The 218,207-nt window shown below is 35.8% G+C and overlaps 19 protein-coding genes and 2 long non-coding RNA genes across 30 annotated transcripts; 9 read left to right on the top strand and 12 right to left on the bottom strand.

The window, feature by feature from the left end:
• Nucleotides 1-2,520: 2,520 nt before the first annotated feature.
• Nucleotides 2,521-10,284, bottom strand: LOC135685700 (dynein light chain Tctex-type 1). Its single transcript, XM_089112761.1, has 5 exons — nt 10,133-10,284; nt 5,215-5,256; nt 4,442-4,565; nt 3,777-3,854; nt 2,521-2,875 (listed from the first exon to the last, which is right to left on the bottom strand). The coding sequence occupies exons 1-5, from the start codon at nt 10,157-10,159 to the stop codon at nt 2,805-2,807; spliced, it is 342 nt and encodes a 113-aa protein (XP_088968887.1). The 5' UTR covers nt 10,160-10,284; the 3' UTR covers nt 2,521-2,804.
• On the top strand, nt 2,870-9,577 carry LOC135685701 (uncharacterized). Its single transcript, XR_010516024.2, has 2 exons — nt 2,870-3,008; nt 6,811-9,577. It is a non-coding gene; the product is annotated as an uncharacterized LOC135685701 (long non-coding RNA).
• Nucleotides 10,285-12,174: 1,890 nt separating the features above from the next.
• LOC135685682 (uncharacterized) lies at nt 12,175-45,079 on the bottom strand. Its single transcript, XM_065201684.2, has 8 exons — nt 43,984-45,079; nt 43,084-43,338; nt 34,351-34,765; nt 28,922-29,520; nt 23,316-23,427; nt 20,528-20,580; nt 18,461-18,558; nt 12,175-17,012 (listed from the first exon to the last, which is right to left on the bottom strand). Exons 1-8 carry the CDS (start codon nt 44,002-44,004, stop codon nt 13,952-13,954), a joined length of 4,614 nt encoding a protein of 1,537 aa, XP_065057756.2. The 5' UTR covers nt 44,005-45,079; the 3' UTR covers nt 12,175-13,951.
• A 20,321-nt stretch (nt 45,080-65,400) lies between these two features.
• LOC148958452 (uncharacterized) lies at nt 65,401-69,976 on the bottom strand. The gene is made up of 3 exons (XR_016144633.1): nt 69,214-69,976; nt 68,442-68,495; nt 65,401-68,312 (listed from the first exon to the last, which is right to left on the bottom strand). It is a non-coding gene; the product is annotated as an uncharacterized LOC148958452 (long non-coding RNA).
• A 1,806-nt stretch (nt 69,977-71,782) lies between these two features.
• Nucleotides 71,783-94,151, bottom strand: LOC135685692 (protein FAM76A). Its single transcript, XM_065201704.2, has 10 exons — nt 94,015-94,151; nt 90,477-90,541; nt 89,913-89,973; nt 87,551-87,706; nt 86,862-86,992; nt 85,656-85,781; nt 84,427-84,502; nt 80,111-80,173; nt 77,511-77,612; nt 71,783-74,026 (listed from the first exon to the last, which is right to left on the bottom strand). Exons 1-10 carry the CDS (start codon nt 94,105-94,107, stop codon nt 73,940-73,942), a joined length of 960 nt encoding a protein of 319 aa, XP_065057776.2. The 5' UTR covers nt 94,108-94,151; the 3' UTR covers nt 71,783-73,939.
• Nucleotides 94,152-94,978: 827 nt separating this feature from the next.
• LOC135685695 (uncharacterized) lies at nt 94,979-96,539 on the bottom strand. The gene is made up of 2 exons (XM_065201708.2): nt 96,279-96,539; nt 94,979-95,822 (listed from the first exon to the last, which is right to left on the bottom strand). The coding sequence occupies exons 1-2, from the start codon at nt 96,413-96,415 to the stop codon at nt 95,096-95,098; spliced, it is 864 nt and encodes a 287-aa protein (XP_065057780.2). The 5' UTR covers nt 96,416-96,539; the 3' UTR covers nt 94,979-95,095.
• A 2,939-nt stretch (nt 96,540-99,478) lies between these two features.
• LOC135685694 (uncharacterized) lies at nt 99,479-101,692 on the top strand. Its single transcript, XM_065201707.2, has one exon. The coding sequence runs from the start codon at nt 99,479-99,481 to the stop codon at nt 100,286-100,288; it is 810 nt and encodes a 269-aa protein (XP_065057779.2). The 3' UTR covers nt 100,289-101,692.
• Nucleotides 100,376-116,853, bottom strand: LOC135685691 (pre-mRNA-splicing regulator WTAP). Of its 2 annotated transcripts, none has more exons than XM_065201702.2 (8): nt 116,696-116,853; nt 111,939-111,994; nt 111,360-111,415; nt 111,078-111,124; nt 110,815-110,933; nt 109,850-110,028; nt 104,002-104,156; nt 100,376-103,774 (listed from the first exon to the last, which is right to left on the bottom strand). In XM_065201702.2, exons 3-8 carry the CDS (start codon nt 111,407-111,409, stop codon nt 103,245-103,247), a joined length of 1,080 nt encoding a protein of 359 aa, XP_065057774.2. In that variant the 5' UTR covers nt 111,410-111,415; nt 111,939-111,994; nt 116,696-116,853; the 3' UTR covers nt 100,376-103,244. The 2 variants fall into 2 exon arrangements, with proteins under 2 accessions (XP_065057774.2, XP_065057773.2); XM_065201701.2 differs by lacking the exon at nt 116,696-116,853 and adding an exon at nt 113,653-113,820.
• LOC148958451 (uncharacterized) lies at nt 115,248-116,698 on the top strand. The gene is made up of 2 exons (XM_089112853.1): nt 115,248-115,447; nt 116,316-116,698. The coding sequence occupies exons 1-2, from the start codon at nt 115,268-115,270 to the stop codon at nt 116,589-116,591; spliced, it is 456 nt and encodes a 151-aa protein (XP_088968979.1). The 5' UTR covers nt 115,248-115,267; the 3' UTR covers nt 116,592-116,698.
• A 4,605-nt stretch (nt 116,854-121,458) lies between the features above and the next one.
• Nucleotides 121,459-131,455, bottom strand: LOC135685686 (biotin--protein ligase). 4 transcript variants are annotated; one of them, XR_016144657.1, is made up of 12 exons: nt 131,329-131,455; nt 129,098-129,245; nt 128,313-128,714; nt 127,538-127,815; nt 127,019-127,305; nt 126,537-126,604; nt 126,128-126,288; nt 125,434-125,548; nt 124,631-124,844; nt 124,134-124,306; nt 122,245-122,351; nt 121,459-121,786 (listed from the first exon to the last, which is right to left on the bottom strand). XR_016144657.1 is itself a non-coding variant. In XM_065201691.2 (12 exons), the coding sequence occupies exons 3-11, from the start codon at nt 129,201-129,203 to the stop codon at nt 124,135-124,137; spliced, it is 1,803 nt and encodes a 600-aa protein (XP_065057763.2). In that variant the 5' UTR covers nt 129,204-129,245; nt 129,783-129,872; nt 131,329-131,431; the 3' UTR covers nt 121,459-122,351; nt 124,134. The 4 variants fall into 4 exon arrangements, 3 of the variants coding, with proteins under 3 accessions (XP_065057763.2, XP_065057764.2, XP_065057762.2); XM_065201691.2 differs by adding an exon at nt 129,783-129,872 and having other exon boundaries at nt 121,459-122,351; nt 131,329-131,431; XM_065201692.2 differs by adding an exon at nt 129,783-129,905 and having other exon boundaries at nt 121,459-122,351; nt 131,329-131,414.
• Nucleotides 121,903-124,134, top strand: LOC148958450 (conodipine-P3-like). Its single transcript, XM_089112854.1, has 2 exons — nt 121,903-122,082; nt 122,289-124,134. The coding sequence occupies exons 1-2, from the start codon at nt 121,903-121,905 to the stop codon at nt 122,520-122,522; spliced, it is 414 nt and encodes a 137-aa protein (XP_088968980.1). The 3' UTR covers nt 122,523-124,134.
• Nucleotides 131,456-134,471: 3,016 nt separating the features above from the next.
• Nucleotides 134,472-135,969, bottom strand: LOC135685688 (sorting and assembly machinery component 50 homolog). Its single transcript, XM_065201694.2, has one exon. The coding sequence runs from the start codon at nt 135,967-135,969 to the stop codon at nt 134,593-134,595; it is 1,377 nt and encodes a 458-aa protein (XP_065057766.2). The 3' UTR covers nt 134,472-134,592.
• Nucleotides 135,970-136,043: 74 nt separating this feature from the next.
• Nucleotides 136,044-141,438, top strand: LOC135685698 (RWD domain-containing protein 1). Its single transcript, XM_065201710.2, has 6 exons — nt 136,044-136,274; nt 137,900-137,977; nt 138,964-139,091; nt 140,082-140,349; nt 140,873-140,935; nt 141,301-141,438. Exons 1-6 carry the CDS (start codon nt 136,196-136,198, stop codon nt 141,372-141,374), a joined length of 690 nt encoding a protein of 229 aa, XP_065057782.2. The 5' UTR covers nt 136,044-136,195; the 3' UTR covers nt 141,375-141,438.
• Nucleotides 141,439-144,385: 2,947 nt separating this feature from the next.
• On the top strand, nt 144,386-159,967 carry LOC135683533 (uncharacterized). 3 transcript variants are annotated; one of them, XM_065198815.2, is made up of 17 exons: nt 144,386-144,666; nt 146,880-147,128; nt 147,487-147,576; nt 148,121-148,345; nt 148,709-148,816; nt 149,031-149,272; nt 149,982-150,160; nt 150,618-150,723; nt 151,625-151,951; nt 152,394-152,511; nt 152,794-152,885; nt 153,369-153,489; nt 153,618-153,974; nt 154,424-154,621; nt 155,073-155,231; nt 155,604-155,647; nt 156,163-159,963. In XM_065198815.2, exons 1-17 carry the CDS (start codon nt 144,591-144,593, stop codon nt 156,445-156,447), a joined length of 2,976 nt encoding a protein of 991 aa, XP_065054887.2. In that variant the 5' UTR covers nt 144,386-144,590; the 3' UTR covers nt 156,448-159,963. The 3 variants fall into 3 exon arrangements, with proteins under 3 accessions (XP_065054887.2, XP_065054886.2, XP_065054888.2); XM_065198814.2 differs by having other exon boundaries at nt 148,121-148,504; nt 156,163-159,960; XM_065198816.2 differs by lacking the exons at nt 151,625-151,951; nt 152,394-152,511; nt 152,794-152,885 and having other exon boundaries at nt 148,121-148,504; nt 156,163-159,967.
• Nucleotides 159,968-162,176: 2,209 nt separating this feature from the next.
• Nucleotides 162,177-166,130, top strand: LOC135683589 (putative serine/threonine-protein kinase DDB_G0282895). The gene is made up of 3 exons (XM_089112741.1): nt 162,177-162,573; nt 163,955-164,278; nt 165,114-166,130. Exons 2-3 carry the CDS (start codon nt 164,003-164,005, stop codon nt 166,128-166,130), a joined length of 1,293 nt encoding a protein of 430 aa, XP_088968867.1. The 5' UTR covers nt 162,177-162,573; nt 163,955-164,002.
• Nucleotides 166,131-167,235: 1,105 nt separating this feature from the next.
• LOC135683590 (uncharacterized) lies at nt 167,236-174,684 on the bottom strand. 2 transcript variants are annotated; one of them, XM_065198891.1, is made up of 6 exons: nt 174,444-174,684; nt 173,084-173,112; nt 170,908-171,054; nt 168,927-169,146; nt 168,164-168,475; nt 167,236-167,504 (listed from the first exon to the last, which is right to left on the bottom strand). In XM_065198891.1, the coding sequence occupies exons 1-6, from the start codon at nt 174,514-174,516 to the stop codon at nt 167,236-167,238; spliced, it is 1,050 nt and encodes a 349-aa protein (XP_065054963.1). In that variant the 5' UTR covers nt 174,517-174,684. The 2 variants fall into 2 exon arrangements, with proteins under 2 accessions (XP_065054963.1, XP_065054964.1); XM_065198892.1 differs by lacking the exon at nt 170,908-171,054.
• Nucleotides 174,685-180,554: 5,870 nt separating this feature from the next.
• LOC135685689 (proteasomal ATPase-associated factor 1) lies at nt 180,555-191,997 on the bottom strand. 3 transcript variants are annotated; one of them, XM_089112739.1, is made up of 11 exons: nt 191,890-191,997; nt 191,560-191,597; nt 191,177-191,287; nt 188,543-188,628; nt 187,826-187,924; nt 186,959-187,109; nt 186,538-186,582; nt 185,819-185,965; nt 184,822-184,913; nt 183,540-183,738; nt 180,558-182,073 (listed from the first exon to the last, which is right to left on the bottom strand). In XM_089112739.1, exons 1-11 carry the CDS (start codon nt 191,970-191,972, stop codon nt 181,886-181,888), a joined length of 1,239 nt encoding a protein of 412 aa, XP_088968865.1. In that variant the 5' UTR covers nt 191,973-191,997; the 3' UTR covers nt 180,558-181,885. The 3 variants fall into 3 exon arrangements, with proteins under 3 accessions (XP_088968866.1, XP_088968865.1, XP_065057770.2); XM_065201698.2 differs by having other exon boundaries at nt 180,560-182,073; nt 188,543-188,632; nt 191,181-191,287; XM_089112740.1 differs by lacking the exon at nt 191,177-191,287 and having other exon boundaries at nt 180,555-182,073; nt 188,543-188,632; nt 191,890-191,977.
• Nucleotides 191,998-194,179: 2,182 nt separating this feature from the next.
• On the bottom strand, nt 194,180-198,637 carry LOC135685235 (radial spoke head protein 3 homolog B). The gene is made up of 7 exons (XM_065201103.2): nt 198,404-198,637; nt 197,701-197,794; nt 197,006-197,293; nt 196,410-196,697; nt 195,908-195,986; nt 195,473-195,559; nt 194,180-194,767 (listed from the first exon to the last, which is right to left on the bottom strand). Exons 1-7 carry the CDS (start codon nt 198,511-198,513, stop codon nt 194,409-194,411), a joined length of 1,305 nt encoding a protein of 434 aa, XP_065057175.2. The 5' UTR covers nt 198,514-198,637; the 3' UTR covers nt 194,180-194,408.
• Nucleotides 198,638-198,698: 61 nt separating this feature from the next.
• Nucleotides 198,699-205,553, top strand: LOC135685237 (uncharacterized). Its single transcript, XM_065201105.2, has 2 exons — nt 198,699-199,063; nt 203,563-205,553. Exons 1-2 carry the CDS (start codon nt 198,789-198,791, stop codon nt 203,861-203,863), a joined length of 576 nt encoding a protein of 191 aa, XP_065057177.2. The 5' UTR covers nt 198,699-198,788; the 3' UTR covers nt 203,864-205,553.
• Nucleotides 203,796-205,528, bottom strand: LOC135685234 (BTB/POZ domain-containing protein 6-B). The gene has a single exon (XM_065201102.2). The coding sequence runs from the start codon at nt 205,526-205,528 to the stop codon at nt 204,035-204,037; it is 1,494 nt and encodes a 497-aa protein (XP_065057174.2). The 3' UTR covers nt 203,796-204,034.
• Nucleotides 205,554-208,191: 2,638 nt separating the features above from the next.
• Nucleotides 208,192-213,341, top strand: LOC135685236 (large ribosomal subunit protein uL13). Its single transcript, XM_065201104.2, has 5 exons — nt 208,192-208,316; nt 208,704-208,944; nt 210,797-210,942; nt 212,167-212,289; nt 213,226-213,341. The coding sequence occupies exons 1-5, from the start codon at nt 208,302-208,304 to the stop codon at nt 213,304-213,306; spliced, it is 606 nt and encodes a 201-aa protein (XP_065057176.2). The 5' UTR covers nt 208,192-208,301; the 3' UTR covers nt 213,307-213,341.
• Nucleotides 213,342-218,207: the final 4,866 nt, after the last annotated feature.

The following is a 218,207-nucleotide window of genomic DNA, read 5'->3' as shown; positions in this document are numbered from 1 at the left end:
TTTTTTATAAGAACATGAGCCTCAAAACTGGTCAAAAGTTAAGAACAAATTAAGAACAAGCTGAGGCTGAGCTTCTGCAAAATACAATTTTGAACAACGTTTTTTCTCAAAATCGAGGATTTTTAGCGATGCGTGGGTGCTTTTTCGGTGAATATTCAAATTTGTCAGCAAATTAAGGCTGCCTCACTCACTTTGTTAGCAAATGTGGCCTGAACACCTCCTTAGAGCGAAAAAGCTAGCAATAGCACTGCTTACACCCTCTTAATTTAAGAAAAAAATAAAAACAATCCAGCCTCAGATTTTCGAAAAAATTAAGAACAGTCAGCCTGAACCTAAATTTATTGGTTCTTATAAAAAAGAGTGTAGTAGAGTTAGTCGTGATAAGATAAAAGCCCAATAATAATGAATTTCAACAACGAAAACTAAGAAAGCCAATTATTTCTATATTCAGCGCACCCTGGTTATTCCAGCATCACCGACCATCCCTTTTGAAATGTCTTAGCCCCCTGATTATATTAACCCCCGTCAATTTGATACTCTAAATAATAATTAATACTATTATTATTAAATTCATTAACGTTAGTGTTTAATGTTAGGAAACTCGGAGTAACAGAGAACATGTCTCATTTCTAGCCTATCTTCTACTTTATCTATTGCTCTGTGTTTTTGCACATCGAGCACTGTTAAGTCATAATACACAACGCAATCTGGAATAATGTTAGTTTTTATATATTTATATGAATAAAACTAATCCAGACCAACTATTTACATTAAATACTCAAATATAAATGAAACTCTAAAGAATTGTAAAAAAAACAAAAAGAAGATTATACAAGGAACAGAATGTTTTTATTTTTTACAAATTTGACAGTTGCAGTCCTCTCGACTCCAACTTTTTTTACGTTTCTCAAAAGCAAAAGATTCATAGAGAATGCGCACGAGGCCATTTAAAAAGTGTATAAACTCACTTCTATGGAAGAATGGTTTTCAAGGCTATGAAACATTTAGCATCTCAATATTTTCGATAAAAACTTTGAATGTTGCATTGAATTGTCTTGACAAAGATACAGTGTTATTATCTATACCCTCTTTTCTTCTAAGAACCAGTAAATTGAAGTTCAGGCTGGCTGTTCTTAATTTCTTCAAGAAATTTTTGGCTGGAGTGTTCTTAATTTATTCTTCATTTTTTCAAAGGGTGTTAGCAGTGCAGTAACCCTGGGTACCAGTGCCTCTGAGAAAGAGGCCAAACAGTGGTTGGATTCTTTTACCGATTCACTCTCTCAATGAAGCTCTAGCACCCAGGGTAGAATACAATGTACTCTAGGGAGGAGTTTAGACCTCATTTGCCAATTTTAAGGGGGTTTGTCAACATTGTTTAAAATTACATTTTGCAGTAGCTCAGCCTCAGCTTGGTACTAATTTGTTCCTAATTTTTGACTAATTTTGAGGCCCGTATTATTAAAAAATTGTTCTTGTAAAGGGAGTGTATCCCTCCCCCTTATTTTAAACAATTTTGTACCTCATAGCCCATGTACCTTATATTTTTACTTCATAGCGGGAACGTAGCAAATTTGTACAAGAAACTTCGTGTTCGTGTAGTCAGGACAGGCTGAGTTATCTAAGGAAAATATGACCAAATAAAACTGTAAACTTGAAACAAAGAGATAGGCAGGAATGTACAAATAAAACTAAAGCATTTTACACAGACCACGTGCTTAAAGATATAGCATCAAGTGACAAGAAGAATCACGCTTAGCCAAGGACGAAGGTTGAAGTTACAGATCATTGCTTTGAGTCAAGGGTCTAAACCCTGAAGTGATTTCATTTATCAAATCGCGAGTTTGTTTGGTTATTCTACGTAACAGACTCGCATATGAAATTTTTGAGTGATTAAAATTACACTTGGATCTCTCCCTCCACACTTCAAATTAACCGGTACAAAGCGTACTAGCGATCCGCGCGGATGCACAAAGTTCTGATAAATATGATGAAATAAGAATCAACAATTTTGAAACGATGGCTTTGAGAGAAAACTTTAAGACTAAAAGGGCATAGGTAAAGACTAATGAAGGTAACCACGAAAGATTGGGTATGGAAAAAAAATGGGAGCTGGTAAAATATTATCATTGGGGGAGATAACTTTAGGCATTGCAATGAAGGCGACGGAAGGGTTTTATAATGAAAGGTACAAGATAACGGAGTAAAATGGTGTTGATGGCCAGAGAAGTTAACCAAAATAGGTCGATAGTCTAGGTGTGGGTAACAATGTACAAAGTCTTAGGTTAAAGATAAACAAGCAATGACATTGCAAGGTGAAGGAAGCAAATTCCCTTATGGGCTTAGATCAATGCTCTCGAACTCTTTAATGGGAGTTTTAAGTGAGTGACGAGTAGCCCCACAAAAGCACCCCCTCCCCTTTGTTCTAAAAAACACAAACAAGTGCACAAAACCAAAGGAAAAGTAGCACTAAGAATAAGAAAGACTCGAAAAGGAGGCTAGAATGGAAGAAAGGCTACAGAATACTGTGAGAGACAAAATATACCTATATATACCAAAATTGAGAGACACAAACAACTTTAAGGTAAGAGTTAGTATGTAATACAGGGCATTCTGTTGCTCATAACATACAACACTGCAAACAAATATCTGAAACAATATATATGTTATCTACAATGGTTTGATTTACAATATTAATGAGCGACGGGTTTAATCAGTTGCTGAGTCAATGCTTGTAAACATTGGCAAAGAAGAAAAATAAATACTGTCCTTTTGCCGAGTTAAAGTGTTCTTTGCAGGTTACTTTCTTAAATTGCAAGTCCAAACACACTGACAATACAATACATTGTTTTGTTTTCCCATCGCACAGTGCAGCTTCCTGCAAGAAGCAAATTAAGGGAGGTATTACATATCAAGAATGATGCAATACAAGGCACAGGCACGTGGGTCGGATAAATCTTTGGTTATGGCCTTATGGTCATTTGCTTCTTGTTGCTGACTAAAAAGAAAAGGTGGGTACCAGACTGTCAAGAATTTTTTCTGCGCGAGAAACGTCTGAAAAATAATTTGAAATTTGCAGATAACTAATGTTTTCTGCGAAATCGCGCGGGAAAATCGTAGCAAAGGCTTTCGAAAAGACATTGTACCTTTTGTTTTTTCTTGTTATCAGAAGTCGGAAGTTTAAGTGATGAAATTTTCGCGGGGGACACGACCAGATAAACAAATTTTGTGCACAGAATCTGTGGCAGATTCTTAATAATGCGTGGGCGGAATAAAGGATTAAAATTTTTGTGTTCCTCGCGAAGACTAGAATATACAGTAAGGGGTGGGTATAGGACACGCAATGAAAGAAATGCTCTAATCTTGCATTTCAGAAAGGCTAAGACTCATTATCCCCTCGTATCCAATTAATCCTCACAGGGAGAAATTGGATGTCACTGAAACTCTTCCAAGTTGGATGTGAGTTTAGGAGAATTGCAATTGTTTTTCTTCCAAAGTAAACGTCAATGTATTATGTTCGTTTCATTTGAAGACAATAAAAGGTTTTTAATGAATCTCTGGCTCTGTTCCAGTGCAGTTCTCAGACGACCACACAAATTTAATAACATTTGATTACAGCAGCCAACGATCTATCAAAAACACCATTATCATTATATATATTTTGTTTCCAGGGAAATTCAATTTCATAGGCAAGAAAACCTTTTTGCAGCTTTTGCACCCAAACAATCGAGAGAATGAATTTAGTACTGATATTATGAAATATTGAAGTTGTACATTACCATCTGTCGTATTATCCCAGAAGCAAGAACTAGCTGTGTGTAAGCCTGCACCGTTTTTCTGCATTATGACGCAAGTAACTGTAAAAAATAATTTGTCAAAATTAGCATATGAACGAAACTGTAAAGCACAAGAGATTTACAAACTAAAAAAATGCTTAAATCACTGTATACTTAGACATGTACCATTTTCAATGTGCTTAGGTTTAGAAAGGCAAAAGAACAATGAAATATGCAACCAATTTAGTTGAAAGAAAACATCGCATTAGTCCAATAAGATATTGCTAAAGATATTTACTGCATGCTTTATTCTTATGCTTTATGCTGAAATATTTATTATACACCCTAGCCAGAGGCAGTAACAATGGCGTTTCTGAGAAAACAACCATTTTTTTTATTTCTTACTGATATTCTTGCCTATATTAACATCTCATAATTAATCATTTTCTTTGCAAGAAATGATAATGTTGTTGTTTGACTAAGCATTCAAGTAATTTTCCAAATTATTTCTTCAACACATCAACATTCTCTGAAAATTTGTGAAACAACACGAAATTATTCAAGTCACCTCAATACTGCTTACTGAATCACTAAATACTTAAAAATGCTGTGAAAGATACTACTAAAGTGCAGTAACATGGCTGTGACATACAAAGAAAATTTCTTACCAATATACTTAAATGGTTTCCCGAGTTTTGTTAACTGATTAAGACATTGCTCAACAACACTTGAAGTCCATTGGTTTACTTTGTTGTGTTGATATGCGTTTCCACCAATAGCTCCTTCTATTGACTAAAAACAAGGGTAAAAACTTACTCCTAACTTAGCAATCAGCATATCCGTATCTTACATAATTAGCACAATATCTGTATCGGTGGCCTTTTTAATTTATATATTATTTTTGTTTGAAGAAAACTAATTTTTAATGCAAAATACTTTTGACATTACTTCTGACAAACATTGAATTAGAGAGGTCACAAAAAGTCAATTTCTGATAGCGAATACTAGCTTTTAGTTAAATAGTTGAATGATGTAGAATGCAGATCAAAAAAGGTAAGCGCATCTAACGAAAAACTGGAAATGATTAGGCAAGTTCCCTTAATGTATATTAACCTCTCTATTTCCTTCTTATCTGTAAATTTTGATAACTAACTTATCGTTGATTGAGTAATGATGAATTTGTAGAATTACGGAGTCACTGTCAATATCTTTGTGTCTGGGTTTCTTTTCTTTTTCTAAGTAAGTCGTTGCTGATCTATTAACTTTGAAAATGTAAAAAGGCAAAAAGTACACCTGATAATATGAATTATAGTAGGAACATCTTGGTATTGACATTGACTGTAACATTTAACTCTCAAAAGACTTGCTGATCTTTGAGAACATCAAAAACTTCCGCTAAATAATGAAAGTAAATTAAATGGTATTGAAGCATAAAACTTACTTCTTTTATGACATTTGAAACTTCATCAACAACAAAGGCAGTCTGAAAAATATCAAAATTCAATATCAAAATTACTTAGGTGGTTTAAAACAAAAAAGCAAAAGCACCCAGGAAAAACAGCAGATTTCTCTTAAAGCAATCTAGCAAAGACTTTTTAATTGAAACAAAACATTGGGTGAAATGTTGACCACATGTTGTAACTTTTTGGACTGGATCACTACTGACTTTTGTTTACCGAACCAATTTGATCATTTGCAACTCTTGTTTCTAAGCTGCACTTGAATATATAGGCCGTAGCAGATTGGTTCCACCAAGAAATTTGGGTCCAAAAATGAATGTTATTCACAAAACCATCCAGAGATACTTTGTTTGAAATGACAGATATAAAAAAAATAAAAACTTGAATGTGTATTTAAAACAACAAATAGAAATTAGAATTTCAACCAACAACAATATCATCAAGCATTGGATTATCAATAACACCCATAGTATTCCTTCCACATCTTATATATTATGACCCTCTTCAAGGTAGGAGGACAGTTTGGCAGGAACTGAACAAAATAATGTAAGCTGCCTCATTTAAAGGCCACGTTTGATTATAAACAGCAGCAAATTGTGCCAAAAATAATTACAATCCGTGGCTTGTAATCCAATAATTATGGTAACAAAATCCATAAAAAGTTATAAACATCAACCTATAACGCTTTTACCTAACCCCAACATCTTGCTGTATTGATCAAAGTAGTTCATTCCCCTATCATTATACGTTTGTTTTCAAGATGATTTTACATGGATGTGCTTGTATTTTATTCTAGAGTACTCAGTGAACTGTGAAACATTATATACATGCATATAATTAATAAAAATACTGATAACCAAAAATCTCATTCTAGAATTACGCTCCTCAATTAAGATAATACCTAAAGAGTTATATCCAGCAAAAATCAATGATTAAATTCAATTTATTCCTCATGGTCTATTTGTGATGCTTTACTAGATCTTCAACTCGAAAAGGCTTGCTTTTATTGTCATAGAAGGGGAAGGAAATTTTTGAATTTTTGATGCTTCCAGTTCACTGGAAAATGCACTCATTGAGGCATTTACCTCTTTATTTTGAACAATTTTACCCACTTGCTGTCACTCAATCTCATTTCAGTTATGTTTAATATGACATGTTTTACTCTGCTTGAGGATTTACTACAGCAAAAAATTGATAATCAGAAATTAGCATGGCACAGCAGATACAGAGTCTCATTCTTCAGATACTACTAGAAATGGTTTGAACATTGTTTGGAATACTGATAATATGAACATAGCTCAGGTCTAAAGCAAGAGAAAAATTATTTTGAGGGCAGGCGAAAAACTCAAATCAAGAATAAGGGTCTTGGGGCAAATTCCTCAAGAAATTCCCCCCCCATACAAATTTCCATCAATTTTATGATTGTATGTAGTGGAATTTTAAAATTAAATGAAAACTGAAAACTAGGGGATGTCACTTCACCCCTCAGTAATACAAAAGAGTTTACTTTCTAGCAAACAGAAATCATGTATTCTATTATGACTATACTGAGTGCTTTTCGATTAATTCCATTTCAGAAAGCTTCTCCTTGGAGATCTCACCATACAAATTATTGGGCTTACAGCGTGGAAACTGTTTATGTTGAACATAAGAGTTTTTTAACAAATACTTGTCATCCAAGGATTGCATACTAGCTTAAAAGTTTAGACGAAGTCTGCTTTAATTTTTTTGGCATGATGACATTGACGATGCTAAAACGAGGAACTAGCGGCACAACGAACGAGGAACAACCACAGAACTAGCGAAACGACTATGGAATGAGAGAAAACCAGGGAATGACTGTGGAATGAGAAGAGGACTAGCAGAAAGACCAAAGAACAATACACCAATTCAACTCACAGCCTTCAGCTTTTGAAAAATTCTTCAAATTCTTCAAATTGTTTTGTACAAAATATTCAGATTTGAATCAACAGCAAGGAATTTAGCCTGCTTAGGAGTTTTCATTATGGTATTATTTGACCGTGATTGGTGACTAGGGGGTAAAGTTTCCCCCGGAATGTTTTTTTGCGGTCAAAACCCTTACAAGTTTTCAAACTTCGTTTCTCTGTAAAATCTAAAATACAAGCACAAATAATATGAAAAATTGTATTCAGCTTAAGATTATGGTGATAAAACTAAATCTGAGCTTAAAAAAGTCATATTCACCGTTTTGGGTTGATATAATTGATTTTGCATCTTGCAATCTAAAGACGTTTCTCAAAAATGGACTTCAGATTTGAAATCTTCATCTTGAATTTAGTTTATATTGAGAACTTTGTGTTGTTTGGACTGTTCGATTGAAAGTTACTTTTTTTTAATATTAAAATATTTCTTTAGATTTGACTGAGTTTTGCTGCTGTAGTGAAAAATTTCACTACAGCGATTAATTCCATTGAAATGTATAGGAAAAGCTAAATTTTGAAAATGGGGAAATATGGGGTAATTCGCAGCCTGACAGCCAAAACAACATGATGAAATTTTCAGCCCAGACTAAAGCAAAACAATCAGTTCCGTGGCGACTTGGGGGCTTGAGCCCCACTGGGAATTCGGTTTAACCTTGCTGACAGCATTTTCACACAGAACAGGATTTAAAGAAAATCAAAACAAAAAAGCTTAATGTTTCCCACATATATATGAAGGCAAATCAAGTTGGGTCCACAATCCCGGACAAAAATGTTGAGACAAAATGCAATTTATGTAATTTTCTACTTTACCTTGCTCCAGTAAATTCCAATCCCCCCTTTCCCCCCAAAGCAATGTTGGTAGTTCTATCATTTTTGCTTTAAAATCATGCATTCAACATTGAATTGGGGAAGGGGGAAGCTATTTTTCAAAGGAAAGAGAAAACAAAGTTTTCTTGAAAAGTCTCAACTATTTTTTTCCAGGATTGTAGCTCTCAATTAGACTGTACTCTTAATCAATACGACATGAAAGTTTATAAAAACAGCGTAATTAGAGGTATAAGTAAAATATAAGTATGAGAATCGGAGAGTTCCAGACAACCTCTAATATTAGAAGGTGATCTCGAAATTTTGCTGTCTTTAGCTTTCAAACTTTATGTTAAAAATCTCAAATAGAAATACCTTGAAAGAATTAAAAAAGTACAGTTGAACTATAAAAAGACAGAGGTGAAATCTTTCGAAATCGGCAACAAAAACATATAGAACCATCTTTATCGAACTATGAGAATGAAGGCATTTCAAGAACCGACAATGATATGGATGATGATGATAAGGACGATGTGAATAAGATTGATATCATCAAAAAGCTCTATTCTCATTCTAAGCATAAGGTTGCCTTGCTTTGTAGGGTTGTAAAATTCATCCAATGAGTGCATTTTTTAGTGAACTGGAGGCATCAAAAATTCAAAAAATTTCCTTCCCCTTCCATGGCAACCATGGTGCCGCCTCAGGTTAGAACTATATCATGTACTTGTTTATTGCTCTTCATGAAAAAATCTGCAACTTTACAAAGACTTATCCTATCTAAGTGAAAATAATTTATATTCTGTATGACTAAAGGAAGAAAGTTTTGTGATGCTTTAGTCTAAAGGATGCTGTGTCAGGGGAAGTTTCTTAAATACCAAAAGAAATTTGGCACTCTTTTCTGACCACCTTCCTTTAAGCCTAACAGTAAAGACTTTCTTAACCATTGCTTAACTTCTGGAACTTTACTGCATACCAACTTGCACAACCCTACAGTCTTACTACTTTATTACATGATCATTATGCTTTTATATTAAAGTATTTAAGTTAATGTCTATTCTTCTATTATGATTTGGCTTTAGACTGCTGCTATTACCACAAAATCACAAGATAATACAGTAGTGTTCAGCATATAAGAAACATAAATATAAGAAACACAGACCTTGGTTTTGAAAATAATACCCCCATTTTATTATAAACTGGACATACTAAAGCCTTTGAAAAACATAGCCAAACACTTTGATAGGATAGTGTATTCTGTATACAGTGCTGTTTGTCAGGCTTAAATGATATGTTTTGTATCACAATCATAGAGGTCCTGTCTGAGTAGTTAATCTTTAGTACATGATTTTTCTAATAAGAAACTTTACCCTGATTTGAAGATTGTCTCATTTTATTCTATTGATAGAAGAAACAAGTCTGACCTGAAATTGAAAGTGTTGTTTCTTATATGCTGGTCACTACTGTATATGAATGAATTAAACAGAGGAGGTTTCAAAAATTTAGACTGACATTGGTTAATTTATTCAAGAACCACATAGACAACAGCATTGAAACATAAACAATGTCCATTGAGACGAAGTCAGTTTTAAATCCCTACTCTTTACAAAAATTTAAAAAATCCCTACACTTGATACTAGACACCCATTGTTGGCTTTAAAAAAACATTGCTGCTATTATAGTCACCAACTTAAAAAAATTGTATAATTATTATTATTACAGACTATAGACTATGAAATTGTATTATTATTGTTGTTACAGACTGCTTACAGACAATAAAATTGCAACAAGGGAAAATTGTTGAAAAAGGGAGTTTGAAATTTAAAAAATACACTGGCTTTGTTGTGTCTCTTTCTTTAGTTATACAGTGATATGATAGGCCTACTTCGCAAAAAGGGACATCAAAATTTATATACAGCAATTAAGTGATAACTTATTTTTGGTACACGTTATTCAATCCAATTTCGAAACACGCTTTTCTGGGAAAGAGTTAAATTCTGTGGCTGAGGTAGGCCAAAAAACCACTCCTTTAGGGAAGAAAGAAAAGAAAGGAAAATCAGAAAGGAAAACGACAACCTTAACAACGCATACTCAATCGTGAACTGCCACATAAATGAGCCCTAAACTTTAAATTGTAACAAAAATGGAAGCATACCTCTTCGGCACTTTGAAAATCATCCATTTTTCGTTTTGAGTTAAGTTAAATATAATTAATTTCTCGTTACTGTTTCCTCTTGTACCTCAGACACCGCCTAGGCCAACTGAGAATTCCCAGCATTCATAGAAGCAGACTGTTGAGTTTGTTTCTCACAACAACAACCTTCACATGACGTTCCCATAACAACTTGCTTGAATGGTGCATGGAGAGGAAATAATCTGAAACCAAAGCTTCGATTTTCGATTTGACTTTACTTAAATTTAGAGCCAATTTCAGGAAAATAATCTATGGCATTAAGGTATTCACCAGCACACAATCGTGGAATTTGGACAGTAAACAACATTGCAATGGGAGAGAGGGAGGAGAGGGTTAATTTGTAAATCTCTTGAACTGACATTCAAACATTAATGGCAGCTATGTGCAAAGCAGGTGTTCATTTCAACGCACACACAGTGAAAGCAGATTTGTGCAGTAATAAACAATATTTTTTTGCAGTGCTGGAACTACAATAATGAGATTAGGTGTTAAAAAATGAATTTTGCAAAAATTTTCGACTCCAATAATGGACTTGATTTGCATTTGTAAACTTGCTTGTAACGATAATAAAATATCATCTTGTTTGGTATTCTTTGCTTTTAAAAAAGTGGCAAAACAGTTTTGTTTGTATGGTTTGAATGAGAAGAAGCTCGGCATTTTTCGATTGGTTCTATGATTTGTTGAACACTAGCTAAAGCTCTATTATTCTAAATTGTTTGCGTCTAAAAGTTTACGAAATTAAATAAAATGTACATAGAAAGTTCTAATACCTGCAAAAAAACATACAGTCTATACAGTGCTTGGAAGTTTCGATCAGAAATTGCAGACTTTTCTAATTACTCCAGATCATATAAATATTCGCACATTTTTCTACAGGCCAGTTGTTTCTCATAAGCCTACTCAAAATCAAGATCTTAATCTGAGGGAAAACACATAAGTTGACATAAAATAGCCCAGTAAATGTCTAAAAATCCTGAAATTTTTTAGGAACAAGTTTAGAATAGAATCCCAGAGTCAGTGATTCTCTCTTGATTCTATACACAGCTCCTCGACGTTGTTCCTACAATTTTGAACAATTTATCATCAGTGCTTACAACGATTCCTTATCACAACAAAATACTTCGGAGTCTGTAAAATTGCCATTTATTAAACCTCCCACCAGTAAAAATAACAAGATACTGTACTTGCTGCTCATATTCAAATGCAAAGCATCTTAGCAACCAAGGCGTGATGGGGGTTTCGTTGGAAAAGAAAGGGTACTCCTAAAATTTGTCGTAATACGCTCTACCGAATTTTTGAAGTAATGAGAATAGTTCATTGGGTGGAGGTAAGCCATATTTCTAAATATCTAGCAAAGAAAATAGCAAGCATTGAAATCACGAGAGACGGGAGCATTTCTGCAATAGAATAAGGATTTGTATAAAATTGCACAAAGCTTGATCCCCCCTCCAACCAAAGCAGCGGCGTCTGTTAATACAAATGTATCTTGGTGCAGTCTAAAAATATTGATATTTTTCATCCAGTTTAATCGAGTCTAATCACACCATACTGGGCAGCTCACATAGTCAACTGCCATTATTATTTAATTGTTTCATCTGAATATTGTGCAAATTTTTGTGTGAACTTAATGAAATATAAATTCAATATAATGAAATATAATATAATGAAATATAATATAACCTCTCTGTGAAAGCAATGGAAAGTGGCTTGGCATCGCATCTCTGTAATTTATTATACTACCCTTTATATTTTACTAATTAATATCTATCTTTCTCTACCTTTTTACTTTATTTCATTTTATTTCATTGTTACAGAACTTTTGTAATAACAGTTTATATACATATACCTTGTTATATATGACATGTCTGTGGAAGATCTTGTATAAGGATTCGTTAATAATCTCAAGGTGCTCCAAAAGAATTCTCCAAAAGATACCTTCGGATTTTGATTCTTCCTTCAAGATATCACGAGCTGTGGCAGCCAGTTCGACATGAAGAGACAGATTTAATCTTTATGATATAACATTGATTCATTTTATCACAGGACTACAGATGTCTATGCAGTTCCAAAAAATTATATATCAACCCAAAATACTAACTTTATACAAACTCGCACTGGCAAAAACAAGTTATATACATGAAATATATATTATGTACAAGTTGCCAACGAGAACGACACGCAACGCTCTCGAATACAAACCTATGTAAAAACTTCTGTTTTGATTTTCAAATCCATTACACAAACAACAATTAGACACGTTCAATACAGGTAACAATGTCAAAAAGTACATCTCTTATATCAATAGTTTTACGCTCCGTGTTCTCAAGACAGCAACACTTTTACTGGCAAAGGCAATAAGGGTGTGTGATACCTGTTGAGAATAAAATGTATCAGTTTCTCAATTACTTGCAGCAGTATCATTCGACAGGGTAAGATTTTTGTCAACACGGACATTTTTTGCAAATATGTGTTTTTCTCATCTAATCACTATTTGGTATGCTCTAAATTTGTCAAAAGTTCAATATTCATTATTCCTTTCTTAATCATATTTCCTATGATTGGGTACATGTTTCCTTGGAGGAAAATTCACCCCTGGGTAAAGCAGTGAATCCGAAAGGGTACAACTCTACTTTCAATGTTAGAGCATCGAAGGAAAATTTCATTGAAATGCTGAAAAATGATTGTCAAGGCCAGGCATGAAAGAGGGAAAGATTTATTGGCCGAAAGAGATTTTGTCATTTTTTGACAATTCATTTCGATCTATGAACTATTTTTGAATAAAACCGGAGGGAGTGGTTTTCTTTTGCTTTTCATTTCAAGCTTATTATCGATTGCGAAGCGGAAAATGATTAAGATCCTAGGACGCCACAATTTTCTGCGAAATGACGAGAAGGCTAAATTACTTTCTGGACGCGAAGTCAAATGTTTTCATGGAACTGATTATGAACTCCGGAAGCAAAAAATGGAATGCGGAATTTCTTACAAAATCTAATACGGGGCTAAGGGAGAGTGGAGATAAAATTTAAGGCAAGAGTGTTTGACAACTTAAATCGATAAATGGATAGTGAACTAGCATGGATACAATAATATTAAAATCATATTTGTAATCACGAACGGCTAATTACATTATTTAATTCAAAGGGCATTGAATCAATTTAAACAGAACATTCATGATAATAAAGTCCTTCTTCATTTTTGCCTCGGCCAACAGAAATTTGACCTAAACTATTTCTAGGAATCCACACTGAACTAACATAGCTTATTGGAAAATAACACTTTTCAATAAGTGAAAAGGTTTCATAGTAATACCCTTCCATAAATTTATCTTCATAATAAATACACAAACTAGAAATTTGAGACCCGTTTAAAGTGATTCAATGCACCTAAAGTATGTAAACAAGTCTCTAAACACAAGTCGGTAAAAAATCATTTCAGTACAAAAGAGTCACTCGGCATTTAGGCTTTAACAACAACAAAGTGAGAAATACAATATATTTACATAATTATCACAAATCTACACACCTCTTGTAGACAAATAAAGACCACTTTGTGCTATTTTCGATTTTGAATTCCATTTTGCCAAAATGTAGGAATAAATCCAGGCAGATATTCAGAATCATGTTTCAAAAAGAGATCTTTCTTCTTCAATATTCTATAAATTTTTCCTGAATATTGAGATACTCATTTTCTTTCAGTGGCAGCACGATAATGCTATTTTAAAACTAACGCATTCTATAGTTTCTGATCAGTTGCAAAATATAAACAACGAAAAACCCGTCTCTAATGGTGCACTTGCTGGTGCCAGTACATGGCCTTTGAGCCCTCTTTACCAACAACCGCCATGTGATGACTGTACCAAGAATGGTGAATCGTGGACGGGGGTGGAGAGCGATCCAGCCCAACCATATGCTTACGCTCGAATGAAGGGCTGTTGCCTCTTCCTGGAAAAAGCGCGTGATGGGGATAGTCCAAATGGGCAGCATCTTGAAATGTCGTGATATGCCTTCCTGATCGATGGTCGCTGTGATGCATTGAGTAACGCAGCGCAGCCATGTCTTCACTTGGCGACACAGACGCAGGGTAAGGATGTCCGTTGTGATGTCGGTCACTGAGACTGTGATCGCTGCGAGGGTGATCGCTTCGATGACGGTTGCTGCACTGATGATGATCGCTAAGATGGTCACTGTGATGGTGATCAGTGCGGTGGTCGCTTTTGTGACCATTGCGACGGTGATCATTTTGATTGTGATCGATTCGATGATTCTGATGGTGATCATGATGATGGCGATCATGATAAAACGGATGCGATCCGTGTTCATGCAAATGAGCTATATAGTGGTGAGAATCAATGTGGTGATGGGCCTCTGTCTGAGAACGTGGGTCTTTTCTTTGATCTCTGTTTCCATGTGAATGTTTTGATACTCGCGACTGTTCACCGCAATCCGACGAAGCATGTTCAATAGCCGAAATTCCTTTATCTTGCAAATAGATGGCCTCAAGATACTTTGAATGTATCAAGTCATCGCTAAACTTGCTTTTTCCAATTCCTCTCTGCTCGTATGACTCGATAATTGCTCTCTCATATGCCAGCGCTGAGCGACTTCGACAGTTGCGTTCAGAATCAGTACCGAAGTTGGGTTGTTCACGTGTATGAGCAGATGAATGGTGCACATTAGCAGGTTCATGCGGCATTTGGCTTGCAAAACTATCACGTGATGCGATACGCAGTAACCTGTCAGACGCATCGTGTTCATGACTATACTCCTGCTTATGTTCCGTATCACGTGCAACAATTTGATGATTCGCATTAATGTACAACTCTTCATGACGAGCATCCATTCTGTCAGTAAGTACCTTCAGTTCACCGTGATTTGAGACTGCCAGATACTTCCCTTTGTACATAGGGTCACTCATCCTTCCGTGTCTCTCTGTTTGCCTCTCGCTATCTGCAGCATAAACCTCCATCTTATCACGTTGTCCACTTGAATGGTTTGTTTCCCTGTCAGTTTCATTCTCAGTCACTCTTCGCAAATCTTGTAACGACTGGTCAATAGTTTTATCAAATGACTCTTTTAGAGCTTTCATATCAGACATTAGCGAAATTTGTTGAGAAGAGCCTTTGCTGGGCGGGCTCGGTCTGTTTTCGGGTCCTTTTGTGATCACTGCTATATCGCCGTGTTCCAATAACTTCCTTTTATTTCGTTTGCCTTCCTTAGAAATGGGTATCAGAGGAGGTGGCCCTACAATGACAGATCGCGCCTCTGCACCATTCGAAAGTCCGTCATCTTGCTGATCAGGATGTTCTTCTTTGATCCCGTGTACTTCTGTTTCTAGTTCATTTTTAGTTGGTTTCTCAATTCTGTCAACATCAACTTCTCCAGCCTTGGGAGATGAACGCCCACCTCGATGACCCTCATACATTAATGTGCTTGGAACACAGCCTTTACTGCTAAATGACATTACTGACTCAATCCTTGGCTGATTTGTGTCTCTATTAACCCCCGATAACTGGCACAACTCTCCATAATCAACTGTACGCATATACAAAGAAGGGTTCAAGTATTCTGGTGGCATGCCAGCAATGTCTTTGATTTTCATTTCATTTTGGTCGGTAAAGTTAGGGAACCTGATCACTCCTTGTTTGTGCTTGACAAGCTTGTTGTTCATAGAATCAGACATCATCACATATTCGTACATTTTCACGGGGGCCTTCTTCGCTGATCGTCTCTCCGTTTCCGTAGCACACATCCGCGTACCCCGGACAGCTGTTGTTGTTGTTGCTATCCTTGTGTTATTAAACGTGCTTTTATCATGAACATGCATCGAACGAGGTACGTCTCCCCCAACGTGAGGTGAATAATTGTGGATAACAGTGCCATTTTTGTTAGGAGACTTTTCGAAATAGCCTAATTCAGATTTCTGAACTGACGATGCTAAAAGCTGCATTTGAGCCTTGGCATGTTTCGGTGGCCTACCCCTCCGCTTTTTGAATACAGGTTGACTTTGATTTTGAAGATTAATATTTTGAAGTGCTGAACTCACTGACAGCGGGCCGAAATTTTCAACTGGTCTCGCTTTCGTGATTACAGTAACCTCGTTGCCATGTAAAGGATGATAATTCATTGTCGTCGATGAAACAGAGGGAACGAACGATGAAACAGTGACATTTGCATTCGCTCCCGGTACAGCACTAACAACTGGAATGACAAAAGAAGATTGCTTTGGTAAGATGGTTTTTGCATTGATCGAGGTAGTGTGTGCATTTTTTCGAAGAGAAAAAGCATGCTCAGACACTTTATACAACGGTATAGCACACACAGTTGTAGAAGTGGTATTGGTTGCGTGGTGACTCTGCGAGCTACCATCCGACTTGGCTATATCTGGGTTGGACATGCATTTAGCGGTTTCTCCGGATCCGGGCTCTATCTTGAAAGTGGCGGGGTACTGACCCTGCTGCAACTTAGTGCGTTCGAATTTACGGTCATCCATGTTACGCGCGTGTTCTTCTTTCGGCGAAACCGCCAGGGGTAAAGTTGTACTAGCTTTAATGTTCGCATTGTTGTTAGCGTGAAATATTTCAGATTTGGAAATCAGTTCCTGGCTAGTTTCCACATGTCTGCAATTTATGCTGGTTGGGGATCGAATAATATCAGCCTCATGTGCAGACAAATACAGTGAGTCATCTGGGCTTTCTGACGGTGAAACGGGGCTTTCTTTTTTGACTTTCTTTATTGTCAACACCAAGGGCTGACTGGCCTGGGCCGTTATTGAGTAGGTTTTATTTGCAAGGGCGTCTTGCTTGTGCTTTACTCTTAGATGTTTTTCGAACGGAAGCAGCAGCCTGTAAAACGAAAGTGTGAAGATGCTAGAGAAATGCTTTCTTAATTTTCATTTCTAAGAGATAACAATAAAGGAATCTGTGGTTATCATATCAGTGACTTGACAACTTAAGCAACAACTAGCCATCGTTCCGCCTGTGCGGAGACCCCACCCTCCTATACAATCCTTTGAATTTTTTCACTTGCGTTTATAAAGGAAAAGAGGCAGCCCGCTTAGGTGATCCCACTGCGTGAGGGGCAGGATCTTGCTTGGGTGGGATGAATTTCTGCCATGTAAACGCTGGAAGGTTAGATGAAGGTGGAGGGTGGGATGAAATTTTCATATAGACGCGATCAAATCTCGCCCCACTTGTCAGCATACAGGCTGGATGGGATAATTTTCTCTATATACAGATTGAAATGAGTTGAGAGGTGGGATAAATTTGCTCATATAAACAGGCCCTTACTAAGCATTAGGTGTGTATGGTCAATCCTGCTATTTTTTCTATTCTTCGTGTAAAGGTTTATTTCCAAAATGGTTAGCAAGGTCAATGAAATGAAAAGAAACATCCACCATTTGTGTTTACAAAAATTATCAATGAATCAGTTGAGAATTGAATGCGATGTGATTGAGTGCAAAATACTTTCGTTGACAATAGACGGTTTTGAAGTTGATAATAAGATCTTTCGTATCAACGGCAAACTTTCCAGCAAGGCTCATGCCTGTGAGAGAAACTTTATATTCGATGGCTCATTTTAAATGATGTCGTGTAGGGAACAAGAGCTGTTCTCTAGATGATTGGATGTACGCAAAAACTTTTTGGAAAGTTGATTGGTAATCTCAATATGTGATAAGTAAAAGCTGCAAACGTATGCAGATGTTTTGAAAATATTTGAGTTTTCATGCGTTGGGTGTTACAGAAAAACCAATTTTTGAAACCATTACCTCAAAAGTCCTTTACATTTAGGTCGTAAACAAAAACATTATTTTACTTTCCCGTCTATTTTTCGCTACGATTACAACTCTATATCACCAAATCAGTATTCAAATCATTCAAAGACACACTTAAATTTAGACAGATTTCATTAAAGCTAGGGGCGCATTCAGATATTTTACTTTGCGTGCTTACAACGTTTTATTGGTATTTTGTGTCACTTTAAAGTGCATTTTTCGTGCCTTTTTGTTAAAGGAAATGCAGTATTCTTCCAACCGTCTTTAAACAATCAAATTTTTATCTCCTTGTCGTTTCCCTTGTGAAACCACTTCCTATCCTCTTTATCCTAAGGAAATATCGATGTTTTATCAAACTCGCTTATTTCTTTTCATAAAAATACGTGTTCTTCAAAGCATTCCTCCAATGGAACACGAAATAAATTTTCCAACGGGAGATCTTTATGGGTTGTTGTGCATCATGGTGGAAATTGTAAACAATGATTGCTCACAAGAAAGAAAACAATGGCATTGACTTACTTCTCATAATGCCTTCTCATGCAAGTGGCTGCACTTGTAATTGTCGTCGCTAAAGCCATTTCATCATAAACTTTCTTCCACTTATGGTTTAACGTCACCTGAAACCAAACAAAGCAGTATTAAAGCACAATAATGTGTTTTTAAGTTACCCAGGCAGTACTTCAGTAACAACAATGACATAATACTTCAACTGATTAATTTTTATACAATCTAATAGCTACCATGTCTACAGAATCTCTTCAAAATACTCTATTTAATTTATGATCATTTTAAGACCGATTTCGTTTCAGCTCAATTTTAATCTCAATGATATTAAAAAAAATCAGGTAAAAAACCAGACATTTGACTGGACGATCCATGCATAAGAAAACAATCATGTAATATACGACCTTCTTTTTTATCTGCTATTCTAAGCACAAATCTATCAACCACACCAACAACCTAGTTGTAATCATCTCTCAAGGATACTAATTTCAATCACAACTATATTAGTTTAGCTGCAAATTGCATTTTCAATTGCTTCACGCTGTATTATATGTTCTATATGTTATGATTAGGCTACAGGCCTCCCTAGATGCCATTGTCAAAACATTAGGGCGGTCCAAGTAGTCAGAACCGACAGTTTACTTTGTCAAGGGCTGCAAACCCTTACACAAACTTTTTGTCGCTTTTACTTCAGAACTTCAGAACTGACCCTTAGCCCCAAATCTAAGGCTAAGCAACGGTCCGGAAAAACCCCGTATCAATTTTTAGTGCTTTTAGCTGAAAATCGCGAACGATCAAATATAAAAATACAGCTGCTCAGATTAAAATATTACATTCGCGCCACGATAACAAAATGAAACATCTTAGACAAACAATCATTTCATGTGATTGGCTACCAAACAACCAGCTGTAGCCGACTGACCAAATATGGTACTGTTGGTAAATCGTTAAGTAGACAACAGGAGTCATAGGCACGCGCTCTTTTGGATTTCAAATTAGGTTTAATGAAACAGCCGTGCAAGCATAGGTGAATGCTATTCAGACAGGCCTAAGTCTACGCTGATAAGCAACCGGTTATTGAAAAGAGCACAGAGGGAGGGTGCACGTTGCATTCTGTTTGCGAAATGCATTCTGCCTATTGCTACAGCTGATTGTGTTTTGTATTTGAAAATATAATTATAAGGCCAATAACACTTGAAAACACTGTAAAATGCTGCGACTTATAAATATTTTATTGACAAAATTTAAAACAAGAGTTATGTGAAAAGAAACGTGTGCACTGGAGAATAAAATATGGAGATAACAAAAATAAATTAGATTTAGTATAAATTGAATCATTTCATAGATTTTTCAGGTTCATTTCGGGCGAATCACGCTTCTGATTGAAAATCAAATGCAAATATAGGCCTTGGGACGTAAGAAAACTTAGATAAAATTTGATTAAAAGACGTACTCCTTTTTTGACTGTGTCAGTAATTTGCGCGTCTTGATAGCCAGCAGAATGCAAAAATAACTTGATGCAACAGTAACAAATAAGGTATTTATTGCTAAGATGAACGTGGGGCGGGGGGGGGGGGCTGCTTAATTCAAAGACAGAAGGAAAATGAATAAAAATTGGCATGGAATCGCAATCGATCCTGGATCGCTGCTCTGAATCCCCGCCTATAGTTACCTCAAAGAAGATTTTTGCCGCAACCAAATTTAAAGAGGGAAAAATCTCTGCTTTTCCTGACTAGGCTAGAAGCAAGAAGGAGTGTGATGCTAGCAAGGCCCGGGGGAACAGAGCCCCATTATCAATGTCAAAAATAACCAATGTCTACCTTTTCAATTGTTTTTTGCCCCCAGAGCCTCTAGAGCCCCCAGAGTTCCCATTCACCCCTCGATACAAGAATACAACGTAGTGCGTATTTATTGCTAAATTGAATGCAGTGAAAACTGTGACATGTTTCTAGGTGAGACTTTCGCATGTCTAATGCAGTTGTTTCTGGATGATCAATAAGAACAAAATACACGATCCAACGACAAAGCATAAGAACCCATAAAAAACAAGAGCAGAAGAACCAATGTAAAACTGTTACTTGCCTGGGTGTAGCCACCATTTGAAACCACCAAACTGAACAGTTTTGGGAGGTCGACTGCAAAAAGAAAATTATTTGCAAATCAGAAAAAATTAAAAATCTGATGGCCTACTGTACGAGTAATTGAGACTCTTGAGAAGCTCAATTCCTTATATTATGTTGAACAAGTTCACAAGATTATGTGTCTAGGCCCTTTCTTCATTACTGAGAAAACATCATTAAACTTTCAGGACGGAAAAATATTTTTGAGAAGGATGTTTAACAAAAGAAGTTGGTTCGAAACTTAGAAACGAGGATATGGCGTGCATTAAAGTTTGGTCAAAGGTAGGTGAGCTGTTTCAATATTGACTTGGTTGACAAGCAGATTTTAGACATAAGAGCAAACAAAATTAAGTATTGGGATACTGCCACAATACTGCTTGGCTTAGCTTTCCATTCGAGAAAATGAGTGGTAGCAACTTGTAGATGTTTAACGTAAAAGGCCAACGATGAACAAAACATAACATAGATAACGATGAATCGAAGATAGAAAACAAGGCGATATTTAAAGAAAAATAAGACTCAAATCACATAAAAGGAAGTCGTCAAGGTCATTTATTCTAAAATTGGCATGGTCATAATATATAGGGATATATAAATCTTACTTGCAAAGACGAAAAAAGACGGGGAAACTAGATGTTTGTTACCCCAAAAAGGATGAAAAGATCGCAAACCGGCTGCCAGAGAAAATTTTAGCTTCATCGAAACAAAAAATAAAAAGAGGACAAAATTCGTAGAATTGATAGGGAGCCGAATTTAAGGAAGCGTTTTAAATTTTTCTTCTTCGAGGAGATTGGGAGCATTCTTGTTGCGAATTTTAAGACAGAGTTTCTTAAAACTATAATTTTAGTCTTAACAATTTTCTAGGATTTGGAAATGTTTGGACGGATGGAGAGCAGTGTTCATGAGCGGCAAGCAAGAGGAGAGAAAGGGGGCTCACGATTTAGTATTCACAGTTTTGCCGTCGTCGCCATAATACTTAGGCTTCTTAGTTGTTCTTCTACTAAGGAGAATTTCAAACCTCTATTTCATTTGGTTTTAATAAACCTCTTTTTCGGGCAACTTTTTTCGTGCCTATTGTACATTTATTTTATTTTGTTCTTTGATAATTTGTACATTTTGGGCTTTGTTTTTACCAGGGCTTCTCTAAGGCGAACAGAATACCATCTATATGGACATTTTACATTTTGCACTCTAATTGCTGCTAAAATTTTCGCTGACAAAGTTTGTTTCAAAAGGAAAAATAACAGGGATTTTAGAAAATCTCTTTCTATTAGGCCAGTCAAAAAAGCTATTGACTTGTAACAAAATTAAGAGCAAGCGCGACAAAAGATATTCGTTTTGGGGAATAAATGTATAATTCATTCACAATTTGAAAAAAACGCACGGCCAACTGAGAGATTCGTAAATCTTGTTTTAGAAAAAAATAATCATGAAGATAAAATCCTTTAGCTGCGGTTGATTTGAATTACAAATTATCAGATGCCTTCATCAGATGCGTCTGGACGTCCATGCTTATAGCAAACAGATGAAGCTGACAAAATTTTGATAAAATCACCCAAAGCTATAAATAATGCAACATTTCACAATAAAATTCCTTTAATATTCGAGCTGCGGTAAATTTCACAGCTTAGATAGAAGATTATCGATAACATTGCTATCAAAAGGAAATGTGATGTGCTTGAATACAACATGGCATCTGGTCACGTGGTTTATAAAATGCTTTGTAAATAGGGACACCTTTGGACGAAACTGCCCAGACAAATCAACAAAATTGACGTTTAACAAAATTGGCATTATATTATATTGAAACAGCATTATATTGAAGAATTAATCTTAATAATGTTCAGCTTTTGGGCTACGCAAGTCTAATAAAAATGTCTCGTAAATTTTATGGAAAATTCATTTAGTGCTGGCGATCTATTTTAAAAATATTAGGCAATGTGGAAAAAAACAAGAAAAATACGAACTTCTGCACTTAATCTAGCAAAAACCCTGAAAGCAACGACGACTTCTCAAATAGAATGGAATGCTCAGCATGCGCGGGATTTACTTGATTCGACATGTTTTATCAACGCATTTTATTATGTAATCGGCCAGCGCCCTTTGGAACTCGAAAATGAGAAACTGATACAGGTTTGTCGATCGGAAATGGTAACTTAAAGCTATGCATGATGTCACCGAAATTTTTTGTTAAATCAATCAGTGAGATGTCCTGTAATGGCAGGACTTATTAATCACATTTTATTAAAAACTGAAAGCTTCTTGATGGCGGCTTAGAAAACGAGTTCTAAAGAGTTACTGTTTAGAAACACAAGAACGAAACATAAAGCAGAACCAGTTAGTTCGACCATAGATGGTTCGACCAGTTAGTCGAAACGAGCACTTGTTCCCATGATCCATAAAATTTGAACTAGAAAAGGTGGGGGAGGAGGGGGGAGGGGGTGGGGGAGGTGGGTGGGCGGTTGGTCATGGGAACGGCATGAAACACTTTGAAAGATTTCTCGCGTGCAGCCGTTGTAGAATATCTTTGGTTGTGCTCACCAAGGCAGTTTTTCCTTCCAATAGTAAGGTATCGCTGAAACGATCGACAGCCTCAAGGAAACAAATCGCATAATTCTAAAAATTCCTCAAGGAAACAAATCGCATAATTCTAAAAATTCCTCAAGGAAACAAATCGCATAATTCTAAAAAATTCCCGGTAGCCACAAGAATGTTGTTTTATAAGGCTTTAATGGCAGCTGATTACTCACCTCTCGTGTATCCAACTTTTGGCACGTATACTATGGGAGTTCCTCTTTGCTTCATAAATACGAACAGTTCACGTTTGAAATTCTCTTGATCTTTACAGGCATCCACTAATATCTAGAAACATAAAATGCAAAACATGACTAAGTTTGTCCTGGGAAATTAAAAAAAAAGCTTAAAAATAGAGTCAGTACAAAATAATACGGTACAGATATGAGAAATGAATCTGTCATTTGGAAGGGTTTTTATGTACGAAGAATGAGTACATGAAGGGGGGATTTTGCTCAGCTCGATGGGCATCCATATATATATATATATATGTAGAATTGTTGCCAATTGTGTAACAATGGATCGGCATTTTGATGAGTTCAACAATGGAAACATAGAAGCCGAATTCAAAGGCGAGAGACAATCGAAACAATGCAGGCATAGAATGCCAAAATCAAAGGATTTTCCCAATTTTCCCAAACGAACAATCGAGAATCGTGACTTTCCCGATTGAGTGGGCAATTGAGGTTCGCTAATCGACACTTAGGTCTATAATCGTGCTATTAAATTGGGTTCGGCTGCTAGCCTGAGATCCCCTTTGTGGTCATCCTCTTCGATTCGACCAATCGCCTTTAGTTTTGCTCGTGACGTTGGGCAGTTAAAATTGGTTCTGCACGTGCATGTTGAACGGTAGCCAGAATAGATCAGAAACTTCTCGTAATCGAGAATGGTGCTTTCATCCTGTCAAGCGTCAACATAATTAGACGTATTTCCAATTTGCTATGTAGGATACAAAAGAAAGTGCGGGAATATGCGATTTCACGAGTTTCTGCAAGAATTAACTTTCATGCATGAGTCGTGGAAAATATACTGTAAGTGTTTCAAATCTGTTTAGTTTTTCGCAAGTTTTGCAAAGTCGGTGAAAGTTATTCGAAGATTTCCCGGCTTTGCGAAATTGTCACAAAATGCTTGCAGGGACTTTTCAATTTTCTCTGGGGTTGATCCAAAATTCATTCGAAATTTTTCAGACCCCATCTTTTTTTATAAAGGAAGGGTCAATATTTTGGATAAGATAGTTTGGTGCAGGAATAACGTAAAAAAAATAGAAATTTGGATCGTGTGAGGTCAGACCAACAGTTACGAGATTAATCAATTAATAATCTTGGGGTCTGTGACTACATTTCTTCATCAAATAGTTGAATTGCCGAGTTGAGGAAATCTTTGCACTAGCAACTAGGAAGTTTACGAAATTAAAAGTTTGGCTGCTCACAATTACGTACGAAAGATTCCCCTTCGTAATCAAGTAATTGCACTGCCGCGAGATCATTATGCTGGAACCGTTTTGTCAGCGCGGGTCGTTAGGGATCGTTAGGCACGCATCGATTTCTCCTTCTGCAAAGGTTGATAGTGGAATTCAAAGATCTGGGTTTGGTAAACTTACTGCGTCATAGCATTCCCCGCTGTTTATCAAGAAAGTGTAAATCTGCGAAAAACATTTTGATAAAGCAACCGAATAAGAATAATTATTCGTGTTATGTTATCAAGCAAAAAATGTCCTTCGTCAAATAAAAAAACAGATTCCCAGTTAGGTTCCACTCACAGAGCCCCAATAAATGAGTTCTGTAATCTTGGCGAGTCATAGCTCGTGCCACCGTTTTTTAGGTATTTTAAGTCTGTGAATCGCAATCTCATAAAGCATAAAGGTTCTTAGTTGTCTGGGAAACAGACTGGAAGCGCATCTAGAAAAGTTCAGACTTTTAATACATTTGGAATCTTCGTTGTCGTCATCATTGTCATCGTCGTCATCATCATCATCATCATCAATCATCATCATAATCATAATCATCAATCATCATCAATCATCTTCATCATCATCAATCATTATCATCATCAGTTTTGTCCACATCGCCAGTTCATAATATCGAAGTACCATTCCTCCACATTCTTCGTACATTGCAAAAGCCGTGCTATTTTTACTCTGGGCGCTAGATACATTTCCATTGTAGTTAGCAGCTGTCGTAATTGAATCTTGACGACGTCATGTCTTTTTCAGCTAAATCAGCCATACAATCCTTAAATTTAGTTTTCTTTGGTAGAAAATTTATTTATCTTCAATTGTTAAAAAAGTAATGTTTCTTTCCAACTTGGTTTGTGTATGACGGTTTAGATGCTATTCTTATCGAAGGTAAAAATCAGCCGTAATATGAAACGCTTTCATCTTTTCATATCCTAAATTGGAAAACACCAACTTTGTTCGAAAGGGCAAAAGGAATAAAGGAGGGAGGGGGCAGCCTCTGGTCCATTCATATTAAAAAGTACGAGGCTGTTCTAAGATTGAATCACAAGGCTTCAACTGAAACAGGAAATTAAAAAAACAAAAGTTCAGTCTTAGATGAGAAATTACAGTTATTAAACATATTCAACGCTTGTCTGGGTCAAAAGGTACTTTTATTGACGCAAGAAAAGAGGATTATAGATATCTTAACTTTAACAATGATTCCACATAACTCCACATTGTGAAACTTTCGCATTACGGAACGACTCCCACTTCCTAATAAAATTGTGAAAATTGATTGATTTTTTTTAAGAATTCGTTTAGCTTTCATATTATTTTGCCTTGATACAGGGAGAGTATGCACACAGGGAGATTGTCACCAGAAGTCCTTTCATAGAATTTTCTGTCTACGTTTTAATTCGCACTCAAGCGCTCGCGGTTCGGTTTTGTCAGCTAGATACATATCCCGGAATGTGATACGTGGAACTGGACAAGAAATCTGGACGACTTATGATCAGAGGATAAAGACTACGTACAGCTAAACAATCAAAAAGTTTATACAGTTTGACGCCCATGGAAAATACCTATTCCCAATGCAAACATATAGACTGGGTATTCAGCTGGTGACACTAGAGTATTTGTCAAAGAAGCTGACCCCAATCCTGAAGAGGCAGATCTGTTGTGCCATAGGTGCATTACAATGTTTTCTTTTGCGGTTTTAAATGCCTGTGGGTGACGGGTGTGGCTCTGAAATGAAGCCCCTTTCCACAAAGAAGCTGACCCCAATCCTGAAGAGGCAGATCTGTGGTGCCATAGGTGCATTTCAATGTTTTCTTTTGCGGTTTTAAATGCCTGTGGGTGACGGGTGTGGCTCTGAAATGAAGCCCCTTTCCACAAAGAAGCTGACCCCACTCCTAAAGAGGCAGATCTGTGGTGCCATAGGTGCATTTCAATGTTTTCTTTTGCGGTTTTAAATGCCTGTGGGTGACGGGTGTGGCTCTGAAATGAAGCCCCTTTCCACAAAGAAGCTGACCCCAATCCTGAAGAGGCAGATCTGTGGTGCCATAGATGCATTTCAATGTTTTCTTTTGCGGTTTTAAATGCCTGTGGGTGACGGGTGTGGCTCTGAAATGAAGCCCCTTTCCACAAAGAAGCTGACCCCAATCCTGAAGAGGCAGATCTGTGGTGCCATAGATGCATTTCAATGTTTTCTTTTGCGGTTTTAAATGCCTGTGGGTGACGGGTGTGGCTCTGAAATGAAGCCCCTTTCCATTAGAGACCAAAAACGCGGACATTCGGTTAACACAGCACACGAGTTGCGTATTAAGGCCGTCTGGTATAATACAAAACATACAAAACATCTGTAATTATTTTGAGGCTGATGTTCATGAAAAGTTGTTCTTATAAAAATGAGTGTATCTGCATTAGAAATTTCGAGGCTCGTCTCTGGGATTTAGCAAATGCTTATGTAATTTTTCAGCCGGACGCCGGAGGCTTGGTATGCCTCTAATAATTAGGTCATGTGTGATTGATCTGAATCCACTTCTCTAACAGCCCGTGAAACCAAAAAAATTATTTGTTATCAACAACAGCGTCCTGCCATACAAAATTACAGAAGGCGAAATTTATGCATGCCAAACACTCCCCACAAACTTAAAAATAACTTAAGACTCGACTTGTAGGAATCAATACGAGATTATCTTTCACCGTGGGAAATAAAATCCATTTCCAAGATTTAAACTGCTAAATCACTCGGAGATATTCGAATTAATAGTAAGTCTTTTCGAGTCAATCAATATGCTTTGGTATACGCTGTTTCATGGGATGCACTAAAATAGCGACTCATAATTCCAAAGAAATTATGAAAAGCAAACAAGGCAACGATTAACATCAAGTAAATTAATTTGTGAATGACAATATTAGAGGTAGTTTTGTTCTTGAAATGGATGACTACAATGGAGTATCTATCAATCACTTGGCCAGCGATTTAATGGACATCATCCCATGTTTATGATCGTTATTATAAATTTGTGAATTATCAAATAAAATGCTGATAATCATCGCTTCGTTAAAATATCCATCGCGGGTTTGCAAAAGTATACACAGGGGCGCAGCATCTAGGGGTGGGGTGGAAACAAGGGCCGTTGCACACAAATAATTTCTAAAATACGATCTGTGCGATCTTGCAGGGAAAGGTGAAGAACGCTTTTTGCCTCTTATCAAAATGTGTATGTTGCGCCCAATTTTCTAAAATCCAGCAAAATTTTTTTGAGAGCATTTGAACTGGGAATCCAGACACATAGGTCTGGGGGCTAGTCTCTCACCAAGAAAGAAAAATAAACACCTTTTGAGGTACACGTTTCCTTTCAACGAAAGAAAAAAAGGATGGTTTATTTTGTTTGCCTATGAGGTTTACATTATGCCGAGATGAAAGCCAAACATTCTTTTGTAAGGATTCACAAAAATGTAGGAAAATCTAAAATCTTGTTGTGAAACCACAGAGACAAAGGAACATCTTTAACAACATTCCTTCGACGTACATCAAGCCTCACTGGGATAAGACATCCCTTCTATAATGATCCAATTAGGATTATCCTCGATTTTACCTTAGATTTAAACTCTCCACACTATCAAGCGACGCGGCTGCTTTTTTGGAACAGGAGGTAAACGTGACATGATGACAAAAGGTGGAGAAGGGGTGAAGGGGGTGGAGGGGATGGAGGGGGTGGAGGGGATGGAGGGGGTGGAGGGGATGGAGGGGGTGGAGGGGAAGAGATTTAGATTAATAGTTTTAGATAAACGTAGCGAAAAAATGACATCTTGTAATTTCAATATAGGAAAATATTGAGGCTCAGGAAATAAAAGAAAGCATATCTGAATTGCAAGACAACAAAATTATAAAAATTTCATCTTTTAGTTTTCTTGAAGGAAGGATATCACAGCCACAGAATTTATATTTTCAAGAACATATAATTGAACTACAGTTTTAATATCTTTATGTATTTAACATGAACTGATACGTTTAAAATGCATATTTTGGTGACCTGTGCGTGACATCAAAGAATTCACCCCTCTACCAGATAAAAGCCAATTATCAGGTGTACTCCCAGGTTAATGCGAAAAAGCACAAATATTTCCATTAGAATGATGCTGTGGGGGCGCTTGCAACCTGCCCCTTCCACATTCCTAGCAGCAGCTATTAAAGGGAGAACAAAGAAATCCAGAAGATAGCGAATAGCGGGGCGGATATAAAGAGAAGAGAAATGGCGAGAAGCATGGAAGAAAAAGAAGGCAAGGTCATTGACACACTTGATTAAGAATCATCATGGCAACAAGTTATATCATTACCTTTATCATCTTTTCTTTATCAACTCCTTCGCCAGCTATTATGCCGTTTTTCATTTCTCTGAAAAAAGCTTCGTCTAATATTGTGCCTGTTTTGCCATTTTTCACGAGTTCCGAAGGAGGGGCTTCATCACTGTCTTCCCTCTTCACAGACCTGGTCCTTCTCATCTCCATCTCCTCTTCATTTGCTGCCATTTCGTCTGAAAAGAATTTTGAATCTCCAAACATTGCAAGTTTGTAATCGTCATCTTCATCAGGCGATGCACTTTCAGCTTCCATGGAACTCCGTTCGAAATCGTTGTCCAGCTCATCTACTTTGCTATACTCAATCTCCTCTTTGATGCCCTTTGAATTCCCAGGATCATTTTTGTTTTCTATTTTCACATGGATGACGTTTCTGTCCGGATTACTATCAACCGGTGGAGCAATTATTCTATACGTAGGATTGCGCCCGGGTTTCAATTCTTCTTTAGGTGACATTTGAAGAATATTTCTCGATTCAGGTATCGAGTTCTCTTTCTCTACCCTTGTCTTTTTGGCATCATTTGTCGCTTTGGTTTTGCTTTGCTTCCTTTTCCTGGGTCGTCCTTTGAACTGTGGGACTGGAACAAGAAAAGGTTTTCGATTAAACCGATCACTCAAAGAAAGACATTATAACATTCTGACAACTGCATTTAGATAAGACGATAGAGGAAACAATCAATATGTACTTAATCGTGGTTTTAATGAAGGGACACATTGTAATCGTGTTCTCCATAATCAGCGATAAACATGTGATAAACATTGTTGTAGTGCTATGATACGAGCAAGAGGGCCCTCTAAAAAATTGCCAAAAACAATTGCAAAAGGTAGAAACGGGCTTCGTTTCGACATTTACAAGCACCCCTAGCTTAAAAACCCTGAACCTAAGCAAAACAATTTCGACAGGGCTACATCACACTGTACGATGTCTCGCTGAAACAATTCGTAGTCCCTGACGTTGGTATTTTAATAGACTTGACTGTACCAGTGCGGTTGTCAGTATTAACGGATTCCTATACAGAACCCAATTTCTATGCTTTCATTCACAAAACAGAATCTCCAAAATGTCAAGTTGAAGTTCCTGCATAAATTTTAATTAAAATTTTGGATTCATTTACCATGTTAGTTATCAATTAAAGAAGATCAAAATATTTAGTTCTTGCAACCATAATTTGCAGGATGAAATTATCAAAGAAGAAGGCGAAACAATACAGTGAGCTAAATCAAGAATTAAATTCTTATTTCAATTCAAATATTTTCACGCAAAACGATTGTCAATGTGAGTCTGCATTCTTAATATCCCATTCAGCATCCATCTGGCTAATCTTGGACACGTGTCCTTTTGTCATTAGTTACCAGTTCCCCATCAGGCCACAGACCACAAGAGAAGAAATTTACTCGCCGTTCCGGGGGATGTGTATGGGCTTGTTTGTAGGCTGATTTACAAGGTCAATTTCCCCCTATCTCATATAAAAATATCTCAAACATTTTGTTCATACTTTCAACACAAGACAAAGAGATTTTTATCGCTTATGAAATCATCTCTGAAAAAATGGACCAAACAAATTGAAAACCGTGAACAATTTTTTTGCGGTACAGAATTTGAAATGGCTTTGAAAAAAGCAAACATTTTACAACATACTAAAAGCTTTTTCGTCTGACACTCCTCAGAGCATAAAACGTCAGAATAAGGGTCCGCAAGAACACGATGAAAAATATATACCCAGTTGTGGATCGAAATATAATACCCAATTATTTCGATCCACAATTATATATATTTTTCATCGTGTTCTTTCCTCGTGTTGAAAAATGGAGTGGGGTTGAGGCGGGGGAGGGGCTGTGGCACCTACCCATCAGCTTTGTCCCTGCTCTCTTGTCTATTCGAGACTAAATCTTCTTTTCAACTTCGTCCAAGGAAAGAGAAAGATGAAAGGGCCTGAATCATCCTAAATGACAAAGAACTCAGGCCATGGAGGCCGAGGCACTGTGACCCCTTTGTTGCTTCCTTTGTGAAGATAGTTAACATTTACCAGTTTGGTGCCGTTTTATTAAAACGGCTTATCAGGATTGGTAATCAGAAATATCTGATAACTCAGCAAATATGCAGGAACAGCAAAAATCATATATATATCATAAAAAAACAAGATTCCTTATCAGATTTGTAACAACGTTTTCAATCGAACAATAACAGCCACTTGCAAAATCTGATCCTCTAATCTCTGGAGAATATCATTTATAAGACAGATAAAGTCTGTTTTTCTTTAATGCTTGCAAAAACAAAGCTTTTCGAGCAATAATATACAACTTCTTTTAGAAAATGATTTCGAGCACCTGTAGATCTCCCATGTTACTTTCGTGTACAGTGTTAGCTTAATACTAAAAATCTTCAGCTTAAATGCTTTATCTCACTTCTTATTCGTTATGAATTCAAAAGTACCTTCAGAAACCGTTTATTAGAAACCGAACCTTGTGAAGATAAAAAAATCAGGAAACCATAATACCTGCAACTGCTCGAAAATGAATATTTGAAAATAGGATGGAAATTATTTTTAAGGTACCTGTAAAGAGCCTATTTCTGGTTCAATTGACATAGACAATGCCATGTTATTCTACGTTGTTGTTTGCTATTTTTGCTTTGAAAAATTTGCTTTTTTGCATTTGGCATAAAAGTGACATTTTACGAAAATTTTCATACTACAATCAGCAAAAAATTTAAAAAAACTCCGCACTTGTCCCGAGTATAGTTTTTTAACAAAAATGCTTATATACTTGATAAATTGAAGTCTATCTCAAGAATCCTCCGATAGAAATCATCAATTAAACAAGATTGTGATGAATACATTTTTTGCTTTCTAGACGTGAGAATACTATTAACGTCATATGACATGTTTAGAGGGCAAAGTAGCTATCTATCAAAACAAACTGTGGGGCAAGTTAGGCCCTCCACTGAAAGCAAGGTTTAACATAACCGTACAAAACAATGCCAAACTAACAAAAACTAGAAGCCTGTTACAGATTACTATTTACTCATTTCAGTTGTTTTCCACCTGCCGGCAAAGCAAAAGGGAGTGGCCATCCCTTTCCCCAATTGCCAAAATATTGGGAATCCGCGAATAGCTAAAATCATTAATAAATAAATGCAATGCCAATGGTTTATCATATTTCAAGCTACCGTGCAATAAGGGGCGCTTTTGAGCTTTACTTAAGACGAATTGAATGCACTTTTATACTGCATATTGCATCAAAAACCCTTAACATCTCATTTTTCCAACGCCTGAACGAATGTGCCAAACAACTCTGCACCTTAAATCTCTCTCTTTTGAAAACTCAAGACCAACAAAGAAATTAGTTATTCACAAATTTGACAAATTTGCCGGGAGCGTTATTGAAAAATCGTTCATACTTGCTTACGTGAGCGAGATTCATTTATAGCTAATCCAGCAAAAGCAAAAAGCAAGAAAATTTTCTTTAATTTCTTTAGGATTTCCTTTGCGACAAAAACCATAATATGCGAACATAGCATGCAGTAGCCTAGCCCAAGACGCCAATACTGGGGGAGTAATAATGACGTTCTCCAAACGTGCATATTGTGATTTCAAATCCTTCTTGAGAATGTTTAAATCAAAGGGTAAATTGTTCTTCTTCCCAACTTCCACGACTGGGGGGGGGGGGGGAGGACTGATTGTAGACAAAATTTTGCCCCGGTAGAATTTTTAAGGACCGCGCCTATTGGAACGACTGTATTCCTTATGACAATATAATCAATAATGCGGAGTTCTGCTAGAATCCAACTAAACCTACACTAAACCTCCTGATATTTTCGTCATCGCATTTACAGGGAACATTTTAGCGAACAATTGCAGGCAATCAACTCCCTCAGAACCCTCCGTTGGCTACGTCACTGCTTTTGGCTATTCAGAAAGCTTTAAAATAAACCTAATGTACCCGGGTCAGTGTACCCAAAACTATTGCCTGCTGAGCAGAAAATTTTAAATTACACTCATTAATTTAGAAAATTTGCTATAAACGTGCACTGGACATTTTAAAAAAAGGACTTTAATACTCGAAGCAATACTGTGAACAGAAAAGTGAGTAATGAAACAAACATCTGAAATTTTGTGATTGGCATAAAACGTCAGACGAAAGCAATATATATTCTTCTTAAAGTCTCATGAATTCTTCTCAATCAACTTCAAAGCTCTCTCACCTTCCGTAAAAAATTATAATATACAGCAAATCCTTTTTTCCCAGCACCAAAGTAATGGAAAAGTGATATTGAACTTTAAAGACATTAAGATTAATAAAAATCTTAGGAAATAATGAGTGGTGCTCAATGTCGACTGTTATTCTTTACAAAAAAAGAGCAAGGCTCAACAAATTATCGAGGACGGATAAGACCAACGTCTCCTTTCAGCTCTAAGCCTCGAAGCCACTAGAATTGTTTTTCATCCCAAGAGCACACCAAGTGTGAGATAAACCTTTGAATACCAACTCTTGAATATCAATCAAGTGACAACATCTACCTGACATACATCAATCAAGTGGCAACATCTAATATTTTTTGGCAAAATAGATTCCTTCTACAAACTTTTCTTAATTCCGCTTTTCGTTTGAATTAGTGGGTTCCTGCCTTTATTTTGAAAAAAATTCATAAAATACAGCCGGTACTACAATATCCTTTAGTTATGCGTGGATCAAATTTACAAATTGTAGAATTATATACAAATTATGTCTGAGAAGTATTTTTGGTCATGTTCAATTTGCAACCTGGTAATTTGATATCTGAAAGAACGAAGGTAAAAATAGCAGCCCGCGTGTTCGATCCACAAAAACTGCAGCACCTGGACAGGAGTTGATGAACAAACATCATTCAAGTAGGAAAGTATCAGACACGCAAACCGGATCTCTCGCAAGTGTGTGACGGCAGATAAACTGTCGGGCAAGCCGAGTGGTGAACTGGGGTCTGATTACGAGGCACCTATGAAAAGTCTTTAAAGGTTACCCTGGTGGAATTTGATTTTCTTTTCAAATTTTGTTTGACTTCGAGTAAAGATAAAGGCCTCCTTCTTTTCAATGCCTTCTCGAAAAAAAGCCCCCTCTATTGAAAGGGAAATTATAATCAGAAAATAATTTAAAAAAAACAGATTTTGAGGGTGTCATTATTTAGCTATTAACTGTAGGGAACAGTTCTTTCAAAAGGCTTTCCCAGAATAGTACCTTTTTTATTTTTAACGACCATAAGTTGTTCAGAGTAATACAGTACCAGTATCAGTGAACTTTCAAAGTTGTTGGAGCTAATTATTTATAACCAGCTTTCAAGGTGAACAATCGTACGTCTCGGCAATGCCACCCCTGAAATCGAACAGGATTTAAGTTTTAAGTATTGAGAGGTATAACTGAAGAACACTCACTTCGAATATCTTCAGCTAAAGAAAATCTTTCAATGTTGGGGTGTTGGAACTTGAAGCGATTAAAGAGTATCCTCGTTTTTGGGCAATCGACCTCGATTGCACCTCTAGCAAGCATCACGTTCCTCGGCAGTTTGCAGCCAGTAGCCAAAAGCTTCATTGACGCCCTGTATCTGCAATATGCTGGAAAACTCAACACTTTCACTGGAGTTCGAACCCCTTGCGTTTTACAATTATCCGTCACTTTGCAACAGCAATTAACCGATGAACACAACTCATTGTGCTGGTTTATGTACTGATTAGCCAGTTTAACGCCGTCATAAGCGCAAGAACCAAATGGAACCCGGCTGTTGTACTCCCACGATGGAACTTGCTCACAATAAACAGACACAAAGCGATCGGCTTCCATTAGTTCATCCTGCAAATTTAATGAAATCTCAATATTATATTGCTCTATATATTTTTGATGTCTTATCTACAAGATAATTTTGCAAATTTAGAACCGTATCTTCTTTATACCACGTCACAGCTTCAACTAGAATAAATGTTGTGCAATATGTTCACAAGAAGAACATATTTATGATAGCAAGATTTTGGACAGCGAATTAGCTATAAAATTTGCGAAAAAAGTAGGAGGTGTTGGAAAAAAGATGTTATTGAGCAAGAAGTAGACAAAGCCTAATTCCGTAGGATACATGCATTTTTAACAAGGCTCAAGAAAAGCACTCAGTTCTAAAACATTCTGTTTCTTAAAGCTTTCTTTAATGTCAAGGCCTGAAAGCTACTTCTTCAGAAACATAGCAACTTAATGTAAAATAACATACTACAGAACACCTAATCAGCCGTATTGAGTTCTTCACTATCGTCTTACCTTACCGTCTAGAATCACACCCATCCCATCTATAACAGAATCATTTTAAACCAGTTACTCAAGGTTGAAAGTGATCAGTACTGTAATTTGTTAACTTTTTATCATCTAAGGGATTTTTTACTTATACGCGACTTTTGACGCTTGCAGAGTCACGGTGTCTTGCGCATGCGCAATGACGTCACCGAAAAAAGCCCTAGTGACATTGAATGTTGTTAAACTACGTTGTTGTATTGTTGCTTAGACCTCCATTAAAAAGAGTTCATCCACTAATTTTCAATCTGCCAGCGAATTTTAAGAAAAAGCACTGATTGCAACATTTTTACGGATAATTGTGAATTGAAGGCGAAATTTCAGGCAAAGAAAAGCTTGATGAGTGCACTCACTACTATTACAACTGAATTGGTTGCTAGAATACTTTTAAAAAATGAATATAGGCAAAAATGTTAGAAGTTTTCCCGGCAATGTGCATGATTGTTTTCCAGCTCTTGTAACCCACAACAAGGATAAGTGGTTTGGCTGACAACTGAGACGACACTGCAAAGCCACTGCTTTCTCGCCGCGAATGGTTTTCTCGGGCTAAATCTGAAAATATTTGACCTATTCGAAACAGCATTGAAATCAAATCGGCCTTGGCAAAACTGATATATGTCATCATGTGAGATATTCGCTTTAGGTGTATTAATGGTTTCAAGAACAGCTGAACATTGTGTCAGAAGGATTATGCTTAAGCTTGGAAACAAAACAGATTTCGCATTCAATACATGGAGAACTCTTTCAGATTTATTGACATGCAGTCAGTGAAGCCTGAAATGCTTATAAATCTGAGTAAACCAGCTTGGAAAGATAGAAAAATTCCTTAAAATGAAGATGGGGAAGCAAAACATGCACATGATCACAACATCTTTCGAATTCTTCTGCTACCCAATATGGCCATAAGATCAGAATACAGTATTTACCCAATCTCAATTTAATCTACACATATATCATTAAAAATATGACTACTCAGCGAAAAACGCGTCCTTTGATACTTTGGGTCACATTTCGTCAGGAATGAGCCCCTACTTCCTAAAGAAGGGTGTTGTGACTGAAAATGCCTTAGATAAATGGGGGGCTGCAGCACCTGCTTTTTGCAACCCCTGAACAACTGCCTAAATTAAAAGGCGAATTTCTGTCATAAATTGAATATTTTTTTATTAAACATGCGGATTCAAAAGCATAAACCGGGTCTTAATTACAAAATGATTTCTTAAATTGAATTGGTTTATAATTGTTGCCATGGTATTTGCTATTGTTTATAGTAGCCTTAAAAAGGATGACCCAACCAAGAAAGCTTCATTTGCGATGTATATCCCGGTTAATTCTAAAAAGCTAGAAAGTAAAATCGTTCGTTAGGTCATGGCGAGTCTCATTTCGAGAACAAAGAAGAATAAAATGTTTTGAATAGTAATTGCAACATCTTATGTTCTATGAACATCTGTTTCAAAAATAATGCAATAATTTTAAAATGTTATATCTTTACATGGTCTTTTATTGTAACACAAATTAATAATTAAATCTAATGTAATTCAACTTCTAATTGTTATTTCATAATTTTATGAAGTTATTGAAATTTTGAGCATCATTAATATTTTAGTTTTACAAATAATAGGACATAAAATGACAAAGACTTTGTTAGAGCTGTATTTAACATATAAAAATGAATATTTCGTGGTGATTGGACAAAACAAGATTGTACACAACCAGCTTTCTTGTCGGTTAGTCTTAACCCACCATGATACCTGACACCAAGGGTGGTAATAAAATCCAATCAAATACGAAATAAGCGCTTTGCTGAACTCACATTAAAAAAACTTGAGTATGCAGCCAGAAAATACTTGCCCACGAAACCGAACATAAACTGAGTATATAGCCTGCCCAAGGAAAACGTTTGTCTTACTGCATAATCTATACCGATGGTGTATTGTCATTTTAAAATTCTAGACAAATTTTGTTGCAACTGTTTGTTTTTATATTTCTTTAGGCCCATGAACAATAGAAACTGGTCCAGTTAAAATTTAGGCAACGAGGTTCACAACACTCGAATCGTCAACTTCTGTACTCGTTCTCTCTTTTCGTGTTTCTTTTCAGACAAATTTTTTTTTGAAATTGTAGTCATGTACGTAGCAAAGCTTATCAAGGATTGGCTTGCCCGATATAAGAGATAACAACACAATCAAAAAGTCTCGCAAGAATGAAATAAAACTGTACTGATTTAACCTTGAGCGCCTTCGGAATAAAAACAAGGCCCTAAAGATTTGAATACAGAACATGAAATTTCGTTATAAAAATCTACAAGAACACTTTGAAAATTGGATTTCTTTCAAAGTCGGATATATGATTGTGAAAGGTGAAAATCATTGGTAGGGTCTGCCGGGGTAAAACGGATAGTTTCGAGACAATGCTAATCTTCGAAAGCACAAAATGAGGATGACGTCAAGCTTAAAACTTTGCAAAAATAACATCCGAAACATATCAAAATCGATGCTTGGCATAAACTTTCCATTACTTATTACTCAGAAAACTCGCATTAAAATATATTTTGCTAGCAAAATGTGGCTAAATTACGGTTTTAGAGGTAATTCATGTACCAAAAATATTTGCACGTCCGGCAATTATAAACCAACCAGCCACAACGTATAAAAGGGCTAAAAACAACCATTGCAAGTAAGAGAAAATTTATCTATTGATGTTTTAAAGTTGTAATGAAACGATGTTTGAACTCTGCTACTAATGAGAAACCATTATCAAATGGCCGTGCCAATGACGTCATTGCGACTTCGGGGTTACTTACTTTTCAACGCAGTGGCAATATGTTATCTTGTATATCTAAATAACAGAAAAAGTTAAAACAATATTCTAAATATTAATCAATACTCTTTTGATGTGCTATCTGCTCGAAACTGAGATAGATTCATTGAACGGTGGAGCACCTTAGCAACAAATCTGGATTGCAAAACTGCAGTTCAACAATTCTTGGCTGTTCAAACACGAAATATCCTCAATATTCCTATTCTCGCATGTGCGCGGAAACATTAAATTATTGGTGTGCAGAATTAGCTAAATTTGAAGATGTAAATCTCAGCACACATAAATTTAGCAAAAGGAAGATCATTTCACCTTTTCATAAACACATTAATCAACCCAACCAGTTATTAAGCTTTGAATAATTCATAAGAAATTATGAAAATAATTCTTTTGATAAGCGCGTAGACAATTAGCTCCTTATACAGAGAAAGTTGGATGAGAAAAGTGACTTTATTCGTTTAATTTGAGTGTCAAATCAACATTGTGTGAAGTTTGCACGAATATTGGCCGTAAGTTAGCAGATGGTGGTGAAATTTTGGTTGAAGAAATGCAATATTTATCATTGGTACAAGGAAAAGCTGTTCATTCGAATAGCAGGAAGCGTCAGAATTTCAGAAAACCTACCAGAAACCACTGAATCTACACATTTGCATGGTGGAAACATTACAGTGAATTGGCCCTTGGATATTAAATACTATCTGACAATTTTTCTTTATTTTGTTCATAATTGAAAGATCTTCTCTTGGCTCAGAATAGGAAAACAAGAACTCTTGCTTGCCAAAATTGAAATAAAGGCCACAGACGTTGAAGATTAAAATTTAATCTGATAAAAAATATCATTGTAGCTTTCATTCCTGTTTGTTAAATTACAGTAATTTCGGCAGAATACCAGTAATTTGGCGATTCTTAACAAATATACACTCATTTTTACAAGAATATTATTCATAAGAATATTCGGGCTCAGAATCGTTCGATTTCAATAAATATTATAAGAATATTGCTCAGCCTCAGATCACATTATTGTCTCATTTTTCAGCAATTGAGTGTTTTGGAATGTTCACAACAGCGACTCACATGACTGACATATCTCATTTTTCAAAAATAGTGGTTTCTATTCTAGGCTGGGCGATGTTCCCCTGAAACCTTATCAGATTTGAAAAAATAGGAATACTTATATTTATTTATACATAGGAATAATATATGCGGACTCGAAATGAAAATTCATCAAGAATATCGAGGCTGGGAAAAATTTATGGCATTTTTATAAAAAAGAGTTCATATTTATTGTGTCGTGGCTACTGTCATTTTGTATTACTGAACTGTGCTAAGTGCAACGATCTGGGACCATCATAATCAACACGTCACCTGCTACCATGATTTTTTAATAAAAATATCCTTAGAATAAAATTATAGGAAAATGACTTTGACAATATTTCACAACCAAGCAACCAAATCATAGAGTCAGGGTGAAGTCATAAAAAACCATAAAATCACAATTATTTGCGATAAAAGTTTTAGCGTCAAATCAAAATCACTCGAAAATTTCAGCAGAGATAAATCGATGAAAGTTCGCCATTGAACAATTATGTTTGTAACTCCTGGAAACATTGCAAACGAAACTTATTGTGGACTGTGAGCGGCTTTTAGAACAGGAACACAAGAAATACACGTGCATTTAATCCCAAGTGCATAGCTAGCACCTCTAAGTTCTCACATAGCATGTTAAATAAAGGGCATTGTAGTTGACAACTCACGAAACACGATTTAATCACATACAGGATTGTTTCGGCTTGTCTCGATGGAGGGTTTCACACGAGAAGCACGCACTAAGCAATCCGCTACACGACCCCCTGAAAGCAAATCCAATAAAAACATGCAACTTAATTGAACGATTAGCAACTCGGAACCAGGGGGTTGCCCATGCATCGTATACGGTTGCCAAAGTCGCATTTTGAAATTTGGTCGCAACAGAAATTCGCTGCGAAGAAATACAGCGATATTTCCAGCGAGTAAATTTTATCGCGTAATCTCCTGAAGCATTTCCCTGGCGAATTTTTTTAATCCAAGCATGATTTAATTAACCTATAATAATGGCTTTCGTAAAACGCTATCCCAATCCGAGTACCGACAACCCGAGGGTTTAACTGATATTTCCCGGCAAACAGCAACGCGAAAACGCTTTAACATTTTCACCCTTTAACCACTCCAATAAACAGCAAACAAAGGCTAGAAAGAGGAAATTTATAGAATGAAATATCTCAACAAATCAGCTGATCATCAGATGATAATATCCAGATCAACAGTCTCAGAACACCTTCAACTTTTTCTGAGGGGTGCCGTGCTATGAAAAGAATAATAAAGCAAAAATACTGTTTTTCAGCATTGATAAATGACACCCCTCCAAGCTTTACATCCCCTGGTTTTCCTGGCCAAATTTTGATTTGATTTAGCTTTATGTATAGGATGATATGTTCACTATATCTTTTAGTTTTTTAAATATTTTCAACAAAAGAATAACATAAAGTTAATAGTCAACGAAGAACAACCTGCTTTTTGTGCTGTCTCGGATATCCGAAGAGCGATGTTAACAGGTCCATACAATAACTTTATTCAGGATTAGCGAGCGAGAGGATTCAGCGAGAGGATTCAGGAAAATAATTTTTCTTGCCAAAATTTTCAAAGGCTGGAAAAATCTCTAGATTTTCATTGTACACTGATGTGCTACATAGAAAATTACAAAAAAGGTTTGCATTGATGTTTCAAAGATGCAAGAGCATGTACAGGATTTCCAGATGTCTGAAACCTGAAACAACAAAACACGACTGAAGTACATAGGGAACGTTTTTGCAGATACTTTTTAGCTACCAGCATTGTTTTTCAGTATTACCAAGATAAAAAAAGAACTTATTTTATCTTGGTATAATTATACGTCTATTTCACCCTCTTCATCCAAAGAAATTTGAGTTTTCAATCGGCCGAACCAATGCTTCTACGTGCTAATTTTAATTCCCTCAATTATTTCATTTTAATGTTCCAGTGGTTTGAACTTGGACGTCTCAAGTTTCGATGGTATTGCGAGCTGTAGGCCTAAACGCCCAATTAATTTTACTCAATGGGTTATTAAAATGACATAAAAAACTTCCTTTCATTAGGGTTAATGATATTGCCCACTCTTCAGTTCAGTTTATTGAAGTGACATTGAATTTTTTTATGTTTGTAACTTTTATGATTGCATTCCTGGAGATTTTACATTGAAGAAAGAAAAAAATAACATAAAATTTGCATTTCTTCATTGACCAGAAATTCTCCTCACCACCGAAATATTTCAACTTCACACTGAAATTTACACCGAAAATTAAAATAGGCCTGAAATTTTTTCACCGAAAATAAATCCATCAAGAATTTCGTCAACAGAATTTTTTGTTCTCAATGCAAGATCTTTGTTTAAAAGAAAGAAAGCCTTTATTCCTATTTCATTTCGGCGCAAATCAGAAGGCTGTGGGGGAGGGGGCAATGCAAAAACGTATAGGCCAGGCTTTTTTACTGTAAGAAAACGCCCTTTTAACAAATCACAAAGAATACTTTTAACAAATCACAAAATTTTTCATCGAATTTAGACGACATACAGAATCGATCCTCCCGAGAAACATTATTTGAAACATTCTTTGTCATTATAAAATAACTCTGCTTGGGTTGTCTGTACGATCAGTTTTTCTAACAGGATATTTTAATGGAGTAGGAGAGGGCAGTTTCATCTAGTTTGTCCAAGGGGCAATGTGTCCAAACAATAAATAAGCAATTTATTGTCGTTTTTGACGCCATGTGTTAACGGGTGAAGTCAGCATGTTATCATATTCAAATGCAAATAAATCCTGTACACAAAGGAATAAAATTCACCCAACCACATGAAGTTATCAAAAATAATTTCACTGACAAATTATACTCTGATGCAACCTGTTGTGTATAAACAAGTAAAAAATTAAGACTTCTGAAGCAAATCGTATACTAAAAAGTCGGTTATGCTGTTCAGCCAATATGGAGTATTAAAATCTCAGCGAAACGGCGAACTGGGCGTAGATAATCTAAATAGGACAAATAAATTACAAAGATTCCTCGCCCGCTGGAGAAAACCTGAAGCCAACATCCGCCACGAATCAAATAATTTCGATCTTCGGAAGCGCTAAAATTCGGATAAAATCTGATAACAAAGCCCATTTCAAATTTTATTCACATAATCTTACGAGCGATAAAAATTACTAATCTCTGGTTATCAGGTTTGAACCACTAAATTAAGTCATATGCTTTCTATAAGATTTACGGAGCGCGATCTGAAGGTGTCAAATTCTCGCAGAAGTGAAAGGTATATTGAATCACGGCCTTAGTTCGGCCGACAAATAGCTATAAAACCAGAGCGAATACTGCTTTCTAACTGCGTATCGATAATTTTTTTACTTGCTCCTTTTTATATCTTATTTAAGTCACAGAAAACTAAAAGGAAAACAAATTTAGCTGAATGAATGAACGCAGGGGAACCTGTCAGTCCGAAGATGTTTCCCGCAGTTATACATCAACAAAAATGAAACAAACCATAGGACGCGATTAAACCAAATTAAGTTAAACAAGAACTCTAATCTTCTTTATGTTTACGGTATTATATCGAAAAATGTAAACCGAATTTTAATCGTGGAGTTGGCATACAAGTCTAAATATAAAAAATCATATAGAGATAAAATAAATACCAAAACAAATGTTAAAAAATATTTTAAAAGGATACAAGCATTCTACTCAAACACGAATCATTCTTTTCGGGGATTTTATCCATATTTTGGCTAGAAATTCGTAAAATTGGTTAAGTTACGCATTCGTGAAATTTGTGGTTTTCCAAACTATCCTTTGTCTTCCAAAACTAAGGCACTACCCCCCGGTTATCTTGTTGCATTGGTCTGGTATTTCAATTGAGCCCTTTTCTGAGGCTACAATAGGAAATTTGTTTTTAAAAGCGAAAAGCAATTTAACCATACCTCGCCATGCTCACAAAGTCTTCCCGAATTTGTGTCTTCTGGTCTAAAATATAATTTCGCAGCTGCTAATTTTCTGCCATCTTTCAAATTCACCCAAATTAGTTGAAATTCAGCAATGCATATTGGCTGTTGCGGGTCTTTCCTCATGAAATAAAATTCTCCAAGCTTATAGCTTCTCCTCACACCATCAACAATCACAGAAAATTCTTTAAAATAAATGTTTGACCCATGCTGTCCAAGTTCTTTCCCTACAAACTGAAATATAAAATATAAATATTTTTATCAGTGGTGTTTGTGATTGTATTTTTAATAGCAGAGTCAACTTTGAAAACGAAAACAGGAATTTACTTGAATTTATTTATATACGTTTGAGCTAGGATGAAAAAGTTTTGCAATGCTGGCTGTGTTTCACACAATAATACACATGCATGTTTAATTAGGCTCGGAGTTGACAATACTTTGACAAATAGAGCACGCACTATTAAAACAACTAGGTTTGGGAATAAAATACAAGAACAGAATTTGTAGAATCAACACGAAACTGAAAAATATTTTTGTCGATTTTAAACAGATATTTTCGCTTTCGAAGGTGATAACACAATACGATATATTGTTGTGCGTATGTGCGAGTGAATTGATTTCCTTCATGAACAATGGTCATTATAAATCAGCAATATTTTTCAAAATCACGAAAACTGTACGTGTTAGTGATGGGAAAATAACGCAGGTTCTCAAAGAAAAAAGAATAGGAATTAGTTTCAGTGCAATACTTCTGCTACTAGAATATATAAATAACACAACGCTTAAATTGTATAGTGCTTTATATCATGCATATTTTAAATGAAATTACTTCTATGAGTAAAAATTCTTTAAAAATATAGACAAGCTTTGAAAATTTACCTCGACGACTGAACAATCCATATTTGAAGGCTTTTAATGCGCAGATCAACAATTTTTAAGACGCATTCCAACGTTTGAGAATCTGTATCACTGATCAACAGTTTTCAAACCGATTTCAACACCGAAGCCATCCGCCAGATTACATCAATCACGTGACTACATTTATGGGTCAAATATTCCATTAAACACAGTATTTATCGGCAAATTGTAAATAAAGCCAAGCAGAACAAACTCAGCTAGTTCATAGAACATTCATTTAAAAATGAAAGAATAATGGCATCCGTCTATGTCTTGCGAGAAACAACCAAATGATATCTGAAACCGTATAAAGTTTACTTACCCCCGTACAACTAGCAATTATAGAATGTTTAATCACGTGACATATTGAATAACGGCAATTTTCGTAAGGAACGGAACTGATGATTTCGCTTGGAAAGTTTAACTAGATCTAATTCAAAAAATGCTGCATTTGTCTCTGTAATCCACCTAAGATCATTAACGGCCTATGAATCGAGCAATTATTTCATGAACAATTTCGTCGAAATTTGTATTCATTTTTTGGTTGAAAAATAGATTCCTTACCTGTCATGTATGTATACATGCGATTTACCCCCGTGAAAAGAAGATAACGGCAAGCACTCAACCGGTGCTGTGGCGTCGATCAACAAACCTAAAAGAAGCATGTCAATGAGTAACAAAACAAAAGGGAAATATCAATACAAAATATGTTAATCTTGTAATAGGACGCCTCCATCCGCCATCAAATGCGTGCGTTTCCCATTCAAACATCTCCTGGGGCGCATTAAGTACAATTTATTATCAAAGTTAAATTTCGTGTCAAGTAATTTTAGCTCAAAATCTCCCAGGTTCTTATTTGTTGCCTCATTTTATCGGCCTGTTTCATTTATGTCGAAATTTCTTTCACTTTCATAAAGTTTTTGGCAACTTCAAACGGAGTTTCTTAGAATAATAATTCATGTAAACACTCTGAACTGACATTGTGTACAGCTGAGGGCATTTCAATAGTTAAGACTTCAGTAACTCGCTTCGCAATCTATAGATTTCCTACAAAAACAAATAAATCATGAAAGACGAGGCAAAATTTTGATCACAAAGATAAAATTCGCGACTCTGGGTTTGGTTTTGCATTATTGTCAGTTGACAAAGGCTTGGCATGACTTTGAGGAAAAAACCAAAATGCTCTCATTGACGGGGGTCACACCTGCTGAAGCTTATTAATAAAAACAAAATGTGTGTTTTTGGAAAGCGAGTTCTAAAATTCCACGTAGCTGCAGGGGGGACGACCGGCTATGCCCCCCAAATGAAAATTTTGACAACAACTTGCCCCCCTGGCTACACCTTTTCAAAAGCTGGCATAATTATAATTCCGTGAGCTTGATTTAGTCTAAATATATATGTTTGTTATATCTGCTCTTTTGTTTTAAGCCTGCCTCCCTCATTTACGGTTCTGGCTCGAATTTGCCCACCCTGGCCGACATCTACAGCTACGTGGTTGTTATTACAACTCCCTTCCGCGATAAAGAATTCAAATAAATTTTTTTCATGACTGGCTCAATTGACATTCTGAACGGCGACGCTGATTTTTACTTTGCCATCAACTTCGGCCTAAAGCAAAATGACCCACTGAAAGTGAAAACTACTGAAAATGTTGAGTAGAATTTTTTTATTCAAGGTACTTGCATGCCGGATTAGGTACCTTTACAAAACAAATTTTTTCCGACATCGTCTTAAAATGCCGCTTATCGTCTGCAAAAGGCAGAATTTGGTCAAGTTCGTTACTCTGTTCCCTAACTAAATATTTCATGGGATTATTGCCAAGCTTAGCTCACCTAATATTACGAGCCTCCATGATTAAAGATATTATGGCCATCGGCGATTTAAATAATCATTTCCCCTTAACCCTATCAAGACTGGGGGGGCCCATTCAGCGCCGATGATGAGAGCAATGGAGGACGCATCGCCCCCCTACAAGGCTGTTTGACGGAAAATCTGAATGCTTGCCAGAAAATTTTAGGACTGTCAACACGTCACATCGCAACGACTGGCTGATGATCTTCTATGCTTTTCATATTTTATTATTAGAAATTTTGCTTTTAATCGATTATTTTATTTTGCATTCTGAATTACATTGTCTTAACGTTTCACTTCAGCAAGAAGGCAAAAACACCTTGAGGAAATATATCTGCATCAAAAATATAACAAAATGGGTTGTACAGTAGGCCACTAGACCTATACCTTGCAAATGGGAAGTATTATGATCTTCGCTCCCTTATATATTACTGCTGGTGTAGGCCCTGGGTCCATTCAGCCCCCCCCCCCCACTAAATTAACTGAGCATTGCTCCATATTGGAAAACTCAACTTGCACAAAGCTTTTTGACTTTTAGTTTGTATCTATATGAAGTGTGAAATTGTGTAAAGAATTAAAAATAAGTTAAATTGGGGGGAATTTGGCTGTTTATTTTTCACAGTGGTCAAGGTCAAAGTTTAAGGAACCTTTTGATGCACTTAATTCGGGTTCATCCCATAGCCATTTATGGAATTCTTGTTACTTCTTATATTTGTATGGTCTTTTTTTCTTTGTACAAAATTTCAGACATGTGTCATATGACTTTGGTTATGACGTCATTTTCAAGAAATAACTAAAATAACTGAAATAATTAGTTAGTAGCGTTTCTGCATAGGATTTTGAACAACAAAATGGATAAAATTTTATCATTACGCTGTGGACATCTGGCCCGGGAATTTAAGACCCATAAGGTATAAAATCTGATGTCGTTGAACAGATTGCCTTCTTAGTATATTGAGAAATGCTCTACTTGAGCTGCTTGTGTCACTGTTCAGAAAAACAAGATATTTAGTCCGTCAGCCCGCCATATAGTGTAGTGGAATTAGATATAAAAACGGTTTAACCCGGATAAAAATAATATAAAGCTGTAGTTTGATACAGATGTTCTATACTAAGTTGGAAATGACCAGAAAAAAAGCCTCATCAATTGGACATTGGGAATTCCTTATTTGGGCAAATACCATAATGGCGCACTGATCAGTAGTGGTTCAAAATTTTAATGTTGCTAAAAGCACATAGTATGTACATATTTTGAAAGATAATTTCATGCTGAATAACTTTTATTTAACAAACGTACCCTTAGAATATGCAAATTTAGTGGTGATTGGGTAGAAACAAATTGGGACGAGTGAATATTGAAAAGCGCGCGGAAAAATGGCTGATCCTCTTGCTGAATATTTTCATTTTATATCGCAAATTCTATCGATGCAAAATCATTAAGTGCGCCATATGGGATTTGCCCAAATAAGGAATTCCCAATGTCCAATTGATGGGACTTTTTTCTGGTTATTCCCAGTATCGTATGGAACCTATGTGCCAAATTACAGCTTTTTATTATTTTTGTTCGGGTAAAATCGTAATTCCTTCACACTAATATTGAACTGGCCAAAATTAAATTTACCAACTTAAAAGGAAAGTTTGACCTCCTAGCAGTTCCTCAATCAACATAATTTGGTTACATGATCAATCCTAGAGAATTATTTAAATGTCAAAAAAAGATGTTTTTTGAATTTTTTGTGGACTTTTGTCATTATGTCTTGAATAATTATGACGTCATAACTATTATATTTTTTAAAAAAGACTCATCATAACCTCTGCTATAACTATGGTGATTTTGTCAACATATACCAAGGAACAACGATTTAGAGTAGGGGGGGCTGAGTGAGCCCCCCTTACTTGGGCTCAGCTCCCTGGAGCTCCCAAGCCTGCTCTACACCCACCTGCTCAAACTCTATTGGTTCTTGTCTTTCCCTAGAAGTCATTTTTAGAGTTGATGAGTTACAATAATACTAGAGTTTTGTTTATCATCATTTTATAAGAAACTAAAGTCGACGTTGAGAATTCCAGTTTTTAATGCTAAGGGAAAATTCAGTGTTTTTTATATCGACGTCAGTATACAATAGGTACGTGGTCTTCAAAATCTAAAGAGAAGTAAAAATGATGACCTCAATCTAAGAGCATGTTAAAACAACTTTTTAAGAAAGTAAAGCGCAATCTTCAGTGAGATAAAAACCAGCGAAATGCGAAAAAGTTCGCGCGAAATACGTTATGGGCATGCGCAGTGTTGGGATTTTTCGCGAAGAGTTTCTTTGCGAAAAAAGTTCAAATGAGTTTGACTTTCTTTGCTTTTAGCTTGCGAAATCCTTCAGCAGCCAATCATGTTCCACATCTCCTTGTCACGCTTCGAAACTTTGCATTCCAATGTCGTGAGGTCAACAAAAGCATTCAAAGGAATTTTTTCGCGTGAAGTATTTCGCAGCATAATTTCGCAGTAAATTCAAGTATATTATGCTTTTAAATGCTTCTTTTAAATATTTTGCAAAATATGTATTGCCTGTGTCTTCCATTGCATTTATCAATTGTAAGATTCATTTTTGTCCTTTAGATTGTCATAATAATGATGAAAACATTTCCATTTTGTATTATTTTACTTACAGCAGTAACCTCTCTTTACAGCAGGAATGTAGTCGTAAAAGATTAAAAGGGGGCTCTATGAAAGATTTAAGTTGCCCAGTGGCGTGCTGGCAGGGGGGCAAGGGGGCAATTCCCCCTACCGAACAAATATCAGGGGCGTCAAAAAGAATGTTCACGGGCGCCCTAGCCAAATAGCTACCAAACGAGGAACCTAACAATACTACAGGCGGACACTGTATAACAATCCATGCTAAATCGTTTCGAAGAGAACAAGAATCAACTTGCAACATACCAGTTCTTTTCATTAACTTTGATGCACCGAACAACGATCGTCAGACACCATCTCAAGATCCCACCCAAACCAAAATGCTTTTTGCTCTAAAGATTTATGCAAACCAACCAGCCACAACGATGGTTTTCACAAAAATATAAACTTCTGGGCTTTTTTAAAACAAAACATTTGTTTGCTTCGAGTTGGCCTACTGAAGTTTCTTAATTTTTATTGCCATCATGTCCAGTAACGTAAAAACGTAGTTCAGGGCACAAAATTTGTTTTTTTACACATGTTTTTAAGATTTGCTCAAATTAGCCTCATTTCCAAGAACTTTTAAAGTTCTTCAACTGATGATATCTCTTAAACTGAGCTTGCTCTATTTAACAAGAAAAAGTACCCTTTTTCATCTTGTTTCTGTGCTGCTCAAGCTATACAGCGTTGAATTGGACTTTACTGCATTCCGTAAATAGGGGCCCCGTCTCAGTTTTTTGTTAGGGCCCCAGATGCCCCCGTTACGCCACTGCATGTACACTGCATGTAGACCCCAGGTGTCTCGTTTCTTAAAGCGAGTTTTATTGGGATAACTGGATTACTGGAAACTGGAAAATTGTAAATTGCTGCTAGCGAGGCATGTCGTGAGCCCCCGTTGAAGATAAAAGGGAAGTTGAAAATTGGTTGATCAATCTATATTTTCAATGCTTTTTTGGTTCAACTTCGAATGCAATGAGCTATTCAATTTCGCCTTGCCTTTGTTTGAAAAATAGAATGCGGCAATCTAATTTCTTATAATTCGTGAAAATTTACGATGCCTTCAAATAAACCCCTATCATGGCATAAATGGAGTCCCTTCATGCGTTTAGCGACAGGAAATCCAGAAGAGTGTCGCGAAAGAAAACAAATATTATTGCAAAATGGCTAGAACAAAAACTTCAGAATATAATTGTCTTGAGTTTTAGACCTCATGCTAGAATTCACAACTTAAAAGAAGCCTGTTCTTTTTTCAATAACGCTAATATCAATGGCCCCCCTTCGAATAATATGGTAGGACTAACCTCCCGTGATTGTATACATGTGTCCTATTACAATAAGCCCCTATAAAGTTTCATGCTGCAAATAAGCCCCCGGCGGCTATTGGAGGATTTACAGTACCAATAATTTGTTGAATAATCTTCACAGTACAAATTGTTTTTGATTTGTAAAAGTTAAGAAAAGTTGAATCTGCTCGCAAGACTATATGAAGAAAATAATTTTCTAGTGACAAGCTACAATCACTGCCAAAAGTCTTGGAACACTAACGTCAGTTTTCAAAGGTAATTTCAGCCACCCCCCTCTCCCCCTAAGAACAATGTTGATTTACTATAGAAAAAAGAAAGGGGTTATGGAGTAAGCTTTTTCGTGTGCCTTGCATGATATTTCGAATTCGGAAAAACAAATGAAAAATAGAAAAGCACAGCGCAAAGTGTTGGGTGTTCCAAGTAATTTTGGCAGTGATTGTAGAAAACTGGGAGATAGAGTTGAATACTGGGAATTGAGCATAAGTATTAGAGTTAAACCCTCCCTTTTCAAAGTACCATGCAGAACTCCTGACAGAGAATGTTTTTGCAAACCAACCCCTAATTATGTTCCTTTGGCGCCATTTTGAGTAGACTTAGTTTTGTTCTATGTCAGATGGCTTCTATCGAAAAAGCAGAAATCAAGTTTTCAGATGGGGCGTGGTGTGGTAAAGGGCGTGGTGTAAATACAAAGCTTACAGCATAGCCAACACCCCTAATCTTGAGACGGCAACTGTTGTAAACCCCGAAGTAAGGGAAATAGCAAATCTAAAACAACTAGCGCTGTGTTTATTTCCAGGAAATGATCAAAACAATGATATTTTGAATATCTTGAACAAATTATAGATCATCTAGACGTTTTAACATTATATAATCTATGGTGCAAAGTATTTTTCCTAGCTACCAGGGCCGTAAATCTGTCATGTGAATTGGGGGGGGGGGGGGGGTCAGCAGAGCGAATGAATATAAAGTATGCAGTGGGTCATGGCACCACAAGGGATTTATGGTATGTGTTATGGAAACAGTTGAGGGGCAAATTACTTTAAAAACAAAAGTCAATATTTTTGGATTTCTCAAGACTTCTGCTCTATAGAAGGTATTTACAGATATTCCTTAGTACATTGACTTGTTGACTTGTGTGTATGATTGGATGGATAACATTTTTCAAAGACGGATACAAGAAAATGAACCTTGGGAGCTAAGAATCAAGTTTTCTGTCATAGGAGGACCCACCATGGTTGGGTCCGACGCGGAAGAAAATTTTTGAAATTTTACCTTCTAGAAAGGCCAAAAAAGCATCCCCCAGACTAAATTTAATAAAATACTAGAATCGCTCAGTATAGAAAGTTCAACATTTCTCAGGCCATTTTAGGCCATTGTCACACATTGTGTAGGCCATTTTTACACATCAAAAATGAATACATTTTAATGATACAAAAAGTGATCTACTAAATAAAATTAAATAATAGACAAATAATAGAAATGTACGTAAATAAGTTAGTAAATAGGTCAAATAAAATGACTGATTGCTCTCTTTTTATTTCATACTCTGTTTTCAAAAATAAAACGGTAGAAAACAGTAAAAAACGGTAGAAAACGGTAAGTTTTTATCTTGTAAAAATTATAAAAACCACTCTGCTTACAAAAATAACCTTAGTGGCTGAGATTTGTTGCAATAACACAGAAAACGTAGTTTGGTTCTAACCCGGCTACCAGGGATTTCCTTCTTTCAAGGAAAATGATGGTAATTTCTCCAAAAAATCGTTTTGCTCCAGATTTTTGGGGGGGTCCAGTCCCCCCCCGTCCCCCCCGGGACTTACGGCCCTGCTAGCTACAGTAATTTTGTAGTTAGTCAGAAGTAAGCTATTCAAGTGGCGCACTAAGTTTGTCATTGCCGAATCATTTTTTCCTTTCTTTATTTATAGCTGGTACAGCTATACTCGAGTTAATTAAAACCAGTAAATTACCAACGCTAAATATAATGTAAATCAAATATAACTGATAATGCATATGTATTCCTTCCAAAGGTCACAAGAACAATTGAACGATAAAAGTCTGAGATTTTTTTAATATTTGTTAAGTTTGGGAGTATTATATTTGATTTGTAACTGAGTTCCATTGTTGGCTACATCTGTATGACAAGGTATTGAATCCATTTATTTTGTAATGTGGCTCCGCAGTTTTGAATTGGGAGTTTCTTAAGTAATATGAGCATTCATTTATGGAAAGCATTTCATCCATGAAAGGTGGATTCAAACCATTAACTGTTTTATAAATTTCTATCGCAATATATTGTAAATTTTTCTCATGAGAAGTTATTGCTTCATGTTTATTAAAGTTGTTGAAAAGCTGATTCATAATCATCATGAGCTATTCTCGTTTCCCTTTTAATTAATCCTGTTCCCAGCTATTACTTTTCTACTGCAAAACATTCTAATAAGAGGACAATAATTAAAATAATGATGAAACGAACGTTTCCGTTAAAAGAATTCGCTTAGATTCATCCTAAGGCGAAGCAATCCTGGCTAGAGAGTTAACCTTTTCCCCAGCTTCTTTACAAAAAGTTTTAATATGTTCTTCTAATCTTAGTTGATGGTCCAGTGTTTCTCTTAACAGTTTAACATTTGTATTTTCTTATAAAGTAGAACCATTCACTTAAATTTCAGATTCCTCTAAATTGGATCGGTTGGCCCTAAAAGTAATAAACTTGCTTTTATCATCATTGGGCGCCAAAAAATGTTCACAAAACCAAATCTTCACAAAAACCAAAACCAAACCAAAATGTTTGGGTTCCAGGTCGTCAGCTTGTTCATTCACATCAGATTTCAATTTTGCTGGTAGAAGTATATGGGGGTTAGCCATCAAATGCTGTTGAAGGACCTTCAAGCACTTTACCAGCCACATCTTGTTTATCCAGGCACATTTTCAGGTCTTCAATAAGACTTAAGGGGTTCAGGAAAGACTATAGCACACATATGGCTCATTGTATCATATAAAAAGTTTAAAAGCTATTCTATATGTACTAGAACGTGTTATTTACTTAACGTATTCATATATTTTCATGCTATGTAATTTATATTCACATTACATACTTTATATAGTACTCTGAGATATTCTGTACAGTTCCCATTATTTATGTGAGGGTTTTACAGAGAGCTCCTCTAAGTCTTAAACAATTCAACAATTTCCACGAACATCCACATATCAAAGTTAGCAAAACTTCATATCTGCAAACGCTCAATTGTTGCAACATTCGCAACAGCTATCCAGTTACATTTTGATGTTGATCCAATGTGGTTGTTTGCAGAGCTCTGGTTCTCTTCAATAAATGACAGCAGCCAGCACAGACTATGTGAGCTGGTAAACTATGTTAGCTGGGTAATATAGAAATTGAAATAGAAATTAAATAACAGAAGACTACAGGTTTTTTTAATTATAGACACGAGACGAATTTTGTCGCCATTTCAAAGATTTCAAATCAGATTTTAATTATAAGCAACCATGTGACCATCGCACGACCGACGATGAATTCAACTACTGGCCTATTGTGTTTCCTAAACTTTGCGATAATATTGTCGCTCAAGTGGCCAAAAATTTGGTAGATTTCAATTAAAAAAGGCTTGGACCACGTCTATCCGGCCAGTGCTTCCCCTTGGAAGGTGATTTCCTTACAAAAGGAAATTTGTGCTTTTGAAAGGAAAAAAGAAGGAAATGGAAATAGGAAGGAAAAAAGAAGGAGATTGTACAAAAATTAAGAAATTTGTCTTAGAAGATGGTCATAATGTTCAAATTTCCTTTGACTTTTTAATCTGGCCTGAAAACATTCTTTCATAAATTCATCAGCATAGACAGAATCACTAAAGTCGATGCTATATTTTGACAGTGAAATTTACTAAGTAACTATAACAAAAAAAGCGTTGTGTGAAAATGTGTCAAGCGTCATAAATTGAAAAGAGAGTTTATGTTATAGAGAAAGTATAGAAAGCACTTGATGACTATAAAAATGGTTGTACTTTTCTCTGTGTTTTTTTCAAAATTACAATATCTTTAATCAATACATTATCCCCAAAATGTACACTAGGAGCCAGGGGCGTAGGTGACACATGCCCTCGATTTTTCAAACTAGTTTTTGCCTTTATGTGCTACTGCCCTCAATTGCTTCCTACGCTACGCCTATTATCTAATGCACTCAAATTCTGTTCCTTTGTGTTGCTATGCAATTGAGGTTTAAGTGCCATTTCGCTATTAGAGTTTGATCAAGCAGGCTAGTTCAGGGCTTTGTCACTGTAGCATACTGTAGCTAGGCAAGCATTTTGCAACCAATTTTACCTTGTTTTAGCACTCTTTTGCAAAAATACATGGAAGGTCGTCAGAAGGAAATAACTGATAAAGAAGATATTTGAACATAAAGATGAAAAAAATCAGGAATTCTCACTACATCCGACAGCTCCAATTCATAAATTTATTAACAGATGGCAACAAGCAACAGCAGCCAATCCGCATGCCTTCATACATTTTTAAATAATTGACAAATAATTGTAACATTTAAGGCCTTTGCAGCAGAAGCTCTAATCCGATCTGCCAATTATGTTATCGAGCCAACGAAGCAAAATTTCTTAACCTTTAAATGAACTAGAGGTTGAAGGTCTTGCGGACCTTGAATGAAGAAGACACGATCATGCAAATATACACGGCAGCAATCACAAAGAATAATTTGACATAGATTCTTGAGGGGCCTTTAGAGGCGATCACATTTCAGAAAGGGTTAAAGAGAACGATAGTCGTAAAAAGTTTTGTATAACAGTGTGAAAAACAGTAGCGAGTTGGGGTAAGCCTATGGTTTTTTAAAGTGGTCATCTGGATTTTCTAAAAAACAAACATTTTAACCTTTTATAAACTGATAATATACAATACTTTGATGTCATTACAAGTACCAGCATACTTAAAAACACCATAGCTTTTAATCTTTGCTGTTTATTTCTTCGTTTACATCCTTGTCAGATGAAACCACACCAACCTTTATACCCCGTAAATATTTTCTGTCGCCAATTCCAACAATGAAGCCAAACGAAAGATTTAACTTTTGAGACCAGTGGTTCTCGTTCTACTGTTATTTTGGGCTCGTTTTTCAGTAAATCATAACACTTTACAGAAAAAATACCAGTACTTGAGTTTGTGGTGTTGTAAATTTTTCTTAGAATAAACCCTGCCTCCTGGTTTTGATATTCCAGCACATGGAAAGCCTGGGCTTGATTTCATTAACACCAAAAAGCCCATACTATCTTGAAAATCTCTTCTATTTTTCATCTAAATCATCATTATAATTTTCTCCTAATTATTATTCCTCTTGCGTTTCTTTCTCTACTACATTGCATTCATCAACATTATCATCATCTTCGTCTTCTCCTTGTTCTCCTTCAATCTTTTCTACTTCTTCTCCTTCATCAGCATGATCTTTATCATCAACTTCGTCAACATCTTCGTCTTCTTCTGATTTTCTTGCTCTTTTCCTGCCTCTTCATCAGCATGCTTGCCAGCATTGTTTTCTTTCTTCTTCTGATTCACTTTGCACCTCTTATTCTGCTTCTCCTTCGCCATCATTATAATCATGATCTTTCTTGCCCCTCTTTTTCTACCTAAATTCTTTTATCAGCATGACCATCACCATATTCTTCTTCTTCTGATTCACTTTGCACTTATTTTTCTACTTCTCCTTCATCATCATTATCATCGTTACTTTTTTCTTCTTTCACTTCCTCTTAATCGCCTTCATCATCAAAGTCATTATCATTATCTTCGTCTTTTCCTTGTTCTCCTTCAACCTTTTGTGCTTCTTTTCCTTCATAAGCATGACCTTCATCAACTTCTTCGTCTTTTTCTTGTTCTCCTTTAACCTTTTGTGCTTCTTCTTCTTCATAAGCATGATCTTCATCAACTTCTTCGTCTTTTTCTATTCTTCTTGCTCTTTTCTACTTCGTCGTCAGCATGCTTGTCAGCTTTTTTTTTCTTCTTTTTCTTATTCACTTTGCACTTTCTTATACTCCTCCTTCATCATCATTATCATCAGAATCCTTTCTTTTCTTCTTGCACTTCTTCTACTAAATGCCTTTATCATCTTAGTCATCATCATCATCTCCTTTTTTTGGTTTCGTAATGTTTTGTAATTCTTCCCCTTCATCACCATCTTCTTCGCAATTTTCTTATTCTTCTTGCACTTCTTTTTCACCATGATGATCATCGCCTTTTTTCTTTTGTTTTCTTGTAATTTTGCTTCTGCTTATTCTTTTCTGCCTCCCTCTTCCTTTATATCTTCTTCCTTTCGACCAAATGTCAACAAATGCATCCCAGCATGTCTCATTTCACTCCATTATTACTTTCTCTGACTTATTCTTTCGTCATAATAACTTGGGAAACAAATGGGTGCCCTGAGAAACATAAAGAGTTGGTATCTATGAACTATAGTAAAGAAAACATTATACTAGGAAAAATTGGACGAATGATAACAGAATTGTTAGGTATGAGCTAGTCAGCACGCAAAATAGGTTGTTGTGCATATGGTGCATAATCTTTAATTTGCAACAGATATTTTTCTATGAAAATGTGCATTTTATCATCCGCTAAGTACAAAAAATTATTTTGCATAAATTTTCTATTTTCGATGATAATTTTCAATCAATGTCTTAATTTTTGAAACGCATAAATCCAATTCCCTGACAAGTTTGTGTAAAGAAAGGCATCCTTATTTGTACAAAAGTGAGCTGTGATGATTTAAAACTGGACTGTCCTTTTGTTGAAAGTTTTGAATAGAATTCATTTCCTCTTTGTCTACTCTATCGTCATTATCGACCCTTTCCGACTAACCTGAACTTTTGCTAACAATCCATGAAAAAATGCTGGTTAGGCCAGTTAAGCACACTTAAGCAAAGAAAATAACAAACAGCTAGTCAAATTATTTTAATTATGCATGAGTTTACTTGTATTAGATTTTCTGGTCGATACTGATGCCTAGAGGCATTGCTGTACACTCACTGAAGAAATTAGTTAAACTGCTGGATGGTCGCATGAAGTGTGATGCTAAGAAATGCAACATATAACCGCCCTGTTCTTTACATCAAAGTATGCAAAGGATCTATAATTCCAAATTTTTTGTTATCACGTTAAATGAGACGTTTCCTTACAAATGGAGTTACAGTATAATCACATAAACTGTTAGTGTTTTGAATTCTACTTTGTTTGTGAATACATTACATACATTAAATACAGTAGCTTGTTCTTTGTGTTTTTGTTTTCTAAGGTTGCACGACAATCTACACTCCTGGACACCCGCCGCTTAAATTCTGTTATTGTTAAATTGATATCTCTGCTATTAAAATTATACTGTTAAATTTTGCAGTAACACTATATTTGTCGCTGTGCTAACCTCTCTTGTTTGCTAATTAAATTCAGTCAGTTCGTAGAATCAGTGCTAGTTGCAAGCTACTTATGCCCTTCCCTTCGTTTACACGACGACTCGATGTAATAGATAGAATTTTGACTGGTGGACTTTACAATTTGATTCCAAAGTTGGCAGCCGCTATTGCGCAGATTGCGACTTTAAAAAGGAATGTTGGGAAAGACATGCTTTCCATGGCGCGGCTACGAGTTCAGATAAATGCCCTTTTACATTTTGTAAGACAAAATTAATAAATTTTGATGTAATTTTATATTTTCATTATTGCAGATTGTGGCTTTTTGGCTCATTTTGCGTGCTTTGCGGCTTTAGACCTTCTAATATGGCTCCTTGATCTTTTCTACTCGTGTTCTTGTTAATTACAGCTTAAATTACATAATTGCTATAGACTTAAGCTTATAATCGGTAAGAAAGTCCTTGTTTTATCATAAACATAGCATAGACTTTGACGTTTTGTAAATTTTTTAACCTAAAAGTATACTTAATATTACACAACTAGCCAGTGCGTTAATCGTGCGCTTTCATCAAACTTTTAGTGATTTTGCGAATCTATTGCTTTTATGAAACGTTCGTATTGTACTTTTTGAGAAAAATGAAAATTCAGAAAATAAAGGTACTCTTTGGGCTAATCACCAAGGCATTGAGCCCTTCTATTACAAACTTTCAGCCACTTGGAAATGTCGTACGTTTTGCGATAAATTGTCGAGCTCGTATGAAAGACAAATTCAGATGGGTTAGGGTTAGGGTTAGGGTTAGGTATTTTTGGAAAGCGCGTTTATAGGAGGGGGTTCATTTCATTGTCCGAAACATATTCAGAAAAGCAGGTTTTACAAAACTCGTGTGAACAGAATAAATCTCAAAGCAAAATAACATGATATATAACATTAATAGTTAAATCTATTACATTTCGTCCTTTTTCCACGTCTTCGTGTTCATACTCATCCAAATCATTGTCAATTACATGATCCTGATTATTTCAGCATCGAATTATTCTATCTGTATAATGGCTCACCATTTCCTTGTCTCTGCTTCTATTGCCTTTCAGTCAATTCTGGACTAAGCATGACAACCACTTTCAGAGCATTATAAAGGGGATTCTTTATTCAAACTTGGCAAAAATAGTTTGGACGCTAATTGGAGGGGGCACTTTAAAGAAAATGAGTGCTTATTGATCTATATATGGTAGACATTTTTGGTAAGCCTTATGCAATAACGTTTAATCACTCCAAGAAAATCTCGTACACTTTTTGTGAGAATCCTATTGTTTTATCTTAAAATTCCTGGAAATCCTTTTGTTTTAGGGAAAATCTCGTACGCTATTTGCAAGAGTGAATTGCCCCTCGTTTCTAGCTTTTCTGAAAATTAACACCTGATATGTTTTGTTTGCTTAGCTGTGCAAATTCTAATGTCTTCATTTTAGCACAATTTGTCTCCATCTGCAGAACGTAAACAAAGCCTATATTTAAAACATACGAACTCTACGTATGTAAGAGAACACTGTGTAACATTTCAGCCTCTGTGTAAAGTCTACTATTAATTATCAAAGCATTGTGTTGTGAGGACATGGAAGATCATTAAGATATTTTTCAGATGGAAAAAATTGCTTGAATTAGATTGATGGTTGAGGAGTCAAAATATGTTTTTTACTCATTGAAATAGACATGAAGCTAAAAAAACGTAGTGAAAACACAAAAAATTGTATATGAATCCAAATCACAGGATATTTTATTACGTCTAGGCTATACTAAGGGATGATTCGAAACACATTAGAACTAGGCACCCTATAAACCCCCTTCAGTTTAACCTCTCAAACGGCCATTGTCTTTTCATTTCTCAGCTTCAGTTTAGAACACACAAACCAGAGGTCAGCAGTTGTCGATGATGGTCAAGCAATCTGGTTTTGTGGAAAACAAATCTTGAATTAACGTTGCAAAATATTCCCTTTAAATTGGTTTTAAGAAGACTGTATGTCAAAGGACAAATAATTAAACTGCCTCTTTGAACCTAATAACATTAGATTCCACTTCATATAATTATAGAAATATGCTATGTATGGATTTTCTCCTCGTGAAGAAACCAATAGTTTATGGAGAAGGGCAATCGTAACCATATGATCCAGGGGGTAGCAAAAAATGAGTTCAGCATAAAAGGAGTTCATCCTGCAAAATCAGTTGGCTTCGCTCCCTAGACTAACGCAAACTTCAGAGTGATATAGTAAAATCTACCGCAAATCTATGACTTTGTCCTTTGAAGGTCTATTGATTTAAAATTTTTTGATGGAGCTATTTCAAGAGGAGCTTAAACAAGGAGGCAAATTTTTCTGAAAATTGCCATGCAAGCATATCTTTTTCGAACCTTTTCTAATGCAATGTCAAGAAATTTTAAGCAAGAAATGTCCTAACAGCTGACACATGTAGCGAATAAGACTCTATACAGGACTTCAAAAAAATTTGATGACACACGACAAGACGCTCTGGAGTATTTATCCTATGATCTAAAACTGTTAATTGCATGACAACCATAAAAATACATTTCTTCTAATTTGTAACAATTTGATGACCCTTTTTATTGATAGAATTCATGTTTTTATATACCATATATTTATATATAGTAATAATGTCTAGCTATGCACTGTCTTTTCAAATCTTTTTAACACCTGGCTGCAGGTTGCCACAATGTAATGACTCTATATTAAAAGTTATTTCTTTTGTGTCATGGTATTTACATTATTCTATATGTTAGGAGAAAACCAGGGTTGCCAGATTGGTCTATTTCAGGCCAAAGTTTCCAATTTTAGCCTCTTTCGAGACAACATTGCCTGGAAAATTTGTCTTTTGCCTTTTAATTATTTTTGGCCTTGTAGGCCTTTTCAGTTGAGATTTTGCGGATATTTCTTTGGTTGGTATAAACTTAGCAAAAGTACATAGTGAAGAATTATATAGCAAGAGCATATTGATAAATCAAGTAATGTCGATTTTAATAAAATAAAAGTTAGTTGAATGTAATGTATTTTATCCCTATTGATAAATAATAAATGATATGATAATTTATATTCAAATTTAAGTTTTACGTTAAGAAATAAAAAAACTTTGCCAACGCCCAATTTTTTCCCCCGAGTATTTGTCTGAATTTTACCCCCACACCCACCCCCCAATGTGCCCTTGTCCTGGGTACGACGGTAAACTGCACCCTGGGGCTCCCTTGAGCAAGGAGTAGTACCTTATCAGCTCCCCGTGCTAGGGTAACGGTGAAGCTATTGGCAGCAGGATAGCGGATTGCGGAGATGGGCACACTGCGGTGCAACTGCGGACCATGGCCATCCCAGCTTTGTATGTCTGGCAAAGGTTTGGTGCAACCATGCAAATGGCAGAGATCACCTGCTCAGTTAGCGAGCACTGCGGTTGAAGAAAGAGACTTGGGGCCTCTACTCCACCTAGTCCTAGCTCCTGACCACACACAAAATGGTTGTACAACGAAACAAAACCCCATACCGCATCGTCCGTCGCGCGGGTCACCAAGGGACGCGTTATCCAGCGGGTAACCAGGCTGGACACGACAAGTATGCTACTGGAAAACAATGCCACAATATGCGGAACGAGTTGCGCATTGGCACTTGGAATGTACGCAAACTTAAACAACTAGGAAAGCTTGACACTGTGTGCAGAGAAATGAGTCGAAGCAAGATCCAGATACTGGGAATTGCAGAAACAAACTGGAACAACTGCGGCAGTTTTGTCAGCGGAGACTCCTTCAAAGTCGTCTTCTCAGGAAAAGAAGTCGGATACAGCCATGGAATAGCCATTATCCTTGCAAAAGAAGCAGCAAATGCATTGATAGGTTACTCGCCAATATCAGACAGAATCCTGAAAGTATGTATCAAAGCCAAGCCATACAATCTCAGCATTGTACAGTGCTATGCTCCAACAAGCACTGCCAGTGACGATGAACTTGAAGAATTCTACAACCAACTGCAAGAGACATTAGACGCCATACCCAGCCGTGACATTAAAATCGTGATGGGAGACCTGAATGCCAAGGTAGGAACAGCAAACACAGCCACACCAACTCACGGAACTTGTGGACTTGGCATCAGAAACGAAAGAGGAGAAACTCTCATCGACTTCTGTAAAGTAAACAATCTTGTCGTAGCCAACACGCTTTTTGATCAGCATCCAAGAAGACTGTACACTTGGACATCGCCTGACAGAACGATCAGAAATCAAATCGACTACATCATGATCGAACAGAAGTGGAAAAGCTGCCTGAAAGATGCAAGAACTCTACCAGGAGCCGACTGCAACAGTGATCACCAACTTCTGTCCGCCAGGATCCGAATGCGACTGAAGAAATTAGATCAACCACCACCAACGCTACGTCTAGATTTCTCCACTCTAGGCGACAAGTACAAGATTGACATTAACAACAAATTCGAATCCCTGCTAGAGTGTGAAACTGAAGAAATTCCCCCTAACGACTTCTGGAAGTTAGGCAAGGAATGTCTAGTCGAAGTTGCAAAGCAAACTATCCAAAAGCGAAAAAAGATAAAAAATGATTGGATCTCAGAAGAAACAAGAGCAGAAATCGAGAAACGAAGATGTCTGAAAGGAACAACCGACGAATACAAAAAACAAAATGCAACAGTACAAAGAATGATGAGAAAAGACAAAAATCAGCAAATAGACAGAGTCTGTAAGAAAATTGAAGAAAACTCCATAACTAATTCAACCAGAGATCTGTATCGAGGAATCAAAGATCTGACCAAAAAGTTCAAACCAACCATTGACACAATAAAAGATGAAAACGGTAATGCTTTGTGCAATGGAGATGATGTCAAAGAAAGATGGAAGTCATATTGCGAAGATCTGTATAAAATTAATGACAACTTAGCACACGACAACTTTGCGTTCGACCAAACCGAAGAAGAACCGCCCCCTCTGCGGAGTGAAATCCAGAAAGCCATAAATGATTTGAAAAACAACAAAAGCACAGGTATCGACGAAGTGGCCGCGGAACTTGTTAAGAACGGTGGAGAGAATGTCGTCGAGTTTTTCCATGTTCTCTGCAAAAAGATCTGGAAAGATAGAAAATGGCCAGAGGATTGGATTACATCAGTTTTTGTACCCATCCCAAAGAAAGGAGACGTTTTAGAATGCAGTAACAACAGAACAATATCTTTAATCAGCCATTCCAGCAAGATCCTTTTAAAAGTTATAGCCGGTCGTATGAAAGGTAAACTAGATGAAGAAATTGCAGATGAACAATGTGGATTTCGTGCAAACAAAGGCACACGAGATCAAATTCTAAACTTGAAGCTGATAATGGAAAAACACAGAGAGCGGTGCCATAACCTGTATATGTGCTTCATAGACTACAGGAAGGCATTTGACACAGTCGACCACGAGACACTGTGGAAAGCACTGTTTGAGATGGGCTTTCCAACGCACATCATCCATCTCATAAAAGATCTTTATGACAACCAGAAAGCAGTTGTAAGAACCACTTATGGCATGACAGATTTCTTCAACATCGGTCAAGGAGTCCGCCAAGGTTGTATACTGTCGCCGCATCTTTTTAATGTCTACTCTGAGAAAATTATGCGAGAAGCTCTAGACGGATTCAAGGGATCCATAAAAGTGGGAGGAAGAACCGTCAGTAACCTTAGGTACGCTGATGACATTGTCCTTATTGCTGGATCCATGCAAGAGCTGGAAGACCTCGTCACAAGAGTCAAAGTAGCAAGCGAGCAGGCAGGACTGATGCTAAACACGCAGAAGACGAAAGTCATGAAGATGGCTGGTGATCCAGACAACATGGAAATGCGAGATCTTGCTGTTAACGGCGAAGTCATTGAAACAGTGGATAATTTTATTTATCTCGGTGCAAACTTTACTAACGATTGCAATGACAGCAAAGAAATCAGAAGAAGGTTGGCCATAGCAAGAAGTGCAGTAGTAAGCCTCAGCAACATTTGGAAAGACCGCTCGATCACACTCCAATCAAAAATCCGAATCCTCCATACGCTAGTATTTCCTGTAGCAACTTATGGATGTGAATGTTGGGTCCTCAAGAAATGTGACAGGAACAGACTGACGTCCTTCGAGATATGGTGTTACAGAAGAATTATGCGTATAAGTTGGAGAGAAAGGAAAACGAACGAATGGGTCCTGGAAAGGATCGGCCAAGCAACCCTCATAAACAGCATCAACAAAAGGAAGTTATCTTTTATTGGCCATGTTGCGAGAAGTAAAGGCTTGGGAAATGACATTCTTTCGGGAATGGTAGACGGAAAGAGGAAACGAGGAAGACCACGAAGGAAACTGGAGAACGACGTGGAAGATTTACTGGGAATGACCATGGCCGAGCTGCTTCGGAAGGCGCAAGACAAGGACACTTGGCGGACAACCATTGCGTGTGCCACGGCGGGTCAGCCTTGACCCTTCCGTTACTGATGATGATGATGACCCACCCCCCAGTAGCTACCTCATTGTTTAAGGGTCATCACAAAATTTAACGAAAAAATTTTTTGAAGAAGAAAGTTGATGAGGCTCGATTTGAGTATGGAAGATAATTTGAGAGACGCATGCTTGGAAATATTTACTATTCTCGGTGAGATACTTAGCTTGGCTAGTTTCGTCAATTAATTTTTTTACAATCAAATTGCATTGATTTTGTTGTCAAGCAAGAAATTTGTAGGTTTTCAGAATAAGGGCCCCTGTATTAGTATTTGTTTCGAGAAATGCTCTAGGGCTTTTTATTTTTGCCACATCGCTCCTGAAACTCCCGGCGTGTATTTATGGAAAATATTTTGATTTTGCCTTTTTATGCGAATTTTAGCCTGAGTTTGTCATCTGTCTGGTCTTTATCTGGAACCCCGGAGAAACATGTCATGAATAATTTGTCTAGATTCTAAAAAAAATTAGGGATTGCAAATGTTTTCAATTGTTGATGATTTTCTTGAAGCTGTTAATAAGATATTTTATTTTTAGAGCCAAGTTCAGCAGTAAACAAATAAGCATGACTGGATCATTGCCTAAATGACCCCTTTATTACTTACGTCATCAAATTCTTCCACTGTCCGTGTCATTTTCACGTCATCGTGCTTATCGTTGTTTACCCCCCCCCCCCCCTCTATCATTCCTCGACGACGTCTTTGTCATCATCGATGTCATGCCAATGTGTTTTTTGTTCCTTTGTCAATACTTTTAAGTATCCACTTTCAAATATTTGTCAAAATTATATTCTAAGCTGTTAATTCAGATTTGCTCTGTCTGTCAGGGCCAAAAAATTACAAGGCTTTACAAGATGAGAAACCTAGTAGTTAGGGGGGGGGGTTAATCAATAGAGTTATTGGAAAAAATAAAATGGGCTTAAGTGTAGGCTACATTTGGAGATTATCCCAGGTTTCAAAGGAAATAAAATTCCTGCAATCATACATGCTGTCACTTATGTTTTGTTGGTAAATCTGTTAGGGTGATCCCTGAAAGAATGGCATTGCTTTTTTTACAACTAGTAATTTTCCAGAGAAGTACACTGACTTTGGATTGGTGCCGCTAATTAGCAGATTACATGGCAACTAACGAAAACTCTTTCTTTAGAAAAATAAAACTACTTTGAATACATTGGAAAAATGAAAATAGAATTGTTTGAATGGTAAAGCTACAATAGCAAGATTACAATTCAGTTAAAAGGCTTGTCAGGAATGATCAGGACAGAACGTTGAAAGGATGTTTGAAAATTGAAATCTGCTTTTTAGTTAAGGAAGGATTTGTGCGTCAGGTTGAAAAAAATACCAAACTTTCCAACAATTGTACAATAACTTATAAACCAGCAGTATCATACTGTTGACTCTCGTAATAGTGGAGAGCCTCAACGCTTCAGAACAAGGATAAAAAAGAATATAACGAGCTATCATGGAAACATTTTATCGTGGAAAAATTTATATTTTCTTCTCCGTACAGAAACAATCTACATCATTCCTCTGTTTATTCGCAGACAAAAGAAACATAGAGAACGGGAGGACTGTAGCCTCTCTTGACAAACAACATTTATCGCAGTTCTGACTCCATTCGGGAAGTTCTCTCTAAGAAAACAATAATATTCGGGAAAGATCGTTACTAAACTTCCTGAGCAATTCTTTTAGGCCTACGTATTTATCAAAAGAATTGCAAACCTTGAAATACTCAAATCTCAGTGAGTAAGACGATTATTGTATTAAATACTACCATAATCATATTTTAATTAATATTTTATGCAAATTCATAACATTAAACCCTAATTAAAATTGCAGCAAGGTTTACTTGAGGCCTGATTATATATATACATGCTATAGAAGATGCAATTAAAAGGTAACGAGAAAGTGACCTCAGACAATGAACTAAGAGCATGGAGATTAATTACGTACTAAAAATTAACAAGACTGCGATACGTCTTTTTTATTCTTGTTCAAAGCCATTTATCATAGTCGACTTATTAATGTTTGGTATTTAAATTACTTGCTTATCTTAGAATACACTCATTTTTTTATAGAAACAAAGGTCGATGTTGAGTACTCCAGTTTCTTAGTGTTCTGGAAATTTCAATACTCACTGTTTCTTACGAGTTTCTTAATTATGATGTCATGAATGATGTTATGAAATGTTCGTGACCATTTTTTATCACGTCAAGAGATCCGCTTCCATTCTGACGCTGTATTTAGACGTGGGAAGTATATTTTTATCCCTTGTGTCTTAATTTCAAGGCCATCAGGGCAACCATGTTTTTGGATTTTACAAAATTTCGTTGTTCTCAAATTTACCACGATTCAATAGTTTCTTGATAATTTTGCTTCGAGTACCGAAGTTTCTTATTTTTTTCTGACTGTCCATTACTCGTTTCTTATAGCCAGTTTCTTATAAAAAATGAGTGTAATCAACCAGTACGGCGAGAAAAAGACATGGTACAATTGGTACGTGGATCCTTTGGTATAATTGGTACATTCATGTCAAGAGAAGTCGAAAAATACTATTACAATGTCTTTTTATATCGCCGCACTGTTTATTTATTTGATTATCAAGGTGCGCTTCCCAAAGTCAGAATCTTTCATTTTAGTATATTGTCATTATTTTGTTAAAGCATCGCACTGTACTAGCATACTCGTGTGGAGCTTCACAGAAAATCTCTTTATAAAAGTTTCATGGGTTTGTGCTTCATTGGTAGTTTATTTCATATGGATGATCGTGTATAAATTTACTTATGTACGTATAAACTAGTGATAAAGATTCAGGACAAAATATGCTTATATTTCTCGCTAAAGTGCTGCATATAGGAACTTGTAGAGTTTTTTATATTTTTCACTTTTAATTTCCTTCCTCACATACTTATCGGTTTGCTGGTAAAAAGTAGGTTGGTCACACTTGAGGCTTGTTATTGGCATTAGATACAGTGTTCGTTGGTGCATTATTAGTTGTATAAAGAAAGAAATACAAAGTTAACTAATGGGTTAACATGTGTATGGAGGAAATTAGAGAGGCATGGTAAATACGTATTTACGTCTCGTTATTTGAAGTCTTTTTAACATGAAGATGAAGTTTAGTAGCTAGTGTTTATCGGTGAAATTACTGCCACGAAGTAAGTAGCTACATTGCTATCATCATATTTAATGTTAGTGGTGATTTAAAGGATCATTTATCACTGCTCAGAGACTTGTCTTCCGTGAAAAATTCCCCTTAAAGTAGCCATTTCAAACAAGTCTAAAAGCGAAATCTGCCTTCCAAGAAATTTGCACAAGAAAATGGATGGAGGATGAATGCATGATGTTCAGCTTACGAGTTCTTGTTCTAATCTCATGTTAAAGTTTGAAAATACGTCAAGCTTTTAATGATAATGATAAAATAATTGTCCCTTTATGTCACTCAGTTTCTATATTCAGTACGAATTGAAAATACCTGCACTAAAGCTATTTTGTTGATTCCTCCAGTTCTAATTTTCGTAAGAAACACAATGTTGAACGCCTTTCTGAGAAATTTTATACATTTTAATGTATTACAGAGAGGAATATGATGCGGTTCCAAATCATGTTGAATTTATTCTGAATTTTTTTAAAATGTAAATATGCAATGAGATCCTATTTAAGTGAATCTACTGCCACGCACAAACACGAAAGATTTTCCGCAAATGTTGAGTACCGAACTCTTATTAGCATAACGAAGAATTTCTGTTATAGAAAGATGCACAAGCACATGCACAAGCACCTCGAGCAAAAACACAAGTCCTGTTATAGAAAGATATAAGAGAAGTTGCCTTACTGATACTGAGTTCAGTTTTTGTGGTTCCATTACATGCCTCTGCGTAGCTTCAGTATAAACAACAACAACAGCCACGTAAGCAACATGAGGACAAACGCTAGCCCTTTCCCCATTAGCAAAAATTGTGTAGTTTTACCGCACAGGGGTAGCAGAAGTCTTAAGGTGCTTGAATGATGAAGTAATAAGTGGCAAATCTTTGTCTTCTAAATCATTTTTCTTTGATATTTCTTTGTTATGTTCCTTTCCAAAATCTGTGTTTTAGCTAGTTTTTTAGGCTTTCAGAATATAATGGCGAAATAAATTTAGATGATTATTATAGCAAAATCAAATTAAATGACAAACTGCGAAAAGTAAATCAAAATTTGATTAAAATCATCTTCTGAAACATAGCAGGTGTCACCTCGACATCCTGAAAGTAAGGTACGATGAAGTGTATGCGTTTATGCATGATTGATTTAATATTTTAAAACGCTTGCAGAAAGAAAGAACTTCTTCCACATCTTTCTTGAAGAAAGCTTGATTGGGTCAAGATTTATTAAAAATAAATGTTTCCAAAGAAGGACACCTCTGAGACGGCTTTCGTGATGAGGTTTGAGGTCCAGTTTGGGTGTAGAGTTCTCTTAAATAAGTTACTTTTCCAAGGGAAAAACAGGCGCTTCCTCTGCTTTCTCTCCAGCTACTTCACTGTTCCTATACCTCAAAAGCAAGCTGACTGTCCTATGCTCACCCAAATTGGATTTTTTCTTGTTCCGGACTACCCATTGATACTAATACAGATGACAAAAGGTTACCTTCCAGACGCTTAAAAGCTTCTCTCCCTGTCGAAAGCATAAGCAATTATAATCTGCAGCTTTCCTTGAATTATTGTTTATTAAATAAAAAATAACATTACATACCTCCTGTGTCGCATTTTCAGTTGTGACAAAGTCGGCTTCGAAGGGCGTTGGTAACTGAGTAAAAACAAGCTAAGATTTTAAAAACTTAGATTTATCATCATTCCACACAGTTTTTAACGAATAATCATCTCTTATAATTTGCTATTTGCATGGTTTGTTATTCTACATATATTGACTGTTTTTAGATAACCTGGAGTTAAAGGACCAAGAAAAACATTCCATTTTATCATCTGACACTCTTATCATCTCATTTTAGCAAAATTATGCTTTTACAAAAGTGTTATGAAGTAGCTTTGCAATGCCCGAGTATCACGATTATTGCGATCACCAGTGAACATTGGCTTTTGATTGGCTGCTTCAGACAATAGAAATCACTCCACTCACATTATAAAGGTTGTCAATTTTTTCTATGATTAGGCGTTCAGTGTAATTCAAAAACAAATTAAATGTAGTACTTGTATTCCAGTTTCTACATTTTTATAAGTGATGCTGACATTTGCCGCTTATTTTTAACACTCTAACATTGAAACAAAAGGCACACTAACTTTCGATTAACTGAATCTTCTAGTTTGAACTCTTGACGATCGGCCCAACAAGCGCTAGCGACATTTCCTTGTTTCCGTCAAAAGGCTTTTGTTTCTGCTTCAAAAGAGTGAAGGCTTTTCCTTTTTAGCTGCAGTCCGATAATAAAGGCAATACTGAACAGAGCTTCATTTCCTCTAACAGTTTGGTGATACAAAAGTGGGTAAAGAGAAAAGGTATACACAATTACCTGGTATAAGTGCTCACAAAGTTAAGATGATGGCCAGTCCTTTATTTTCCTATCATTTTCCAGTTCTTGGTTAGTGAATGCTAAACGTCCGATGGCCTGTTGATTCCAGATGAATAGAAATAGGCATACTTTCAAAAGCGTATGATATGCTTTTGTCAGTACGTAAGGGATTTTGATCTGCTTTGGTAATCGTGAAAAAATCGAAAGACTTAATACCTTTGATAATTGCATACATGTTTTGCTGTAGTAAAGCCAAATAGTTTTCATTGAGACGAACACAATATCCTTTGAAGCAGTACATCCTGCAAGGTGAGACAGATGTCGAAGGACATCAAGACAATGAAGGGGCTGACTGTGGAGTTTTTGGCAGCATGTTGCTTCTTGCTTTTGGTTCAGCGATCAATATCTGAGTTCAGCATCCATCGCCATTTCTAATGAAGACTTGTGAGAGCAATTGAAATTTTGGACTGTTGTGCACACAAGAGTTTGAAAAACCGGGCATGGTAGGATAAAGTTTGGCAACTATGGTATAACAACGAGGTCTTACTGAAATACTTTGACGCAACATAAAGCATGATTATAAGTATCAAGAATGCGCAGCAGACACTTTGCTTGTGCGTGAGCAAATACCTCATTTTAGCTTAAAGAGCATTGGCATTTTCCCCCGAATTCTGTGCGTCTTCAATTAGAAACACATTCTTACGTCCAGGGGGTAACTGAGGCATTAATAAATATACAGTATAAATACATAAATGAATAAATAAATAAATAAATAAATAAATGAATAAATGAATAAATGAATAAATGAATAAATGAATAAATGAATAAATGAATAAATAAATACAAAAGATAAAGAAATAAAATAGATGAGAAACCCGAGTTAAGTATAATGATCCATCACATGCGGAATAATTAAAACAATTATGGCCTGAAGGATCAGTACTGGCATTAAAGAAAATATCCTTACAATATTATTTCAAAGACTTTGAATTTCTCCAAAGAGGCTGAAATCTTGCATTTTCCAATGCGCCTATTTGAAATATATAAATTTGTGACAACATAAATATATATTATTTCTGATTTCAAAATCATTAACGCGAACAATGGCACTCAATAGGTCATTTAAATTGCCTGAATGGTTGAATCAAGAAAGCACAATAATGAAACATTTTTGCGGTTGAATTTGGATGACGACTGGTGAAAATCACTAATTATTTAAAATATTCTATTTACACCAATTATAATTTGAATATTCAATTGTTAAATTATGCATTTGATGGCCATTGCAAGTCTACAAAATTTCGCTGTCAGCCGAAAACATCATAAATTTTGCATACATAAGTCTGTCCATCTAAAGAAATAGACAATACTGGGTAGTCAAGGCGTTAGGCGGAAAACCTCAGCGAAAACCTACCTGGAAATCACAAAGTCGTTTCCATACTTAAACCAACGCCTTTCGACGTTTTGAAGAAGCCCCATTGAGAAGGCTGCTTTTAATTCTGATGAGTAAGTGCTCCAACAGCTTAAAACCAAAGATCATCTTATGTTGAGTAGGGCACCTAAACTACCCAGTTTTTCTTGCTGGGCGACTCATTATCTCGTTGAAATTCACATTTCTCCTTAATTAAGATTTGCATAGACAATTTCGTGGTCATCTTCTCTTTCTGCAAAAACAACTCTTTTGATTCCAGGATCGCGAAGAATGAGGTTAGAATTATGAAATATTAACTGAGCTCATCCAAATTTTTATTTACAATTTAAATTGGCTCTCTTGATCTCTCACAGGAAACTGAATTTTTTCGGGACAGCAAATGTTTGAAATAGTGGATTGGCCAGTCCAAAACCGAAAGCACAAAATGAAATGCAAAATAGCAACTGTCTTATCCTGTCAAAAATCTAAATTATATAAACAAATATGGTTCCATGGTCATCTGCTTTCCATTCTAGATCAGGCTTTTAAGATATCGTCAAATTTAGAATAATGCTGACGCAGCATATTTCCGCTATGTAAAAACAGGCAGCACTGGCAAGTCACCTCCTCCGCAACCTTTTAAAATCAGTTGATGGTCTTGTTATAGCTTGAAGCTCCGAAATATCGTCCTAGCATTTCTCTAAAACTTGTTGCCCAGCAATTATTTCGTCTTCTGCTAGTAAAGTTGCTGTTCTTAACAATTAATTATCAACATTTGGCAAATCATCGGCATTTGTGTTGTGTGTGGCACATTTCTTAGCCATTCTTGCTACTTCTCCATGTATTGAATATTTGAAGAAGTCGTGTAATCAAGACTCCTTTTGTTTGTTTCCATCCAGAAAAAAATTTGTTGGGTCAAAATTATAAACTTAACCTGAGCATTCATATCCTAGATATAAAAAAATATCTCTCTGGTGTAACAATGTATAGAAAGAAAACAGAAAAATGCTCACTAGCGAAGCATTTTCAAGAAAGTCATGGAGGGTCTTCTCTGAAGAGGATTTGAAGAAGAGCAAAAAACAATCGTGATGTGTTCAGAAGGGATGCCATGGATTCCCCATGTTCTTGAGGAATAAACCGGCGATTTAACAGACCATCTTTCAGCCAGTTAAATTGTTATATTCAATTCTATATTCAAATTATACTCAATATTTTCTATATTCAAATCCTGGCTTTCTAAAAAGTAACGTAAGTGGCTGTTCTAAGTGATATTCACCTAAATCCATACCTTTGTTTAATTTAGAGAAGGTTTGAGAAAGGGGAAGGAGTAGATTGTGAAAAAGGGAGAAGGAAAATGAGAAGTATCTGGCATTTTTCTGGCATTGCAGATATTTTATGATAACAGTTTAAACAAAAATTTAGATCTTGCTATGAGTTGGATTGAGTTCCACTGTTGTTTCATTAAAGTGGTCAAGGTGCCAGGGCGGGATTAAGGAGTCTATTCATTTACAGGTATTTTAGAGTACAGCTGTGATTACATATGGCTTTGTAGAAAAGAGAAAGTTACATGAATTTTGGGGAAAATATGTTGGTGTAAAACTGTAGGGAATAGAAATGAGTGAGAATTTCTATAGACCATGGTATAAATGGTTTATATATATGACACATTTAAAAACTTTTGAACTAGCCACATCGACATGTAGTCAAAAGCATTCCTTTCACGAAAGGGGGAACATGCACAATGATTTAACGGGGAAAACAGTTATTTGACGAAAACAGGTTTACCCCATGTGCCTCGTGGCAGTTTATAAAGTACGCATAGAGAACAGAGGATGGGAAGGGAGGAAAGAAAACCACCAGAATGGGTCAAACCTCCAGAGAAAAGAGTACATTATATGAATCGAATACATTTCTTTTCCTCTAGGCATACACTATGGATCAAACTTTTAACTATTCTTTCTCTTTCTTTAAACCTTTTTATGGAAAACTGGGCATTTAACGTTTGATCCTTTATTGGTACAATTTACGGACTAAAATGAGCTAATAGACCAGCATGTTGCTCGCACCAAACAATTGACAGTACAAAGACGCAAAGTTCGAGGACACACTATATTCACACTTCAAGTTCAGAATATATGGATCAAAGAGTGATCCTTTGTTTAGGCAAAATTTAGACGCACTTATCAACAAATTCCAATACACCATAAACTCCTGATTATAAAAAAACTTACAGTTAATACGTTTTTAGATACGGATCTTAACACAAATATTACATGTCATTGAATTCTTAACAAGAACCTCTACTAAGCACTGTTAAAAATGTACAATCTTAGACAAACTGATTCAAGTGTAGGCTGCAGGCTAAAATAAAAGTGCAATGAATAGAGCATGCACATAGTATCCGAGATGGCACCGAGATGGCAAGTCTGGCACCTGAGAGAAGTAAGGTAGAAATAAAAAGATTTAATAAACGGAAGAGGGGTTGCATTCCAAAACCAATGGATACCCTTCACCTCGAGAAAAAGGTTAACTTGGCAGGTTAGTATACATGGAATGCGTCTAGGTATCCTCCTTCTTTACCTCTGACTTCAAACAAAGTGATGAAAGTCGTTTGTAGCACAATCATGCAACGAAACTCCCTTCACAATCATGCAACGAGCTTGCAGAATAGATTCATCTAAGATGACAACTCAACAAAGGGAGTATCTATCTACTGCACACTCTGCTACAGGATATCCGCACAATTATGAATCTAAAATTTGAACAGGCAGAGTTATGAATATTCTGAGGTGGGACCAAAAGCTTTTTCCGTGCAAAACGATGTCTTTGCTTGGGAGTACCTTGATGGGGGCTTAAGTAGCTCTAGTTGGATGCTGTCTATACGACACAGACTCGAGGGTAATAAATGATTAACATTAGTTGTATAATTTGTTTCCCATTTTTTCTTAAAAAGGAAACCCTGCCTTCTTCCCACATAAAGCTAACGCTAAAGCCTCCTTTAAGAAAAAGGCCACTACCTCCTTTTTAACCTTGGAATCTACTGCTAACTGATGGTATATTGAAATACTTGATTCTCAACCAACGGTATTCGGTTAGGTATAAAATTGAACATTTTGCTATAAGATTTGGTTTTTAAATTAAAAAAGTTACAAAAAGTTTTGTTTTTAATATCGAAATCAACGATACATGTTGAAAAGCATCCTTCAAAGATGGATACAAAGACCAATTTATTCATAAATTTACATAACTGTTCTGGTTAAAAAGCAACCTACCATGGAGGCATTTATAGAACACACAAGCAAGAATCTCACATTTTCACGATAGCATATCCGCTCTTGTGTCGGTTCGCTTGGCAGCTTTTGTTGCTTGCGAAAGCTGTTTCTTCAAGTTTCGGTTCTCCTCCTGAATAGAAAAAAGATCATCAAACTTGCTACATAACGACGGGACGCTAATTGGATTTTGCAGACAGATGGAAAAAATCCATGCCTAACTATGCAGAAAACAAATGGAAAAAGCATATCATTACATACATACGAAGGATGTCAGGTGTAAGGGATTATACGAAAAAGAGAAAATTTAAACTAAAGATCCACATACTCTAAAGCAAAAATTAAAAAAGCTTTCGAAATAAATCATACTTCCAGGGACGCTCATTTCAAAAAGGGTTTTCTAAGAGTGCTAGAAAGCGCGCTCAATTCACAACGGACAACTCACAATAACGGACAGCTGCCAATAACAGACAATTTCTAATAGGGAACAAATCACTGCGCATGGTTTGGCTGTCAGTACCATTACTGTTAAGTTCTTCTCAAAATGAACAGAAGCCAAATCAAGCTAATTCCTTTGAAACATTGAAAAACTTTTGATAATTTTGGGTCTGTTAATTTTTTTGGATACCTTTAGGTGAATTTTGATAACTCCGGATGGATCTCGTATATGAAAAGTTTGAATGACTACCCTCGGCTATACAGTCGGTCTTTGCCATCCTAAAGACGTTTCATGGACATTTAGTTTCAGAACATTTTTTATTTGTATTCATGCTTCTGCTAATTTTTTATTTATATTTTGCTTCTGCTCACAATAGTTTGAGCTTTTTCTTGAGTTTTTAAGAATTTTTTAAATAAAATAAAGCAACCTAGGTTTTTACATAAGAAATACCTAAACCAATAATATTTTGAATGTTTACTTGTTATAACTAGTAAATAAAACCTTAAGAAGCCAGATCTTAAGAAGTTGAAAACTTAAGAAGATAAAATCTGTAGAGGTTAAAATCTTAAAAACTAATTGTACATTAACAACAACAAATTTCGTCAGGTAAATTTCGAGGATAAACTTCCTCGAAAAAATTCCCAATGGTTTTAACAAAGCAGAGATAGCAAAATGCTACCAATACTATAAGAGGCAAAGCCAATAGCTCTGTGGAGCCTTTGGGGCTTGAGAAATTTGATGTTACCCCCTTGCAGCTTTTTCACACCCAACAGCATTTCAGGAAAATCAAAATGAAAAAGGTATATATTCATTGTTAATAGGGAGGCAACTTAGAAGAGATGCCTCTAGCAGTCAACGAGTCTCTATTCTCTATCAATCTGGTATGAAAGTTCATAAACAGAGCATTATTTAAAGTGTAAGAATAAATATAAGAATCGGAAAGTATAGAGCCATTTCTATTTTCAAAGGTGGTCTGGAAATTTTGCTGTCTTATAGTTCAAATTTTGTGTTGAAAAGCTGGAATAAATTGAAAGAATGAAAGAAATAGTACAATTGAACTATAAAAGACAGACAAAAGACAGTTAGAGCTACTCTTATTGAGCGATGGTGAGAATTAATGCAGTTCAAGAGCCAATATTGATGATGATGATGGTGATGATGATGATGATGATGATGATGATGATGATGATGATTATGAGGACAATGTAAATGAAGATGACGCCGTTATTTGCATTGACTAGAATAAAAAGATAAAAAAATTTGATTATTGATCTGCACTCTTTTTTTATAAGAACAATTTTATAAGAACACGAGCCTCAAAACTGGTCAAAAGTTAAGAACAAATTAAGAACAAGCTGAGGCTGAGCTTCTGCAAAATGCAATTTTGAACAACGTTTTTTCTCAAAATCGAGGATTTTTAGCGATGTGTGGGTGCTTTTTCGGTGAATATTCAAATTTGTCAGCAAATTAAGGCTGTCTCACTCACTTTGTTGGCAAATGAGGCCTGAACACCTCCTTAGAGCGAAAAAGCTAGCAATAGCACTGTTTGCACCCTCTTAATTTAAGAACAAATTAAGAACAATCCAGCCTCAGATTTTCGAAAAAATTGAGAACAGTCAGCCTGCTGGTTCTTATAAAAAAAGAGTGTAATGCGAAAGCATTTCTTTGGGAATTCTCAAAATTCTTAAAGGCAAATAATTTCGCCGTGACCAATAAAATCTAGTGGAAGAAATTTTCGTCAAAATATTTGTCCAAAATTTTGTCACGGCGATTTTTGCGGTTTATGTATCTTGTTTTGTATTGAAATTATTTCCTTTATCAACTAATACACTATTAATCGAATTGCAAAAATACCAGGAGAGTCATGTTTGTGATCTTAACAAAATAAGGATTGACAAGGAACAAGGGCCTCAAAATATAACCGTATCAGTGACAAGCTGTCATCATCAGGAGCTATGCGATATTGCTTCCATTATTTATTTCATAGAATATTTTAAATTTGATTTTCGGAATTGAAAAATTGAATCCATCCCGCGTTTTCCAGTAGAATTTGTTAACTAATGCGTTTGCAAATGTCAACATCAAAAGATGTGGCAGACACTGCAGGACTTCACAAAGCTTAAACTGTTGACACAACAGCGCCATGTAAAAATAAGCTGAAAAAATAATGAAATCGTATTCAATAAACGTCGCGCGTATTTGCAAAACTGAAACCTAATAATTCGGCTAATTTAAGGGCAGCTCCTCAAGGAAATTTGCTTTTTGTTTCAACTTGTTCTGTTAGAGTTTGAAGTCGTCAGAAATTGAAAATGATTAAAATTGATTTCAAAGGCGGCAAACTTAAGAACACAATTAGGTTCTATTTCTATCAGCTATGATTTTGAATTTTATTTTCTCTAACAAAACAAACGAAAATTTTGTGCGAGTGAACCGTATCAGGGAGCCTGCCAAGCAAAGAGCATATTGCTGCAAAACACGCAGCAGTAGGGTAACATAGCACCTATAGTAAAAAAACAAGGAGGAAAAAGGTTATAAAGAAGAAAGGAAAGAAAAAGGTAAAAAAAGAACGAACATCATTAAAATGTTAATTTGTAATTATGTTAACTTGTAAGTATAGTAATTGTGTTGGCGATGGGCCATTTCAGCCTACAATCCTTATTGTAAAAAAAAATAAATAAACCAATTGCCGATAACTCAAGAGATTCGAATCCCGAAGAAAATCGCCAGTTTATTCAACTTTCTTATGATTCGTGAAACCGCATTTGATTTCGCGCAGTGCTCTTTTCTAAATACCTCTAGGCAAGCAAGGTTTCGGAAAATATCTGGAACAATAGTTGTTATTTGCAGTAAGAAGGTGTCCGCTTCTTACTTTTTATTTGCAGGTGTCCGTCCTTGGGAAGTGTCCGTTACAAGAAAATTTCATTAGTGGAGGTTTTACTATAGTTTTAAAGTTTTACCACCCCATTGTCTCTTGACATCGTTGTAAAGTACTTAATATTGAAACTTTTATCGCTTTTTATGCAAAAATAAATGGCAAGGTAACAGCCCCCCCCCCCTCTCCGTAACGCAACAACTTTAAATGGGGTGGTATGCAACAGCTAAGATAGGAGCAAACATTGTATCTAGTTACATGTTCAGCATTTCACGTGGCAGAGAATGTATAAAAAAAGAACCTTACATTGAGGTTGTTTATAATGTCCATCAACTCTTTCTCGAGTTTCTGCGTTTTCTCGCGTAATTCTTTGCCATGTTGCCAGGTAGCCGCCTCTAAGCTGTGTATCTGCAACATCAAATATTGTGCATTTAAGCTGAGAATTATTAAACAGATATAGTAAATCAGCAATATTTGAAATGGGAGCGAGGGATGGCTGAATTCACCCTTGAAAACTGGCGTTAGGGTACCAAGCACCTTTTGCTATGATTGTGTGTTACATTTTTTAGACAGACATTTTCACAGGAATCAAAAGCATAGTGAATACCAACACTTTTTGGCAATCGAAATTTTATACTTATATCAATTATGTGTTTAATAATCTTACACCATGTCGGGCCCGCAGAATATATTTATTCTCATAAGCCCCATGTGAGTTGACTAGCATCGTTTCAACAGCAATCACAATGAAAAAGATTTACATTTGACAAATATTTGCGACCGACCAAAGAAACTCTCTCCCCGAGCTTAAAATGTATTGTTGTAATCTTGTTACCTGATTGGGAAGGGGATCAATGAGATTACCCGGACATCTTTCCGGCCAATCATTGCTCACGAAACAGAAGTTTTTTGTTCATTGTCTGACACATAAATACACGAGAAACGATAGAAGGTAAAAGCGGTGGGTTGTAATCTGTAAGGAGCCAAAGGCTACTCCCTTCAAATTCACACAACAACCTTCTTGCAAGACCAAAGAAGCATAAAAACTCTTTTCTTATAAGAACCAGTAAATTTGAGTTCAGGCTGATTGTTCTTAATTTTTTCAAAAATCTGAGGCTGGATTGTTCTTAATATGTTCTTAAATTTATAGGGTATAAGCAGTGCGATTGCTAGCCTTTCGCTTAGGGGAAGTTTTAAGGCCTGCGTGACAACCCTTATTTGACGCTAGGCATTTGCCAACAAATTGCGTGAGACAACACTCATTTGCCACCATGTTTAAATACTCACCAAAAAAGCCCCCACACATGACAAAACATCCTGGTTTTGAAATAAAACGTTGTTCAAAATTGCATTTTACACTAGCTCAGCTTGTTTTTAATTTGTCCGTAACATTGACCAATTTTGAGGCCGGTGTTCTTATAAAAATACTTCTATAGGATCGGAAGTTCTACGTTTTATCCACTACACAACAGAAGCCGTAGCAATCGCAGGTGGGCACATTTAATATACATGGTATCAGGTGCCAAATGGGCAGCAGCCAAGATCACAGGTGAAGAGGGTGAAAAGTATTAAACTGTAAACCAAACAAAAGGGGAAACTCTTAAATATTCAAGCTACTTGATTTTATTTCATCGTAAATGTCATCCCTTCATATTCATAAAATTAGAGCCATTTTCAAGAGTTTATTTTTTCAGAGACCTCAATAACCTACTGGGTTACCCCTACCTAGGAGCCAATAAAGTGTTTCATTCCCTTTCTCGAATAATTTATTTTAAATCAGAACCTACAAAAAGTCTCCGTTCTCATCTTAACTTTGAAGTGTCAAAAGTACCATTTTAAGGATTCATCGTATAGGATTCAATTTTTCGAGCCATTTTGAAATTTCGCAGTACCCAGGGCTAATTTCGTCAAAAAGTTTGCCAACTTCCCAAGATTTTGTTTTCTTTCCAAGATCTACGTCCATTTAACAAAACAATGATCAACGATTTATAGCATTTGACGCTAGACGACAGGCAACTGTAAGAGTAACAAAAATGCAAAACTAATTATGACTCGATGAGACAAGGCTGGCTGGGCTAATCTAAACGTTAAAAGTGCTTGATGTCTTATGTTGAATATTAGCCACTAAACATTAATTTTAAAACAATTCTAACTAGACTGGTGGATAGCAATCGGATTAAACTATTCATTATCAACTGGCGTGGGCACATCTAAACATTCACTTCGGCAAAAAACGTAGGTTTTGCTGATTACTGATTACTTATTCATAGACTACTAATAATTCGTGTGAACCAGGCCAAAGAGCATCAATATTTGATGTGAGCTAACAGAAGCGATTGGCATTCTGCGTGTTTATTCATTGTTTTGAATCTAAAATGGTGATCTAAAAGCAGCAAGACACTGTATTTATATGACTCTGTTGCCAATTGTGAGTCGATTTTTCATAGGATTTGGATTCAATTTCCACGGTTTTTGCTTTTAAACCAACAAAAAACACAAAATATCATGATATCAATAGATAAAAACGAAAATACTTCAGTTTCTTTTTAATTATCAGCACTTAATCACAAAAATCATTTTGAGATTAGTACATTTTTAGCCTGCTTATTCTCATTGTAACTCAAGCTTTATTTTCTGGCGTTACGGATTATTCTTCACCTAAATTCCTTATAAAAACATACTCTTACGTAGCTTATAAAGTTCTCGCAAAACCAGCTTTTGGGGACTTAAAGGATGGATTTTACAAAGGGTCCTTAGTCAGGGGCTGAAAACCTCAGATGAGTGGACCTGCCTTCCCCCCCCCCCCCCCCCCCCGGTCCAATCTTGCCGCCATCCCTGACCGTGAGATTGAAAGATTGCAAAACACACGAAGCAAAACAAAAAGCTAGGATAAGCGTCCTACAAACCTTTTTATCTTTCTCTAAAATTGCCCTTTCTTTTGATTGTAGTTGTTTCTTCAAAACAGCAACCTGCAAAAGGCAGAAAATAATGTACTCACCACAAATGATTGAAATAAAACATCATTGCTTTCAATTTTAAGAAGTTCTAGAAGGCATGTTAATCATTGCATGACAAAGAAGGCAACCGACTGGGGTTTTAAACGTGTTATTCTTGCCACGAGGTGTTCAGTCCGGTAATCTTGTTATAGTAGACCATTTAAGAAGGCTTGATTAAAATGACACAACTAAAATTGACATTTCAAAAGAGACAAAAGGGACAAAGGAAGAAGCAGGCGACTCTTTTCTAAATTTATAAGACCAAATGGAAAACAGGGAAATTAAAATATTAAAATACTTCAACCAAAGGGGAAAGGGTATGAGCAATGAAACCTAATAGACTTCCAAAGTGTGACGTCACCAAAAACCGATTTCTAGAATTTTTGAATTTTAACCACATTACATAAAAGATCATCACGAAATACTTTCAAATATGCAAAATTAAACAAATATGTCGAAAATTGATTGAGATATGGCCAATGGAAGATTTGAAGTTTGCTGATGATTCACTGTTATTTTGGCTGCATAATTGTTCAGAAAGTTATGAACAGAGACCAAAATACAAGGTGTGATGGGAAAGAGCCAATACACATGTGGCCATATCTTTGCCAATTCGTAACACAATTGACTGATTTTGCATATTTAGAGGTATTCAATGATGCCCTCTCAGGTTATGGGATCAAAATTCAACAATTCTAGAAATATATTTTTGTGACGTTGTCACTTTGAGCTTATAAGAGCCGAGTATATGTTGATTTGTAGGCCAGTCTTGTCTGTATCAAACATTTTTCAAATATTGCATATTGTCGCAGAGACTTGGAGCAAACGTAGCGTACAAGCATTACGATATTGAGCAACAGCCTTAATTTTTGCCCCATTCCACTAACAAATAAAAGATGCCGCATTATTGAAAAATCTGGGACTGGATGAAAAGGTTTATTATTTAAGATGACTATTTAAGACGGTAAAAAACGTTTAGCTTTGAAATCAACCAAAAATGAAAAGAACTGAGTGCTAATCGCGAGCACCCGAGTATTACGTGTTCACGTGGAAATAGCGCGCTTTCAAATGGTTGCGTTAGGAGAAATACCACCCTTGAAGGTACTTTTGAATGCTAATGTTTTCAGTCAAAGATTTGTCGTTGATTTGTAGTAGAGGGAAAACGAGCAAAGCCAAAACATGTCTCTCCCCCAAAACAATGCCACAACTATCTGAAAGGAATTCATTGGGCTTCATCGAGCCTAGATATTGCATACAAAAACATTGTTTGGAGGGGGCAACGGGGGTGCAATAAAAATATCCAAAGATTTAGTGTAGTTTACCAAGACTTCTGGTAGGGACTGCAGATAAATGGAACATACAAAAAAATCTAAATTGTTAATTATCTCGAAAGATGCTGATCAGAGCCGTGCAGGACTTGTGATCTGATACACCGCTCTAATTAAATCTACATTGATTTACAGGTTTAGCCTTAAAGTTGACTTTACTGCACGTAAGCTGATTTTAAATATCCCCACAGGCTTATTAGATTCTAGAGCTCTAGCGTCCCTTTAGTAGTTTATTATGGAATAAGAAGGATCCCAGAATCTACAACAATTATTTGAAGTTGATGAACTGTCTTTTGCAAATTTACAAGAACCTTTTATTGATACTTTACCTTAAAATTATAATTTACAGCATAAAACTTAAAATGCTAAATCATATGAGCTGCCAATTACTGCTTTTAGTGAAAAAGTTGAGATAGTTGGTAAACACAGTACGGTTTGCAACCATTTACTTAATAACCAGCCGCTTGGCTTCGTTTTCATTTAGTGAGGTTTGAGCAAATCATAAAATGTGCAAATTCACAGCACAAAACTTTCAGGGTCTTGCTTTGCAGTGGTCAAATAATTTCGCCAGCACAACTTGAACAGGCAATCTTACAGACAATGAAATAAGTGTGGCACTGCCAATTAATGTCATTACAAAATTCACAAACAAGCAAAATCTGCTTAAATAAACATTCACTAGGAGTCTCACCTTGCAAATACTTATATTCTGAGTAAACGTTGCAGAGTTTGATAGCGTGAAATTTTCTTCAATTAAATTCAATGAATTGTTATAAACTTGTTTGAAAACGAGGTAACTTCTGGGTTGGCAAGGGGTTCCATACACTGATCTATAAAAAAGACTGGATCGAGCTTCTAATGTGACCAGAGTGTCGCCATCCGAGAAGAGGGCCCCAGAACAGCCCATGCTAGGAGACGGCCTTAAGTGTCAGTCCTAGCAATGTTTTCAGCTGCTCTGGCCTTGTTCTTTTTCAGCAATCATACACACAGCATTGCAGCTCTTACGAATTCATATCGTTCAAGTATTGGTTTTGAGGAATGGCTTCCCGCTATTGTTTGGGGCCCTCTTCCTTTTAAAATTGAACAGGCTTCAAACTTTGGTGTTTCAAGACAATAGGAAGCTCGATCCAGTCTTTTTTATAGATCAGTGGTTCCATACAGCAGAGGGGAAAATTGCATTTGCCATGCGCGAAGAGCTCACAGGGAAACAAAAACAAGCTTTTTGTTCTGGCCCTAGCAACGAAATTGAGCCTGTAGATATGGATGACCATCTTAGTTTGGTCTCGTTTTAAACTCACACATGACTCACACGCAACGTCTGACTAGGCAAGGCGGGAAAGTCGAAGTAGAACGCGCTTCAAACGCAGGAATGGATCAACCAATCAGAGCAATTTTCCCCTCTGCTGGTTCCATACACTAAAGAATCCTGTATCGAACTGCCACATTTCTTGGATAAGCATTACATAGTTTCGATCAGTTCTGATAAGGGTAGCTCGCATGAGGGGTTGCGCTACAATATATAAGACAAGGTTTTTTTGCAGCAGACAATTAGTAACAAATTATTGCAGAATCTTGTAACTTCTTAATTTACCGAAATCAAAGGACAAGCCCTGGTTATATCACTTCTAAGGTACAAGAACCCCATAGAAATGATATAACAAGGAATTCAAAATGTTTTTGCTATATGAAAAAAATTAAAGGGGCTGCTCTCTCCTCGATTAGCTTATCTATTGAGAGAGTTCCTCCTTAAGAAATTTCTGACTTACAAATTCCCTTCAAATTAGTTTCAAATTAGTTTCATGGCTTTGTATACAGCTTTTTTATTTATTATCATCTTATTGTTGTTAGATGAAATTTGTATGTTGTTTTGGGATTTTAAAATAAAAATTAAACTTGTTTCAATTAAATTGAAATCGAGTATGATATATGACGTAAACAATTTGTTTAAGACTTTTAGGGAAGACACGGCTTGCAATAGTTACTATATGTTTCTGCATACAGACATTGCACGAATAAATAACGTGAAGAAATTTGCTTTTCGATATTTTTGGCATCTGCCATCGGTGATTTGGGATTGGGGACTTTAGTAGGCTTGGCTGCAAAGGACTAATAAAGGCAGCTGACAACAACCAAACTACATGAGAGCTTTATCTGAACTAGCGATCAAAGGAAGAAAGAGCTACAATAAATCCAGAAGGGTTTTAAGCAGGAGTGAAGTGCTACAGGTGTGTGAAAAGCTCAGTGGTAAGGGTCTCGGGCCACAGATCCAAGGTGGTTCGAGCCACTGAGATGACCAAACTTTCACTTAAAAAGAGAAGAGTCACCAGCTCTCTCATAGTAATTACGATGTTTGGTCACACCAACAGGAAGGACCAGGATACTGCTCAATATTTCTTAGTGTCCTTAAAACTTACTCAATATGCACAGATTCTGATCTAGATGGTAAGAGATACATATTAAGCGTTATAGGACTCGAGGGGGGGGGGGGCGACTCAAGCGCTGGGTGGGGATTCGAGTGGCACAAGGTGACGAAATTTTACTTTTTGCAATTTTTTTGAGATATTTTTGTAAAAGCTTTCCCCTTCTTTTCTAAGCACTACACAACTGGTTTTAAGAAGTAGCACAATAGGCCTATAGTGGTAGTTATGGTTCATGAAGCTTTCCAAAGTTAACTGTCTGACAATGCCTGATGTTGGAAACTTATTGCTGCTTAAGCGAAAATAACAGCAGGAGAAACTTCTGGAAGATGAAACCTCTGCTGTGCGTAACTGATAAGGAAAGATAAGGCGCTATAACTGCTTGTCAATAGAAAGAGCTAACTGAGACAGCAACATTGCAGAGATCGTCAATACAAAAATGCCTACCAAAAACGCGAATAGCAAAACAAACGAGAATTACCTCGTCTTTCAAGGAGGCAATCTCCGATATCTGATTTACCAGCGCTGTGTCGGTTGGAGTATCACGGTTTGCATCGCTACAATGGAAATCAACGTATATCATAAAACTATAGTTTATCGTATCAAAATTAGCCTATTGAAATGTTACGCCCTAAAATTAATTATCATTTGCGACACCATAGATTAGTAGTTGTCTCTATCCAACTCAAATGACTCTTAGCATCCGCCCCTACTACAATGCTCTTAGTTGCTGTAATGGCTAGTGCAACTGCTACTGTTTATTCCAATATTTCCAATATGGCAAAAGCTCAGACTGGCCTTACTGCTTTTTCTTAAAGATTGAGCTTTAACAAATAGCCAAATACTAACTAACAAGATGTCTAAGTCTTGATGTCCTAAAAGGATAGTCTTCTGCATTCATGTAATATCTATCTTAAAGTCTACTTTGCTGATTCGCATAAGAATTTGTTTGCTAACATAAGCAATAGTATCTGCTATAAACGGTACAACCTCCAATTTCTCCTCAGTGTCAACCAATGTCTTATTGATGCTATCGTTATCAGAACTATTTCTATGCGTGATTGCTTGCAATACTAAATGATCTATTAACAGAGGCACTTTATTTGAAGAAACAGAATTATCAGCAATTAAAAGCAGATTTTGATGCAGGCATCGTATTCTATCTTTTGCATTTCAGCAAGCGCTCTAAAAATTTTGCATCATTTGTCTGCAAATGATGGTACAAACAGGAAAGTTTATTGGGATACCTGAACTTTAGAAACAGTACATTGTTAAACTTCCTTTACATATTTTATCATATTTTTCACTCCTTTCTATCAGAGCAGAATTTTACTGAGAAACCTGAATAAGATCTTCATTGCTATGTCTTCCAGCAAAATATGTTCTTATATACATGCATCGAAAGTCCTACTGAAACAGTTCTTTGAATTCACATTTGGTCAAAATAAAAATAACGATTTGAAATAAGGGCTGATCCAAATCCTAAATGATAATTCCAAATTTTTGCACTTCTAATATTACAAAAAATTCACCCATCAAAAAAAGCTTAACAAAGAGTGGTTGCTGTTGGGCAATTCATATGAATCGCAACAATTATCTTTATGCAAAGAGGTTATGTTTATTTTGCATCTATTTCCATGCAAACTATCGTCTGAAATCAAGATAATATGCTGCTGAAATTTAAAATGAAATTCTCTGTTAACCCCAAACCTGTCTTGGATATTCTGAAGACCAAAGATCATGGGACTGTTGCTAGCCGAGCGATTATTAGAAGCCGATTCAACAGCTGCAAGCCTCGACTTCATTTCATCTACTGCCCGATATTCAGTCGATGTCCTGTGACAAAAATAATCAATTATTTGCACTTTTCTTACATTTTGTTATCTCGTGAAATTTTGTAACCAAGTGATTTGCAAGTTAGTTTAGCTTATCGTGTTTCATGTTTATCTAGTAAATGAACTTGACTGTTAAGAGAAGGATTGGTTACTTTCACTTAACATCATTGTTCAAAATTATGGCTCTTGGATGATTGAGCATATCGAAAAAAGGCTGATGAACAAAATAAATAACTTGAAATAGCACGGACGAGTTTCGCGTGTGAGCAGATCAGCACAAAGCATATTAACTATCACATATATAACGCGAAAGCTGCATATACCCGGTGATTTGGCGACTTAGAGGGGTGAATAGTAATTAGGGAATAGTTAAGTAATTTTAATTAAGATTGATAGGCATGGGAATGTGAATTTAGCAATCACCTAGCCAGATGTCGGACCTGATTATGTTGAAAAAGTCGCCCAACATTCAAAACCACTGATTTTGACAAAGCGTGTTGTGTTTAGTGGGCTCAGCTCAGTGCCCATCCCTCTTATTCATATCCAAAAGTGGCTAGAGTTAGCACAGAGCTAAAGAAAGCATTCTTATCTAAAAGAAGTAGGCCGGACAAAAACTGAGTCTGCCTGGTCAAAACAGGATGAAAAGTCAGTCTAAAATGGCCAGTCATTAACATGGTGTGCTTTTGGAAAATAAGATTCGCCATCATTAGATTCAAGATATTTGTAACACCTATGATAAGAGCACAGGCAAATTCAACGAGACCGGTTATGATGATCATCAAAAGACCAGTTGGCAATCAACCTTACTATCAATGCAATGATCATTTATAAACTGGAATGTAAATAAATATTAAAATGCGGCAATTACCAAGCGGCAATCACTTAATTAGTGCAATAACCAAGGGGCAAATCACTCAAAGAGAATCTTATACACCTTTTCTAAAAATCCTATTGTTTTATCTGAAAATCCCCAGAAATCCTTTTGTTTAAGGGAAAATCTCGTACGCTATTTGCAAGAGTGAATTGCCCCTCGGCAATAACGATTACAAATGCTTGAACAAAGCTGACTGTCATTGCTTACTTCTTCCGTTTTTGCTGATGTTTATCGGGTCGAACATGATCGTCATTTTTTTCTTTAGCTCGTTTCCTTTGCTTCTGCAAGTGTCTCAGGAAGTGTTGAGTGCAGAGCATACACAAAATTTTACCATCAACCTAGGAAAGTGCCAAATTACTGTTGAATTATTAGTTAAGAAATTGCTAAATATTTGGCTACACAAAGAGTTATACAAGGAACAAGAAAGCTGTTAGAATTTTTTTGAATCAATTTTGTTAGAAATAGATGGCTTCCAATAAACATGTTCAGTCGATACATGGATGACGATTGGGGGTGGGCAAATATTCATTCAGATCTCCTAGTTTAGAATATTCTAAGATAAAGAGTGGTCCATTGACTTGATAGACTTCAAAAGTAATTGAGAACAATATTTTTGGAATAATTTAATGACAAAATATTTTCAAATCCAAAACATGGCAAAATTTTTTGGTTGATTCATGAAATATTTATCAAGAAGCTATTTATTTGTGGGTCTACTGCTTGTTGTTATTGATTTGACTTATTGGGTAAAATCTTTCACATTGATTTTATTGATATGTTTATTTGTATCTTACTAATTATGAAAATAAGGCTTTTCAGGTACATACATATAAAAACCAAAAAATCAATATATACAATATCCATTATTTAAAATATTTTGATGAGAAGGGGAATACCTTGGCTCGCGATTCCTCACTTTTTGCAAATGCACATTTCACCCTGCACTGCTCACAGACAACTGGAGAGCCATATTTCTTTTCTGACTTTGTGCAATTGGCACATTTTGACCCTTTGAATGCGGCTCTTATGTGACAGTATTGGCAACTCTTTGGCTTGAAAATAAGAATAAGGTGTTATTTGAAATAATTGTATCAAATTCAACAGTACAATAATTGTATTGGCTGAGATACAAGAACATATTTTTTTTCCACACACAGTCTTACATTCACAAGTTCTTTGTAGCAGCCTAACGCTCTTCTCATAACAGGAAAAGGAAGATTATTGCCATAAATCAATTGCAGTTAAATCAGAAATCAGTTAAATCATATCAAAAAAATTATCACCATGAACCTTTATAACCTTTTTTTATTTCTTCTGATATTTTGATATTTTTTACATTTCTCAGTTTGAAACTGCATAATTAAAACTTCATCACATAGAAGAATTAAGCCATGGTGAAACATGCAAAACATGTTACCACACCTTAAAATTAGAAATAAAACAAAAATATTCAATGCTAATTGAAGGATGGTCAGATGCACTGAATATTTCATCAAACATAGAAATTATCATATAAAATCAGAAGAACCCTGTTTACTACGACAAGAACTGGATTGGGGGGGGGGGGCATTTTGGTGCACAAAACCTTGTTAGCAACCATAGGTAGGTATTAAATGAATAAAATACTTGATGAAGTGCTTGGCAAGGTGATCAAACACATACAGAGCATTGAGGCAATTGAAAGTTTGGTGGTGTTTTGAACTCCAATTAAAATCAGAATTCTAAAACAATGTCTTGGAAATGCTTTTGACCTGGCTTAAAAATGTATAAAGACCAGTTGAACAAAGATCAGGGGCGTAACTTGGCCAATAGTTTTGGGGGGGTGAAAAGGGTTTCTGCCCTGCAAAACTGAGTGGTGCCCTGCAGACCTCGTAGCAACGGTTTGTCTATAGGTTACTAGTGAAAACTTTACCAGTGTACACTGGTCTTTACCAAGGACAAACTTCTAAGCAAAAAAAACAAACTTGAAACTTCATTGCCTATGAAATTTCTATTTCTCTACGCGAGCGTAAATTGTTTTTTATATTCACTTCATTTAATGTTGGTTTGCAAAATTAAGCTAATAAACAGCTAATTGGGGGGGTGGAGGGAAGTGGGTACATGATGTAGACAGCGCAACGAAATTTAACCCAGTGGGGCTAAGAGTCGAGTTTAGTGAGGTAGGAGGACCCACCATGGTTGGGTCCGACGTGAAGAAATTTTTTGAAATTATACCTTGTAAAAAGGGCTAAAAAGCATCTTTCAGACAAAAATTTAGCAAAATACTATTGTGCTAAAAGAATTGATTGTTTATTGAAAATATTATTGTTAATTGGGAAAAAACGGGAGGGGGATGTCATGCTAAAACTCTAGTGTTAGACGTTGGGGAAGGAAAGAAACGGCAACCGTTCGTTTCAGATTGCACGTAGTTGTGAATGACAGAGGAAGATGTTGTTTTGATTGGGAGAATTTTTTTTTCCTGAACAGAAATGTGCAGTTTCTTGTATCAAGAAGGCCATGTTTACACATCCAAAATTATAACATTGCAATGATGCAGAAAATGATTTACTGAATTAATGCAAATAAAAGAAAAATAATAAAAATATACGTGAAAAGTTAGCAATTAGATGAAACAAAATCGGTATCTTAACGATTTATTATGTTTTTAAGTTCATGCACTGTTAAAAGATAATAGAAAAAATGATAAAAAATCCCTATCTTGACCAAAGAGAGAAGCTCTCACTCTCATAATTTTTTAATTTTAATTTTTGCGGCTCTGGTACCCAGGGTACCATTGGCTATCACTTTCGGTAAGAAATGCTTTCGCTTTGCAAATAACGGAGCTTTTCCTTACATACCTGTTCCGTTCTCTAAAATGCAATGTCAGGAAGGGAGGTTCATAACAAATACGATATTTCCATTTCAAAATTCCTAAACGGCTCTTTACGAACTTCAGAGGTGGCATTTCTGCGTGGCAATAAAGCTTTTCTTGGCGCCCTGCGAAATCTTCGATTGCCCTGCGAAATCGACAATTTTTTGGATTGGGGGGGTGTCACACCCCCCCACACCCCCCCGGTAGTTTCGCCCCTGACAAAGATCAATAACTGGTGAAAATCAGAAACTATTTGCTTGAAAGATTTTTTGCATCAAAAATTCAAAAATTCAGAAATTAAAGTTTTGTGGCATTTTACATTAAAGGAAAAAGTAAGGGCTGCAGATAAATACTTTGAGAAAATTGTCTTCTTGGATTTAAACAACCTATCAGCATTATTTCATTACCTGGCCATAAGATTGTGTGTTATCTCTGCATCGCTTGCAAACAGGTTTGTCATTTGTTTTCCTTAAAAGTAATATTATATTACAATTTTCATAATTGACAAAATGGAATCATCAAAGCCATGAAATTCCTTAAAAAGTAAACATAATGACAAAATACTTTTTGGAGAAGATCAAGAAAAATTATGTAGTGTAATTATGGATAGAATCATTATAAAAACTTTAAGGAAAACTTGACCACTTAAGATTCCAATTTCAACATCAAACATATTTCATAGAGCTTTGCATATTTCACAACATCATTTCATGTACAAATGCATAATTTCTGACAGCAAATGATACAAAGCAGGTGAAATGTCGACACACAGAAGAAGACACCAAAGTACAGAAGCTTCTTTGATGACTGACAGTGTGTCTTCAAACCAATTTAAAACTTGCTTATTTTACATCTTTAATCATAAACAATATACATATCTGTATCTATGAGATTATTGCAATTCAAATAGAGAAAGAGAAAAATCACAAAACAAATAATATTTATCTAATATCTAATAACGTCATACAAACCTCATGAGATGAAATTCCATGCGGCAGACAGAACAGGAAACCAATGGATGCTTTTTGCGACATGACTTAAAGGGAAAAAAATCAAATTTAATATAATGGACTGTCACAGCCATTTTTCAGAGCTAAGTGTATAAGGCTGGCAGTGTTGTTTTTGCCCACAAATGGAGATGTACATGATAATCATCAATTGAGATACTGAAGTAAAGTAATGGATACGGTACAGAACTTGAAAATGGCTTTGAAAAAAGCAAACATTTTACAACATATTGGCTTAAAGCTTTTTCATCTGACACTCCTCAGAGCATAAAACGTCAGAATAAGAGTCCGAAAGAACACGATGAAAAATATATACCCAGTTGTGGATTGAAATAGGCCAATCAGAAAAACACAAGCACAAGACCGGTATAGTTGACCAATCAGTGCCTCGTGCCTAAAGAAAAATTACCACTGGAGTCCAAGACATTACCACTGGAGACAATTTTCGACTTTGCTGCTACATTTCTGAAATTGACCAGCAGACAATAAAACATACTGCAGAAAAACACAATAGGAATATTGGCTTGCTAGTAAGGAAACATTTTGGTGAAATGTTGAGCAATACCAAACAACATATTTTCAATTTATTGGATTATTCTCTCTGATACTGAAACATTTGTCTTAGGTAATGGACTTGAATTTTGTATACCACCCCAAACAATCAACAGAGAGGAACTCTTTGCTGAATTTAAAATTTTACATGCTCAACTTACCAAACATGAGATTTCAAACCCTTTGGAATTTAACAAATTACGAGCACAACTAAGTGTCTGGAATGGTAATTTTGAACAAAAGGGTCTGGAATGGTAATTTTGAACAAAAAGGACTGCATCAAAAAAATAGAGGTAATTCTCAACGACAAAGAAAATTTGCTAAATTGGCTGATGTCGAAACACAAGACAAAATGGGCAAACTAGAGCAGAAACTCCAAAAATGTTTGTTGGAACTGGTCAACTCAAAAGTGTTGAGAAATTTATGATAGGATAAGACCCACTGGCTCTCATCGTCCACAAATGTATGGCCTCCCTAAAATACACAAGCCAAACATTCCACTTAGACCTATCTTGTCTATGCACAACACGAACTGGCTAAGTGGTTTTCTGAAGTTTTGGACCCTATTCTTCAAAAATATGCAAAAGATTGCATCAAGGATTCTTTTACGTTCGCTGAGTTCATGCAAAACTTGAACATCAAAAACGAAACATCTTTCATGTGTTCTTTTGACATTAGAATTCTTTTCATAAATGTCCCTTTGAGTGAGACCATCAAAATATGTGCCGATGCTTTGTACCGGAGCAAGCTTAATAGCCCACCATTCCCAGAGGAAGTATTCATTGAACTGATGGAAACTGCAACACGTTCAGTTTAATTCAGTTTTAACAATGAAATGTACCAACAAAAGGATGGTGTTGCCATGGGTAGCCCTCTGGGACCTGCCTTTGCCAACATCTTTGTTGGCTTTTATGAAGAGCGTTTGTTCGACTACAACCAAAAGCCAGGTGTCTTTTTTCGGTATGTGGATGACACATATACCATTTTCTAAACAGAGGCTGATTGTGATATTTTTCTAAAACACCTTAATAGCCTACACCCAGCCCTCCAGTTTACATTTGAAAAGGAAGAAAATGATTGCCATTTTTAGATGTTTTGGTCGAAAAGTCCAACACTGGATTTCTTACCTGTGTATATCATAAGCCTACTTTGACCAGTCAGTACATACGCTGGAATTCATTTTGCCCAAAACAACGCAAAGTAAACCTTGTCAACACTTTAGTACATAGGGTACTTCTAATGATTTGCTCGAAATCTAAACCGCATGCTGAACTGGAAAAACTTAAATTGATCTTTTTGGACAACGGCTATTCAGAAGACGTCATTTTATCTTAAAGCAAGGTGAAGATCGCAAGTTTTGCGCTGCTCAAAAGTTTGGTCCGCAAAAGTGCCCAGTTTATTTGAAACTGCCATGGATTGGTAACACTTCCTTGCAATTCGAGAGTCAGATTAGGCAAGCCATAACAAAATGTTTCTTTGCTGTCAATCATCGTATTTATGAATTTACATGCCAGTGTGATTCTGGCTACATAGGATGCACAACCCAAAGATTGAGGGATAGGATAAAACAGCATGTTCCTTCCAACATAAGAAACAAAACTGTCCCTCAAAGAGAACAGCCTCCTCTATCTTGTAGGTCTAGAAACACTGTTAAAACAAGTGATTCTGCCATCGGTCAACATCTTTTAGACAACCCAGATTGTGCAAAACTCTATAATGACAACATGTTTCGGATAATTGGAAGAGCCTGGTCGTCCTTCCATCTAGCAGTTTTGGAATCGATCTACATACAAACAAAGAAGCCGCTATTGTGTAGACACGAGGCACTGATTGGTCAACTATACCGGTCTTGTGCTTGTGCTTTTCTGATTGGCCTAATTTGATCCACAACTGGGTATATATTTTTCATAACATTCTTTCAGACCCTTACTCTGACGTTTTATGCTCTGAGAAAAGTCAGATGAAAAAGCTTTTAGCCAATATGTTGCAAAATGTTTGCTTTTTTTCAAGATAATTTTCAAGATAATTTTTCAAATATTTTTTGAATAAGAATTTAGAAGAGGTAGTTCTAATTTCTACAGGTTGTTCCATAATTTTGCACCCATTTATCGAGTCAATTTCAAGCCATACTATGGCAAACTGCACACTATCAGTTGCAACCTGTGTGCATGAGGCATTTAAGCCGCAACAATGCTCATATATACATTAAACTAAAATATACATTATTTTATTAATTTTGTGGGTTAGGTGCAAGCGCATGAAATCAGGCCTAGCATTTGCAAGTTTTCCTTCCTTGTACTTGGGTCTTGATTGATAAGACTTTCTTGACTATATTGATAAACAAGACTCCACACACAATTTCTAACAAATTATTTGATGAACTGCAAATTAAAGATTAACTCATTGCTGTCCCTCCTCCTCATAGAGGTGCTAACTTGCATATACCTGTGAGCGACAAGCAAGTTTTCTAACTTGACCAGGCATAAATTAAGTGCAAAGATTGTTAAGAAGATATCAAGCATATAACAAGAAGGTGTCATCATGCAATAGTTTATTACTGTTGCATTGAATATGACATGGTACATCATATATTTCAAAAGAAACGAACAAAGTTCACGGTGTGCTTGCACGTGAGTTTTCTTTTCCTAGTAAGAACAGAAGTGAACTATTTTTGACTGTTTCATCAATCATGCATAAAAGTCTGGCCATTTGCATAAGAACAATTGCTTCAAAATCTAGAATAAGCTTAAAATAAATTTTAATATATTGTTCATCTATGAAATATTTACAAAAGGCCACAAATTTTTGAATCAATGATAAATACTAAGATTAGAGTTGAGGTAAGTAAACAATTTACTGTTTTAAACTCATCACAAATCGGCATTATAGAAAATGAATGAGTTGTAGACCAAAGCGAGCTTGATTTTTGTTATGAAGCTTTAACACTTACCCGACAAAGTTGCTGATCAACAGACAACTCGCTAAATGGGTGTTTGGTATGACAATTCGTGCAAGCAAAGAGAGGATCACCGCCAGACGCCATTTTGACGATATTTTGATCGGTAAAATTCTCGTTTTCACGCAACTTCAAATCGGTAAAATCTGAAAAAGAGGTTACTCAAGCTAGTACCAACATCTCTAGCAGGGCCCGCGCCACCAATTTGAAAGTGGGGGGGCCAAGGCTAGGAAAAGTAGGGGGCCAAGGCTTCATACCCATTATACTTCATCTCTTAACTACTTTCTTTGCAAAAAAGGGAGCATGGCTGCCCCGGCCCCCCTGTGGCACAGGCCCTGTCTAGCCCACGTAGCCCCCATTGGATCTGGGTTTGCTTCCAGGATCTTTGAGCATAGGTTGTAATGCTTTTGAAAGGAATTTTATACCGGGCTGCCACTTTTGCAGCTTGTAGCATTTTAGGACAGGATGAGATTTTTTGTGATGTGTATTGTCATAGCAGAAAAAACTGTTATTTTTGGTTTGAAATTCCTGATTTCTAGGAATCAGATTTCAAGATCACTAGTTAGAAAAAAAGATAAAACAATACTCTTACTTAATTGGAAAATTACTTCATGTTAGCATAGTTACCAAATTTGTTAAATGCGTTGATATGAGAACTTGACTAACATTTAGGATTGTTTGACTGTCTTGAATTGAAGCAGAAATTTCGGATAACATGATAAAGCATTTACACTGATTAAAGCAAATGAATGATTTCTCTTATTAAAGAAGGTAACACTGTTTTGTCAACTTTCAAATGCTACTCGCAAAGAATAATGTTTTTTCACTTATGTCAGAATCTATGACAAGAGTTTCATCAAAACCTACAATTACAGTCCCTCTTCTTGCTTCAAGTAGCAATATGTTCACAAAGACAAATAAGAAGTTAAAAGTAATCAGATTCAAAGATATGAAATGCTGCGAATAATAATTCACCATCAATCAAACTAAAGTTTTTTATCTAACTTACAAACTGCAACATTTAAGTTTTCTATTTAAAATAAAAAATATTACAACTATAATCAAAACAGTTTCTTTACTGTCTAAGGTTCTCCCAGCGACCAGAAGCTTCAATCAGCTGATTTCTATATTCTACAAGGTCTCTCCAGTTTTCTGAGTTACTCAACAAGTTGTTATGCTTTCTTATCTCTCTGTTAAAAGTTTTTGTTTTCAGCTCATACCACCTTGGCTTTGGTCCCCTAGTTTCCTCAAGCTCAGCATCACACTTGAGTTTTAGCAAATATGCCTCTTCCAGTTTCAATTTTTCTTGTTTCAGTCTTGCCAGCTCAAGCTCAAAGGGGGATCTGAGGCCTAAAGATCTTCGAATCTCCTCTCTGTAAGTTCTCAAATCTGTCTGTTTGAAGATATCCAAATCAAATTCTTCAAGTGGAGTTTGTGAAATATCTTCTTCATAATCCCTAGCAAGAGTACCTTCTGCAGTTGCTTTCATAACCGATGCAGTTAAGGGCTTTCTCTGCATGATTTCAGAAAAAGGGAGTGAGTTTTCATTGGGTCGATGAACTGGGTTAAGAAACCACCCACCATTGCCATCTTCTTCCCTATAGGCGCTACCAGAAATATCCTCTAAGTCAATTGCTAGATCGTACTTTTCAGGGTCAAGCTGGATTTCCTCTTTATGGGAAGAGGCATTTTTGTCAAGCAGTAACCCAACCTGAGACTTTGGTGGCTTGTTTGTTGATAACGGTGCTGAAATTGAGCGTTGGTGCCGCTTTGATTTTAAGCTGGAGCCCAATCCTTTTTGGCTTAAAAAGAAAAGTACAGATACATATACGGAAGGTACAGTAGCTATATGCAGATGGTGGAGTACCTAAACATTTCAGTCTAAGGTGGAGGGTTGTGAAAAGTAGAAATTTACTGATGGAAACGTAATTGACAAAGACAATTTTCTTTTTTCTTTTATACATAGCATCCAGGCTATTTTAAAAGAAAAATTAACAACAATTTTATTGGCCAACTGAGTATTCTTTCTACCAAACTCACAATAAACTGGGGGTATTGCACCCCCTAGAGCCTCACCAAAGACGGTATAAATTGTACATTGAAGGTATATGAAATTTTGAAAAGCATCTTTCAATTCTAAAAATCAAGATGCTTTTGCTCTAGGATAGCAACCGCTATCCCTACTTAGACGCAAACATGTGTTCGCAACTTTTAATATGTGGAGCAGCTTTCGTCTTTCAAATATTTTTAATACCAACCTCATCAGTGGGTTTTCTCCAGTAATTTGAAGCACGTTGTTTGATGACTTTTTTACTCTTTCTGGCGGCTTTGACCGTGTAATTTGGAGTTCCCGCTCCTTCTCCATATTTTTTCGTGCCATGCTACTTATGAACATGCTTTTTCAATATTCGTTTCACTTCAATTCAAGTTAGGGACATTCAACGTGAAGCAAACCAAGTTGTTGCTAACGGACTTCTAAAGGTTGTCACTGTTGTCAACAAACAGCAACAACAACATAATGAAATCTTTCAGCTCCTCCTCTTCTCTGTTCCGAGTCCTCTGGTCCTCCGTAATTGTTTATCCTGGAACATACTGGAACAACATAACTTCTCTTTAAAAATGTCGTGTCAGGAGAAATAAATTTTCTTTCAATATGTTGTTTCAGGATTACGGAGTTTTCAAAACTTTTGGAAACTAAATGGATAGCTAACGTGAGGTTAAGGGGTATCCAGAAAATCCTTAGTTAATCTGTATAATCGGTAATCGGTGAGGTGAAATAGCACCTAATTTTTCTTCATTTATTTCTTCGTCATTAAAATTTACTCTTGATGACCCGCCAACCAAGCTAGTTTTGAAGGTCCAGCTACATTATTGTCGAAACCTGAATTTCCTCACCAAGTTTGTAAATCTTAGAAAATTGTTGCCAATTATGTATTTGGTTTTCTTTAGAGTGGAGATAATTTTACGCCCCCCCCCCTATTTTTGCATGATGCATTATTGGCCATATTTTTGTGCGTGAAATCGTGAAATCTCGATTTTTTGTGCGTGATTTCGTGAATTAAAATTATTACGTGAAGCGTGAAACACGAGTTTTCCTTGCGTTATGTCGTGAAAAGGCTTTAACTATCCGTAAATTCGTGAATGAAATTTTGAATGATAATTCAAAAAAATTGCTTCGATTTGGTGCGTAATAAACCAACAATAGTTAGATCTCAGATTAGCATTTTGTTGAGTCACATCACACATGAGTCTCCATAGACTCCATAGTCATTATTGAATTTCCTGTCGTTTCTGCTAATTTGTATTTCTTGGAACAAACCCTATGATGGGTATATTGCAGAGATGTATGACGAGTGGTGTACCGGAAACGGCGTACACCAGTAAACCGAAGCAGGGAACATGAAGCCAGCACTGAGGAGCATTGTTGTTTAATGAAATTTGCAAGCGTGACAAATGATAAAGAAAGTTTTTATCATCGAGTCACTCCAAGGATGTGGAGTTAATTTGAAGACAGATTTTAGTGAAGACGGCAAGATCCAATGTTTTTCAGGAATTTAAGAGATTTTCTGAATTTAAGAAAATTTAAAAGATCAAAACTCAAGCACCTTTGTGTCAGATTTTTTAACGTTTTAGGGTGTCAGGAAGAACACAAGCAAATATGAATCTGTGAAGATGCGCTCCAATACGACCTGGATATCATGGCTTTACTGAAACTCACATCAAGGAAGAGACGACCACCACCATAACACTGAAAAAGAACAACAAAGGAAAATTTACAAGAAATACCTCAGTGGAACTACTTCGATTGATGCCCAACTGAAACCATAATTTCAACTTTTAAGTGAAAGAATTTCTACCGTCTTTGTCAAACTGAATAATGGCCATACCATCAACATTTTTGTCACCTACGGTCCCACACTAATCAAAAGTTAAGAAGATCCCAAATGCAGAGAAAGTTTTGTACGACCAGCTCAACCAAACGACAGCACGATACAGAGAGAAGATAAACACTTTCTACTAGTTACGGGAGATTTCAATGTGAAAACTGGGTCAGGTCATACTAGGTTTCCAGAAAACATTGGGAAATATGGAAAGGGACTCCTGAACAGCAGTGGAGAACAACTACTTGAGTATGCTAAGGACAACAAACTCATACTAACCAACACGCTATTTCCACTTATACTCGCTCACTGTACAAGATGGACATGCTCAGAACGCATCAAATCACACTTTGCTTTTGATGAACTAAAAGGACCAAATCAGCAAGGGAAGTGATGAAAAATGGAAATCTTTACTGGATACTGAAAATGACATTATAATCGGAGAAAAGCTCTTGCACATGACAGCACATGACGATGGAATCAATATTCAACAGCAAATATACCAGTAAATCCATAAAAATTAGAATCTTCAAAGCATATGTAAAAATTGCCTTTTTCTTTAACTCTGAGATATGAACACTTACAAAGACCCTGGAAAATACCATCGATACTTTCCAAAGAAAGTTATTGCGGAAAGTCGTCAATATCAACTGGCCAAGAAAAATATCCAATGTAAGATTGTATCAAAGCACAAATGCAAAACCTTGGTGTGGAACCATCCTGAAAGGAAGATTATCTTGGCTTGGTCATCTCAAGAGACTTCCACGTGAAACACCTGCACGAAAAGCTATATGTCATTTTGCAAAACCAGTGAAGAAACCAATTGAAAGGCCCAAAACTACTTGGCATAGTAGAGTGTTAAATGATGTGAAGGAAAACACAGGCATTATACTAACTCGAAGTCTAGAAAATAAACTTGAAACTCTTGAAATTTTGTGTTCCGACAGAAAAACTTGGAGTAGTGTTGTTATAAGCATCATGTTAGCTAGGTTAACGAAGATGTAAAAATGAAATAACGATAATACAGTTATCAAATAAATTTTGTACCAGAATGAAAATATAATAGTTGATTGATAAAACCACGGCGTTTCGAGCATGCACTCGTTATCAAGTGGCTGGAAAATAAACGAGCCGAGCAAAGGAAAGGCGAGATATTCGATATATAGAAAAGAATGCGAGATGCGAAGCAACCGAAAAAACTGAATAAGGGAATGGGAGGAAAGTAAGAAAAGAGAAGGAAATAGATATAAAAAGAAATTATTGAAGGAAATTAAAATGTTTATTAAGACCATTAGGATAAAGAGTTTTTAGGCCAAAAATTAAACGTTTCTCCAAAGTCTTCCGTTTGGTATACTTATACTGTCTATCAAGCTAAAAAATATGTCTTATGCTGTGGCGTTCACTTGTTCTCAGCCAGATAAACTGGTTATGTAATCATGACCTCGTTTATACGTGCTGCGCAGGAGCATAACCAACAGCACCAACAACACTTCAACCATTTCACTCAACAATGGCGAAAAAATTACACCTTCTGTAAAAAGCACCTGCTTTGTGCGACGTTTAAGGCAGAACTCATCATGTCTTCTATATTTTCTGGTGAAGCGTTTTCATCAGCAACGATCCAGAAGATGCTAGATGAAAACACTCAACTCATCCAAGCTTTAATTGACTACCAGAATCAGGGGGAATTGAAGAAATGTGCGCAGTATCAGCAGATGCTTCACCGAAATCTTGTTTATCTTGCCACGGTGGCGGACTCCAACATGAACCTACAATCTAACTTACAAAACTCCAGTGGACAAGCGATGCAGATGCAGCAGCAGCAGCAGCAGCAAGGTAACATGCCAGGGTCCATGAACAATGCAATGGGTTTTAGACCTCCACAAAACATGCAAGGCGGTATGGCGCAAGGGAATATGCAGATGTCAAATATGCCAGGAAATTTACCGAATGTTGGAGGTAACATGCCAAATATGCAAAGTAATATGCCAAATATGGGAACAGGCATGCCTAATATGCCTAACATGCAAGGTAATATGGCAAGCATGCAGAAGACTATGCACATGCAAGGTAACATGGCGAACATGCAGAATGGAATGCCCAACATGTCCACCAGTATGCCTAACATGCATGGTATGCAAACCATGCCAAATAGTATGCAAAGTATGGCTAATATGCAAGGAAATATGCCAAACATGCCCATGAGCATGGCTAATAATATGCCGATGGGACCGAATGATATGATGGGGTCAATGCAGCAAAGTATGCCTAATATGCCTGTGAGTAGTCAAAATGAAATGCAGAATAGCATGATGATGCAGCAGAGATCTGCAATGCCCGGGATGCAGTTTGGTGGGAGCATGCAGCCTAACCCTGGAGGATTTTAACATTCAAATGCTGTGGTAGTTGTGTGCCTTTGCTGAAAATATCTTGTTTTTTGGAGGCTTCTAGCCAATACAAAATTTTATAGAATGCAGGGCTTGATTTCCTTTCTTTTATAACATTGATTTGAGGGTGTTGGATGAAATCATCATGTCAATAAATACCTGGCAGGTGCTGAAAAAGTGTAAAATAATTCTTATAAATATACAATTTATCTTATCATTCTTTAAAGCCATCAAAAAAGTTTATTAAATATTTTGTTTAATGTGTTGCTTGTAGTTTCAAGGATTTGTATATGTTTTATCATATAACATCTCTTATCTTCTTTTTTCAATTTTGTGTTGCTTTATTGTTAAAGATTAAGTTTTTGATAAAGGTAGTTTGAGTCCTACAAATTCATCATTGCAGTTTATTAGGTCATGAAAGGTATTGTTCATTTTATTTATATGAAAATGCTCTTTGTTCATTGTTCTTTATTTAACTTCACCATCCCTTTTCATTCCCAAATGTATCATTCCATCATAAGAAGCTTGTACAAGATCCTTTATAAATATTATCCTGTTGATGAAATTATCATACATGTTCCAAGAGATTTTGGTTCAAGTTTTGATTAAGTTAGAATAAGCAGGTTTTATGATAATATACTATGATTTAAATAACCATATAAGTAGTTAAATGAAAAAAAATTATGAGATGCTTATAAAGTTCAGCAGATTTAAGTTTATTTCCAGGTAGTAGAGCATTTACATCTCCACCAAATGTATAATACCTGTAAAAACATTACATTGATATCATAATATGTTATCATATATCTTTAATCATGGCTTTGAAAAAAGCAAGCATTTGTGTATGCTTAAGCTTTTCATGTGACACTTCAGAGTATAAAACGTCAGAACATAGATCAAAACACTACTATAGGTAATAGCTATACCCGGTTGTGGATTGAAATAGGCCAATCAGAAACGCAATCACATTGACTGTTTAGGTTGCCCAATAAGTGCCCTTTACCTAAGGTGAAAACGAATTTCTTCTGTCTACCCAATAGCGTTTTTTCATGCTTTTGTAGATAGATCTCAAACGGCTAGATGGAATGATATGGCTTTACCAATAGTCAGAATCTGGCTTTACTGATCTGGCATTACCATTAATCCAATAACAGCCTTTTTCAATCCACAACTGGGTATATATATTTCCTATCGTTGTGTTTTGATCTATGCTCTGACATTTTATACTCTGAAGAGTGTCAGACTCTGAAACTCTTCAGAATACACTAAAAAATGTTTGCTTTTTTCAACGCGATTTTAAAATTTGTTACCACAAAAAGTTTGTTTGCATATCTTTAATTGTTAGGGTCTGTGGATCACTAGATTGAAGTATTTATTCACATTGAATTAAACTGTCTTTTGTCATCTACTGCTTTTTTCTTTATAAATTGACCACAACTTTAGTAACATCTGGACTGGACTGGACAAATCTAGTAACGTGTTATTGTCTGGACTGGACTGCTGAAGTTGAAGCCTCTGATTTAGATGCAATATAAATCTGGGTCACATGTTTGTAAATTATTTTTCATTAAAATAATAGTTTTACATTTTTAGTATAAATTTCTCAGAAAACACACTTATCTAATACTGATAAGCTGTTATCTAATACTCTGGAGTAAACCTGTTTATGTTTGAATATTATATAAAGACTGTCTTAAGTTGGCTGATAAACAATAGCATCACAAAGACCTGCAGACAATACTTGATATGTAGCACGAAGCATCTATTGATTTTAAAAATTCAGCAGGTGACAAAATTAGAAATTTTTTTAGCTGAATACACTGCTGTTCCCAAGTGGCTCAAATGTCAATTCATCTGTTTCTTAGAGCTTGTAAAAAGGTGTCTGCAAACAATTACTAATATGCTGAATTTGAAATACTTTGTAGATGAAGAAATTGGAGCTTTGCATCAATCTCTATGTATTAATATTTAAAACTTTTTTTTTAGTTTACAGCATTGAAATTGATTTTGAAATACAACATATAAGTAAAGTTGCATCTTAAATATACAAATAAACAATGAAATAAACAATGAACAATAACCAAATAGAGAAACAATAAACAATTACTTATCTACTGGTTTCTAAGCTGAAAAGAACATAAACAACTGTCCCAAAAACCATTTGCCTGAATAAACAATTGAATAATCCTACATGTCATTATAATTTTGAAAAGCATGTGTATCACTGAGAAACTATATGCAATAATGCTTTATATCACTTTCTAAGAGCTACCTTAAATTTTCTCCAGAGGCAATTCTTTAATTTACATCAAACATAGAGTTTTACATCCAAATTTGCAGAGCATACCAAAAGAAAATAAAACATTTTCAAGGGCTGTCCATTGTTTTGATGAAGATAATGTTGAAAAGTTCAAAGAAGTCTACTTTTGCTTAATTTAAAAAAATGCTACCAAAATGCCAAGTATCATAAAACAAATATCCTCACATTAAGTTGTAAACGAGGCATCAATTGACAAACATAAAATTAAAGCATGAATAAATGATTGGCTAAAGTGAACAATTTTGTGCTGCTGCTTGTCTTTTTTGAGACAGGAACAGATCAAAGCATTTATAGACTGTTTCAGAAAACTTCGATTGAATTGCACAATAGAAAGAAATAGACAAGTAAAAGTGCCAATACATTTATGAAATAAGGTATGAAAGGTTTTTTAACTCTGACAAACTTAGCATTTCAAAAATTTTCTTGCTTAACTCAGTCTTTCCTAACAGAAACCAATCACAACAGTCACAGCTTAAGAATGCATTTGAAAATTTTTGGCACAATAGATGTGTTTTGAAAGAAATTATTTTTAAGAATGTACATACAAGAAAAAAGCTACACTTCGCTGTTTAGTAATAATACATTACTTGTAGCTTTTCTGATCTACTGTTTGTAAAAACTATCTACAATCACATATTAACTATCCGATTCATATGTTTCCCCATTAGTGCCCTCTTTCTTTAAACCCCCTGGCGTCCTTTTCATTCCCGCTGTTCCAATATCATCAGTTACCTGCCAATGGCCCTTGTCACCAGATATATTGACCTCAGGGGAAAGAAGGTTAGAGATAGAGAATGGGTTCTTAATGCTAGTTTTGATGGGACTCTTTCCCACAAGTTTTGGATCTTCCCCAGCAGAAAGCTTTGTCCGTTCATTTAAATCATCTGACTCTTCTCCAAAGGCTGGGTTATCAATAACATCAAAAACATTTCTGGCACGCTTTGCGTCCATATCCTCAACAGTACCACTGCTCTGATCAAAGGTTCTTTTTAAGTCTACCCCAGTTTTTGTACCATTTCCCTGAGATGTTGTCCTCTGTTTATTATTTTCAGCTGTTGTCAGCTGATATTTTTCTTTTGTCTCTTTTAGCTGCTGTTGTAGGGCACAAATGGTTGATTCCATACCCTCAACTTCTTCGTCAAGTTGCAAGACAAAGTCATTCAGTTCTAAAAGATAATTTTTGAAAAACTGTTAGACATTACAAGCTATATCTACAAACTAAATTACTATCTAACAAATGTTTTATTTCAGACGAAAATATAAACCTGAATTGTGATATGCTAGCAATGTTATTCCACTTTCTCAAGTAATACTTCCATGAGCACTATACCTTCCTAGCTAGGAAAATTGGATGAGAAAAAACCAAGTTTAATATGAAAAACTACCACCGTACCATCTTGACTGCACTTCAGTTCCTCATTATACTTCTTTTGCAGTGCAAGTTCTGCTTCTAGCTGTGCTATTCTGCCTTGCGATAACTGCTTCCCAAGATCTTGGTTTTCAGCAATCAACATTCTGCATTTTGCCATTAGCTTCTTTCCTGTCACACTAGAAAGGGAAATCAGAATGCCCAATGACAACCTTCGCCTCTTACAAATCTTTTGGTGGTTATAAAGCAAGATCCAATGCCAAAAGACCCCAGACTGCCATGACTTTAGTTTTTTGAAAGGGGTTTTTGTGAGGGGAAAGGTAATTTAGTGTCTTAACTATAATTCTAACGTTTGAAGCCGGCTTGTGCAAAGTTTTAGAATGAGAAATCATTCACAAAAGGTATATAAGATATCAATACAACTACAAAACAACAAAACATCAAAACTTTGAATCCTGAGGTACACTATCAAGCTAAAAAATATTGTCTTTTGCTGTTGTGTTCTGTTGTCTTCAGCCCATATTAAAATTCTCATCTAAAAAATTAATTGTCGCAAAGCCTTGAGAACAGTAAATTAAAAAATTAAGATTTGCAGGCACAAAGCTGGCTAAGGTTGTACCTGGTTGCGAGTGCTACTAATTGTTTTTATATGACAAGAAAGGGAAAATATTCCTATCACACGGGAATGGCTTTATAGAAAAGAATATACAAATTTTGTGGCATTTGCATCTTTAGTGAACTTTGAAGCCAATTAGAAATTACTTCTTGTAGAGAGCTCAATTTATTCTCTAGAAATCGCATCTACCCAAGGGAAATTAATATAAATCTGATTTGGATATAGAACCAGTTGGCAATTTTTTTGTTTTTTCACCAGAGAAACAAGCCCTCATACCATTTGCGTGTGATGCAGACATTACATCAATAAAAGTCTTTCAAAATTAAAAAAATCTTGATTGAATAAAAAAGCAGAACCATTATCCTGGATGCAAGGTTTCAGCTTTGGAAAGACTTTAAAATATTATAATGAAGGAAGCATGAGAATATTTAGAAGGAATACAGACACATGGTCTTAGTTGGTTTGATAGGGTTGTATCAAAAAAATCAAAACACTTTTTAATCAATGTTCAAGAGGGGTTTTAAATTACCATACATACTGCAGTTTCTTTTACAAATAGAACAAGCTGTTGTAAAAGCTTACTGCCACAAATCATCAACTTGCATTTTCTAAAATTTCATTTAAAATAAACTGTTTTCATTTAAAAAGTAAACATTTAAAATAAACTAAAATTAACTAACAGCTATTAATACATTTCATTCCAGCATTATACTACAATTTGAAAATGTTCTAAACAACTATTTCTTGATATCAAACAGGAACTAAAGAAGGACAAGGAATTTTCTAAAAAAACTGACAAAGTAGCATAGTTTTTAGAGATCTTCCAACAAATCTGGTCAACCCTGACTTCAATACATCAAAATTTTAATTGAAACATACTACTAGATACATTTACTCACAAACTAACAGGTTTAAATGTATCCAGATTTAGTCAACTATACTGTCTTTTCTGTGATAAGTTTAAAGATCTCACTCTAATGAAGAATTATTCATTTTATACTTCTATATTATCCAGTCTTAAAGATATGTTTCTTTTTCTAATAAAGAATAGTTCCCCAAACTCCACATATTCAAAATAACATTAACACCTTCCACTAATCAACATTTCCATACCAGCCAATCCTGATTTTGGATCTCAGCAACATTGTTAAGACAGCATACATTTAAGGGTGCAATTGGATTGTTGGATTGGATTGGAATGTTTGCAATATGTTTTAACACTTTTGCATGGGCATTAATAATACTTAATGAAAAACCACGAGGCCTATGTATCTAACTATTACACATAGTAAAATACATTCACACTAGCAAAGAAAAGACATTTTGACTACTAATGCAAGATACAGGCAAGAAGTGGTGCTTTTATACTGGTCCCTCTTTGTGAATTTCATTTCTTGCTGGTATCATCGTGGTAGTGAAACTCTGCAATTTCAACTCTATTACAAGTCTTGAATCTTCAATCTTCAATCTTTACTCCTAAAGGCTTTACAACCAATCTGGAGCATTTACTCATTACTAAAGGGTTTCCTTTTGAGCTTCTTTGGCAAGGAACTTCACTGCTAAACTTTGGTCATGCAAATGGTATAGTCTAAACAGAAGCACTGGTCATGTAGTTTTCCAGTAAGTTGAAATTGTTCAGTCAAAATTGAAAGAAATCTTGTTACTATGTGATCTTGTCATATCATGGCAGTCTCTTCTCATTCAGTTCATTTTTGAATGGGGCTTGTTTCACCAATTCCAGAAGCATTTGTAGACTTTTCATAAGAATTACTTTGCAAGCATGTATACTATTAGTACAGGAACTATACAAACAGACTTTAACTAACATCTGTGTCATGGTTACACAGACAAACGCTTCAGAAATTTCCCTTGCATAACAACAGGAAAGTTGTAAGGGGCACATTGGTTAGACAGAAAGCTGCAAGCACCTTTAAAATATAGCTGAAGGGTACAGGCACAATTAATGGCAAAGCTAGAAACCACAAGAATATGGAACTTCAATGACCCAGTTCTAGACATCATATGCAAAACACCAGATGTAATGTGCTGTATAACATAATCTTGATGGTGCTGTGAAATAAGACTAACCAATAGCAACAACAAATTCATAATTCCAGGTCTAAGATATTGTTGGAGATGCATGAGTGTTTTACCTAGAGCCAGATTGCAGAATCTATGGATACACTGACATGCCATCCCATGGGCCATACACTGGTAGCCACTTTTAAAAAACGAGATAAATTCTACAACTTCCATCATTTCATTTGGAAAGCAACATCTTACTGAGAAATTCCCTTTTGTGTCTTTAGATCACTGTTTTAGGTCATGGAGCCTCTCTTTTTTTTCTTACCAACTCCTTATTTTCAAGCCTTGTTACTTTACTTTGCCATCCACTTTACCATGTGATCCTTGAGACGCTGATGTATCTACTAACACAACTGCTTTTTGGGTAAGTTTCAAAGCAACTGAATGTTTGAAACTAAACTAAAACAAGCCTGCTAAACATTGATTTCGCCCATCAACTGGACAGAAAGACGTGAAAACCCAAAACATCACTTTGTCAAAAGGACAAGCCTACGGTAAGCAAGGTTCTATCCTTTGAAAACGGTTGTCAATGATGAATGAATAGCTTTCAAATTTCAGAGGCAAACAGATTCCTAAAAAATCATTGAATTTGCAGCAATTTGTACGTCTGATGTTGTAAAAAGTGGTGTGAAATCAATAGAAATAAAAAGCTTGAAGGAAATCTAAACACACTTTTTCTAGAAATACTAATGTAGAGGGGTTTCTTTTCAGGAAAAATATTTTGATTAAAGTTTGCTTAATACAGACAACCAAAAACAATAAAGTTTATATAAAGTGGAGATTTAATCTTTTCTGGTTTGTTGGCAAGAATTCAAATGTCATTAATCTGAACTTATATTTAAATACATGTGCCTTAGCAAGCAAATTGTGAAGCATTGTAAGGTTTGTTTGTGGTTTGAGCAATTTAGCACACCAATTTAGTGTACCTTCTTCAAGGCACACCAACAACAGAAAATTTTAAAAAGAAATGCTTTGGCCTATAGTCACATTCACAATATAAAGTAGATATGTTTGTTCTCAAAGTAGATATGGGAGAGTACTACAAGGTTACTCTGCTGATCACTAGACTATATAGCATTATTTGGTGATTATAATGTTTTTCAAATTTTAAGACCACTTGTGTGAAATTGGAGAATTTTCCATGACACACCAGACAAAATCTTGAAGCACATTGGTGTCTTAGAACAACAATTAAATTAGTCACTTCAGTAGTGGCAGAGATTGATATTAAAGGGACTTTTTGACAGCAAATATTAAACCAATGATTCTCTTGTTGGTCGAGCTTGAATCATTAATTTTTATATTTTGATCAAAAAAGCTAATTTGAAACATAACATAAAACTTAATTGGTAAACGCCAGGCCTCTTGTTTCACAGGGGTGATAGCGCTCACCAATGTTCTAGTCAATTCATCAACCTCACAAAAACATGTCTTGCATCCTTGAGTGATATTCAGTGGGGTTATCTGTGTGAGTTTAAGTGATTTTAACCTATACATGCTTTTGAAATCAAAGAAAAGACTAGCAAATTTATGATTTGTAGGTAAATAATGGGGAACAGTTAAGAAAGAGTGCAGCGTTTGCCAAGGTGTGCACAGTTGGAAGGACAAATTAGGAAAAAGATCCATACCAGGCTAGAGGCAATCAAAGGGTTTTGTGTTTCTGGTTTCTTGTTAAGAGAGCTGATACATAGCGGTAAGACCATGCCCATTTTTGCAAGTTACATCACAGCAGTTTGGTTATCCAAAAAGGAACTTCAGCTCTGACATCAGAAAATGGGTTCTTTATACCAAATTCAAAAGTATTCAATCATCAAAACTTTTTGGCACATTTGAAATTTGAAATTACTTTTATGCCTGACATGAACTGTTTCATGTGTTCAAATGTTCTTAATTTTCCAATTTCTAACTTGTGCCATGTTTCCACATGATTTTAAGTATAAACACATGCAGATAAACACAATTAAAATCACTAATGTATTTGGGTGGAAACCTGGCTGAATCACTCATTTAAAAACCAAAGGTTAGGCAGCTGTGGAGAGTTGATAGCCTGATACCCCTTCAGCCTTTAAGAAAATCTTATCCCAAAAAGGGCATGGTAAAAGGTCAAGTTGGCGAAATTCTGGAAACCGAAAATACCAGAACACTTTTTGCACAAAAATACATTTGAAACACAAAACTGTTTATGTAAAATAGCATCATTTGAGCATTGTTTTTAAACTGTTTCAAAGTTTTGCTTATCAGTGTGTTCAAACTTCCATGTTATCAAACTTGCATTTCAGAATGAGTGCCAAGGATGCTGATAAAAGGACAAAGCCCTTACGAATAGATTGATCTTTGAGATAACTTAAGGCCTATTCTGCATAAAGAATACAATGAATGGTAATATTTTTTTCAAATATCTAGCAACCTATCGAATTAATCTTTTTGATAAGGTAATCCTGGAGGCCAGAATGTTATCCTTGAATTGAATCTTTATGCAAGTTGTATTGTCTACATTCTAGCGCGTGCATGGCATAACTTATAAAACTTTAACTCTCTCTAATTCCTTGCCCCAATCACTTTTACACCTGGTCTACAAAGTCAGGTAAACATGAAAAATATATACAAAAAGAAATATCACCTTGTAAACGACACAAAGTGGTCATTTATAACTACATAGTAGAGGCAATATTCTACTCAAAATATTACCACATCTCATTATAACGAAGTCTAACATTCAAAATATAAACAACACACCATACTGTATACTTTAATAGAAAACCAACTTGTGATTTAAAAAAGGGTTGGCAAAATCTTCTCCTAGTATAATCTACAAAAGTATACAATATGATGCATTGGCACATAAAAATTCTGTAGGCCTGTAACAAATCACTCATAAGAGTGAAATGTGACTCTATTTTAAACTTTTTAAACTAAACAAATAGCATAATTCTCGACAGTTTTCAATTTAACTATTTATGGCAAACTATTGCCATATTTGATAGTGTCACTTTTAAGTGCCAGCTCAAGAGATTCACCTGAAATAAATATTGATTATATATAAGTTTATATTTTTAAGACTGAACAGCAACAGTCTTTCCTTGTGCAGTGCATGTGTTCATTTGACAGTTTACTGTAAGGTTTTTCAGCCTCCTTCTTAATGTTTGATTTAAATAAGTCATTTTTACAAACCTATCGGGTGTGAATTTCCACGCGCTTAAGTCATTCTGTGCTTGTTCTAATTTGTCTTTTGTTTCTCCAAGTTCAGTTTTCATTTTTTCAAATAACAAGTTCACTGATGGATCTAAAAGTGTTGACTTCAGCTGGCTTGTTGCAGGTGTCTGTGACTGCTTCAATTCATGAATTTGTGTCTGAAAAAAGCAAGAGGGTTCAGTCTATTGATAAGAGTTTGATGATAAACATTACTGAAAAGCAACTTTTGTTTCTACTTTGCACTTAACAGGATGTACTTCTTCCATTATGAATTATTAAGAATAATATAAACTAATGATTTAAATTGTTTGGCAGTTACTGAAATTTCCTTTCTTTTCCATGCTCTTTAAAGGATAATAGTACAATTTCAATCAGTATATACATTATATTTGGAAGGTATCACAGGCCTCTCCGGGAAAAAACAATGTGGGCTATAAAAAGCCCTTGCCAGTTTGGCTGCATGCAGAACTGTTGTTAACTTTTTTTATATTTGACTATTTACAAAGGCAAAAATACATTACCTTGCCAATACTTTAGAAATTATTCACCTTAAAAAGGCATTTTTTTTCATTACTAACTTTAAATTTTGTACTACTACTCCTTAAAATGTAGCTTTGTCAGGAAGGCCTAGATTATATATATATCATGACTTGAAAAGAAACTGTTTCGTATTTGACAGCATGGTGTAACGTTTCTCATTTTCATCTGCAAATACTTGCAATGGAAAAGGAGATGTGTTTGCACGAAAAGAATAAAATATATATAGCATGATTAATTTGCATGGGGTTTGCCCAAGCACGGGCTATAGCCCACGTCTCCAGGAAAGGCCTGGTATCATTACCACAAACTGCTTGTGAATGCTATCACAAAGAACTCATCTACAATGCACCTTCAATGTTAAAAAGTAACAGGAAATAAAGAACAAAATTATTTCTTGATCTCACCAGCAGTTCTTGCATTTCTTGCTCCTTTGTTGCTAATCGCATCACTAGAACATTTTCTCTCCTAGTTGACTCCTGCTGTTGTAGCTTTAGTTTCTCCTCAAGTTCTGGATTTACTTGGCCTAAAAATAATGACAATATGTGGTAAATATTTACTTAAACAAAGTGCTTGAAGAAAGAACATGGCTGTTGTTCTACCAACACAATAGATAACACAAACATAATGTAATAGGTAGTATAAGCCTTTTCAATAAAATCCAACTGACCTGATTTTTCATCAAGACTTGATATGTATTTTTCAAGCTCTGTGTACCTAGTGTAAGATTAACAAAAAAATTGAAATGCATGAAAATAAAGAACAGGTTGGAAAAATTTCATTTCCAATAAAGCTAAAATCATTTGATGTTCTCATCCACCCATTAAATATTTCAAGAACTGAATACAAAGTTCATTATTTATTTTACAAAACTTCAATAATGTGTTTCCAATCCAAATATTTTGTGCAGACAATGTTCAAAATCCTGAAGAAATGAAACATATATCAATACCTAGAGGTGATTTCATCTTTGCTTAGCTCTTTCAATTCTGATGCTTTCATGAATGCCTAAAAGGAAATGGAAAATCAAAGAAAACCGAAGAGAGCAAGTTGACAACAAACATTAAAAGCCAATATCTTCCTGCATTAACCAAGAATACACCTTATATAAGGTATCAGTTTTATCCACAAATCTTGAGTCTCCTTTGTCTTCTTGATGTAATACTATACATTGTTTCTTTTAGGTTTCCTGTGTAGCGTTTATCTTTGTATTAATTAGTTAAGCATACTATATTCATTTATATTTAAATTTTGTCTTTTTTGGATTGTATGTAGTGGAATTTTAAAATTATATGAAACTGAAACTGAAACTTAAGTTCCACAAATCTAGCCCAGTTTTTGAAAGTTACAGCGCACAAAGTTATATTTTTATAGAATTATATAAATTATATGATATTTAGTCATTATAAAAAAAAGAAACAGACCTGGAAATTATATTAATAATGTGCGCCAAACCTGGCAAAAATCTTTAAATCTACATGTATTAATATATTCTTGGTGAGCTAAGAATAAAGTCATGGTGATAGTTTACCTTTTTTGGTGGTGCAGACTTACTGTCAGACTTGTCACCAGCTGTACTCAACTCTCCTGGAAAAAAGATGAAAGAAGTGAGCAGAAATACCAATCCAATAGGTCAACAAATCTGACTCCTATCAAAGGAGCTGGCAACTCTAAACCCCCTACTAATCTACTTTATCAAGATCTCAAGTATGTAAGAAAGTTCTAAAATTGTCTTCAAGAATTAACTGTTTTGTTTTCATATTTAACAAGAAAGATTCTGATATATAACAAAACGTTTTACTGAAATTTTTTCATCAAGGTATAATTAGACTTCACACTTCAATTACAAAGAAATACCGAAAGATTGATTTAAATATATATGATTTAAATAAGCATAAGCTTTCTGCAAGTTTTGTCATATCTCTCTTGTTCTCTCTTGTTCTCTCTTGTTCTCTCTTGTTCTCTCTTGTTCTCTCTTGTTCTCTCTTGTTCTCTCTTGTTCTCTCTTGTTCTCTCTTGTTCTCTCTTGTTCTCTCTTGTTCTCTCTTGTTCTCTCTTGTTCTCTCTTGTTCTCTCTTGTTCTCTCTTGTTCTCTCTTGTTCTCTCTTGTTCTCTCTCTCTCTCTCTCTCTCTCTCTCTCTCTCTCTCTCTCTCTCTCTCTCTCTCTCTCTCTCTCTCTCTCTCTCTCTGAAAGATTGGAATTTCATCTGAAAATGTATCATATTCAAAACAAATAAAGTAAGAAAAGGAAGAGAACCTAGGTTCACAATCATTCCCATCATGGAAAAATCTTTAATAATTCCTGAGAGGCAGGTGTGTAGATTATACCAAATTTGACAAGATCCTTAGTGTGCACCATTGTACACATTAAAAGCAGGGCACCCTGTGCACAGGTGTGTAGAAATTGACTAAAAGTGCCAGGTGCATCAGAAATAACGGTTTACCATATCTAGATTTAATGTATCTAGTTTTCAGACTGGAAAATTATTCCTATGCAGAACAGTTTACTTTGAAAACTTGAGACTGTGCCTTTGAAATCATACACTCCTAGTTATTCTTAATAATTCTATTGCCAATTAATAACAACATAAGAGTTAATAATGTTAAATGTTATTGTTATTGGGATTTTGCGTGGCCAAAATGCAAAAATGTGCAGATGTGGTCATGGGCAATATATTGTGGGTGTGGAACAAAGTTTCCAGTCTGGTCCAATTTGATGTGCACTTCAGTCCAGGGTTACTATGTGTGCATTTTCATAGGTCATTACAACAAGTTGCACACTGACCAAGAAGGAAAACCTTCAATCAGAAACCTGGAAAACACTTTCTCCACCACCAATATCAAATGAAATAGTCCTTAATGGCTCAATAAGTAAGTCTTCAAAACAGCCTTGACCAAGTTTGGACAATTTGACGAGATTGATGGGAAGCTTTCGAGTACATGTTTCAAGTAATATGTCATGTTATGATAATATGTTATGTGTTACGATTACGCATGGCATATGATAGCTGACAAGGCTACTTTTCTGCATTTCAGAACAAACATTACCCACACCCACTTCTGTTGACTTGATCTACAACGTCCATCAAATCATGCAAACAAACTTGGCCTGATTCATTATTTGTCTAGCACCATGAAACGAAGGCAGATACAGCCGTAAAAGCTTTAAGACTACACCTAGAGTGAGGTCAGTCCACTCGCTCCCATGTCTAGGCCAATAATCGCCTAATATTCCAGATACAAACCTTCATTTTTTGAAGCCATCTCAGCACTCCTTTCAATTTTAAGGGTTTGAGACAAGCAAAAACTTGATCCACTTTCTAAAAGTTCTGAAAACCGATCAACTTCATCAGAGATAGAAACCTTTGTTCAAGCCATCTTGATTCGACCCGCGCTGCTTATGAGAATTGCATTGTGGATACTCTGCTACTTCATGATAAAATCACAAATTATTTTCCACGAAATCTAGAAACGAGGCAATTATAAGAGGGCGTCATCAAACTGTTCGCGGGCCTATTCAAATCTTTTGAAATGGAAAACACTGAGAGCATAGATGGTCCCAAACCATCTTGGGCTTTCCAACGAAAGGCTGTATTCTTGAACCCTAATGATGTTCTTTTCGACGAAGGAAATGAAGCATGTAGCTCCGACAATAAACATTATGTGACAGATCAAGAGGTTGACCAACTCTCCGAACTTTTTTCCACAATTGACGCTGACCTTGACAACGAAGAATATTTTGAGTGTGAAGTCAAAGGGTGTAAAGAAACTTTCAGAACATCAAGCGCATATGAAATACATGTTTCGTGTTCACATAGGTTTACCTGCCAGGAATGTAAACGAAATTTTCCTACAAATTTCTTACTGGACATCCACATAGCAGAGAACCATGACAGTTTTTTTCAAGCCAAGGTAGAGCGGGGCCAAGCAGCACATGCTTGTCTTGTGGAGGCATGTACTGAGAAGTTTGAAAATGAAAAGGACAGGCACAAGCATTTGATCGAAGTGCACAAATATCCATCTAACTTTAGATTTAACAGGCAAAAAAAGCAAAGAAAAAGTAAGGCAGATTGTAAAGATAACTCAATGGAGGTAGATGACTTTAAAGCAGGGTCCGATGCTGTGGGCAAAAATCCTGCTACAAGAAGCAACTTTAGCAAGATGAAAGAAGTTAAAGGAATACCAAAAACTATCAATTTTGGTAGAGGTGGCTCGAAATCCTTTCAAAGAGGACGGGGAAGAGCAAAACCCACAATGAAGGACAAGTCGTGTAAATAGTAGTCCTACGCATTCAATCTTTGCACATGATACTAAAAATTGCAGAAAAAAATGAAGCCTTAATAAATTCATATGCGATGGTGCGACTCCGCTTTTTTTCATTTGACGTAAAATTTAGTTAGAAATACTTGGGTTGAATCAAAAAATATTTGTTGTTTGTAAATAAATTGGTTAGTTTTTTATGAAAAACTGTTGCGTTGCTGTAACTTTATGTCTGCTTACTGTTTTTGACCCGTTTGGCAGCCAGCTTGAAATCTCACGACTCAAATTGGACATTTAAGAGCATGTTTGTTCAAGATGCTTTGTTTACAAAAGATTTTAAAATTGAGATTGAAAACACATTAGCTTGCAAAGATCATGTAGGTTTTAGTTTGTAACCAAATCTTTTCTGAATGCAGATCTAATTACAAGTAAACATATGTTCTGCATTTGAAATCCGATTTCTGCATGGGTCTAAGTGCCAATTGCTAGTGAATTAAAACATTAAAACACTGTTTAAACAGATGCCCCACCTGTCTTCCAGTATTACTTAGAAATTGATTCCTATAAAAACGTGAATATCACTATTCCAGTCTAGTAACCATGAACTCTTTTACAATCGCACTTTTAGCTTCAGTGCTTGCTGTTATCCTTGGGCAATATGTGGCAGATGCGGAATGCATGACAAACGTAAATGGTTGCAGTGTCCCATTCAGGGGGAAATTTCCCTATTCAAGATACTTCAAGCCAGCCTGCAATAGACATGATGTCTGCTATCGATGCGTAAGTCTCCTTATGAGAACTGGAAGGAGAGTTTAGTTTTAAAGCTTATTTTCTCAAGCGAATTTGGCATTTCTTGATGTTGTCTCTCTTTACATTGGTTATTATTCATTTGCATCTAGCTCACACGGCATTTATTGAATATTTGATCACAATTCGGTAGTGGTGTGTTATATACAAGAAGTTCAATCAGATGGCTAAAAATTTTTGGTTGGAAGAAAAAATGACAGAAGACAAAGACCAGCAATAAGTAATAACTCTTAGCAATAGATACGGGTAGAAGGACTAGAAGAGATGAGAGAGGGTGGGATGGACAAAGGCAAGCTCAATAGTGATGAAGCAAAACAGATAGAACATGAAATCAATTCTGACTTACTTTCAATGCAGAACGACAACACTCACTGATCACTGAATAGATCCTAAAATCGTTTCCACAAAAATGCATGCCTCTATAAACTAACTATCAATAATTTCATTCAGTAACCATAATTTTATCTAATGTTCTACATAACTGATTTACGCTAGTTCGATTCAGTTATTCAATTCAAATATACAAAAAGATTCTCGTCGAGGGCAACACGAGAGGAGGGGCATTACGTTGCAACGGGTTCAATGATGCTGAGATTTCATACTTGATAAATTAAAGCAGTTTCTTTAGACAGAACCATTGCTTGGTATATTGTTTATGTGAGGTTCAAGAGCATTCTTTCATGAATATGAAGGAAAAACCTACTTCAACTGTCGTTAACTTCAACCATAATTGGGGATGGATGTTCTCTGACCGGGGAGCTTGTGGGTCGTCATTTTTAAAGCTTGAATACGTAGATGTAGATGATCTCTTTTCCTGATATGCTGATCTGGTTTGTTACAGGGTTCTCATTATGGCTGGTCTAGATTCGACTGTGATAAAGGATTTCTGAACGATATGTTGGACATCTGCAGCAAAGAAAGCGCAGCACAAGCACTTTCATCAGCTAGCTTGCAAGAAGCGCTAGGATTCCTTGACACTTGTCGAGTGGCTGCCCAATCATACTACAGTGGTGTGCGCCTTCTAGGCGGCTTGTTTTACAGAAGGAACTCTCCAAGCTGGTGCAGTGAAAACCCATGCGTCAAAAATGAAGGATTGCCAAATTTGACAGTAAACTAACAACCTTTGTTTATTCTGGTTATTCTAAATATGTTAACTAATGAACTAGAACTGCATCTGTACTAGAAAATTTAAGTTTGTGAGACAATAAATTGTTTGCTCACATATTTCTTGCCTAGTTCCTTTGCTCGCTGTCTTTTGCCCTCACCCCGAGTTTGCCAACGGGTACCATTTCCTGCTGGGTGGACAGGAGGTGCGGTCCAAATCGCATAAAGCCCTGGTCAAACGATCCTACATTTCACCCAACATTTTGCCCGACATCATGTTTTGCAAAATGTTGGATCATTTGACCACTATGTTGGGTCATCCAACAACGTCATTTTTGATACTGGGTGAAATTTGACCTGCGGTTAATAATGTTGGCTGCCGACATCCAACAATTCTATTGTTTTGAAGTGTTGGGTGAAATGTTGGATCCTGTGACCACCTCAACCAACAGTTAGTTTAAGGGCGCCAGAATTCAATTATCGCATCATTGTTGTTTTTTGGGCTGGTCAGTGCTTCCACTTGAAAGGATTAGTCCTTTTCTGGGGAATGTGGCCGGTTGGAAGGAAAACAGAAAAAATTTAAAATAAGAAAGAATTTGGAAAGATTTTCTAAGAAATTGAGAGGAAAATGTTGAAATGCGTTTAAAACATAGAAAATAACGTTGGAGGGTCAATAACACAGTAAGAGTAAAGGTTTATGCAAATTTTGGCCTGTAAGCTGATTTGTCAAATTCGAACAGCTTTAGGTTTTTTACTTTAGTTGGTTGTATTTAATTAACCTTTTGTAGCTATTTTGTACAAACCAATTCAAAATAAGGAAATGAAAAAATGACAATGGATTCTCCTCCGCATAATCAATAACTCTCGTATAGTTATTATGACATTACAAAGTGCTTTTTTAAAATTTGAATTTACCGAACCTTAACTTTTACCTTAACCGTCTTGTAAGGACCATTAATCTCTAAAAGCCTTTTTTGGAATTCAAGGAGCTCTTTTTCTGAAATTCAAACTTTGTACTTATGAAAAACTGCACAGTCAATCCAGTGCTAGAATTCAAGAAACCCTGGTGTGTACTTTAAAGCAAAATTACTTAGGAAGGCAAGAAAAAAAAGGTTGTCGGTGGTTGGTTAGGGATCACGTAGTAGTGCGTAGGGAAAAAGACCTCGTTTTTCTAGAAATGAAGGATTATGTTGGTTGGTTCTCTAAGAACATTGTATCTTCAATGTACCTTTGGCACCTGGGCCAAATCAAGTCAAATGTGGAAATGGAGTAGATGAGCGAGGGGTGATTCACCCTAATGCCACTCCCTCCCCTTTTCCGGCATCTTTTATGTTAATTTACACCGAAAATTATAACTGAAAAGTCACAGGAATACAATATGCAAAACCACGGTTACAATGCAACCTGCAATTACTGGCCGGTGAAACCCCGTTAAAACCGTTTGCGAAATTTTCTTTCAATATGTTTGAAAAACTTATATATCTTATCAAATTATCTTAATAAACACGACTTGCACTTGATCACACGATAAACGATATTATAAACAAAGTTTTTTGGATCAACCTTATGTGTAGCATTATTTTTTTACAAAATGATATAGATACCACTGATGCCTCTCAATGTATCACATTATTCTGTTTGAAAGCCTACCTCTAAACGAAATCTAAAGTCTTACGTGAAACAGAGATTAAGAAAAACCCTTGATATACAAATCTAGTTGGTATCGATTCCCACAAAGTTCGTCAGTTAAAGAGACGGGTGACAAGGGCTAGAGTATCGAATAACTCCTTGTGTGACTGGTACAAGCAACAGCTGTCGACTTGCATTTTCTAGAGCTGTTTCATAGTTCTTCGTTTCTTTGTCAAACAAAAAGCAAGGTATGTCAATGTTTTTTGTTTAGTGTGTACGTTTGTATATCTGACTTTTTTTCAACGAAAATTATTATTGCCTAAAAGCCAGGTAGCTGGGCTTTGTGATGGAACAGTAAAAAACGTTTGGTTGCTAACATCGTTACTGATAAAAGAAAAGTCAGAGAATAGATTACTAAATGTTTTTAGGGAGGATCATACGTTCGTCGGATACACAATAATTTTGTCTTATGCTTTAGGTTGTTTTTAGTTTATTCTGCAACTCTATTCAGCCTATTGAGCAATTCATACAGAACCTCTTAGTTTTAAGGGTTCTAAATTCCAACAAATTTCCAACTGAAAAAAGATCCACCCCCTCTCTCAACGTAAATACCTTCTGTGACAAGATGTAACGGCATTGACGATACAATTGAAAACAAACCAGGTATTGAAGATTAAGCAATAGCCGATTAAATGCTGATCAAATGAAATTTTATCAGAGTTAATTTCACGAGGGATGTTGTAGAATTTGACTTAGCTAGTGGTTCTTATTTTAGCTTATTTGTATTATTCTCATTTGGGTGTCAATTGTCATGTTTCAATTTGGTATTTAAGTCCTTATGTGCTTCTTTGATGTCATTGGGAAGTACAGGGAAAAAGGAGTTCTGTACTTTGGGCTTCCGCACGAAAGTGTGGGTTCCTTGACTCAGATGGGTGTATTCAATTGCTTGGGCCGGGATTATCTTGCTTACTTGGTATTCTGTTTCCACGCTGTTCTCTTCTCCCGTCCCTCCCTCTCCTTTTGATATCAAACGTAGTGTGTTTCTTCTAATACTTATCTATTAGGCTATGGCCTGTTTACATCACGGGATTTATTTCTCTGATGAAGCCCCGTATGCCGGGGGGAAAATATTAGCCATCACTTATTTGTGTGTTTGCTGTGGTTGATTCTCGTCGCGTTGCGATGTTCTTTATTTACTACTATTCATTTCAAAGTTTATTGTTATTTTTCGTTTAGGATAGACTAGTCTCTTAATGCAGTCATGTTTTCTCTTTCCCCTCTCATATCTTAAGTATCTAAGGTGGGACTGGTGCATCGGCTCTATGGTGGGGGAAAGGGAAATTTTCTTGTCCATTCCCTGCCAAGAACTTTAAGCTGCTTGCACTCGAGTCTATTAAGCTATATCAAAGGTTAGGATTTTGTATGCCGATGCACCAACAACGGCCGAGCGTTGCTTCCTGTGATGAGGGAATGTAGCCTCAAGACCTGATCTGATGAAGAATAAGAATATGACAACGTTTTCTGAGGGAGTTTTTTTATTTTAATTGATGGAATGCATTCAAAGTAAGAAATAAACACCAATTAACAAGCGTTTTATCGAATTATAATTTAAATGGTCAGGCTTCAATGGATGCTCTATACAATAAAAAGATCTGAACTAAGTTAACAAAACAAATAATCTTTGTGAAACTTTAAAGCAGAAAGGTTAGTTTTAATTTTCCAAATTTTCAATTGCCCTACAGAACTGTTACCAACTATCGCCAAAACCCGTGATCTTACTAAATTTTTCTCAAACCGCCATTGCGTTTTCTAGTCAACAGATTTGTAAAGTTTAATAATAGGGAAGAAACGTGGAAGCATAGTATTACACAAGAGCGTGTGTTTTACGCAACAAATCTAGGCTATAAAGTTTCAGCTACTACAAGGTGACGAATGAATGGACTTTCTAAGGGGCCTGTCATAATAATTGATATATAACATTAACATAGTAATAAGCAATGGGAGAAAAGTATTTGGAAAAATATCCCACGACCAGGGCAAGAAGTGCACCCACCACCAGGGGAAGACTTGAACCCACGACGAGAGCAAGACTTGAACCAACGACCAGGGCAAGACTTTAACCCAGGACAAAGGCAATACTTGAATTCATGACGAGCAACTCGGTGGAAGAGTCGCTGGTAGCGGGTTCAAGTCCAGCCCTGGTCCTGAGACTTGCTCACATTTTATCATAGAACATTTTCATTTTTCATATATCATAGAAATCATACCGTGGTATCAAGTTTTATATGTTAGAATTTCAATGGGTGCCTATTTTTGACTATCCATGCTTGATATTTTATCAAATAAATGGCTCAGTTTTTTGTTTTTAGTATTCAGCCGTTGTTACTTGAAGATGTATGACGTACGTTTCCACTATTATTATCACAACTACATAGTAATGACGTCACAACCTCTATCAACTGTAAGAAGATATTTGACACTAACCAAGATCTAAGCAAAACCTTGTAAACCAAATATATTTGCAGGCAATGGACTAATCTCATGGTAAACCAACCGACACAATCTCTCAATCTTTGGGTTCCACTTTCAGCATTCAAGTTCTTTAACGCTGTAGCAATTTTCAGCACCTAATTTTGATATCATTAATTTTACCATTTGGGGTCCTCTTCATAATTATTTATGCTGGAAGAAGGTTTTATTTCATTGTGAAAACATTTCAATGTTTCATTTCATTACGAAAGATTGGACTTTTGAAGTTGGCTGTGAACAATTTGCAAAACTTGACACAAATGACGCGAGACACAAATATTGCGTCTAAAGTGTTAGCCAAACAGTCAACAATATTGATGGCAATATTATTTTTTAAATTTCAATTGTTTCTTACTTCCTTGCTTCGAGAACTAAAGTTTCTTAATTCAAATTTCGTATAGAAAATTTGTTTTATAAAAGATTATTGTAACCTTTAATGACAATATGCAAATACTCAATTACTCCATTCTTAAGCAGCTACTCCATTCATTACAAGTAAAATTTCAAACTGGATATCATCGAATGAAAGGTCTACCCTTAGAACCAAGCATGATATGACAAGCAGTTATGACATTGCATTCATCTAGTGTGAAATGGATATTTCTGCAGTGGTATGATAATGCTCTCACTGGTCAGTTATCTAGGTTGCAAATACTGTCATATATCCAATAAACTAATATGAGACATGCATCAAAGAATATACGAATGATCCAACACCATCACAGATTTTAGTAAAATAAAATTGGGAAGACATCTTCAACAACTTTTAAAATCTATTTGCAAAACATTTGATAATGCATAAAAAGGCTTTGGGGAAGACTTGTGATTTTAGCTCAAAGTAGATACTACTCATAGTAACTTTACTTTTTCAAGAGACTTTACTGGCAATCCTGACGTTATCAATTTACTAACAACTCTTTAGCTACTCCTTTATTGATACAATTGTCTCATTTTATCGCTTATAAATTATTTGTACATTTGACTGCGCAATTTTCTGTTTGTCTGTAACATCAAAATATATTTTTAAGATCTCTTCATACAATTGACTCTCTGAAAAGAAGACCTTCCCTTGAAAACCAAAGAATAGTGTAAAAAAAGAATTAACAAATATTTTAATATCTATGAAAATATTTTATTAAAGAAACAGCCAAAGAGCATCAGAAGATATGGCAGCTGTTCTTTATCTGGTTGCAATAATGCTATGCTACAGCGTGGTGCAGTTTGATGCAAAGTGCATATCAGATGACTATGTAGATGGCTGTAGTGTTCCGTTAAAGAGTGTTTTCTTCCCATATGCATATTATTTCGAGAAGGCCTGCGATAAACATGATGTTTGCTATGACTGTGTAAGTGAGGCTTCAATAATTCTAACCAAATCAACCTTCAACTTGGTAATCAAACTTCAAATTCAACAACATTACATGGTAATATTCAGTACGCGCAGTTGCATGTATTAGTACAATAACATATAGAGTAAATAGTTTTTGCTGTACTATAAATGTATATACCTCTTGTTTCTAGTATTATTCTGATTCCTGTTTCTCCTCCGCAGGGGCCGAAGTTTGGTTGGACGAGGTATGAGTGCGATGCTACATTTCTGAAGAATATGATCCAGCTATGCAAGAAAAACAAAAATCAGGAAGAGTGCACAATACAGGCCAAAAATTATTATAGGGCAGTTCGTGCATTGGGGTTTTTCTTTTTCAGGTGGTATTCTCCTAAATGGTGTCAGTTACAGGAATGTGCTAGGTCAAACGGACAACCTATTAAAGATCATTCGTCCTAGGGAAACATTCAAAACTTGAAGAAAAAGAAGTTGAGGTACAAACTAACAAAAAGTTCCATATGGAACAAACATTTAGAGACTTTGTTTGACAAAGCTTTATGTACAGTTTTATTTTTAAAACATGTTAGAAAATTCATAGATAGAGATATTTTAATTTAAATGTACAAAAAAGTCCAAGAAACTATAGCGAAAATAAATTGTCGGATTTGTTTAAATTTTGTCAAGCAAAAGCAAAATTCTTTCTGGATCTTCCTGATTAATGATTTAACTAGGCCAAAAGGCTTTCTTTACGTATTTAATGTTGCATATTGGACATGACACAGCATGGGGAAAAGTACCTTTCACCATTAAAAAATTGGAATCTTTTTCTTCCTTTTGCAGACACAGAAACGCTATCATTTTTTCTGCTCGTTCAAAAATTGAGGGAAATGACTTACTTGATCAAATTTAAAATTCATTTAAAAATATCGCATGCAGTGATGCACAAATTCTAGCTTTTTTAGTACAATAAGCTTTAAAATGGCTTTGAAAAAAGCAAACATTTGAGTATACTAAAGCTTTTCGTCTGACACTCTTCAAAGTATAAAACTTCAGAACATAGATCGAAAACTCTACGCTAGGAATTTTATATATATCCAGTATGTTTGCTTTTTTCAAAGCCATTTTCAAGTTCTGTACCATCAAAAGATTGTTTGAATAAGCTTTAAGTAAAGTGAAATGTAACAATAAATGGGAAATGAACTGCATTGTATCAACCAAGACCAGCTGCTCCTCTAAAGTTTTTCTTTAATTTGACCTAAGTTTGTTTCATCTCAACTTCATTTCAAGTAATTTGACTTTGTTGTCAGTAATACGCAACAAGGTCGTGACCGTGCTATCAACGTTGATTTTGACATCCATCAATTCATCAGATTGTCCAAATAGTATCGAATCACATGTCCATAGGGCAGGAACTTGCAACAAATCGAAAGAGATTTGGTACCTAGTCCCCCTAAATTTGGAATGAACTGCATCTTAGCGGTGAGGCAGGCACCAAGGCATCCAATATTTGAATATCTTATAAGACTACTTATAAACACCCAGATGTATATCAAGGTAAATTTATATGAATTACCCGACAAACTTTTTATGCTACTTTAATATTTTTCAAATAAAGCTACAAAACTTAACGATATTAGCTACAATATCGTGACAAATCATTTATTTATCTCCATAATATCTACTTTTGTACGCGTTTATTTATTTATCTAGCATTCTAAAATTGATAGGGCCACGGTATGTAATGAATATAGAATGAAACGAAATGAAGAGCTTGGGAATATTTTAGCTTTAAAAATTTTAGCTAGATTTTAAAAGAAAGCAGTTAGTCAAGAAAAAATCAAACGATTGTTTCATTTCATTTTAGAGATCATGATTTTCGAACATAGGCACAAAGCATGAAAAAGTTGTTCTAGGGTACCACATTTCTGTAGCTTTCTGGTTTCTTGCCAAGATGAAATCGATATTGGATGCGGAAATGCGGCGGATAATCCGCACAAAAATCTATATTAGACTTTAGACGATGCCTGAAAATAATGGCAAAGATAGACAATTAGCTATAGATTTTTATACCTTAATTCCTTTCCTTTATTTTGATAAGTCCTTTCATCATATCAAAAGAATTGCCATCTGGCTGTAAGGAAAGGAAACCACGATCTTTGCTCTCCACCAATAAAAATCCATTAGTGTCCAGGCCTTTGATAATAACCTCTTCATCATCTGCCTCAATTTTGACGGCTTGATTGCTTAAAACAAAGGAAAAATTCTGAAAACCAGTCGCAGGAAGAGAGGTAAATGATTGCTAAACCAACTTTAAAAAGAATGGCTAGCACTTGGGACTTTTCAAAACAAATTGCAATTACTCGTATAGAATCCAAAGATATCAGGATTACACTTTTACTCAAATGTACATATTTAAAAAAAGTAACAGTAATAATTTTTGAAGGAGAAGAAAAATTTTGAGGTCGAAAGAATTAAAATGAATCCTAGATAATAGACGAAAGTGAGTTGGACACAGGATTAAAAAATCTAGCTTGATGTAAAGCGTTCGTTGAACATAAACCTCGTACCTATGCAGCCAGTATCTACAATAGATTTTGCAGAATTCCTCGACTCCATATTCTTCGAACTCCGCCATGATTTTCTCAATGTTCGAAAGCGTGGCAGCCACTAGTTCTTCAATACAAAAATGTTCTAAATGAGTGTTCTTTTGTTTATTGTGTTCATCTATTACCGAATTCAGACAAATTGTAGGCTTTTTATTTTTGACATTTACACCAATACCTGCAAAACAAAAAAGTAACATAAAAAGAACAGGAGCAAAAATATTTGGGACTATATTGAAGACTTTTAGCTGCTAGAAATCTATTTGGGGTATTAGAGCACCTGTTAGCCCGAGCAATAGCAAGACTACAGAAAATAACGAGAAAATCGATTAAGTTATTGTCAATAACTCAATTCCATGCGTGCATCACACTTCAATGCCTGTTAACAAAAAAAATTAATTTGGCAGTCTGTGCATTTGCCTTTTCTGCAATACATACGTATTTTGTTACCTGGAAAACAGAACAGCAACAAAAAGCATAAAAAAATGTATGATGTTGCAAGGCAATTAACCTAGAAATCAACTTCAATGTTAATGTTTGTGTCCTTAGCAGAATACTGATCTGTTAAAGAAAGTCTGAATCATTGTCTTTCTGCATCATCAAGTTGTTCATGCTCTAGAACTGTAAGAATAACTGCCTTTGGAACAAAAACTAGCGTCTGCACAGAAGAGATGTAGCAGGGTACTCAATTGAACCCTGTAAGTATCATGAATAGTATTGAAACCCTACAAAAGAAGTAATTTTAACGAATGATTAAAAAAGATTACCAATAACAGCACTAAATTTGCCATCCATATACGACGAATTAACGATGAGTCCACCAATTTTGATGCTGTCTCCAACGTAAATGTCGTTGGGCCATTTTATGCGCACATTGATGTCCTGTAACCGAGGCAACAGAAGAAAAATTAAAATCCAATAATGGATATAAATTTCATAAAGTTATCAGCAATGGACTATCAAACTGGCAAATTTGTGAATTCAAATTTTAAAAGAGAAGATGCGACTCCTTTCTGGAACAAGAAGAAGCCCCTTTGACACTAAGTTGAAAACAAAAAGATGCTTTAGAATCCATCCACAAATGACTCATTTTCTCGTGACAAAATCTTTCATGCATCTTCAATACCTGCAAAATACCTGAACCCCAAACAGCCTTGTTTACATCTTCCATTCACACTTTTTATTTTGTTTTCCGGATACTGCGTTCTCTTCTCCCCTTTCCCCCCGGAAAAACGTAGATGGTTTGGCAAAGATCATACAAATCACAAACATAACACCATTTCCTACTTCATCATGTAGTAACCCAGTATTGTTTCTATTTGTATAGGGGCTAGCTGAGTTCACCTTTGAATTTTAAAAAGACTTTTGGCTGTGGTTGTAGGATCATACTTCATATAATCTTATTTTTTTCAGATATTAGAAAGGTTCTTTTTTCATCTTATTTTTAGCAGCCATACATGCCTCATAACCTTCTTTACTTCGAACGGATCTGACAAAGGCCACTGCTGCAATGTGTTGTAAAAATGGCATCCTTTGGCCTAGAAGTGATGATGAAGGAATCTGTACCAAAACTGAAAACATCATACAGCCGAATGGTGAAAGCCAAACATTCCCTCCTCTACCTAAAATAAGGAAACATCGAGATCAGCCTATAAAATTCAATAATCGTTTTTACTGTATGAAATATAAGTACTGCTTGAAGGCAGATTTGTTGTCCTATAAAGAAGAAAGGAAACTAGGCACATTTTTAAGCGTTGTCTGATTGGTGGATGTCCACTAACATAGGCTTCGTTTAGGACGAGAGTAAAAAAATAATGCAAAACAAAGCTATAACGTTTTCTAGTGTTGCAAAATAAGAAAATTTGAATACCTTTTCCTTGAGTTTGTTGGCCTGCAACAACGACTAGTCCATTGGGGCCAGACAGCAGTGAAACAATACTGGAAATGATATCGAAGAAATTGTAGTTGATAAGACTCTGCATGGATCATGTCTGATTGCAACATTAATGTCCAAAATAATACTGGAAACAAGCTGGGATATTAGGTCTACTGGAACTTAAGATTGTTACTTCAACATTCTTCTTTCTTATGTGGTTTTCAAATAATATAAATTGCCAATCCCCAAAAAGGATAATTATGAAGGGTCAATTGTGCAGAATACCATTTCTTAATTGTCTAATTATTTCTACTCTTTGTCAATCATATAATTAAAAAAGATCACAGTTGACTACAACAAGGCCTTTTTAACATACTAACATGGAGAGGGTGGGGGAGGACTTATGTTAAACATCTTTTTAGGATAACACGCTATCATTTTAGGATAACAATGTGGAAGATAATAGATATACAAACCTGTCAACAATAGATTGTGTTGATGATACAACATTTGAGTAAACCAAGAGTCTACCAATGGTTTCACTTTTTAGATTGAACTTGTAAGTTGCATAGTTGAATTTTTCATCTGACTTTGAAATTTTCCCTATATCATCTGGAACTATTATATGAAAATGCTTCACGTCAAGAGGAAATTCTGATCCAGAATGTTTCTCATCGAGCAACACAATTCGAGATTTATCTTTATGTTGTCCATGTCTCTCTTCAATTCCAGCTTTAAGTGCTGGAATAAATTTTGCAACAATCTACAATTGAAGGAAGATATTAAAATAGCCTGATTAAAGAAAATACATATCCAGGAGGAGCAAAGCAGGATAGTTTAGGAGTTGGCATGAATTTTTTTAAGCAAATTAAGATGTTTTTAAAGCAGGGTATTTTTGAAGCATTTTACAAGCAGGAAAACCTTTCTAATGTCTAACTGATTTGTAATTTATTAAACTTTTACTTATAAAGGAGGCAAATATGTACTATATTTACCTTTCTGTCTCCATAAACATGCCCAGGCGTCAGTTTTATATTCAATGTTGAACCCGGATCGAGACATTTCAAGCCAAGGGCTTCAAAGACCATTTTCAACAGAGTTAGTGCAGACTTTCCATTTTCCCCAAGTTCCTTCTCATTGATAAATTCATTCTTGAAAACTGATTGGAAATTTATAGCAGATGTAACTACAAGGCCATTTCCAAACTTGCTTGGATTCACAACAGGATGTTGATGAGATATTGTTTTACACAATGTTTTCATGGTGTAGCTTCCTGCAAAAATAGCATTACTTTAAGAAGCTTTTAAATAAATTAGACAGAACAATCTATCCCAAAAAAGGACATTAAAAGGGTTAGGAAGAAAATGCTGGTTTCAAGCCTGGTATAGCAAAGCTCATAGACTTAATTTCAAAGATATCAAACAGAATTTCAGCTTGTCAAAACTTTTAAAACACTAAAGAGCCTAGATGAATGGTAAGTGGACAGCCTGGTTTAGAAATTAAACAAGCTCTTACTGATTCTTCTTGAACTGGTAGAAAAGAACATCTTTGAACATATGTATCTATTTTTTGCAAGTTATGATGGCTTTTTCTCCCATTGATGCCATTCTTCCAATTATATAGATCAAAATTGTGACTAGGTCCTTTTAATGACACATGGGATTAAGGCTCATGGAAATTATATCTATAGAAACTGAAGTATTGACAGGATCTGGAGTTTGGACATCTTTGTGGTTTGAAACTAACTAAAGTGATTTGAAAATTGCTTACCCAGTGAGTCCTTGATTTCATTTACCACAGTGCCTTGAAACTCAATCTCTCTATCATAGGAGCTGAAAATACATCCTTGTTGTACAGTTTTATCAGAGCAAACAGGGTCTAACAAACTGGATACTACATTCGCAACTGGATATGTGCTACAATGAGAGAAAACTTTTCCTCCATGAAAAACATAGCTATCAACTTGTTCCTTTTGGAGATAATCCAGCTTGATTTGGTCCAAAACCAGCATGACTGTATTTGACTTCCAATAGTCTTTAACAAAATCTTTCTCGGGCAAACTGTAAATCACATATGCTTCTTGAGATAGAACAGTTTGAAGAAGACTCCTCCATGTTGTCAATGAATCTGGCTTTCTGCTGAATACCACAATATTTGGTGGCTTTATGTTGGCTACAAAAAATGACATGACTCCAATCAATAGGTAAAGTTTCATACTACAATCATAATCTGAAAAGCTTCAAGCTACGTCTTTTAAAAATTCAAAGTAGACTTTATTTGTATAGCTGAAAAGGAATTACTATAAAAATCTGACTTAAATTGGAAATGGATAGCAAATTAACCTTTTTTACAGCTGGATAGACACAGTCCGACCGAAAGATGATATCCCTGAGATCAAAATAAAAGGGTTTTGAAACATCTTAGAATCTTTCTAATTAGGGAATGCATTGTGTGCATCAGAACAAACATTGACAAGCACAGAACACATTGACAAGCAAATTGCTTTATCTCCTGCATCCTGCTGATCAAGACCTGCAGAGAATGCATACACATACCTATTGCATGCATTTCTTCGGTTCCACAGCTTGCAAGCCATTTTCCATGTATAATCTTGAATGGGCTTTCTCGTTTGGAAACTAATCTGCTCCTGAAGATATTCATCTATTGGATGTCTCCAGTTTTACATGACAAAAAAAACACAAACTGAAACCAAAATCATAAATTAAATGAAACTAGTTTTAAGCTCCCAGAATAGCCAGTTTCTAAAGCATGATATGAAACATGGCTGGTGGCTTCTGAAAGAAAGAAATTGTTAGAACTCCATATTACGCAAATCTGAACTATGAAAATTTGTCTGGAAGAAAATTTGTCTGGAAGAAAACTTGCCATTACCAATTTCAACAGCTGCCTGAGGATGGCATTAAACATGAAAATTAAGAGTTGCAACTTAGAATGGTCTTGTTCTAGACAACAATGCATGAATAGATCAACCTTGTGAAGATAACAACTGAAAGATTCAAAAGACTGCCATTCAAGCAAGTGGCTCATTTAAAGGGGGAAAATTACATACTTATCATCTTTTCATAATTCTTAATAGTGTTTGTCAGAAATGATTTTCAGTAATGTCAACAAGCCAAGATTAAATCATGCACATGAAGAAAATATTAAATGTTAAACAGTTTTAAAAAAGAGGATAAAGATTTTTTTCAAAAAAGAGAATCTAAAAGACTCTCAACTAACCCCAGCACATATAGAGAACTGTATTGAATTTTCTTGAATCACAAGGTAAATCTTGAAACTCAAATTGCTAATGTAGCAGTAGCCTGAAAGCTGCCAAATGAAGAAGGACTGTTAAGAATGATTCTAAAACAATGGAGAAAATCTTGGTATGACCTTGAAAAGGGCTTTCTTCTAAAACCAATAGCGAAAAGCTCCTGAAACTGTGCTATTAAAAATTATGGGTAAAAATAGTTTTTTGGGTACAGCACTTGTTCAAAATATTTTTTGGGTAGGCTACTTTTTACAGATAAAGCATTTCCATGCATGTTTTTAACTACGGGTAGTTCCCTTCTTGACAATCTTCCACAAAGGATTGACTAGTTTCCAAGAGAAATGGAATATACCCAAGGTTATAGCCGTCTTATCACTAACTGTAAAATACGTTGCCATGCAGCCAAAGTAAAACATGCTGTTCAAGTGCCCTTGCAAGTGCCGAAACTACTAATCTGTTAACCAATATAATTTGTAGTTATATGTAGTTAGGTAAAGTAGGTGTGTTGTAGTGAGAGTATCGTGTTCTCCATCATGGGCTAGGCCTTTTTGGAGACTGAAATTTTAGATTGTAAATTGATTAATCCAAGCATCAATGGCTTTGCAATAAGCATAGGTCAGTCAAAAATACTCATTCAAAATTCGAGTTTATCTATTCTCATATGTTGGGAGCCAAATAAGAACATTGTCGCTCAAATTGCTGTATAATGACCTATGCTCAAATGGGCCATTTTCATTTGATCAGAGCAAGGGGTGAAAAATGATTTAACCAACCAGTGTAACTTTCAAACCAACTTTCAGCATCATTCTTTGCAACTTACATGCAAAGTTTCTGTGAAAAAGCATCAGAGAACATGTTAAAAAATCAACCCTATCTTTTAAAAAAACCATGTTGAAAAATTAAATCCACCTCTCTTATAATCTTGTGTCTCTTATAATCCCACCTCTCTAAAAATCCTACATTAAATTAGGAGGTTTAATCAATAAACTCGCAGCAAGAATACAAGAATGGTCGATGCTAGAGGGGAGCAAACCCACGCACAGCCTTACCTCGAGGCTTACAAATGCTATCTAAAAATAAAATCCTGCAGGCTGCAGCATTTAACCTGCTACTCTGCAACATGATTTTGCAAAATTCGTTAGCAGCATAAAATTATTCCCCGTGCAAAAAACTTAGCACACTGGCTCCTGGTTCCGGCGATGGTTGAAAAATAGGGCCCAGCAGGAGGGGGACAAGGTAGACTTTAACAACCATAAGAGAGGATTTAAAAAAGCCTTAAAGTATAAAAAAAGCTCTATTTTTTCAAAAAGGTGGGGGCCATGGTTCCCCGGCCCCTTTTCGTTGGAAGCCCTGATACTTTCATTCAATTACATCTCTGTCCATTTCTTACTTTGTTCTGTTTTTCTTTTCGGATTTAGATAAAAGTAAGAGTCCCTCAAATTTTTCCTGAAAAAGAATGGCAATTGTTAGGAAATATTTTCAAAAAAATTCCGAATAGATTTCTGTTTTCGTTACCTTGAAGCATTGTTTCAATCTGTTGATGTCAACAGCTGTTCAATTCGGACGACCGCCATTTTCCTTTACACGTTTTACTGGAAACGAGGTTGAACGCAATATCGAGGTCTCCTTGTTGCTTTTTATCTCAGTTAGGTACTTATTTAGTTAGTTGGCTGATTATTGATTTATTCATTCTTTTGCGTAGCTAGTTAAACTGGCTTAGAAGCAAAACGAAATGTTGAGAAAACTTTGTAGTCAAAAGAAATAACCTATACTTATAGAAAACGGCTTGAAGAGAGATATATGGCTAAAATCTCATGTTTTATATCCGTAGAATAGTTGAATCCATTGTAGCATCGAAGGGACATGCATTTACTCACTCCCGTCCTGTCCCATGATTTTCACAAGTCTAGCGAATCTGTGGTATAGATAAATTTTTGGTACGTATATATAATGTATAGGGGGATAGGTTACCCAAGTAGCACGTAGTGCACTTCTTTTCATATCTTACCCGTGGTGTCGGTCTCCATCCAACACAAAACTTGTCGGATAGGACCAGGACCGTCGAGAGGGGAGGGGGTAACCAGGGTAGTTACCAGGGGGCCCGGGGCCTTGAGGGGCCCGTAGAAAATAAGGTATGTATTTTTGGCTATGAGTTTTCAATTAGCAGCATTGGCAGGGCGGGCCCATGACCCGATTGATATTCGAAATTTAATCTTTCAACATCGAATCAACAAGCTGGTCTATGATGAGGGCCTTTTCTTGTTAAGGTTTATAATTAAAACATCGACGATACGATCATAATATACTTCTCCGGAAGGCGAAAAATTCGATTGCACTTACACATATCTACTTTTAGGTCAAATTTTTTAGTTATTCCTTGTGTGGACTTCCTATAAACGTAAAAGTAAATTCCATTCACGGCGTACACCAGAGAAAAAGCACATGCGAAGAACCAAGACAAATCCAAACGCTATAAAGGTCTTTATCAAAATCACTAAGCTGGATCACGATCCAACCAACCCCTGCGACGTCATCTTACAGGCACAAGTCTGGTGCTCAGAAAAGGCAGGAAAAAAGATACGAGAAAAAGAAGCAAAGGGGGCCTCTCGCACATTGTTTGAGGTAGGTGCTTACAAAAGAGACAAGGAAGGTGATTCAACTTTAAATAAAGCTGGTGGAGCTCTGTTCAAAGCACTGCTGAAGAAGAAGAAGACACAAACGGCTTGGCTGCTTTGGTAGACCATGACACCACATAAAGTAGAGAAAGCATTACTGATTCATCATTAAATCAAGATACTGTTCATAAAGGATCATCTAGTTTTGATGTCGGCACATTGACCGGATTTCCAACGATAAAGGAGTTAGAAAAGGTTGTTAGGATTGGTCATTTGCCTCATCCTCCAGAGTTTCCCAAAGATTGTGACGGCCACAAATTTCCAACAACGGTCCTAAATGTGCAGCAGCAAAATGGGGAGGTAGTAAAAGCTGGCTTTTTTCCAGTCCTACAAAGGCTGCACTCTATTGTTTGACATGCAGGTTGTTCGGGCACACTATTAATAATGGTTCAAAATAAAAATTGGCTTCTCCTGATGGTTGGGGAGCGAACGACAGCTGGAAAAGATTGTGGGAAAAGATTAAGAATTCCGCCATGAGGAAAGCAAGAAAAGCAGTTTTCTAAACATTTGATTAACTCTGATTTTTAAACTGATTTGTTTTAATGATTTGTTTTATATAGTCACTAATTACATGTTCTGTTAAAGACCTTAAAATACAAATTCAAGTGTTTCAGGGGCGTTGATTTCAAAATTCATGCCTTTTACAGTCCATCTAACTGCATTGCTAAGGGGTAACCCAAAAAAGGTTTTTGAAGCCTTCGACGGTGGGGCCCCATGGCAGTCCCAGCCCTGGGGCCCGGCCCGTCTTTCGTTCATAGTTGCTGTGATTATCCCTGACATATCGCAACCCTATATAGATTTGTAGATGAGGACAAGGATTTGAATAAAGTTACTACCTGAGGCAGCACCATGGTTGTCGCCGAAAGGGGAATTTTTTTAATTATCTATATGCTTCAAGTTCGCCGGAAATTGCACCCTTTGGAGCAAATTTCAAAAATAAAATTCTATTTTCAAAATGAATATCCACTGGCGGAAAGGGATGGTATTCATTGACTTCTTCCTTGTTTTACCTTATGCATCATAACTGCCTAAATTTTAGAATCTGAACAAAATTTAAAATCTGGTGATATGCAAAGAATTGGCACTGTCCTGGTCTTCAATATCAAATAAAGATAAATTTATGACCATGTTGTGTCTACATCAGCCAAAAATATTTCTGAGGTAAAAGCATTCAGCAGGCCAGGTGAAATCTTGTTGTGGGTTGGCGACCAGAATGGCTGATGTAGACAAATTCAAAATTTCATAAAATAAAAAACAACCTTGCCTGCCTGATTATTTGCAAATCCTCCTCATAATACATTTCCCCAAATCATATATCATTATACGATTCTTGAATAAATGTTGAGCTATGTTGGGCAATCTGATCTTGCTTAAGCTTTTTTGTGAATTTGTGGGAACATTCAGTTTATTAAAATAAAAAGTTACTGTCTAGTGCACCTTTCACACCATGCTTCAGATTGGCAGAAAAATTCAAAAATGATCAACCTCGTTCGATTTGTAAGAACATATTTTTTTGAATAGACAAGAGCGTGAATATTGTACTAAACACCACACGAGGCATTGGATGAAACAACAACTGGTTAAAGCTTTTTTGACTTTAAAATTTTGATGAACGTTTCCAATCTGTAGCCATTATCCAGAAGAGCTTCCTTTGGCCTTTCTCAACCCCAGGGCAAAATAAGGTTTTAGTGCAAATCATTGGCACTCTTTGAGCTAGGGTTTTGTCAGACCAACTTACCTTTATTCAGACTAAGTAACTCCAAAAACTGCATGGTCAAGTAAACATAAGCAACCCACTTCCTTCTTTTTCCACATAATTGGGAGGGCATGGTCACAATAATTTTCTGCTTGTTCAGCTCTCGTCTTTGGCATTTGTCAATTTGGTTTTGCATGAGCGCTGACGCAATCTTGATTTGTCGCTTGCATCAAACAAAAAGGCCTGTCTATAGTAGTTTGTTTTAGACAAAAGTTTATAAGTTTGAATTACTGATTTTGCACTATTTATACTTTCATGAAATCTAACTATAACAAACATGAAAATATATCTGTATCAATTTGTAATAAAAACAACTGCATTCAACAATCCAATCTTCAAAAACCAAATCTACAAGAAGTTCATGCCTACACCAACTTGCAGTCCTGGGTTTAAACCATCACTTGTCTTTGCATTTCTTGGGATGCAGTAGTTAACTTCTAGCCTAGCTATGCCACCTATCATCATCATAATGCCAAGTCCATATGACCACCTTGCTTCCCTAATCATTTTGTTCATCTCCATGTGATTGTAAGCTGTTAAGTCCATGTCTTGTGCATTTCCAGCATTTGCGAAGAAATGTAGCCTAAAGAGGTCACCAAATCCCCCTTTTCCAGGCCTGAATGGTAATGGGGTGTACATATGCAGCCCTGCAGCCCAAAAGGCATCTGCACCTAAAGAGGCCTCTCTTACCCTTGGTCCAATACCTTTCATTCTAAAACCACGCACTGAAAGGGGACCACCAAGAAAAAATCTATCATTTATCAGGGTATCTGATTCCCCTATCGGTTTCATGGCACCAGCTTGGAATGACATTCCAAGTACAACATCACTGATCAATTCTTTATTCAACTGGAATTCCACTTCACTTTTCACATATTTGACATTTCCACCAATGCCAGAAAACTCAAGGCCGTGTTTGAAAAAGTGTCCATTTTTTGGAAGCAAAAGATCATCTCTACCATCACTGACCAGAGAATGTTGGATTGATGACTTGAGAACATGTCCACATTGCTCCCTAACAATGAATGGTGCTTTAGGTGATACATCAGAATTTTCCCTCCACTGACCATCGTATTTGAAACTGTGCAATCCTATGGGGCTAGGTACCGTAAATTCCATACCTACACCCCTTGAACATTGCTTGTAAAAGGACTGTGGGACTTCTGTTGATGACTTATAGAGCTTAGCTAATAGCTTGCAGTCTGGGTTTTTGAAAAGCGGCTTGCTGAATGAAAGTTCATATGTGGAAGATGATCTTGTTCCTATTGATATATCACTCCGAACACTCTCAGCCATTCCTCTTATATTGTTCAATTTGCCTCCAAAAACCATATTTCCTTCATTATTTCCAACATTAGTTCCTGCATTTGCTGTCACAAACCGAGACTCTTCCAAAAGAAAGTAAACATCCAGTCCTTCTGGTGAAGCATCTTCCTTTCGGCTAACATCGACAAAAATTTCAATGGCTTTAAAAATCCCCAGTCTTTGGAGACGAAGTTTTGCATGACCAGCACTGTCTAGTAACTCATCAAACGACTTTGCATCCAGTAAACCCTCTAGTTGTTTTGTAACTAAGCTTGGCTCAGTTTTCTTCAGTCCATCAATGTGCACATTTTCTACCTTTATAGGTATGGTAATATCTACTTCGTCTTCATCTTCTTCAGCCAATTGGCCTGTCGGGACTGGTGCCCTAGGTTTCTGAGACTTTGCTAAAGCAAGGCCCATATTGTGAGCCTTGCAGATAATCAACCAAACTTATAAAGTCTAAGATTAGTCAGTATCCTACCTTTCAGCATTTGCCACCTTGAAGTCCCGAATCTCGTTTTAGATTTGATTAAGAAAGAGGCCTATTCATAATGTCGTTCTTATTGCAACTTCATGCAGTCAATCATTCAGTACCAGAGGACAGGAAATATTTATTAATTTAATCAATGTGATTGAATATATTAGAATGGATGAAAATAGGTATAAAGAGGAACAGACAGGAGAAATTGAAGCATTGAATTCGATATATGCCGAAGAAATAGAAAGTGAGTCGCATAAACTGGTGACGAAGTAGAGAAGATCCAGTATGGATTCCATGGCAGTTGCACTCCCGATAAACTTTTGTAAAATTACGAGTGTTTTCTTTCACACCCGAAAGATGGGAGTGGTTCTGGGTGTGGCTCAAATTAAAAAGCAATTTCAAATATGACAAAATTACTTTCTAAATTTGCTCGCAACTGAGATTGGAAAATATGTGACATTCTATTCTTAAATTAAATGATCTTCTTGAGATCAGGGCTCCTGAGAAGTTTAGGGACACTGGGGCAAAACTAAAAGACATGGCCCCTTGCGAGCGAAGTGAACAGACATTTTTGTGATCAGTTTCTTTAGATTGGCTTAAATACACTTGAGAATATTTGTCGCAATTTTCTTGCAATTGTTTTAAATGTTTTAATGTTTAAATGTTTCTTGCAATTACTTCTGTTACGTTTGATTAATTCCCTTCTTAGGAATGTTTTTAGGTTTCCTAAGACCATGAGGCCCTTGGGTAATTTGCCCCTTGCCCCCTCTTGGTGCCCCTGCTTGAGACAATCCTTTAGGGTAGTCAAGCCCTAAAGTCCAAATTTGTTCCTTTACTTGGGGAACCTTTAGGAATTTGAATAACAACCACTGATGGTAGTGGTAGGTAAGCATATTTCAACTCTCAATCACTAAATTTCTCTGAAATGTAAAATGGATGTAAACAGGATAATTGCCAGGAAAATATGCACACACCCAAGAATTACCAGGAAATTTGGTGCACATTCGAATGTGCACACTTATCACAAATGCACTCTTGCACTCCCGGGTAATATCTTGTGCACTCATTGAAAACTGCCATGAAATCCAGACTGGGAGAAGGTCAAGTCATAGATCAATTATATTACTTTCCATTTTTGCTTTTTTCAAAGCCATTTTCAAACTTACCATTTATTACACATGGATGGAGAAAGGAAAACTGAGAGGAGAAATAAGCTTGAAAGGAAAAACTGAGAGAAGAAATAAGATTGGAAAATAATAAATCAAAATTTTACAAGATGTTTTAAGACAAATAAAGATAGGTATCTTGATTTTGATTCTGACACCACTGCATTTACTTTGTGTCAAGACCAGGTTCAAATCATTTCAGGTCTTGTCTAGCCATCAGACGAAGGTACAATTAAGCATAATAAATAAACATTTAGTCATCTATATCAATATGCTTAGCAATCCAGCACTCTACTGTGTACCAAGGTGCAAAGTATTTTTTGTGCCCAGGAAATAACTGGCTTCTGCTCATGCCTGTTACAAACAAGCAGGTAAGCTTTGTTTCTTGCATGAGCAAGTTCATTTTGAAAATTTGCGACTGCAGGCCTGTAAAACTCTGTTTCTTGCACGGACGAGTTCATTTTGAAAGTTTGTGACTGCCCAACTAAAATTATGCACATTTAGAATTTAATGTAAAGTGTTAATAAATAGGTACTTTGTGCTGCCAATATGCAAAAGTGGGCAGGTGGAAAATTTGCAAGCAATAAGTTGTGGGGGTGCAACAAAGTTTTAAGTGCCAAAAGAGGCAGTTATCCTCCTTTTATTTCTACCTAGACATCTAGACAAGCTACCTCAGTTACCAAGGTTTTTTATGTTTGTATAGTTTTAGGTGATGAACCACATTGTTTCATTATTCCTGTAAAGTGCACTGAAGAAATTGATCAAAATGAAGAATTGTCAGGTAAAGAAAACTTATGTTTAAGCAAATATTGATTTATAAATGCTTTAGTAGGAAGAAAATAACTAATATGAAGGTTTATAAGAGAAAGGTCATGGGTAGTATCTAGTTTTCAAGAATGGCAACTCCTACTCTAAGTTTGATGAGTTGTCTCTGCATTATGATAATAGGATTTCCTGTTTCTACATTCAAGAATTCCTCTCATGGCTTTCTTAATGTAGTTGTCACATCAGAGCTCCATATCTCTAATGGAATTAAAGGTTTTTGGACATTAGAGAGATTTTTAAGAATTCAGTTGTTAATCATTGATGTTGCCTTTTCTTCCTTTTGAGAAACTACAGAAGCATGGGCATAAACTATCATTCTGCACATCAGATACACCATGTAGTAGTTATGATAGTTCTGTCCAGCAAGTATAATGATAATGATAGAATTCACAATATCAGATTGTATGATAATTAAGAGTAAAGATCGATACAAACTGCACTAGTGGTACAGCAATCTTAAATACTTAATTCTTGGCCAGAATTCTATATAGCTGACAATCACTGACTTGAAAATAAGACAAAGTGTTTATATTGTAAATCTAGAATTTTGACCAAAATTATTGTTCCAGTGTAACCATTTAAGCTTAAAGGCATTGAGTCATGATAAAATCCACTGAGTCATGATTTTCATGACTGCGATGCTATTGGTTGACCTGGAACTGGTCACATGAACTCACCTCATACTGATTGACAAAACAATTTCCATCAATAGCAAGTTGTCAACAACGGATGCAAATATCACATGAAACATCAGCGATCACACCGAAACCAAATGACCCCCCATAGAGAAGTCCTATTTACCATGACTCAATGCCTTTAATCTTGTTTTTTTCACTTAATAGCTAGCAGAATTAACATCAATATAACATATGATTACTTTTTCCCACCTTCTTACATAATTCTACAGAATTCAACATTTGTCTTGTGACTTGAATATTTTAGTTGAGGCATGTGTACAGTTTACATTCACTGAATGCTATCCAGATGAAATTCCATCAATGGAGGTATCAAGAAGCAGTAATATGACAGAAAAGGATGAACAAGAGCTTATAACAGTTTTAGAAGAAGAGGTAACAACTATTCAAATATTAATATAATTAGTTCAGCTTAGAGAACATCTTGTCTCTTTCTGTTTAATGCCTATTGTGAATGTAGCTCAAGAAAGAATTTTTTTGTTTTTAAGTTTAAGAATATCCCCACAAGCAAAAATCTATTGAGAATATTAGATCGCTTAATTTTCAAAGACCACATTTCACTTTCTTTTCTATGCCAACCACTGTATAGAATTGATAGTGGGAATTGTGTTTGAATATTTTTGGTTATATCTGACATTTTAATCTGATTGATAGCACTAATAAAACATGCAATTAGCTAAGTGGAAAAAAAATTGACCTGAAAGCAAAGATATGACATGACCTTATTTTCAGCTTCTGTGTCTTTACCAACTTATCAACTGCTTGACACAAAGAACCCTCTATGAATGATCAGACAAACAACCTGTAGTTGCTGAATTTTGACAATCAAATGTCCAATTGTTGCTTTTTTGATAAACGTCATATATTACAATTGAAAATGGTTGCATTCCTATTTGACAGTCTTAGATTGAAATATCAAACAAGCAAATTGGTACTCACCCACCACTACTGCCTATTGTGTCAATTTCCTCCATATCTGTACTAAGCTTAACTTCATGTGCAGATTGAATTTCTCTTCTAGCACTATCAGAAAAACTTGAATTTTGATTTTAATTCACCAGACTGTTTCAGTTTAGAATGTAAGATGACTAACTACAAACCAATGCAGCTTATGCTAAAGGTGAAAATTGATATTCTTGATGCACATAACCTGAAGTGAAATGAGCTGACATCTATGAATAATCAACTAAAATTTAGAATACCATTAATTTGGTCCAAATTAGAAATCGAATTGTCAGCCCTTGACCCAAATCAAAACTTAGTTTTGTGACCTTAGCCTTATACAAAGTAACTCATTTATAATTGACTGTTGATATTATAATTGATATTCTTAATTATTGACTATTGGGATTTCTTTTAAACTAGGCAAAAGATAACACTGGCATGGCAATGACATTCACTTTAGTTTCAATAATAGAAGAACATTTGACAAAAATAATCGAAAGAATAAAACTGGAAAAAGAGGAAGCCAAAAGAAAGATCGAGCTTGAAATACAAAAGGAGGAGGAAAAGAAATACCATGGTACCCAAGTGACTGTAGAATCTTTTACAAAGTGGAGAATACAATTTGAAAACGAACTGAATGAAAAGCTGGGGAAGAAAAAAGAAGAGACAGAACCCAAAAAACTCACAGGTAGTTTAGGTTTAGAAGTAGCACAACTGAAGTAAATTAATTTTTGCAAGTTAGGCAGTTTTTCCCCAACTTTAGTTTTCTTTAGCTGTCTACTAACTACTGTATTTCTTGTTACTTATCTTTAAAATAAAATTCTGTTCATAGCCTAGATAGACAAATTTTAATTTTATTGCAGGAAAACTGACTAGATTTTGTTAAGATTTGTGGCGAAGTGATACCAATTAGCTCAGAATTCAATTTATTCAACCCATCCTCAACAATATTTTAAGTCAACTTGTTAATCAACCATTAAGTCAACTGAAATCACTTATAAGTGTTTTAAAGATTCTTTCGCCATAACAAGAAAGGATGGGACTTTAGATTATACTCTTAACAGAATTTCGCAAGTGATTGATTTTTTCTCAATCTTTTCTATATCCTGATTTATTTTTGCCAAAAAGGTACAACATTGTTTTCAACACACTGCTAAATTTCACAGGTGGAATTTCTTTTATTAATTTTTCTTCCATAAAAATTCTTTCAGGTCGGCAGCTATTTCAGACTGATTCAAGTTTACAATTTTCTGATATACAGTTCTACAATGAAGGTTTGTTTTTCGAAGATTTTTGTTTTTCTCTTGCAAACTTTTTCAGTTTCAAAGAGTAGAGGTTAGGCAGTTTAGAAAATTGTCTGCTTCTCCAAATTCGTACCTGCTAGCACCGCTGATGATTGGCAGTTACGCTTATCTAAATAAATTTGATGTAAGGACCATTCAGTCATCTTTTTGTAAATTATCAATCTAGTTCAGCGTGTTGTACGTCAAATGAATGAAAAATAACACATTTTATTGCCTGATGAAGAGTTATGCTCAAAATATCACAACAATATTTGACTTTTCTATGTAAAACGTTGCATTTAAATTATATCAAATTATGTATCTTTTTGTAAAGGCTGTGATAAATATATTTTCAGGAGCTGGTGGAGTTCAAGTAGATGAATCATTGTTTCAAGAATTAGATGATCTTGAATTAGATGAAGATGATTAAGTTATAATGTTGCAGCAAAATGATTTTAGAATTTATTTTTATATGTAAATAATGTCTCAGTTAATCTTTTTATTCTGCTTTCAAATATACCTTCATTCATTAAAATTCACGAATTGAGTTGCAAGATCAATTAGATAAGGATTTTGTAGGCCAGAAGAACATATAGATGCTAACAAACGAAGAACAAAACTACTTTGAAAAATGTCAATATTTGAAATATGTAACTCGAAATTCAAAGAATGAAGGTTGCTATAATCCGATAGGTCATATTGTACTCGACACTGCATACGCGGAGTTGTATACGCTTTGATGTATAGAATAGAATGGTTCTAAGTTGCAACTCACAATTTCAAGCTTGATGCGATTATCAGGCAAGAGATATCGAACTAAAAAGAAGTGAGAAAGCGTTTGTTAACGGGGAGTTCTAAATTGATACAAATTTAAATATCTTCGCCTAAGAAGCATTATAAAAATCGCTTATTTGCAAAGCAATATCTAAGGATAGAAGCAGTGATGTACCTAGACAAAGGGGAGGGGGGCGTTCAGAAAAAAGTGACCAACTTTACTTTTTTAACCGATCATTTCTCCAAAGAAAATTCATTAACAATGAAATAGATGATCATATCATATACACACTTAATGATAACAAGTAAGAGCAAATGATGGCATGAAAGTATAAGGAAATTAAGTTTGCGGAAACTAATAGTCCTGGAGTTCGCGTTTTTGGGTGAATCTATGAGCATATTTTTGCGAAAAGCCAATTTTCAGGAAATGTGCGAAAATGAACTGCGGTTTCTTTTGAGCTCCTCATGAACAATAATTTCAGCATAAAAAATTTCCTCTAATCTATAAAATCTTGAATTGAAGGGAAAATATGGCTGGAAGGCCGCCGAGAGGCTTCAGAGCCTCTGGGGCAAAATGAAAAGACAATATGAGGGTAAATGGTTCTTTGTTCTTAAATTAATAGGGTGTAAGCAGTGCGATTGCTAGCGTTTTCGCTCAAGGGAGGTGTTCAGGCCTTATTTGCCACAAAGTGAGATAGACAGCCTTCATTTGCCCACAAGTTTGAATATTCACCGAAAAAGAACCCACATATGGCTAAAAGTCCTCGTTTTTTAGATAAAACGTTGTTCAAAATTGCGTTTTGCAGTACCTTAGCCTCAGCTTGTTCCTAATTTGTTTTTAACTTTTGACCAATTCGAGGCTCGTGTTCTTATGAAAAAAAGAATGTATTACAAACCAAAAAAGTTGGCTATGACCAACCATGACCAATAAAATGAATGAAGTATAGGTAGAAATTTGGTCAAACTTCCTATTTGATGCTAAGGTTCCCCTCTGCATTATCAACTTTCCTGAAGTCTGCAGGCACTGGGGGGTGTGATGCCCCCACGCCCGCCAATCGGCCTTCTTGTGTAAAAGAACTTCGATCAAAAGCATAATTCAGTCAACTGGAGACCTCACGCATTTTTGATATTTTGTTTCATCTGCTGGCAGGTGCAGAATACTTTTGTGCCTTTGGTATCAAGGGAGAATCATACAATGAGATGTGACTGAATACTTGTACATTAGCTATACGGTCAACAAATTTTCGGATAACGAACGCGTTTGGAAAACGAAAGCGAAATTCAAACGAAGCAAAAGTTTATCATAGTTGCTTGCGTTATAAACTACTTGCTTTAGGGGATAACCAACAAACGTCAATAGGGGTTAACTCCTATGAAACAGCAAGGAATGTCCGTCCAAAAAATTTATCAAAAAACTTACAAGAATTATGAAAAGGGTCATTGATTTCTTAAGAAATCAGACAACACCATATCACCAATGTTTCTACTGCTCGCTCTCTTCTTCAAGTCCTTTATAAGGATTGGCAAAGTGTGTTCTATGGTAAGGGAATGAATTGACTTACTGAATGTTCGACTTCTGCGTGATACAACTATTGCCTTGAATAAAGTGGAAAAGTCCGATGGTAATTGAAAACAGGCTGACTGTGGAAATCGCATCATTTCGGGAAACGAGCTATCATTCCCGTGATTGGCAGGTCGCGGAAACGACAGAACAAGAAAAGTAACGTAAAAAAAAGAATATATTCCAAATGCTGAAGAAGTATTTACTGCCATTAATTTCAAGGAGACGCTCTAACGGTACTGCAATTTTGAGTTTGCGGAAACGACACGGTAGCGAAGCGAGTGTTTCTGCTAAGTTTTCGGGCCTGCCATCGACATTAAGTTTCTTTCATTTGTTCTGTTGGGTAATTTAAACATTAATTGGGTTTTTAGAATTATCAAAGTATTTTAAAAACATCGCCGGAGATTTTTGGTGACTTCGTTTATAACGGATAGCTTATTATAAAACTCTTTGATAATTCTTACAGTACTGTACAAGAGACATCATTAAAAGAGGGCAAATCAAACAAATATTCTTAAGCAATGAGTGTATTTTGGCTTTGCTTAAGAATTTCAAACTTACAAGAAAATTGAATTTTTTGTATACTCTCTTGCGATATACTGTGTTTAAGGGAGTCATCGCTTTACAAACCTTTTTTGATGGGGCTCTAGAAGTATAGAGTTGGAAACCTATAACCTAAAGTTAGAAGTCGCAACACATATTGATCAAGACTGTTTAATTGCAAAAGCACTGGACATTTTCAATCAAAATAGACTCTTGTTAATGTTGTCTATATACAGGAAACCATTAAAAAAAATCCTAGCCGAGTCAGGCGCAATAGAACCTAATAGAAATGTCAATCAGTTATTTAGACATTTCTAGGTTAAGTTCTAACAGCTTTATCGTACCTTTACTAGACTTTCTATATTTCATTTCGCAGTTTAAGAGATTTTCTATTGGATAATGTTAATAAAGAGACAGGAATTTCACCGGGTCATTTTCTAATATCATCTAGAATGATTCCACCAAAATCAGATAAAGACTGCATGTCAATAATGTGTTATCAAAGAACTTTGACCTGACTCTCCAAGTTTCGAGTATTTTCACGAGACTACAGCATTTCCAACTTGACCTCGTACGTAGAAATTACACACATTGTAATTCTACATAATAGCGTGAAAAATACATGTGGTGTAATTTGTAGTCGATAGTAAAGAGTGACAATAGCCTCCTGTTGTGCATTATATTGATAATGCTGGAAAGGCGGGAAATAAAATGCGCCAAATCTTTTGAAAACAGGGTCGCCATTTAAACCTCAAATGTGCGATCATAATGATTAACGCTGAACAAACTGGAGAAACAAACAATTCATGTCCACAAAGTTGCACCAACAAAGATTTTGAACAGGGTAAGCTGTTCAGTTAAATGGTTAATCATTTTTTGAAGCCGTCCACTGGCGATTTGTAATTCCAGGCGCTAGGCCTAATCACGAATGTGGTCACATCGCGAGGAAGAACCAGGACATTGTTCGATAAACATAAGCTTCTCATTGTCCTAAAAACTACCTTCGGGTGCTAGGTAGAAACAAAATACAATTATACAAAAATACAAAATTTGCCTTTGCAATAAAGAATAAAGCGGATTTTGCTTGTCTTTAGGCCCCTCTGCTGAGTTTGCAATCCAAGAAAACATTAGGATTGCCGTAATAAAGTCGATGGAAGCATTTCAAAAGTAGGGGAGGCAGGAATATAAAGGCAAAAGGGGCAGGTCTGCTATTAGCAAATAGACACTTGATATCTATTTCTGAAAATTGATGGGGGGGGGGGGGGGGGGGTTGACTGGAAACTCTGAAAATGGCTAGGCTGGACCTCTTGCGTCTACAGTGAAATGAGAAATTAGGAATTTAGATGTAGATCAAACAGTTAAACCCAGATGATTAGGCGAAATCAGTTTGAAAGTCTTTACAATAAGCAAAAATTTTGAGAAAACAAATTCTTATAGCCCAAGCCCCCATTAAGACAGCACGACCACATCATAAAACACCAGGGATGGCAACAAGTGGCTTATTTTGGGGGATTGTGAAAGGATCAAAATTCTAACTTTACCTGAGGAATTTTTCTTTCGACCTGTAAGTATACTGTACCTACCATGTTTGGAAGTAGCCCTAAATCCAGATTTCCAGTTTCTTTGTAATTACCAACATTTTACTCATGATAATAAGCCTTAAACAGAGGCCCTAGATACACTGAAATCTGACATTAAACTCATCATCTTTGTTAATATCTGAAAATTGAGAACCCTTTTTCAAGTTTGACAAAGATGATCAGATTTCTGCTTGGAAATTGGAGCAGGCTGCAGTTCATTTGTGAAGTGGTTGTTTGCTGTTAGGCTAATGTAATGTTGTTTAAAACAAAGAATGATTTGACTTTGGGTATTCTGTAGCCCCAGTGAAAAGGGGTTAATTGCTAATCATCTCCGTGTTTTCCAGAGCTCAGCAATTTGGGTGGGCAAAATGGAAAGTCAGCATTGTTTACTAACAGGCTAAATTCCTTTTCTCTATGAACAATAGAGATTAAGTGTGTCAGAAGTTCTTCCTAAAATCTTGTTCAGTGCCTCTAGGGCCATAAAAACACTAAAGAAAGTCCATTAATGTAACATGAACATTTAAACTTGTAGCAAGAAGTAAAGCAACATCTAAGCATAATCAAAAATTGCAGCTCTGGTACTCTGGGTTAACCAGTATTGGATATTGGATATATTGGAGATATTTAATGATAAAGAGCAACATCCTTTCAAGTCAATTAACAGCATTCTTGTTTTTTGCTTTGCCCTTTTTAAAGCTATTCGCTGTAGATCAATTTTATTCAAAATATCTATTTTGTGATATTTAAGAGCAAGTGCCTATGCCTGATTTGTAAGATGAAACGCTTTTTTTGCCCAAGTACTTCTGCTGCAACTTCTGAAATGCTTTCTAGCTTCTCAGTAGCTTTATTATAGAAATTTATGATAAGGAGTTAAGGAAATTTGCAAACAACTGGGGGAGCATAGCATACACTGGTTTTTTAAAACAAGCTGTAAGATACTGAAAGGTTTTATTACTGAAAGATTCTAAAGTTTTTATTGAATTTTCTTCAAAAACTCCCACTTAAATTTTTTTGATCAACAAAAGGTATTGTATTTTTAAAACTGTAGGCTCAATAGTAATTTGAAATTTTCAAGTTTCTTATCTGAAAATCCCCTTGCCTGTTCAAAAAAATTGATTCAACTAATCTCTTGTCATAAAGAAAAAAACAGTGTAATGGTGCAAGATCCAGTGGATACAGGGCTTTACAGAAAATACAATTAGTGGATGGTTCTGCTCCACCCTGTGAATTTTAATAAGGTTTAAATGTTTTACATTTAAAATCCATAAATTCCTAAAATATAAAATTCACAGGTTTTGTCTTTTTATCCAAGTAAAAATCCAAGTAAACTGTTTAGTTTTCAAACTATAATTAGATTTTTCAAACTTTTTGGGGACATTGCCCCCTATTATTTTCTTGCCTGTAAAACATTAGTTGTTTTCGATGAATCTTGCTGATAGCAATATTCGAAATTTAGTATAGATATATATCATGTTAGGAAAGACAAAGAAGAGAAATGCGAATGGAGGTGTCCAAACAGTTGATGACTTGCTTAAGGATATTGATAAACTAACCAAGTCTCTCAAAGTTCCAAATGCTAAGAAGAAGATTCCAAAAAAGGAAATATTTCGTATAAGTTCATATGGCTACAAGTCTGGAAAAAGTGCTAAAAGACAGAATGTGAAGAAAAAGAAAATAAACCATGGAGTGACAAAGGATCTTTGTAACTTATCTGAAAATGTCACAGGTGCAGTATATGCAGTTTTTAACTCATTATTCTACTAGTATTAATATATTTCTTTCTGGAAGGTTTTTTATTGAGTTGCTAGATTTCTTGTGAAATCACCAGGATTATACCAATGTTACAAGATACATATTGAGTCATTATCATAGAACAGTAGACTTCATCTGAGTCAGTAGACTTTAGTATTGACATATCTAGATATGTACTTCTAGAATAGATAGATAAACTAATGCTGTTTTTAAAGATTATTTAAAATTTAAAATGGGCTAGATTACAGATTTTTTTACTGTCAAAACCAATACTTTGTTATTCTATAAGTACAACGCTATTGCCTCGATTTGACAAGCAAAATTATTCCTAGCATGGCCTGAAAGTGGTTCCCATGATGACTTGGATGCTAGAGATCCTGAAACTGAGGTTGCTGCTCAAGTAGCTCCAAATACAAATATTGGTAAATTTGTCTCTCTTTTTTTAAAAAGTTTTCTGTTAGATATAAGTGTAAATGGCTTTGAAAAAAGCAGACAATTCACAACATAATACTTCAAGCTTTTTATCTGACACTCCTCCCTCAGAGTATAAAACATCAGAATAAGGGTCAGAAAGAACACAATGGAAAATATATACCCAGTTGTGGATGTCAGAGAAACGCAAGCACATGACTGGCAAAGTTGGCCAAACAGTGCTGCATGCCTATAGAAAATTACCAATGGAGTCCAAGAGAGAAAACAAACTCCTTCTGTCTACACAATAGCGGTTGTTTTGTTTGTGTGTATATCAATTCCAAAACTGCTAGATGAATTATCTGGAACACTGCAAGCCTTCTGCATATAAGCATGACAAAAATTGTTTACATTGTGATTACAATTTTTAAGCCATATGAAATACTAGTAATTTTTTCATGATAAAGACATGTACTTTATGGCATAGCTTCTATTAAGTACAAAGAAGTGTATGGGTATCAATTTTTCTGATTGAAATGATTTTTTTGTCAACAGAAATTGATGCAATTCTCGAAAGTTGTGATCTTCTGATTAGTGAACTTGAGGGTTCATCAAAGGAGAATAGAAGTCAAAGACAAACTTGGTTTGAGAGGAATGATGCAGCCTTAACAAAATGGGAAAATGTCAGACAAGAATTGGTAGAGAGCTTGATCCATTCACAGTATATTGAGAAAGGAGCTGTTTGTCATTATTGCAATGAAAGAGAAGCATCAATAATTTGTAAGCAGTGTAAAGGCAGAAAACATTTATGTTTTGTTTGTGATGATGTAATCCATTCAGCTGCACCACTTCATGACAGACTCTTCTACACTGAAAAACGTCTTAAAAAACTCACCCCATGCCAGGGCATCAATTCAGCTGGTGATATAATTAATGTTGGTAAGTTGATATTGCAATTACTTAGGGGATTGCCCATCCAAAATTTCAGTTTGTAGAGTGCAAAACCAGAATGATGCAAGTCCGGCCTAAGGAGGAATGATTACATGTGCTTAACACATGTAAAGTATATCATACATGAACATGCATCTTTATTCAAATAAATTTTAGATGTACAGCTTCACAAGACTATTTTAACCTTGACAGTTCGCCATCCCATCATGAATTGGCCATCAGAATGTCCTTGCTGTAAGTGCAAAACAAGTTGGGAGAGATATTCAAGCCAACAACCATGTATTGTGGTCAATCACCAAGGTATGTTTCTTTATCTGTTCATACACTTGATTTATTGGCAATGACATTTTCCAGTCTATGGAAGCTGCTGTTAGCTCACCAGTTGCTCCACATAACTGAACACAAGTTCAAAAATCATTAATAGTAGCACATTACATTTTTTCCACATTGATCATTACTTTTTTGAGTCCCTTTGAATGATAATGTTTTTGAAGAGAAAATTTTCTCTTGCCAGGTCGTTTTGATTTGTTCAAGTTTTTGTTACGGTGCAACAATTGTAATTTTGAAGTGGACATTTTCAGTGATGTGCCATACATCATTGCATCTCGCTATTGGCCTGGAACAGTTGATACTGTTACTTTTTTGTTTGATGAAGACATGTTTATATCTTGGGATTCCTTTCGTTTGCGGATGCCTGGCTCCTCTGAATATGGGTTTCTGAACAGCTTGAGTGACATTTCAAAGGATAATAACAGGGTAAATCAACAATATTCAATTATTCCTATTAACTTGTGCCACAGCCTTATCGTATGCCCCATACAATATTTCTCTACTCTCTTTCAACAGAACATTGTTTCCTTGTTATATATAATTTTCGTTCAGTAACAAAAAGCAAAAGATAAGCTTTCAAAGTACAACCATCTTCAACAAGTGAAGTGGTTTTTTCAGCACTTTACTTTCTGTTGGTCTATTATCAAAGATTCCCAGCACACAGTCTTCAGCAATTTAATTCACCAAAACAAGCTAGAACAAACAACTCTTTTTTATACAATCATTAAGTGAAAATGTGAGGGTTTTGTTCAATGTGAGATTGAATGATCAAGTTCATCTTGAACATTCAATACAGTATAAACAAAGAGCTTGCTATTTGATTCATGTTCTTTATATGAGCCAAAATGAGAAGTTGTTGATATGACCATTTATAGCTACAATAAAAGGTTGAGGACTTGACCAACAGTAAATTCTCTGGTAGTGTGACAGTTGAATTTTAGAACATATAAAGCAATAGTGATTAGTTTATGCTTTGTTCTGGTATTGAAAAAATCCGGCAGATTGATATTTTTTAAAGAGAATTGGACGCTATTTTTGATCGAGCAAGGTTATGGAAAATCACTTTCTTATGACATTTTATATCCAAACATGTGGTATAATTTATTGTCTGGAATCACAAATGTTTTCCCAACAGATCTCTCGAATTCAAAAAGATGCATTCTCCAAAGCTTTCAAAGAGTTCAAGTACTTGCAATATGAGCTTTGCAGGATAAAGGAATTTGATTCTTTCCAATGTCCACCATGTCACATTTCGCAACATGCGGCTATATTTGATGGCAACATGAAGACATATCGCTATAAAAGTGGCGGAAGGTGAGGATTATTTTGGCTGTTTTTGTTTGATGATTAAGAGCAAAATCAAAGAGCCATAATAATTAAATAATTTTAATAGTATTCTATACAACAAGCTAATTAAACAAACCATTTAATTTCACTAATATCGAAACATGATGACATTATTAGTATACAGTTTGGAAGGCAAGAATAAGGAGCTAACCTTGAGCCCTCCTTCTCTGGCGCCCCTAGGACTCATGTCCTATGACCTTGCAAAGCAAAATGTCATCTGCAAGATGGAGAATTCTTATTCATTACAAAATTAGGCCCAACATCATCCTAGACCAAACTTTCCCCAGCAGTTCTTATATTTAGACAATCATAGAGACACCGTCACAATTAACAGTTTAAGCGTTTGATTATATGGACTTTTTATATTTGAAGGGTGAGAATTAGTTCTGGTATTTCTACCCTAATTGAAGTAATTCGTTTATAGGAAAATGAGGGAATCATATTACAAAGACAAATTCTTTTGCAAAAATGAAGACGTCAGCAGTGTAATAGATTCCATCTACCAAAACCCCAGATCTTCAAAGAATAAGGTTTGCAGTGTTCTAAATTAATGAATATGTAAACTTTGCTTCTAATATGTCATATAGCTGGAAAACCCTGGAAACCCATTGTCCACCCCATTTTTTTGGGGATGGCGCCGCCCCTGGTCAGAGCTGCAGTGGTCTTTTTGAACTTAAAATGGTGATAATACTAAAATAAAGCATTGTTAATAGCATTGCATCACTTCAAAAGCAGATGGGATTTTTAGTCAAAATTCATAACTTCATTATGGAGCCTTGACAACCTCTATGTCTTCAGTTTTTCGTTCAATTTTTCAACACTGGAAATGTGCTCAAAATGCTAAAAAAATTCATTTCTTGCAATCTGATTGGTTCCAGTTGAAGGAGACTCCGGATTTGGCGATTCCTTTCGCATTTCATTTATCATATTTTTACACAGAAACCCTATCAGCTACTAAGTTAAAAAGTAAAGATTACATATAATGCTGGTTTTCCTAGGGATCGTGCTTCGCAACCAATCAAGATTAGACGCTAAACTTGAAGGGAATCCTCTAATTTGTACCATCTTATTTTTGAAAAATTTTAGCTATTGAAATTCATTTCGAAATATTGATTGGTTGCCATGCAATATCAAGAAAGGAAAGAGGATTGCTATTTGTTTAATCGAAGCAAGAGAGCTCTAAGATGTCATTTTCTTGCTCAAGTTTAAGACAATTATTCTCATTGAGTACTTTTACAAGATTTATTTTGAATGAAGTAAGATGCCTCCAAATAACTGCTTCGCTAGTGATTATGACCGACAAGTCAGTTTCACAAGTAATCCAGAGCTCAAAGTGTTTTTGCTTTTTTATCGGATAACCATTAAATGTAGGTAATGAAAGAATTTAGCTAATGGCTAACTTAAGTAACCGATTTGAGTGATTTGTTATAGGACAACGAAAGCAGTTTATGTGGCTCATCGAGATGGCTTGCTGCCAGAAATAAGCAACAGAATGGAGGCACTCGCGATGAGACAGGTTTAGAACTTGTAAGCTGCAGGCATTGCATAGCACAGAAAGCTGTCAACATGTTTCGTGGCGAAATCTTCGGCTATGCCTATTATTTGCAGAAAAACTTCAAATATGATGCACGGTTTTATTTTAGTGATGTTGCTTGCCGATATTGGAAATGGTTAGGAAAAATTGACATTCAGCTGTACACACACCAAACACCTGCTATTGGAATGTTGCATGTCAAAGGCCATCCACCCGCATGTGAAGTTAGTTGTCAACTTTCCACTACTTTATTCATTACTTTGTTTTATCTCGCATATCAAAACTTGTAGAACAGCCGGAAAGGTTCCAACAGGTTTGGTCTGAAATGTGAGAAGTGGTAGTCCATCACAGTTACTTTGAACTTAAAATGTCAAGGAATATATACTGGAACCTGCGATGATAATTTAAATTTACTGTAAATCGAAGTATTTGAACTGTCATGGTCAATTAGAATTTGCTGCTCTATTGCCTTGATATTGAATATTGCTTTTATAATATTCTTGTGTATTTCCAAACATGTCGTCATGCATCATGGCATAAACTTCAGTCTTCAGGCAAGATTTGTAGTTAATTCCAATGCTTCAACTTAGCGAATGGCATTTTAAGGCACTCTGCCCTCAAATGTTTTCTCTAGATTTACATGAGTATTAAATCCTTTTATTGTAGGTACTTTATGGTGGTCTTTGGAAGCGAGGTAGTGGATACACTATTGGTGAAGAAGATGAGCAGGTCTTCAGTTATCTTTCAAGAACTGGCGTAACAACTAAACACATGAGCCCAGAGCGTATGTAGGAAGTTGTCTGTAGGACAGTCACTGTTCCTAAATCAGATATTGTTCTCTGCATTTTTGAAATTACGCAAATTATGCGTAAATTACGCAAATTTGAATCATTTGACCCTTCTGTTCCTTTGATATTTTCCAAAGATTTTTCGAGGATCTGAATTTGAGAACATTGGCTCTTAGGGAGATAGTTTTGAGCTTGTTGATTGAAAAATATTGAATCAAAATTGATAAAAAAATAAAGTAGCAATATCTTGAAAACAATTACTACATTTTTGTTGTTAGATCGTGAAGAGGCAATCACTGAATTTGCTATGTCTTGGAATAAGAGAAAGATAGAAGATATGGCCAAATTCCTTTGCAAAAGATTTTGTCAGGTAGCTCTTTCTGTTTACTATTATGAAGTAAGCTTTATGCAAGTCAGTTAGCTGCACGGAAGCCTTTGCTGAAAACTAGTAAAAAGTACACTGATAATAAGTGATGACAACTGACAGCTTTACTAACTTCCAGCTAGCATGCTATAACCTCCATGGTAAACTACTAGGCAAACTTACCATTCGCCTGTTGTTATGGTGACTGTTGGTTTAGGAGACAAAGGAGGACGCTTTATGATTAATTGTCTTTGATCATGAGCAAAAAATCGATGAATGTTTTCATCTGTCACATGCTCGGTTAGCTTATGTTACTTATGTTACAAGTGCAACGTACGTTTTATTTGATTCCTATCCTGACGAATGATTTTATTTCTCTTCAATTTTTGGATTGTAACTAGTTATTATATCTTAGATTGAAAGGTCTAATCACCTATGGTTTAGAAGTTACATTCTATACGATAACAGCAACAATTTGTAAACCCTCAGGTGCGATCAAAATCTACTAAGTTTCAAATTGAAAAAGAAAGAATGCTCGCCAGCACTAACTTTGTCCTGACGAAAGAGAGTCTGTCTGCTTGGAAAAAATCTGCAACAGAACATGCTCAAGGTAAGAACTCCCCCAAAAAAGAATGCCTTACTCGAATATAGATAATAATGCAGCCATAAAACTACTGTTTTTGCTCTCTTTTTCTTATTGCTATACTCATGTGTTTTCTGGTCTTTTTTTCCAATCAGCGTCCCAGAATTTGCCTGCCGCTATAAATCTTTCGCGTTGCCAGGAGTTTTTGCTGATAGCCATGAAACTCAAAAGCACAAAGAGGATTCCAGTCAACATTGGTTGTTCAGTGAATATCCAAGACATTGTTCCTTTTTCACTTGAAAGAATAAAACTCCGAGCTCTTGCAAAACCCATCGAGGGGCTTATAACACGATATTCCGAGTTGAATACCCAACTCTCTGAAGATACCATCGTTTCACCAGAATCCGAACTTGATGCATTGAAGTCCATGTTACTGACAGTACAACAGCGTAGGATTGAAGCACTTTTTTATTCAAATCTTCACATTTCAGCCAATCTTGGCAGGTTATCAGGTGATTATATAATGTGGAATATAATGAATGGCGAGGGATTTGGAAGACTGAGTTTTAGCCAAAATTCGTGTCACTAGTTCCCATTTGATAATAGCAAGCTTTCATTAAAACCTGGTGCAGGACGGTAATTTGAAATAACCCAGGTTATTCATTGGGGCCATTTATTCAGACAAATCGAATTATTTGATTGGTATGACATTTAATGTTTTGGCAACCCTTCATAACTGAACAATTAACTTTGTACTTCTCTTAGCTATTATAATGAAATGAAAATAGTGACGTAATTCAGCGCTGCCTTAAGGTGCATATTCATTTAATGAGAAATGTGATTTCTGCCACTTATTTGTCATTTTGCTCCTGACTAATTGTTACAAAAAAATTTCGAGGAAATTTTTACTGACGGATGCAAACCATTGTAGATTATTAACTATTTCTGTATTTCTACGTAGACAATTGCAAAAAACGAAGACAGTTAAGACTGAAGGTTGCTAGTCAGAAAGAAGAACTAAAGCAAGTCATCAAACAGTACAACGATAATGTAACCATTGCTATGTTGCAGAAATCTTTTCCCATGTGCAAATTGGAAGATTTAAGCCGTGGCGAATTCCCATGGTCTAAATCTATTGATAATGATGACAGCGAATCGGGTTAGCTCTTTGATAGTAGATTTGCTAGTCCGAATCTTGTACTTTCTGCAGGGCATGAGCCATTCACGAACTGGAACCAGTTTTCAATATCTTTATTTTTATCAAACTTTAATCTTTATTCTTACCATTTTGCTGAACTAGCTACCGTCCTGGTTACAGATATGGTTTGATACACTTTTGGATATAACGTCATTTGCAGGGGTGTCGTTATTTTTTAGATGACTCGAAAAGTAAAGGCAGGTCATTATTACATGGCCAGTTCCTAATCTTAATATCCTTAAAATCCCTGCAAACCATTTTTCCGTTGGTTAATTTTTTTTACCTAGCGATCATTTAATAGTGTTTTGTGAGTGTTTTTTGTGCTTGAATACACAGGTTATGTGTTATTTGTGTTTCAAACTGGAAGCTTTTAATGAGAAACCCTTTATCTGACATAATTGTTTCTTCGTAGTCACTCAAGAGTTCAAGCAAGCGCTACTACTAAGATGTCTAACCTTGGAGCGACTTGCCGAGGAAGAGATTTTGTTGAAATTAGAAATGAGAAACTACCTGGTTTACTACGTCGATGTCATAGTGCCACTTCTTAAGAAGAAGATATCATCATGTGAAGGTAAGGTAGGATTTATCATCATATCGGTGAAGTTTCGACGAAATCTCTCGGTCGTATTAATTTCTATTTCATATGTGATTTTTTTTAAGGATGATTGCCCTTCTCCAGCACACTTTTAATTACAAATTATTAAAGGAAATCAAAGCTCTCGGTCAAATTAAAGACAAGAATGCTATTTAAGGTAAATTTAACTATGGCATATAAATATAAGATTGATGTCATAGGTCGCTGCTAGTCTGCAAATTTAAAAATCCTGTCTGTGCCCATTGTATTTCTAAATGTGCCGAGGATTATCCACAGTTCTTATCCCAGGTCTATCTAGTTTCATCATTTTGTCAAAGGCAGAAAACCTACACTTTTTCTATTTTTTAGAAAGCATGAACTTGTGCAGTTGTCAGGAATCCTCAACCGATGAAGTATGAATGATTTTTGTAATTTGAATTTATGAAATCTTATTTTTCTAGTAATCTAAAAATACCAGAGTATTGTTGTTTTCTTTTTACCAATTCACTCCATCCTCTTATTGAAATTAGCCTGTACAGATCTATTTCTTTAGCCAATAATTATTACCCGTGTTATTATTGCAACTCAATTAACCATTTCCCTCAACTTTTAGGGACCTATTTCTGAAGGTTTATGCACTACAAATGGATAGTTACGGTGCTTTTTGTAAAGGACTGGTAGCTTTTCAACTATAGTAATATGCAGTTGTGTAACTTATCTGTGTACCTGCTTTTCCCAAATGTATCACTAGGTAGTGATGCACTTTAATGCATATGAAATTCTTTTCCACGTATTTGTCATTTATATTTTTCAGATGTTACCTAATTGTAACGTTGTTTCTGTGAAGAGGTTATGTCTTTCATACACACAGAAATCTCATACATACTCTATTTTATCCGATTCACGCTGTTTTCTCTATTGCCCTTAGCTGACATTGCGGAGGCCTTTATGTAGAACATGCAGACAGAGCCTGGGACTGCGTTCGTTAGCATTTCAAGGCCTTGACAACTGTGCTAAGCAAATCGAGTATGGGCGGAAAGAATTTCGAAAATACTTGATGGACGACACTTCTTTTACAAATGATGAGCTACGAATGGAAGTGGATTCAAATGAAAAAGTTGAGAGTGACAGTGAAAGCGATAGTAGTAGTATCGAAAGTTGTCATAACTCTGATGATGAAGAAGAAAGCGAAAATAGTTTTGAAGCATTTTAGCATAAGTATAGAGTTTTTGTGTGACATCACAAACAAATTATTTTTAGAATTTTTGAAATTTGACCACATAACACGAAATAACATCGTAAAATACTTCTAAATATGCTACATATATCAAAAATTGGGCATATGGTCAATGGAAGATTTGAAGTTTGCATACGGATTACTGTTATTTTGGCTCTGTTCATAAATTTATGAACAAAGCCCAAATTACAGAGGTTTGACGGGAAAAAGCCTGTGCTAATGTGGCCATACCTAAGCCAATTCGTAACACCTTTACCTGCTTTGGCTCAATTATACGTCTTTCCTGATGCTCTTTCAGGGCCCAAATTAAAAAAATTCTGAAAATATATTTTTGTCACATCATCACTTAAAATTTCTATAGGATAAATACACCTTTTGTAATGTTCCATGTACACAGAAGCCTACTTTTATTAAAATGGCAAATTTTGCAATAATATATGATTAATAATTTACTGATTTAGTACTAAGTAGTTAGCACTTCTAAGCATCAGGCTTTCTACGGCCCACAGATTGCAATTTTCAAATCTTTACGGAATCAACTGTAAATTTATAACAAATCTCGTAATTTTTTTATATTTGAAAGATTTCTAAACGAGACTTTCGTGAAAATCCGTTGTAAATCTCAACAGAATGACATGTTTCAGGAAGAAAGATTATAGAATATTTGAACACATTGGCTATTCAATCTAATATTGGCAAATACTATTGCTTATATATTCGAATTAACTGTATAGATTTGAGTAATAACATAAACTGCACGAAATGCACAGTGTGTTGATTTGCAATTTTTTTTTATTTCTCTACAATGCAGAAAAAAATCTAACATGTCGGTGGGCTAAGGAATCAGTGACGTGATAACAGAAACAATTTGTCTGACAGAACACGATTCTGATTCTTAATGACTATAGCATTGTCGGTGGTCTAAGGAATCAAGGACCTGATAACACAAACGATTTGTCTGACAGAACACGATTCTGATTCTTAATGACTATAGCATTGTCGGTGGTTTAAGGAATCAGTGACCTGATAACACAAACGTTTTGTCTGACAGAACACGATTCTGATTCTTAATGACTATAGCATTGTCGGTGGTCTAAGGAATCAGTGACGTGATAACAGAAACAATTTGTCTGACAGAACACGATTCTGATTCTTCATGACTATAGCATTGTCGGTGGTCTAAGGAATCAGTGACCTGATAACACAAACGTTTTGTCTGACAGAACACGATTCTGATTCTTAATGACTATAGCATTGTCGGTGGTCTAAGGAATCAGTGACCTGATAACACAAACGTTTTGTCTGACAGAACACGATTCTGATTCTTAATGACTATAGCATTGTCGGTGGTCTAAGGAATCAGTGACGTGATAACAGAAACAATTTGTCTGACAGAACACGATTCTGATTCTTCATGACTATAGCATTGTCGGTGGTCTAAGGAATCAGTGACCTGATAACACAAACGTTTTGTCTGACAGAACACGATTCTGATTCTTAATGACTATAGCATTGTCGGTGGTCTAAGGAATCAGTGACCTGATAACACAAACGTTTTGTCTGACAGAACACGATTCTGATTCTTAATGACTATAGCATTGTCGGTGGTTTAAGGAATCAGTGACCTGATAACACAAACGATTTGTCTGACACAACACCATTCTCTTTCTTCATGACTATAGCATTGTCGGTGGTCTAAGGAATAAATTATTTGGCTAACAAATATCCACCGTAGTCATTTTATATTACGAAAGCCTTTTTGTGGATATTAGAATTATGTACAAGTTTATCGATTTTCCTAACAGGGTTGGGTAAAAATTTGGAGGTGCTTTCGAGTAGACATGAAGGAAGCCTTGACATATTGGTTTCATGCGTTTTGTTGCACCAATATAAGTGCACTGCTACAAAATGTAGAGTGCAGACAGATTAAGATGGACTCTAAACTTGTTATTCACCCTATTTCATCTGGAGGGGGGAGGGTTCAAGTGTTTGAATCGAATCTAAAATCAAATACATGTTATAAATGTCAGAGTATGCAAAATAATCAATTTCCTTTACTATTGTGTACTGCACTTTATTTCATGAAAGATTTTCAATTTGATACTTTGCATCAACTCTTTTAAACCTGTTGGAACTTACAAAATACGATATCCGAAACTTTATTTCCTAATAAGTGGCACCCCAAAAAATGGCATTTTCCCTACCAGAAAATATGGATGTTTACCCTCCCTTGAGGGTTGATCCAAGATTTTATGGGGATTAAAAGTTCAATTGTTGTGAATAAAAGCAAAAGCTACGTTGATAAAAGCTTAAGTAAGCAATTTTACTGACTAAATTATTATCTTTTCATCAATGCCTAAATTGATCTGGAATAAGGTCAGCTATAATACTAACTTCCTAACCGGCGAGAATAGTTATAATTATAATATTAAAATTTACTAGAACGCAGGTGAATAAGTACAAATGCAGATCAAATTATCTGACAAATAATTGGGGCAGGTGTTAAAATAAACAGTATTCAAAAATGAGTCTGAAAAGATCGATCATATGACTTGTTAAAAAACTAATGGACGATAATACTGGTCAGAACCCTGAAAAGAAATAAATTGCAATAAGAAACAGTTTATTTCATTCTGTACAAATTACCGCGATTTCCAATTTACAAAAGAAACCTTGGGCTAGTGGCGGAAATTAAGGGGATGTGGGGGGCAAGCGCCTCCCCAGGTTTTCCTAAATTGTTGGTTTTGTCGGTAAATTATGCCATTTGTCGACAAAGTCGCTTGTTTTTGTGGGCATTGCGCCCCCCCCCCCCCCCACCTGAAGAAGGAATTTCAGCCACTGCCTTGGGTGCATCTTCATAGCAAAAATTTTCAAGAGTTCTTCAAAGCATAACAAGGATTCTTAAGGCAGATGAAAAACGCTAAATTTATGTCAAACTGGAATTTTCAAAAACAAGGGTTCTTTGGTAGGACAATCATTTGAACCTGTAAAAGATACGTTGCTTTTGTCCTTATGTTTTTCTTTTTTTCATAAAATAAACAAGGTGCTGGTTGCAAGAGGATATATATTGTAAATAATTTCTAACTGAACTTCATCGATGAACAATTTGATGCGATCGCCCGGTTACAGGTTGGACTGGGTTTTCATACCATAAGAAAGATTGCATCTTCATCAAATCCTGGTTGTAGTTTGTACAAGTGTATAGGGGGAGGGGGGTATAGGAGTTGTCAGCAGGGTCAATTTATGTGTTTCGTTAATTGGATGATAAAATGTAAGGGGAGGGGCAATATTTTGGCAACGCATTTTTGTGATGTAATCCTATGATTTTGAAACTGCCTTAACATAATTAAAAGTTGGTCATGGTCTTTCCTTATTGGTGAAATTGGCATTTCCTGTCGACTAAAGGGCGTTTTCTGATAGTAAAAAGGGCGTGGCCTAGAAAGAGTTTTTTGTTCCCCCAGAGACTAGTCGCTGACACCGCCTCTGTCCAAAACCTCGAGGGATCGTGGCAGTTAGCCCTTTTGTCCCCATCTCGTCGGTTCTGGTTGCGAGTTAGTTGTTTTGGTGTTTCTAAAAAAAGTTGCACTGAAGGTTTTAGATCATGAACGTCACCCACTGTTCTCTTTGCTTATTTCGTATAACAAAGGGGGGGGGGGGGGGGGTGGCTGGCATGATATTCCTTAGCGGGAAAAATATGGATACCTTAGTCCCTTCAAATTTCGCCTGCCTTTAATTTTGGCCCCGGAGGGGGCGAGATTGAAAGGGGGCGAATTATGGAAATATTTGATGGGGCGAAAATTAGAGGGAGCGAAAATTAAAGGGAACTTAAAAAATCTATTTTCTATAATAGAAACTTAGTTTTTAGGCTTCAAGTTACCATCTTTACGAGCGTCAAAATTTCATCCTGCGTTGATTGCTTTCATTGTTACAGTTCTCATTTAGTGACTTTCTGTAAAAATATCCATACTGAAGGTCTTAATCCTTAAGTATTCGACAAAGATGATAAACTGATGTCTTTTTAGGAGGCCTTACTGTAGTTCAAAATAAAATCCATTAATCTTCGATAACGATAATATTGTCCTCTCCAATGTCTGTAGGGTGATTTTGTTCTTCCATTTCCAAAGTGCTCTCCTCCTCAGGGCCATATTCGTCCGAAACACAAGCGGCCAATCTCTCCTCGGCTTCAGTTTGGTCAGAAGATACTATCATCTTCTCTGGGTCAATATAGTAGTCTTGCAGATATTCTTTCATTCGATTGAAGACAGAACTTGGCGCCTTATCCTTAATAACGATTAGTACAATCGGTATTTCGAGTCCACCTTTAGGAATTGGCGATCTTCTATACTTCTTGTCTCGTACACGACCTTCTAAAGCGCCTCCATAATTCAAGAAAAAATCGCAAAAGCAATTTTTCAGCAAAAAGTTCACAAGCAAAAAAAGATTTTTCAGAGGCCCGAGTGTAGTTCAATGCCGCATGAACGTTCATTGCTTGGAAACTGATTAGGTCAAAGCTTTGAAATTTAAAGGGTTTGGGGGCGAAAATTAAAGGGAGCGAACTTGTGCACAAAAGGGGGCGAAAATTTAAGGGGAAAAAATTAAAGGGAGCCAAAATTGAAGGTAGGCTAAATTTGAAGGGACTAAGGTATATATAGAATACGTATTTGGATTTATGGAATCGCGCGTGTGTGTATGATTTGGATTATTGTGCATGATTAGATATGTTTGCGAGGACAGTGCTTGTGCACGGGCTCCGGACTTTTTGCCCCCTCCTAACCCCCCCCCCCCCCTCTTAACGTCCCTGTGAAAGACTGTGCCTGATATTTGAGAACAATTCGACGTTACGGAGCAACTGCAATGTTCCAAAGTTTTGGCTTGAATTTGACATGACATTTTAAAGGTCTTGCAAAGTTTTAGAATAATCTTATATGCGCAAAAGGTTGAACACAGTTTTACAATATAATATGAACATAGAAAAGATTTGCAAACTTTGTTAAGCTTGCGCATTGATTTGCAAAGTCAAATCGTAAATAGTTTCCATAATCAAACTTTTTTAAAGTCAAGCTTCTTGGCTCGTTAAATCCTTCTCTTTAAAATAATGACTAATATTTTGTAGAATAATATAAATGTCATATTTGTCCTTTTCTGTTAGCAACCATGATATTCGATGAAGTTATTTTCTATACCATCTTCAACCACAATCACTCTCTGTCTGGGATCGAGGCTGTAACCAGGTGGTATTTTCTACTCCTTTTCTTCTTTCTCCGTTTTTCCACTCTATGTCTTATCTTTTTATTCAACCTCTTTCTGTTGTTTCTGTTTGATTTTTGATATTTGACTGTTTGACTCGATTCTTTAGAAGCTTTGGTACCCAGGGTACAGGTTCTTCTACTTCTTAGTTTGACCTTATGGTTATTATAATATAAACTTTCTTTATTGACTTCTTCGGGTTTGGGGCCGTTAAAACAGCACTTTTTATACAGGGCTTCATCTATTTCAAAGACCACAATAAGGTAATTTTTTGACACGGCCCCGCCGGGAAATATCACGGTACCACTGTATTTTAGGGAATGACTTTCCTAGATAAGCTGATCTATCAAAACTAGGGGAAATGAAAAAAGTCGAGATTCCGAATGATCTAAATAGTGGCTTGTTGAGAAACCCTTACCAGGGCTCGCGCCATAAATTTGAAAGTGGGGGGCCAAAGCTAAAAATGTAGGGGCCAAGGCTTTTGACCCATTTTATTGCAGCTTTAAAACTATTTGCTTCGTAAAAAATTTGGGGGGGGCATGGACACCCCGCCACCCCGGGTGGTGCGGGCCCTGCTTACATCAATTTGGTTGGAGAATAATGGAGATAGACAGAAAATTCGAGGTAGCGGTGGCTCTGTGGCCGGGGAAAGCAACTACAACGACATAACAGAGTTGGCGGGAAGAGGGAATTGAGTAGTTTTTGTTCACGACTGGCGGCCTCACCGTGTTTCCTACTGAACTCACTGCGGAAACTTATAAATATTTTATTAGAATAAAAAACGCGAGGTACGGGAGCTAAAGGAATTGAGATAAGGAAGATTTTTACCTTATGGTATTGGCATAAGGTCGTCATGTAAGTTGACATCTATTTAATCACCATAAAATCGTTGTGATTTGAATATTTTTCTCCTGAGGGAGTACAGTATGACATCGCCCTGCCTTTGCAATTTTGCAAGGTTTAAGCCCACTTTATAACCTCAGTCTACTGTTTTCCTTTGAATAGTGTTTTTATCTTTTCTTGCTAAAAATCAGTAGCATGTAAGAAGCTTTAAAGGGAATAATTTGTATACGCTTTCCTGTTTATGTGATGAGAATAGGCCCTTTCGTTTGATGTGCACTGTCACTTGGGATTACGTTGGCACTCGCGCAAACCAAACCGTGATCATTTGTTGGCTTGCGCAAAACGTTAAATTGTGAGGAGTAATAGTTACATCAATAAACACATTTCCAGTCATCTTTTGTGACCCAAGCAAGTGACATAGACAATAAAAAAGTCAGTATATTATAATACAGGAAACATAAGTAAGCTGAGTTAACAACAAGTCAACAACAGTATTTGAACTTCATTAGCAATACAAACATCACCTGGTCAGTGAAAGCGTTTCTAAAAGGTTTGGTACAACATTTTGTGATCATTAGGCAAGATTTTAGGAAATTAGCTTCTTACAAAATTAATCCCTATTGTTCATAGACAAAAGGGATTAAGCTTATTAGTAAACAAATGCTGATTTTCCAGTGCACCCAGCAAAATTGCCACTGAACCAAATTGTGACTTTTCCACTAATCCCTCAAATGTTCCATCGTTTTGCCCAAGAGCAGGACGAACTCTGAAAAGTGGCAATGATTAGTAATTGACACATTTTTCTCCCACTACACAATACCCAAAGTCAAATTCATTCTTTGTTTTAAACAATTTTACATTAACCATTTCAACCATACATAGCAAACAACCATTTTACACACGAACTGCAGTGTGCCTGGATTCTCAATTTTCAACTTTGACAAAGATAATGAGTTTATGTCAGAAACCAGTGGGCCCAGGGCCTGTATGATATTTGCAGAAATTTATAAATGAAGCACTTTTATATTGGGTATCTAAACTTTTTTGTAGTGCATTAAAGATTACAATTAATTTTCATTTGATGTTATCTGACACCAAAGTACCTTAAATAGGATTGTATGGTTTTTGTAAACGTGATGGATACTTTTAGCATTGTTGATTATTTTATTATTATCATTTTTAGAGTGATCGCTCATGTAAGAGAAATCACACAAGTGCTAGGCCTGTCGCATAGTCTCTTTCTTAGGAAAAGGCCTGTGAGCAGATCATGTTTTTACTTGTTGTCTCGTACACGAGCAGATCATGTTTTTACTTGTTGTTACTTTTAGCTTGAAATTTAAAAGCTTCTCAACTGCAGATCATGCATATTATTTTTCCATCGCTTACAAACTAGAAATTAAAGAAATAGCAAGATTACAGGGGAATATATTAGAAGACAAAGATGGAGCCTATGAGGAGCAATTACAAATCAAAGAAAAAATGTGAATACAGGAGAAGAAAGCGTAATAAAGAAAGGATGAATTCTGCCAAGCAAGATGAAAATGATTTCATCACAGAGCCAGCAATGCCTAGTCCTCAGCAGCCAGTGAATGAAGATCATGATGAAATAACAAGCCAATGCTCTTCCTCTGCCAGTGATCTACAAGCTGAACTAGATGCTGCTGGGCTTTGGCGCCCTGAAGATGACCAAGAAATGGCACACAGTCTGCCATCATCAGTAAGTTTGCCACAAATTAAAGTATTTTCAAGATTTGTGATATATATAGACAATAAGATACAATACAACATGCAGGCAGAACATTTTTCTTCTGTTAATCTTGTGGAAAATGTTAATGCACTTCAATTATTACAACACAATATTGCATCCTAATGATTTTTCTCACCTTTAAAATAAAGTATTGGTTGATATTGCAGTAAAGTTTACATCACCTTTCATCATTTTTTATATTAGTCTTTGCACAACATCTTAAACCTGCTGATTTATGGCTTTTTCCAAATAATGTTTTATGGTGATTAAGATTTTCTCATAACCAAACTGATAGATTTAGGTATCAAAACATTCTGTCAGTTTGAAAATTTTGGATTAATTCAGTCTATTGTAATTATATCTTGTGAATAAGCAGGTTCTCCAAAGTCAGACCAACAGAAACTATCAAACAGAATGAAGTTTTGTTTAATGTAACTTTTTGTAGTTTTGTTACATAAAATCTTTCATAGTTAGGTCATTTTCATAGTTTTGTTAGATCCAGTCAACAGAAGTCCACATCAGTCAACTTGAAGCTGACATATGATTAACCTGCATTTTTAAATAAAATAAAATTAAAAATAAATAAAAAAATGCGATTTTATGCAAAACCGTCCCCGTTTATCTAAAAATTATCAAATCATTCCCATCAGCAAAAAATTTTGAATTTATCCAAGTTCACAAGATTGCATATATCTTAAAGTATTAAACAAAAATAGTTGCAGCATCAGGTGAGCAACACTAACATTGCGACAGTATGCATCAACACTTCAACTCTTTCTAATTGATCCTGAAATTTTGATTTTAGGGAAGGTGCAAAGACAAAACTTGCAAAAAAACAAAAGAAAAATATGACAACGAAATAGGAAGGCTTGGGGAGCTTCTCAGACTAGAGAAGCATCAAAACAAAAAGCTTAAGAATATAAACAATTCCCAAGAAATAAAAATAAACTATGGAATGGGATTGCGATCTAGAGAACTTCTAGAAACCGTCGACAAGGCAGTCAATTTTAGAGGCTATAATTTACTTTCAATGGCAACATTAGATAGTCGGATTCAGTCTAACATTGCCTTGTTGCAACAAGGAGTAAGTTTAATAGGTGAAGACGAGCTAAGAATTGGCATGTTGATCGGTAAAGGGCCAAATGCCAATGTATACGAAGGAGAGTTCAAGAGCATGACCTGTGCCATCAAAGCTTTCAAAGGGGCACCATTTTCAGCAGCTTTGAAGGAATATCATATTTTGATGCTTTTAAGCAGCCATCCCTCTGTTCCTCATGCTTTTGGTGTTGTTAACGGGCTAACCCCAAAGCTTGTCATGTCATCATACAAGGGGACACATGTTCGATTGTCCAATTACATTTTTGATTCGAGAGAGGAATTGGGCCAATTTGCAGTTTCATTCATGCAAGCAGTTGCTTATTTGCAGGAAAGAAAAATTTTACACAACAATATCAATCCCAGCAATGTTTTGATTGAGAGATATTCAGGCAAGATATCACTTTGCGGCTTCAGCAATGCAAGCTATGGGGATGATGGTTACAAAGTTAATGGTGTGCGAATGCTTAACCGGTTTGGAGATTTGTGCTGCTTGCCAAATGAAGTAAAGTCTGGGGAAACTCAACTTTCAACAAGCAGTGACTTATTCTGTATGGGATACACTATGATGTGGCACATCAGGGTAGCTGATGCTGCCATTTCCAATGTCTCACAATGCGTGCGAAGATTCTCACAAGAATGCGTTTGCAATTCAGAGAATCAGAGGCCTAGCTTGAAGCGACTTAAAAGCGTCATTGACGAACTCACAGTGATTTTGGCGATGTGAATGAAGTCTGACAATCTATGGGTGTCTCCTGGTAATAAACTGAAGATGAAACCAATACTATTTTTAAAGGATATACGACTAGGCTTATTCCAGGGTCTTATTTTGAATCGTCTTTTTTCTCCAAACCGACAGCCTGAATCGAAATTACAGAGACTGATAACTGAGCTCTGTCAGCTTTAGCGATTTTATTACAACATGCATTGTTAAATGATACGATCTCATAATCGTGGACGATGTGGTTTTATATGCTTGAAAGTAACACGCCATCGATTCAAAAGAAGAAGAGGAAAAAAGTTGATATAAATATGTTTTATTCACCAAGAACGTAAGACTTCAGATGCATAGACAAATTACATAAGGCAGAAACTCAACGCACATGGTGGTAAAACTGATCATCCATCGCACGCTTTTTCGATTAAACAAATTAAACTTAAAGAACACGAAAACATCAAAGAATCTGTTTCAATTCTGCTGAATAATTCAAAATGGGGAGACACATTTTTATATCTTAGGGAACAGTGTCATAAGTTATCATGTCTGCTTTTTTGGTCCATACATGAGAGAGCAAGAAACACAATAAATAATCTCCCCAGATGGCATAACACACCACTATATGACAGCACTTTTATAGACATCGTTAGGACAAAGACAATTTTCTTTGTTACAATTTAATGTAAAACCTACGTTGGTATGCATACGGATTAGGCAAAAAGGTTATTTGCCAATAACACTTTTTTTATAAGAACATGTTCATAAGAACATGAACCCCAGAATTAAATTAAGAAAAAAATAAAAGTTTTTAAAAAAGTTTGTTTGCATACGCTTTTTTATTTTTGCATTGCCTGTCAAAATCCATCCGAAAATCTAGTGATTATCTTATCGAAATTATGGCTGACGGAATTGACTTGTTTTCACTTCATGTTGATGGCAAATGGGGCCTGAATACTCCCCTTGGGCACAATAGCTAGTGATTTCACTGCTTAAAACCTAACAATTAAAGAAAAAATTAAAAACAATGCAGCCTAAAAGTTTTGACAAATTAAGAACAGCCAGCCTGAATTCAATGTGTTGATTCTGATAAAAAAGGTATAGGCCTATATTCTTCCTATGCCAACTTGATTGTCCAGTCCTTTAACAGGCTATGCTTCGATACAATGACATTACACTGTCCCAAAGCTTCATACTTTTTTGCACCGGAATCATCTTCATAATTGCCACTGTAAAGTACTTCCACTGTTTTTTGCGTTTCCTTGCCAAATGTGCACTCCCAGAACTTGCCTCCCCACATGTCTTTCTTGCTATTTCCGGAAAAGGTCGGCCAATATATATAAGCACGACTTTCTTTATATTTTTTCCAAAGACGATCTGCTTCATCTACAGGCGAAGAGGTTTTGAAAATTATAAATATATCTCGGGTATCAAGCATGGAGTTCTTTTAGTGCATTTTAAAAGAGATTTTAAGTTAAACTGTCTAAAATGCGAGAACATATTTACAAAATTCCGTTAAGTGGTTTCCTTCATATAAGTTACCTTTTAAGCTTCAACAAGAATGAAAATCACTTATACATTAAGGCAACCTGTTTTAAACTATTCAATGAGAAATAGCAACAAGCATGCAGGGTTTCTTTAGGAAATTTTTTTTCCTGACGACATGGAATCAAAAAAAGAATTGCAATCATGGAGCTAATTGTAATTTAGCAAATGCATGCACTATTTATGCACATTTCCCAGACAAATTGACAACGATTTTGTGTCACATGATTCGATAAATGTTCGTAAGATATCATCAAATGCTATTTTATCAAACGTCTTTTAAGGTTGTGGTAGGTCACGAGAAACCTGGGAATAAAGCACCTCAGGTCAGATATCTACCTAAGTGGCATATACATTGAACAGTGCTCAGGGCATTTTCTATCACCCCTCAAACACAACAGATTTTTTACAATTACATGATGTCGAATCAATATAATTGTACATGGAAACAATACGCAGTGTTACACATGTATATGAAAAATTAACTGAACATGACGAGCCTTTTTCAAGTTTCCTTTTTAGAGGAGGCTTTGTATACAGGGTACTTGGAGCCAAGGGAGGGTTACGTTCAGCTACCCATTGAAATTCCCTTTGAAGCCCTATTGCAGGATTTTCGTCCTCATTTCTGGCTTCATCTTCCGCATGAACTCGGAATTCATTTTCGACTTCATACTCGACTTCCTGTTGGACCACGTCTTCCATCTTTGCGTCTCCTGCTACCTTTTGGAAGGATGGCTCCACCGCATCTTCTTCCAAAAGTCCGGAGTGTTCATTCGTTACACAAATGTCAGGTTGTGGTTCAGAGGCACTCTCTTGAATGATAAAAAAAATATAATTCGTTCAAACAAATGCTCGACAATTATGTTATACCAGATATAATTGTTGCTACCAAACGCCGCATGGGAACGATATCAAAACCATATAAGGAGAATTTTGAATATCGTCTGTCAGTTATAAATCTGCTTGCTAGAGACCAACCTTTCAAGATCTTTTTACTTTCTAACACGATTTAAGTAAGTAGCTGTCTTATGTGTAGTTGTAACGATAGAAAAATTTCAGTATCAAAATTTGTTTGTTGCGAGTTGATCCCAGCATGAAACTTAGTGTGAAGATCGTTAAATAAATCTTAAGAATGAGCCCAGTAGTAACAGCTCTAAACAAAAAAGAAAAATCTCCCTTGAAAAAATACTCTTTTTATATACCAAGTCAACACAGACAATGTTGCTTAATAATTCTGCGAAACTTATCATTTATCTGGTCTACCGTTTTTTAGCATCACTTCCAGGAGGCTAATGACTTTTTTTCCAGCTTCTGGCCTATCACTTCTTCCTCCTTCACCAATAAATCTCCTTGCAAACCCTTCTGTGGCATAAGTGTTTATGTTGTACACCTTGGTCTCAGTGCCACTTTTTGACAGTCTCGTGTGCGTTGATGCATACAAAACAATTACATGTGAGCCAACATTTTCTCGCAAAGTATCTGCCTGAGAAAACGAAAAAATAGAGTCTGTTGATCACAATCGCAAGAACGAAAATAGTAATAACGAAAATATTCTAATACAATTATGACAGGGAATATATTCATAGCATACATACACATACGATCTACCATACCAAACTCTGTGGGGGTGTTTAAGATTCTAATTCTTAATAATTATGTGGGGCAATTTAAAATTCTTTCAAATAAGTAAATGACTGAGATAGCAAAAATATTTTTCATACAAATTGTTTGAGGATGAATGAAAAATCGCACAAACAATTATTCAGTTCATCAAAACACTACAATGACCTCAATTTAAATAAATTAGCTATTAACGAAAGGAATGTAGTAATGTAAAATGAACAGAATTCAGTATATTTGTTTCATCATTATTCAAGCCATATAAATTCATATAAATTTCCTACACCATTTAATTCAGGGACAAAGGTATTTCAAATAAAAAAGTTTCTTCGTTTTTGGTAGTGAAAGTTAATGACAAAAAGGAACCAAAAAGGAAAGGGTTTTAGAAAACAAAAACAAAACAAGGTAGTTTGATACATTTTATAAACTTAAACGCAAAATGATAAACAAGAATGTTAAGCAATGATTGTACAATGTTTATATCATTTTGGGTTGAGTGTTAAAGGTTTCTTCACAAATCCATTATTGATTTTTTCTGAACAACTGAAATAGAGCTTCCTGATACAAGTATACAGTATATTACTTTGTTAGTAAACTTTGATGTGGATTACATGCAGACATTTATATTGCTAATGTCAGAAAATAAACGAGCATACAAATACAGTAGTACAAAAATATGGAAACTGTAATAAATATGGCGGCTCAAAGCAGCAAACTTCTAAAACAGACTAACCAGGTAAAGGTACTTTCGTGACTAAAGACGTTGGCAGAAAAATAATATTCCAACTCATTGGCTTTTTAATAAAAATGAATTTGAGGTATTATTCTACGGTTTGAGAAGAAATCTTGGGAAACCTTTGAATCAGTACTTCAGGGAACTTCTGGAAAGAATAATCAAAGATTCAGACACAATTATATGATGAAATGTAGGTAGATTTGAAGAAGCACAGTACACTGCGTTGAAATTTAAATCTGCATTTTTTCACGTTTGTTCTGACATTGAAATTATTAGGAAAGATACTTTTAGCGGAGATGTGCCTGCAAATTATAGAGGTTGATGCCAGAAGAACACTTTTTGAAGCAGACATTTGGTGATACAAGAGTTTGCTGTCTAAATAACATAGACAGCTTGAATTTATGTTATTTAGACATTATTATTTAGTAAGGTACAATTATTCACAAAAGCATTATTTGATAAGGTATAAATAATTTTCTTTAATATTTACTTGGGTATAATGGTGGGCAAAGCAACTAAGAGAAAATCCACAGTCTATTTTGTCAAATATAGAGCTACTTTATTCATGCTAAAACAATCTCACAAGAAATACTTTTGTCATCGAAGTAAAGCTTGAGGTGGTCTCTATTTACACTTACAATGTTATCCTTACCAAATACTTCAGCAGTGACCTTTCCTTAAAACAGGAAAAAAATCATTTAATTTTGTTTCAACTGAAACCCCGTCAGATAAAGAATCGCTTTTTGCGCAAAAAACTATCGTTTTTAGGCCCAATACACTTGCTAAATTGGTTTTGGAAATTTGCAGGATTAAGCCATTGGCCACTGTTTGCCACCATTTTTTAACCACCATTTCCACACTTTTGTACACAGTGTAAATAGTACTTACATATTTTTTAATGTAACCCCTCAATCTTGAGGTGTTTTTAGATTTTATCTTCTGTGGCTGTTTCTTTGGCTTTGCTTGTATTAAAGACTTGCAGCTGGAACATTCTTTGACGGCGATTGGCATTGAAGCTCCACAATGTGTACAAGCCTTCAGGAAAATTACAGACCGAAAGTTTTAACATTATCTTAACATATTCACTTTCCATCTTTGAAATAACTTTACATCCATTATTTACATTCATCATATAAATATATCTGTAAGCTAGTTATTTATCTATGAAGCAAAGAAGTCAAAATAACAAAATAATTTTATCTAGCAATTTCCAAATCAAAGAAGGGGGTGAAAGGATTCACCTAACTGTTTGTGAGAAGTAAAAGTAAAAACCTATTAAAGGATGCTCATTATAAACATCTAATCAAGAGCAGCTTGAAACAATATTAAATACGTATTCAAGGTACAAAAAATCTACTCAATAGAATCAAACACACAAGGCATAAAACCCTCAATACCATACCCTCTGATTCTCGAAATGTGCTTTTAAAATGATATCTAAATAGCTTTGATAGATTACTTCACCTTATCTGCATTCCAACAAAAATAGCAAAAAACTTTACTCTAAGTCAGACTAATTTATGTTTGTGATATGCTTTAGATCTATATACGATACCATACTTAAAGGGGTTTACTTTCTGAATATCCTAGTTGTCTAGGAATCGACTTGCAAGAAAACTAGATCTTGCTTGCATTATGTACCTTTTCCTTATGAAAAAATGCTTTGTGGCAGGGATATAAAAGGTTATCAGCCAGGAACAGCCAGGGGCCTGTACCAAAGAACCCAGCAGGGCCCAAAACCTTTCTAAGAAGTGGCACAGATTTTTCTGCTGAAGGTATTCAGATAAGATCCTGCCGCAAAGCTGAGCCTTCTATCTAGACACCCTGACTGCTTAGTAGCTGGAGCAATGGCTGGATAAGGCACTAGAAGTAAAAATAACCAGACAGGGCAAGCAGAAAAGCCCTGATTGCTAATAAAATTCGAAAGAAAAATGTCTTTTGTCATCTAAATTTACAACCCTGAATATCTACTAAAACCCCCCATGTTTTTTAAAAGGGGACCATTGTTTTTGTTCTAATTAGCTGTGTTGACAATACTTTGAAACTTGCAAATGTCTCAGCAGCATTCGGTTCCCAAAACACAAGTGACAAGATATAAAAGAAAAATTCTGAATACATTCACTTTCAAAATTCTTTGTTTAGCCTCACAGTTACCTCCTGTGACTGACATTAGGGTCTGTCAAAAATCAAAGGAGGATGCATAGTTGCCAAGTTTCAGAGAATAAAAGGCTGGAGATTTGAGTGTGTAGCTATGGAGAAGCTTAAAATATTTCCATGGCACTCAATACAGAAAAGTAGCAGGGGACAAAGGGAGATTAGAACTGCAGGTCGCAAGCCCGTGAGACATCTAAACATACGAAAGGCAACTCTATTGGTTGCATGAAAAAACACTTGACAATACTCAAAATGTAAAAGTAAATTTGAATTTTTGAAAAACACAGAATGCTGGAGATTTTTTTAGGTTTTGCTGTTGCAGAGCTTGACTGGAGACAAGCTTGAAATGCTGGAGGCTCCAGCAGGATGCAGGAGACTTGTCAAGTATGGGATGTATTCAGGATGTTCTTTGAATACCTTGTGACTGCTAGCCTATTGCCTCATTGGAAAACAAAAGGGTTTAAGAAATAAATATATTAGAATTCTCTGTACATTTTTTGTATCTAATTGTTGTTTTTATAGCTAAGTTTTTACAACAGATAAGCTTCTAGTCAACACAATCAAAGTCACCCCAGTTGATGCTTTTTTGCTTCTAAAAAATTATGGAGTCAATTAAAATACAAACAATATTGCATCTGAATAGCTTAAAAAACTTTGCTGACACTTTGGCTAACAAATTGTAAACAAAATGATGCCATTACAGAAAGATTTAAATATTGAATTAATCACAAACAGAAAGATGTGCAATAATTCTGGAAACTGATTTAATCATTGCTGTTGCACAGGTTCAATTATATGAGATAAAACAGTTATTAATCTATGTCTGCTTCACAGTTTTATTAAAGAAGCAGCTGATATAGAAACACTTGATAAAATACAGGATACTACACAGTATGAGAACATATGGTACCTTAGTAATTGCTCCACTTGTCTGAGGACCTGAAGGAGATAACAATTTTTAAACTAAAATCAATTATTTTACCATTTTTCTTGATTATAATCAAAACAGCTGCATCACTCTTGAGTTGAGAGCACTCTTCTTCATTTCAATTATAGATGTTAAGATAGGTGCACAAGGCAATATTGCAAAATCTCTTTAAAGAAACATGCCTTATTAAAAAAGGATGACACTGATGAAAAGAAACATTGTTACCTCCAGGAAAAAGAAAATACCTCATAAGATACCTCAGGGTGATTTTTTAATTAAATACTTACAATATATAATACCACAGTAAAACAAATTAAACTTACAGAAAACTTACAGAAACTTACAGCTTGAGGGGGGTTTTTTACTCTCGATATCAAACTGAAAAATCTTGCATCTATGCAATAGATGGAGCATCAACTATTTAAAATATTTTATGCTTCCTATCCAATGAAACAATTACCAAAACTTTTGAATATGATTCAAGGACTCCATTGTCTTCCTGATTTAAATATTACCTAGCATTGGCAAAGCTTGAATTTCTACCTAACAGAAGTTGAAGTACAGAGTAAGGGGTGTCATATCCTTCACACTCCCTGGCTGGTACATCACTGGGCCTGGCTCAGACTTCTACCCTGAAACATATTTTGGCATCATATGGAACTTAAACCACAGGCAAAACAAAGTTACCAGTGGTCCAGTGGCTCCCCTGGCCCAGTGGCTTAGGGCAGGGTAGGAGACAGGGGACAGAGGGCATGTGCCCTTTCACTTTTTCCAGTCTCAAATTTTTTGCTGCTATTTTAGTGAAATGTGACTACTTAGTGGCGAACATGAAAAATCCAGAGGTTTAATTTCATGGATGTTAATGTAGTCAAAAAAACTCCTTAACGTACATGAGAAGAGGCTAATAGGATTGTCCTAACCGGGCTCTTCAGTCCCTGTTCATTTGAAATGTGTCCTCTTTATTATTCAAAAAAGTACCTCTTGAACATGCCCTTTTAATAGAAAATGGTGTCCCATTTTCATCGCCCCCCTCTGAAAGCACGTGCTTACATCCCATGTTAACACGTGCCCTACACACCAGTGTCCGCAAGAGGAGAGCAGGAGTACGCCTTAAACTTTTCTTGTTTTCTAAAAACGAACCCATTATTCTTTTATTGCTACATTTCATAAAATTCCTACGCGCAAAGTAACAGGCAACCTCTAAAAGCAACAGACTACGGAAATCTGGCCTCCAGAGCGTAGCGCTATAATAGCGTTTATACTTAGCATTTGCCTGACACTTTGAATAAATTCACGAGAAGTTAGATATTTGGCTTCACATCTAGTGATGGCTCTCACTTACCGTTATTTTGCGCATCTTCGCCACATTCATTCTCTCCCTCTGAATGATCCGAAAGACACAAGCTAAAATCCATTTTGTTTCGATATTCAACAATGGCCGCAGAACAAAATGGCCTGTAACCTTTAACTGGTAGCCTCTTTTTCAAATATATGCAATTTCAATAGGGAGTTATCTACAAATTACACCACATGTATTTTTCACGCTACTATGTAGAATTACAGTGTGTGTAATTTTTACGTTCGAGGTCATGTTGGCATTTCACACTTCACAATTTGCGGCTTTCTGTAACTTGCCAGCCAACTTCTTGCCAAATCAATTCTAGATAATAGAATTCTTACGAACTGAAATCAGTGTTTGCGATGATTGACATCGGTGCTTATTTCCTTATAAAAATAATAGCTGGTAAGAAATTCCTCATTTTTTCTTACCAATCTATGAACACTTCTTTCATTACCAGCCTATTAGCACAATTCTTCAAATAAGAAATATGGCCAGGAGTTCTAATCTCACATTAACTCGATCTGAAGATTTCCACTTAAGTCTCTTTAAAAGCGACACAATTCACCCCCTAAAGCCGTCAAAGGAAAAGAAACGACTATTCAACCCAAACCAAATGCAAAACGCTTTACACATATAAAGACATCACCAACTGCCTCTTCAACTGCTTTGGAAATAACCAAGATTTCATGATACTGTACAGTATACACATGGTGTACACAGAACTAACCGCCGGGGGCCATGGGAGCGATTGCCTCTAGGCCCGTAAGCAAATCTCAATTCAAAATATGACTCTTAATAGCGTGATTATTATAGATCATATGTTTACTGGGAGAATTTAACAATGCTTTCGAAAATAAACTTTAAGTAAATAAAGAAAAGTATATGCATTTTTAAATCCATATGAAACATATTGAGCACGTCTTAGGGTTATTGATTCAAGTAGAAAGGGGTTACTTGGGTCTGCCTCTGGGCTTGGTGCGACTCTGGGCTTGGTGTGCCTCGGGGCCTGGTGCGACTCTGGGCTTGGTGCGACTCTGGGCTTGGTGCGACTCTGGGCTTGGTGCGACTCTGGGCTTGGTGCGACTCTGGGCTTGGTGCGACTCTGGGCTTGGTGCGACTCTGGGCTTGGTGCGACTCTGGGCTTGGTGCGACTCTGGGCTTGGTGCGACTCTGGGCTTGGTGCGACTCTGGGCTTGGTGCGACTCTGGACTTGGTGCGACTCTGGGCTTGGTGCGACTCTGGGCTTGGTGCGACTCTGGGCTTGGTGCGACTCTGGGCTTGGTGCGACTCTGGGCTTGGTGCGACTCTGGGCTTGGTGCGACTCTGGGCTTGGTGCGACTCTGGGCTTGGTGCGACTCTGGGCTTGGTGCGACTCTGGGCTTGGTGCGACTCTGGGCTTGGTGCGACTCTGGGCTTGGTGCGACTCTGGGCTTGGTGCGACTCTGGGCTTGGTGCGACTCTGGGCTTGGTGCGACTCTGGGCTTGGTGCGACTCTGGGCTTGGTGCGACTCTGGGCTTGGTGCGACTCTGGGTTTGGTGTGCCTCGGGGCCTGGTGTGACTCTGGGCTTGGTGTGCCTCGGGGTCTGGTGTGCCTCTGGGCTTGGTGTGCCTCGGGGCCTGGTGCGACTCTGGGCTTGGTGCGACTCTGGGCTTGGTGCGACTCTGGGCTTGGTGCGACTCTGGGCTTGGTGCGACTCTGGGCTTGGTGCGACTCTGGGCTTGGTGTGCCTCGGGGCCTGGTGCGACTCTGGGCTTGGTGTGCCTCGGGGCCTGGTGCGACTCTGGGCTTGGTGCGACTCTGGGCTTGGTGCGACTCTGGGCTTGGTGTGCCTCGGGGCCTGGTGCGACTCTGGGCTTGGTGTGCCTCGAGGCCTGGTGTGCCTCTGGGCTTGGTGTGCCTCGGGGCCTGGTGCGACTCTGGGCTTGGTGTGCCTCGGGGCTTGGTGCGACTCTGGGCTTGGTGCGACTCTGGGCCTGATGCGACTCTGGGCTTGGTGTGCCTCGGGGCCTGGTGTGCCTCGGGGCCTGGTATGCCTCGGGGCTTGTTTACCATCATACCATATTTTGATTTGCTGTTTGACTTTTCATTGTGACTGTGGGAAAAATACTATTTTTCCGTCTGCTCTGGATTAAAAAGCTAGCAGTGGTGACTGAGCTCTCCTCTAAAGAATTCCCAGGGAGCTCAAGCTGGCATGGTTCAAATTTTAGATACTTTAAATCAAAGATCAAGGGCTCCGACGCAAGTTGGAAATTGGGGGACCAAGAGCAAATTGAAGACCCCCCGTTGTCGGAGGCGCTTAAGTTTTCTACATTTTTTCCTTAAAGACCTTAACGTAAGGGTTACAGGAAGCAGTGTTCAGAAACCTTTCCTTAAGATCACGAAATTCTCATATGCACCATAGCCATCCTCGCACCATGATTTGAACAATTGTCATATTAAGGTAAAGTAGTATGCAAAGTGAAGGTGTCAAGCCTACAACGTATCGCCTTGTATTTTCCACAAAACACAGGAAATGCCAGATACAGCCAGTCTGATTAATAACAGCAAACACCAAAAAGGTAAATGCCTAAATCGTCTAATAAGATCATCAATTATTAGTACCTCTCTCTTTAAGCGTATTCCACCATTTAACTTCCCTCCTTTAGAAAATGAGCTTCATTATCGCTAGAGTGTTTAAATATGGGAAGTATGTCCACAAATCTTTCTGAAAGCAAGGCAATAGAGTTGACGGCCTCGACTTAGATGAGTTTTAGAAATTTGTTTCAGTGCATTACTTGTTAGAAATGACCTTGACGTCAAACAAATTCGACTTTTTAATCTAATGATATAATGGACAATTATCTCTTGATCATTTCACTTTGATGAAGCGTCTTTTAAATTTATACTTCTTAGAACGGTAGTAATAGCAAATTCTTGCTAACGATATCCATTGAAACTCTCTATAAGGTCAGAAAGACTTAATACTTCTTCTTTGCTTCTCCATTCGATTTTATTACACCCATACGTGTGCATTCCTAATGTTAGTGACACGACTTAAATCTAATTATATTTCATTTTAGCAAAATTAATCCGTAATGCCTATTTTGTATCAGCATAGCAAAAGCCATTTTGTAATTTGAAATCATTTCGCGCATCACACCACACTTTACGCTATACATCAATTGTTCAAATTACAGTCGATCATTAAGCAAACGTGGTATTACTGTCCAGACTCGCTGCGCAACACTTAAACATTGTTTCTCAGTAGAGAATTCGCCTCGCCTCCATTATTTATTAATGCATTTTCAAACGTTTATATTTGAGCACTGTTCTTCAAGGCTCATTATTGAAGAATCTCTCCAGTAGATGAATGGCAATTTTTGCTTATTGTCAATAGAATTCCTATATCGTGATGTTGTTGAAAGTGGCTATCATAATAATTTCATCTTGGATATATCTGCAAGCAGCAGTGGCGTGGCATCTCGGTAAGAAGACAGATCAGAAGAATATCGTATTGGATGGATACAAGAATTTATATCATCTCGGCTCGAAATCATCAAAGAAAGGAATGGAACATAATGATCTATGTAAGAATTACTAGTGGCATTATTTGACAAAAGTTTCTATAATAAGTTAATTATTGTAAATGAAGTTGCGTTATGAGTAACTATTTGCACCAGTTGAATGTTATGATACTGCCGGCCTTGAACATGCCGAGTGACCTATTCGATCACATCGTGTGTTCTGTTCTTATCGTATGGTGAAGACTCAGCAGTCCCTTGAAGAATTGCATCAATCTAGTAATAAGTTTGATATCAAAATCAATTAGCTGTGTTTTATAAGAAACAAGCCAATAGAAGGATGACAGGTAGATGATATATCTTTCATTATAAACTGGTGTCTCCTCCTTCTCAACTTTATTTCCACTTTCAAAGAAGGCTGATCATGCCGTCATTCATGTCTCCTATATACTGCATGATATCTTAGCGTGTTAAGAGACATTTGAACGGCTTTGATGCGTAAAGTAACAAAAAAAGTCAGTTTGCATCTAGTATAAAAGTTTCGATGAACAAAAAGCGTTCAAACATAGGAAAAAGGAATACACAAGCAATTCAGTTATTTACTTTATTTAAATGTTTCGCTGTTCCTATTGATACGCTTTGTTCTATGGCGTATGACTAGCAGAGCACTCACAAGAAAATAAGCAAAAATTTAAAATTAAAATTCCAAGGAAATATACAAAAACGTATTTTGGAAATTAAAAACTTCTAATAAAATAAAAAAATTCTCTATCATACCTCGAGTAGCCAACCTTGTTCAACATTGAGAAAGGGGATACCCAAGATATATTTTAGTCCTTTATAGCAATCCTATTCAAATGAGCTAGGCTTTGTTCAAATTTTATATTAAGCTGCACAAGTTCTTATAACCTTAATCTTTGCTGACCCTTGGTATTCTTAAAATTTGGTGATTCCCAGCCTAAAATTATCTTTCAGTCATTATTGACACAACGTATAAATCTGGTAAGAATCGAGAAAGAAAGTTCAAATCTTTGCTACTGTTTTTCTTTATCTAAAAAAGGAATAAAAAACGCTAACACAATACAAGCTTGATGAGTGTATCTCAAACTTTTTGCACGAAATTCACACTTGTCTTGCTGCTCTGAAAACTCTTATTCTCGATTAATCCTTGAAGTTTACCAACTTCGACCGACACCATTCTTACAAAATTAATTCTTATAAGACAGTGTATAGCTTCAAATTCATAAGCTACAAAATCGAGAAGAAAATGACAAAAACCGCAGCAACACAAAATTGTGCCTTTAATAATCGAGTAAATATTGCTGGACTGAATGCATTTTGTCTGATAATTTCCTTGGACATGATACAAAATTATGTATTTTCTAGCATATGAGCGGCCCTGTTATGATAGAACTAGGAATATTTATAGTGAAATGCCTAATTTCTATCTAGCTTCAATTTTCTATTTAGAAGCGGGGCTACGCGGTTTTCAGATCATTCTGCGCTTTTCAGATCATTCTGCGCTTTTCAGATTATTCTGCGTGTTACTTAAATTGGTAGTGTCTTGTATATTCATTCTTTAAAGAAAAGGTCTTGCACTCTACAAAGTTTCTTTGTAAAACAAGTTAAAATTGTTTTGAGGGCATTTTATTGTGGCTTATTCATTGTGATATAGCAAAAAATGTTTAAATGTCACCTAAATCTATTGTAGATTCCCTCTTCCAATGGCACAATGGCCGACTAGGCAGAGATGCCCAGAAGTTCAATCGCAGATTTAAGAGAATAAAGACGAATGGGCCTGGAGGCCAGTGGCACAATGGCAGAAGCGGTCGAGAGATGAGGCGCTATGGCATAAACGAGAACCGTATTGATGAAATCGTGACCCTGCTTTTAGACGCCACATTCCGATACCCGAAATTTCTAAGAAGGTTGCGAAATTATAAATACAGGAGTTCGAGGGCCTGATATAAAGACAGGAATTACCACTTAAGTGTACAGTTATCATTTTGCAATCGTAGAAAGTGCATTGAATGCGACATTGATATGTTTAAAGAATAAAAATTAATAAAATTAGAAGATATTTTGAGTGCTGTTTGCATTTCAATGGCCTCTGCTTTACATTAATCAAAAAACTCTTATGACTTGTACAGCCTTGTCAAATTCAGTAAACAACTCACAAATATTTCCCTTAATCATAAACTCTCAAAACTAGCAAAGTCATAATTTCGTTCGAAAGGCTTTGTACAGGGTACAGGGGTGTGTTCGAAGGTCCTTTGGCTTTCAAATTTTGCATCTTTTGAACATGACCAGTTAAAATCAACGAAGTTTTTTCATATCGCATAAAGAATTCGGTGGTAGGAGCATTAGCGGCTCTTATTAATTGAGGAAAATTGAGTGAAAAGGGTGTCATGAGAAAAGCTAGAATGAAACTGTATACGATGCAGCCATGATTTAAGATAGTTTTGATTAATTGCTGCAAAGTACCATGAGATGTAAATTTTGTCCACAAGTCTTTGCAAATGATGCAACTTCTCGTAAAAATAGGAATCTAGACACGTCTTTCTAACAAATTTTCAGTCATATTCAAAATATCCCTTTGCAACCAAGTTAAGCGATAAAGACATGGGTCATCTGCGAAGGAGCGTTCACGATCACGATTCAACTTGGCAGGGGAGAGTAGTGTAAAAATCGGACTAGAGTCGCAGAACTCGGGAATAGGGGTAAAGTGTATCATGAAAATTGACACATATTTCTGTATAATACATACTAGCTAATATAACAGGAAGCTAAAAACAATTAAAAGCTAAATTGCACATTCTAAAAACATTTATCGCATTGACAATTTCAAATTTGACTAGAAACTTTTATAGCTTTTATCGTTAGCTGCTTTGACAATTTCAAAACTTTTATTTTGGTGCCTTTTGAAAATCTTTTTAGATAAATACCTGAGTACAATTAAAAGTGCATTTGTATTTGCAACAAGAGGGGTGTCACATACTTTACAATGGTTGACGTGGCTGGCTGTGGTCAAACATTACTAAATCTAATGCTAAAAGTGGTTGATATCAACTTCTTAAAGGGAGAAAGCCTATTGACAGGAGCTTTTCTTGTGGAATGGGGTTGGTATCCGTCTCTTCCACGTTGACCTGTTCACATTTCAACCAATCAACGAAAACTCTCTCTTTCCACGAAAGTAAGAAAATATTTTTCTCTCTAGAAGCATATTACCTGTTAAACGCAGGTTCATTAAGTTTTACATCCGCGCAACATTCAATACACCATGCTAAAGATGTCATTCTTGGAAAAGACCTAGCCGTGTTTTATCCATCCCTTTAAGGCCCACATTACTCTAATAGAATCAGGTCGATTTTTCATGCCAATTAAAACGACAACTAAGTTATTTAACAGAGGTTAACTCACCCAGCCGTCAATCTTTATCAATTTGTTTTCGAAAACCTGAATCAGAACAAAACGCAGGCAGTGACTGTGAAAGATGTCAGCAAACTGTTTTTTGACATTTCTCATTCTGTACAATAACTTGATAAAAGAATAACAACCTTATAAAAATGTCCACTTTTTCTCAGAAATTTTATGTATGTAGCAACAATTCCAGAGAAGGTAACAATAGATAATGAATTCTGAAGCAAAATCTTTTGCAATGAAACATTTAGCTTGACTGTCGGATAAGAAAATATTTATAGCTAAAGATTCCTATAGTTGACTAACATCTGTGTCAGCAGTGCATCATATAGGTCATGGTGAAAGGAAAATAATGATTGCTAGGTTAGTTGTTACTGTGTTAAATAGTCAATCTTACGCATATCCTTAAAAGCAGTCTTTCAAAACATGTCATGAATGTAGATATGTTCTGGAACCAAATTGTATTTCCATCCTCGAAACAAACTCCCATTGTAGCCAATACAGCCATGAGTCAATACAATCATACATGAAATTGCCATTTTGTCGGATCCAAGCAATATTTCCTTATCACTCCATCTCTGCAAGCAGAGTATACATCTTCCCCATAGCAACAAAATCTATAAATAGGATCGTCGTCTGGTCCAGTAAGCTGCAATGTTTCCTTCACATTCTGCTCAAATGGATTGTAGATTTGCAAAGAACCGTCGCCTGAAAAGCAGAAAAGCCTTTGTTTGGTTTCTTAAAATTTTTGCTTTTATCATTCTTACTCAGATATTAACATATCTGAAGAAAATAGGCAGGCAGATTGTGAAAAAGTAACTTGATAAAAACAGCTAGAAGAATATTTTGAACTCTTTTCGAACTTTCTCTTACTTAAATTCTCCCTTTTTCGTCCATTTGCCCTTTTTATTCACTTCGTGCCCCTTTGTCTTCTATATGCCTTTCGTTTATTCCCTACTGGTCTATGTTATAGAGTATAATACTCTTTCTTTTCTTTTCTATTCTATATAATCTAACATCATCATATTTCAGTCTTCCATTTCCTCTGTCTGTCTTCTTCATGTTGCTGGCTTATCTTCACTTAAAATTCTTACCCATCCATTTCTTGCATTTACTCTTAATGTACCACATTCCAGGCAGCTGTCCATCTTTTCTTTACTTGCTTTCGCCTTCCTTTTGTCAACCACCTTACCACTAAAATTCCCGTCCACTGTTTTTCGTCACGTTAAAAACTCCTTAAAAATTCGTCAAAAACTAAATTGTGCGTGACCATCTACACGACCAATGAAATTTTTTTGGAGACTCAGACTCGGTTCCCACTCTACGAGACGAGAATGCCAGTAACTACAACTGATACCCACTTATCAGATCTTGTGCAAATAAATGTAAAACGAGTTGAAATTTTCTGACGCTTGAAAAAATGGGCAAAAATTGTTTTTTAACGTTAGGGGAAGATGTATTGTAAACCGAAGTGGGAATGCTCAGACAAGACCTTTTTGGATAGGTTAAGGATTGAGGATTCCAGAGAGGGATATAACTCATCTGATTAAATAAAAATATACTGTAATGTGCTTTTTTCACATTTAGTTTTTATGCAAAATATTTTATAGTATAGCACACCCTTGCTCTGCAATACAGTAAAGAAGTAAATCTGCACAACAACTAGGAAAATATAATTAATCTCCTTCAATGTTTTAGAGCAATCCAGCCTAGTTTAATGATTTCGATAAATTGCTGCGTTTATTGCTTTGCTGCATCGATACTATCAAAAACATGCCTGCCGAATATCAACAGAACCGAAGCAACCAAAGCAAGGCTTGAAACAGGTAGAAACACCCTTTGCTGAAAGAATTATCGACCCTCTGTTCATGACGATACGGTGATACAATTTACGAGAAACTAGGAAAATGGTAACATCCAAATAAAGACAAGATTTCAGCCACTTAAATTCAGTTCTAGAAAAATCCTGCAGCTTTTGCACACTTATGCCTCCTTTCACTTACAAAAAGAAGAGAGAGGCTGCAAGAAAAGGAATAGCTCAAACTGATCTTGGCATATCCCTGAACGCTTAAGGAAATATTATTGGTTTTGTCCTCTTCAAAATATAATTAAAGCGGATAGATGAATAAAATTTCTGCAAAAAAAATATCGGTACGTAAAAAATGCAAACATACCTCGGGCTACAAAAATCTTATTGTTATGCACTTTTAAATGGTGAACTGAAGACTCTCCCATTGAATATGTTGAAGATGCCGATGCCCCATTTCTCAGGTCAAAACAAAATATTGTTCCATTTTCGCATCCGCCAATAATTTGGTGTTCGTTGACAAAATCGCAGCAGTTAATTGCAGAGTGACAATTAGACTGGAAGATCTATCAAGAAGAATGTTGTAAAATGAAAGCTAATTACATAAGAAAAATACAACATACACTTAACTTGGCTTTTCATGGAGAGCTATAACACCCCTGTGTAAGAAAGCAAAACAAAATCTGTCTTGGGCTGGAAAGGGATCAGTAAAATTTCACCGAGAGACGGGTGTTAACGAGAACTGTCAAAGAGATTTCTTGACTCTCAGCATTTCTAGGAAAAAAATTCAAAGGGAGAAATTTCAAGACCGATTGGAGTAAAATACGCTAGGTTGCAGGGGACGTTATGACATGGAAAGATACCCGGTCATTCAACTTTTCAAAGAGAAGGCTAGGTCAGGAAAGTTTTCACCGGGACAGTTTTTACCGGGACAGTTTTCCCCGGGACAGATTTCAAAGGGACAGTTCTCAAAGGGACAGTTTTCCCCTGAACATTTTATGCCGGGCTTGTTACAAAGTTGTGTGTTAGAGTATTTATATTGACTTGCACACAAATTACCGCAAACATTTTTTTATGTATCAAGGAATTAACAAAAAGAAGCTTACACCTTATCCAAACTTTTAACGACAATTCCATTGTAACGAAAAATCCTGACATTGAGAAAAGTCGTTTGCTCTTTACAACTATGCGCATAAAAAACTTTTTAAAGTCAGCATGAAGTAATAGGCAAGAATACATAACATGTTACCAACTTGGAGGCACTGCTATTTAATAAAAAGCAATAAACCAAATAATAGCTAGGAAAATACAAATTATAGCCATCTTTATTAAGAGATACAGCATTTAGACATGTGAGCTGCTTTTTGTTAACATGTCTAAATAAAATTTTATTTATAGCACAAAGCAGCCAAAAAGCTCAACGCAGAAACAGAAAAAGTCGTAAACTAAAAACTTTCCTTACTCTGAAGAAAAAAAGGAAACGACTGGAAATTTACTTAAAATCAAACATAAATTCCTGAAAGATAGTAACAATATAGCTCCTAAGCAGATAGATACTGGTATAAAAATGATGCAAAAAGAGAAGATTTATTTTATTGGGGGGGGGGGGGGGGGGAAGGCTGGGCATCAACAATGAGAACATGCCATACCTGTGTACCGCTATTAATGTCAATGGCTTCTAGTATCCCATCTTCCCTTGCGATCAGTAAAGCTCTGCCACCCAAGCCATCTTCACCAGTACCTAAGAAGAGAAAGGCTTGTTTATTACTTTCGATTCAAGAACAGACGGGGGCTTGAATAAATGAGGAAGCTACTCGATAAACCAGGAAACTACTCGAACATTTTCCATCTAAGATTAATTATCTTTCTTTGAAAAATGCTATAGATACAAATACTGTAAAATATAACGTTTATCCTGCCTTATCAATTACATCACTTATTACAACAAATAACATTCATTAGGAAACTCGTGTGTTCTCATTGGAAATGCACTACAAATAGACCAACTAAGAATAAAATTGTCCAACTTCTAGATGTATCTTACCATGACTTCTCTCTTATTCAGTTTGAAACCAAAACGTATCTTATATGATGCTTCAAAAACACGGGACATAAAAGTATGTCTTGATACATGGCGGACCATAAAAATATTTGGGATATTCGCTGGACAAAAACTTCCCATGGCAAAATAAAAGATGTTCCGTGATTTGGTACATAAACCGTTGAAATTTATCTGGTGATAAAACTTGATGATAAATGTTACAAGGGTAAAGGTAGAAGCTGCTGATTAATATCGAATGTACTATCCAGTTTTCTATAAAAAGGGTACCATAACAACAAGGGTCAACCACAGACGAAACAACAGAACTGCTAAGAGCAGAGAGGGGATTCCTGAAATTTACATTCCAGTTTTTGAATCGTGTTTGTAAAACAGATTAAATTTTTATTTTTTATGTATTGTCAGAGGAAAATACAAAGAAATAAAAACGGGACAAAACGGTCTAATGGATGCGTAGCCTAGTAGTTGCCAAATTCCGTAATGTTAATTAAGCTTAGATCTCACACGAGATATAGCACAAAGTATCATAAAACACAGAATCGTGATCAGAAATTAAAATAAGCAGGCAAAATTTTTTTAAATAGTACCTTCCATAGGGGTCTGGTCGTTAAAGATTCCTGGATTGCAAGCCCCAAGAGCACAAGAGTTAATAACGCACTGTGTATCGACTAGCGTTTGCTTGCATTTCCCTTCGCCACAGTCCCAAAGTTTTGCAGTTCCATCTCGGCTGCAAGCTGGAGAAACAAGAAACTGAACTATGAGTATTCTAGCTGATGCAGTGGGATGTATCAACTGACAGCACAGTAACAGCAGCTAAATGTAAAACAGATGCATAATGTGTCAATATGGAATAATTGTTAATATTGTGAATGTGTATCCAAGGGCCATGTCCTGAATTTCCAGATGGATCGGCCATACAGTAGAGAGCGTTTGGTTACCAATCATCAGAGCGACGACATAAAGTGCCACTGGTGGAATGTTCAGGTCCTTGCCTTGTCGTGTCACAGCTCAAATTTTCTATAGAGTGAATTCTTCTGAAATATATGGCGAATTTTGCTACCCATTTTTGGGCGACCTCTACATACTTGAAAAGTGCAATAAATATTTCGAATCATTTAAATAATAAATACATAAAAATGCAAGTGTAAGACCATTTTGAATAAATTTTTCCCTTGTCATAGTAAATGCTAGAAAATCGAGCAGAAAATCGAAACAAGTTTTTTATATAGTCATTTATTTTTGCAGGAAAAATGCCTGATAATTAATTTAATAATTTTTGCAACATATCGCTTAAAAATTTACTTACATATAAAAGTCTTCCCCTTGTCAATAATAGCTGTATCAGTTATTGCTAGAAATAGAAAAAGTAATTATGAAACTATAAAGAAAGTAATAAAAGATTAAAGAAATTGTAATTCGCAAGAGTTTAAAGAAATCTAATATTCTTTACAATAAAAAATCGAGCATATAGTTCTTATAAACTTTGCAATAAAAAATTGGAATTATAACTGAATAGAGTATATTTGAATCATAATAAACTGACCTATAATATCGCACATATTAGAAGCCAATCGAGCTTCTGTTCTTTTTTCCAGTGGGTAAAATGCATTTTCAAGTAAAAAGGCACCTTTTATTGCGTTAAAATGAGTGTCTTGTGACATTATTCTATGTCAGCGTAAATTACTAATCAAGTTAAGTTAATAAAAAAACCTTCTCTGAGAGGCTACCTGCACTGTGTCCGACTAGAACCCTAGGGCAGGATCCATTCTCAACGGACCAGATCCTCAGTCTCATATCAATGCCTCCACTCAAGGCTACAACCCCAGAGGGAAAGAACCTGCAGTGTGTCACATCACTGACGTGTCCCTCTAAACATCGCTGAAAGAAAGGCAAAAACAAAGGATGAATAACTTTGCTAGAGAAAGATACTGCAAATTAAGTTGTTTAATAACAATCTATAAAAGTAGCTATTACAATTGAGACATAAATAATCACTAATTATCAACATTTTGGTAGAAGTAAAATGATTTTTTTGCATCGATTAAGAAGCCAAACGATTGTCAATTCATAACCTTACAGCTAAATAACACAATTAGAACCATCTTTTATTTTTTGTTACAAATTGTTGTTGTCATAAACATAATTCTTTCGATGATGAGCACCATTAGACTTTTTTAGGGTTTTTGCACACAGACATGAACGACACACGACTTCTGTACTCTGTAATCCTGCTTTCAGTTCTGTTCAATGGGTAATCTTTAGCTTAGAGATGTGTGAATATCTCCTGATACTTCAAAAATTCTAACATTTTTGTCATAAGACTATTATCATACGATCTACTAAAAGATCATGTACATGTTAAAATACAGACAAAAAGATAGGTATCGATAAAAAATTGGCAAATATAATAGATAACAATTAAACATGTGTCATTTAATAATGTCTTCTGCAATGAATAACTTTCAAGCAACATTAAGATATTTCTAAAGAAAGTTTCTAAAATATACTAAAATATAATTGGCAGCAATTGGAAAACTTCTTAAAATATTTTAAGAAGAATGACATGTCTTGTATCTCTGAAACTCATAGTTTACCCTAACTACTCCATCAGAAGTATTCCAGATATTCAAACTTCCATCATCACTTGAAGAAATCCCAAGAGCTCCACCAGGGGACACATCAACACACCTAACCTTAAAAAAAGAAATTTTGTCTAGCGTATTTTACTAAATACAGGAATAGCATTGTATATCTCAGTAATTATATTGCACTGTATTATATGGCACTATTTTAATTGTCTGGTACAGCCTTCTTTCTTATTACATAGCATATTGATATCAAGTTTTCACTGTTACTTTATTTTTGCTCTCCTATTATATTTGTTAAAGTAGAGAATTGCCAGTGCTTAGGCCCATGAAGTTGGATTATTACTTGAAATATATATCTGTTTTTCTTGATTCAGTTTGAACAAAACAGCAATCTTTTGTTACAACATAAGTAAACAAGTGAATCAATTAATCAGTCAGTCAATCAATCAATCAATCAGTCAATCAATCATACCAATCAATCAATCAATCAATCAACCAATCAATCAATCAACCAAAGATTGTCTTCCTAGGATTCACATTTCATCAAATATGAAGTCACCAGGATTCTGCAAGACCTAAACTTAACTATGAATAAAATAATACACAGTTTCTGAATTCATTTATAAGGATCCTTATACTGAAGGGTAGCAAGAATAATTCTATCATGAAGAGATGAAGATAAATGCAACTGGCATCTAAATTTTGAAAGAATTGTAAACTCACAGCCTTTTTGTGGATGTTCCTGAAGGTTGAAAATGGTGCATGGAACACACTGGACACATTTTGTCTTACAGAGGAAACTTTGATTACCATCTAAAATTATGATCAAATAATTACTGTGATTTGAACTTCAATTTCATGCTGTCATGAATTATTGGCAGACATGTCAGTGTCCCAGAAATAGGACTGCCTAAGAAATATAACATTTGAATATCATGATATAGTATTCCTAGAAACAAAATGGCATAATAACATAGTGATCTATCAGATTTTTCTCAAAACTAGTAAACTCTAAAGTGAACAAAAGCTAACAACATAACTTGATAATTTCTCTAACATTTTAAAAATATCATTGGTACAGAAACTATACATCTAGCAATAACGTTTTTAAGCATAATAAAAATAGGCATTGCCCAGCCTAATTGTGTGGGTGCTGATGTCCCATCAACAACTTGCTTGATCCACAGAGAAATTTTTCATCACATTCCACTGTTATGTTAACCCTGATGACTGCCAACAAATGGGTTCAAGACAAGATTTTTGCTTGTACATTTTTAATCAATGCATGTTTTATGATTTAAAAGATATGGAGTGGGTAGAAGATGCAGTTCAGTTATGTAGGAATAGATAAAGCATTCTTGTTATAGAAACATATTAACATACAGAAACAGAGATAATCACTAATAAATGAGGAATTACAAAGGTTGCATCCACCATTTTTTGAACAATTTTTTAAGCAAATAAATCAATATTCAGATGGTTACTTGTATATGCAGTCCTTTTCGTTTAGCGCGTGCGATCGCACCCGCACACGCCTGCACACGCGCAAGTTAAATTGCGCGTGCTTTTGACCACACGCGCAAACAGGTGTTTTTGCAGTTTTCTGTTAAAGGGCATCTCCAGCCAAATTTTGCACTTGCATTTTATTGGCAATTTTTATAAAGAAGTTGAGCCTGTTGTTCACGAATTCGTTATTTGTTTTTCGATATTTTTTTACAGTTTGTGAGATATAAGCTCTTGCATTTCGATAATTTAATTGAATTAACCGACAAAAATTTTTGGTTTGGTGACACTGTGACGCAATTTTGACGTCACAGTGTATTTCGGATAGTCTCGCCTCAAACCGAATCGAACGACGGCGATTCGCAAATTGAACACTGCAAGTGATGGTACTTTCAGTTCTGTTCCGCCAGCTTTTAGTTTGAGCATTTCAGACACCAATTCTGAAGCCTTTAGTTGTTCATCGTTTCTGGAGAACAACTGAAGTGACAATTTCGATTAATTATACGCGAGGGAAGAGCTGGAACAGGAACTGGAGCTGGATGAGTTATCAACGCGTGACCATGACTCCTTCACGCTTCGGTGGAAGATATACGAAATTCATGGCGAACGAGAGCCGCACATTGTGACGTCAGAATGTCACCAAACTGATTCGGCTTTTGTCGTTTTTTTTCTCGGAAAGGTGCAACTTTAAAGCCTTATAACTTCTAAACTAATTGGAATTTTTCAAAAACGATGACTTTGTCATAATACACGCACCAGATGCTAACTTTTAAGTCATTAAAAAAAATTTTTTTTGCTGGAGAGGCCCTTTAACATCAATTTCCCATGGTCTCATGATTGTTTATCCTTTCCCTTGTTACTTGATTCGCACTTTTGACCACAATATGATTTTTCCAATTTTCGGAAGTGATGTTTGGCTTTTGACTGAGTGCTCCATCCAACTTAGCGTCTCGTCTTTCAGCTAAGTCGCCATTAGCATGTTAAGTGTGATAACTGATTTCCTGTCAAAACGTAATTAGGCCCTGAAAGCAAGTAGCTGTTGGAAACAATTTTTACTTGCTCTTGTAACTTTGGAGAGTTACGACGACTTTTAAAAGATGGCTGCTAAGGGCAACAAAATCTGTTATGTATTGATTAATTGAGTTTTGCTCTTGCACGTATTCGAGTGGCTTTTTCCTTTTACCAATTTTATCAGGTTTGTACTTCAAATTTTCTTACAAGTGCGATCGCACGCGCAAATTTGTTTACATGTGCGATTTGCCACACACGCGTAATTTTGCTCACGAAAAGGACTGTATATGCAAGATGAGTGATCAAAAATCCCAAATTGTTTTATACCAGAAGCACCAATGGACACTTCCCTTGTACAGGATTGTGTTAACAGGCACGGCGGAGCAGGGGGGGGCTGGAGAAGCTTTAGCCCCCCACTTTTTGCAAAAAAATGCCCAATATTTAGTACTAAAATACCAGTAAAGCCTCTTTTTATAAGGTTTTAGCCCCTCCACTTTTTTTAGACCCCCTCTTTTCTCAACGCTCCACGGTGCCTGGTAAAGTATTTTGTGCCTGTGAACATATTTTTCTAATCTGAATATGTGACATATAACGTTTCCCAAAATCATGATATAAAATTTCTGGTACTTCCGAGTTAACTGCCAATGAAGTAACTTTGCTTATATAGGCTATTTTCCAAAAATTGCTACTCATGCATCAATGATGCCATTACCATGACATTCCTGTATGTCACCAGGACATCACATACAACAGGACATTCCCCTCTATCATTGTACAATGTTTATCATTCTTGGTTCTGCTTCTAGGCCTCTAGATTTTGCAAGCAAGCATTATTGTCTAAACTTACAGTAGAGAGAAGCTCAGCTGTGAAATCATTATGGTCAACTTCTATGTGCATGTCTGAATAATTTCTGGCTCCATTTGACAAAATATTTCCATAAATAGGCTTTTTACCTGAAGTAAAAAAGAATTTTGAAGAGTTCTATATAATGAGTTCTATAAGAGTTTTATACAAACGTTTTACAAATTGAGACTATAAATTCTTATTTTTTTATTTCATGCTGGTACTCTAAGGTTGGGGATAGACAGAACAGAAAAGACCTTTAAATAAATGAAAAATTGTATTAAATTGTTGGGGGGGGGGAGTGAAAAATATTATTTACATTAACAGTAGGAAATTTCTTTAAGAATTTCGAAAATTCCAGCCACAGGTATGCTGATATTACCTTGAATATGACACGAGATCCAAACTTTTTCACCTTTTCTATAAAATAAAAATTGTCGACCTTAATTATGTCATTTGCACTTGGTCACCTAACTCACAGCAAAATCAGAAAAGATACAGGATTCGACAAGAAAAATTGTGTTCTTGCTGTTTATAACTACATTTTGAGCATTATTAAAAGTGAACTTTGTAACCACTTTTATCTCAAGATGTTTTTCCAAGAAAGCCTAGTAGTACAACTGTGATACATCAAGATTTTGATAAAATTGGGCCAGTTTCAGTTCATAGTTATTAAGTCTGTGGATAATTATAATCGTCTGCTTTGTTTTACCTTATTCCATCTTGCCAGTCGCTTCGAATTCGGATAAATGGAAGGTTTTCGCGAGCTTTCAAATTTCCCTCCGTGTCCGACATTTTGGTTTATGTTGTTGCTGTTGCATCTCTCAGGTCTGGTGTAAACGGGGGGGGGGGGCTCAAAATAAACAGGGGGGTTGAAATGAACAATAGAAGCAATATATATACGTAGATAGATAAAAAATAGATCTCTTGGATTTACAAAACATGAACCCGTCAAATATGACAAAATGATGACCCTTTTGTAGCTTGTTTCATCCTATCATTACATTGAATGAAACGCCAAAAGGGTAAGCTACCAAATTCAAATTTGAAGAAGAGTTCCTAAAATCTTATATTATGCAGAATTCTTGCTAGCATTGTTTTTGAGAAGTGTCATTGTTTCCTTGATAACGGGCTATGCTCGAAACGTCGTTATTTATTTTAAGAAATTTACCCTGGTACAATTTACTTACATTGATCTCGTTGTTATTGTTTCCTATCGGCAAATCTGAAAATTTCCTTCGCATAGCATAAATGCAATCTTTGATGACATAATTTGTTTCAAAACAAGTTTTGTGATAGGTAGTTTCACTGTGGTCTTATCTTAGGTTAGTCATAAGAAGAAGCAAGAACGCCGGGGCTTTCACCGATATAAATCGATACAATACAAGAAGAGTGAAACTACTCAACAAAAAACAAACGTTGAGACCTTGAAAATGTTAAAGAATTCAGTAAAGCACGATTAATGACACAGTGGTGGCGCCAGGGGAGGGCTAGGGGGGCTACAGCCCCTCCGTCGGAAGCATCTAGCCCCTCCATCGGAGGAAATTTTAGGTTAATGTCGGAGCAAATTTGACAAAAAACGTACGAAAACTGCTTATTTTAGTCATTTTAGCCCCCTGTCGGAAGCTCCAACCCCTCTGTCGGAAGATTTCTGGCGCTACCTCTGATGACAGAGAAATTTGATGAAAAGGTACAGATGTAGTCCTTCCGACACCTGACATCATGTATCGCTAAAGAGATAGCCCAAGGTTACTTTTTTCAGTGTATTACCAACTTACGGGGCTGAAAGCTGTCACACACAAATCCAAAAGAAAATGTACAAATAAAAGTTCAAGCTTCTATTTAAAATGGAAGTGCAAAATTTGAAAAAGAGCTGCATGAATTTAATAAAGAAATATCAAGTAAAGAAAGAGAAAGCTACGCCAAACTAAAAAAGCTACGCCAAAATAAAGAAAGGCACTGCAAAGGGTGGGGGGGGGGCGTTGTAGCAAATCTTTTAATATGGCTAAAAAGTGGAGAGTCACAGCCGATATATAAATGCATGGACTTACCTCGGGGGCGTAGCTGCAATTGTCTTTGTGGTAGGGGCTCGCCCTTCTAAAAAGTTATAAAAAACTCTTTGTTTTCTAATTAGACATTATTAAACAGACTGATGGAAAAGCTTTTATTCTATGGCCACCGTAGCAACTTGTAATCAAAGCGAATGATAACAAAATTTGAGCGCATTGGCCCTTCTCAGGCATCTAAAGATCACCCTTATAAAGGTAGAAAATTCAAAGGTGAGCCAAAAACTGATTCCGAGGGGCAGGGCCACCGAGAGGGAGAAAGGGGGCAAAGTGTCCCAGAGCCTCAAGGTCTAAGGGCCTTATTAAGTAATGAATTCCGTTTTAAAAAGGAATTAATTAAAGGTAACCAATTTATTCTTTCTGTGGCCCTGCCGAAGGGAATTTGATGAGTATATCCTTCACAAAATTTTGAAGACTGTTTTGCAGATTTTCCCAAATATTAAGAGCAAACCTATAAGAGCATAGCCGACAAACCTACTCTCTAATGTCATAGAAAATTTGTCCTTAATTTTTTCACTGACACAGGCCGCACGGGATGCTTTGTTCTTGACTCAAACCTCAGATATTTTAAGCAACTTAGAGGGCTGGTCCCGAGTCAAATTTACAAAAGTTCTGTCTGTTTTTCTTGCGCATTTTCGCAGCTTTATCAAATTTGATAACAATTTTCACCGGAGACGATAAAGAATCAACTAAAACAAAAAAGGAAATATTTAGTGTAAAAGAATATATCGAGGAGCGCGCATTTTTGGAGATACTTTTGCAAAGAAGCGTATTTTCAGCTCTTGTATCAGATTATGCTAAAAACTTTTGTCAATAGTAAATATGGATTGCTATACAATTCATGTCGTGACGTCATGACTCTAACCAAAACGTTTCCACTGTTTGAAAAAAATTAGGGACAAAACATGGTGCTTACTGATAGAGAAGAAATACAACTCGAATGGAAGATTATCATTTTTGAAAGTGATGTTTCAATATCTACCAAAAAAGTTATTAGGCAAATTAACACCATGCGTATATTTACAAAAGACGGTATAAGTATACAACGAAATTTCACAAATATTTTATAACTTCGAACAAGCCACCATGGCTCGTCAGCTTTTTATTAATTCCTAAACAATATTAATATATTTTTTACAACGAAACAAATTATTGTTTCGAAACGTTAATCCTCCTCATCATCTTTTTCCGCGTCCTCGTTTCCACCATCATCATCTCCGCCCTCGTCATCATCCTCTGCGTCTCCGTTCCCTTTGCCATCATCTCCTTCATCTTCCCCGGCATTTTCTTCATCTTCCTTTTCATTTTTCTCTTCTTCTTTATTCTCGTCTTGTGCAGCGGCATCATCTTTGGCTTCTTCCGAAGTATTTTCGCTTTCTTGCTGCGTCGCATCAGTGTCCTCCCGCTCCTTCTCTGCAGCAGCAGCGCGCGCTGCTTCTATTGCCGCGCGGATTCTTTTCTCGACTTCTTCGTCCAGTTTTGTGTAATTATCATGTCTGTTTATAACCACATTGCGAATAATACCTGAAAACGTGCAGAAATGTCTTTCATCATATTTATCATTCAAGTATGGATTCAGAGAAAAAACAAATAGGCTATTGAGTGGATCATTAACAATTAATGAGGAAAAATTCACTAATCAATTGAAAGTAATTGAAAGGATTTCACAGTGTATTGTAAATTAATTTTACACATTAATATTTAAATTGTTTAAAGTTTTTCTGGCAGTCTCTAAGGAACTGATTGGCCAAAGAATCAAGGCCAAAATCTGAAACGCTTCAAGATATGAAAGGTTGCTTTAGATGCAACTTTGCAGTTTTGCTGACTTTTATAGTAAGAAGCACCAAGCTATTGTGTGTGTCTTCATTAATCTAAAAACTACCATCAGAAGGTACACTACAAACTACAAAGCAAAGCAAATAGGGTAAAGTCTTATTCCCTAGCAACTGCATCCCCATGGCAAGCATTTCCCCTGCTTATTTCAGTTTTCAAAGAAAGTAAAAAATTTCAGCTAATTTTGTAAAAGAGGAAATAGTACTGCATTTCTGTGTGCATTAGGTTTTGAGGCATTAGTGATCCAAAAACTATGGTCAAATTTATTTGCTGTTTCTTCAAAGCCTCTTAACTGCATAAGATTCTAAACTTCAATTTGTAAAATATTTATGCTGTATACAGATAACTTTGAGGTTTTTACTATATTCCTTTAACATTACTAGAAAAAATACATACTGTCTGCAATCTTTCGAGCCAGAGTTGCTTTTTCAAGTTGTGTTTCAACACTGTCCATCAACCAAGGCATGAAATATGTTTCAACATCTATAAAAATATAAAACAGTCACAAAATGATACACTTAGTTCACAATAAATTTTTTAACTACAAGCATCAGGCAGAAGTGGCAAAAATCAAAAGATAATGTAAACTAAAATTGAACTTTCACTAACAATTATAAAAAAGAGCTGCAATTGTGTATTTAAAACATGCAAGCAAAGTTTTTCTATAAAAATAAACATGAGTATCAACTTCTGTTTGTACAAAGTTTGTTCATTGCTAATTCTCTAGTTTTCTTGTTCTTCAGAGTATATACTTTGAATACCACCACACATCAAGACTAAAATAGACCTTACGGGGATACAGAAATCGTGCACATCAAAAATTATGATTACCTCTGTCAACAGGATCATAGAAGTATCCATTGTCATTTAATGTTCCAAACACAGAAGGTATTAGATCAGACAGATAGCTCTGAAAAATAGAAAATGATTTAACTTAGAACTTACTGTACATAAAAAGGAAAACATTGCTCAAAGGAAATCAACTTTGAGAGGCAAAATGTGACAATAAATTCCAAATTATAATGTTAATGGTAATAATTATCTTTCTTTCATTAGGTTATTAGATAATTGCCCTTCAGAAATCTTATAAAAGCTTGTGGAAAAACTTACTCCATGATACACACAAAATCAGTCACTTATTATCAAACTAATATCATTAATATTATTAATATTATAATATTATTTTCTATCGTGTTCTTTCGGACCCTGATCCTGACATTTTATGCTCGGAGGAGTGTCAGACGAAAAAGATTTTAGTATGTTGTAAAATGTTTGCTTTTTTCAAAGCCATTTTTAATGTCATTAAATTAGTATATAAGCCTTACTATCTTACCTGTGCAAATGCTCTTGCAGCAATCTTTTCAGAAGTCTCTTTTTCCTTTTTCAATACTTCCAACTGTTGTCTCATCCTCCTTTGCTTTTCTTCACGATGTCTCCTTTCCTGTTCTTCAAGCCTCTGTGTTTCAACAAGCTCTGCATTACGCAGTTCTTCAAACCTACGCTGCTGTGCTCTAAGATTAGCTAATTCTTCTTCCTCCATAACTTCAAGTAGAGCTTGTTCTACGGTTTTTCCAACAAGAACTTCTAAGATTGGTTTGACTTCAATATCGAAATCAAAAAGCTAAAACACAAAAAGAAGAAAGGAAGATAAAGAAGAGTCAGCAGGCACAGAGAAATAATGGGTTGGTAAAAAATTAATTAATACCCAAAAATATTTGTTTGTTCAAACAAGGTAAAAATTCCAAAGACAAAGACAAAAAATAAGTTGAAACTTTATTATTTATTCACTAAAAATGATCCAAATCTGAAATGTTGAAGTGTCACACCATTCATAGAAATTAATTAAATTTTTACTAAACCACTGACAGTTAGAACTACCTTTAAATAATGAATTAATCATTACCATACAAAAATTTACAATTTACTTACTTCCCCCTCTAAAATTTGCGTAGAAACATCAACACCAGTTTTAGCTGGGATGAATAAAGGTGATGGAGGCCGATCAAGAAAAGCATCAGTTTGTGTGTGTACATCAGATTCTTCCACTCGGTCAGTTAATTCTTCTAAGTATAACTCGGTCTGAACATCGATGTGCTTCCTGCCCTCAACTGGCTCAGGTGTTCTTGGCTTTAACTGCTCCTTAGCTCTTTTTCTAGCAATTGCTCTCCGCTTCCCTTCTTGCTGCTTTTGAATTTCAATTGGATCAGGTTGAGCAGTCTTTAAAAAAAACATATATAAATATAAACACTAGGTTTCTTTTATTAGATACAACACATACAAATTTGGAAAATTGAATGATTTCTTAATGTGTACACCTTTGCAATTGTCTTTATTAACAGTTCAGTATGTTAACTTGAATTGAATTTCTGATGAAATTATCACTAAATATGTAAAAGAAAGAAGCATTTGGATAAATGTGTGAGAAGGAAGAACCGCAGGATAGGCTGTCCGCCGGATTCTGTGAATCTTGCAATGAGTGTTGTTATGAGAGATATACAGGAACAAAGCAATACGACAACGAGAATCCAATGTCCATGATAAAATTTTTAAAAATAAATTAAATTTAAAGAATATACTGGATAAATGTATGTTTAAAATATAAATTTAAAACCCATGAAACTTACAGCAGGAAGGACATTTTGTGCATAAGTATTTCCTCTGACTATTCGTCTGTCGTACATAATATTGCCATATGGAGCTGGGCTCTCATTTTCATCCCTGCATTGACAAGAAAAATATATAACTTAAAAATTCAAAACAGTTTAGTATCTGATGTAGATATTTATAATAAATAGTGAATAAACACTTTAGGCTCTAATGAAAACAATTTAGCCAGACTGAACAACCTTTATAAACAAAGATGTCTGTTTTGTGCCCATCATGCTACACTTATCTAAAAACAATGAACCATATTTAAATAAATATCGTCTGTATTGTTATTTCCAGAAGGATTTTTGCAATCATCAATACTTTGTCATTGGTTGAAGTAGATGGAAGATAGGAAATCAACATCTTCAATCGTTTACTCCTAAAGTGGAGCTTTAACAATCAATAACTAACAAATAACAAAGAACGTCTCAAACCCACTATTGCTGTTAATGTCAATCAAACATGGGAGGTCTTAATTAAGCAGATTTCGAAAGTTGCCCAAATTAAAAATTAAATTCGCATTGATACGGTATTCAGATAACATTTGTCTTGAATTAGTTCTTGAAACTTTACACAAAATAAAACAGTACTATGCAAGCGACATTAGATAAAGTATTATACGGCGAGGAATAAAACCGTTAGGAAGCGACGGAAAGGCCTAAGCACCGAATAACTTACTCTAACGCGCTGGCATTTCGGTATTTTTTTCGATTCTGAACTGCCCTTGGTCGACTTGAAAACGTGTATGTTCCAGAACCATCCCTTCTTTGGGACATAACAGCAGCCATTATTAACGAGAATCAAATTTGAAACAAGCAAAATAACGTCAATTTTCAAAGATCATTGAAATGAAATAACTTGAACTTGATCGAAAACCTGCAACTAGGAATGCTCACAATAGCAACGGCATAGCAACAACGATCAATGCGGCTTTCCTGAAAAGAGATTAAGACTTACATGAAAAGGAGGTAAATCCAAAATGATTGAGAGAAGGTGGTGTCTACCATGTCGAAACATGGCATGATACAGAGATAAGAGCAGGAAGTGTCATATCTCGTCGAATATGGAGATGGATTCGGTCAATAGTGAAATAAGTTATCAGATTCCAGATCTTTTATCTTCAGAAAAGCTCATAAGTGCCCTTAGACAACGTAGAGTCATCCGCAGTGAAGAAGATGTTAGCTGTTTTGATAAAGAGGCACTTGTTACGCTTTATAAGAAATTTATTCTCCCTCTTCCACAAAGAAAGCAGTTGAGCAGATGTCAAAAAAGAATGTGCCCAAAAGAAATGATGAAATATTTGCAAAGAACTTCTGGCATTAAAAGAAAACACGAAAGGTAATACCTCGTGAGTCAAAAAAGTTACTTAAACATAACACATAACATAACAAAATACTGCACTGTAGGCTAACAGCCTGTTACAGATCGCAGTGGCGGATCCAGACTACCGCCATTACCGCTCGAGCGGTAGTCAGATTATTCAAAAAATTATAGAAACAAGGATCATTCTCATGTTTATCCTACTACTTTAATTAAACCATAATTAATTATTGAAAATATTTGATCGCGCTGCAAACTAAGCCTTTCTTCCTAGGAACATGCCTGAAATTTCCACAGAGACAGAAATATGTTTTAATCCATATCGCTGTGCCAATTGCCGAGCCACATGTTTGCAAATAGAAGGCTAGCATGGGGGGATGATGAAATCATGGCTTGCTAGCTAGGGGGGTTGAGTCGGTGTAGAGCAGATTCGAGCTGCACTGAGCGGTAGTCAGCTTGCCTAAACCAATCAAATCGTCAGAAATCACTGCCAACCTGGGGGGATGCATACAAATTTTGTTGACAACCAATGAACAACCGAGTTGACTACCGCTCAGATGGGGGGTTGAAGTAGTACTGCCGCTCAATGCGGCTCAAACGTTACAGAAAGATGGGGGGATGCCTACATATTCTGCAAGTGGGCAAACTGTAACTTCAAAGCCGATGTGACCCATTATTCTGTACAACACACAACTATTCGTAGGAAGTTATTTTAAAAGAATATTAAATTAAAAGTCAGGCCCACAATATTCACCAAAAGTATGATTCTTTGTTTAACAAAAGTTGCTCTCGATAATTGCAAATTTTATCTAACTTTTTAAACTTAGCAATTTTCAACAGGTCTGATTTTCATAAGTAATTGTCCGACTAAATGCGAGTTTTAGGCGACACTTCGAAATTCTGCCAAATGTATCTTTTTTTCTAATTCGATGGTGTTCCTCGTCTAAATGCCGTAAATTTTTTTAGAATATCCATCCTCAGAATATTGAATAAGATTATTTATTTCTTCTCAAGCTTGTTGTAAGGATACATGAAATTTCAGTAAAGCACCGCTTGTCTCTTGAAAATGGTCTACATAAGAAATTATAGAAAGCAATAATCATTTTAGAAAACCGGGTGTGACCAAGAAATGGGTGTGGTTTAAAGGGTGTGGTCAACCCTCTATCTCATTTCGGCGGTAGTCAGATTTTTGGCTGGATCCGCCACTGGATCGTTAATATAAATAACTGTTTTTGTTTTTCTAGGCAATGCTCCCTAAAAACATTTTTGTAGTTAAAAATAGAAACAGAAAACCTTAAAATATGGCTGTGAGTACTATGTAAAACACGGACTAAACAAACGATTGATCACATAAACATTTTGTGTCTCCATAATTATTGTCCAGTTTCTGTTTCAATAAGTTCAATAATTTGGCATGTAAAATGTTTCGTTAATGTTTTTTCCTTTCAATTCTTCATCCCAATCTATACCTCCAAGTTCATTCCTAATTTTGTCATAATGCCCTTTGCTATATTTGGGTTTTGTTGCGATTGAATGATCCCTGATACTATAGCATTTGAACAGAAATGATATATCACTATGGTGTTATTCAAAAAGTTATTTAAATATTTAGGTTAAACTGTGCCTTAATTTTTTTGCCACACAAATATAAATCTTTTGAATAATATTAATGGATAACATGTTGTGTAGCCATATTGAATGGAGGCTACTCTATTTGAATAATACAGCCTGTTGGGGTGCTCAAATTCTAGACAGGGCCCAGACTGCAAAGATTGGATACACAACGGCATTGTTGGGAAAGCAACAATTTTTTCCTCAAATCCTATTCGCCCATTTTTGCAAGTTTAGGTAAATCTGTCAGCGCAGCATGGACTTTTGAGTTAATCTTACAGTCAGATTCACCACAAGTCTTTTTGAAATAAAATCCAGCAGTTATTTAGAAATTAAATCTTGTTTCAGCACAAGAGTAAGTGGCTGAAAATAATTCCCTGTGCACAGAAAAGGACTTTGTCTTCTGGAGTGGGGCAAAAAGATCAATTTTCTGAAAATCTGATAAAGAGAATCTAAAACTCTTGGCAAGCCATGACTTGAAGGAACTTATGGACTCTGTGTCAAGTAACTGAAAAATGATGGTGATTGTGTTGAAAATATGATATACAGGGAGATACCTATGGGTCCCTCATTAACCTGAATTATTCTTATGTTCAACCTGATTAGCCCTCATACAACCAAGTAAACAACATGCAATCTAACAGATGCAATATTGACAGCTCCAGCATTTTAACCAAACTTTGTGGAAATCATAACTTCTCCAGGCCTTTCAGTAAAGCTTGTAGCAGGCCTTTCACCACATAACCATGCACCTCAAACTGAGAGGCCTGCTTCTCCCAAATTAAGTGTCTTGATATTCTTCGCTGGATGCAGGGGTCTTTGGGTTTTGTTTTTCTCAAGATGCTGTCAATAACCTTATCCAAAATGCTCTTCTCAAGCTACTATCTTTCTCTTCTCATCCTTCCACATCATTGCAGTCACTCGCTGTAGGCATTTAAAATTTGTTCTTTGTAATCTTATTTTCCATCTATCAACTTACAAAATAAGCTTAACTATGAAAATCCTTTCCCCAATGATACATGTAAACTTAATTTGAAAAACTCATGACAATATTAAAGGCCAATGACAGATATAAGACCAACAGGGATATAAATGAATTAGTGGATTGTAAATTGATCACATCTAAGATTAGCTTTTGCTTAGTTCAACAATAAGGACAGGATAGAATACAATCAGGAATTCCTGAATTCCATTGTTTTGCAACAGTCACTTTGGTTACAGTGAAGTGGGCTATTGATTTTTAATAAAAACATTAAAAGCTTGACTAGGCCATTTTGACTCAATCCTTGATGCTGTACTCATCCTATAAATATTTTGAAGAGTTTCTGTTGCAGCGTCCTTCCCTTTTTATTTGCTGGAAGGGAGCACTGCTACACACCCTACCCCTTTGTCATTGCTTTTGAGAAGATGTCATCTGACCGCTTGTCACATGCAGCATATAATGTAGAGATTTCTAATGATTCCATTGGTAGCTATTTATACATTGCTCTGGCCCCTGACTAAAGTAAACTTATATATATCCCTCAATAGAACTGATGTTTAAACCAGTGCAGATTGTCATTAAGGTCCTGTCTTTTAAGCATCTACTTTGAAAGATTATTTCAAAATTCCATGGGATTTCCAATTAATTACTACATCAGGCGAAGTTAAGTCATCGTGAAAAAGACTCATTGAGGTTCTTTTCAAATTAACAATATCCACTGAAATAAACAAAAGGAAGCTTAGTTTTTTAATTCTTTAATTCAATTTTTGATTTAGTGTCAAGACGATAGTTATTCATTCCAAAATACCATCTTTTTTATTCAAGATATTAATTTTCTTAATCTTAACATCTAATTAAGTTCCTCAGCAAGTTCATAACAACCGAATTCTTCTTGCAAGGATGCTGAAAGTTTGCTTTCTTGCAACTATGTACCATTTTATGCTGGCACTAGGATGTATTATGCTTACTGGTATTTGGTGCAAAGTATAATCCTACTTTGATGAGGAAAATGCCAGAAATTCTAGATCAGTATTTGTGAGATGCTGATCACAAATAATGTAGACAAAAGAAGTTCGTTTTCGCCTTAGTGCTATTGAAATTTTGATGATTACATTGCTATGTTTTAGTTACCCCCGTCATGTGCTATCATTTCTGATTGGCCTATTTCGATCCACAACTGGGTATATATTTTTCTTAGCGTAGAGTTTTCCATCTATGTTCTGACGTTTTAAACTATGAAGAGCGTCAGAAAAGATTTTTAGTTTACTCAAATATGTGCCTTTTTCAAAGCCATTCTCAAGTTTTGTACCACCAGAGGATTGTTTAGATCAGTATTTGTGAGATAGTCAATATGAATGATATAAAAGTTTTGATATTTTTCCTAACAATATTCAATATGCCACAAGCCTGTCAGACATGTTATTCGTAGGCAAGAATTACAATTTTCAAGACTAAATAATTTCAAGTTGAACTTTTGATAAGAAAGCAGCAATATATTCTATGAGATGCCTTGTATCATAAGAACATGATATGCTAATTTTCTTAATAAGAAAGCCACTAATACAGATACTGCTAAAAATTTTATCTTACTCATTCCAGAAGTCGCTTTTCAGCAATATAAAGCCAGCTTGGCTGGTCAATGATTGTCATACCAAAATTGAACTTAACCTGTCTTATTGCTGTTTTTTGTGGGTTATAAAATAGTATAGTCTTTCCACAAGGCCTAAAATGCCACTAAATGATAAATTGAAATGATATTTTTGATAACAAAAACATGAATAATACCTGCTATAAAATATCCTCTCTAAAAGCTCTGTAGATTCTTGGGATGGCATTGCATGAATATTTTGAAAACATTCAACTTCATGATTTGATTGGTTTCATGGAAATACTCACACATATAAATACTATTCATATTTAACAGAAACAACAAAGAAGCTGATGACCCTGATTTGAAGCTGACAAAATATCAAGAGGTTGATGATCAAGTGAAAACGCCAAAAGATGAACATGAGAGAGACATTAGAAAGGCTAGCACTGTGAGAATCTCAACCAAGGACAATGCAGAAAAAAGAAAGCCTATAAAACTGAAACGAAAGCACTCTAACTCAAGAGAAACAATTGAATCCAAAAAGGAAACATCTGATATTGACAGTACTATTTCACGTTCACTTGAAGAGGAAAACGCAAATCTTAAAAACGGAGAAAGGTGTGAGGAATCATAAAAAGATACCAAATCATGCAGTTTGCTCAAAAATAAAAGAGTAAAACTGGATTAAATCTTAGCTTTATGTACATATTCATTAGAACCTTTTATAATCATAAAATTAGAAGTAACCTTTTTAAAATACAGTCTGAATACCAATTCTGAGTGCATATCAGTGTACTGCAGAACTTCAAAAGAAAAATAGTAGGGTTGGTATTTGACCTTCATCAAAGCTTGTACCATTTGTGGACTCTCCACTGTTCTCAAAGCTGAACTTTACTCCTTCAGTAACAACTTCTGATTGACCCTCGTCCCCACCAAAAGATGGAGGGCCTTCTATCAAAAGACAAAGTGAATAAAATACATTTTCCTTTAGCTTCATGGGTTCTTCATCGAACAGAATGTCAAATATCTGTGGTGATTCAACACTGCTAAACTCAGGATCAGGTGGACATGTGAATGTTGCTTCTAAGGTTAATATAACTTCTGATTCCTCTGATAAGACAATGTTGACAGAATATTCCCCACCACAAGGTGAACCATACAATCCAACACCAGCTAGGTGAATTTCTTCACTAACTTTAAACCTGATGCCATCAATATCTCTTTCATCATATCTCCATAGGTAATTGCGCATTACTTTCCTGTATCGCTGACATGAAAATGGTCTACAATCTCTTTTTGTCAATGAAAACTTGTGTGTATCAACTATACCAGCATTCAAGTAAATAAATATATCTTTGATATCTTTAACATCTAAAACATTGGATCTTGCTGGACCCTCTGCAAATTCCTTTGCTGACATAACAGGAAATCTAATCAAGTTGATCAGGTCACCCAAAACTGTCTTCTCATTGATATCATTGACTTCAAGGCCAGATCTCAAGCATTCTTTCTCCGACCAAGCTTTAACAGCATGGAATAAATCAATTTCATTTATAGTAAGGCTGTCTTTTTTAAGGATAGAAGTAAGAAGTGATTTTTCAACCTCCAAAAATGCTTCAGTGTTTACAGCAGCAAGTGTTTTACGAGAGACTAGTGACCAACAGTGTCTCTCTAACTTTTCTTCAGAAAAGCATCTGGCGCAATGCAAAACCTCAAGCACGTTATCAATTGTGATGTTCTCCATCAAGTATGAAATACATTCTTTCACTAAAACGGGTATTATATACTTTTTTGCCAGATAAAGGACACCCAAAACACTATTAGAATTCAAATTGGCTTGGTCACAATAGACAAATCTTAGAAATTCAGTGAAAGATTCTGGATCACAATCTTTGACGTCAATAACGTCGGTGTTTTCAGCGAGCTCTCCATATAACATGGCGAAGAATACGGGGCTAGCCGTAGCGAGGACATATTTATGTGCATAGATTATTTCAAAATTTTCATCAAATTTGCCTACTTTGAACCTAACGTCACTAAGAAGTTCACTTTTGAACATAAACTGATTTCTTTCCCGAACGTTAGCGCGAGATGTCTGCCAGTGTTTATCATATGTCTTTACTGGAACGGATTTCTTTTTTTCATCTACGGAGCATGGCGGAGATGTTGACTGGATGTTTTCAGCTTCTCCGTTGAGACATCTAACAATGCACCTTGCCGTCTGAACAGTTCTGTCGTTGATTGAAGTGAGAAGCAATGGCAAGTCTGGACTCACACTAGATACGCTTTCTGCGTCCATGTCGTCCAAAACAAAACAACACAAAGTTGGAGCCTCATCCTGAACAAGTCTCGTTTTCCTCCATGACGTGTCTAAGTCTATGGATTCACTCTTTCCTTTATCAGAATTTTTACAAAATTTCGGTGGTCCTATCACAAAATTAAAAAGCAATTGATTTTTTTTCAAATTGTTGAAGAATTTCGTGAAAATATGGTTGGTAGGTAGACATAAAAATCTAGACACAGAATGAATATATGCTTACCCCATCTTCTTTCAGCTTTACAACGGAAGCAAATCTCTTGACAGAAGTAAATAGAATACAAACACCGAGAAATGATTTTGTTTGCAACTCCAAAAACCTTCACCATCTCCAACAGGTTTCTGTTTAAATATTTCCTAGCATGAATTTTTTCAAAAAGGGCCCCAATGCCCCAATTAAACGTGCCATTTCAGTAGTCAATAAAAAAACCCGACTAGCTCCTTATGATGGGGTCACGCTGCTAATATACTGTTTTGCATCTTTTTTCGCCAATTAATAATTCTATTACTTCTTGATTTATTTCATTATTATAGGTAATAACAAAGTTCGGGTACAGTATTTTAGAAAGATGGCATGTTAAAATCAATGATATTATAGTTTAGAAACTTTTTAGAAAAAGGAGTATTGGAATTTTCTAAAGCATCGTGAAACTGGAATACTTAACGTTTACTTTTGCTTCCTCTTTGAAGACGACTGTAATTCATAAAAGATTAGAAAAAGAAATAGTTGTCATTTTCAATAAGCTGAATCGAAGGTGTATTAAAGGACAGTTTCGGTCTGGCATCATAAATGCAAGGTCATTAGCAGGGGCTTAGGAAACATAGCAAAATATTCTGGCAAAAGCTCAACTTTAATAGAACACTTTCGAGTTTTCGGCGCCCTATACAAGCTTTGGCGCCCCTATGAAAAAGTTAGCTGGGGGTCCCTGCCCCCCCCCCGGCCCCCCTGCCCAGGCCGCCACTGCAGTGCAGATCCCAACCTGAAGGAATAACAGCTTCAATCTAGTTGGGGATTCTGGAGCAGAAGCTATGATTTCGGTAATAGACCCCCCCCCCCCCCCCCACCAAAAGACAGCTAGTTCTTCTGAAAATGAATAATTAATTCAATTTGGCATAGATATATCATATTTTTCGTACATGCTAATGAAAAGAAGCACACAGAGAGATCAGCACTGATACAAAAATGGGTTTTATATAAAATTAAAAGGGGTTGATTGCAAGAAGGAATTAGAAAAAACCAATTAAAATGTAGTATCAAAAGTTAAATAAAAAGAAAAAGCACACTAAATTTAGTTGATCTTAACATCCAGGCAGCTAAATTACTGTAAGTTATCTTTTAAGCCCCCCGGGGGTCTTATTGTTTTTCAGTACTTTAAAGGAGGCTTTATAAGAGAGGGGGGGCTAAATCGAGAGAGGAACGTAATACATTTTTTGTAATAAAACCATTTATAGTGGTAAACTATTTTTTTGTTATTTGCGAAATAAAAAACATTAAATTAGCCTTCATTATCAATAATATTGTCATCGTCATCTTCATCAATTATTAATTCTATAATATCTTCTTGGGCAATGTCACCTTCTGAAATCGAGCATTCGAAAAGGTCGACTTCATCCCACGGAGTACCAACGGCCTGTCATTTTGGTAAAAAGCTCTCAAATGGCCCGTGCTTAATGCACATTACACTCTTTTTTTTAAGAACCAGTAAATTTAAGTTCAGGCTGACTGTTCTTAATTTTTTCTAAAATCTGAGGCTGGATTGTTCTTAATTTTTTTTTAATCTAATAGGGTGTAAGCAGTGCGAGTGCTAGCTTTTTCGCTCTAGGGAGGTGTTTAGGCCTCATTTGCCAACAAAGTGAGTGAGACAACCTTCATTTGCCGAAAAGTTTGAATATTCGACGAAAAAGCACCCACACATCGCTAAAAATCCTCGATTTTGAGAAAAATCGTTGTTCAAAATTGCATTTTGTAGAAGCTCAGCCTCAGCTTGTTCTTAACATGTTCTTAACTTTTGACCAATTTTGAAGATCGTGTTCTTATAAAATTGTTCTAATAAAAAAAGAGTGTAAATCTTTGTTTTCGGATCTGCCGTGACTAGAAGAGACATGGTGTGAATTTTGACTTGATGCAAAGCATTGAACGACCAATGAATAAAATGAAAATCTCTGTTTTTTGTCAAGTTTACTTATTTCAGCATCAGTGAAAGTTTTTTTAGGGGGGGGCTAAATTGTTAGGGTGGCTTAATTGAGAGGGGGGCTAAAAAGAGAATTTACGGTAAGAGGTTAATAGTTAGCTAAAAATCACCAACAGTTTAGATACACTTTTCACAAGCATAAACTTATGCAAATTTAGTTTTCTTAAAGTATTGATCATTAAAATCTTTCTTGGAACTTAGAAATTGTGGAGGAGAGGAAATTGAAAGCTCAGGTCCCGGATTACAGTCTTAAAACTTTTGGTCTTATTTGTGTATTTTTCTTATTAATTTATATTCAGTCTCGTTCTGATTCAATGATTTTTGCCTAATTAGCATTCAAATTTGTGTCCTTCTATTCTAAAACTTTAATCTAAACCTTTTGACACTCAAAGTCAAAAGCATGGATTCTCATGTCGAACTCGAATGCTTGAAATTATTATTATTATGATTATTACCTTAGGGCCAAAAGAATGGGAACTAGACTAGCCCCAGTCCTTGGAACGCGGATCCATGTTGCATGGTGTCTCTCTGTCTTTTTCCCTTGAAACGGTCCTAAGTACGAGATGGGCTTCGAGAAGGTAAAGCTTACTTCAGTCTAGTCTTTGAATAAATTTTCTTGAAGGAAAGTATAACAAAGTCCCTTTCATGTGTGATCCACAATTATAACCAAAATTTAAAGCTTACTAGCGTTTAAGTAGATTGGTAACTCAGAGTAACTTCGAACCGCCTTGCATTTAGGCCCGACACAACTTATGTATTTCGTTTCTACTGCTATATTTTCCTTGTTGTGCAAAACTTACATTTATTTATGAATCCAGTTTTAAGCTTCAATGTATGAAATTATATGGGGCTGAATTTGTTAGGTTCCCTTCTTGACCCCGTTGCACATGGCCCTAAACGAACATTTTATTGCTAATTTTTTAACCCTATTTCAGCAGAATTGATATTTCATGTCTGTTATTCAGGTAATTGTTATTGATGGAGCAGGCCATCTCCTTGGTCGCTTGGCTTCCATAATTGCCAAATCAGTCTTACAAGGCCAAAGAGTAGTTGTTGTTCGTTGTGAAGACATAAACATCAGTGGCAACTTCTACAGAAATAAACTGAAGTACCTCGAATACTTGAGAAAGAGGATGAACACTAAACCATCAAGAGGTCCATACCATTTTAGAGCTCCAAGCAGAATGTTGTTCAAGACTGTCAGAGGTTTGAAAACAGTTTTACTCACTCAATAAAATCAAATATATTTTTCAAGGGTCAATGTAGTTCTGCACACCAAAAATTGAATTCCACTGCAAATTTACAATAGCATTATTATAGAAAAATTCTGGTTTTGCCTGCCATATGATAGATAAAATGAGGTTTGCATGCCTTAAATGTGTCTGAACAGTATGCAAAGCATGGTGCACCCAAGACAAAGATATGGTATTATTGAGGGTTCACCAGAATACTAGCTTTATTGGAGATAAATATGGACAAATAACAGTTCGAATTTTATAAGAACATGAGCCTTGAGATTTGTCAGAATTTAAGAAAAAATTGAAAACCATCTGGTGTACTAATATAACTGTAATTTTGAAGTTGTTGAACCCTGGTAAAAAGACCCTGGTAAAAAAACCCTGGTATCAAAAACAATTATTTTTTTCATCAGCTAGGGGTGCTTTGTTTAGTCAATTTTAGTGAACTTGTCTGCAAATAAAGGATGGGTCACTCACTTGTTGGCAAACAGGGTCGGGATTTGAAAAAATAACCCTGGCTAGACTAAAATTCCACAAAAACTCTAAAACATGCAAGCCAAATTTTCACTATTGGCCTTGTATTGTCAGAACCAGTAATAACAACCAGTCAGAGCTTCAATCTACCTAAAAAGGTGCCTTGTACTGGTTTCCCAAAGGTAAACAACTTGGTCCTGAAAATAGGAAATCTTGCAATTCGACTGGGTATCAGTTTATGATCAAATGCCAATCAAACAAAACTTTTAATTCAGGATTTGAGAAAATAACCCTTGCTAGACTAAAATTCCACAAAAACTTCAAAACATGAAAGCCAAATTGTCATTATTGGCCTTGTATTGGGCAGTGGGGGCTTGGAGTAGAAAAATATTGGTATCAATCTGCTGAATTTGAGAAACTAAGCACTGACCCCTGGAGTCTCCAAATACGCTGATGTCCCCTTTGAAAATTTTCTTATTAAATTTGAGATTTTAGTCGTAACTATCCAGTTAGTCTTGGGTGAATGATGTCTCCTAGGAAGTACACAAGGATGATGGCTACGGCCAAATACATGAGCGAATTCTTGTTTTTAAAGAAAGGCTTTGTGCCTGGTGCTAAAGCCCCAAGGTATTAGCCCATTATTTCCAATACCATGAGGCTTTTGCCCGCCCTGTGAGTAAGAGCTTCTACTACGATACACTGAGCCATACACCATAAATATGTACAACACAAGCACAAAGGATTTCTGATTAAAGTTGGATATGAACATTGCCCAGGTAGATTTTAATGCTGCATGCCACGCTGAATCATAATTTCACACGCAATTTATAAAACAGTCTGACTTAAAAATCAAACCAATGGGCTTGAAGTGAATTCATGACTGTTGTTCTTTACATCCAATGTCTAAATTTTGTTAATAAAATTATCCACGAAAAGGTGTGATAGGTGCAAATATAGCTTGGATGTCTGAATACCGAAAAGAGTCCAAAAAAATGGCAGCGTACAGAAGAGCAGAAGAATTTGCTTGCGATTTTAGAGCATGAAAGTTTCATTTTTTCTGAAAATTAAAATGGTATTAGACTCATACCTTTAATACCACCCAATGCCACCCCTGGTATTGAGAAATGACACTTTTCAGCTGTTTTATGTCAACTCGTAATCACATCAAGGCACTTCAGCCACAGTTAATCATGGTAAATGTGGTATTTTCATTCAACAAAGAGAGGCAATGTTGCATAAATTAAACAATATTATAAGTACTCAGATCAACATATCTCAATTTTTTATGTCTTTGCAAAAGTCAGTATATATATATATTATTATTTTTAAATATTTGTTAAATGCAGGTATGATCCCTCACAAGACGAAGAGAGGAATGGAAGCTCTAAACAGGTTGAAAGTGTTTGAAGGTATCCCACCAGAGTTCCAAAAAAAGAAAAGAATGGTTGTCCCTGCTGCTCTCAGAGTTTTAAGGCTTAAGCCAGGAAGAAAGGTAATCATTTTTTTTGAAGTCACCTGCCCTTCTTTTCAATCATTTTTTCAGACTTGATCATTTCAAAGATTTTGAAGGTAATAAGCATTTTGTCACAAATGTAGTTGACAGGCAAAAATGTCACATCCAGTTGATAAAAACAACTGAGCAATATAAGTTTGCATTGAATTATTAGGATCCATATACATTCAATGCTTCATTTTTAATAACATTTTCATAATCACATTGTTGCTTAATTTCCCGTCTTGGAGAACGTTTAGTCTTCAAAACTTAACGATTATGCATCCAGTTTTGATATGTTAACAGTGACAAATGGCATGAAAATAGGATGGTACTAGTAAAGCAAGAAAAACTTTAGCAGAGAGAACCAGCTAGAGGAAGGGTGGCACAGGGGCGTGGTCCCTGGAAAATACTCATTTTTGTAGCTAATATGGCAAAATTGTCTTTTAATGGCATGTCAGAAGTTTTCATACAATACTTCCGTTTGCTTGACATTGTGTGATATGGCCAGCTGCAGGGGTTAAATGGCCTCGCAGCATTTATCACTAGAAAGCAGAATCTAGTACTGCCAACGATTTTTTCATTGTTGGATTGTCAAAAGACAAACTGTTTTACCTCATGTTGAGTCACAAATGACAATGGGACGGACTTCTGCAGTACAGGATAAATGAGGTCTCTAGTACCATGGTGTACATAAATGGTTTATTCAATGCCAATATTTCAATGAGAATCAAGATAAGGAGGGTCAAAATTAAGATCTGGTGTATTCTGCTGCTCTTCCCTTTTTTCCATAATTCAATTATCATAGAAAAAAGCAAAATCATACAATACAAAAATATTTTGAGCTTTCAAAGTAAAATGGTGCTAGACTGGTACCACTAGTACCGCTGCAAGCTGCCACTGTATGTTAATAATTGAAAGAAGAAAACTGTTAAACAAACCTTCTACTTGGCAAGTTACTTTCTAAGATTGATAATCAAGAGAAGCTAGAGGCTTTGATAACATCAATGTTTTAAATGTGTTCCTTTTATATATCTGTTTCATGAAATGTTGCACTTTTTTTTGCTTTTTTCTTGCAGTTTTTCTCCAAAGTCGATGCAAATAATTTTTTACCTAAGTAAATCCTCTTTAGCTGTTGCTTTTTTTATTTCATTGACCCTTCATTGGACTTTTTTATCTTCTGTCTGGACCATAATAAGTTATACAAACATTTTTATGCTGCAGTTCTGTAGACTTGGGCGCTTGTCACATGAAGTGGGATGGAAGTACCAGGATGTTGTCAAGACTCTTGAGGACAAACGTAAAGCCAGGTCTGCTCTCTATTACGAAACAAAGAAGGGTCTTGAGGTAAGAATCTAGTCTTGTTTTTGCTTTTACTTTAAATGAAAATATGCTAAGTGGATGAAAAGTATTATTCCAAAAATTTGGAAGGATTCAATTATAACATCTCCTAACTGATGAATTCTAAATTATTAAATATAATATATAAATATATATATAATATTATTAAAAGAAGTTGTTACAGTTGATCATGACTTTGCCTTTCATGTAATTTTTGTATATGTGAATGCTCAAAGTTTAGAAATAAATAAAAGGCAATGATAGCTCTGCATGATTTACAATGTGTAATTAATTTCAATTCAGTTTTTATCCAAAATTGTTCAATTTATTGTGAAAAAAATTGTCAAAAATTAACTGAACTACAGAATTTTTGCAAACAACATTAGAAAGCACAAATTTTTAGTGAATTGGTTTTAAGATCATTTGAAACATTTTACAAGTTGCCTGATATTTTACATGATGTGTCTTGACAGTTTTAATTCCATTTGAATCTTAAGAAAACTAGATTGTTTTGGATCTTTTTAAAATTAAACTGATAAAAACATTGAAGTGGAGTGAAATTTTTCATTAGGTTTTTCAGACATTAACAGCTCTACTCAGTTATATTTATATATGCTGCTGTATCTTTGTTGCACGCATTGAGCCATGCTTCTTTAACACCCTGACCAAACCTGTTTTTCTACAAACATCTTTGTTATCAACTTTTTTCTCTTGTTATGTCTTTTTATCCTTTTTCAAGAATTTGAGTTCAACTTAATGACTTTAGTACTTTTAATGCATTCAGTTTTCTTTTTGACCTGCCCAGTATTTCAATTTTTTTCGTCTAGCCAGTCCTTTTCTATGACCAATGTTTTCTGTCCATCAACAAAATTATAAGAAGGTGGTACTAGAACAGAGAAATTATTATTCAGAGTTCTACTAATATTTGATTTTGTTTTCTAGCGTCTAAAATCAAAGGCTGAGGTTGAGAAGGCTACTGAGCTCAAGGAGGTCAATCAAACATTGGCTCAATATGGTTATTGATTCATCAATTATTATAAAATATAGAACATCTCAAATATTGTGCTTCTTTTTCATTGTTCCTTTCCTGACTTGTAAAAGCACACAAAAGATGTTCCATCTAGCATGTCTTCATTTTCCCTGTAGTTGCTATGCCTCTTGCATTATGGATCAATTTTTCAGATAAAAATGTTTTCTAAAGGAAGCTTCCCTCTTCCTTAGGGATTTCTCATACATTTCATAATCAGTTAAGAGTATAGGAGAGATTCGCCTTTCAAACATTTGCAGAAATGCATTTGATCAATCAAAAGTCTTTTACTTTTGTACACTGCATTAGAGGATGATTTGTAAAATGGAATAAACTTGTAAACAATCATGTTTAAAATCAATTTTTCTTTCACAGTGAAAGTATTCATTTCGTATTTTAGGGGTAGGGACATCAACGAGTCATTAAATTTTTTAATTACATTTGGGAATGGGGTTGTAACTAAGAAAAAAGCTCCCTTGACTTGTGAAATGTGACTACCCTAATTTTGGTAGACGAAACTGGGTTTATTACGGTGTAAACACAAAAACCAATGTGGTAGCCTTTTCACGATGACATTTCCGCAACAAGACACTACGTAGGACACAGGATTTGACTCCTTGTTGTCAGATGACGAGTGTAGGGTCAACCTTCCGAAGAGATAACTGTCTGATGACGTCATATTGTTGATGTTGCAGAAATAACTCAAAACTTGCAAAAAAGACATGTTTCATAGAGAAATGCTTTTTCATTGTAACTTTTAGCGTAAAAGTGTTCTTGATATACACGAAGATTTAACTCAACTACAGTAAACGGGAAAGTCATTACAATTCCCACGTTTTTATGATGTTTAGTTATTTTCAATAACAACAAAGCACTGTATGCTATTAACACAAAATTAGTCCACATTATAAAATCCGGTCGAGTCCTTCATTTGGTGGACGTAAATGCAAACACAACTCTTGCTAATATCGCATTAGCGAAGAACAAAATCAGTTTCGATTTCCAGGTACCATTGGTCTTTCTTTGGTCGGAATTTGTCGTCCGTTTTTAGAGGGAAGTCCAGGAAGCCAACCCCTCGCTTAGGCTGCCAATTTACATCTTCGACGCTTCTCGGTGTTGACCAATTTCTGAACAACCTTACGTTCGTGTCCAGACGGGCTAGGCCTGTTTGTGTTCAGACTTGCCTCCCGCTTGGTTCGTCCCTTCCTTGTCTGTGGCTCAACAACTTTGCGGTCGAAGTTGTAGTAGTCATACTCATCGAAGTACTGCTCCATAACTTCTTGAAAGAATTCGGATGACTGTTATGAGTATATTCAACCTCTTACGACTTGTTTTCTCCAACTCGAAGCTTGTTTGAGATACGATACAACCACAATTTTTTTTAACCTTGTTTTGCACTAACGGTTGCTCTTGATTGGTTTAAAATAACAATAGCGATGTCTCCTGTGATTGGCGGAACGGTCTGTTCGTTCAATACCAAACAGTTTACAATATACAAAGGAACAATCAAATGCTCATTTCACGTGTTAGATGTCTGCTTTCGCGTCACACATCGGCGGGTTGCCATGCAATAAACAGCTGGTGCTACAAACGAAAGTTTTGTTTTCGCTAGGATCACAGGTGCATGTGTGTATGTTCCATCACGCTTCGTGGTGCCTCAGGAAATTGTACATTTTCTATTCAATAAATCAATATTGTCTTTTCTTTCAAAACATCGCAACCTGATTATTGGGCAAAATAAAATTAGTGGCTAAGATAAGTTTATTATGACAATTTATATTTAGAGTTTTTGAAATTGAAAAATTCCAATTCTGTCAAAGATTACATTCAAATTTTGGTTCTTCTCTCCAAAAGGTCATAGCATTTGTTATCGAGATCGCCAAGGGTACCGGAAGTACGAGGGGGCAGACTAACCAAAGGCATAGAAATGTAGCTGAGGGAAATTAGCCGAGTAAAAATAATGGGGTTCGGGGGTGCTCCTCCGTAAATTTTTTTGTTACCACACTACAGTTAGGTGGCTTAAAACAACATCAAATTATATTTTGTTCCAATTAACTTCGAATATATCGAAATTTTATAGCAATTTTCTCTGCTTCGAGTTCGACTCTATTTTCTTTTGAAATTATCTTTTCATGCAAAATGTCTAGTCGTAGACAAATCTTCGAACTAGAAAAGGCGAAGGGAGGAGAATATTCTCTACTCTCCAAAGGAACCTTATGCTATTTGCCTATCTTGTTTAATGCGCCAAGGGTAAAGTTTTGTTTCCCCCCATTAATATTAGACTAATTTTTTTTATAAGAAACTGACTATAAGAAACAGAAAAAATTTAGAAACTTCAGCACTCGAAGCAAAAAAAATTAAGAAACTATTGAATTGTGATAAACTGAGCACAGCGAAATTTTGTAAAATACAAGAACAAGATTGTCCTGTTGGCCTAGAACTTGAGACACAAGGGATAAAAATATACTTCCCACATCTAAATACAGCATCGGAACGGAAGCGAATCTCTTGACGTGATAAAAAAGGTCACAAACATTTCATAACATCATTCACGACTTTATAATTAAGAAACAATGAGTATTGAAATTTCCAAAACATTAAGAAACTGGAGTACTCAACATCGACCTTTGTTTCTTACAAAAAAATTGAGTGTATAATTTAATGGCATCTAAAGCTCTGATAGGCATGAATGAGATGTAGGGAACTTATGTAAAGGATAGCCATGCAGCATATTCTACTTGCCAGAATTTTATTACACTGTGAACAAAAAGACACTTTTTGCCCCATCCCCTGCGCCCTCTGGCCAAGGGCACAGGGGGGGGGGGCAGTTACCCCCTCTGTCCCCTTGTTCCGGCACTTATTATCGCTAGAGATCACCACGAGAAACTTGCTTGACTCCATTGATCCTTTACTGCTAACTCTCAAGAATACAAGCTATATCGAGTTAAATGTAAGCTATAGTGTGTTGATCAGAGCTTAAATAATAAAAGTACAATAGGCAAACACGCCAGGCACGCCGATAGCCACGCTGGGCCCAGGGGCGGGCTGGATTCCATGGCCCCCTCCTACCCAAATCAATGAGCCTAGGATAATTTTTATTTGGATTTAAAAAACACGTTAAGTCCTCTCTATTCATTTTCAATTCGCATTTATAATACATTGTAAAACTTTTCCGTTACAGATAACGGTTTCTTTTCTAAAAAATTGTCAAGCGCCATGTATACAGCTTTTTTTAAGAATACTATAAACTTTGTCCAACCTAGAAATCCTTAAGAAATTTTGGTTTTTGAGCCTGATTTAGTTCATAAAGTACCTCTAATTTTTTTTAAATCTGATTATCTGATCTCAATTCAGGGGAACGTTGCCCGACCCTGGAATAGAAGCCACGCTTTTTAACAACACAAGATATTCACTCAAGGAACTCTCCGTTATGAACATCGCAAAACAGGCAACTGTTGAAAAATGAGACAGAAAATTTCAACCAGAGGGTGAACAATATTACTCTAATATTCTTTAAAATTGGATGATTCTAAAAATTCTTAAAATCAATATTCTTAAACAAACAATAAACAATATCAGTGAGAGGAAACGCAACACAGCAGGCACTACTATCGACAGGATATTTTTTAATGATTTTTAAGTGGTGGGGCATTTATCAAAAGCTGAAATGCAAATGCATACGCTAAAATCCTGGCTTGTTTCAAGGGCTAGATGGGTTGCTTCCAGGGCCACCGATAGGGGGGGGGGGGAAGAGGCAAAATGCTCCAGGGTCTTGAGGTCCAAGTAGCCTAAAAAAGAAATGAATTCTGTTTTAAATGGAATTAAGTAGCAGAATTTTCCCTAAAAAAGTAAAACGTTTCCACGATTGCAAGAATATTAAAGATTTCAAGCTACTCTTAAGGGCATTTTTGCGAAAGATTTTCGCTTGCAGGAGGCCTCGTCTTCTGACTTTGCCCCAGAAAGCTATTTGGTTAAGATGTGTTCTTACATTTGCACTGTCCTTATGCACTTGCAGTAGTAGAGCTATTTCACCAAAACACCATGTTAATAGAAAAGAGAATATTTTTCTGTTAACCAAAACATTTGTACTGTGTTTGTTTCTTTGAACTAAAAGGGCTCATAATGGCCTAGATATTTGGGGTAAAAGTAGCATTTTCCTCATCAGCGATGGGGGGGGGGGGGGAGTCGTAAGGCCTGGTGTGGCAATTTCCCCACCACTGAGTATGTTAAAAAATGTCTTGACTATAGATGTTGTAGTCTATAGATCTGTAATTTGGAACATGTTACTTGTTTTGATTAGTTCAAAATATATTCACGAATTATTTAGAATCACTCCAGTTCTATCGAGTGATTGATACAAACATAATACAGTCGATGAACTGAGTTTCAGAAACTGATTTTCGATAGAAACAGACATGCAAGAAAGCATTGTACAAGTAGGGTTCGAGCAAGGATATTCACTTGAATGGATAGTACTAGTAAAGCAAGAAAAATTTTAGCAGAGAGAACCAGCTAGAGGAGGGGTGGCACGGGAGTGTGGTCCCTGGAAAATACTAATTTTTATAGCTAAAGTAGAACCCTACTTGTAAAATGTCTTCAAGAAAGCAACATGAAATAGAAAATGGTTCGTATAATAGGGAACTTCAAAAATTGCCTTTTTAATAAGTTGGAGCTAGTTGTAGATGCGATGAAATTTGCTATGTTGTTTTGATTGTTGCGTTGATTGTGCATTTATTAGAAAGGTAATTTCTAATTGCAATTTATTGGTCTTTGCTTTCCTCTCAGAAAAGTTCAACAAATTTGGCAAAATTTTAGGCAAAGCCCCCTTTCGTGTCATATCTATGATAATCAATTTTTTTGCTGAATCTCCAGCGAGATTTAAATCCTAATAATATTT

This window comes from Rhopilema esculentum, chromosome 15 (assembly GCF_057945365.1).
Source record: "Rhopilema esculentum isolate cy_ngs chromosome 15, ASM5794536v1, whole genome shotgun sequence".
In the NCBI taxonomy this organism is placed as follows: Eukaryota; Metazoa; Cnidaria; class Scyphozoa; order Rhizostomeae; family Rhizostomatidae; genus Rhopilema; species Rhopilema esculentum.
Note: the sequence above shows the minus strand (reverse complement) of the source record. Positions and strands in the feature narration are given on the sequence as shown.

Coding starts and splice junctions, on each gene's coding strand:
- LOC135685234 (XM_065201102.2), bottom strand. CDS start 205,528: ATGGACGCAGAAAGCGTATCTAGTGTGAGTCCAGACTTGCCATTGCTT.
- LOC148958450 (XM_089112854.1), top strand. CDS start 121,903: ATGGCAGCTGTTCTTTATCTGGTTGCAATAATGCTATGCTACAGCGTG. Junction 122,083..122,288: donor ATGATGTTTGCTATGACTGT/GTAAGTGAGGCT, acceptor TCTCCTCCGCAG/GGGCCGAAGTTTGGTTGGAC.
- LOC135685237 (XM_065201105.2), top strand. CDS start 198,789: ATGGAGATGGATTCGGTCAATAGTGAAATAAGTTATCAGATTCCAGAT. Junction 199,064..203,562: donor ATTAAAAGAAAACACGAAAG/GTAATACCTCGT, acceptor CATATTTAACAG/AAACAACAAAGAAGCTGATG.
- LOC135685694 (XM_065201707.2), top strand. CDS start 99,479: ATGTCTTCTATATTTTCTGGTGAAGCGTTTTCATCAGCAACGATCCAG.
- LOC135683590 (XM_065198891.1), bottom strand. CDS start 174,516: ATGGATTTTAGCTTGTGTCTTTCGGATCATTCAGAGGGAGAGAATGAA. Junction 168,476..168,926: donor GGAAGTGATGCTAAAAAACG/GTAGACCAGATA, acceptor TTATCATTCAAG/AGAGTGCCTCTGAACCACAA. Junction 167,505..168,163: donor AAAAAGGAAACTTGAAAAAG/GCTCGTCATGTT, acceptor CTTCGCCTGTAG/ATGAAGCAGATCGTCTTTGG.
- LOC135685689 (XM_089112739.1), bottom strand. CDS start 191,972: ATGTCGGACACGGAGGGAAATTTGAAAGCTCGCGAAAACCTTCCATTT. Junction 188,629..191,176: donor TGAGCTTCTCTCTACTGTAA/GTTTAGACAATA, acceptor AATTTTAGATGG/TAATCAAAGTTTCCTCTGTA. Junction 185,966..186,537: donor CAAGGGGAAGACTTTTATAT/GTAAGTAAATTT, acceptor TTGTTTCTCCAG/CTTGCAGCCGAGATGGAACT.
- LOC135685235 (XM_065201103.2), bottom strand. CDS start 198,513: ATGGCTGCTGTTATGTCCCAAAGAAGGGATGGTTCTGGAACATACACG. Junction 197,294..197,700: donor CACAAAATGTCCTTCCTGCT/GTAAGTTTCATG, acceptor TTTTTTTTAAAG/ACTGCTCAACCTGATCCAAT. Junction 195,560..195,907: donor CTATGATCCTGTTGACAGAG/GTAATCATAATT, acceptor ATATTTTTATAG/ATGTTGAAACATATTTCATG.
- LOC135685236 (XM_065201104.2), top strand. Junction 208,945..210,796: donor GTTGTTCAAGACTGTCAGAG/GTTTGAAAACAG, acceptor TGTTAAATGCAG/GTATGATCCCTCACAAGACG. Junction 212,290..213,225: donor AAACAAAGAAGGGTCTTGAG/GTAAGAATCTAG, acceptor TTTGTTTTCTAG/CGTCTAAAATCAAAGGCTGA.
- LOC135685686 (XM_065201690.2), bottom strand. CDS start 129,203: ATGAATATCTTCAGGAGCAGATTAGTTTCCAAACGAGAAAGCCCATTC. Junction 126,605..127,018: donor ACACAATCTATTGTTGACAG/GTTTGTATATCT, acceptor TATCATTTCCAG/TATTGTTTCACTGCTGTCTG. Junction 124,845..125,433: donor CAAATTTAGTGCTGTTATTG/GTAATCTTTTTT, acceptor TTTGTTTTGCAG/GTATTGGTGTAAATGTCAAA.
- LOC135683589 (XM_089112741.1), top strand. CDS start 164,003: ATGGAGCCTATGAGGAGCAATTACAAATCAAAGAAAAAATGTGAATAC. Junction 164,279..165,113: donor CACACAGTCTGCCATCATCA/GTAAGTTTGCCA, acceptor TTTTGATTTTAG/GGAAGGTGCAAAGACAAAAC.
- LOC135685695 (XM_065201708.2), bottom strand. CDS start 96,415: ATGTTCATAAGTAGCATGGCACGAAAAAATATGGAGAAGGAGCGGGAA. Junction 95,823..96,278: donor GGAGAAAACCCACTGATGAG/GTTGGTATTAAA, acceptor TTTCTTTTTAAG/CCAAAAAGGATTGGGCTCCA.
- LOC135685698 (XM_065201710.2), top strand. CDS start 136,196: ATGGATGAAAATAGGTATAAAGAGGAACAGACAGGAGAAATTGAAGCA. Junction 137,978..138,963: donor TCAAAATGAAGAATTGTCAG/GTAAAGAAAACT, acceptor TGAATATTTTAG/TTGAGGCATGTGTACAGTTT. Junction 139,092..140,081: donor TAACAGTTTTAGAAGAAGAG/GTAACAACTATT, acceptor CTTTTAAACTAG/GCAAAAGATAACACTGGCAT.
- LOC135685688 (XM_065201694.2), bottom strand. CDS start 135,969: ATGGGCCTTGCTTTAGCAAAGTCTCAGAAACCTAGGGCACCAGTCCCG.
- LOC135685691 (XM_065201701.2), bottom strand. Junction 111,125..111,359: donor AAAGATGAAATCACCTCTAG/GTATTGATATAT, acceptor ATCTTACACTAG/GTACACAGAGCTTGAAAAAT. Junction 110,934..111,077: donor AAGTCTTGATGAAAAATCAG/GTCAGTTGGATT, acceptor CATTATTTTTAG/GCCAAGTAAATCCAGAACTT.
- LOC135685682 (XM_065201684.2), bottom strand. CDS start 44,004: ATGGATTGTTCAGTCGTCGAG. Junction 23,428..28,921: donor ATAAAGAAAAGATGATAAAG/GTAATGATATAA, acceptor TTATGTTTCTAG/ATATTAGTGGATGCCTGTAA. Junction 17,013..18,460: donor ATGAGAAGGCATTATGAGAA/GTAAGTCAATGC, acceptor TTCGTTTTACAG/GCTGCTGCTTCCGTTCGAAA.
- LOC135685700 (XM_089112761.1), bottom strand. CDS start 10,159: ATGGATGATTTTCAAAGTGCCGAAGAG. Junction 5,257..10,132: donor ATTTTCAAAGTGCCGAAGAG/GTATGCTTCCAT, acceptor GATATTTTTCAG/ACTGCCTTTGTTGTTGATGA. Junction 3,855..4,441: donor GAAACCATTTAAGTATATTG/GTAAGAAATTTT, acceptor TATTTTTTACAG/TTACTTGCGTCATAATGCAG.
- LOC135683533 (XM_065198814.2), top strand. CDS start 144,591: ATGATTAACGCTGAACAAACTGGAGAAACAAACAATTCATGTCCACAA. Junction 153,490..153,617: donor TGCAACAGAACATGCTCAAG/GTAAGAACTCCC, acceptor TTTTCCAATCAG/CGTCCCAGAATTTGCCTGCC. Junction 155,232..155,603: donor GAAGATATCATCATGTGAAG/GTAAGGTAGGAT, acceptor TCTATTTTTTAG/AAAGCATGAACTTGTGCAGT.
- LOC135685692 (XM_065201704.2), bottom strand. CDS start 94,107: ATGGCGTCTGGCGGTGATCCTCTCTTTGCTTGCACGAATTGTCATACC. Junction 89,974..90,476: donor ATGGAATTTCATCTCATGAG/GTTTGTATGACG, acceptor ATTACTTTTAAG/GAAAACAAATGACAAACCTG. Junction 84,503..85,655: donor CTTCAGAATATCCAAGACAG/GTTTGGGGTTAA, acceptor TTTCCATTGTAG/CGATGCAAACCGTGATACTC.
- LOC148958451 (XM_089112853.1), top strand. CDS start 115,268: ATGAACTCTTTTACAATCGCACTTTTAGCTTCAGTGCTTGCTGTTATC. Junction 115,448..116,315: donor ATGATGTCTGCTATCGATGC/GTAAGTCTCCTT, acceptor GGTTTGTTACAG/GGTTCTCATTATGGCTGGTC.